This window comes from Dermacentor variabilis, unplaced genomic scaffold, assembly GCF_050947875.1.
Source record: "Dermacentor variabilis isolate Ectoservices unplaced genomic scaffold, ASM5094787v1 scaffold_13, whole genome shotgun sequence".
Lineage (NCBI taxonomy): Eukaryota > Metazoa > Arthropoda > Arachnida > Ixodida > Ixodidae > Dermacentor > Dermacentor variabilis.
This window is the reverse complement of record NW_027460291.1, coordinates 46,689,031-46,977,388: the sequence shown is the minus strand read 5'-3', so window position 1 is coordinate 46,977,388 and position 288,358 is coordinate 46,689,031. Positions and strand designations below refer to the sequence as shown.

The 288,358-nt window shown below is 47.3% G+C and overlaps 1 protein-coding gene across 1 annotated transcript; it reads left to right on the top strand.

The window, feature by feature from the left end:
• The first annotated feature begins 182,587 nt into the window (after positions 1–182,587).
• Positions 182,588–287,384, top strand: LOC142566662 (ATP-binding cassette sub-family C member 2-like). The gene is made up of 14 exons (XM_075677494.1): positions 182,588–182,779; positions 190,213–190,389; positions 199,756–199,923; positions 201,159–201,337; positions 202,457–202,532; positions 213,843–214,056; positions 222,620–222,930; positions 230,336–230,668; positions 236,221–236,322; positions 251,140–251,310; positions 256,026–256,184; positions 269,811–269,977; positions 279,621–279,815; positions 287,234–287,384. Exons 1-14 carry the CDS (start codon positions 182,588–182,590, stop codon positions 287,382–287,384), a joined length of 2,595 nt encoding a protein of 864 aa, XP_075533609.1.
• Positions 287,385–288,358: the final 974 nt, after the last annotated feature.

The following is a 288,358-nucleotide window of genomic DNA, read 5'->3' as shown; positions in this document are numbered from 1 at the left end:
GGGCTAGTTGGTGTTGATGCATTTTCTGTGACATTGTTACTAGCGCTAACTAGACTAACGAAAAAAAAAGGTCGTGCAGGACAGAGCGTTTGACTAGTTAGCGCTAGTACGTATGTCACAGAAAATGCACCTGTAGTTCCTTAACGTGCACCCCATGCACGGTTAAAGGGCGTTCTTGCATTTGGCTCCCATTGAAAGGCGGCTACCGCGGCCGTGACTTGATGCTGCGACCTCGTGCTTAGCAGCGTAACACAAAGACATCTAAGCAATCACGGCGGGTCTGTACCAATTTCATGTGTTCAGAAGCGGAGGTCGGTATAGTTACGTCTGCAGCTAAGTGACGCAAGTGTAGGATAATTATTAAAACTTGAAAAGTTGTGGGTGCGGGAGGTCAAAAAACGATGTCTGTAGGTATAAATTCATAAACTTTTTCTGTACATGTACATTTATAGTATGCAGTTGGAATTGCTTGTGTCATTACACACTGCTTAGGCGTATACACACAAACACACGCACACACACACACATGTATATATATATATATATATATATATATATATATATATATATATATATATATATATACATATATGCGCGTGTGTGTATTTTTAAGAGGTCCAAACATTTTGAAATATTGCCTGTGGCAGAACGCACATCTTTACCCCTTTGATTCAAATTGCTGGATGAGGCACATATCTAAATCTCCGACTTATACTCGGTTAGATTTTAAGGCGTGTTCGCGGGTTCGTGCCACACCAGCCATTTTGATCACGAGGCACGCCGTAGTGGGAGACTCCGAATTAGTTTTGATCACTTGATTTCTTTAACGTGCGTCTAAATGTAAGTACACGGTGATTTTACATTTCGCCGCCATCAAAATGCAGCCGCCGTGGCCGGGATTTGATCCCGCGACCTCGTGCTTAGCCGCGCAACACCAAACCCACTAAGCAACAACGGCGGGTTATCAGATACCTCATTCGCATTGACGCGGTCGCACAATTTTATATAAAATACAAATACGAAGAGACATTATTACCGATCATTTTATGGCGAAGAGGAAGGGAGATGAACCATTTATGGCCGGTAAAATTTAGCTGCGATGAAGACTGATTGACTATGAGGCGAACGACTTGGGGTGCTATCACCGAGTCTGTCAACACATTTTACCTTGGGAACGCAAGCGATACATAATATACGCGGCTTCGCAAAAGTATGACAACAACAGCGGTCGTTGTTATAGTTGTGCCTGCCTCCTTTGCACATAACATCGAACACCAGACACCAGGCAGTCAGCGAAGGCAGTTAATTACACGCCCGCCGCGGGTCCTGTTCAATTAACACTATGTCGCTCATGATGTGAAAACATTTCTGCTACTCCTATGCTGTAGACAAGAACTGGCAATATTTTCGGCGAGTTATTTGCCTGTTAATGCGGGATGCGCGTAAGAGCCAGCGGGTCGGTGAGGGATTCTTAAGACTGAAGTTTTAAGTCAGAAGCTACTTGAACCGTTGCATAGCATCGAATCCTGGCGCAAGTTCTACCATGTCAATACTCATACACTTCAGACACCGCGAAATAAAATGACGCCTATATTGCCGTATTCGTCTTAGAATTTGGCGAAAGAAAAGACCGACTTCTGAACCAGACTGCCGTTTTCGTTTAAGTTTACCAGGAAAGTAGTGATTTGATTTTGATTTGGCAGCATTTAAACCAACTACTGAGAGAAGGAATGGTTAGGTCATTATAAGAACATTCTGGCTAACATTCTTAACATGCTTGTTCTGCAGCTGTTGGCCTACACGGCACCAAAAACAGCCAAACACCGACTCATGTGCGGCCAAATGAGGGGGTTGATAGTAGTCGCTTGCGTGTACAACATAGTTTCCCTCTTACCCACGAGGTTAACGGATGAATGCTTTTATCATTTCCTTTTTAATATCCAGGTACATAAATCTAAATTTTATCATTTCTTTTATAATATGCAGGCGCATAAATCCAAATGCACAAGCACATCTGTGCAGTGAACTGTAAATTTAAAATATCTAGGCCACAAGATCTGCCCTTTATTCACTTAAAAACAGACCAACACGTTGCCTGTGACGTTATTTTGCCTTTTGCTTTCTGTCTTTCTTTTTACGGCCATTGCTAATGGGAATTGGGTGTCCTTTATAACTGACAGGCATACTGTTGCGATTCGGGTGTCTGAGCACTCAATAAGTTTCCGTGGCTGGTGATGTGGAGGCTGTCGGGTGATCGAGAGGTCCGGGGCGACGTGCATGAGATGAGATTGAGGGTTTATTTGCAAATATACATGATAAGAGTTTGCATATATTAGCAGGAGTTTGAGTACTAGTACAAGCATAGGTAGGAGCACACGTACAAGTCGAAGCAAACGCCCACGACACTCAAGATCCACTTTTTATGCACTTATTTCTCCCTTTTCTCTCGTCGGGGAAATTAAATGTACTTCTTCTCGGCCAACCACATTCGTCGAACCGTCTGCAAAATCCTGCCCATGACGTCGCATCGTCCATTCGGGCGTAGCCTCCTTGTGTTGTACGTTCGCCCCCACATATGAAGCAACGACGTGGCAAGCTGGGAACTTAATGTCGAAGTCGTTCCCACAGAAGTCTTCGACGTTGGCCCCTTTGATAAATTAGTGGGCGGCTCGTGATGGCCCGCTTTTCAGGGTCAGGTTCCGGTAGAGTGGTATTCACGGTATCGTTGTTGCTTCCACGAAGGACGGTGACTGTTGTCGTCCCGACGTGAGCGCCTGTTTGCTAGTCACCGCCTATGTCGGATTCAGTCTCGTCTAGGCGGACGCTCGTCTCGCCGGTCAGCTTTGGTTACGCTGATTTAGTACCCGGCCCCTGGTCCTTAGGAAACGACGATACGCGTGAAGGGCCTTTCGTAGCTGCACGCTTGCCGGTCAGGCGTTAATCGTCAAGAAATGATGCCGGCTAAAGAACGCTAAACGTCAATCGTAACAATTCCTATAGAGTTTCTTCGTCAAATAGCGGCTTTGGGGAGACGGCTAAGAGTTACCCGTTAGATGGTTAGGCTTGGCTCTGGCGTCATTTGATTGAAGTTGTCTTAAGACTGCTGCTACAGAGAGTGCATATTAGCGAGAAAAGTAAGGCGGACCGAGGGGATCAATATTTCGGGAATAAACTTATAAAGCGTAAAGACAACGACATGGAGGAAAGCATAAAGAATAATCTTTTGTTTAGCCGTAGTATTAAATGGTAGCAGGGGGGGGGGGTTAAAATTAAGGTAGATTTTATATTGTCATTAAAAATGAGACACATGAAAGTGGAAGAAAAGACAGCTCTTGACCGGTAGGGGGAAAGCTGTCACGGTTTACACGGAGTTTGATGGTTCGGATCCTACGGTAAGCACGTTGTGTTTTTTCTTCCACTTTCATTTCACAAGCTTTTTTGAGGGTGTTAAGAATATGACGTTTTTCGCGAACATAACCTCATCCGCAATAAATTTTCCGGTTCAGTGAAAAAAGAGCATACTAGCTTCCTTTAAGGTTTCCGTGGGGTCGCTGTCTGGTGGTTTCACACGTCAGCACAGGTGCTGTGTTTATACGTCTTTCACAATCATACCCATTCTTAAAACCTGTTCCATTTCTCCGCACGGAGCTAGCTTACGCTAAAGCCTAATGCCTTAGCCGTATCATATATTTGTGTGGGACTCGATGATGTCGATCATCACTCCGTGGAGCATCATACACTATAGAGGGCCTTCGATGTTAAACTAGCAGTGCTTTTAACAAAACATAGTGCTAGCTGGACAAAACCTACCTGCACCGGAGGTTTATGCGCTTTGGCGAGCACAATTTTAGAGCGCTGCTAGGTGCTCGTTACTGCGGCGAGCACCGGCATTCTCCCTCGGCGTAACCTAGCGAACGAGCACGGCGAAAGATGAAAGCGAACGCGGAGCGCGGCGTAAGAAAACCGTTGTGCTGCGCAAGACTTGAGGCGACCGCTACGAGATGGCGCCACCGATGGACATCGATGGCATGCGGCATGCGCGTTGCACGATACCGTGAAGAAAAGAAAATACTAGAAAAGAGCGTCACGTGGCAATTGTGAAGCCTTGCCATAGAAAAAATTTGAGGAAAGGGATGATGGGAGATAGGCCCTCATGTGATAGGCAAGCGGTAGATTTAGTCGGCTCACTTTGGTTACGTATGCTCCGGGGGTTTTGGAATACGCGCACATAGTCGGCGTGGAAAACGCACGCCGAGGCTGAGTGAACGAATTCAAGTGTGTGAAGCAGCGGAGTCTATGTTATGTCAGTCAGGTAAAGCACCGATCCACCACGCGGCTCGCCGGTCAAGCAAGCAGCAGACAGGCCCCAGTGCAGTATCGAACGAAGGAATCGGCATTATGCCTCACAACCTGCGACGACCACCTCAAGGACGAGAGGACGCGCTTCGGAGCGGTTTCAGGAAAATGAAGAAACCTCTTGCCCTGCAAACGTGCAAAGGCAACCAAGCCGTCCTTCCGACAGTGATTCCTTGCATTTGAGGCCATATTCTGCGAAACAATATGATTTCTTTAGCCCCTGCAAACATGTGCAGGCGCTCAAGTGAGCGTCCCGGGTCCGTAGCGACTGCCCTTCCGGGTGAAAAAAATTCGTCCCAAATTCGCGCCAAGCGATGGACTGGTGCACCATATTGAGGCCGTGCCGGCACACTGTTATGTCAGACGGTCCCAGTATACGCTGTCGTTCTCCTCAACGCCTTCTACCTCTCAACAGACCGGCGACAACTCAATAGGCACGTCTCCAACAGCGTAAGAACGTCGCACCATACAATCATACAAAATAGTGCACGTAAATCTCAAAGGAATGCGACGACTTCAGGGTTTAGAGTGGAGGGTAAGGGTATTTATTTATTTCACAACGAAAGACGCACAGCTGAACTTTTTACTTAGCAAACACGTGACAAATAGCTTTCCTGCAAAAGATCTTGTCTCATACTATATAGGTGCTAGACAGCGGAACAAAAATTAGCAAGAAAATACGCACAGGAGTTTCAGGTACAGAACAGCTGATTTGACGAAACAATAGAGCGCGCTCGGGCCGGCATACTCAGGTCAGGTTTCGAGGTGAGAGCGCTGACTAACTGCGGTGGTAAGCGCAAGTGATGCTTTGAAAATTATGTCCCCATGGGTCTGGCTCCCCAGTCTTTCTACGCGTTTCAAGGCATCGCATTTGAAGTGAAGAACAACGCCCGTGGTATCAGAAACCCACGCGTTGCACTTTCTACGTACCTCCGTGCGTTTGACGGCAGGCGCCACTAAGCCAGTAATTGTTACCACGTACCAAAGAAACACGAATGGTCAAGCAACAATGTGGGCCTATTCCTACCCAAAAGGCACCGCGCACTAGGCCCCGGCGAGTGAGAGGGGCGGCTTCAGAGGAGGTTGGCTTGCCCGAGGCTAGCAGAATCACGTGATGCTCCCTCCTTGTCATGCTCCTAGTTTTTTTTCGTTCCTCCGTGCACGCTACCGCATATAGAAACAACGCGCTGCATGAGTGGATGTCTGTTTGCGGCGGCTGCTGTGAATCGCGCCCACGCGTCAACCATGCGCTGCCTGTCGTGATCTCCCGATTAGCGAGGCAATCCCTTCACACTTCGCTCCGTTTTCAACGTGCCGCGCGAGACAGATTGTCCACGCCAGCCAACAGAACGCGAAATAGAAACGCGTGTAAAGGTGCGCTCAAATTTCGCATTAGAGAGCATCGTAATCGTCTGTGAACCTGTTATTTATTTGCGAACAATAGTGGTCGTCAAAGTTAATAATTAACTTTCTGTCTAATATGATTGTGGTAAATGCTTGTATTGGAAACGTCAACATAACCATATTCGAATACGACTTAATTTTGTGTGATTCTCCTGCAGTGCTTCTCTTCGAAGGTATTTATCATAAAATTTAAGACTCAGTCACATGATTTCGCATCCAGTGGAATGAATCTCGGCGCATTGCCAAGCCGTGAGGGAACGTCAACATGAGGGAAAGGAAAAAAATAACCACCCAAGCGCTCCGCACAGATGGGTAATGAGCGAAGCTGAAACGTGCGGCCCCGGTGTTTATCACTGGGTTAGTCCCGACAGTTCGTTAAACGACGGCTTGGCGGGCTGCCGGACCCTCTGTACGCAGCTGCTGCTGGCGCTCCGTTGCGCGAGACTGTTCTTATGCCCGGGCTGCAGCATCGGCTCGGCGTAAATGAGATCGATCCCGGTTTTCCTCGCAGCGTTGCTAATCGAAAGCTGCCTGCTCCTCAGGTGTACGTATGCCACGCTGTAAACACCAGTAATTCAGCAACACACATATTACTTCGCCATAACATTTATCATGGTATCCTCAATTGCTCCATCGCAACCCCCTCAATTTACGCTAAATTTTATATTGGTTAAGTTCACAGTTCTCCAAGGGCAGTGCGATGAATTCTGCTTTGTTCGTAAAACACATTCATAACGCTCCGTATCGCTTGCATCCGTCATTTAACGCAAATGCCATAATTAGTTTCCTGTCCTTGAAGTTTACCTACGCAATGCGTATAACGCGCGATGTATTTTAGCCAAATATAAACAACGCTTCCTGTTTAGTTCACTGCAGACATCGTTCAAACCCACAGGAACGTCTTATATCGCATGAAAATAGAGAGGAGGGGGGAGAGGGCGACTGCTCAGTAATTATTTACAACTCTTCTAACTGGACTAGGAACGTAAAAATGTCTTACATTGTACTTACCATGACCTCCCTCCCCTTTCCGCGAAATATAAATGTGTTGTAACCTATAGCTATCTCGGAACACTGGGTAGCATAGCTGATAGCAGCCATATCACACGCTCTAAAACTTGAACAAGAATTTTTTTTTCATAGGCTGTGTTTGATTCAAGCGCACTTCGCGCAGAGTGTTTCCATAGCGTACAACCAATTTTCGCTAAATTTGGTCTAGGTGGCTTTTATAGTTGTGCCAGAGCAGCGAGCTAAGTTCTTCCCCGCTCATTAGACACGCTCAAAACACTCTAGAGTGCTTGCATATATAATTCATGGCGAAAGCTTCCATTGCCCATCTATTTTGAACTTTACCTACACATCGCCCTCTACCTTGTCCTTAAAGTCACCAAACATAAAGAAGCTGCCTCCTTTATTTCAGTCAGGCCAGCATGCTAACCTAATAAAGCACGTACGCAAAAAGAGAAAGAAAAAAAATGCGGGTTCAATAATTATTCGCTACGCTTCTAGATTAGCAAGAAACATTAAAGGGGCTGACAACCAATTTTCATGGTACCCATTTTTTAGTGCAATGGATAGGCCACCGGTCTGAGTCTCTGTTCATGAAGTGGTAACGCGGAAAACGCAGTTGAACATTTTTCCATATGCAGTCAGGAAGTATTCTTTCACTGGAAGCATGCTGAAAACAGCGATAAGTGATCACGAGAGCAATTATACGTCGTCATTGGTGGCGGGCAGACAAGTGCGGCCGTAACTGTGAGAAACCATCATGTTGATTATCAAGCCGATGTCCTGGCGATTCATTTTCTCAGAAGTGTTCAATTATTTCAGTAACAATAGTTAGTTGTTTTCGTGGTTTCCTGTCCAACTGGTTTGGTAATTGACAAGTCAAGCGTATTTTGGCCAAGCCAAGTCAAGTTCTGGAAAGTGAAATGATGCTTTTACAGATGATATGCACTTCAACGTGTTGCCGTAGCCTTACGTGCGCTAATACTATAGTGCTGGTACCTATTTACGATACAACTAGTCAATGGCATTTTGTATATCACAGGGAGACCACACAATTCTGGGTACTTACTCCTAAACTCGAGCGCGTACAGCAGCATGTACACCGCCACTTTCCTTGCCAATATAAAGTTATAATCATCAGCATCATCCTATTTTTAAGTCCACTGTAGGACGAAGGCCTCTACCTGCGATCTCCAATTACCCCTTTCCTACGCGAACCGATTCCAACTTGCGCCTGCAAATTTAATCATCCCTGCTAGTTTTCTGCCGTCCTTGACTGATTCCCTTCTCTTGGTACCCATTCTCGTACTCTTAATGTTCCACCGGTTATCCATTCTAGCATTGCATGGCCTGCCCAGCTCAATTTTTTTCACTCTTAATGCAATTAGAATATCGGCTATCCCTGTTTGCTCTCCGATCCCCACCGCTATATTCCTGTCTCTTAGTTATGCGTAACAATCTTCGTTCCATCGCACTTCGCGCGATCCTTAACTTGTTCTGGAGCTTCTTTGTCAACCTCAAAGTTTCTGCCCAATATGTCAGCACGGGTAGAACGCAGTGATTGTACATGTTTTTTTTTTCGCAATAATAGTGGTAAGCTCCCAATTAAGATCACGCAATGCCTGCCGTATGCACTTCAACCCATTCATATTTTTCTGTAAATTTCCTTGTTATGGACAGGGTACCCTGTCAGTAATTTACCTAGAAAAACGTCCTCTTTTACAGACTTCAGAGGCTGACTGGCGATCCTGAGCTCTTGTTTCCTTGCCAAGCTATTGAACATTGTCTTCTGCATATTAGTATTCAACCGTTCAATTTAAAATTACTGTTCCTACTTAAATCGCGAATAGCGTGCTGGATTCTGTCGCCAGAAATAAGGGTTATTTCATTCCCATCAACGTCTCACAACACACAAGTGACACAGTTACACCTTTAGAAAAAAATTCAAGTCAGTGTTCTATGGGCATTGAAATGGCTCCGCACGTTTCATAAGGGCCATTTGCACGACCATATCTACGATGAATCGTGATTACATAATGAAGTTCGTTTTATATCTGTAAGACGTCTGATTAAAATTTGATGGTGATTAGATAGTGGAACTGCGACGCTATGTAGGCTATCTCTGGTCAGAGATTCAACAGTTTCACCATTTGGTATTTCAAGGATTTCATGCCGTAAGGAGCATCAGTAGTTGGGCTCGGCTGATTATAATATTTTATCCTGACATCCTCCTCACCCGCAGGTAAAATATAGCAGGCTGGCTGTGTTTTCAAATACGGATATAGTTGTCCCAAAAGTGGGCATGTTGCAAATAGCGCAAGCTGACATTTGTGAGGGAGGGAACTGTCCCGAGCCAGGCCCTCTCCACAACGGTAGCGTGTATGGAGAATACCGCGCGTCATCCGCTACAGTGCACCTCGAGGTGGCATAACAGACAATCCTCGCTGCCCAAGCCGGGGATACGTAGTAAAGGGAAGCATCACCTACGTGACCACTTTATTAACGAAGACAATTTAATTTATGCAGCTCTAGTTTTGTTAGGCTTTCCAGCGTGAAGCCGAAAGTGCCTGCTTTCAAAAGCGGGGGAAAAATGGCATATTGTGCATCACTTTCACTTATGACAGTGCGGGGGAAAGTGCCGCCCGCTCCTGCCCTTCCTCTAAGTACGCCTGAGCTGAGCTCGTTGCTGAGCTCTTTGCTCAGCAACGAGCTCAGCTCAGCTCAGCAATTTGCTGAGCTCGTTGAAGCTGTTCTAAAAAAAAAAGACAAGAGAACTTGTGGCCAATGGAAGCCGGACCGACTACCCGTACTGGGGAGTTTGCGTACAGGTTCGGCTCCTACGGACGGAAAGTTATTTTTCCGTTCGCTTTTATTTCCATTTACGCCTATCACTTCTACATTTCAAGTAAAACAACAAATAAATTACCCTATGTTTTCCTTGGCTCCATTACCTGTTGGCCTCATATGGTTGTGACTAACAAAAATCGCGCCCCTCTGTTCTTCCCCTTCTTCTCGTTCCTGTGCCTTGTTTAGGCGTGAACACGCCACAAAGTGCAATGTTGCACTGGGACGTCAAATGAGTGGCTCTTGACCATACTGAGGCCCTACAGCAAACAGTTCACCGTTCGTTGACGCACAAGGCTCAGAAACCTCCATTGGGTTTCTTAGCATGGACGTCCTGGCTGATCGCTATTGAGCACGCGACACTCTCTTCATGCGCGCTTGTATTTAGGAAACGTTCTCTCTTTTTCTCAGTCTTCTACGCCTTGCACCCGTTTACCTTGTGTTTGATATACCACCGCATGTTTCTTTTCCGGTTCACCGAGATACCTTTACCTCTCCATATTTTCTTCTTCATACATTATACACCGCCTTCAAGTGTTCTACAAACTGTAAGATGGGAGTCTTCTATGCCCTGATATATGTCATGCGCTGATACAACGAAGTGGTGATTTTTCGTTGTCTACTGCGGTGTTAGTTAAAATGTGGGAACACTGTTATCATTGAATCACCATGGGAATCGACAGTAAGGAGTAAATTTTTATGACGATTAGGTAGGCCTTCATTTAGAAACTAGATTGCAAAGTGTCCTTGGAAGCTCAGTATAATGCTTGCCGGCAACCGTCTCTCAGCGAAGCAAGTTATTTAAGGGAGAAAGCTGATTCATTCTGTTCCGTAACATTAAACCCATGGATTAATAACCACACTGTATATGTGTGTACATCGCTAGACACAAGTTTTTACAAGGATTTGAGAATAGGTAATTGTTTTTTGTTTAAACCCTCTTCTTCTAATGTTCTACTTCTAAAGGATGTAGTGGCAGTAATTGTGGGCTAAAGGACACTAATCACCGCCATATAATGAAGTTACGCTCACGCATGAGCTTCAAAAAGGCCAATAATGCAGTCGTAAGATTTTTTGGAGCCATAATGAACATGTTCATGAAAATCCACACGCTTGATGCCATTGTCATCACGACTTGCAAAAACTAGCGCCATTTTTTTCTAGACTTGAGTTTCAAACTGTTTCAGTCGTTCTTACGGCGTCACATTGTCAGTCAAAGTATCGCGATATGGATGGTCATCTATGAGAAATGCGGAATTCTCGCAAAAACACGCGTTTCTGCAGGTCTATACATAATTCGGAAAATTCACGTAGGTGCAATGAAACGAAACACACATTCCCCAGACGAGCGAGTTCAGAAAGCTTCTCGTTCATAAAGTGCTCTCTGCCACTTAACGACAGGCTTCATGGTACGTTCAAACAAACAAATGCGGCTTCAGAGGCTTTCGTGAATGCAGGCCCAGAACACTGCACGTAGACAGGTAAAAGGAGTAATGAAAAAAAAAATGAAAAGCACATACTCTCGTCAAGATACACCTGTCACAGGCAAATCTATTATAATTTCCAACAGATAACAGTTGTTGCGATTAATGCAATTATCACGGCGCGCTCTCACACAGCGAAAACTAATGTCATTTGAAAATGATGAAAATGACGATAGTAAAAAGACACGCAAATATAGCCTCAAACGCTCTTTTGTCTAATAATTATTTTCTAATATGCTAAATTCAACTACAATATGTGATCGTCCCTTTCAAGCCGTGTTCTTTTATCACTAACTTGTCGACATTACCAACGAAGTCGAGTCAAGCCAAGCCGAATATAAGGCAAGCAACATGGCGAAAAGCATGATGGGCGAGTCCGCTACATCTGCTAAAGAGGAACGAGAACGTCAGTTGCATGTCATCGCCGCTTCGATGTGCTTGCGGGCTCCTAATATCCACATTCTTGGTGCGTGCCGCAGGAAAACGCGTGCATGCATTTACGCCAAGTCAATCGAAGTGGCCGCAGCCGATGCTCCGGTGCGAACCAACACGACTGCCGCAGCGAAAGCTAAAGACGGCTGTCTAGTCACTGGATTTAGAGTAGCTTTCTCTAATTACGCACTGTGATGCAGTTCAATTTCAATAAAGTAATAATTAGGCAATAGAATGTATAGAACAATAGTTCTTTTTTTGTTAAACGAAAAAAAGCATGTACTGTTTGCCAATCTGACCGGTACGCTCGTGGTGAAGAACATGCTCATTCCGTTCCAAAAGGAATGCGAATGAGCTTGGCAAACTCATTCGTTTGTAAATGTCATTTACGACGAATGTCCTTACATTTTACCGTGTGACAGCAAACAAATGGCATTATCAGCGAATGTGATTCGTTGTGAATGACGTTAGATTTGCCGTGCGACAGGTGTATACTGCACCTGTCGCTTTAAATTCTTCTCGGGAAAAACAGCTGAAAGCAGATCGTTCCGCTGATGAATGCGTGCGCAAAACAAGTGAATAACCCTTGAAACGAGTCAGTTTCAGCGGTAAATGAGAAAAGCTTGGGGACATGGCTATTTTGAACGAGGTCAATGGCAAAATTTGCACGGGAGCCATTGGCATTCAGATGGTTTTTGTCGTTTTAAAGGTACGGCAGAAACTTCAAGCACTCGTTTTATCCACCACATTACTACGCTCCTACGCATGGGTTTTGTTTCCAGGTAATAATCGCATAGGAGAAGCTATCCACGCGTATTTGTTAAGTATGAAGTGCGCTGCACATCTATGTACAATGGCAAATTTTTAGGTAAAATGCGTCCCGTTTTATTCTTACCACAGTTTAACAAGTGAACCTTGGGAGAAGTTGCATTGGTATTCGTAATATGTTTAGACAGGAAAAGAGTGTAAATGAAATTCTTTTTTTTTTCTTTCTATAAATGATCACTTCTTGTGCAGCGTTTTCCGTTAATGCCATAGAAAATGTGTCTTTCTTTCGCGCACGTGTTTCTGTGGTAAGTAGTGATTGGCAGCCTTAAGAATTAAAATTAAGGGGTTTTACCTGCCGAAACCACGATCTGATTATGAGGCATGCCGTAGCGGGGCACTCCGAAAATTTTGGAACAGCTAGCGTTGTTTAAGAAGTATCCTGAATCTCAGTACGCGGGTGTTTTCGCATTTCGCTCGCAGCCAAATGCTGCCGCCGAGGCCGGGATTCGATCCCGCGACCTCGTGTTTAGCAGCTCAACACCACAGCCACTAAGCAACCACGGCGGGTGAATGGCAGCCTTGTCCGAGTTTAGCGCCGTAGATGACAAAATACAACGCCTACTAATTTGGATATTATATTACCCAAGTCCACTTTGTAAAATAATGCGTCTTGAGAGATAGAACAATCGGTAATAGTTAAAGGGCTGTTAATATTGTTACGTGTAGAAAGCCACAGACGAAAGAGGCTATTTACAGGCTATTTACACTGGACTGGAGCCAGAGCGCCAGGCCGACATTCACTCGCGCCAAGGGCACAGGCCCACTTCGTCGTCGTTCTCGCGGCGGCTCGTCTCTCGGGTATCTACTGATAATATCGTAATATTACCCCCCCCCCCCCGCGGCAAAAGCACCGTCACGGTGCTTTTAAATATCCAAGGCACGTGGAGAGTTCTAGGGCTTGAGTCGGGTGACGTGGACAATGTCACTGGTTATCACACCGGAGGACGCAGTGGGCGTGGCTAGAACAATTTCATACGTGACATTGGTCACTTGGTGGAGCACGTGATATGGGCCGGTATAACAGGAAAGCAGTTTCTCACAGAGGCCAACTTTACGCGATGGTGACAAAAGCAACACGAGATGCCGGGCGCAAAATGGACATCACGGTGAAGGAGGTCGTAGCGTCGCTTCTGTCTTGAGAGACTTGTAGACGAACGCGCGCAAGTTGACGAGCATGGTCAGCACAGGCGATTGCATCACGGGCATAAGCGCTAGTTGAAGCTGTGATGGACGGAAGCACGGTGTCTAGTAGTAGCGTCGGTTCGCGGCCATACAAGAGGTAAAACGGGGAAAAGCCGGCAGTTTCGAGACGGGAAGAGTTGCATGCAAAGGTAATGTAGGGTAGAGCCAGGTCCCAGTCAAGGTGGTCGTCTGAAACGTATTTGGATAGCATGTCTGTAAGGGTGCGGTTCAAACGCTCAGTGAGGCCGTTCCTTTGAGGGTGGTAGGAGGTAGTAAATTTATACTGAATCGGGCTGGCCCGCATGATGTCGTCAATGACTTTCGTCAAAAACGTACGGCCACGGTCTGTTAGCAATTGACGCGGAGCACCATGCATCAAAATGATATCATGTAGAAGGAAGTCCGCAATGTCAGTTGCGCAACTGTTCGGAAGAGCGCGGGTTACGGCGTAGCGGGTGGCGTAGTCAGCCGCGACTGCAACCCACTTGTTTCCTGATGTAGATTCCGGAAATGGGCGGAGAAGGTCTAAGCCAACACAATGGTAGGGCTCGGCCGGGATGTCGAGCGGCTGCAGGTAACCAGCGGGGGGCTGGGAAGGCTTCTTGCGTCGTTGGCAAAGTTCACAAGCGGCGACGTAACGTCATACAGAACGGGCAAGGCCCGGCCAGAAAAAACGGCGACGTACACTGTCATAGGTTCGAGGTAAGCCGAGGTGTCCTGCCGTTGGTGCGTCGTGGAGCTCTTCTAGAGCGGTTGAGCGGAGGTGTTTGGGTATGACAAGTAGGAACTCAGAGCCGTCCAGATGAAGGTTACGACGGTACAGAGTACCGTCGCGGAGGACGAAGAGGCATGGAGTGGCGTCGGCCGGAGAGTGTTCAAAACGGTCGATGAGTCCTCTGATGTTGGCGTCACGACGTGGCTCGTCGGCGAAATGAAGCAGCTATGCCACAGAGAATACACAAGCAGCACTGGTGATATTGGAGGAGTCAGGGTCGTCAACAGGGTAACGCGACAGGCTGTCAGCGTCTTGGTGCAGGCGGCCAGACTTGTAGACCACAGAATACGAAAATTCTTGTAGTCTCAAAGCCCATCGACCAAGCAGGCCTGTAGGATCTTTTAGGGATGAGAGCCAGCAGAGAGCATGATGGTAAGTGACTACGGAAAAAGGGCGACCGTGGAGGTAAGGACGGAACATCGCAACCGCCCAGACTACAGCCAGGCATTCTCGTTCCGTAATGGAATAGTTGCGCTCCGATGGTGTGAGGAGGCGGCTTATATAAGCAATAACGCGATCCTGGCCACGCTGACGCTGGGCTAAGACGGCACCTACGCCATGACCGCTGGCATCTGTGCGCAATTCTGTAGGGCCATCAGGGTCGAAGTGGGCGAGAATGGGTGGTGAGGAGAGAACAGTGACGAGAGGAGAGAAGGCGGCGGCTTCTGCAGTACTCCACGAGAATTTTACGCCTTTCTTCAAAAGATTAGTTAGGGGCCTAGCAATTGCCGTAAAATCTTGAACAAACCGACGAAAGTACGAGCATAGCCCTACAAAACTTCGAACATCTGCGGCTGTCTTCGGAACCGGAAAGTCTCGGACAGCGCGAGTTTTGTCGGGATCAGGCTGTACTCCGGAAGCATCAACGAGGTGGCCCATAACAGTCATTTGGCGGTTGCGGAAACGACATTTCGACAAGTTAAGTTGCAGCTTCGCCTTTCGAAATACATCAAGTATAGCTGTTAGACGCTCAAGGTGAGTGTCGAACGTGGGCGAGAAGACGATGACGGTCGTAGAGGTAGCAGTGACATGTGGAGCATTTCAAACCACGGAGCAAGGAGTCCATCATACGCTCAAAGGTGGCAGGGGCGTTGCATAATCCAAACGGCATTACTTTAAATTGGTATAGGCCATCAGGTGTGATCAAAGCGGTTTTTAGAGCGCAGCTCTTTGGCGTCCGTTCCTGGGTTTCGCGTCGTCGTCGGCGTTGTCGTCGGCCTCGTAACCAGCTCCGCCCCCTTTCATCCCCCCAGCGCTAGCAGCGACCGATTGATACCGCTGGATGCCGCTGACGCCGCTAGAGAGTCAAGATAACGTGACTGCATAGAACACCGTCGCCGCCATGCAGAAAGAGGAGGAAAGGGTCCCCCCCCTGTTCTTGTGTGGCGGATAGGGTGCTCTTCAGTTGCCGACGCGCCGGTTATTTCACGTAGGCCCCGGCACGTCGACGAATACGTGACCACCTTCCCACGGCTAGACCTGGTTCTTAGCGCTGCGGAAGCGAGGGTATCATATTGTTTGTGTCGGCATCGGCGGCGTTGTCCCTGAAACCAACTCCGCAGCTGGGGTTGACTCACTATCGGCGTCAGCGGCATCAGTCAGTCGCTGCTATCTCTTCCCTCCTCCCTTTATCGTGTTGTCCGCTTGCTGCGCGCGCTTCTGCCCCCATCGTTTGCCCCTGGGTGTACACGCCGCCCCCCTCCCCCCTCTTCCTGCGAGTCTCCGGTTGTCAAAGCGCCGGCTCGAACTTAATTCCTTTCTTCGCTCCTCCTCCAATGCAACCCCTGTGCGGTGGCAATCAGAGAGCCAGATCGGTGGCGGCGGATCTGTATATGTGCACCGCCCGAGCCGAAATTGCCGCTGCCGTTCGCCCTGTGCGGTGGCAATCAGAGAGCCAGATCGGTGGCGGCGGATCTGTATATGTGCACAGCCCGAGCCGAAATTGCCGCTGCCGTTCGCCACTGCGAAATTATCTGCCAGTTCTTTCTGAGCCATGAGCGAGACGACCGATGGAAGTCCTCCGTCTGCTGCTGCTGCTGCTGCTAAACGAGCTGCCAGAGCAGAGGCCCAGCGCCGTCGCCGTCAGAATCCAGAGGTGCGTGCCGCCGAAGCAGAAGCTTACCGTCGCCGCCGTCGAGATGATCCAGGGGTACGGGAAATATAAAAAAAAAATTCTGTGATAGCGCATACATGTGTTGCTCGATTTCTTTGCCTCAATCTATCGAAAAGGTGAAACAGCTTATTTGCTGCGCTCAAATTTCGCATTAGGAAGTAACGTAATCGTCGGTAATTTTTTTTTCTCTGTCCATCTCGTCAACAGCAATCTGCGAGTATCCAGAACGAAGATCGGTAGAAGAGAAATAGCTGGAACCGTGGAGGCAGTCAAGGGCGTCGTCTATACGTGGGAGCGGGTAGACGTCGTTCTTAGTAATGTTGTTCAGATGGCGGTAGTCTACACAGAAGCGCAACGTGCCATCCTTCTTCTTAACCAACACTACAGGTGACGCCCAGGGACTCGAAGAAGGCTCAATGATGTTTTTGTCTAGCATTTTGTTGACTTCGCTTTGAATTACTCGGCGTTCCGACGCAAAAACTCGATACGGTCGTCGGTGAATAGGAGTAGCATTGCCAGTAAGAATCCGATGCTTGACAGCGAGCGTCTGGCCTAAAGGCCGATCGTCGAAGTCAAAAATATCTCTGTAGGACGATAACACTTGGTAAAGGTCTTCAGCCTGCGCAGAAGACAGGTCCGTCGCAAGCATTTTCTGTATCTTGGTATCGGCGGCCGAGGCTCGTACGATGGGCCTGCTAAGCTTGCAAGAAGCATCGGTTGATAACGCTGCCACGTGATGTTAGCCGAGACAATCAACGTTGGCAAGGCAAATACCTTGCCGTAGAATTTGCTTTGCCAATCCAAAGTTAAAAATAGGTATGCGAGAGCGGTTCGCAGTAATAGTAAGTATATTGTGAGGCATGATAACGTCATACTGTAGTGGAATGTCGGGCAGAGGAGTGACGAGGTACTCGCCATCAGGGACTGGTGGGGAAGACAAGAGTTCAATATAGGCTACTGATTTTGGCGGCAGGCGAATAAAGCCGGTGGGGCATAGGCGGTACTGGGGTGCGTCAGAAGGTTCTGCGAGAATCGGCAACTCAAGGCGAAGGGTACTGGCAGAGCAGTCAATATGAGCAGAATGCGCGGAGAGAAAATCGAGGCCGAGAATGAGGTCGTGGGGACAATGAGCAATCACGGTGAAGAGGACAGGAGTGTGGCGGCCGGCGATGCTAACACGTGCCGTACACATGCCGATGATTGGCACAGTACCGTCATCCTCAACGCGGACGACGCGTGCCGACGCTGGTGTGAGGAGCTTGTTCAGTCGTCGTCGGAAGGCAGCACTCATAATAGAAAGATGTGCCCCTGTATCTATGAGTGCCGTGACAGGATAGCCATCAACGTCAACGTCAAGAAGGTTTTGGTTCATGTTTAACGTCAGCAGAGGGTTTGAGGGCAGTGTCGACAACGCAGCTTCCCCTCCAGAAGCTGCAGTGCCTAGTTTTCCGGCTGGGCCCGGGAGGCGATAGGCGGCGAAGAGAAGCGGCGGGGTTGGGGCGAACGAGACTGACGGCGTCGAGCTGAGGGCGAGCGGCTGTAGCTCGCCCTCAGCTCGACACTGAGGGCGAGCTGAGGGCGAGCAGGGGTTACAGAGCAGGGGCATCAGCGGCGCTGGGTTCATGGCGGGTGGCATAGGGAGCAGAAGGTCCAAAGGTGCGGGAATAAGTGGCGGCGTATGTCCGAGGAGGCGGTGGCCATTGATTGCGGCAGTGACGAGCGACGTGGCCGATGCGACAGCAGTAGAAGCAGATTGGTCTGTCATTAGGGGTACGCCATTCGGACGGGTTGCGGCTAGATGTGGTAGGAAAGGACTCTCGGGGACGAGGAGGGCCGGTAGAGAACTGGGGAACGCTGGGTGTAGATGTTGAACACACTGAGTTCAGACCCATGTTCTGAAATTCCTGCCTGACTGCGGCCTGAATCATGGCAATCGTGGTTGCTGACGGATCGGGAGGCGTCGTGGAGAAAGTTGGCGAACAAGTGGCCTCGAGCTCACGACGAATACGGGTGACGTCGTCACAGGTGGTGGCCTGACGCGGTCGACCCTCGCATGTCGACGTAGCAGCGGTGTTGAGTAGCCGCGTGCTGTGGTGCGTGATACGGCGGCTCTTGGCTTGTTCAAGGCGACGGCATTCTTTAATGATGGCGTCGATTGTCGAGACGTTGCCGAAAACAAGCAAATTGAAAGCGTCGTCGGCGATGCTTTTCAGAACATGGGACACTTTATCTGATCCAGACATAGCATCGTCAGCTTTGCAACATAGAGCCAAGACGTCGAAGATGTATGAAACGTACGGCTCTGTGGATGTCTGAACACGAGACGCAAGAGCCTTTCTCGCGGCAACTTTGCCGCCAATTGGGTCGCTGAACAATTCCCGTACCTTTTCTTTCAAAGTGTCCCAACTGCTTATCTCGTCGTCATGCGTCTGGTACCACATGCGTTGGGTGCCGCCAAGATAAAAGATGACATTGGCGAGCATAATTGTTGGGTCCCACCTGTTATTAGCGCTTGCATGTTCATATAGCTTGATCCATTCGTCAACATCCTGTCTCTCCAGGCCAGAGAACACACCAGGGTCGGGATGTTGGGCAACCGTGACGATTGGAGCAGCCGAAGCCGTTGCAGAGGCGGGCTCGTCACCGGGAGGCATGGTGACAAGCTCGATGTACCGGGCACTCCGGAGTTCCGTGGCGAGGACGGGCATCGCTGACCTCCACCAGGATGTTACGTGTAAAAAGACACAGACGAAAGAGGCTATTTGCAGGCTATTTACACTGGACTGGAGCCAGAGCACCAGGCCGACATTCACTCGCGCCAAGGGCACAGACCCACTTCGTCGTCGTTCTCGCGGCGGCTCATCTCTCGGGTATCTACCGATAATATCGTAATAATATTAGGATCAATAACACGGGTTGTGTCTTTGATGCGTAGCAGAAAAGGAATTCGTCTAAGAATTCTTACTCCAGGAATGTCTAATTACATTGGCAGTATTTTCCAAGCATATCCCTGAACCTCTCTATCTGCGCCTTTAAGTGATACGAAGCGTAGAACCAGAGACAGCTGAGCTAGTTGGCAGGGATTCATGTTAGAAAAATTCAAGGCCATTCCGGCATGTGAAGGCTGATGACCTGCGGAGCTGTGAACATCGTGGTAAGGAAACTTGTCGGAAAGACTACATTTGTCACTTAGTAACGACAGTCACAATGACTTTGGGGTCGCGTGATATACACTGATCGGCATACTCGCAACTGCAGACACATTCTTTGATAATGTCAAATACATGCACGTACGCCACTGGGTGGTCTATTGGGCCAGATTGGTCTGGCATCGCAAGCGAAATGTCTTCAACAGGAAATGTGCAGAGTATTCCCTTTTCGGTGCTGCCACATCCACATTGAAATCGCCGACAACGATCAGAGGGGTAGTGCCATCCCAACTAAGCCACGCAAAGTGGGTAGCCATCAACCTTTCGACACCGCATTTCTGCATCGAGGAGACTTTTGCGTCTTTCGCCGCATTCTCCGATTCGCGACACGCGTCTTCCCGCGTGGCCTGCGGGTCGGCCTCTCGGGCACGACCTTCGGTGGTGTTTGCCTCGCACAGCCACCGTGCTCTCGTCTAATGCCCCAACCACTGGTACGCGTCGGCATGCTTCGGCGCGCGCCGACAAGCGAACGCTTCGCTTCGCGTTGGTCGGAGGAAGAGGGCCCGCAACCACTGGACAGAAGCTCTGACGCACGCCGAAGCTCGCTCCTCGGCTGCGGCGCACTGTTGCTGGACTATTTTGTATTGATCCGTCAAAGCCCGGCCTGAAACAGCCTGCTGTAAACTAAGCTTGAATCAATAAGTTAGTGATCTGTATGCGCTTTTATATATAAAAACGCGTTTGAATAATGACTATACGCCTGCCGTAACAGTTTGTTTTTATTTTTGAAGTAAAGATAGTGCACAAAATATCTACATCAGCGCTCGCGGGTCGTGTGCCTGCGAGATCGCTTTGCAAACACCTGTACGATGATCCCATATCATATCAAAACTGTTGTACCATTTCATTTTTTTGGTAGCTCATTGCACAGCCAACTATATAAGAATTAGGCGTGCAAAGTATCCCTGAAAAAAAACTTTGTTGGAAATACTGTCACGCGGTAGTGACGGTAAATAAATAGTGCAGACTCAATCGCAACGACAGCGGCGAGCAATGTCGGCAACCCTCGAAAATCTCATCTGCGGGTCAAGCACGTCGGTTTGCACACCTCGGTCGTCGAAAGTTACAGCCTATTCGCTGGTGCCCTCGCGCCTTCCAGAAACTACTGCACAATTCGTGTCGCGTATGCAATCAGATTAACAGACAACAGACAACAGACAGAACCATCGATAACATTCGCAAAACCTCCGATACGTTCAGGTGCATCCTGCACCGAGCGATAACGTTTAACATTTTTTAGCCGGTGAGATACGGTAACTAGATACAGATAAAGCATCCATGTCAATATAAGTATGCTTGTTGGTGCATGAAAGAAACGTGAAAAAGTGGGCTCTGAGAAAATTTAACGACGTGTAGCACTCACAAAAAAATCTAGAATAGCTAAAATTTATGTAATTCGTAGCTTGCCTCCCCCCGATTCTTGATTCTCTCAAATCTAGCCCATGGAGCACCTCTATCATTCTAGGTTGTTTTGATGCATCAACACCGCAACCGGAGGCCTTCACATTGAGTGTATTGGTAGAAAACATTTTCACAGTGTAAGGGCCATGTTCTATTGTAACTGGTTTCCACATGTCAAGTTTGTCTTTCTTTACATTAATGAAATGACATACCATCAGATAATACAAGCTTGAGAATTGGAGAGGTTTAATAGGGGTCTTTGGTTGCCCTTTGCCAAGTTGTACCATTGAAGCGCTTATTCGAATGTATGGGATCAGCTCCTTTGCATAGTATAAGAAATATATAAACAGGTTATTTTCACAATTTATACACTTCGTCAGCACAAAAAGAAATTGCAGTTTATTGTTTTCAGCCTGCTATGATGTTTTGATTGAGAAAGATGTGTTCAATATGTTCTGCGAGGCACGCAATAATTACTGTGGCATATTATTTTATTGCACAACACTGGATACAGTAGCCAGCCATTATTAACACTCAGAGGAAATTAATAACATGATGCATATGATCAGGCACATAGCATATTATTTTTGCTCTTTCTTAATTCATGCCCTTTTTTTAATTGCACGAAAGATACAGCACTGAAATAGTATACTAGTACATACTTAAAAAGCACGATTTTATACTACAATAATAATCAATCATTCAAATGTTTATTGTAGTGCCCAGGAACAGCTAGAGAACCTTTGTACTGGAGCACTTAACGAGCACTATGCGAGACAGAATGTACAAAAAATATGAATGTGGTAGACAAAAAAAATGCAACATAGAGAAACAAATAAGGAAAAAAGGTAACGGGGAAAAGTAAAAGAGGATTAATCCTACGTGATTATCTACAGATACACAAAACACAGGAAATGAACTCTGAAGTATGTTTTCGAGTCGAGTCTTATACAGCACAATCTTACAATAAGGCCAGGCAACGAATGTGGAATGCTACCTGGTGTACTGTTGTGGCACGAACAAATGCATATGATCAAGAAGCTTTAGGGAATGTTTAATATCATGGACCACCTTACACAGGAACAAAAGATGTGATTAATTAAGTCTTGAATCTAGAGGTGCGAGTTGAATTGTATTTGAGAATTCTCAACTGTGGTCGCCAGAATGGCAAAAGTGGTGCTTTAAATAGATATCAATTTATTCTGGATGCGTTCAATGAGGTCAGAATTAGATTCGCTCGTTTCACCCTCTCCTACAGAGGCATACTCTAGTAGTTGGTGGCTCACAGCAGAATTTCAGAAACACAATAGGTGAGTGAAAATCATGCAATATACGGTATGCAATTCCAAGAGCGTGAAGGGTACGTGTAATTATCTATGTGAAGAGAAGCTTAGCATTTTGTCGAAGTACACACCAATATCTTTCATTTCATCGACCATAAGGAGTGGAGCATCACGTAGGGCGTATCAAAATTCACATGGTGCATTTTCTGCATATAACTTAATGCCATTATATTGGAAGCATTTAAGAGTACTTATGGTTTCTGCACGAGTTTGAGAGTGAAAAAAATATCTTTTTGGAAGTCGATGCAGTAGTGAACACAGTTGACAGTCCCAAGTAGCTTTAAGTTCTCACACAAAGTCATGCTGTTCATTTATTAAAATGCTCTTAGCACTAACAGAAAGCAAGGAATCCAATATCGATTCAAACACTTTGGAAGTACTGCAGAGGATAGATATAGGGCGGCAGTTAGTAACTGCACATCTAGCACCTGATTTGTGCATGGGCAATGTCCATGCTACCTTCCAAGTGCTAGAAAAGGTGCTAGATTTTAGGGAACTATTGAAAATGTTTGTGAGAACAGGGAACAAGTATGCTTCCGTACGTCTTAACCCTTTCAGACGCCACTTTATCCCGTTGATTGAAAAGTTGATTTCACCACATCTCTTGCATTTTCAGAATCGTAGAAAGTGTACAGCTGCAGAAAATATTAAGAATTTTCAATTGTTTAGCAAATTTTGTCAAGTTTACAAAATTTCAACTCCATGCAAAAACTCGCTACAGGAACACAAAATATGAGAACATGTACTATTTCGTGTTTTGAAAAGCACTTATCCAGCCACTTGAAATTATACCTGGTGCATGACATTGTAAAAAAAACAATGAAAGAAGTGAACCCGCTACATACAACATACTGACACGGAGTAAAAACACCCAGCCATCTACCTTCCCACACATTTTGCTAAAACATTCGGCACGTTATTCAAAATTGCAGCACAGTTCCAATAATAAGTGTTTCAAAATATATGAAACACATTTTAAATACCATTACTTTCAGCAGTACTACTGCTATTGATGCACTCTACTGCTGTGCACACTTGTGTAGACAGCGTATCAACGTATCAACGTGTAGACAGCGTACGGAAGAAATACCATCAACACCGAAAGAAAGGGAAGGTTTAAGGCACATCATACACTTGAAAACAAGGTTTTCATTGACTGATAGCGTACACACTGTGCCAGACTGAGAAGGAAGGTTACTTGAAGCATATTTCACACCTTATAGCAAACAGAAATGTTCTGCAAAGGCATCAGCAGTGTTCGAGACAACACCACTATTTTCATGAAGACGTATATCTTTGGCACTCTTTTTAGAATAGTGAGAGCCCACAAAGCTCCCGAAATATGTTGAATTATGTGTCACGCTGGCTTCAACACAACCAATGTGGTCGTAGTGATGATTCTAATAATAATAATAAAATAGTAAAAATAATAATAACTCTTAGTGGTAACTTGGCACTCTAGACTAACAGAAAGGCTGATGCCTGTATGTTAGAGCGTCTGATAACCAGCCATCTACAGCGGGAATTTGCACGATGCAGAAGACACCTCCTTCCCCTCCACGTGCACACACGCGCACACACACGCACACACACACACACACACACACACACACACACACACACACACACACACACACACACACACACACACACACACACACACACACACACACACACACACACACACACGCACACGCACACACACACACACACACACTTGCTCAGTAACACAGCATGGCACACACGCACACATTCGACGGGTGCACAACACACAGGAGTGCCAATTCAGTCTGGTTCCAAGGAAGTAGAATCCAAATGGCGAAGGTGGGTGAAGAGAAAGCTGTGTATGCCAGATATAGTCATGGAGTTGTGGTGTCGGGCCATAGAGGCGCGATGAGGGCTCGGGCTGCGCTGACCACTTGTTCAAACGAACTGAAGAAAGATTAGTGCTGTTCAGAGAGCCGTCAGGCACCCTGCAGTATCGACTAGTGCAATGTTGCGCTGGTATTTCAGGGTGTGCTACTTGAGCGGTTTGAGGCAATCCTCGTAGGCTGGCATGAGCTTGCGACAACCGAAAATACGGGAGTAGAGAGCGCGTGTTGTGCGGCGCTGAACAAGCTTAAGTTTGTTAGCGCCGCCAGTTTGGTACGGGAACTATACTGATGAGCAGCACTCAAGTTGGGACAGAATGATAGAAGCGTAGAGTGCTCCGAAAATCTTACGTCATCAGGGAAGGGAGGCACGGGACACAAACTCAAGAATGGGCCGATGCTTAGATACAGTGCTGGTGACATATGCGGAAAAGTTGAGAGAAGAGCTAACTGTTACACCCAGAATGGGAAGGGCCCGAACCGTCTTTATAGAGGTGCCTCCAAGGAAGTAGGTTGGACGTGCAGCAGTTTTGTTGTGGCTGATGCGCATGGCAGCACTTTTTGCAGTGCTACTACAAAGTTTGTTATTGTAGGCCCAGTCGTTCACCTTTACGGAATGTATTTATTGCAAGAACATATGCTGTGCATCGGCATGTTGTTGTGGAAGTGTTCACTTGTTAATCAAACACAGTCTGCGCAGATGCATTAGTAACTTGGTTTTGAGTAGATCTTTGTCCTGAGTACAATTTATAGTATCGCAGTAAGAAACATTTTAGTAGAACCTAAATGAATTCGAGCAGTTTAAGCATACCGACTGCACAAAACACTGATCACACCTTTTCACGTTCCCCACAATGCAATTACACCATCTAGACTTTCCATCAACAAAAAGCGAGATAAAAAATCAATTACAGTTTCATTGACTCAGTACTTGCTGCTTCTGAAGCCGGCATCGAAGCAATCATGGTATACGCTGCTACATGCATAGGTCTTGCATGATGCACGTCCTGCTATGCACTGCACACGGGGCACAAGTTGCAAACAGATAATTTCTTTTTGCAGTGCTCAAGTATAAGGACACGCTACTTCAAACATGACTGCGTTGTCACGTATGCTTCAGTGCGTCAGTGCTCTTGATTGCTACACGAGAGATTTATCCCCAACTAGCCCAAAAGACGGATGCACTTGAAAGAAGTGAGTGAAGGAGTACAGCGAACTTGTACTGAACTGGATTCACATGCCGAATAGAAGAACGCAGTGTCAGCTGAAACGGGCGGCATGACTGATTGTTAAAGTACTTCCCATAGTTCGGCTACTAGTGTCTTTCGCTTTCGGAAGTTATATTTACGTGGCAAAGCTACGATATCATTACGCGGCATGCCGTAGTGGGCGACTCCGAATTTATTTTGACCACCTGAGGGGCTTTAACATGCACCTAAATCTGCGTACACCTGCGTTTTTCTGTATTTCGCCACCATCGATGCTACAACTTCGTATGCTTCGTATGCTTGAACTGCAAATTAAGGACGCAGAAAGGTTGAACACGTCTTATCTCGTCCTACTTGTGTGCCTTTGCTGCCAGTATGCGACCTACTACTAGGGATGATCGATTAATTGTTTTAATTCGCATAACGAATAATCATTATTCGTCTTAGTCTTTAATCGCTTTCTATGCAGGGTTTTTCTGCAATTAATTAGTTCATTGAAATTTTTGCCGGGCACTTTAAAGCGGTTGAAACACAGTAATCTACATTTGTAGGAACCTATTCTAATGTTTGAGAGGTGGAACGAAGTTAAAAAGACAAGTGCATATAGCATGATAAAGAATGATTTTTAATTTGGTAAAGAATAAATAATGTTGGTACTATAGTGGCCAGAAACTGCAATATTCACAGGGGAAAAGAAAATTACTGGTTTAGGATTCTGAGCTACATGCTCTTTTCTATAGAGCGAAGGAATGACATTGGTTTGATTGTTTGGATGAAACCGATACCTTCTATGAATGTCCGCACAACCAGCAGGCGAGAATAGATGCTCGGCCGCTATAGATTTGCTGGAATCGACATGAACTCCCTCGCTTCGTCAAATACATGTTCCAAACCGGCGCGCAAGGTGTGCCACGTCTCTAGTGGAGTGAGAATAGCACGACGATCTATAATATGCTATGATTTCTATAGTATGCCATGAATTTAGAGGACATTTTAGGCCTTCGGCTTTGTGCGGCGGGATGTCGTGTGGGAGAAGAGAAGGGAAGCGCTGGGCATTATTTGGCATAGTTTCATAGAATAATTACTAGAGGGAACTATGGCGCTATAGTCTACGGGAGCTGCAGTGGGAGCGGTTGCAAGGTAAATATACCTGGTAGCGAAGCTTCCATAGGAGCCCATACGTTGAAAACATGGCGGTTCATAGGCAGTTCATTGGGCTTAGCGCCATCTGTATGTGGAGGGAACACTTCCGGCGGATGACAATGAAATGTGACGCCATATCCCTTAAAAACAGAAGTGACGTCATTTTGTTTTCGAAGGCGCGAAATTGGTTTTGTTGGCCCGCCTTTAGAACTATACATTCAAATGCCCCGCCATTCGACTTGATGGGCGTTTCGAGCTTTCAGCGCGGAAAGCGATGCAGGAAAAGGCCAGCCGTACGGCTGTCGAAATCTCACCCCTGCACAGAACATACTTTCTTTGGAGGCCGACGAAAGCTTTAGGTGTAGAGTGCTGGTCCTATCGTCGGAAGCCAAGTTCGTCGGCCAGCGCAGTCGCACGAAACAACTAAACAATTATCTGGCAGTCGTAAGTCACTACTTTTGACTGAACAGGTCAAGATGCGATCAAGCTACCCGCGTCACCAAATTCAGACAAACGTCGGCAAGCAAAAAAACACAACGTGTGAGGGGGGCGTATTTCACTAGGTCTACTTTGCGAGCGCGCCTTTCTGCACATTTCAAGAGTTGCATTGCGTTGCGAGTGATAGCGGCGTCAACGCCCACTGTAACAATGGGCGCTGAAAGGAAATGCACTTATTAGTTGTAATAAAACTAAATAAACTTGCATCTTCTTAACTGGTCACGAATATATAAAATGAATCTGAAAATTTAATTTCGTTTAATGAATGTAATTGTGTCTCGCTTGAATTAAAAAAAACGCTTTTTTTCTTTCCCAGTGTTTTCTCCCTCCGAACATAGTCGCGCTTCAATCGCTGCTCCCATAACCACCCTTGCTGATGTCGGTAAGAATTTATACTGAACCGCTTTTCGCCCGAAGCTCCGCGACCTATTTCGATCGACCTTGGCGGTAGTGCCAGCATGGGAATTGTGGGAAGTGCATGGATTTGCCTAACCTTCGTCCTTCTGGCTTCAAACAGCTTTGCGACTTTGTAAACGCGTCATTTCAACCAATGTACGGTGTAATAAATAATTAAATAAACCTTGGTAAAATTGTCCGACGGCCGGATTCGAGCTCAGGACCTCTGGCACAGAGACGTGATATCGAGGCCATTAAGCCATGGACGCATGCATCAGCAGGTGACGTGAAACGCCCTTATGAATTTACCGCGGGCATGCCAGTGCCTTGAGAGGCTTGGGGCGTTTCGATTTGGCCACCTCGACGAGCTCAATCGTTACAAGTAGTAGCAATCGTGCGTGTTCACAGCGTCTTCTGCACTTCGAAGAATATATATTGCTCTGAAATTTACGACAGTGAAGGCATATACAGCCTAATATACAAAGCCACAAGAACGTCTTAATCCCCAAGCACGAAGATCAGACAAATCCGTGTACTTCCCATCATTCCCATGGTGGGTCAACTGCTGTAGCGCCAGAGTTCCCTCTAGTATATATCGTAGGCAACTCTGTGTCACTCGGGACTCGTAAAAACAGTCAACAATTGCTCTGCCAAAGCCGCACAGTCACTGTTCGTGCTCCGCCATTCTAGTACGATTTCAAAATTTTCACGCCATTCCTGTCAAACACTAGAAAAGGATTTTTTTTTCTTGACAGCATACAAATTAAGAAGCCAACTGGTACGCTTGAAAGACCCATTGTAACCTGAACGATAGATACCTTGACTGCCGCGCATCGTATACCGGAGAAACAGGCATCTTCAGACGACGTATCAAGCCGCTCTAAAATGACGTAGTTAAGGGACACACCGCCGCCAACGCACTAGCTGAACATCACCTTAACACGGGTCACAACATTGACTGGAATTCTGCGGCTGTCATTCACACGGAAAAATCACTATGATCCCGCCTTTTTTTGGAATCATTATTAATCCAGTCGACGCCTCTCACACTAAATCGAACATGTGGAAATCTACCAGAAATATACACCAGGTTGCTGCGCCATCTACTACGTATATAAGGCACGGCCGAACTTGTCTCGCTTTTATGTGAACAAGAGACCCGTAGGTGACTCGAAACGTCATAAACTCCGTTTTTTTGTTCAAACTTTGGCGAGCATTTGTTTGCTGTCAAGAAGAAAATGTACATCCCTCGCCAGACGCTGTTTCGTAGAACCCTGCACTAGAAAAGGATCAATCGAATTTGGCTAATCGATTGAGTCGACCAAATCAAAGGTGGACATCGATGACAATCAATCGTTTTGCGGGATACCTTTAATTGCTTAATCGTTCATCGATATTACCAACGGTTTTACCAACGTACTGCGTTTTGGCAACGAGTGCAAGCGGCGCGCTGTCGCCGCTAATCACGAAAACGTGATCACTCCGCTCGTTCTTTGGGTAATACGTTGAGCGGCAGCGGCGGCGGGAAAGTCGAAGGAAGAGGCAACGAAAGCTGCGCTTTAAAAATTAGAGATTAATATTCACTACTCATCAGATGGTGAGGTGTTCTTAGTTACAGCACCAAAACAATTCCGAGTTGAGCAAGATGCCCAAGAACAACGATGTATCCGTACGGTTCGCACATGCCTTGAGCCGGCCTTGATTAGAGGGTTGGCTAACGTTGGGCGGGACACAATCTTTATATTAGCGCATTGTGCTCATATTACACACAACGAACATGAGCAAAACGGCAACAAAGTAAAAGCGGGGGCCATGGTTTCGACAAGTGGACTTGTTTCTTTTTAGGCGACTGATATTAAGACGAAATATTAGTGTAAATTCTAACTACAACAAGCCGAAAACGACTGAAATGCGTCCCTGAGCGGCGGGTTCGTGAGCATGAAACACGATGAAACGAATAACCTTCACTCTGACATACAACGCTGATTTCGTCGTGGCTTCAGCGCAACAACATAAGTGGCGGAATTTTTACCACTTGATATTTATAGCAATCTCGACATTGGCAAACAAATTGGTGCATTATTCGATGACTTTTTTGAAGCCTTTGAAACCGTTATACACTACAAGCTACGAAGTAAAGAGAACGTAAGTTTAAATAATCCTAGACTTATCAACTGGATAGCTAACCTTTTTATACTCTCTCTCAATTCCTTTCATTTAATTCCACTTTGTCTGCCACTGAAAATGCAAAATCACGGGCTCCGAAGGACTCTGTTCTGTGACCGTGGTTATTTTTAATGCCCAGGAATGTCCTTCCCAGCAATATTAAGTCAAAAGTCTGTCTTTGTGCGGATGGCTGCTCCTGCACGATGTAGTTTCTTCTCCTAGTGATCACAACTTTCATCAGGATTCCATCACCTGATTTTGCACCTGGTGGACGGCTTGGCAGATACGCATGAACTTTCAAAAAACTATAGTAGTGTCATTTACAAACAGCCATTTTCCTTCACAGCATGTGTATGCTTTCAACAACGCAATAGTTCCCCGGACACAGGTGTACAAATAACTTGGAATTACCTTCACACACAGCATGCACTGGTCACAGCATATTCATCACATTACATCTACAGCGCTAAGAAAAAAGATAGGTTACATAAGACGAACGTTACCTAAATCGCCAAAATACGCTAAAGTGCTCATGCATAAAACACTTATTCACCTTGTGTTAGAGTCCGCCTCATGCGTCTGGAACCCATATAAAGTGTGCGACACCAACAAAATTGAATTTGTACAATAGAACGCAGTTAGTTTCATTTGTCATCACTACGATCGAGATTTTTCGCCCTTGTCCGCAATGAATTTCTTTAATTTATCTCTGCTATGCACACGGTGGCACACCGATTCTATGAAGCTATTACACTCAACTCTTCACTCGTCTTGTCGACTATCCGCTGATTATTACATCGCGTACGCCTCTGCTTTTCCAACTAGACTTTGTCACAGCCTCAACCTAAAGCCTTTCTTTGCGCGCACTAACATTTTTAAACACAGTTATTTCGCGAGAGTTGTTCAATCTTGGAACGAGTTAGTCGGTTCTGTGCGTAGAAGCCGTTGTGTAGTACGCTTACTGGCCTCCTTTTCTTGTCTGTTTTTGTATTTGTTGTGCTCTACTCCCGCAACAGCCCTGACTAGGGCTGCATTATTTGGAAATAAATAAATAAATAAATAAATAAATTCTTAAGACGCACAGTGCTCGCGGAATGAAACGCATCAATTTAGGGCTAACTAATACGCATACTTTCGTTGCCACCGGTTGCAGTTCATGTCACATCGACGTAATTTTGGCGCGCACACTTAGATCTGACTCCACGTCATATTTGGTAACCAGATTCCTGGCGACATGACATGGTATTCTTGAGTACTTTGTCCATATGCTGGGTTCTACATAATGCTCCCTCTTGCGCTTCATTCCGTGAGCACTGTACATTCGGGACCACAATAGGCCTAGAAAGGGGCTGCTGAGTGTTTGCACATCACCCTTCTACGGCATTTAAGCGTGTAACAGATGTCCTGATTACCTTTCTTTTCTTCTCGTTTCGATTTCTGCTGATGGTATATGTGAAAAAAAAATCGGCGAAGGGTTAGTGTCGTGATGTTCTTACACTGCATGCATGCAGATGCGAGTAGTGCACGTAAGCAGCTGCGCTAGTTGGGGAAGTTTTTTTTTTTTTGCCACGAGCGGGCACTGTACATATACATTTAAGTACTGGCCATTAAAGAGATGCATACAAGAATGCTAGAAGGAAAAGCATTGATAGCATACCTGAGTAACTCAAGCAGGCTAGGTGACAATTGTTCCCGCCCAGTTTCAAAGGGGATGCATATAAATCGCCATCATCATCATAACGGCATGATGATGTTCAAATGTCAGACATTATACGGACGTTCATCTCTTGATTCTTAGTGTACCAGCGTTCACGAATAGTGCCATATTATATTTGACTACAGGAAAATAAAGCGCTAAGCACCATAAACAAGGTTTATTAAAGGGTCTATAAGGAAGGATGGACGAATTCCAGGTATGAGTATCTTCTATGAAACAGAGGTCAGAATGGTTTAACCAAGCTTGGCATCTTCTTCTTTTTTTTTTGCTTTATCTCGGGGGCTCCTATGGGAAGAAATAATTTTCTTAGGAACCGCTGGGCGGCATTTTATGAAATTTGCTACATTTGAAAGAGAAGGTTATAAATTAGTGACTGGAGAACGCAGATTTTTTTATTTAGGCCATCGATGTTTTATAAGAATTGTTGAAAATTGCAAAATATCTTAACAGAAGTCCAATAAGTTTACAACTCTGTAGCTCAGCAATAAAGAAAACAATGTCACAAATCTGTAAATTGTAGGTAAGAATACACCTAACGCGGAAAAAAGTTATGTATTTTACATTGTTCTAAAATGTACCACCACTTTGTGAATTGGGTTTTTGCATAACCCTTGTAGGCATTGTGACACATTCGCGTAAGCTGCTAATTCGTATAGGAAATTTGCCTGTTTAGGTTACGTAACAAAGGGAGGTTACAGAACTGAGATATCTGCTTCTATGGATCTATGGATCTGAATCTATGGATTTCTATACTACGTGCTTCTGTTTCCTGTAATGACCAATTTTCGGTAGTTGTAAAACATTTCAGGCCCAGAATTAATATTCTACTTGCTACAGTCGCAAGAATTTCATCTTCTCACTCATATGCAACAAATATAATTCAAATTGGTCTAGCGATTGTCTGATAACCGCATTTTTGCGTTTTACATTTATTTGAATAGGCCTCACCAGAATTCTTCCCGAGGTAAAACTTCCTCTTTAAGACCCATGGCTGTAGCTAACAAGACATCCAATCTGAAATTATTCATTATTGTGCAAAGTAAACTTCTCGTTTCGATGCACATATTCTCTGCTTATTCACCACCAATTCCTCAAGCTGTTTTTTAGCATTAACCCGACCCCTTCAGATCTGTCCGCTTTTCCCGTACTCTCATTAAACACCAAGGCCTCAGACATGGTAACGGCGCCCGCAGTTACTTTTGGATGAATACACTGTCGTGCTACGAAAACATACTGAATAATTTTTGTCCTGTTTTTACATTCTACTCATGAGTAGTCGGCATCCTAAAGTGCCCTCCTCTTCGCCTTCATCGTCCCCCTGGCTCTGCAGCGTCATCTGTCCGTACACCTGCAAGCTTCACCTGCCCCAGCACCTTGGGGACGGGGCTGCAGCCTTCTAGCCCGTCCAGATCTTGCAGTAGCATATTTAAATACGCACTCTTTTATCAATAAAAGTCCAACAGCGTACGTTGTGTTTTTCGCAGGTGCAGCGACAAAACCGCGCATCTTCTTTGTGGGTGTTTTTTATTCAACCTGAAAGGATTAGCGCTCTCCTCCACTCTAAACTAGTTGCACCAGCACCCACTTACAGAAAGTAAAATACTTGGACATTGGCCTACATCGACATTAGCGCAAGGCCCTTTGTAGGCGCTGCTGCGTTTCCTTAAAAGACATCCTACTGTGCCACTAATTGAGATTCTGCTCTGTGTGACATGGTATGTCTCAATGGGACATTCACTGTGTATATGAATATGTGGCGCCTTAACAGACTGTGAAGGCGCCACATAGAGGCAGTTTTATATTTTTCATTCTTCTCTTCTTCTTATCTCAGAATCTCACCTTCTTTCCCCTCCTGCACAGGTCAGTCAACTGGAGATATACTCTCGTTAACCTCCTTGTATTTGCTTTTGGTTTTATCTCTCTCTGAGCTGCGCCAGCCCAGAAGGGGGGGGGGGGAGATGGTTTCATAGAGATTTACATGTAATCGCTGTCAAAGCTTTTCAATATTGAAACTATAAATACTGGAATAAGCACATGACATTTAAAGTGGCACCTCTTATTATCACTTGCATTGTCATCTCCGGTTAACTTTTTCTCCAACAAACATCACTGCATGCTGAAAATAATAACGACATAACGGACGATGATATTAACAATGAGGGTGGCCGAACAACGTCCACAATGCGGGGTGAGCGGTTCGAGCATGCAAGTTCCAATACTTTTCACTGTCGCAGCGTTCATTCCTACACTGAATGAGTACGTCTTAAGTATTGCATTGCCGCAAATGGATCATAAACGTTAATGTTACTGTTTCCAATGCTCATTTGTGAATCTCATTTCGATAAAAAGTTTGTCGGCGAATATTCTACTGCATGAATATTGTTGAATATTGAACAGAACATTTCTATCAGTGCCGCTCAGTTTTAAAGACCTCGCTAGGGCCTCCCGATTCCCCTAGTATAATTGTTGCTACATAATGAACTTGACGGTTATTCAGGCTGACAATACTACATCAGGGTTTTGCTAACGAACTTGGTTACATTACAACTTGCCATTTGCAGGTGCTACTGGTTGTTGCTGCTGCACTGAGCACTGTTAAAGGCTGGTTGGTGCTGGAGGACGCCAATATGAACAATTGCATTAGCGGAGCCGTGCTGCGAGAAGCGTGCTCTACATTAGCCATGGCGTTCACTCTGGTAAGATGATCTCACCATTCTTCAAAAGCGTATTCGTTCTCGAAACGCAGGTATACAGGCTTGTATATCCTTCTTAAGAAATATTTAATATGTTACTGAAGAATTCGCAAATGTAACCATAACATATTGTGTGTGGAAGAGCTGATTGTTGGGCTAGTTGGTCGTCCATATTTGAAGTAGTAACTTAGCGCGATACAAACACGGAAACAAGAAAGGTGGACAAGGGCAAGCACTACTTAAAACTGTTTATAGGAAGGAAGGACAGTACATATATATCCTCTTGTCTCGCATGCGCCTACCAAGCAGAAGAGAAACAGGCATAGGCGCAAGAAGTGAAATTCGGCATTGTCCCCTTCCAAAATACGGGATACGATCCAAAGTGTGGACTGGCCTAAATTTCAGTCTATTATGGAGGAACACTGCGACGCCAATCCATCTTTCGACTTGGAAGAGGCAATCAAGAGCGCGGTGCAAGACACTATGCGTACTCTCACATGATCTTCGAAACTGAATGAATTTGATGTGGAACTAGAACGACTTCGAGCAATCCGACGACGTGCTGAACGAAGATACCGACGTACGAAGACAATGGACGATTTACGGACCGCCAGGCGCACGCAAAAGAAGATACAGCGCCGGCTAGACAAGCTCGAATCGCAACGTTGGGCTGCCTTCTGTGAGTCGCTAGATCCACGCAACCCTTTATCGCAACTATGGAGAACGGTGCGCGGTCTCCGGACACTTCCCGTACAGCGATTCCAATTCAAGGCGCTTGCCCTCTCTCAAAAGAGATCGGAGATTGACGTGGCAGAGGATTTCTGCGCCAGATTATTCGGCCAGCTCACAGCTACGAACATTCCGTCGCCTTCGAGCAGCTGTCCGCCACCACGTGATTACCGGTTGGATCTACCATTCTCAATTCACGAATTTAGGGCAGCATTAGCTTTGTGTAGCCGCACATCAGCGCAAGGACCTGACGGAATTTCCTACCGAGCTCTGTGTCACATGGGGGAGCGAGCGAGAGGAGTTATCCTTGAGATGTACAATGAATCTTGGAGAAATGGCCCGCTACCAACAACCTGGAACACAAGTCGCCTTGTTCCAATGCTGAAGCCTGGCAAGTCGCCATTGGAACTCTCATCATATCGCCCGATCGCTTTGGCGAGCTGTGGGCGCAAAGTAAGGGAGCGGATGGTCCTAGGACGCCTGGAGTGGCACTTGGAGTACCACAACACCTACCCAAATGCCATGGCGGGCTTCCGGCGCGGTCGATCATCGTTCGATAACGTCGTCGACCTGGTCACCTACATTCAACATGGGAAACGCCGTGTCTCTGCGCTTCTTTATTCCTCGACGCTAAAGGGGCGTATGACAACTTTACGCATGAAGCCATCCTCTGCTCTCCCAGAGGTAGGAGTGGGTCGTCGGATGGTTCAATGGATTCGGAGCTATCTATCCATGCGATCCTTATTTGTAAGCACCGAGGAAGGCCATACTTGTCTACATTATAGCTACCGCGGCGTCCCCCAGGGCGGTGTACTTAGCCCTGTGTTATTTAATCTAACACTAATTGCTCTCCTTGAGCACGTGACAACCAAAGTCAGGCTATCAATGTACGCGGATGAAATCTGCATATGGAAATCTGCAGTAACACGCCTACAGTTGCGAGCGAGAATTCAGAGAGCCGCCACACAAACTGCTATCTACCTCCGTAATCGAGGCCTCGAAATTTCCTCCGAGAAATGCGCACTACTGCCATTTACGCGCAAGCCCATGGAAAACTACAGTGTAATGATAAATGGACAAATAATACGACGGGTCTGATTGTACAAGTTTCTAGGTGTCATAATCGAGAGGGACTTGTCATGGAACCCACACGTATCATACGTGAAAAAACGGTTGACAGGCATCTGTCACCTGTGCAAGTTTTTCGCTGGCAAGACCTGGGGAATGTCGCCAAGTGCCATGTTACGACTGTACAGGGTGCTTTTTCTAGGAAACTTGCGATACAGCTTGCCAGCAGTAAACAACACAGGCAAAACGAATCTACGCACAATACAAAGTCTTCAGGGTCAAGTGCTCCGGATCTGTCTAGGCCTGCCTCAGAGTACTTCAACAGTGTCTACGATATCAATCGCTAGAGACCACCTTGTCAAGACCCACATTGAAATTGAAGTACTCAGGACCCATGTAAGGCATCTAGCCAGGACTCCTCGTCACCATTTAGCCTCTCTACCAGCGGACAGACCACACACATCTTTCAGCCAAACGATAACTGCATATGATGAATCATTACCAGGTTGTTTCACTCCGGCAGCGAGACCTTCGATCCCTCCGTGGTGCCTCGCTCAGCCAAAAATGAACCTCGCAACACCTGGTATCTCGAAAAAAGCTGATCTGTCATCACCAGCCCTTAGACAGCTCACCCTACTACATTTGTACGAGAACTACCGTGACTCTACGCATATTTACACTGATGGATCTGTCCTTCCAAGCAGCTCCACGGCGCAATTGTCATACCAGCGAGAGCTACAACAATCAAATTTAAGACGACCCACACGACAACATCGACGGCAGCAGAGCTCGCAGCGCTCTTCACTGCCCTTCATCACATTGGTGATGAACCGCCACACCAGTGGACAATATTCTGCGATTCGAAGGCGGCACTGCAGTCTCTACTGTCACGTTTCCGACGCGGACCGCACGAACAACTATTTTCCATATTACAGAGACGTTACAACATATAAGTGATGCAGGCCATGAAATAACCTTTCAATGGCTTCCAAGTCACTGCGGGATTACCGGCAATGAACGGGCGGATGACGCTGCCCGCTCAGCCCATACTGAGGAGCGCCACGTCCCAATTCCTCTTTGTAGAACTGACGCGGCACGGAAGCTCCGCCTACTTGCTCGGCAGTGCACCGTGTCGCAATCGAATGAGCCCCATTTAAGAAATACGCGACTGTACTTACTTGATCCCACACTAAGTCTTCGAGGGCCATCACAGCTTCGCCGTAGAGACGCCACGCTTTTATATCGACTTTGGTTGGGCGTTGCTTTTACGAAAGCCTATGCATTCCGCATAGGGATGACCGCCACCCCAACCTGTGACCACTGCGGCCATGAAGAGTCAATTGGCCATATTTTGTGCGCCTGCCCGCAGTACAGTCCACAGAGGGCATGCCTTCGCCACGAATTTGACGAACTGGACGACCAATCGCTATCCTAAAAAAGAATTCTACAACATCGAAATGACCTACCGTCACAGAAGAAGGCCGTGCAAGCGCTATTGCGCTTTTTGCCAGCTACCGGCCTGTGTGAACGACTTTAACTGGAACGCCTTTTGTGTGTGTGTCTCCATGTGTGCGCGTTCCTTTTCTTTCCCTTTTTTTAGTGTTTTCCTCTCTGTCATCTTTCTAACCCCTATCCCCTTCCCAGAGTAGGGTAGCAAACCGGAGAGTCATATTTGGTTAACCTCCCTGCCTTTCCTCTTCATTCTCTCTCTCGGCATCCAGTAATGAGATGGAAGGCTATCTTATACACCTATCTCTATTCTTCTTGATAAAGAAAACCTCAAGAGTGAGCCTGGAAGAGGCGTTGCCGCTCCCGCCCAGAATAGCAGTCGTAGAAAATCGCGCGTCACAACCACACGCGCTAACATGAGCCACCAAATGTTCGCCATTATCCTCCTTTTTCTTTAGTTTTTACGTATGTTCCATTAAACGGTCATTCACGCAACGCTCTGTTCGTTCAATGTAGAGCTGCTCACCAGGGTGCAAGGGCATTGCATATACAACCCCTCTGCAGCACTCAAACAAGGGCTTCTCATGCCACGTGTGGCAGCCCCACCTGCTCGAACAGCAAACTCGAGAACACAGCTTCGAAAGATTGTTGGGCGCAGAAAAAACCACAGGAATACCATGATGGTTAGCAACCGTTTTAAGCTTGTGTGACACTTTGTGCTCGTAGGGTATAACCTATGGCCTTACCTTCGGTCGTTTGACCTCTGCTCTCGCCCTTCGTGCTCCAAGCTTTACTTCTTGCAGAAGAGACTCTACTGTAGCGTTGACGACTGTCAAAGGGAAACCAGCTGCCAAAAGACGTCCAACTTGGTGCGTAAAACTAGACCGCATTTAGTGTACGCACAATTTCAGCAAAGCCGATTCCAAGTAAAGACTCTACCTACTGCTCTCTTCTCCACCTTAGAATGTGCTGAATCGTACGGCAGCAATTGCTTCATGGCTCACGGTTGATAGGCCCAGCAGACGTGCCTAGCTTCAAAAGACAGCTTTAAATTACGAACTGCAGGCCTGTGGCGTCAGGTAAAACGAGCCCTTGGCCTTGGTTTTAAAAGCTTCTAAAATAAAAGCAGGGAATGTAAAGTCACCCATATTGTTTAGAAGCACTAAAATATTATCAACACAACTAAAAACTTTTAAAACCTGTCCGCCATTAAAAACAGGCTCCAAAGACCTATCAACAAAAGACAAAAAAAATGTCGCAGAAAGCAGGAGCAACACCGGACCCTATACACACTCCTCGGCGTTGCAGATATGGCTGCTCGTTGTAAAGAATAAACGTCACGCTTAAATAAAACTCGCGCAATAATAAACACCTGTGCACTGAAATTCCCGCTGAGTTTTGGAAGTGGACCTTGAGGTTGTACTCAGTACATTCCCTTAAAGAACAGAAGCTTATCCTGAGGAATTGAGTAGAATAGATCTACATAACAGAAAAACCATACTTAATGCCGTCATTACACTTAACAAATTGCCCAACCTCCGAAAAACTTTTCACGCGGAAAGAATAATCCACATGTCGTTTCTTAAGCTTATTCAAAAGAAAAAAGGTAGGAGCAGGAGCGGCAATGCCTCTCCCAGGCTCGCTCTTGAGGCCTTCTGTATCAAGAAAAATAGAGATAGGTGTATAAGTGAGCCTTCTATCTCATTACTGGATGCCGAATTTGACTTCTTGCGCAACCGCCTTTGATGTGCATGTGCCTGTTTCTCTTCTGCTTGGTAGGCGCATGCATGACAAGTGGATATATGTTGTCGCGGTACAACGCGGACAGTTACGGCGCCATATTCTTTTGGGAAGTCCATTCCAATAATCAATACTTTGCAGCATACAGGAAGGACGATGAAAGCGGCCACGAAAGAAGAATCCCCGATGTTAACTCTAGCAGTACATATTCCAGTAGGCATCAGTAATTGGCCGCCTGCCGTCCTTATGTGAGGTCCCGTCCATGGGGTCTTTACTTTCTTCAGGCGGAGGACGAGTTCCTGACTCATTATAGAGAAGTCGGCACCAGTGTCGACTAACGCTGTCACCGGCTGCCCATCCACGAAAACATCAATGTCGGCGCTCACAATTTCTTCAGTGTTTATCGGCGTCCCGTTGTTCTGCAGCGAGAATGTGCGGGGCTTTTTAGTGTCTTGCGGCGGGCCTGCAACCTTGCCCCCAGAGGTCGCCGCCTTCAGTTTCCCCGACGGGGCTGGGCGGCCTTCGTCCTCGGAGCTCCGCAAAAGTACGTCCAGTAGATGAAGCCATCTGATGTGGAGCGGTTGGAGAGCACGACCGACGGCCGAAATCGGACCGATCATTGGGCACAGATTCGTCAAACGGGTGCGCTATTGGGGCTCCCTGAAAAGCAGCGTCGTCGCGGCGTAGCATGGCGTCGTCATTTTCACGTCGACCAAAGGACCACGGACGAAGAGGTCGAAATGATGTGTCACGATGCCAGCAATGACGCGAAATATGGCCGGCGCCTCCGCAGTGAAAACAGAGTGGGCGCCTATCGACAGTGCGCCATACGTCGGTTCTCCGAAGTTGCGGCCGTCCCGTAGCGTCATTTTGCGACGGTGACCAAGACGCGGCGAACGGCGGCTGGCGGTATGACTGAAGCGGAATAATGGCTGCGCGCTTCAAAGCGTCCTCTTGCGGCGGCGACCAAGGAGCGGCTGTCGGAGGCTGGTGGTACGGCGATGTGGTTGCAACCGGTGGTGGACATCGGACAGCGGCGGCGTAACTCAGGCGTCGCTGGTGATCTTGAAGGCCGGTTACCGGGAACGCCGGCCGGATTTCGTCACGCACCACTTCGGCGATTGACGCGACGGGACTATCTACTGTCGGTTTTAGAATCTTTTGAATTTCCTCTCTAATCAGCTCTTTGACTAACTCACGCAAGGAGTTCTGATACTCGGCAGTCACTGCGGCGGCATTGATTGTAGTGCTGGTGGAATGTCGATCGCATTGCCTGCATCTTTGATGAACGGCCCGCTCCATAGCCGTAGTCTCTTTGATAAACTCAGCGACAGTGACTGGCGGATTGCGCACAAGCCCCGCGAACAGCTGCTCTTTTACACCTCACATGAGGTAGCGCAACTTCCTATCTTCGGTCATGTTCGAGCCGGCTCTACGAAAGAGGCGGGTCATGTCCTCGGCGAACATTGTGACCAACTCATTAGGTTGTTGCACGCGTAGCTCCATCATTTGCTAGGCGCGGCCGCGTCGGTCGGCACTCGCAAAAGTATCCGTGATCCGCTGCCGAAAGACCTGCCAGTTCGTGAGGCTACCCTCACGCTTCTCGAACCAGGTACGGCCACTGTCGTCAAAGGCGAAATAGCCGTGGGAGAGCTTTTGCTGCTCAGTCCACTAATTAATCTGTGCGACGTGTTCATACTTGACCAGCCAGTCTTCAATGTCTTCGAAGACTGCACCGTGATAGCGATCGGGAACCAGCGGATGCAGAACGGTTACCTCATGTGGACGGGGAAGCCGACTTTTTGATACCGACTTTTTCGACTGGGAAACCGACCGAGTTTGTTTGTTAAATACAAACAAAATACGTCCAGGTTCAATGTATAAGGTAAGAAGTTCACGCCTGTTCGAGGCTGTGCCGCTGTCCCAGGTGGGTGGACAGCGCTTGTTATCCAGGCGAGTAACGGTCCGGCGGCCTCCGCGGTCGAGTACTCCGCCTGGGCACCGGTGTTGATGGGCCGTGTGTGGCAACGCTGGGTGTGGCAAGGCTGGGTGCTGCCTGAGCCAGCCTCACTCCGTTGGCAACGTCCGCAGTGGCTGACTTTGAGAGTGTCGCCGGACTTGACACCGGCCCAACGAACGACGCACAACTGACAACACTTGCCGCCTCCGCAGTGGCCGGTGCTCCTCAGGAAGCGACTGGTGTTGCCGTTGGTCCCTCTGCGGGATGGACTTCTGAAGTGCCACCGAGGGTGAACCAGATCCCGAGGCGATATCTAACATGGTCAGCATGCCGGTGCCAAGTGGTCCCGTCCGGCATGCGGAAGAGCAGGGATAGGGAGCTGGTAGGAGATACCACCTGTAAGGCGGACCAGGGTGGGCTAGGACGGAAGTTCCTGGTGAACACTGGAACTCCAGACTCCGGCAAAGGCGTGGGACGGCACCCTCGGTCAGCAGCCAGCTTCTGCTTGAGCTGCTTCAGGAGCGCTGTGGATCGGAGGTCCGGATGCAAGGTATCCAAGGGTGCCTTGACCATACGACGCAGCAGGAGCTACTAGCAGGCGCGTGGTTCGCTACTAGAACAGTACCCGGGGAACCTGCGTCCTGAAATCCGCAGCCTGGCTCTTCTTGAGCTTCTCCTTGATGGTCTGTACAAGCTGCTCGGCTGCGCCGTTTGAAGCAGGGTGGTGCGGTGGAACCATCATCCGGCGGATTCCGTTCTTCTTCAGCCAGACCAAGTACTCTGTGCTGGCGTAAACATGACCATTGTCGTACACGATGATATCCGGCAAACCCTAGGCGGCGACGGCCTGTCGCAACGCTGCAATCATCGCACCTGCTGATAGAGGGGTGACAGGCAGAGCCTCCACCCACTTCGTAAAGGCATCCACCACCACCAGGAAGTAATGGTGCCGGAACGCCCCCCGAAATACAAATGCTGCGAGGACCAGGGTCCCTGAAGGCGCAGGCACTCGCTAACCCTCGTAGCGTAGCGACGAACTGCCCGAGGGCCTCTCCTTCCCGGCGGCTTCAGTTGTTGAAGCGGAACTTCTCCATTGGTGTGGATGGTGCCGGGCTGAAATGTGAGCGCAGTGTGGCGAGCAGCTCACTCAACATCTTAACATGCGATGTGGCCAGAATTCGTCGAGCAAGAAGCTAAAGACGCGAGTCCCGTAGCTGGCCAGGACAATGTCCTGTTGTTTCGCCTCGGGTGTGTCGTTTTGCGGAAGAACACGTGGATTCGCTCCTCGTAGACTGGCCAGGCGGACTCATCTCCCTCGAACGGCTCGAGCCTCCCGTACAGCGGCATGGCGGTAGGAACGGGTGGCGGGGTTTCGCCGCTCGTGGCGGCGTGGGCCGAGATGTGGAATGTACTCGTCGCCAGTGTCATGATCCGCCCGGGTGCGTGAACGACGGGGGCTTGAGACACACCCTCCGTCAGAGTGGCGCTCTGCAGCGTGATGGTGGTGCAATCATGACTGAAATCGAGCTGCTGTGCTCGTCGGTGTTCATATGGTGCGGTGACCAATGTTGCCCACAGAGCCTGGTAGGCCAACGAAGATTATGCCCGAGGGGACGTCACATGCTCGCCACACATCGCAGAGTAAAAAGCATTTACATTTGACAGACACCCTCCTCACTAACTTGATAGCACCTATTTACTAACACGCACAAAAAAGTCACAGCTGCCCGGATGTCAAGTTTGTAGAGGTGGCTACCTATTCTTGTGAATTGTCCGCTTTGTAGTGTAATGGTGGTCTCAGTGAAACGTTTACATGAACTGCATTTTCTGCGAACATGTACTAAAACTTCAACGCTACGTAGTGGAGCATATACAGCGTGTCCCAGCTACCGTACACGACGCCTTAACATAACACAGGCCATTCTGCGCGAATAAGACCAAGCGCATGTTGTTTGGAGTTCAGTTCAGAAATCGTGAGTAATGCGCTAAATATTACCATCTCATTAGTAGCTAAATTATTAGGCAATATTATTTACCTGAAGCTCTTCAAATTGTCAAAATATCAATGATGTAGTTCTAAGGAATTGCAAGACGTCAAATCGATATGGTTCCAGCAAGGTGCACATAGCATGTTTGTCTTTTCGGCAGAGAAAAGAAGACCCCGAATCTTTAAAAAAAATTTGGAATCAAACAGCCCATGTGACAGTCTTAGTGGAAATATTTCGTTTCAATACGTTCGATACACCTTCAGCGTCATCAAAGTACGTGCGAAACAGCAAAACAGACGAAGGATTTCTACTTTTCGACTAGTTCTGCTGCACCGATAAATATCGACTCCATGCTTTAAGTTTCAAAGATACTTGAGGTATTGAAAAACGATGGCAGATTTCACATGTGGTTTACTCTAAAGACGCCGAATAACTTGTGAAATCACTTTACTAATAAAAAAGAGCGAAAGTGGATTCCCTGCCTCCTCAAACGTGTATTTGGAAGCTCAATGAACGACCAACAACCAACTTCGCAACGACATACTTTCGTCTCGAAGAAGCGCTCGGAAGGCTAGGTTGGCACTATTTTCTGTAATGCGCGTCGTACACATCAATCGATTGCGCAGCATAGGTCCAGAAGCACGGGCCAAATAAAAATTATATCGTAATATCTGTACGTCGAATAAGTTTTAAAGGACAGTTGCATAAATATTACTGGCTTTAAGGCATATCTTTACCTGAAAGGTAGTAAGCCATCTCTCATGGCCATAGATTGCCGCATAAAGTGGAAGGAGCACGACAAAAATCGACAAAGTGACGATGATGGTGATGCGTGTGCCATAACTAAGTTCGTCGACACAGGTACTGCGGTTGCTACAAAATATATATGTCTCCTGCACAGCCTTGTTCAAAATTGAGCGAATTTGATTTAACACTTATGAAAAGTGTACAGTATCCATAGGTACGGTGAAATTGGACTTTTCGCGATTTAATTGGCAATGACTGACCAAATGGGCAAGCTGCACATCCGAACACATATGGTGGGGAGTGGGTTGCAATGGAGTTATTTCGCACCAAATAGGACTAAAATTCGAGAACTTCTATGTTAATACAACCAATAAGCTCCAAGAACTACAGTTTATTTTTATTTCTTTTGCGAAAACGCACCAAATGCTGCTGCGTGGCAAAAACGGGTAGATACGAGAATGCTAAATTTTTTTATATTTATAGTTTGCGTCACGCTAATCCAAATGATTGCAAAATGTTCTTTGATCATTAGATAGTCTCTTGTTTTGTACCGATCAAGACTAGCGTTACTTTATGCATTTATTATTACCTACGGTGAAATAATGACTGTTTTAATACTGCATAATTTTATGTGAAACTTTTTTTTAAATTTTGGAGAGCTGCGAAATGCGAAGTGGCGAGACTCTGGCAAAGAGAGCAGTGACTGCGTGCCCTTACGTGACGCCCTGCCCTCCTCCGCTCCGTCTCTCTCAAATCGCAACCGCCGTTCATTTCCGACGCTCCCTGCTAACTTCTCCATTTGTCAAACCCCATCTCTCTAGTATTTACAGAATGATGCAAAATATTTCCGAAGCGCCAACTTCTTCATAGTTTACGCCGAGTGTTTGTGCGCAGACAGATTGAATTTCAAAGTTTGCAGCGAATGGTATCACGAAGCAGGCGGTATCTGCTGATTCATGATGTCGCCGGACGTGTGCACTTTTTCAAATAGCCGGTAGTGTTAACAGAGGCACGTGTTGGAGAAATATTTCATTCCATTCGTTGAGAACTGCACATGTTCTTCGGCCGAGAAGTAACAAACATAAGTTCGTGAGTACTAACACGAAAATTCTTTGTGCCGCTATTTTTGTTTCGTCTTTAGGTATCTGTCGACTGCACAATTACGTTACGAAGCCTCCTTTATACGAGAGCGCCACATATCTTCAATTGCAGCACTTCTGAAACGGTCCGTTTAAAAGGTGCGTCAAGTGCAGTGTGACATCGGACGTGAAAAGAAACATTGAAAACATCATTAAACGTAAAGGGGCCGGTCACGTAGTGCGACAAACAACTTGAGAGCCCGCCAGTCAGCCCTGCGAGGTGCTTCAAGGCCATACACAATGACCGCGTCGCGAAATGCTGTGAAATCCGTCCTTCGTATGAAAATACAGGGGGACAGGCTCTCCCCTCTGGTCTCTTGGAGTGCTAAATGCACCCAGCTTCCCGCACCACGGTCGTAGTGTGTGCGTGCGTGCCAATGATATTTCGTACCACGCGAGACCACCACAACAGGTTTTGATGATGTGGCGCGCGTTTCGGAGTGGTCGCATTAGAAGGTAAAGTAATTAATTACTTGTGGCGGTGTCACGTAAAATTGAGACTCCAAAGTGTAATTTTTGTGTCGACGGCTGTGCAATAAAGCAATAAAAAAAATGCTTTCTCTCAGTACTCTTGCATTACTGCACCATGTTATCCACGAACAGAATGTCGGTAATATATTTACTAAAATGAAGTTTCTATCCTTCCGAACGAAAGATTAACATCGGCCATATGACATATCATGACACTCAGTGGAGAAAAGAAAGTATAAGCTGACGCGCGAGATCTTGGAAACATTTGGTTAGAGTCTAGGAAAGCTGTCTTTTTTTCTTTTTATCGCCGTGCTCCTTCCCCTCATGCAGGGTAGCCAACCAGAACTACCTCTGGTTAACATCCTCGCCTTTCTATGCATCCTTTCTCTCTCTTACCGCCACAGAAGATCACGCCACCAAGACGCCCTATGTCCTTTGACCACTATTTAATGCTATGAATCTGCGGGGGGGAGGGGCAGAGGGCTGTTTGCACGATGCCTATTCTGCCCACATTGCCTTGCCACCACTGTATGCACAGTCCTCTTATTAGCTCACTTATATATTTTCACTCTTGTAAAGCAATAATCAGTACCCTTATTGCAGTGCGACCACCCTGTTGAAAAGTGTATTGCCGCTGTCTCCCTCTCAATTGCGCATTTCTCTTTCTGGGGACAAACTTACGAAGCGTTTCATTCGTGAGTGCTCTCGGCCAGCGGCCATAGCTAATATTATGTCCAAGATCACGATTTGCCGCATTCTACTCTTAGAAAGACTGCTAGCGCAAGCATTTTTTTTGTGAATACAGGCCCTGTTTCACCAACAGGTGTAAGAACCTGCAACGGTAGCCACTATAGCTGATAATCCTGATCATTGACGTTAGGTTGCGTTTGGTGAGAGGACGATCTACGAAGTGGATTCGTTTGTGAAAAGCGGAAGAGAAGTCATTTTTATTAAATTTCAGTTAGAGATCATATCTGAGAGAATTTTCTCCCGCTTGACGTTAGGACCAGCAAGAATAATGGCGATATTGTCAACATTGAGTGTGAAACTGTGAATAGTCTTTATGTTGTATTCAAAGCGTTAAATTAAGGCACTGCACTTGTTCAGTGAAAATGCTTACGAAAGCTTCAGTCGATGTTCTGTACTTCATTGTATGTGTTTCATTTCATTTCATTGTTTGTATGTGGCCCATTTTTGTGCTCTATAACAAGGATTATTTTTCGTACAAAATCTAGCTAATATGAGTTCAACAATTTGTCATCGTGGGCGAAACTGGCGGGACCACTAAAACTGAAAAGCACACTCTACCTAAAGACTCACAGTTGCCAGTTTGGTCACGCCTTTGTGATTTGTGCCACACTGCGACGGAGAACAACCAGTATATTGTCACGGTTAAGCGATAAAGATGACAACAGTGTCTGCATGAACGAACGCTTGAGCTAGGCGGAAGCGAGCGTTTTTTGGGCCGTGTAGCTTGACAAGTGCCAACTAACTACTGCTGCTTAAATATTCGTAACATTTTTTTAAAGATGGAGGTGCGGTGTAACCCGTCCTTACAAGCCGGTCGATGATCTCCGTAGCATACGCCACGTTTGACCCGTCACGATGCCTGAAGACAGTGGGTAGTCTAGGCAGTCCACGTCAGCTCTGTCAAGGGTCATCCTTTGGTACCCCCGCTACCCCGGCACATTCAGTGACATGGACACCTAAGACGGAGAAGATTGGCTCACATTATACGAATGCGTCAGTGACCACAACAGGTTGGACTAGGCGAGGATGCTTGACAGCATAATTTTCTTATTTGAGCATATTTCTTATTTCTGATTTATTTCTTATTTTATGTACAGCATGCGTGTGGTTTAACACACATGAAGAAGAATTGACAAGTGAGAACGTATGCAAGCAGAAACTACATGACTTGTTTGTCCGATCAGTTGGACGACAGCTGGCAGTGAGAGATGAACTAGTGTCAAGAGCTCAGACGTCCACGGAATTCTACCTCGCGTATACGCAGCCCTATGCGGCAAAGTTTATAAAGACATGGTGGAAGTGAACAAGGTCGGGCATGTGTTAAAAAGCATAGTTGACGATGCCTTCAGCTTGCTCCTCTGTAAAAGCTAAAAGCAGAGGGATTACATGGCGCTTTGACCGGCTCCCTAACATTGCTGCGACTTCCTCGTGTGACGATCCGGAAATGCCACATCCGCTCTCGACTTCCGATAAGCTGACAAGGTTTGCTCGCCGAGAATTAGAGACCATGGCTCTCGCCGCTTATCAGGACCCTTTGCACGATAAGCTGGCAACCACATCTCGAATTCAAGCCGCCGTGCGTCAAGGAGTTGCCAATAAGCGTGTTATACCTAGATGTACCACCAGTCACACCTCTCATACCATGTGTCCTACCAGTGATCACACTCAAGACCACGATGCCACAGTCGTTGCTGCTGCTACTGCTTGGCTTCCCCGTTTCCCACCACACTACAGAAATCATTCTGAATGGCGCACGCGAGACGATGGGCCGATCTGCTTCTCTTGCTCTCGCGTTATCCACATGTCCCTCCACTGTCATAGCCGAAGGTATCCCAGACAAAGCCTTCACGATGACCGCCATCGGTATCCTGGACCTCGCCATTTGTTTCAGCGCTCAGAGGTACTGTACACTAAAGTCACTTCTCAGAGAGACTGGTCAAGCCGCTCGCCGTCACCTCAGGGTCGTGAGTCGCGCTCACCACAGCGGTGTAACTCTCCCTCCCCGGCTTACTGCGGACACCTCTGGGGAAACTAGTCAGTCCAGCTTCCGCAAGTGAAGCTGCATTGGCAACCTGGACGGAAATGCCTCTGCCGACCGTTAATTCCAGATGCAACTTGCTTGGCGTTCCTGTTAAATGACTGACCGTTACCGCTCCTATTGACACTGGGTCTCATATTTAGAGCGTCACTGCTGCGTTCCACTGTCGATTAAAAAGTCCTCACACCGTCTGTGCCCTCTACAGTTTGTGTACTTTTCGGAAACTGAACAGCTTGGCACGGTGCACTGCCCGCGTTCCTGTTGCCGGCTACCGCATTTCACTTTTTTCACTGTTTTCGACAATCGCCCGAAGTCATTGTTCGCATCGACTTATTGACCACTCACTCAGCCCTCATCGATTGCTCTAGCAATGTTCTGTAGTTCTAACTGCCTTCGTTCCCCGATGTTGCCTCTGCAAATCACTCTTGCCTACTTTCCTTATAGTTGCTTCGGCTTCCACCTCAAGCTGCCAACTACGTACCTATGTCGCCGTTCCCGTCACTCCATTATGGTAACTATGTAGTAGCTCCGCTTACTGATGTAATCATCGCCTGCAACCTCGCTCCATTGTAACTTTTGCCAACAGCAGAACATTCCTCCCTGTCCTAAGCTTCTCTACTTCCACCCAGTTTCTTCCTCAAGGGATCTCGCTAGCACAGCTCTCTCCCTTGGACGGCTGCACAATTTCTTCTTTCGCCCCTGACCACCGTCGCTGCTGCCATGTCATGCCTGTGGACCTTCCACGAACGTTGCGATTAAGGTATTCCTGGGCAAAATAGTATTTCCTGACCTGCAATCTTCTCAAATCGAAGCACTTCGCGATATAAGCCTCCTCGTAACAATATCATACACCGATAAAGTCACCATGTTGAAACGATGTGCAATAAATACGGAACATTTAAATGTTTCCATCTTTTTGCCCCGCTTCAAGGGAACTTTTCGCATAAGGTTAAGTGTTTTACAAGCGACTTGTACCACCGGCCTGATATTACCGTTATATTTCAAGTTTTTTTTAAGAAGCCACGTTTATTAAGAATTCCGAAGTTAGCGACAGCTCGTGGTTTGGGTCCTTATTCGGAAAAAGATATGTTTGCTCATAAGAGGCAGTTTCCAGACAATCGTGGTATTATACATATAATTAACGACTGCGGCCGGGCATTGGCAAACAGAACTTGTAGCCGAAACGTTTTGTGAATTTAACCGCATACATCGTTTAGAATATTTTTTTTCCTTAAGCAGGCGTGGACCGCCCAAGATATTTAAAAGTTTAGATGCTGTATCTCAACGAATTGCCTGATTCGCAGATTCTCCTGTTGATTATCATGTGGCGGCGCTGGCGGCGATGCCTTCCACCGTCAGCATTCGTGGTGGCTTTGTTGGGTCTGCAGTCCACAGCATGCGTGCTGGATGCCTTTCAGCTGTTCACGGCAGTCATCGATGCGAAAGTGGGTATACTTCCTCTGCTACCCATGGACAATGCCAGCACGGAGTCAGTGTTTGAAGCAATATTACGGTAGTTTGTCGCATGCGCTAGTCAAGAATGACAGGCGGATATGGTTGCAAAGACAGTTTTTCCAAGTGGGTTTCCAACAAACGACAAGGAGGCATAACTATAGGCGAATAATAGGAAAGACCACAATTTGTACCTGTGCATAACTGAGTAATCTAGTACAGTGCTTGCTGAGTGTGTTGTTTTTAGTATTGTTATGTACAACTGCAAATTATTTCGCTCGACAGTGTTGTGAAATGCCATAGTGACTCTAGGTTTGTAGTGCCCTGTCAGCCTCAAAGGATCAAAAGGCCGTACTAACTTTCTAAAGGCAGCTTGTGATGCGAGCACCACTGAACGTGCTGTTTTAGCCTGAACCGTGGGCTTCGTTGACATTGGACCCACGTACAGAACGTTCCTAGAGATAAAAGAGCACTGCCGTATGAGCTCTTTGAAGTCAGTATTAATAATAATATTTGGGGTTTTACGTGCCAAAACCACTTTCTGATTATGAGGCACGCCGTAGTGGAGGACTCCGGAAATTTTGACCACCTGAGGTTCTTTAACGTGCACTTAAATCTAAGCACACGGGTGTTTTCGCATTTCGCCCCCATCGAAATGTGGCCGCCGTGGCCGGGATTCGATCCCGCGACCTCGTGCTCAGCAGCCCAACACCATAGCCAGTGAGCAACCACGGCGGGTGAAGTCAGTATTGACAAGTATAAAGCACCAAGGATATTACGACGTATCACAGCATCCTTTGAACTATTAGTTACATCAGTCGTACTGCTTATTTTGAATGTGCCGACTGGGAGGAACAGGTGAGTATTGATCCCATCACAAATTAGGTTAAATTTCGGCATTATCTTATTCCATGTACACAAGGGCAAGCGAAAGTATACTGGCCTCATACTGGCCTCATCATAGGAAGTGGTACGTGGAGGTGCCAAGTATCATGATGTAGGAATGGCTGTAAAGAAAATATGCCAGAGACCGCAATACTTAGCCCGAGACCTGTTGTCCTTCCGCTACTTCAAAGTCGACTGCGAAACGTTGCGAAGAAACCGCTGAAAAGTGGCGGATCATTGACATGAGCCACCACCGCTTGCCGACCGGTTGATAGGGTGCAACCATAAACAATTCGTCAGGCAAGCCTTTGCCACCTATGTATATTGGGCCAGATCTGTGCAATATTTCCGGTGATGACCCATTCAGTCTTCAGACATCTTCACGCGTTCGTCTTGTAACATTCATACCGGCTGAAGGCATGATGCATTTGTTCATTTCAAGAGTTATTTGTGATCATGCTGTGTGGACAGGCTGTGTGGATCATGCTGTGTGGACAGGCCGCCATTGGAATCTGAACCTGGCAACGTTTAACGTTAGAACGCTATCTAGTGAGGCGAGTCTAGCAGTGTTATTGGAGGAATTAGAGGGTAGTAAATGGGATATAATAGGGCTCAGTGAGGTTAGGAGGACAAAAGAAGCATATACCGTGCTAAAAAGCGGGCATGTACTGTGTTACCGGGGCTTAGCGGAGAGACGAGAACTAGGAGTCGGATTCCTGATTAATAAGGAAATAGCTGGTAACATACAGGAATTCTATAGCATTAACGAGAGGGTGGCAGGTCTTGTTGTGAAACTTAATAAGAGGTACAAATTGAAGGTGGTACAAGTCTATGCCCCTACATGCAGTCATGATGACCAGGAAGTCGAAAGCTTTTATGAAGACGTGGAATCGGCGATGGGTAAAGTCAAAACAAAATACACTATACTGATGGGCGACTTCAATGCCAGGGTAGGCAAGAAGCAGGCTGGAGACAAGTCAGTGGGGGAATATGGCATAGGCTCTAGAAATAGCAGAGGAGAATTATTAGTAGAGTTTGCAGAACAGAATAATATGCGGATAATGAACACCTTTTTCCGCAAGCGGGTTAGTCGAAAGTGGACGTGGAGGAGCCCGAATGGTGAGACTAGAAATGAAATAGACTTCATACTCTGCGCGAACCCTGGCATCATACAAGATGTAGACGTGCTCGGCAAGGTACGCTGCAGTGACCATAGGATGGTAAGAACTCGAATTAGCCTAGACTTGAGGAGGGAACTGAAGAAACTGGTACACAAGAAGCCAATCAATGAGTTAGCGGTAAGAGGGAAACTAGAGGAATTCCGGATCAAGCTACAGAACAGGTATTCGGCTTTAACTCAGGAAGAGGACCTTAGTGTTGAAGCAATGAACGACAATCTCATGGGCATCATTAAGGAGTGCGCAATAGAAGTCGGTGGTAACGCCGTTAGACAGGAAACCAGTAAGCTATCGCGGGAGACGAAAGATCTGATCAAGAAACGCCAATGTATGAAAGCCTCTAACCCTACAGCTAGAATAGAACTGGCAGAACTTTCGAAGTTAATCAACAAGCGTAAGACAGCGGACATCAGGAACTATAATATGGATAGAATTGAACAGGCTCTCAGGAATGGAGGAAGCCTAAAAACAGTGAAGAAGAAACTAGAAATAGGCAAGAATCAGATGTGTGCGTTAAGAGACAAAGCCGGCAATATCGTTACTAATATGGATGAGATAGTTCAAGTGGCTGAGGAGTTCTATAGAGATTTATACAGTACCAGTGGCACCCACGACGACAGTGGAAGAGAGAATAGCCTAGAGGAATTCGAAATCCCACAGGTAACGCCGGAAGAAGTAAAGAAAGCCTTGGGAGCTATGCAAAGGGGGAAGGCAGCTGGGGAGGATCAGGTAACAGCAGATCTGTTGAAGGATGGTGGTCAGATTGTTCTAGAGAAACTGGCTACCCTGTATACGCAATGCCTCATAACCTCGAGCGTACGGGAGTCTTGGAAGAACGCTAAAATAATCCTAATCCATAAGAAAGGGGACGCCAAAGACTTGAAAAACTATAGACCGATCAGCTTACTGTCCGTTGCCTACAAAGTATTTACTAAGGTAATCGCAAATAGGATCAGGAACGCCTTAGACTTCTGTCAACCAAAGGACCAGGCAGGATTCCGTAAAGGCTACTCAACAATAGACCATATTCACACTATCAATCAAGTGATAGAGAAATGTGCAGAATATAACCAACCCTCATATATAGCTTTCATTGATTACGAGAAAGCGTTTGATTCAGTCGAAACCTCAGCAGTCATGGAGGCATTACGGAATGAGGGTGTAGATGAGCCATATGTAAAGATACTGGAAGATATCTATAGCGGCTCCACAGCCACCGTAGTCCTCCACAAAGAAAGCAACAAAATCCCTATAAAGAAAGGCGTCAGACAGGGAGATACGATATCTCCAATGCTATTCACAGCATGTTTACAGGAGGTATTCAGAGGCCTGGAGTGGGAAGAATTGGGGATAAAAGTTGATGGAGAATACCTTAGCAACTTGCGATTCGCTGATGATATTGCCTTGCTTAGTAACTCAGGAGACCAATTGCAATGCATGCTCACTGACCTGGAGAGGCAAAGCAGAGGGGTGGGTCTGAAAATTAATCTGCAGAAAACTGAAGTATTGTTTAACAGTCTCGGAAGAGAACAGCAGTTTACAATAGGTAGCGAAGCACTGAAAGTGGGAAGGGAATACATCTACTTAGGGCAGGTAGTGTCCACGGATCCGGATCATGAGACTGAAATAACCAGAAGAATAAGAATGGGCTGGGGTTCGTTTTGCAGGCATTCTCAAATCATGAACAGCAGGTTGCCACTATCCCTCAAAAGGAAAGTGTATAACAGCTGTGTGTTACCAGTACTCACATATGGGGCAGAAACCTGGAGGCTTACGAAAAGGGTTCTGCTGAAATTGAGGACGACGCAACGAGCTATGGAAAGAAGAATGATGGGTGTAACGTTAAGGGATAAGAAAAGAGCAGATTGGGTGAGGCAACAAACGCGGGTAAACGACATCTTAGTTGAAATCAAGAAAAAGAAATGGGCATGGGCCGGACATGTAATGAGGAGGGAAGATAACCGAGGGTCACTAAGGGTTACGGACTGGATTTCAAGGGAAGGGATGCGTAGCAGGGGGCGGCAGAAAGTTAGGTGGGCGGATGACATTAAGACGTTTGCAGGGACAACATGGCCACAATTAGTACATGACCGGGGTAGTTGGAGAAGTATGGGAGAGGCCTTTGCCCTGCAGTGGGCGTAACTAGGCTGATGATGATGATGATGATGCTGTAGCAGAAAAAAAGTAATTTCTAGCGTTATGCGGATTGTTTGCTGCGGACAGAGAAGCAATTTTGTAAAAAAAAAAGTGCAGGCGAACAGCTTGAGACGTGTATTGCATAAGAGCCTAGATATTATAATTTCAATAATCTATTTGACTCAAGGGCAGACTAATGCTTATTTTTATGACAGCTTGCTTACCTTGAAAACGCAAGTATATGGTGAGTTAAGTTCCCTGCTGTAATTTAAAATTGTAATTGGATATATCGATAAATTCTGAAATTGTTTTCGAAACATAAGGGACAAAGGCAGCCATGGTAGAAGTATTTGTTGTTTGCTGTCGCAAGATGATGCAAGCGCTCTCTGCAAATTACCGGAAAGTCACTATTTTGATGCACTTATATAGTGGTGTGCCTAATGAAATTTTCTCAATGAAATATGCTTGGATTTAGCCAACTTCTCAGATCATATATACTTTCTTTTCAGGATATAACCCCATTTCCTAATCATCTCAAGCGCAAGTCTGTTATTGTAAGTTTCGTCATGGTGGCTGCAGTATGTGGAAGTTTCATCTTGGCAGAGCTGCACGACTTGGTCCTCAAAAGGCCAAGTTCATCACCGGTAAGTTTTGGAACACGTACGAGAAGTATGCTTTCGAAGAAAAATGAACTTGGCCGAGCAGTTTTCTTACTGCATGACATGTTTACCGCGAAGTGAAAACGGAGACAGCTAAGGAAAACACGGACGACAACACCCTTGTCGTTGTTCGTGGTTCTTTCGCTGTCCTCATCTTTCTTCAGCGGTAACCATGTGATGTGGAAGGCATGTGTATGGGTCACAGGTGGTTGGAATAACTTTACGGTTCGCGTGGTCAGCATGGAGCACAATTCTGCTGCCGGGCCTCCTTGTACTGGGCTATTCGGACAACTTATATCCAGCATCTCATTAAAGCTTGTTGCTCTCTGTCTTCTTAACCACCATGCAGACTTGCCACACACTGATAACACTAAAGTGGGTCGCAGTGTCTAGCACCCTAGAGTTGGCAGGCCACCCTCCGCAGATTAGCAATGGCCGTGGTGCCCAGAGCCCACGAAGACGCTGGAAACTTGTCATCGGTGAATGTCTGTTCACAGGCAAGGAGCTGAAGTTTGACGAAGTACCCCCAAACGAGAAACGTTTCCTGACATGAGATCTGACAAAAACCGAAATTCCTTCGCAGCCAAATACATTCGCCCTCGGACCGAAAATGCAGCGGATACTTTTCCAATGCGCTAGTCAATATTGCATCGTGTACAGAGTAGTGCAAAGGCAACGTACAAGGCTGCAGAAAGAAGGAGATGTCTATCTGTGCCCTTGTGCGTTCAGTTCGCGCCACACTATACATGCTACTTTCCCTCACGGCAACCTCATTTTTCAGCTAAACATCGCGCTGTGTAACGAAGTCGCAAGAAAAATTTATATTTCTGCAAACGCCGTACTTGGAAAGCTTTTTTTTGGTCGGCTGCATATTCTACTCGCCTGGGAGCCCACTACACTTACAGGAACATTTGTCGCCTAAATTCCCTATATTCTTGTGAGCTGCGCGTGTCCGAGGGATATGCTTAACTTTTGCGGAAAAGAATAATTTGTTAGAAATTAAGGCATAGTAATAGATGTATAATGGAAGTCCCTGTGCATCATGGCAGGAGATCCGTTAAAATGTTTAGCCTGATTAACCGAAACATTTTAATCGTATACGTAATGAACTAATCAGATATGTGCACTTACGTATGGGAGCAGGAATAAATCAAAGTTGAATATATTTGCACCTGAAAATCGATGACAAAGAAAACAAGCAAATTGAATCAGCACTTGCCTTTAATATCAAGTCAGTGACAGCTTGTTTGAGTAGTGAAAATACATTTGAAACATATCAATCTCCCTCGAACGCAATGGTGGATCCGAAAAAAAAAACAACCCTTTGATGAAAGAGTTTGTGCAAAGATTGAAACTCGTGGCGACAGAGGTTAGAAGGCATAAATGGGAGAACTTTGCTAATACCCAGTTGCGTCGCAGTCAACAGGTTCTTTAGCTCATTTACGTGGCGCTAAAGTGCCGACAAGTTAGAAAAATAAACGTGTTCTATGGCCACGATAGCGTTTCTGAAGCTTCGGGAAAGGACGTCTGCCCGTGCGTTGTCGGCCTTCTTGCGGCGGCGGCGTGGCAGTTGCTCTTGATGGCTGTGCGCAGCCTCGCAATCGCGGCGATTCTGGTGATCTTTTATTCTGCGGTCGCAGTGGACACGAGGCGCTGCTAAGCCATCTCCACGATCAAAAAAAAAAGCAAATGAGAGAGCACGTGGTGAGAAAGGTGCGCGAGACGAGAAGGAGCGAGCTGGCAAGGATAAATGTTGCTACGTTTAGTTTACTCAGAGGGCCTTATTCGCGCACTGTTACGACTGGCTTGTGTGGTGAACAATTTGTCGCACCGCCAAAGCGATGGCAAAAATCCAGGCGTTTCGAATACGCCGTGCCTCCCGCAACCGTTGAAAAACGCCTTGGACGCCGCCACTGCGAAAAGAGGTTAGCCTTTATGCACGCGTCATCGCCTCCTTCCCTACGGCGCGCGCAAAGCCCCGATCTCTGCGCAGGCTCGCCGGTGCTGCCTCACATCAGGGAGTGGGACGGTTAAGCTTCGCGTGTGCATTCGCTCTTTCTCCTCCTAATCAGCAGGGAAGACCCCGGCGGTACCTGTGCGTGCGTGATAAATTAGTGCCTGTCAGTGTGTCTTTTACTCTGCTGGGCAAGATGCATGAAGTGACGGTTAAAACAAAATCCGTTGTACTGGCTTCCTGTACCGTGCGGCGGCCGCAGGCGTGGTGAACGTTCGCTCTCCCCTTCTCTTGAGCGAGGGCGTTCCAGACTTTGCAAAGGACGCTCTCGCCAACGGACTTCAACTTTCGGAAAACGAGCACAAGCTGGAGCGTGTGTGTAGCTCGCCGTCAGGAAGCTTGTAGAGCTGTCGCTCCCTAACGGTGTACTGAAACATTCGTTGTTATGGCTCATTCACACCGGCGACTTGAGGAGGTCGCGCGACCATTTGCGACTCGCGATCACAAAGCGACCAAAGGCGACTGGTGTTCGCACCGGCAAGCCCGGTTGAGTGCGACCCGCAAATCGCAATCCCGTTCTCAGCGAGAACTCTCGGAATCTACGCGGAATTTGCCGCGACGCGGGAGGAGGCCATATGTAGACACATGAAAGATCACTTCCGGTGCGCCGCTGATTGGTTTGTCAGTTTTGCGACCACGGTCGCGCGACCAAAAAATCGCGCAGAGAGCGACTGGCCCAAAATGGTCGCTTTTCGAGAGAAGCGACCTTTTGCGACCATTTGCGACCACTGTCAGTCGCCGGTGTGAATGAGCCCTTAGTCGTTACGTCGCCGTCGTGTCCTCTGTTTTGACTCGGGACTCGTGGGCCGCTGCAAAGTGCAGGCAGCGGCACGCGCCAAACACCCCGGTGCCCGTCCGTAACGGCACCCAAACCCCATACATGCCCGCACGAACGCACGCCTTGACTTACGTGTGATGAACCATTTCTCATTTTAACGTAAATACCGTGTGCACACGTCGCTTGTGTGCATATATTGCGCACACATACGTCCACACAGTGCAGCTGTTTTTCATGTAGTCGCGCTGCTGGCTATTTTTCTGTCGCCCACCGCTGAATCACAGCTGTGTCCGCATTTCCACCTACGATTCTTTTAGTTTGTTCCACTACTGGTGGAGAACCGCAGTGACTTAAAAGCAGAATTAGGATTGCGCCGATGGCCTTGAGCTATAAAACTGCCTATGTACCGTCGTTTTCACATAAACATCGTACACTATATCAAAAGTCGTTGACTTTTCACTTTCAAGACTATTCATGCGTATTTGGTTAATTTGTCCAGAAAGAGAAAGGTTTGGTTATCCATTAATTAATTTACGTCAGGACAATCTCGTCGCTGTTTCCTTGATCGACGACCTGAAAAGGTTAGTTGCAGTTGCAACATCAGTACGCTTTTTCTGCTGCAGGCCGAAGAGATGTCATGAGCTTGCACACGGAAGAAACAGTTTGAATTGAGCAGTATTAAAAATGATTTAAAGAAATACGACGGGCGGGAGGATCTATGTGTAGTTTATACTGCCTTGAGTGTAAAGTTTGTTATGGTCGTACGCTTGCATAGACGTAATGGCAACGACAAAATATTTGCTGTTGTAGAAACAGCGCACCGGCGGACGGAACACTGACAGACAAGACAGACACAATTGCGCTGACTTCCAACTATTTTATCAATTACGGTACATACGTATTTGCTATATACACTCGCACACATAATCTCAAATCACGTGCCCCCGTCACTATTCCGTCCACTTGTGCGATGTCTTTTACAATAGATTACCAACCTGCCCCGACGCACACTTTGCTTCAAAATACGGGGTGATAATTTTTCAGTTTTATAGAATATTTAAAGATCACCTGTGGGTGATAGCATAATCAAAGTCCTTCAGCTTGATTTTTTAAACAGGCGGACTTCACTTGCACGTGAAATCGAATCACAAATTCAATTAATTATGGAATGCATCCGGATATAGCGCAGCAAAACACGGACGTTTCGAATGCACTTCGAATATCGCTTGTCTTCACTTTCGTTTCTTCTTGTCCGTGTTTTGCTGTGCTATCCAGATACCATTCCAGAATGACCGATCGACAAGCCTACATCGCCACCCTCGCCAACTAATTAACCAAAACTGCCAAATTTACTTCTTAATTATTTACATTACGGCATCTATTGCAATATGCGAATTGTAGCCGGTGATATTACAAGCCATAGCCACTCGGAAATAGTCTTCAGGATGACACCAGTTTCGAGAAATGCGCCATTAAACTTGGCGTAGAAAAGCACCGTTGTTCCGTTTTAACGCAATAGCGTTAAGGGCCCCGCGTCACTGAAAATCCGGCGACGGTGTCAACGCCACCGTCGACGGAGTTGTCCGTGAGTGAAAATTACTGTAAATATTTAGGTATATTTATACGCCATGCCTTGCTATACGACATGCGGTATATGCACGTTATAAAGTAGCTCCTACCTTGTCTCACATTTTTGACAAAGTTATCACTCGGAATTTTCCGAATGACAGCCCGAAAACAAATGTCATGAAACGAAACACCGACAGCTCATGCCTCTTATGTTAAATCTTCTCAAACTTAAATATTAAAAGTGCGAATTAATAAAAGAAAACTGAAAACGATGTAATTTTTTGGTTGAGGCTATTCACTTAGCCAAGTGTTCGACGAAAACTCATCTAGCGAGGAAACATAATGGTGCGAAAAAACGTGAACTCGCCAAGAATAAAACAAAAATAAAGAACCGACGTTTCGGGACCAGTGCGGGTCCCTTGATCACAATGATGTAGCGCGCCCATGCCTACATCTTCATTGCGATCAAGGGACCCGTACGGGGCCCGAAACGTCGGTTCTATATTTTTATTTTATTCTTGGAGAGTGCACGTTTTTTTTCGCACTAGGCTGTTAACTACATCCGGGATCGGCCCACGCAAGAAGCCGCGTTTCTACCAGAAAGCTTGCCTTCGTGCATAGCGTTCGCCGCCAACGTTTCTCGGTAAACATTACGGCTCCATAAGCTGCAATAGCCGCGAAGCGTGAGAAACAGTGGGAGATCTTTGAATGCTATCGCGTTGCACTCCTAATGGTGAAGCTTAAGCGTCCTCCAAATTACTTAGTCTACGTACTCTTTTTCACAAAACGCTATTTTATTCATTGAAGCACAAAACTAGCTGGAACGCCCGTTTTTATACCATACTTTGGGCGTTAATATCAAGAAACTAGTATCCTACTCAAAATTCATTCCATAAGCCTTGTATTTCACGAGCTACAATTCGTAAATTAAAATATGTGCCGTAAGGTAATTAATAAAGGAGATAATAGACAGCTTTAGTATAGCGTAAAGCAGTAAACGCAAAGAGTTAGCGTTAGCGTTAGCGTTGCGTGCACCACACTGCGCATGCGCTGTACGTAAACGGTGCTGGAGCTCTTACGTACGTACGCTATTTTAGAGATTTAGCGGTGAACGCTAACGCACTCAAGGGGAGCCTTACGTAGGGCAACATGGCGGCGCCAGTCGAAGTGAGAGCAGCCTGCTTCGGGTCTATCGAGTCGTCGGCCTGCATTGTTCGGCTCATTCGTTCCCCACTAATGCTCGTGTTTGCTTTAGATTTGTGTGACGATGCTTCGACAGTGGCGCACAGGTGACAAATCGGCGTTGTTTACGATATATGTTCTCGATTAGCGGCGCAGTAGGCTTAACGAGAGGGTTTGCTAATGTTTGCTCATGTTTGCTGTATCCGCCTCCAGATGGCGCCCAAGTTTCGCTCGTTCGCTTGGTGTAAAGCCCCATGTCAAGCCGATGCATGTCACGTTTTCCGCGGCAAAATACAGTAGTGTGGTCGGTGCTGTGGTCACAATGCGTATGCGTTTTAACGACGACGACGATATGAACCTCCTGATGGAGGTTTTCGCCTTGAACCCATTCGGACGGACGTCAAGATGGGCGTCCGTTGCAAGAGTGGAAAGAAGTGGGAAATCGGATTTCAGGAAGCGAAATTGCCGGCGAAACGTCCCCTCCGGAATAGCTTCGATGTTGAGTGGATCTTGAGGACACGTAGAACCTGCGTGGTCGCTCTCGTTCCCGAAGCATGAGGGCGTCTATGTCAACCCAACTTGAAAAAGACACGTAATATTGGTCCCACAGAACACTCGATCGCGGCATGCTAAGAATAATCGGTGTGTTTCGCGACTCTCGACAAAACAACACTCAAACCAAACACCTACATGCGTAATTAACACATCGACTGTGGCTTTCGATAAGCTTGACTTAAGGACACACTTGCGGATTCGGCATTGGATAAGCTCGATATTTCGTGTGGATTTGGCTTTCCAGTACTTTGTGTTTTTACATCTAGATGACGCTGCATTTGTTTGCGTTAACGTTAACGCTTTTCTCCGTTCCGCTATTCTAAAACACTACCTTGTGCCGCGCAGTGCAGTCTTTCTTTGCCTTAGCATTGCGTCGCACCTTAACGCTAACGCAAGCATTTTACGCTATACTAAAACTGTCTAATTAGGGAGGTTTTGCTAATTAGATTTATATGCGCTTCGATTACTCGCACAATGTCCATGTTTTCATAGTCGAGGTTGAGGATATAATCATGCTGTATTCAACATATTTCTAAAAAAACTATAGCACTTAAAAAAATGATCGATCCCGTATTTGCGCCGATAATTTTTTCCGTTCACTTGTAGGACCACCGCAAAATCGTGCTGAAATGCTTGAATCCATGGTTTCATGCATTAATCGAACATAAAATACATCGCCTGTTTCAGAGAAAAAGAATGTCTCTGCGCACAATTCCAGTAGGGATTGAAATATGACGCACACACGAAATGGTAATTTGTACGTCACGCGAGAGCTCAAGTAGGAGAGTATTCAGGGTGTGATTTAGCTAATCTGACTACGAGTGAAATATGGTTCATTAGCGGTCTACCATACGCACTCAGGCTTAAATTTTCTAGTGATTTCACTTACCCTTTTGTAAATATCTATCTCATATTGCCCAAAACGATAACTAGGAAAGGAATGTAAAAGCGGGAAAGAATAAATTCTGTTTGGGTGGGACAAAAGTAGCTTGAAACGAGCGATAGCTTGCACGACTGGATTCATTATTGCGAGTGCGTTTAAATATAAACATTGAAATCATGAGCCATGCCTATGTAGCAAGCATTGCAATTGAGCAATAAAATTAAGGCAACCGAATCAGACATTATCAGATTTGGAGGATAGAAATATCCTAGAGAGCTGCAAATGGCTATATATGCTTGTATCATGAAGATAAACTATTTTCTCTTGTGACTGCATTTATCATGTTTCAGCACAGAAAAAAAAGATATCAGTGGTATGAGAGTTTATTGCGACATGTTTTACCATGCTAGATTGCCATTTGCTCCATGGTAAACTTATTTAAACTGCTTGCCATGTGATCATTCTCTGGAGATGACGTCGTTCTGGGTTGCCATTACGGCTCGCTGATATGTCATCACGAAGGCGATCAGCGTAGCGCAAATATAGCACAAGGCATCGCATAAGGAAGAGGACACACACATAGCACTCTGTGCGTCTATTCGGTTCTTCCTCTGCGTACATGTATACCGAGTTCGCAATGCTGAGCACCTTTCTTCTGGAATGATGATGCTAGTTCATTAAACTACTAACCACAGTGTTAGAAATAGGTTAGGTGGAGTGTCGACACATCAAAAGGAGTGGGAATCCGGCACCAGATTCTTTTCTCGCCGAAAGGTGGCGCCACATGTGTCGGGGATCGCCGCTCTACGTATTTGTGGACCGGAAAAAATCGCACAGAGAAGACTAAAGAGTTAGTGGAATGAATAAGCGCTGATATTAAGGGTTTCGGGAATGGTGCTGAAATTGTCCTATTAGGTGACATGAATGCCCACATACATGATTTATATGTCTATACCGACAATAACGTGAAGTGAATGCTAGACCATTGTGGGCAACATAAATTTGAGATCGTGAATACAGGGACTAAGTGTGAAGGACAGATCACGTGGGAAGTGGGGAACCGGCAATCGACCATTGATTACTGTCTGATGACAGGAGGAATTCATGATAAGTTGAGAGGAATGGTCATCGATGAGGAAGAGTTCAGCAGCATAGGGAGTGACCATAAACGCATCATTTTGAAAATGAGATATGTAGTTAGGAAAGAGAGCAAGAAGAGCAAAATGGCCAGTGCAAACTCGAACGCTGAACAAATATCAAATATAGTCACTAGAGTTGAGGAAGAACTTGTCAAATGGCCAAGTAAAGAGTGGGAATATGAAGAGCTTCTAGGTGTAATAACGACAGAAATACGGAAAGAGAAACGACATGTTCGTTGGAAAGGAAAAAAGAAACCGAAAATCTCGTGGAACAAGGAGATATGAGAAGCGACCGCCGAACGACAGAAAGGATCTCGAGACCACAGGCTGGCAAAGAAGGCGCAGTTACCAGAGGATGAAGTAACCAGTAAATGGGAAATATACCGGGAGAAAAAGACCATGGTTCAAATACTGGTGCAAGGAAAATTAAAAGGTGAAAGTGAACGTTGGTTGTCAGAAATACGTGAGAAAAAGAAGGCAGCACCTAGAATATTTTGGAATCACATAAAATGATTAGGCAGGAAGTCAACAACAATACAACAACCTATCCTTGATGAAGATGAAAACAGACTGGAAGGAGAAGCGGCAATAAATTACATCCAAAAAGTAACAGCGGAGTCTTTCCAAGGCAATGACGAGGTTGTATTTGAAGAAAAAAAGAGCATGAAAGAAACCCAAGTGGAAAAGGAGCTGGTGCTGACAAATTTAAACTGGAAGAAAGCGGAAGAGAAAATTCCTAAGCCCACAGCCACAGGGCTAGACGAGGTTCCCGTTAGGCTGATAAATGAACTGGGACCCAAAAGTAAGGAAGCTCTGGTGAAAGCAGTGGAAAAAATTTTAAAATATAGACGAATACCAGACAGTTGGCGACAAAGTAGAATGAATTTAATTTATAAAGGTAAGGGGGAGAAAACCAGAATTCACTCATGTAGACCGTTGACCATTACATCGGTAATATACAGGCTAGCAATGCAGGCAATCAAATTAAAGCTGCAAGCATGGGCAGAGAATAATGGCATTCCGGGAGAGCTTCAGAATGCCTTCAGAATAGGTAGGCGTTTGGATGATAGCTTGTTTGTTCTTACTGAGTGTATTGAAATATCAAAAGCAGAAAGCAGACCGTTCTATATGGCCTTTTTAGACATTACAGGAGCCTACGACAACGTAGACCGCAACATTTTGTGGGATATTCTGGAAGGGGAAGGCTTAGGTAACGATTGCCTACAGCTTTTCAGAGAGATTTACCTAGAAAATACCGTTTGCGTTGAATGGGAAGGGATGAGGAGCGAGGAGAAAGGTCATATCAACAAGGGACTGAGGCAGGGGTGCCCTTTATCCCCGCTGCTGTTTATGATGTACATGGTGAGGATGGAGAGGGCGCTAGAAGGAAGTAATATAGGGTTTAGTCTCTCATACAAACAGGCGGGCACCGTAATAGAGCAGCAACTCCCAGGTTTAATTTATGCGGACGACATTGTATTGCTAGCTAACAAGCAAAGTGGTTTGCAACGTCTGGCTATTATCTGTGGAGAGGAAGGCAACAATTTAGGTTTGCAATTTAGTGCTAGAAAATCAGGTGTTTTGGTATTCAATGAAAACAGTGAACAGATAGTGGAGATACAGGGCCAAGGAATACCTCGGGTAAAAGAATATAAATACCTTGATATATGCATAATCGAAGGCAATGGATATATGGAAACAAAGGAAAAAACCACAACAGTAAAGGGGAAGAGAAATGCAGCCATAATGAAGCACAGAGCGCTACGGGGATACAATAGGTACGAGGCCCTCCGAGTTATGTGGAAAGGTGTAATGGTTCCAGGACTTACTTTTGGAAATTCGGTTGTTTCCTTTAAATCAGGGGTACAATCAGAACTCGACGGGAATCAAAGGTCAGTGGGTCGCCTCGCATTGGGCACTCACGGGAAGGCTACAAATGAAGCTGCGCAGGGTGATATGGGCTGGACTAGTTTTGAAGTGAGGGAAGCTCGCAGTAAAATTGAGTATGAAGAACGGCTGAGGAATATGCAAGAAAGTAAATGGGCTGGCAGAGTGTTCAGATATCTGTACACGAAAAACATTGATTCAGAGTGGAGCAAAAGAACTAGGAAGCTTACCAGCAAGTATGCGGCCTGTAGGGTTGGCAACACAGCAACAAAGAAGGTCAAGCGGAAAGTCGGAGAGGCTGAAATAATCTCATGGGTGGCGGCAATGGAAAAGAAACCTGCCATGAGTAACTACTTAAGAGGAAAAAACGAAATCAGGAAAGAAACCATTTATGATAACTGAAAGGGAAGCTCATTACTTTTCGAAGCGAGATCGCGATGCCTTAGAACACGCATCTATAAAGCAAGATATAAGAAGGAAGAAGAAGCATGTGCTTGCTGCAGTAAAGCTAGGGAAACTGTGGAGCATGTTTATTAGAATGTGAAGACGTCTACCCAGCGTTCGATTTAGGCACCACAGCCTCCTTGAAGCCCTTGGGTTCAGCGGGAGCAGTGGTAAAGCAAACATGTCCGCAATAGACATTAGTAAGAGGCGATTGGAGGATTGGTGGAAGAAAAGTAGGGAAACGACAAAATACAGAGACGTACAAAAGCACAGTTCGCAATAGGGGATCAGAAAATTTGGGCGTGGTAGTTCATAGTGTTTTTTTTTCTTTTTTTATTGTTTAACCTAAGTAGGATATTAGGCAGTATAGTAGCAAGAGCTTGATGGCGCAACCCACCGCCGCGTTCCAAAGGGGACGCTCATAACATCCATCCATCCATCCTCGCCTGGCTGTCCCCAGATGCTTATGCGATCCATTTCTTGAGCGGGCTTAAAGCGATCGTAGGGGCTTGCGAAGAAAGTGCGGTCGTACTATAGCGTGGGCATAAGTTAACGATGCATTTTTCGAAAAGTCGTATGCACAAGGGCTAAGCATGCAGCATTAAAATGCTCATAGTCATCGCGCCTGGCCTTGGCGATGCGCTTGCCTGGGTAACGGACGGGCAGCCGATCCAGTGGCCGCGTTCTAGTTAAAACCGACGCGTGCGTTGAGTGTATTGCATTTGCACTTTATTTGTTCTCGCAAGATCACTTCTACGTATTTCATGGTCAGCGTCGTATAAAGAGCTCACATGTGCCATTGATGCATAATGTGCGAGGCATACTTCCACTCCATGATATAAACAAACGGGTATCCGCGTGTAACCGACACTCGTTTTGTGCAGCAGCAAAGATGCACTGCGCTGAAATATTTGAAGCGCATAGAGCGACCAGCTATGATAAGTGACCAAATTAAAGCCTAGATATCTATAAGAACGTAGCACAGGTCTCATATACTGTTTACATAAACCCTGCCGCTGAGGTCAACTGAATGAACAGATTTGCCATGCACCGCTAGTATATTCTCTAATCACGTACGCATCTGCGCGAAGCAGAGTGTTTTAAAATGCAGCGGGGTTAAGAAAAAGCTTAAGCTCTGGTGCTCGTAGGTAAATACATGTAAAAGCAGAATTCGTTTTTCTCGGCAGCCACTGTACCAAATTTGGTGAGGTTTGTCGCATTGTTAAAAACTAGCGACTGTTGGTTTCGAATTTTTGATTCAGGTCGTCCATTTTTTTATTAAATATTGACAAAAATAAAAAAAATCAGAAAACAAAACTATGAAGTTTACAATTCAGTAACTGAGCAATGAAAAATGATATCATGATTCCGTGAATTGCATCTATTAGTACACCTAAAGCGGACAAAATTGATTAGATGCAAATGAATTTCAAACTATTTAGTAATATCAAAATACAGCTTTCGCAGAACCCCTGTACACAACATAACAAATTCACGTAAGATATAAAATGACATATTGCATTTGTCCGCTTTTAATGATGTAATGGGTACCGTTTATAGAACAGCGATATCTGTTATTGATGCAGAGCTGTTAATTTGTAAACTTAGTGATTATATTTTTTGAAGCTTGCTAACTTTTGGAAATCCTTTGAACAAAATTCAGGCCTTAAATCGAAATTCCGCTTGCAACAGTCACTAGAATTTAACTTTCTCTCTCAAGTGAAACAAATTTTATTAATATCGGTCAAGGGGTTACCTAAGAAAAACGTTTTTGCGTTTTACATGTGTTTGAATAGGCCGCGTCGGAGTTGGGACCGAGCTAAAGCTCGTCGAGTGGGCGGCAGCGTGCGACGGGTGGCTATGAAGCAGTTTTCTGAAGTTGGTGACGTAGGTATTGACGTTACCTATGCAATACACAGTTTTGCCTTAAAAGACCATTTATAGCTCAATTACACCGCTATCTGCCCTGTAGAATACTATATTGCATGCGGATGCTAAATAATACGGAAGAATGTCGAATGGTGCTCAATACAATGGACAATAAAAAGAAAACTCACTTTGTTTATTGGATAGTGCATTATTTATACCAGCACCACACATACACAACATAATGGTGTGGGAACAATGGATTACGATGAGTATTTAAAAAAAAAGAAACACTGCTAGACAAGGTCCGAAAGCTTCCGTAGCTTCTGTGCCTTGTTTATTTCGGTGTTTTGCAGCTGCTTGCAGTACTGTCTCATTCTGATTCCTACATAATAATGAAGTACTTCTGACATAACACCAACCTTGTGCTGGTGACAGGGAAAATATAAATTGTATTTCCACTACGTAGTCTCTATTGTTATGTCATATGCGTGCCTTTCACCGGGATGTTTGCGAAATATTTTTTTCTACTTGCAAGAACATGTCCTTTGTACAGCGCTTCCCACGGTTTGGTGACAAATTGCGCATCAGAATGTTTTGCACAAACAAAATCTGTTCCTTGCAACTCACGATACTTTCGTGGAATACCGAGGAGTTGTCAAACTTTCAAGAGGTCCTCTTCCTTCGGAGCAGAGCAAAGGCACACTTTCTCCGTGCATGAACTGTAACCCGAGTTGCACCTTGGTGCTCAACACTTCTTGCCCATCTCATATTCATTCGATTAACTACTTACTCTAAAATCAGAGTGAGAAGTGCGGTCAACAGCAATGAAACATACGCACACAAGCACAACGCAAGACAAAACTGGTGATAGTCATTACACATGCAGCTCTGTAAACGAGGTGGCCACCGTGGACGCCACTGACATGGTTAGGAATTGAAAGCGTCGTGGCGCCTAACGCGCCTTGGTGGAGAAAAAGAGAAGCGTATCTTCATTTTACCGCTTGGCGAGGCATCGTTTCACCCAACTTATTCAAATACCGTGCTACTAACTGCGGTCGTATTCGTCCTGTTAACCCCATGAATAAAGTGGCCCACTGACTCGTGAGAAGGTGTTTCAAGAGCTTGCTGAAGCCTCATATGCAAAAAGAGCAATTCTGTGTTAGCCTTCATTGACACTGAGAAAAAACTGAAAGATGGTATTCCAGATACGAAAATGTTCTATAGGCGTTTCGGCAAGGGGAAGTGACGAACCAAAATTTGATTTTACTTTTAAAACGTAATTTGTTTTAGATATTGATTGGAAATTTACGCTTCAACATTGGATTCTTATGTGTAAAAATGCCGTAGTTCCACGAAAAAGGCGAATCACTGATTGAGAGAGCACATTTTTAGACAACTAAACGAACTAAGGTCCAGAATTTTTCCGACAGTATAAACTGCAGTAAAGATCCGCTTACAGAGGAGGGAACGCTTCGTGCCTCGCTTCAACGTGCCTCTGGAACTTGAGATTGCGTGACCGCCAGGCACCGGGCGCGCTGGAAAGTAACGCACATGCAGCCGCAAGTATCTCGGCTCGACCAAACTTTGAGCCCGCCCTAAATTACCTCCAAGACAGCGTGGGTGGTGTGCGTGCTCTGCGGTGCGAACAACCAAGGCCAGTCTATGTGAGCTGACGTGCTCTCACCTCACCTAGCCCCCCCCCCCCGCCTCTGCCTTGCATGCGCTTTATGAAGGGACATGCAGTATGTGGCGCACGTCAAGCCACCTTCCTTCTCGGCTCACCCTCGCACGCTTTCCCTCGCAAGCGTAGTATACAGCGCGTGGGGCACGATAGAATCTATAACACTTAAACTTCATAGGAAGCCTCACTGCGACGCCGGCGCCAACGGCGAAAATTCGCCTGGAGCATCCATACCATTGCTATGTCAAGGTGTTTCTCGAGCCAGAAGACTGCCAGAAATTATTCTCATTTAGGCATGGTAGGTGGAGGGGCCTCATTTTTTCATGCATGTTGTACTCCTGAGGATCCAAACTACAAGCTTTGCTCACATTGTGAACTTTCCGGATGTAACAACATGCAAGCAATATCCCTGGCTGAGTCATCACCAGCTCGTTCTCCACTTTTCACTAGCACTCAGGCGAAGGATATGCTTCCGACGTATTAGAGGACAGCAAGAGAAAACCTGTTGTTCTGCTGTATTTAGGGCAAACCTCAATATAGGGCTGAGTCTCTCAACAGCAATGTTTGGTTGCTTCGCCCCGCAAGAAGGTTTTCTTCGCGCACTGTTGTGAAGATGGCCATTTCAATAGCCGCATTTTGGTTCAACAAAGGTCATAAAGGCGTTGAGGAAATTCTACAAGAGTTGGGCGTCCTTCCAACTTGGGAGTTGAACACTCTCAGCAACCAGATAAATCAGAGAAGAATCAGAATAATCCGGGCAAGACAGGAAGCTGAAACTAAATCTCGCCATCGCAGTGTAGCAATGCGGAGCAGAGAGAAAGAGAGAGAGAGCTAATAATTTAATGAGGAAACGTAGATAGTTTGGCCTGAAGTAATATCCTTATCTTGCTAGTCTGCCCAGGGGGAAGGGTGAGAGGGGAAAGGTAACAAGGAATTCTGAGGGTACCACCGACGCTGCAGGAGAACTTCTATGCTTTACGCCTGTTATGGAAATACTGATCCGCGTTTTGACCGAACTTCGGCAATAGCATAATCACGTTTTAAAAATTTCAACTTCGTTTCTCGCTTTTTTTAAACGCTACGATATTTTAGCTGCTTGTGCAAAAAACGGCTTGTACTTTTTGTCAGTCAATCTCAAGTAAATTTTGTATTCACATGTAAATATCTGTGTTTTCATGTTTTTTCAGTAATTTTCTTCAGATAAGTTTTAGAAAGCCTACTTAAATATACTACATAGCTAGTTAGCTCAAATTGTATTATTTCCCTAAATAATAAAGACAAAAGAAAATACTTTTCGGGCTTCCTTATAAGTATTTTCAAGGGGAAGAATATAGCCGGTTTTATAACAATTCTTAGGCCTCCCATGAAGCTAAAACCTTGAACACGACATACAAATTTTTTCGCTTCTACGGGGCCCAAAATATTAGCAACAAATAGTGAGAATAAAAAATGTTAATAAAAAAGAACTCAACAATGCGCATAGGCTTGTTCCATGCAATTAGCTCTTAACTAAAGTTTACCTCTCAGCCTTGTCTCGTCTTAATACGAGTTTCTTTAATATTTTTGTAGCTTAATTCTGGTGTTTTATCGAGTGCACCTGCTGCTCCATTTCAGTACTTTGTTATTTGCAACATGTACAAATGTTGGCGTTATGCGAGAAGCTCAAAATTAGGGAAATATCGCATTCCTCTAGCTATATAAATAAAATGCAGTTGCGCGCTCCGCAAAGTATGACAGAAACAACAACTTTCTTCTGCTTTCTTTTCGTGTATTTATTGTTTGTGTTTCTTTATGTTTTGCATGTACCGACTGGTTGCTTGCTGAAACAACAGGAACTAACAGATGAAGACTCATCTTCGCTTTTTGCTCGGCAAATCAGCACAGTATTATTTCCGTAAGTAGACCAAGCCGCCTTTCTAAACTTACCCATGTTTTGAAGACTAAAGAACGTAAGCCCCTCACCAGGAGCAGCCTCACGCTGCTACAATTTACTGAGATTGTAGGTACTGTTGGCAAGCAAGCATGTAATACAGAAACCAATATTGCAAGGTACACATTTTCGTCGTGCTCTCTCATATGCTTTAGAACAAGGAAAATAGATCCTACGAAAATATTCCATTGTGTGCATTGTTCTTGGTTCCAGATATTCTAGATTAAAGAGGAAAATAATTCTTGTGGTACAATCTGCAAAGTGCTGTACGGAAAAATAGGATAGTTCTGCAATACTTTGTGAATTGCTTCTGAATGTGCCACAACATTATGTCATGCGAGCAACTCTATAGAGAAACCTGCATTTTTGTTTGCGATTCCCCGCTGAACATATTGATACACTCAAATGGACTTACCAATCACCCATTCAATAACCGCAGAAACAGCTCACAAATAAATCAACGCATAGAAAGGTTTTAGCTTAACGTTTTTGGGGCAAGTTATGCATTTATTTTAAGTAGGTTTTGTCTCTCTATTTGTGCTGAGATAATGATAATAGAGAAAGAGATAAAAGAGACGAGAAAGACGGGACGTTAACCGGAAGATAGATGTGCAGTTTACTACCCCGCACTGGGGAAGGGGTGAGGGGAGACAAAGATCCTAAAAAGAAGAAAAGAGACAAAAAAAACGCATACACATGAAAAGAGTGGAAGAGGAGAAAGAAAAATATGATACAGACACACAAAGGAATGCAGGAGTGTCCCAGTCGTTCTAGCTGGTCTCTTGACCGGAGAAACCTCAGTAGCGCCTTCACCGCCTTCTGGTGTGATGGTCGCATCAGCCGGCACTCCAAGATTGTATACTAAGAAAGGGTCTGGTCATCGAGGCGTGCCCACGTCGTCATGAGTGACTGTCTCTGGGAGCTGTAGCGAGGACAATGGCAGAGGACATGTTCAAGTGTTTTGTCGTTGCCGCCACTATCACAGGCGGCACGCTCAGTCATTCCGATGAGGCAAGCAAATGTATTCGTACAACACACTCTTAGCCATAGTCGGCAGAGAACAGTTGTCCCGATTCGGCATAGCCCAGATTGAATGCGTAGTCGGAGGTACAGGTTCAGACCGTGCAGTCGGATATGTCGGGAAGCTGGCGTGTTCCACATGTATCGTGTGGCATCACGCGCTAGTACGCGAAGCTTTGTTGCTGCGTCAGTTCTTGATAGGGGTATGGGTTCCTTCACGGCATCTTCGTGAGCCCTCCTAGCAGCTTCATCGGCGTTTTTGTTCCCCTTGATTCCGCAGTGGCCTGTGAGCCACTGGAAAGTGATGTCATGTCCTTTCTCTTCTAGCTGCTGATATACTTGTTTTATATCTAGCACAAGTTGGTCTTGTGATCCACGGCGTAGAGCGGATAGCAAACAATACAGGGCTGCCTTCGAGTCGGTGAATATGCTCCATATTCGGGGTAGATATCGATGAATCATGCGAAGTACGCTGCCAAGTGTAGCAAGCTCCACAGCAGTCGATGTTGTCTGGTGAGATATGTTAAACTGAATGGTCACGGCTTTTTCGGGAATGATCAGAGCTCCTGTAGATCCGTCCGCATTTCTCGAGCCATAAGTGCAAATCTGTAGATTGTCCTTGTGTGTCTCGTGCAATATGAGCATAGATAGCTGCTTGAGAGCAGACGACAAAAGACCTGCTTTCGTTCGAATCCCCGGTACTAAGAGCCGAACTTGTGGGCGAGCCAAACATCAAGGAGGTGCAAGGAACCTCTCGGCAGGCGTATAATCTCTAGGGAAGCAGTCACGGTACGCCGATATCTCCTGGCAAAAAGAGACACTGGGCCGGTCTTTCGATAGCACGGCGAGGTGGCGGAAAGGGGCGCGCACAACGTGCCTGATCTGTGCTCTGAGCACTTCCAATGTAATAATAGTTGGATTGGAAAAACTTTAATAAAGGACCTGCAGGACGCACGTCAGCGCGCAATGGGCGTCTCCCACGCAGGGACCGGCAGGGAGTACCTGGCGGCCGCTGCGTGAGCCTGCTGGACGGCCCATGCTGGTATTGTAGGAGCGGGATTCGTATGGTCTTATCCCACTTGTCGGAGGTAGAATCGGGCGGAGCGTTTCTGCACTCCCAGAGAACGTGTGCGAGTGTTGCCGTGACCCCGCATGAGGGGCACGCATCGTCGGGGTAAAGGTCCGGCAGGTGATGTGAAAGGTGGCGGGGTTTGGATAAGTATGTGTCTGTAAGAAGCGTAGCGTTAGCGCCTGCGGCCTCTTCAGGTTGGGGTGCGGGAGCGGAAAGACACGTCGTCCCAAGTAAAAGTGTTTGGTGATTTCATTATACGTTGCTAGGGCGTCCCTGTTCGCCTCCAACTCATCGAGACGCGGTTGCCCGGAGGTGACGGCGCGGTCGGTAAGCGCGCGCACTGCGTCGTGGGCTGTCTCGTTGAGGTTGGGCGGGGCGCCCGGGATCCGACCCAGGTGGGCGGGAAACCAGAGGACGATGTGATGTTGGCGGGTGCTCGAATCAGCGCCGCGGAGGACGCGTAACGCCTGGTCGGAGACGACTCCTCTCTCGAACACTTGGATGGCCGGTCTCGAGTCGCTGAATATTGTCTTTAGCTTATCGTCGAGCATTGCCAGGGCTATTGTCACTTGCTCCATCCCCTCGGGGTCACGTGTGCGTACCGTGGCGGCGTTTAAAGTCCGTTGGGAGGACGAGACCGCTACCGCGGCGAAGGCTCGGTTGCATCGGTAGGCTGCGGTGTCCACGAAAGCGATGTCGTCCGCTTCGTTGTTTATGCGTTTGAGGAATGCGGTGGCCTGGGCTAGGCGCCTGCCTCGATTGTGTTCCGGATGTACGTTTTGCGGAATGGGTGCGATCGTGATCAGGTCGCGGAGCTCGCAGGGAACCGGCGTAAACACCGGTGGATCCTGGGTAGGCAGGGGATCCTGGGTAGGTGGCAAGTAGCCGAGTTCGCGCAAGATGTGACGGCCGATCTTGTTCATTGTCAGTCGCATCATCTGCGCTCTCTCCTGAGCCTCAGCGATCTCTTCGAGTGTATTCGATCTCTTCGATCGGGAGCCCAAGGGCCCGCTTGACTACCTTTCGGATGAGTGTATTGAGCTTGTCCCGCTCCGATTGTTTGCACTTGTGCATTGCTGCGACGTATGTGAAGTGACGTGGAACGATCGCGTGTACGAGACGCAGCAGATTGTCTTCTTTGAGGGCGTGGTGACGGTTGGCCACTCTGTGTACGAGTCGTATACTGCGTTGTCCGTCTTTGTCGTCAGCTTGGGGACCGTTTGAATGTTTGATCCGCCCGCCTCGATAATCATTCCCAGTACTCGAATGAAGTCAACCCTGGGGATTGGGCGAACGCCTCTGGTCCGGACGTTGATGTTGCGCTCGGTCGGTGGTTTCCATACCTTAGGCCTTTTGCCTTGTCGTTTTGGGTAGTACAACAGCAGCTCCGATTTGGCGGAGGAGCACGTGAGGCCTTGTGGTCTAGGTAGGACTCGGCGGTTTCGACAGCCTCCTGCAGAGCGGATTCGATAAAGCCGTCCGACCCCGCGGAGCACCACATGGTGATGTCGTGCGCGTATACCGAATGGTTGAAGCCTTGTATCTTCGAGACGCGTTCGGAGAGCCTGATAATTACCAGATTGAACAGCGTCGGCGAGAGGACGGAGCCCTGGGGGGTGCCACGCTGTCCTAGCTTGACTCCTTCCGACGTGAGGTCTCCGGCACGGAGCACGGCCTTGCGGCGGGTTAGGAAGGAGCGAACGAACGCCTAGGACCGGCGCCCGAGCCCTAGGTCCGCGATCACCTTAAGTATTGCCGAGTGCTCGGTTTTGTCGAACGGCTTCTCCAGGTCGAGGCCGAGAATGGCGCGGGTGCCCGAAGTGGAACCGGCATCTATGATCTGGTGCTTCAGGAGAAGCATCGTACCCTGCGTCGTGAGCCCAGGTCGGAAGCCGATCATCTGGTGTGTAAAACAGTCCTGGTCTTAGAGATACCGACCAACTCTGTTGAGTACAACATGCTCGGCCACCTTACCCACGCACGACGTGAGCGAGATGGGCCGAAGGTTATCGAAGCCAGGCGCCTTGCCCGGTTTTGGAATGGGGATCGCCTGGGCGAGTTTCCATGCGTCAGGTAGCTCGCCCCGCCCCCACACGTCATTGATGGCGCCCATGAGGTACACGACCGAGGGGTCGTCTAAGTTTCGCAGGAACTTGTTGGTTATGCCATCGGAGCCCGGGGCGGAACGACCGTTTAGTTCGTGGAGAGCATGGCGTACTTCTTCGAGGGAAAATTCGGCGTCGAGGAGGGTCTTGTCGGTACCTGTGTAATCGGGATGCAGTGTCGGCGGGCCTGTGGGCATCGGCAGGTACTTATGCACAAGGGTATTGACGACATCATCCGGCGAAGCGGTGCCTTTGACCTGGTGAAGGACTTTGGTAAGCGAGTAGCGCTGGTTCGTGCGGGTGTTGGTGTCGTCGAGCAGGTATTTGAGGAGGTTCCACGTCTTCCCGTTGCGGACCTGTCCGTCGAGGGAGTTACGCTCCTCGTCCCATTGCTGTTTGGAGAGGGTGCTGCAGTGTTCCATTATGGTCTTGTTCAGTTCTACAATGCATTTGCGGAACCTGCGGTTGAGGCGCTGGCTCTTCCATCGTGTCAGTAGAGACTGTTTGGCCTCGAGCAAGTGGGCGAGGCGGCTGTCCATATTCCCGGTTGGCATATCCGTGCTGAATGTTTTCGTGGCCTTACCGACGTCGGCCTTGAGCTGAGACGTCCACGTCTCGAGGTTCGGGGCAGTGTCGGGAGGGAGTCGTGAGGCGCCAGTCTTGCGAAGGGGGTCCCAGTCGATAAACGTGTACGACTTGGGCTTGCTGACGATGATGGGTAAGTGCGCGGTCAGTATGAGATGGTCGCTGCCAAGATCCTCCGCAAGATTGGACCAGCGGGCATCGGCTGTGTTCTTCACGAAGCAGAGATCCCGGGTGGTGTCTCTGTGCGTGGACGTGCCGATGCGGGTATGGAACGTCTTGTCTGTCACTAGGCTGAAATCCAACTCTTTCGCATGCTGCCTCAGCGCGGTGGCCTTGGGGGTGTCACATACGTAACCCCAGGTGCGATGCGCTGCGTTTAAGTCGCCACCTATCACGAGCGGGTTTGAGCCTGCAAGACGGATGGCTTCCTGGAATAGGCGTCGGAAACGTTGACTCTTTTGTCTGGGGCTACTGTACACGTTGAGGATGTACAAACTTTGTCGGGACCCGTCGCTTGGAAGAATCTCCGTCATGACGTTGTCCACCTCGGACGTTCCGAGTTCATGCGCGAGGCAGGTGACCTTTTTAGAGACCAGTGTGGCGGTACTACGTCCTCCCGCGAGGCTTGGTAACCACTGGTAACCGGTGAACATGGCGGTGTGTGTTAGAATTTCTTGCAGTAGGATTACGTGGGGCTTGGAGTCGTGGCAGCGTAGGTATTGCTGCAGGGAGCCTTTCCGCGCCGTGAAACTCCTGCAGTTCCGCTGCCAGATGCGGAACGCTTCATGTCGCCTGGCCATCTTGATGCTTGTGAGGGTCGGCCCGGCCGCCTGACGTTTGGAAGGGGGCCGCGTGTGGATGGATTGGCCGTGGGGTGTTGTGGCGAGACCGGCTTACCAGCGGCAATGGCGGTGGCTACGACGTTTTCGAGATAATGTTCGACTGTCCCCAACCGATTACCGTGGGCCGTGAGGATGGACTGTACGCCGGCCATATTCTCTCCGAGAAAGCGGAGGCTCTCTTTAATTGCCGACAGAGTACTTTTAATCTCTTCTAACTCGTGTTTAAGTACTCGTAGGGCACGAGCGACGGCGCGTTTCTTGGGCGCGCTCTCGCCGTCGGCGCTACCAGCGCTAACAGGTTGCGGCGATGGTGACAGGGCTACTGCCTTGGCGGCGTTCTCGGCGGCGGGCATAATGGCTGCGCACGCACTTCTGTCATTTTGTGATTCGGCAATCGCGGCTGTAAGTCTGAGGATTCTCTCTTTCATAGCGACGTTTTCGCGTTTGAGTAACGCTATCTCGGATGTGTTAGTGTCGGTAACGCGCTCCGAGTGAGCCCGACCCTACCTGTTATGTGGTGTCGTTTGTTCTTCCCGGGACGACGTCCGCCCAGGTGAGGGTGTCTTGTGTCTGGCTACTCGTTGGTGGTGCCTGCGAGCTTGACAATCGTTGACAGGAGAGCCTGGAGCGGGATCGAGAAAGGGAGCCAGAACGGGACCCGGGCCCGGACTTTGAGCGAGAAACGGAGTGGTCTCGAGATGCGCCACGTGGCGCCGTACGGGAGCGGGCACGGAGTCGGCTCCGGGATGTCGATGCCCGCCTGGAGCGGCTCCGGGATCGGCCCCTGGATCTGGACTGGGATCGGTTGTTCTCAGTGGCCCTGGAACCTCCAGGGAGGTGCGGGTAGTCGTCGTCTGTGGTAGCGATGGCGGACTTGGGCATTGTAGTACAATCGTCGCCGTTCCTCGTCGAGTGTGCTCTCTCCGATCGCCGTCGTCGCACCACGTATGGAATGTGGTAGCGTTCCTTGCAGGCTTTGTCGGCGGTGAGATGGGGGCCACCGCATAGCTTACATTTGGGGGCACAGTGGTGCTCCCGAGTGGGGTTTGGGGCACCACAGCCTCGGCAGATAACGTCCCCGGGGTTTGGGCACACGTCCGCACGGTGGCAGAGCCGACCGCAGGCGTAAGATATATCGACCAGCCTGCGGTATGGCGTGCAGTGCATGAGAACCGATCCGTAGCGCACGAAATTGGGCACTCGATGGCCGTCGAATGCCATGATTACTGCAATGGTGGTGCCTATGCGCTTGGCAGCCAATGCTAGTGGATTTCTGTCATTTACAATTTTTGAGTCGATATCCGTCGGCCCGTCTTGCATGACTCCCTTACAAGTAGACTGTGGTGCCGCTTCGTAGGCGCTGATCACCTGGGTGACACCTTGGATGCAAATTTGCTTTACTCGCACGTAGCGGTTAGCATTTTCTCTGAGCGGAGTGCTTGCCACTAAAATACTCTGTTTGTTGTTGTGGCATAGCGTGTGCGAGTGTTGTTGTGACTGGGTAATCTTGAGCCATCGTAATTGTCTCGGCTGTTGATGTGCAGTGCGGCAATCCAAGACAAAACCTGAGTGCCTGTGCACTCTCGATTGTGAGGATGTTACTTCTGCAGGTATTGCTCAGTACAGGTAAGCTGTACCTCAGTTACCCGAGAAAAAGCGTGCTGTAGAGTTGTAACATCGCCTGTACTGACGCACCCCACGCTTTCCCTCCAGGAAACTTGAAAAGGCGTGAAATGTCCGTTAGGTGGTTCTTCAGGTAGGCCACATGAGGACTCCAGCCGAAGTCTGGATCAAAGATCACCCCTAAAAATGTGTGCGTCCTGGCGTAACATATGTTTTCCCCATTGATAAATATGGCGCTCGACGTCGTTGGCTTCCACATAAACGCGACCAGCGAACATTTCTTCAGTGAAATCTAGAGACCTTCTTCGCCAATATGGGCCGATGTTGAAGTCGCGGCTTTTTGAAGCCTCGCGCGCACCTGAGGATGTATTACACCTAATACCCACACGCATATTTCATCGGCGTACATTGATATCCGTACAGCACATGGAATGCGTTCCACGAGACCAATAAGAACAAGATGGAATAGTGTGGGGCTCAAGACACCAGCTCAAATCACCACGGTGTGTGTAGTGTTGAGAGTTCGGACCGTCATCGGTCTGAGCATAAAAATACCTCATGTGTAGGTAGTTGCGGGTCCACCGGTACACTGGGCCACCAACACCAACGGATTCAAGAGTATCAAGTATAGCGCCATGAGCAACGTTGTCGTGAGCTCCTTTTACGTCCAGAAATATAGCGACAGATAATCGTTTACATCTCTTTTGCTTTTGGGCGATGACATTATCAATAGAGCAGCAGAGACGTAGAAAACCGGCCATAGCTTTTGGATAAACTCCAATCTGGCAAGGATCATGCATTCCATCAGCTTCCCTACGCAACTAGACAGCGCGATGGGCCGGTTTGACGTGAGCTCCAGCGGTGATTTTCCAGGTTTAAGAAGTGGTACCAGACAGCTTGTCTCCCATTCTTGAGGAACATTTCCATCCCCCCAAGATTCACTGAATATATGCAGCAACGCATTTCCTACTTGCTCACCCAGATGGCACAAGATGCGGTACGATATGCCAAATGGTCCAGGCGGCAATGACCGATTACACACAACAAGAGCTGCATCGAGCTCTTCGGTGGTGAAAGGCAGGTCCATGCGTGAATACCGCGGTAATGGTAAAATTCTGTAAGTGCTTGTTGCGCTTTCTAGGATGCGTACGTGTCCAGTCGTATGTGGTCTACAAAGCAGTACTTTGTCTATTATCGTGTTTTTCGAGTTCCTTCGCGTGCTTCACTTTCCAGATGAACTGTACCAACGTGCTCTCTTTAGTTTTAATTGTGTGAGCGCACTAACTTGAAAGCACAAAATGAACAACAGATAAAGAGTATCAACAGTTAATTTTTTGATCGGCTGTCATGTTTATAGCTGTGAAATGAAGGATCGAACGGAAGGCATAAAACGGCACCGTTAATTATCATTCCATTGCGCACCCGCAACTCAATCCATATCTAGTGATGACAAACTGGCAGAGGGCGAATCCATACATTTTTCTGCCCCTGACGGTAGCTTCAAAAGCCGTTACCCCAACAAGTTCGAGAATTGATTTCTTTATAATCTTTTTTTCTCTCCATCATTTTTGCTCTGGCACATTCCCGCGCGCATGAGCATCGGTTACAGTACCAGTTTTTCAGGATGGTTACCTCCTCACGGTTGTTTCTATGCTCACTAAGTCTTATTTTGACACATATATTGACATTTGCCGGAAAAAATGTCAGTGGTAGGCAGCGTACGACTTCTCATTCACGCCAAACAAACTGTTGCGCTCGCACGACCGTGCATGTCTTATCTTTGCGGGTTTGTTTTCTGTAATTAACCTAGTTACACATATCAGTTTAGCGACGCTTGTTTTGGATCATCTACTTGCTTGCCAGCGACTGAATCCACAAACCTCCTCGCTCTTAAGTGCTGTTTTCAATGCAGCCGTATTCGCTAATAATATGCACAGCGTTTGGATTGGCTAAACTTTTCTCTTACGAACAATTCTAGCGTAAGGGACTTTTCTGGATATTGACGTAAATATATATTATGGCAATGGGTTATTTTTGGAGGACCCGTGCCTCTTGTACGTACGCGTTAGTTTTGTGAGGGCTATCGGCTGCTGACTGATTTATCTATCCACAATTATTTAGCTGAACCTGTAGATTATTTTTCCCACCTCTGCGCTAAATGTAAGTCAGTGTCGCCATCGATCACTCATGTGCCAGGCCAGGCTACAAAATTTCCAGTAGCCAGGGATATATAAGAGTCAATCGTCATGTGGCAACAAGTATTCAAGGTTGGAAGTCCATTCAGCCTTTAGCTGAAACTGATGAACGCCAATGCGTTCCTGAGTAAGTTGGGGGTGAGAATAGGGCGGCATCACTGCGCATGGCGCTTTATCGCGTCCCCCCACTCACTTGAGGGAAGCAGGAAGGGGGGGGAGTCGGTCTGCTTAAATTTTTAAACTGAAATACCTATGGGATTGGCCCACATTTTTAGACTGCACAATCTGCAGGATCGGTGCTCATTTTCAAACTGCACATACCCACGGTAACGGCTTTAAAATGCGGTACTATCGAGATCGGCAGAAATTTTTACACTCCATAGGCATACCACGCCAACGCCTCGCAATTTTAGACTGCATTATACCTTCGTCATCGGTTCGCATTTCCTGACAGCGCTGCCTCCAGGATCGGCCGAAGAAAGGGGTTATAAACAGACATACCCGATAGCTTGCCACGAAGTCTAGTCCCGTATTCAACATAAAATCGTCATAGTCCAACTGATCGGTAGCGCAGCGGCCAATTACTCGTGATGTACGAACGCAAGCGAAAGGCCATTGGCAACAGCGCGTATTAGCGAAAACTTTGTGAATTCGCCCCATGTGGCGTAACTTCGCCTCAGTGAAGAAATCTGGTAATAATATCCCAAGTGGTTCGTGCAGACGATGGCAGAGATCTCCTGTTTTGGCAATTATTGGCATTCGAGCGAGCGAACGATGCCCCTATTGCCAACGCACCACCCTAAGGTTGCTGGCCTCATAACCAGAAAATTTCTCTCACTTCAAGAGATCGCATGGATCATCTTCCTTCACACTGATGGCCATCGTTGCCCAAACAGCTGCCCAAACCGCCGACTATTCGCAAAATACTGTTAGGTAAGTGTCACCTACGAGTAAATGTATCGGGGGGGGGGGGGGGGGGGGGTCGTCTTGTCGTCAGGAACTGCTATCATGGCGCGGTGACGTTCGTGTCAGTGATAAGACGCTCATGCAATTAAACTAAATGATTGCCTTGATGGAGCAAAACATAACACAGGCTATGAGACGGTATCCCAGAATTACGAAGTATGGGCTACAAAATAATTCAGACCACCTTGGGTTCAACGCGGGCCCAAAGCACTGCCTGTGCGACAGGGGCACAGTGGCAATCGTGTTCTGCTGCTGAGCACGAGGTCGTGGGTTCAATGCTGCCCCCATCCACGGCTGTCGCATTTCGCAAGAAAGAAAACGCACAAGCGCTTGTCTATCTATGAGCATATTAGAACCCATGGTAACTAAAATTATTCCGCAGTCCTCCACTACGGCGTTCATTGTAACCCGTTGTGCGGTTTCGAGGCCATAAAACCTCGTAATTAATTTATCTTCTTAAATAACTGTACACAAGCGAAATTGCAGTCTGCTGCCAACGGAAGGCGGCCGCCGTGGCGGAGATTCCAAACTCGTGCTCAGCAACAGAACACCTCAGCAAATGAGCCGCCACAAAGCGTACAAAACGCTCTTACGTAAGAGAAGACCCGTGAGTAAGGGCCTTAGTGTCGTTGGCGTCCTAGGTTTTTGCTGACGATGGTCTGGTTCTCCGTTAATAATGCCAATTAGAGGACACAGAGCGTTCATGCCCCCCAGACGTTATTTTTTCAATGTGGAAGATACGAGATTTGGCACACAGGGCCAAGGTGAGAAGAAGCACGTGCTCCACTGCACTTGCTTAGAAAGCTGCAGAATTTCTTCACATGTTCACACAAAGGCGTTTAATTTGTATAGTTACTGAATGCGTGTGCTTTAATTACCGCAGGCTCTTCAAATACACGTTGCGAAAGCGAGCATCAAGAACACCACCGCTTCCTGTTGTGCGGAGGGGAATGCGGTGCAAACAGCTGAGCCAAACTCTTCGAGAACAACTCAGTGAGCGGTAAGTTAGACCCCTTTTAGTGAGTGTTCATCGTCCGACTATTGCTTGCTCGTTCATTCGAATTTAGACGCTTTGCGTTTAGGAAGAGGTACGTTAAACGTTGGTTTAATTAGGATTTTGAATCTTGCCGTTCTATTTGTGTTATTGTGAAAATTTTTCCATGCCCACGAAGTTAGCAGGCTCTCTCTCTACCAGTGAACATGGGCTACTGTCAGACAGTCTTCACATGTGTCTCGTTAAGAGCAATCAAACTTTTCAAAATGTCGAAGTTTTTCCATAAGGACGAAGCATCGATTACAATAGCACGTTAGTGGACAGCTATACGAAGTAAGGATATTAGTCTTATCAGTCGTATAAACTCGTAAACATTCACTTACTAATAAATTAAAAACCGTGGAGTCCCGCTCGCACAGGCAAACACGAACACATTTCACTTCGATGGGCGCGAACATTAGCTGCCTGAACGCTGGCGGGAAGAAGAGCGGCAGCCGCAGTGAGCGAACTGCCCTTCGTACTGGCTCTAGCTTTAATGCGAACTAAGCGGCGAGACCGAAGAGCACACGAAGCAATCAGGTCACGGCGCTCCTAGACTTTGTGCCCACTTTGATTACGTTCAAGGTAAGGCCCGCGTGGCCGCGCAATACGCAGCCGCGGCCAGAGTAGAACGCACCCCCCCCCCCCCCGCGATTTGCTGCCTTGCCCGCGATAAAAGAGGGTGTGCTTTCTCCCCGTCTTCCTTAAGTTTACGAGATGAAGCCACAATACTTCTAAGCTCACCCTCGAAAGCTTTCACTCTAACCTTCAGCTAACGGCGCGCGGCCTGCGAGCTTATCACATTTCTTTATACAGAACAACATGGCGATGGTAACGCCGACGACGGCTGTGCGTATAATTTCAATCGCAATAAAATTACCATGGTAGATACCACAAGGAAATGCTAAAATTCAAGGATGAGCGGAAAATGATCGCCCTTTTCAAGTGTCACTTGCAGTAAGAAAAACATTCAATAGCGACAGATGGTTTTAAACAGCTGTAACAAAACGCCAATGGTAGCTTTAGCTCGTTGCCAACTCCCATGCCGCAAATGCAAATATATTGACACGCCTACACGGGTGATCATTTGTTCATCCCTTTTCTGTCGATGGCTTTTCACCTGCGAATCGCTCAGCGGAAGACGTGCGCAAGTATGTATCAGAACAATCTCGATTGTTGCCATTGATTCTACTAGAGGCTCGATTGCTCAACACTTGGACGAAGCCGCTGAGATTGCATGTTTGGGAAATATGCGCGTGAGGATGCCATCAGTCTCCCTTAGTGCAATGGAAATAGATTTCCTCACGCGCTAATCTGGAATTTTGTATCGTGGTTCCCTTTTTGCGATGCCAAAAATGATCACATGACAAAGCTGGCTTGACATTGGTGGATGGCCATCTTTGTAAAAACCTTTTTGTTTTTGTCGTTATTCTTTCTCTCCCCCCTCCCCGAGTATCTTTCAGTATTTATTCCATTGACGAGGGACTAAAACGATAGTTGCAAGTAGCGCTCTGTGGTGTGTGTTTCTCTTCTGTGTGTGTCGTCCAAATGTTGCGCAATCGACCCTCTAATATGCTATACCAACACGCCCAGTCTTCAACCTTGGCATTGATTCTAACTTTTGTCTATGTTATCACCGAAGCTTGCATATTCAGATTACATGCGTGACGCGAATAGTGTTGTAGAGTTTTGAATGCACGCGAGCACCAGCGATTACGCTAAGATCTTCGACGAGTCCACCATATACATACAGCCCACGCAATTGACCCTCTTACGATTGGCGTTGAGCATTTTCATACCTCGCATCCTTTCTCGACGACTAATGCTTCACCGGCAAGCGTGCAGCAAGGATACGCCTTTCAGGCTGTGTCGTTGCTTTCTCAGGACCAGGGACCTCGCTACTATGTCAGCGTAACCAAAGGTGACGGGTGAGACGAGCGCGCGCTTGGACGAGACTGGACCCGCCATTGACGATGACACGTAAACAAAGGGGCTCACTTCGAAGCGACAACAGCCGCCGCCTTTAGAGGAAGCAATAACTAACGGGGAGACAGTTCTACCGGAACCTGAACCTGACAAGCGGACCGTCACTAGTGGCTCACTAATTGATAAAAGGGGCCACTGTCGAGGACATACATGGGAACGACTTCGGCACCAAGTTTCTAGCTTGCCGCGTCGTTGCCGCGTCCAACAATGGAGGCGGAGCCCAGCGGATCGATACGACAGCGTGGGTGAGATCTCGCGAATGGTTCAACGTATGTCGTTGGCCGAGGAGAACAGTGAATTTTCCCGCCGAGTAAAAGGAGAAAAAGAAGTGCATAAAAAAGTGGATCTTGAGGGTTGGGGGAGTTAAAAAAATTAAATTATGGGTTTTTAGGTGCCAAAACCACTTTCTGATAATGAGGCACGTCGTAGTGGACTCCGGAAATTTCGACCACCTGCGGTTCTTTAACGTGTACTTAAATCTAAGTACACGGGTGTTTTCGCATTTCGCCCCCATCGAAATGCGGCCGCCGTGGCCGGGATTCCATTCCGCGACCTCATGCTCAACAGCCTAACACCATAGCCACTGAGCAACCACGGCGGGTGGGTTGTGGGAGTCACTCCGCCGCGCCTCCACATGGGAGACAGAAACCAGTGACTCTTCTCCTTCCAATAAAAATCACTTTATATATCGTGTTGTGCCAGTGTGCACCGACTCGTACTAGTGCTCCTAGTTACCGTGGGCTCCTAGTTGTACGTGGGCTCGTGATTCCATCTACTCGTGCTAGCGCTCCTAGTCGTACGAGTGCTCCTACTCGTGCTCCTACATGTTAGCCATCACCATGTAAATTTGTAAATAATCCCTTTTAATCATCTCTTGGACGCCGCCCCGGGACTCTTGACCACCCGGCACCTGGAACATCACCAGCGACGGAAACCGCAAGGGCCGCTCGGACACCGTGTCGCAATAACTGTATGACAACGATGGAATAGGCTACCCTGGGTCCCTACAACCCGCAGATTGGATTTTCGACAATCACCGACTGTGCTTGCCGCTATCGTTGTGCTTTCGAGTGTCAGTTCTTTTTCTAACCACATGTACACCCAGTGAAGAGTTACTTTTGTGACTCAGTTTTTCATACTGTCTGGTTCCTGCTAATGATGTGTGGGATTTTGTGGCGCAAGGGACAATAATGCCCAACGAACGCCCATACTGTCGTGTTCTTCACCGTCACTACAACGTGACATCGGGTAACCCCCCGGAAGCCGTGAAGGGAACGCCCCGCAAGCCGTGAAGCTCAGCAAGCCGAAGCCGTGAACGCAACGTCAACGTCGCCAGGGACCAGTGAGCTAACTGCAGGCTGCAATGTTTGCCGGCCGTCTACGGACTTCTACACGAAAAGACCAAGAAGATCATTACCCAGTCAATAGCCCCAGTGGCAGCCCCGATGTCGTCTGCAGTGATCATGCTGCAGCAAACCAGGGAGCCAATGACTTTCCGCGGATCATCGTTCGAAGACGCGGAAAGCAGGGTGAAAATGTACTAGAGGGTCGCCTTGTTCAATAACTGTAACTTCGACGATGAGCTGTGCTTTGTCGACTTATCCTTAGAAGACGCCGCCAGGACATAAAGAATCGAGAGCCACGCTAAGAACGTGGGACCTGTCTCGCAACGGTCCCATGTACACATTCACGAGCGTCGTGTGAAAAAGACTGGCAGAAGCTCTGCTAGATGTCTGTGTGCTTCTACCAACTCAGAACATTACAATCTTCACCGATGAGATTTAAATATTAAATTATGGGGTTTTACATTCCAAAACCAAGATATGATTAACAGGCAAGCCATAGTAGGGAACACGGGTTAATTTTGAGCACCAGGGGTCCTTTAAGACTCAATCACACAGTGCACGGGCGTTTACTGCATTTCGCCTCCATTAATGCGGCCGCCGCGACCGGAATTGAATCCCCCGCTCTTCGGCTTAGCAGAGCGATGCCAAAGCCACTACGCCACCACGGCCGGTAACGTAGGAGATGACTCGCCTGTTCCACCACGCCAACCCCGACATGCCTAAATAGATGGAAACTCGCTTCTTAATACGGGGTGTCAAGCAAGACTTCTTTGCCATGTTGAGCCCCCTCGTCGACCGTTTCTGCGCATCGGGATGGACGTAGTGGGGCTTTTTCCGACGACGACATCTTGGTGTAAATGAATCGTCGTGGCCACCGACATCTTACCGCTGCGCCGAAACGAAAGCCTTGCCCAAAGATAGAGCGGCTGAACAGACACAATGTTTCGTCGCGAACCCCTTCCTACGACATGGCGCCGCGGAAGTCGTCATCATCGACAGAAAGATGGCTTTTGCAGCGGAGCTTACCCAAGCAATTCTTCGATATAGCCAGATGAGTCACCCCAAGACAAGCGCCCAATACAGGCTGATTAATGGTCTTGCGGAACGGCTAAACAAGACCCTGAACGACATGTTAGCAATGTACGTGGACGTCGAGCACGAGACGTGGGATGCCATCTTATCGTACGTACCCTTCGCTTTCAAGACGGCGGTACAAGGAACAATTTTGCCGTTCAAGCTGCTTTATGGAAAAACCCCAGCGACGACGCTCGGCGCCATGTTACCTCAAGTCACTGACGAAGACAACCTCGACGTCGCCGCCTATCTTTAGCACGCCGAAGAAGCCCGACAGTTCGAGCGCCCGCCTGCGTAACCGGAACCAGCAAACGACGAACAGCCGACACTATGCTCGTCACAGTGTTAACAAAACGCGCTAAAGACGAAGATGACAGGGACACGTACGACAGGACAGGCGCTGGGTCGTATGCGTTCCCGTCGTCTCCGTCTTTAGCGCGTTTTATGAACACTGTGAAGATGAACCAACTCATCCAAATCAAGGTATGTGTTTGAATCTTCGACGACACGATGTGAACTATCATCCCGGCGACCTTGTCTAGGTATCGACACCAATACGCCATAATGCACTCAGTGGAAAACTTCCGTGACGCCTTATTTGGGGGCCGCTCTACGAACGCTACCGAACTGTTCAGTGAAGATTTATTTCTTACTTCTTTTGTTATATAGTTTCCTTTCGACATGTACTTCGCTTTCCTGTGCAGTTTGTAACACCAGGACAACACTTTTTTTAAAAGGGCGGCATTGTCATGCGTGTACATCGTGTATCATTTTCCTTCATTTTTCCGGGGACCGCTTTTCACCTGCCAATCGCACAACGCAAGACGCGCCTTCATGTATCAGAACATTCTCGATTCCTGTCGCCGATTCTATCTGTTGTATATCGTGTCGCTAAACCTTGTGCAGTCATATTGCATGCGTGACGCGAATAGTGTTGCACATGCTGGAAGGAACGCGAGCACCAGCGATTATGCTAGAATCTTCATAGAGCTATTGTGTAAACAGCCGCGATGGGCTTGACCCACCGACCAAATTTTCGATGATTGCCAACTGTGCTCGTCACTATCGTTGTGCTTCGACTGTAACTTGTTTTTTCTGGGCCCAAGTTCGCCGAATACAGAGTTAGTTTATTGACTCAGCTTTTGCTACACTCTGACTATTACCCGTCACTACAACGTGACCACATCTGAAACGCAGATACGCCGTTACGACACAACCCCTGAACTGAATTGAATGAAACTTGTTGAAATTGAGCGGGAAAATTAAATTCTAGAGCCCGTAGAAGCAACAAATTGATTAAGGGTATGAAGTATTTTACAAAAATTGCTAAACTCTATAGGTTAAAAAAATGTGCGTACGAAGTTTTCCCATTCGTACCTCGTTAGAATAACAGGAATCACAGTTCCGTAAAGCGCATCAGTTGGATGATCTATCGCGGAAATGGGGACTTATATAGATTTACAGTTTATACGAATTTTTTTCTACACTGTTTAAAGAGGTATTGCTAAAGTCAGTCTCACATATTAGGCTGGAAGTGAAAGCTGTGTACTACATATTACGGTTGTTCACTTTAGATCTACCGTTAGGCGCAGTTTACATAATTGTGATATAGTTTTTTATTGCTGAACACTGAAGTTGCAAACTTCGCAGTTTCTTTTAGCGAAATTTGGAAATTTTCACTGATCATATTTAAGAAATAAGCCGCCTAAAGAAATAGTTGCTTCCTACGGTCACTATATTTTACGGTTTTCTTTTAAATATAGTAAGCACAATAAGCACAATAAAACTCGGTGCAGTGGTTGCCGAAAAGAAAACGCTTTCCCTGTTCTCATGCATTCAGATAGAGCGTCCGAAATAAAGATTCCTCTTTACTAAGCTTGTGAAAAATGGTTTCCCAGATGTAAAGAAAAAGAAGGCTTGAAGACCTGCATTGAACTTCTACCTCCACAGGTCTGGTCTGGTCCCCTCACCATTATGCTCATTCTGTGGCGAAGCGGAGACAATTGACCATTTCTTGTTGTCTTGCAGACGTTTTTCTATTATAAGAAAACGACTACTCGAAATCCCGCTTCGCTCTATTGGTCTAACTTTATCAGTGCCTGTGATCCTATCTTTTGGAGCCTCCATTGTTGGGTTCAGCAACAGAAATGTTTGCTTGGCGATCCAAAATTACCTAATTGAAACCAAGCGATTTCCATGTTAGATTGATCGTTCTCCCTCCCAACCATAGCTTTCTTTTATTTCTTATCTTTTATTAACTATTATTGTTAATATTATTATTATCTTATACCCGGTTTTCATCTGATTATTTCCTTTTTCTCCAAACACAAAACGTTTACTTTTAAACTCACACGCCCAAATTGTTAACTCCCTTGTTATCATTATTATTTAGGCACCTACTTAAACCGCCCGATTCTTGGCCAATCCCCCACTGTGGGTATGTGCCACGGCCACTCAGGACAACAACAACAACAACAACCACCAACATCTTCCTAATGCCATCCAAATATTGGCCAATCACCCGCAGTGGGTTCGCGCCATCGAAGAAGGAAATCAAATCTAATCCAATCCATTCAGGAAGATTCTCACTTGGAAGCGGAGCACTTCAAATTTAGCAGCGAAATTTGAGCGAGTGCGAAATTCGTCGCAGTCAACATTCGGAGCAATCAAAAATTGTGTGTGTAAACATTTAAAAACGCAAGAGTACGTCACGGAATATGTGTTACAACATTTATAAAACATCCGTCCGAAAGCTACGACATGAAATGGTCTCCACGGCGTCATTGTCGCACTGTGAGCAGCGCCCCCTCCGTTATGTTCACACACCACCTCACCCGTTATTATGCCGGGCGTTTCATTTTATGCAGAACATTTTTTTAAACAAAATTATTGCCTTGACCCTGCCATTTTTGATGACAGGCTACGGGGTGATGGAGACATTAACAGCAATACATTCTTCAAGGATACTTTCAATAATTTACTGAACTATGCTGATCCAATTTTTATTGCGATAGCCATTAAATGGACACCCCTGCATTTTTGCTGTCGCCGTTGCTTTGATGCTCCGCATAAAGGCCAAGGTCAATAACACCGTCGCCGCGCGCGTGTGCTGTATGTGCGAGTTAAGCGAACGAAGCCGACGATCGCGGCTCAATCTGGTGCGCGCGAAGGAAGAAAGCGGAGAGCAACCGCGCCGTCTCCCGTCGCCCGAAAACCCATCGGGGGATGGGGGAGAGAGGGGGGAGGCAGTGGTGTGGGCTGGCAGGAACTGCGCCTTTCACGACCAGGCGCAAGGGAATGGACGATCGCGGCTCAATCTGACGTGCGATATATGGAGGAAAACTGGGAGGCAGGGTGGAAGGAAGGGGGGGGGGGGGGGGGAGGGGCTTACGCTACGCCAAGTGCGTACTTTGCACGTTCGGGAGCGGTCGCGCGCGCCGCATCTGGAAGGGGATCTGCAGATGGCTCGTACCTTTGTGTGAGCTGTGTTCTCGCTGCTATTGCGTAGCAGCGATAGACTGCACGAAGGTCACTTTGCTCGCTGGGGCTGCCGCGCTTGCTCAGACCAGCGATCTGACAGCGAGCGTCCGGCTCATTGAGTGTGATGTGTTCATGCTTGCTTGCGCGCGTTGACGCCGTGCTTGTTAACTCAGTTATTAAGCGTATGTATCCAAGTTTAAGTTGAAATTTTCTGCTGCTAATGTCAGCATGGCCGCGTAGTTTACCATCAAAAGCTAAAGGTTCTAGTGATGACAGCTTCTTTACAAAATTACTGCCGGAACTGCCCAGAAGGATTTCCTTAAATAGTGCATAAGAGGTATTTCCAGTCACTCGTCTTGAACTCATGCAACGAATGACTGAGTAAGTGGCCGAATTACGCACGCAGCGGCTCACCGTGCTGAGGATGACGAATGCTGGAAGTTTTGCAATAACCTGTTGCAATTACCTGATTGGTGAATCTGATTAGTTGTAATTAATGTTATTGGGAAAATAAATTTAAGTGTAACTTATCTGAAGAAGAATTAGGTAATATAAGATAAATTAATCGTTATTACCCTCATAATTCTTTATTAGGCTTAACTAACGTAATGGTAATTATACTTAGGATTATATCATACCAATTACCATTAAATATTCTGATTAGCCTTAATCAATGCAATGTTAATCAATCGAAGTTAGGCTTGATTATGCTTAAGAACCCCTATTTATATTATATACGCCTAATTGTATGCCTTTATTACTTTTAAATAGGATAAATAATTTACCAATGAATAACTTTAACTATTCTCACTATTCTAAATTACTCGCAGTTTACCGTCCTTACACTTAAGTATTTTATCGTAATTATTTCCCATTAGCCTTCCTTAATCTTCATTAGCCTTGTGGAGTCTTATTTAGGTTAAATAATGTCATGGTAATAAATGTCATTACTCTTTTATTAAGCTTAATTACTCGTCATTCCTCTTCAGTACTCACCATATTAAGTCAGAAATCATAAATATAAGTAGCCATACGTATTCATAAGGCATTCTCATACATACCCCCATAGGATCCCATGTATACCAATGGAGCCCATCATGCAAAGCGTTGCAGACCGACGGACGGACAGATTTCCGAGTGAAGTAGCAGTAGAAAGTTTACGATTAAAAGCGTTCCGCATAGAACGAAATGCCTGGTGTGTTCACCATCACCGTACGGCAAAAAAAGGAAAAAATAACGTGACTTTGTCTACCACCATTTCTGCGGATGGAGCACATGGCAATAAGGGAAAGTGCAGTTGGGAGCCTGAGCTGTCGAACCACTCGAGCAGTTTACGTGGTTTTTTTTTTCATGCGCGACGCAAACTCGGAGAGTACTGGCATCTGTGTGCGTATTTCGGAGGTAACCGCAAGCAACATGCTCACGGAGCAGACGTCATGCTAGTCGTTCGCAGTGCGGTTTGCACCGCAGCTGTCATTAGGAACATTGCTCTCACAAAGACAGCTTTTCGTTTTTGTAAATGCCCACTGCAGCTGGCCTACAAATTTCACATGTGTTTGAGGAACGCCGCACATTTTGTTTCTTCTTTTACGTTCCATCCGTCTTTTTCATTGCCACAGAAAGTGCAAAAAGCTAAAAAAACTCCCTGGTATTAAAAGACGTAATTTCTTTGTTCGATCGTTTCTGCAGCTGCTAACTTTTTTTATGGCTGCCCTTGATGTAAAGTGTACTCCAGGTACGCTGGTGATTGGCCATGCAAATAGATTTCATGCTGCATAGCTTGCAATAATGGTGCTTACGCTTTAAAGTGGAGGCCAAGTAAGCAGCATTTCTTGCGTTTAACAGTCTTTCCTAAACTATGCTTCTATACGAGTGTGATTTAAAAGAAAAACGTCATTATCTGCTTTGCGGAAAATAAAGGAATACGGTACACAAGTACCATTATCTCTACGTAGACCCTTGACGTGCAATGTACGCATTCCAATGCTTTAGAAGCGCATGGATGTCTCGTAAGAAGTGTTTCGGTCGTTACTGTAGCCACTGATGCAGTGCCGTTTTGACTTCGTCACGGCTTCATCGCTTGTTTGAGCCTTCCCAGCACACGAAAGGCATTGGCGGGCGAGTCTCCATGAATGAGGTGGCTGTACGAGGCATTCAGTCTTCATATCCTGGAATGTCGCAACCACTGAACGAAAAGTATGGCGTCTGGCGTTGTTTTGCTGTGACAATTTACAGAAGTCCTCGTCGTTTACTCCCGAATGCTGCGCGAAGGTGATTTTTAACAGACTTACTTAAGAAGCGTTGGCCCCCGTTACCGTCTAATTATAGGTAATGTAGCGAAAATGCCCCACATCCCAGAGTGGAGTCAACTTCACTTTTTTTGCTGACGGTTCGGTGCGCCGCTTCCGTCCGTATATAGCTACGCTGTGTCCCTGGCTTGGTAGCGGCTTGTCCTCCAAAGAGGTTACACTGGTTTTATACTTTTTAATCCACACCTAGACTTGCTGCATGGACACACGCGAATAACCGTGCTGAAATTTTATTCAGTAATCAACTTGAACTACTTTAACACTTTCACCCATCAAAAAACAAATCACAGATAGCTATCCTAAAAGTGTGCATTTCGATGATGCGGTGGCCATTCTAGTAGGGATGCTGCTTCCTTCTGTGTTCCAGCAGCGTGCTGCTGCCACTGGTCATTCTTTAAGATACAATCATAACTCTTTCCACCTACCAAGTGAATCGTACAACTCTACGAAATTTTATTTCACTTTAAAGCTTTCGTTTGAATGATGTTAGTACTGTTAGCCCTGAGCCTTAAACTGGCTGTGAACAACCCCTCCGGTTTGGTGAAATAACATAGTCGGCGGGTGGCATACGCTGCTGTGAACATCTCGAGCAAAGTTTTGCTGTCGTACGCGGTGCGCGGAGCTCGCAAACGGATGGTGAAGTCACCTTTCGCTCAAACGCTCTCTTTTCATGAGCAGGCCCTGTCCCCACTCTCTTCTGGATGCTTTATTTTGTCATTCCCTTAGACGGCTGCTATTGGCGCACATACCGCGGTCGCCGCGGCGTGCCGCCTCGAGTCTACTGGCTAAGCGCACTGAAGTTTTCTGCGGACAACCGCGTTTGGTTTGTGTTTAGCGCATCGTAGGCACCAAAGGTTGAAGTCGTGCCATCTACATTAACATCCAAAATGAAATTTGAACTGCGCGCCATGCTGTCATTTAGAAGGCGAAGTGTTGTGGGCGCGCCCCACTGTGCCGTAGCTTTCGCAGTGCAAGGCGTTGAAGAAGGAGTAGGAGCACAGTGGAGGCATTGTTTGATTATCAATAACTCCGCTTCTGCTGACGGCATTGAAGTACTTTTTAGGCAAAGTATTTTTCAAATAGCCTATTTTCACTTTAAATGCCTATCTCCACTTCGATAGAAAGTGGTTTAGGGTCCCTTTAAAGTTTAAACTAACAGCAATTTTTCTAAAAAGGCTGCGCTAGCTAGGCAAAATTGGCTTGCACAGGCGGTGTATGAGCTTTGGCGTACTCACCTGAGCCAAATTGAAGTCACAGAACAGACAATTAACAAAAACTTCTGAATTAATTTTCTTGCTGTCGCGATTGTGGTGTATATGTTTAAATTTGGAACTTCGGAACTAAGGTATTCAAAAACAACTTCGCTTTGTCTAATTCTTCTGAAGGATTTCTGTTTCGAAATACTCATATTCGAATTTTACACTCATTCGTAAATGGTAGAAAATCGCAAGGGGCGAAGCGTGCGCATGTGTGTCGGGTGTGCGGAGAGCTATGCTGGCGACGTGACATAAAAGATGCAACGAAAACGAGCTTTTTAGCCTGAGGACAATGAGCATGTTGTTCTGTATTTCATGGACAAAAAGGTTAATATGCTGAGGTTTTCGTTTACCCCAGAAGCGAGGGCACGAAATCTGCGGATTAGAAATGATTCGCGATCACCCCTTTCGTGGTATGATTTGAAACGAGATTCAAATATGGTGGCGGTGAGTTTGTCAAAAGAGTAGCCCGGGATGATGACATGTGTGGATACGGGAAGATTAGGAAGGCTCACGACATGCGACATGGGATCTGTGATTGTGAAAACGGAATCTAAAGGCTGTTTGTCCAATGTAATCCAGCTTGTCTCGCAAAAAAATAAACACTTAATTTCGACGTTTCGGCAGGGGCCTGCACATCATCATGATGATGGGTTTACCTTCTTGATTAAGGCCGGACCCCGGCCGAAAAGTCGTAATTAAATGTTTGCTTTTTTTGTCTTTTTTACGTTCGCCAGCACTTCTTTCAATTTATGAAACACGGGATCCGAAGAACTACTTCCTTCATATATATGTATATAACGTAATGAAGAGGAGCAAAGGGCCGTTGTTGTAGGCCGAACGCCTAGTTTGCTTCTTTCTCCTCACGCCCGCAGTCAGAGCGCCCGAGCCCAATTGCGCCTCTTTGTCTTCATGAGAATCATTACACTCGGCCACGCAGCTAGTTGCCCCACTGATGAAGATGGCGCCTGTGGTTGTGAGACCGGGAGCTGGCATTCGTCTTCGTTGAGCCTTCCAGTGGATGCGCAATCAGCTTCTATGATGCGCGGCACTGAGTGCAGCGCTTTGCTCGCTGGTCTTGGATACAATTAGCCTGTCACTGTTGGGAAAACGCGACAGCAGATCCTTGACGCTGAATCGCTTTTTGTAGCACTGAACGTGGTTGGTCGCTTCATCGTGGTCGGTCGCAATACATTGGGGTTGTCTAAGACGCGGCTTCTTTAACCAGGAGGTGAGCATCCGTGCTAGTATGAGAACTCAAAATGCGCTTTTTCGGAGTTGCGCCGCTGAGGGAACAAGACACCTCAAGGTATTCCAACCGGTATACCTTGACAAAATCCCGCGTCCTGCTCCGCCGTCCTGGTCACTGTTCATGCCATCTGCAGGAGATGGCAGGCCTTCGATCGGCATTGCTAAAGTCGTATAATAGGAATATCTGGGTTCCATGGGCAGGTCTTGAAGTATGATGACCTCGAACCCGCGCAGGTCTTAAGTAACGGTGATCACAGCCGTGTTGGGCTTCCTGGCTACCTTCAGGGAGACGTCGCTAGGCCAGGCCTGAACGTCTCCGCGTTCGGCTAATAATCGCTGTGAAGTCCGGAGCTGCGGGTCCGACGGGAACAAAAGTACTTCGTTCTTAGGATCCGTGGACATATCGCTGTGGGCTTGAAGAGTTAGCGCTCCATCATCGGAGCTCGACGAGCCGTTGCGTGCAGTTGAGCTGTCCGAGGTTGAAGGCCGGATACTAGGTGATGGTCGGTCAGAAGCCGCGACCTCGGAAGGAGTTGACAGGCTCGCGATGTCCACTGGGAAAGCCGGCCGGCGCTAGTGAACTCGAACTTCCCTTACGGCGGCGATCGTTCTGGGCTGAACACAACTTTCGGAAATCCTGAGCACGGAGGCCGCCTGACGGAAGGTCACAGAAGAAGCCGTGGATCGCCGGGCGTTTTCCACAAGCTTGAATGGAGTCGACGGCGTCAGCCGGTGAGCTGGCGTCTCCATGTGCCCCACCAATGGTGACCTTGGAGGCCGCGTCGCCATCTGATGTGGGTGGGAAAGGGTCTCGACCTCCGGTAATGTAATTCGGATGTTGTTTACCAACGCAGAGTTAAAGAACCAAAACGGTAAAATAACGCTTTTCCGGAGGTCTCGGCGGACCTCTCTGTCCGAGGGCTGCAGCGCACACCTTCCGCAGTATCGAAGCGGTAGCCCTCAGGAGCACCGAGCACAGAATGGCGCTGGGCGGGCTCACGGCAGGAATAAGGAAACCGGCCGAAAGCAGCTATCAGAGCTGCACTCCATTCAAGCCAGGACTGCTGCTAACGCCTTCGTAGTTGTACCACACATTGGCGGCACCACAGTCGTTTTGCTGCAGCCAGTCATCTTCGGGGTCTTGTCAAGCATTACGATCACCAGCGGCCTTTGTTACGCGCACCCAAAGGTTGCTGTCGTCTTGAAAACCGCGAAAGGCCAGCATTTACACGAAAGCCGGCTGCTGTTCACCGCGCCTCATCTGCACTAGGCTGCTTCTCCAGCTGCCCGAGGAGACGGCGTCCATGTAGAGTGCGCTCGCTGTTGTAGTTACGGCAGCCGGTTCTACCATCAAGGAAGCACGGATGGCATACTTTGGCTGCTTGGAGTTCGGAGTAGTGTCTGGCAAGATATACTCACCAAGGGAACTGTGTACACTGCTCCCAAGCAGGACGGGTGCAAGACGGAGGGGCCGAAGCGCTGTCTCTGGGTGAGGTCAAAGTAGCAACCGCTGACAGAAGCGAAGGCGCTCGTTATAACGTGGGGGTCTTGTGTCAGCACAGCGATAACTTGGACGAGATTACCGGTAGAGTATTGGCCGATAGCCACCGAGGACGCTTGGATACCGTGCCTGGGCGGTATGGTGGCAACTTGCGGTGGTGCTACAGTAGCGGACTACCATAACCGAGGAAACGTGTGCGGAAGTCCTTGGCAGGAGGGACCCGGCACGCCCAAGAACAACTGCGAATTCTTCATCGGGTTTTTGCCGTGTTTGTAAGTCGTTTTTTTTGTACATTCGAGACATTCAGGATTCTTCCTTGCGTACAGTTTGCCATGTACGACTGGCCAGTGCTTTGCCCCAGTTTGTCATCCCTTGCAATAAAATAGAAAGTCGACTACAGGGTTAACTTAAAAAGGTGGATGAGTCGTGCTGCTTCCTGGAGGCACGATTCTCGTTTGAATATTTAAGCACAGTGTCCCGTAAGAAACTGTATCAGGATATGTGCCATGTTTTTCTCTCAAGTCCATTGTACCGGACTTATTTCTCTGGGGGAACATGACGAAAAGTGCTGAAACGTGTAAAAAGAATTCCTGTGCGTCCTGAGATGAAAACTTTCTTCTTTAAATTTCATGCAGGCGTTTTGCCAGTTAAAACGCGACTTTCTGAAAAAGGATTCTTCCTTCCGTAGGGCGACAACTGTTTCTTGTGCCGTAAACCAGAAACTATTGAACACGTGTTCTTGGAATGCTGGGAGGGCGTGTCCTTCCGGGATGTCCTGCAATGGTCCTTAAATAAGGATATTCCTTTGGATGCACAAGGAATAAAGTACCAATGCGCTGATAAGGAGGATGGTTTTCCGTAGGATATGACTATGTTAATGGCTCTGTACAGTATTTGGACTTCACGCATTGCTGTTCGCCATGCAGACGTTGATGCTCGTCCTGCTATAGCGTCTTGCTATAGTACTTTTTTTTTCAAGTATGCTATAGAGTACTTTTGCGAGTCTACGATTTCATTTCTGGAAATAGAAAAAGCTCAGAAATGTGCACCCGATTGGGCGCTCCGTATGTAATCTTTGTTGCATATGAAACGGTTGTAAAATATGAACTTTTCATTATGTGGTTGAAAATTGTACGATTGCAACGAAGAAAAAAAAGAAGAAAGCCTACTTGGCATAATGCTTTCAATATTGGCGTTCTGTGCTGCAATCCTTGCATCAAACAATTTGAAAAATGTTTATTTATTTACTTATTTATTTGCTACGCATTCGTTTGTTAAAATTGACGAGTTTACAAAGTCACGAAGCTGCTTGGAGCCACAGCCACAAAGTTTAGGCAAATCGTTGTACTTACCATAATTCCCATGCTGGCTCAACCGTTCCCATTGCAGCTCCCGTAGACACTTGCGCCATTGTTCCCTCTAGTAACTATTTCACGAAACTCTCTGGTTCGCCGGCTGGGCTGAACGTCGTTAGTCGCTGTTTCGCTCTTCGGCTTTCCCAATAAATGTAAGGGCGATGGCACGCCTAGTCGGCCACCGTAATGCTATGCTTGCGTCATCTATTGCTTGTTCCTCCTAATGCATTTTATTTGCGCCAGAACTAGGTGCTTTTGATCGTTTTTTGGACGTCATAGGCATGATGATAAAGGTATAGCCATACAGACGTAGGCACTGGACGAAAAAAAAAAATCACCTAAACTGTCATGCCTTTATCTTTATCGTTCTCGAAGTATAGTGTAGTAGTGCAATAAACTTTGGAAGATATGGGCAGGTCTTACCAGCCCTATAACTCCTAATGCTGATTCGAGTAATACCCGCCGTGGTTGCTCAGTGGCTATGGTGTTGGGCTGCTGAGCACGAGGTCGCGGGATCGAATCCCGGCCACGGCGGCCGCATTTCGATGGGGGCGAAATGCGAAAACACCCGTGTGCTTAGATTTAGGTGCACGTTAAAGAACCCCAGGTGGTCAAAATTTCCGGAGTCCTCCACTACGGCGTGCCTCATAATCAGAAAGTGGTTTTGGCACGTAAAACCCCAAATATTATTATATTATTATTACTGATTCGAGTAATATATATATATATATATATATATATATATATATATATATAATATGTATTGCTACTTACTACTTACGTACTAAAGACATTCTATTTTCTGTTATGCAGAGGAGTTCTGCACAAACAGCGTGGCTCATTCGTGCTCGCCGTTTTAAGTGTCCTATGGGTGGACGCCCTGCGAATTACTCTGGCCTCCCTGTTCTACTACAGTTGCATCTTAGCAAGAATCTCGGCACTCGAGTAAGTGTTTCATTGTGGTGCAATAAACATGACAGGGCTCTAGTTCAATGTTATCCTCCGGAAAAGTGCATAGCCGAGTAGCGGTAGTTGCGAAGCAATATAGTGCTAAGATTTCCGCAGCGCATCTGCGCAAAGCATTAACAGTTGCCTAGGCAAACCCTGTCGTCATTGATGAGCGGCACTTTGTTACTGACAGCCGCTTATGGTAGTATTTCTGAGCAGCAAGATTACAGTCCCGACTTGATGTGCCTATTCGCTTTTTTACAACTGTTTTATCGCCATCCCGGTTCATTTGTTTTCCAGCAAGTTGGGGGCGTTTGCGCAACTAAACGCACGGCCATGATCGCATAAATATCTCTCCAATATTTCAAATTATGTAAGCATATGAAATACCATGAGGGTCTAATAAAAAGAAATGTGCCACTGATTAGCAGTCGCTTAATCAACTCCATTGCGTTTAGAAAATTTAAATCACACAAGTAGGATGATTACCTAAGTAAAGCATTTCTGCGTTTTGCGGAGGATGAGGCCTAAGGCATCAACATAAGTTAAATTGAGAGTCGGCCTGACGCGGTGACTTAATGGCTATGACATCCTGGTGCTAGGCAGTCGAAATTTCCTCCTAACCCTCTCTATAAATTAAAGGTGTCAGAAAGTTCTAACGGCTACGTCGTCCGTGGTGTAGTTCCGTGTCCAATATACAACGCTTTTAGATCGCTGCTCTTAGGCGCCCGTTCCTGAGGCGACCGTCGGCGTGCCTCGGCGTCATTCCTGGATGCAATTGAGCGAACGAGCACAACGAAAAATGAGAGCGAACGCGGTGTGCAGCGAGAGATGAAAAAAAGCGGTGAGAGCGAAGAAGCACGAGGATGAAAGCGGAGAGGAGGCTGCAGCGGAACCATGAGGCGCAAAACGGGGGAAGGTATGGCGAAAGGTTGAGAAGGAAAGCGGAGTGCCGACGGGGCGTCCAGGCATATGGCGAGCGCGGAAACAAAGCGCTGACGTGAGCTTCGGACCCAGTGCGCGCGCGTTAGTCGATCTGCGGCGCCACCGCCACTATTGGCGGCGCGGAGTTACGGAGTCGCCATCTATCGGAAGCGCCTCCGGGCGTAGTATGAGGGATCACGCGGCGCGCTCCTCATGGGTTTTGCTGTCAGCACTCACTGAAAACACCACACGCGAGCTCTCCCGGACATTTCTGTAAGTACTTTCGAAACGACAGAAGTTTTTTACTGTCTAAATAATAATCTGGGGCAAACTGAAAGCACAGAATCGTTTACAGACGCTATCTCTTTACCGAATACGTACAGTGAACGCCACTGCGCGCGGTCGCCGCGATGGAGTCTCCCGAACCGGCTTCTTGCGTGAAAGATAGGTAAACGCTGAGAGCAGACTATGTGAAGTATGTTCTTATAGTGTTTGTATAACTAAATGGAGCGTAGTAGAATGAAGCCTCAATGCAGCGATCGCTCAGAGTCGCAGCTGCGCGTCTGCATGCTTGTCCGCGCACTGTTTCGCTTTCGCCGCGTGCGCGTTTTCGCACCGTACCATGAGCTTTAGGCCGCAGAATATGAGCATTTGACAGTATACAAGGAACCATTGTTGCGTGGGCGCTATCGGAGCTGTTCAAAAATAATTTCATTGTAGAGACTTCGACACCTACGGGGACTGTGATGTGCCGTCACGACGGCTCAATCTTTTTTTCTTCTAAATTCTTGGATGTCTCAATATTATTTCTCGAGTTGCGTCGCACTGTATGTTTGTCGGGGTTCTCAGCGTGCGATATCCCGCTGCTTCTCTTTTGTAATTCGTGCATTAATTCATAACACAAACATGACCATATGCCATGCTTTTATTTAATGTCCTTCTTACCGCTCCCTTTCTACTCCAGTGAACTTGCCTGTATCTATAGCATCGACAAGTTGATAGAGCAAACCGTCATGACATTAGTCGGGCAGCGGACTCGGGCGAGCGTCTCAGTGCGCGTTTTCTAAACTTCGCAGACCCGGCGCCGTAGCAGAAATCTTCCTCGCGTCTGTGCTTGCTACATAACCGAGTTGTAGCCGATGACTGTTTGCCGGTTTTATGTTTCGCGAGCCAGGCTTCACGCAGCTTCTTGTCCTGCGGCTACATGTGAATAAGGCTGACACCGGGCTCCGTTGCGTACGTCCGGCACTGCGGCACCGAACAGTAGCCTACCGTGTTGCGCGCCTTCAAAGGCAGCCACTACCTATTGTAGTATTTTCAAGCGTTGTAAAGAGACACTCGAAGCCGGAAAATCTCACCACTAAATGAGGAGCGCAGCGTACGAGGGAATTTAAACTGTCGTTTTCAGCTCGCTTCGGCGCTCCCGAAGCAGCCGACGCGGCCGCTATGTCCACGTGATCCCTAATAGCACGTCACGCCGACGGTGGCGCCGCTTTTCCAGTGGCGCCGTCTTTTCCAGCTAAACGAGCTGCCAGAACAGAGGCTCAGCACCGCCGCCAAGAGCAACCTGTCGCTCAGAATGAAATTCAGTGCCACAGTAGACAGCTTTAGTACTGCGTACGTAAGATCTCTACGTTATGCAAAGTGCGCATGTGCAGAACGCAACCCGAACGGTACGTGGTGAGTACGCGGCCACCGCGTACGCACGCATCCGATTCTTGCGTGCGTACGCAGGGAGACTTGCGTGCTGCTCTCGTGGTTCTAGTTTTTTCGGGAGAGCGTGAGGCAAAGGAGTTTCCCGAAATGGTGGCGCCAACGGCGACCAGCGGAAGGCTGTACTTTTCCATTGCACACGATATGTGGCTTTGTGGCGTGAAGTGAACGCGCAGAACCCAGTCCAAGATCCTGCATGGTGGGAATCCATAGCAAACATATGAACTTTGTTTTTGAGAAAGTGTTCAGTGTGCGCTGTTTGCGCGCACAGGTAGCGTCACGTTGGCGAGAACAACAGCGTCTATAGTTCGACCGATTCTTCGACGCACTGGCCAACGCGGCCAACGCGCTCCGACGCGCCCGGTGTCTAACGACGCTCGCCCACTTACGTAGTACGCAGGCACTTCCAAGCACTAAAAGCCCTGACGTCACCCGCGCTGCTACGCAAGCAAAGGGCTTGAGTGCTGCGTACGTATCGTCATGGCGCAGTCGTAAATCTGTCTAGTGTATCGCGAATTTAAAACACCTAAACATCTTAGCTCAAAAATCGCATAAGGGAGTATGATAATCGGCGGTGAACTTTTTTTTCTAGAGTGCAAGGTTAGCGTAGATGTACTTTGCCACTTCCAAATAGAGTAGCAGCCATAGAATTTTTTAGCCGTTTTGTGAAGGAGGGGAGTAGCTACAGTAGAGCTAATTTTACTCTCTTGCACTTGGTTAAAGTGCTGCAGATCTGTTCCAGCTGGATAGAGTAACTGAAGTGGCATCGATTTGACTCCATTGCTTATAGTTGAGGCAACCGAGCACCTGCTTGCAAAATAGCATTATAACTGAAAGTTTGTTTCAGAATATACAAGAGCAGGAGCCCCCAACTTTCAAGGATTGTAGTTATGGCTAAGTAAGCAAGTAGCAGTGCTTATTCCAGGCTCACCACTCTATTCTACCTATACGTCCAAAGCCCACAGGGCCAACCTGAGTTACGCAAAGTTATTACGTATTTGAGAGTGTTCTTTCAGGTTTGTGACATGCATAGTCCAGACATACATAGACTGGGAGCCTACAATCAGCCCTGAAACATATGTAGGTATAATTACAGTGATCTAAATTGACATGCGTTCATTTGCAATCTGTGAAACAAGCTTTTCAGGACCATTTTTCTACAAGCAGGAACCAAACTGCCCAAATTTCACAATTTCACGCAAGATACACTGCCAATATCGAAAAAAAAAAAAAAACATAACACACGCATAATTATTAGCCAACTAAGAAAAATGTAACGTGACGAATAAGAACAAGCCCACACAATGAATTACCTGCCCATTGTATTGAACTCAGGCCATCTTCTAGAAGCGCAGATGTACTGAATGACGATCTTACGATACATACCGTCCAAATAATTTAGCCACAAGCGATTAAAACGCTTGCAGGGACCAAGCATTTGGCTTGAATTTGCTGGTGCTTCTCACAAGACAGGGGTTGGGTACGTGCACTACTGGCCAGGCCCCTGCAAGAAATATTGAAACGGACAAAGCTTACAGCATAAAATGTTCATTTCCCCCATCTCATAATTGAGAACGAAGAACCAGAGGAGCAAATCCTAGCAAACTGTGATTTTATGACAAAAGAAACCAGGACACATGTCAGTGAAATGATCCCTCAGAAGCTTTTTACATAAAATACGTTTGGTGCAATAACTAGCGAAAAAAGCGGATGTACAATATAAAGCTCAGAGAATGTGTAAAGCAACGCACCCCCCCCCCCCCATTTCGCAAAATGTATTGGTCGATTGTAAATGTCGTGCGCAATGTTCAAAGTTTATCGGCTATGTATGCATCAGAGCAGCTACAGCAGAGACTTCTGCACTGTGGCCGGAGACGCCGCCAAGACAATATCAAATATTTCTGTGAACAGAAATACTTATAATAATGCCACGTGACAAACCGTCTAAATGGTGTAAACAAAAATTTGGAGGACGCTTAAGCTTCGGCTTTAAGAGTGGAACGAGCTTCTGCACTTCTCTACTGTCTTTTGATAGTGTTTTTCTCTTTCCGCGCGTCAATTGCTTGAATTACACTTTAAGCATTGAATATTGTTCAAGCACTGTTATTCATTTTGTCACCTATTGTGTATGTCTGTACGGAGCCTCTCAGTGTTGTGTTATTGCTCGATATTTGCCGACCCTATACCTGCTTATTATCTTACTGTTGCATGTTTTTATTTTTATCCCGGAATTTCTCACCGTAATTGTTCTTTCTTTTTTATTTATTTCTCTGTGCACCAGTACAGACCTCCAGTTCTTCTCTGGCAAATCAAATAATGGCTCATTATTATTATTATTATTATTATTATTATTATTATTATTATTATTATTATTATTATTATTATTATTATTATTATTATTATTATTATTGTTGTTGTTGTTGTTGTTGTTGTTGTTGTTGATAAGTAGTCCAGTAGCTTCTCTGGTTTGTTGACAGTCAATAAATATACCTGAACATGTAAACGCTAACAGAAAAAAGAATGGAGGGATATTGTGCGTTTTATCCAGCCTTTGTCACATTTCGGTGTCGTTTAAACATTTCGTATGTTTTCCATCTAAGAGGAAACCGCTGCTTCTTCAAAATATTTTCGCTTCCATTCTGTGTTTTCGTTGCCGACTTTGACCATCTGCTAAGAAAGAGTTGCGTTGCGCTCGTCCAGGTTGCTAATCAACAGCACGAGCAACACAGGCATGGCCACAGCAGCGTTGCTGTTCGCTGCGACGACAGTGTGCGAGTTCATGATCTCAACGTATTTTATGGATACGCTGAATATATTCGGATGCCGAGCACGTTCCATGCTTCAAGGACTCGTCTTCAGCAAGGTATGCAACCATACTCTCCTTCCATTTAGGGTGTTGTGCGTATGTGCCAAAAAAGTACCGTTTCTTGCCCCACCTGCAGGTGTTGTCAAATATCAGGCGTAGTGCCCCAGTGGGTATGATATATTAAAGCGGGCCCTTCTTTGCGGAACTTCCTCCTCGTGCCGGTTTCCTCTTAGTGCATCGGTCCATTTCACCGGTGGAAATTTGGACAGGAGTATATAAGTTGAAAAGACAATACCATTGCAAGCACCACTTGTGTCTTTGGATACCTTTCGAGTAAAACGTCTCAAGAAAGCGCAAAAGCTTAGGAGAGACTCGAGTGGATGCTTCAAGAACTTAACGTAAATTCCAACAAGTGCGTCGGACCTGCGTACTAAAATTTTTATGTTTAGAATGAAGTCTCGGCTTCGATTCGTATTTTAGTGGTCGCTTCGACGGAAATTTGATAGCGGCAGAATGCAAGACTGCTCCTTTATCGAGTTTTGGGTGCGTGTTAAAGAAACCGTGACGACCAATTTAGCCTAGCGCCCTCCACTGCAGCATCGTCCAAAGCCCTTAATTGTGCTTCTCAAGGCTTATTCAAACTTACCGCCTGTTCATTAGGCTCTCTTCCACTTCTATTGAGCATGTTCAAATTAATTTTAGCCGTGAATATGAAATATTTTAAGGTTATTAATTAATATTTGGGGTTTTACGTGCCAAAACCACTTTCTGATTATGAGGCACGCCGTAGTGGAGGACTCCGGAAATTTTGACCACCTGGGGTTCTTTAACGTGCACCTAAATCTAAGCACACGGGTGTTTTCGCATTTCGCCCCCATCGAAATGCGGCCGCCGTGGCCGGGATTCGATCCCGCGACCTCGTGCTCAGCAGCCCAACACCATAGCCATTTTAAGGTTATTGAGATATCTTCAGAGAACAGGCTACCTTATGCCTGGCCTTCAAGAATTGAAGTCCTTTGATTCAGCAGAGGTACGAACTGATTATAGGCATCGTATAGTCAAGGTGCGAATCAACGACATGTATAAATATACAACAAAGTATTTACAGGCGTTCTACACCTAATACAGTTGGTTAGCACTAGGAAAAGGTACCTATAAGAAAGGATGTCAGAAAATAAGGCAATATGTCTTCGCCTTTATTTACCCCAATCCTTCATGACTACTCGGTCGGCTGCATTCGCAAAGATTAAGTAGGAAGACTAAATAGGTATGAAGTGAAGATTAACCTCAACAACATACAGTTTGTAGTGGAATGGAATGGAATGGGATAACTTTATTGGTTCTTTAAGATATTAGCGAGTTGAGGACGAAGTCTTCATTCTTGAAAACTTTAGGTAAACGATAAAGAAACAAGATTTCTTTTTGATTTTCAGCCACGAAAAAGAGTTCAGCAGTATGTTAGTCTTAAGTAATAGCGCAAGAATGGCAGGGCCAAGAACGAAAGAAGCGAGATACAGGCGCTCCCGCCGTGGTTGCTTAGTGGTTATGGTGTTGGGCTGCTAAGCACGAGGTCGCGGGATCAAATCCCGGCTACGGTGGCCGAATTTAGATTGGGGCGAAATGAGAAAAGACCCGTGTACTTAGATTTAGCTGCACGTTAAAGAACCCCAAGCGGTCCAAATTTCCGGAGTCCCCCAGTACGGTGCGCCTCATAATCAAATCGTGGTTTTGGCACTTAAAACCTCAGAATTGAATTTGAAGGCACAGGTGCTGGACTCGTAACTAAGAGGATTACTGAAACCCAAGCTATATTCTATATATACTATCAAGTCACATAAACTCTGGGAACACGATACAACAAGAAAAACGAACACGCGTAACACAATTTTCCGCTATATTCTTACAGAACCAGGACGCCAAGAATAAGCGCGCAGAGATATCAGGTCTGACTCTCCAACTGGCGATGTCCAATAAGTTTATTTCTTTTCCTGATAATGAAATCGAAGGATGACCGACGCACAAATATTCTGCGTCATGAGTGGATTAGTGTGGCGGTGAATCATAGTGGCCTGCTAAAACCAGGTCCATTTGCCACACGTGCACAAGGTGCTCTGATATACCCTGTCCTTTTAGATATCGCTTTCAAAGCGCACGTTGTTTCAAGCTCAATCTGCCCGACATAGACGCTCCCGCATGAAAATTGCCACCGGCAAGCCACACCCATTCTGCAAGGAATGAATGGCGCAATAGTCTGCTTCACGCCACGGTTGTTTCGAAGATGAATTCGTTTCTCGGCCTTGCGTTGAGCAGTGCTACCGATGCCGCTAATCGTCTTTGGCGCCCAAAGAGCAGCGTGAACGCCATATCTTGTGGCCCATTCGTGAGGCCGTGTGACATATGGTGCACATGAGACACCACGACCACCTTCCTGTACGTTCTATCTGTACGTTCCTGCGCTTACCACTTTCTTTTTGCCAGCAGATAATCTTTTCGCAAGATCGGGTAAGCACACCGGCAGCCCGATCAAGTTGCAAGGCGGAAAGCCTTTGACTTTCCGCCTTGCAACTTGCTTACCGCAGCTCTCCTGTATTGCGATACCCAGCTTTATCACCTTGAAGCGCGCTGCAGGTGTAAGCATGGTTTAACTGAGCGAGGTGCATACATCCAACACCAATGTTTACACTGAAAACGTAACTTCAAATGTAAGAAGGGCGTAACAGCTACTCTTGGCGTTTCGCAGGTGGAATGCAAACCATATCTTTTTTACTTGAAAATTTTGAGGGCCGTGCATTCGTTCGGCATCCCCTAGCCCACGTTGGTGTGTCGGGCCGAGCAGCTAGCACGGCACGCCAGGGAGCACTGAAATTGATACGCTGCACGCATCGGTCGCAAGCTCCACAACGTCGCGCCAGTGTCAAAACTGCGTCTCAACAGAGGCGATTCTCGCTTTTGTATTTACTTTTATTGCGATATCAATTATATGGACACTCCATATAACGTCTCATGGCTTCAGTGAGCTGTGTTCTCGCCGCTTATTTCGTGTAAAAGCGAGAGGCAGCACGAAGGTCAGTTCGCTCGCTGCTGCTGCCCTTCTTCTTCACGCCAGAGTTTCTACAGAGAGTGTCCGCAATGATAGAGTGAGATGTGCTCATATTTGCTTGTGCGCGCGTGATACCCGGCATGTTCAGTTAGTAGACGAGCGTTTACAAGTTTTTACTGCCGAGAAAACTACTATCCTTACTTCGTATAGGTGAATATAAGGCTTTTCTAGCACAATCGATGCTTCAGCTTCCAGCGAAACTGAGATATGTTTTTATTTTATTTTATTTGTGAGTAGGGAGCTTGGCAGTTCCGCCAATGTGGTATCCCCTGGACGCTCGCGTTGTCACGCGTGCACCTGCTGCATTTTTCTGGTGACACTGATATCAGTGCCACCTCCACGCTACCCGTGTGACGAGGAAGCGGCGGATGGCTTTCGTTGCTGCGAGATCTGATGCGGAGCTCGGAGCAGATGTCTGCGTTGTCCGAATAAGCATCGTACAACGTCGCAGCGGAAACTTCGACGTCTTCTAATAGACTCTCCATGAAAAGTGACACTGCATTGACCCTGAAGAAGCATGCTCATTCTGTGGGTTTTAAGTGCCATCACTGCGAGGTGACCCGCCGTGGTTGCTCAGTGGCTATGGTTTTGGGCTGCTGAGCACGGGGTCGCGGGATCGGATCCCGGCCACGGCGGCCGCATTTCTATGGGGGCGAAATGCGAAAACACCCGCGTACTTAGATTTAGGTGTACGTTAAAAAAGCCCAGGTGGTCGAAATTTTCGGAGTCCTCCACTACGGCGTACCTCATAATCAGAAAGTGGTTTTGGCACGTAAAACCCCATAATGAAAAAAAGAACACTGCGAGGCAATTATGAGGCACGCCGTAGTGGGAGACTTCGGATTAATTCTGACCACCTAGGATACCTTAATGTGCACCCAATACGTGGCACACGGGCCTTATTTGCATGTCGCCCCCATTGAAATACGGCGACCGCGGCCGAGATCTGATCCCGCGCCCGCGGGCTTAGCAGCTCAATACCAAATGCACTGATGTAATGGTAATAGTAGTTAAGAAAGTGTTCCGAACGAACGACTGAGTTTTGAAAGGTTCTATCTTTCTCATTTTCGCCACAGCTGCGAATGACCTGTTCCGATTATTGTCGTGCGATTGGAAACAACAAAATCGCGACCGCCTGTTGTTGAACAGCAGAATGCTGTCTCCGCCTCGCCCAATAGATAAAATAAAATAAGAAATCTCGTAGGCATCACGAGCTCTGTATGCCGGCAAAGGTGTTCGATTTCTGAAGAATTCGCACACTTGTTGTTATGTTATGCTTACTATTTTTCCTGAAAGTTCGGTACCCAGAAAGACCAAAAACTCTGTTCAAGTGCCTGCTCCCAAGCCGCCGCCCTTAAGAAAATATGAGATGAGTTTCATATGAAAGTCTTGACAGTGAAAGAGTTTTGACATCACAGCCATTTTACTTTCTGATGAGTTTCTTTGGAATTTTCTGATGTATTCCTAACGTCATTCTAAAACATATTGGCCACCGTCTTTCTGTTCAATTCTTGATGAGTGTTTTTCTTGTGAGCATAATATGTGTTCCTAATGTGCGCATCAAAGCAGTTTTCTGGCGACTTTCTCATGAATGTCTAAAGAATCTCTAAAGAGCTTATACATTAGACTGCTGGTGCTCATAGCACTGCTATAACGAAATTGGACACCACGTGTTGTAACATTTTCTGATGTGTCCCAATGGCAGTCAGACCTTATTTAGAGATGTTACATGTGCGTGACTGTCTTTGGTGCTTGATACATGCAGCCTGTATGCGTGTATGTTTGTCCAGCGAAGATGCAGCACTTTCGAAAACATGTACGTGTGCCCGTGCATATGCATGTTAGACATTACTCAGCGAAAGAAATTTAGCAAAAACATTTATTGGGCATATCAATGCTTCCATACATGCAGAAGGAGGTTAAATTAAAGGAACACACAGTATCAGTCTGGTTACGGATGTGATGTTTTCCTTTCATTTAATCTCACTACTCATCATTGAGCAGATGCTGTTCTTGAGGGGGAGGATCGTCGTCGTGAAGTGAGTGCACTTGTACCCTGCATGCTAGAAAGGACAGAAAATTAAGCAAACTTGGCAATCAACCAGAACAATACACGCTGTATCACTTACTGCAGAACGATCTGGAGATGTTATAGCTAGTTCTGCGAAAACTTTATGTCATGTCGGTTCACGCAAAGTTGTTGAGGAACCAATGTGTGGCCTATGGGTGCAGCAGTAACTACAGTAAGCAGAAATCGCTCTTGGCTGTACCAACGTGCAACGTGGATCAGCTGTGGCGTGGGTACATGTTGTAAACTACTTCGGCTGTATCGGTTTCTACTTGACAAAGGACACCAGTCTGTGGACTGCTAGCGTGAATTGGAAAATCTTCTCACTATCCGATTACTTGGGATGGAGATGACATAGGAGTGTTCGTGTACGGGCAATCCAATGCATCCCTGAGACATCCAAGTGCCAGTTGTTGTAGAATATTTGCATCAGCTACTGGCATAGTTCTCGTACATTTCAAGCCTACCGTCATACCTGTGTTGGCCCCCAGTGTGATGGCATATATCCCAATTAAGAAATACACCACACCATGTCTGGTTTTTTTTATCGTTTACGCCCAAGTGCTGTTTCAGAGGAAGGGCACAAGTTGAACAGCAAATGCATAGAAGCATGGCAAACAAACTTGCTTACAAAGAATTTAATAATTAAGTATGGTGATTCCTATTCCATGTCGTTAGAGAGTATTCCTCTTTGTCATGCAATCATAGTGGGCGTTGACTGAAACACGTCCCATTTTTAGATGTCGTATACCTCACTGATGTGTTCTATCAATCGGTTGCCATAGGCGAACAAAACAGATGAACAATTTAAATCCAGAGCACAGCTTGTCGTGTCAATGCATGGTCAAATGGGACGAACACACTGGTCCTTTGAGTGAAATATGGTGCTCTCCTAGGCGCATGCTGAGGCACCAGCTAGTCTGCATGCCGATATACAATGGACCAAACATGCACATGATCGGAAGAATAGACTGCACTACCCGTGACAGATACGAGACAAATATTCGGTATCTTTAACTAAGCAAGCCTCCAATGCCTGGGTGCCTTTGTCAATTCACTTGTGGACTGCTATGCACATATATTTCCAGCAAAAATAAAGTAGGCAGCATATGCACAACAGTTCACAACTGAATTGAGAAAGGCAAGGAGGCAAGCGAGGCTTGCTTGGTTAATGATAGCACAAAATCTGTCCAGTACGTTCCAGAGGCAGTGTACTGTATTCCTTTCACCTGTGGTCAAATATACATAGGGCAGACTGGCTGGTGCCTAAATATGTACCTATGAGATCACCATATTTCGCTCAAAAGACCAGTATGCTCGTCAGACTTGGCAACATATCCGCAATGGGGCTTCAGGCCGGATTATGATTGTTTATCTGTTTTCACACAATGTTGAAAATTGGCAAGAGAAATCAGTCAGACACACCACATAAATAACAATAAGTGTGAGCCAGTCCCCATTACCAACGCATGAAGAAAGGCATCCTTTCTAGATTACAAGGGACATGAATTAGTCTGTGCCTATTTACTTACTTTTTTTATCCAAACACCGTTTGTCGCAATTTTATGCCTTTGCATTACAACTTATGCCTTCGCTCTAAAATTAACTTGTGCACAACACAAGTGCACATCCAGTGCTATTTTTGGTAATCCTTCCATGAACTTAAACAGTCATTTGTTAGCCGAGCTCATGTTGCATGGTCTCCTTTCCCTCGCTGCGTAAATATTGTCCTGAAAAGTTGCATGAACTGACCGGCAAATTCAAATTGACACTGCAAGTTTCGCCAAGTGGACATGGCTGGTTCTCAGAAATGCATCAGAACAGTGATGGGTGCATGGGTCCGAGAGCTTTAAGTATTGTACTTAAAGTATTTAAGTATAATTGTACAATTATTAATACCGCCTTCACTTACACCAAAGTTCGTGGGCACGACTCCCACACAAGATCATGGGTTAACGTGCTTTAACTAAATATTAATTAAATGTGCCTTAATTAACATCACCTTTAACAACAAAGGTCATGGGTTCGAGTGTCTCAATGGACTATATGTTAATTAACCGTACCTTAATTAAAATCGCCTTCATTAACAACAAAGGTCGTGGGTTCGATTCCAACCCAAGGTGATGGGTTCGAGTGACTTAATTGCTATATTTTAATTAACAGTGTCTTAATTAACATCGACTTCATTAACACCAAAGGTCGTGGGTTAGAGTACCTTAATTAACTATACAATAATTACCTGCTCCTTAAATTAACATCGCCTTCATTAACACTGATGGTCAAGCGTTCGACTTCCACTAAGGGTCGTGGGTTCGAGTGCATTAATTAGCTATATCTTAAGTAACTGTCTTAATTAACTCTGCCTTAATCAACACCAAAGGTCATGTGTTCGTAGCCTTGATTACCACCATAGGTAGTGGGTTCGACTCCCATGAAAGTTGAGAGTTTGTAACCTCTTTGTACATCGTGCGCTAAAACCGACAATGCCGGATTTTCCGCCACATGAGCCATTTATTGCTATCGCATTACAAAGAATTCTTCACTACTTGGCATCGTACACATTCATATATGATGTACTTTGACATTATAAATAACACAAGAAAGCTGTATACTCTTCTATCAGAAATCATAAGGTGCATTGTCATTTGAAAGTTTGAAAGTTTGAAAGTTTATTTAACATAATGAAAGTATACAATTGCAAAGTACACACTTTTGGGACCCAACAAATTTGTTAAAAGGTCCCTACCGATTGTTATCAGGAAAAAAACACTTCTATGGCAGCTGTTTTTTTTACACTGCAAAATCACATAAAACCTAAATAGCTGAATAAGTAAAACAAGAAAATACAGTAGTAGGGAACATTTCACAAATGAGATACCTTTTTCTAACAATTTTCTTTGTTACGTCATCGAAAACATCGGCACAGGAAAAGAAAGAAAAAGAAAAGTGAGGGCATGTGCAAGCATGCGCATTGTTACGCATTGTTAGTAAGTGAGAGTTTTAATCGTTCAAGAAATGTATGCAATGTTCTTAGAGTGTTTAGGTCACTATCAAGCTTATTCCAAACTTAGGTACCTGTAAACTGTAGCGTAGAGCGACCGTAATTAGTATTTACCTTAGGCAATAAAAAACGACAGCGAGATGTGTTTCCAACATGGCGAAGTGAGGGATGGAGCGAGACTGTTGTCAAGGCCAGTTTTTCATGAACTATTTGATGCATGACGGAGGCGATGTTGTATGTTGTCAAATCGTAAATGTTGAGAATGTTTAGGGTTTTAAATAAATCTTCACTCTTAATATGCATACTGTTTGGTGCTATAATGCGAAGAGCTCTTGTTTGAAATGTAAACACTGGTGACAGATGAGTTTTGTATGTGCAACCCCAGCTCGCTAAGCAGTAATTAATGTGAGAGTGAACAAATGCGTAGTAATGATTGATAAGTATGTGGAGAGGGAAATGGTTTCGACATTTCGACAGCACATGCAAGCCATATGAAGCCTTTTGAACTACGGAACGCACAGGCGGAATTTTAAATGGTTATCGATAATAGCACCAAGAAATTTTGTCTCACTAGATTGTTTTATCGGATGGTTATTGTAAACAACATCTGAATGAATAGCCGTTTTCCTTTTTTCAGAGTGAAATAAAATAAAAACTGTCTTAGTTGGGTTAAGGTGAAGGGCATTCATTGTACACCAACGGTGCAACATTTGTAATCCAGAGTTAAGTTTATTAATTAGGTTGCATTCTTCATAATCTGCTATAATAAGGTTAGTATCGTCTGCATAGAGTACAGGGGTAGCACACACAAGCTGCGAAGGAAGGTCATTTATATAGAGTAAAAAAAATAAAGGTCCAAGTACGGATCCCTGGGGAACGCCAATGTTAATAACGGTGCTGCTGGACTGAAAATCACCTAGTTGAACTATTTGTTGACGATTTTCTAAGTAACTGCGAATTAACGTCAAAGGTATTCCATTAATTCCGTAACGAAGCAATTTATCTCTGATGTACTTGTGGTGCCAAAAAACATTAGACGATGCATTTCTTATTAATGTCTGATGTCACATTAGGAACACACAATGTTGTCTACGGAAACTCATGGCTCATTTTCATAAGGACGAGCTCACGTGACCCCTGCGTTTGCGCCACTTACGGTGGTTTTGATTTCATCCGGTTGTCCATTGCTACTCTCGGCGCTACGAAGGAAATTTAAACGGCGCTTGAAGCCTTGCTGCAGGCAGAATCCAGAAAGAAAGTTTCAGGAGTTGAAATATTTTAAGTTGAATTTTAACAATGACTTCAGTTTCGCTTTAAAATTAATACACGAAGCCAACTTAAATCGGCCGCTGAAACATCAAAAAGAACCAAAATGATAGTTACCCTGGGCTCAAGCTTTCGCCGCTCTGCGTCCCATATTTCACTCTCCCATGATGCAGACGTGTGGTGTCCTACAGCAGCAGGGAATTAATGTCACATATGGGAAGTGTTTGTGCCATATGGTAATGAAACCTGTGCAACTTGTTTGTAATGTCTTTTCCATGGTTAGAACAGCTTCTACAGGAAGAAAACAAGCGCACCATGCAGTCAGCGAGTTTAATGCATCGTTTACATAATAATACGGTTCGCATGACTTAGTTATGGTGATAATTAAGCAGTAATTTATGTGACCCCAAAATCTTTCTTTTAAATGCTCGCAATATTGGGATAACGTGAATTGTATATTACTGGTCACAATGCCTTAGATCGACGTCATGTCCGTTGAATAAAGTGCACGGAATCAACACACCTTGATTATGCTATCGGTGCTGCCCAACGAACTTTCTTGTGCGATTTGTAGTGACCCTTTAAGCAGTTCCTCGCAGGATTGCAATCTATTAAACTGTTTCTTATTTCTTGCTTCATTTTATTTAGGCGCTTATATTTTCGCGGTCACGTTCTGTTCGCAGCACCGGCGCGATGCTTTTAAAACTAGGTATTTACAGGCATACGCCGTTTTACTTTCTGTTTGTGCACGTTTTTCACCGAATTATCACTTTAACCAAGTTATGGCTTGGCGCAAGGCGCTCCACTCTAGGTTAAATTTCTAGAATTTCGTCCGCAGTTCCAGATAGCGAAATATGCTTGTCTAATCAAATTGCGCGCGTGATCGACACGAAGAGCGCTGCATGTGCACCAGCGATTGCTTTAAAAAATGCGGTAAATAAAGAATATATTCTCGGATTCTACGTGCCAAACCAACCATATGATTGAGGCACGCCGTGTAACGGTTGACTGTGGATTAAGTTTGACCACCTGGGGTTATTTGACATGTACGTAAATTTAAGTACTAGAATTTTTTTTCATGTCGCCCCCATCAAAACATACACACACACACGTATGTATATATATATATATATATATATATATATATATATATATATATATATATATATTGTCACGTGGTGCTGACGTTGAAGAACACAGTAGTAAATACTGCGAAAGACAAACCTAACTTTTATTGGGCGAACCTGTGCCCACAAAAACAGGCTACACTTACAGCACAACGATAGCGGCGAACACGGTCGGCGATCGTCGAAAATCTGATCAGCGCGTCAAGCGCGTCGGCTTTTATACAGCAGTCGTCGAATGTTCCAGACTAATCGTTCGGACCCGCGTGCCTTCCACAAAGTTCTACAACATTCGAGTCACGCGATGAAATCAGATAACACAAGGTTCGGCGACAACAGACAGCAGATAGAAGCATCGATAACTTTCCAGAAACTTCGGATACATACAGACGCGTCCCGCGCTGTGCGATAACATTTGTTAGGCGGCGAAACGTGGTCGCCCGTTCAATATAAGTACACGTGTCAATAACCCCCTCTTAAAAAGCATCGACCCGATGCTGCACACAAACGAAAGTAAAAGAAAAGCACTCCTAGCAAAGAAAACAACAAAATAAGGAAGTTCGTCAGCGTCCGTAAAAGGGTTTAAGACGCACCACGTGGACCACTTCAGATCGTGCGCGGCGTCGCTGTGAATGCGAAATGCCGTCTGGCACGACCTCATAGTCCACTGCGCCAATACGTCGGATGACCTAGTCGGGTCCGAAATATCGTCGCAGTAGTTTTTCACTGAGTGCTCGTCGGCGTATCGGGGTCCACACCCAAACACTGTCGCCGGGCTGGTACTCGACGAAGCGTCGTCGGAGGTTGTAGTGTCAGCTGTCGGTCCTCTGCTGGTTCTTGATCCGCAGGCGGGCGAGCTGTCGGGCTTCTTCGGCGCGCTGGAGGTGGGTAGCAACGTCAAGGTTCTCCTCGTCAGTGACGTGCGGCAGCATGGCGTCGAGCGTCGTCGTCGGGTTCCTGCCGTAGACCAGCTTAAACGGCGTGATCCGTGTTGTTTCTTGCACCGCCGTGTTGTAAGCGAATGTTACGTACGGCAGGACGGCATCCCAGGTCTTGTGTTCTACGTCGATGTACATCGCTAGCATGTCGGCGAGGGTCTTATTGAGCCGCTCCGTAAGACCATTCGTCTGCGGATGGTAGGCCGTTGTCCTCCTGTGCCTTGTTTGACTGTATTTCAGAATGGCTTGGGTGAGCTCCGCTGTAAAGGCCGTTCCTCTGTCGGTGATGAGGACTTCTGGGGCGCCATGTCGCAGCAGGATGTTTTCGACAAAGAATTTCGTCACTTCGGCTTCGCTACCTTTCGGCAATGCTTTTGTTTCAGCGAAGCGGGTGAGGTAGTCCGTCGCCACGACGATCCACTTATTTCCGGTTATTGACGTCGGAAAGGGTCCCAGCAAGTCCATCCCGATCTGCTGGAATGGTCGGCAAGGAGGCGCGATTGGCTGTAGTAATCCGGCTGGCCTTGTCGGCGGTGTCTTGCGTCGATGACAGTCTCGGCATGTTCTGACATAACGGGCGACGTCGGTGGTCAGGCGCGGCCAATAATACTTTTCTTGTATCCTGGATAGTGTCCGGGAAAATCCGAGGTGTCCAGCGGTGGGATCGTCATGTAGGGCATGCAATACTTCTGGACGAAGTCCTGACGGGACAACAAGAAGGTAATTGGCGCGGACTGGTGAGAAGTTCTTCTTCACGAGTAGATTGTTTTAAAGCGTGAAGGAAGATAATCCGCGCTTAAATGCCCTGGGGACAACGTCGGTGTGCCAGTCCAAATATTGGACGAGGCCTTTTAGCTCCGGGTCTGCCCGTTGCTGTTCAGCGAAGTCTTCCGCGCCTATAATTCCAAGGAAGGCGTCGTCATTCTCGTCATCTTGCAGCGGCGGGTCAATGGGTGCGCGTGATAGGCAATCGGCATCGGAGTGTTTTCGTCCGGACTTGTAGGTTACAGCGATGTCGTATTCTTGTAGTCTGAGGCTCCACCGCGCCAGTCGTCCTGAAGGATCCTTTATATTCGCTAGCCAACACAACGCGTCATGGTCACTGACGACATTGAATGGCCTGCCATAAAGATAAGGGCGAAATTTAGCTGTAGCCCAAACGATGGCGAGGCATTCCTTTTCGGTCGTAGAGTAGTTGCCTTCCGCTTTTGACAGCGACCGGCTAGCGTAAGCTATCACCTGTTCGACTCCGTTTCTTCTCTGGACTAGAACGGCACCGAGGCCTAGGCTACTGGCGTCAGTATGGATTTCTGTGTCGGCGTACTCGTTGAAGTGCGCAAGTACCGGCGGTGACTGCATGCGTCGTTTGAGTTCTTCAAATGCGTCAGCCTGCGGCGTTTCCCACTTGAAGTCAACATCACATTTAGTTAGACGTGTCAAAGGCTCGGCGATGCGTGAAAAGTTCTTGACAAAGCGCCTGTAGTAGGCACACATGCCAAGGAATCTCCGCACTACCTTCTTGTTGATGTGTTGCGGGAACTGTGCGATGGCAGCTGTCTTTTGCGGGTCTGGACGGACACCAGATTTGCTGATTACGTGGCCTAGGAACAGAAGCTCATCGTAAGCGAAGCGGCATTTTTCCGGCTTCAGAATAAGCCCTGACGACTTGATGGCCTCTAGTACTGTCGCAAGCCGCCTGAGGTGATCGTCGAAATTTCCAGCGAAGACGACGACGTCATCCAAATAAACGAGACAGGTCTGCCACTTCAATCCTGCTAAGACCATGTCCATGATGCGCTGGAACGTTGCAGGCGCCGAGCACAGTCCGAACGGCATAACCTTGAACTCGTAGAGGCAGTCTGGGGTGATGAAGGCGGTCTTTTCGCGATCTCTTTCGTCGACTTCTATTTGCCAATAGCCAGACTTGAGGTCCATAGACGAGAAGTATTTAGCATCGCAGAGCCGATCCAATGCGTGGTCTATTCGTGGGAGGAGGTACACGTCCTTCTTCGTGATATTGTTCAGACGACGATAATCGACGCAGAAACGTAGGGTTCCGTCCTTTTTCTTTACCAGGACAATAGGGGATGCCCACGGGCTTTTCGACGGCTGGATGATGTCGTGGCGCAGCATTTCGTCGACTTGTTCTCTTATAGCTGCACGTTCTCGCCTCAAAACTCGATAAGCGCTCTGGTGGAGTGGTCGAGCGCACTCCTCGGCGATTATGCAATGCTTGGCGACTGGTGTTTGTCGAATCCTCGATGACGTGGAAAAGCAGCCTTTGTATCGTCGGAGGAGACTTCTGAGCTGCTGTTGCTTAATCACGGGGAGACTTGGATTAATGTCGTAGTCTGGTTCGGGAACTATCGTCGTCCGGGCAGATGCGGCGGAATTCGAGAGGACAAACGGATTGCTGGTTTCCAGAATTTCCTCGATGTACGCGATCGTCGTGCCCTTGTTGATGTGCTTGAACTCTTGGCTGAAGTTTGTCAGCAACACTTCCGTTTTCCCTCCATGCAGTCGAGCGATCCCTCTTGCGACGCAAATTTCACAGTCTAGCAGTAGACGTTGGTCGCCTTCGATGACGCCCTCTACGTCAGCGGGTGTTTCGGTTCCGACTGAAATAACAATGCTCGAGCGAGGCGGGATGCTTACTTGATCTTCGAGAACACTCAAGGCGTGGTGACTGCGAAAGCTCTCCGGCGGTATCGCTTGATCTTCCGCCAGCGTTATCGATTTTGACTTCAGGTCTATGATTGCACCGTGATGGTTCAGGAAGTCCATGCCGAGAATGACGACTCGTGAACACTGTTAGAGGATAACGAAGGTGGCAGGGTAAGTCCGGTCATGAACGGTTATTCTTGCCGTGCAGATTCCAGTCGGCGTAATGAGGTGTCCTCCAGCGGTCCGAATTTGGGCGCCCTCCCATGCAGTCTTAACCTTCCTCAACTGGGCGGCGATGTGTCCACTCATTACGGAGTAATCGGCCCCTGTGTCGACTAAGGCAGTGACTGCGTGGCCGTCGAGAAGTATGTCGAGGTCGGTGGTTCTTTGTCTGGCGTTGCAGTTAGGTCTTGGCGTCGGATCACGGCTGCGTCGTGTTGAACTGAAGCTGGAACGTCGCGTCGTCAAGCCGTCTTTCGTCGGTATAGTCTTGGCTTCCTGACTTCGTCGGGACGGCGGCGCGTCGTCAAGGGTCGTCGAGATGGCTTCTTTGCAGTCTTCGTCGGCGGCGGAGGATCTTCGTCAGTTAGACGAACAGTAACCGCACCTCCATCTGTTGCTGCTTTTAGTTTTCGGGATATGGGCTCGCTGACCGGCCCCGGGCTGGGCCAGTGTATGGTCGGCGCTGCGGCGAGAGGTAGCGGCCTGGTGATGGTGAACGCGACGGTCGTCGAGCGCTCCACTGAGTAGCGGCGAGGTAGTCAGCGATATCGCGAGGGCGTTCACCTTTCTGCGGGCGCGGAGCGTTGACGGCGAAACCTCGCAGTCCCATCTCCCGGTATGGGCATCGGCGATACACATGGCCGGCTTCTCCGCAGTGAGAGCAGAGCGGGCGGTGGTCGGGGGCTCGCCAAATGTCCGTCTTCCTCGCGTAGGTGCGCTGGGCGACGGGTGGGCGTGCTGGTGGCGGCGGCGGTGGACGACGGAATTGTGACATTACACGGCACTGGCGTGGTCGCGGAGGGTGACCTTGACGGCGTGCGACGGCGGCGTATGTCATCGCTTCTGGCTGGGGCTGCGATAATTGTGGTTGCAGCTCGGGAACTCCAAACGATCGGTGCACCTCTTCTTTCACGATGTCGGCGACAGAAGCCACTTGGGGCTGCGACGAAGGCAGGACCTTGCGCAGTTCTTCGCGCACAATGGCCCTGATGGTCTCCTGAAGGTCGCCGGAATCCAGTTTTTGGATGGCGTACTGCGGCGTGAGCCCCTGGCGGTCATATTGCCGGGTGCGCATCTCCAGAGGTTTCTCGATCGTCGATGCCTCTGCAGAAAACTCAGCTACGGTCTTCGGCGGCGGGTTACGAATAAGTCCTGCGAAAAGTTCTTGCTCGACGCCCAGCATCAGGACGCGGACTTTTTTTCCTCCTCTGACATTTCCGGGTCGGCGTGCCGGAAAGAACGGGCCATCTCCTCCGTGAAGGTCGCGATCGTCTCGTTTCACAGCTGCACTCCGGTTTCTAGTAGTGCTTGGGCTCGCTCTTTTCGCACGACGCTTGTAAACGTTTGCAAGAAGCCGCTTCGGAACAGGTCCCACGTCGTTAAGGTGGCTTCACGATTCTCGAACCAGGTTCTGGCTGCGTGTTCCAGTGCGAAATAGACATGCCGCAGCTTGTCGTCGCTGTTCAACTGTTAAACGTAGCGACCCTCTCATACGTCTCGAGCCAGGTTTCCGGGTCCTCGAATGTTGATCTGCGGAACGTCGGAGGTTCCCTGGGCTGCTGCAGCACGATGGGGGACGCTGGGGCTGCCATTGGGGTTGCCTTGTCCACAATTTTCTTGGTCTTCTCAGGTAGAAATCCGTGCTCCGGGGGCAGCTGTTGAAGACGGCGGCTTGCTCGATGCTCCGGGACTACGTTGGTGTTCTCTTTGCGGTCCGGGCTTGGATCACGGCTTGTCGGGGGCGTCCGGTACATGAACGAAAAGCACCTCCACCAGATGTCCCGTGGTGGTGACGTTGAAGAACACAGTAGCAAATACTGTGAAAGACAAAACTAACTTTTATTGGGCGAACCTGTGCCCACAAAAACACGCTACACTTATAGCACAACGATAGCGGCGAACACGGTCGGCGATCGTCGAAAATCTGATCAGCGGGTCAAGCGCGTCGGCTTTTATGCAACATTCGTCGAATGTTCCAGACTAATCGTTCGGACCCGCGCGCCTTCCACAGTTCTACAACATTCGAGTCACGCGATGAAATCAGATAACACAAGGTTCGGCGACAACAGACAGCGGATAGAAGCATCGATAACTTTCCAGAAACTTCGGATACATACAGACGCGTCCCGCGCTGTGCGATAACATTTGTTAGGCGGCGAAACGTGGTCGCCCGTTAAATATAAGTACACGTGTCAATATACATATACAGGGTGTCCCAGCTAATTTGGACGAAGATTTGAAAAAAACCTATGCGTTCTTCAGAACAGAAATCACGTTATAGCTTTTATCTACACTTACAGTACCATTTCATTGCTCGTCTTTTTTTGAGTAATTCGCCGAGATAAATTAATTAACATTTTAAGTATAGCTTGAAACGTCCAGGCGTCAATAGCAAAGTTGTGGAGCTTCATGAATATTGTCCAAACCAGGTACTTTCAACAAGAGAGACAGCGTGGCCGTTTTTATTCGGGACAAGGAAAGCCCGTGGAGTTAAAAAAACCACGTGACAGCGTGCTCTGCGCGCTCGAATGTGCCGCGATTACAGCGCTCTCATGAGTGATTTGTAAAAACATCGCCAGCGCCGCGCCTTCCCTTCACTTACGAGAAAGGGCTTCAACCTTTGCTCGGCTCTGACATCACCGGCAGCGGCTAGCGACGGCGCTCCGAAAAAGCGCTTCGTCAGCAGCCGTTCAAGCCTGTCGCCGAAGAACGCGCCGTCATCAGCCGTTGATTCCGATATGACGAAAAGAGGATTTTTTCCCCACCGTTCAGGTTCATGCGGAATAGAAGAAATACACACAAAACATGCATCGTACATCTGGAACCTGTGCGAGAGAGAGCATCATTTGTTACAATACCGCCTTTCTTCCAAGCTGTGCCAGTGGCTAGATGCATGTGAGCTCGACTGTCTATTACTGTCGTGCCGCGCAACCGTTTGGAATTTGTTTGCAGTGCCTAAAGCATGCCGTACTCAAGCGAGCCGAAGGCGAACATGGTTTTATTCTCAGGAGCGGCCCAGGCGACAAGAAGAAAGCTGCCAAGGTAAACCGAAATTGGCAATGGGACGAAGGACCTAGCGCGAACACAATTATGAGGAGTTACTTGACGCTAAAAGAAATAGGTAGCTTCATGAAGACGTGGCGCAGAAAGGGGACCATCAGTGAAGAGGCTGAAGGAGATATTTTGGCTTTCATGACTGCAAACCCTCATTCCACCGTGCATGATGTGATTGTTGTGGTCAGCATTTCAACGTCTTCAGTGTCAAGAGTTCTTAGGAAGGATGAAATGCATCCGTATCACCTCCAACTGACTCAAAATCTGCAAGAAAGAGACTTTAAATGGCGGCTTGATTTCTCAAATTGAATCCTTGTCAACACTGACGAAATACTGGATTTTGTTGACAAAGTGCTCTGGACAGATGAGGCAACCTTCTCCGAAAATTCTCGAGTCAACATCCATAATGCGCATTACTGCAGCGATACGAACCCGCATTGGGTGGCGCAAACAAGACGCCAGTATCAGTGGTCATTCAGTGTGTGGTGGGGTATCTGTGACGGAAGAATAATTGGCCCCATATTTTTTCACCACATGCTCACTGCTCAGCGGTACGTGAACGACATCTTGGAAGTCCAAGTCGAAGACTTTTGCTGTGACCTTCCTCTTGAGTTTTTAAAGCGAACTTGGTATGACCACGACGATGCACTAGCTCACAGCAGCAGCCTTGCCCGAGCCTGGCTTGACGAAGCCTTCAAACGCCAGTGCGTCGGGCGGCATGGACCAGAGGCATGGCCTGCAAGGTCACCGGACTTGACACATCTTTTCTTCTTGTGGGGACATGTGAAAGACTGAGTGTACCGCAAACCTACAACTACACTAGAAGCGCCAAAGGCAGACATTGCTGAGGCCTGCTGAGAGATACCGTCTTGCGTCATCAAAAAAAAAAAACTACATCGCACGTGCTGAAAAAGTGCCAATGCTGCATTATGGCAGAGGGCGACTTGTTTGAACAAATTCTTTGGAAATACATCACAACTAATAAATCTCTACAGCCATTATTCATGAAAAGAGCCATCTGTGTGAAACTTTTGTACGACGTGGAAAGGGTACGCAAGTAATATGAAATTACAAATTCTCCGGCGACAAGGAATGGACAGGAAGCTAAAAAGCAACCTTCCGTGTCAGTTTACAATTCTTCCTTTTGTGACAACCAGCGTAATTCACACGACGTTATCAAGCTTGTTATAATACGTGTTTGCTTGTTGGGGTCTTGCTCCCAAATTCGAACTCATGAGCTTTTCATTTTTCCTTCGCATGCATTCTGCTAGCGTGAGAGTGCAATTATCGCCGCAGAAGCGGGAGCCGCGCTGTATTTCAACTGCCGCCCGAACCAACTGGCATTTATCTCGGAACCAAAGCACAACCCGAAGCTCTGTCGTGGGCAGCATGAAAGGCGCGAAGCGAGCGATGTTTTTTTACAAAGCACGGTTTAGGAGCACTGTAATCGTGGCGCATTCGGGCGCATAGAGCACGCTGTCACGTGGCATTTTTTAAACTGCGCGGGCTTTCGTTTTTCCCGAATAAAAACGGCCACGCAAAGTCGGTTTCGTTGGAAGTGCCTGGGTTGGGCAATATTTGTGGAGCTCCGCAACTTTCCTATTGACGCCTGAACGTTTCAGCTATACTTAAAAAAAGTCAATTAATTTATCTCGGCTAATTACTAAAAAAAGACGAGCAAAAAATAATTCTGTAAGTTTTCATAAACGCTAACAACATCTACGCGATTTCTGCTATGAAGAACGCATACGTTTTTTCCAAAGCTTGGTCCAAGTTAGCTGGGACACCCTGTATATATATAAATATATATATATATATATATATATATATATATATATATATATATATATATATATATATATATATATATATATATATAGCCCAAGGATTTTACCGGTGCATTTAGATTCGAAGACCATCGAGTGTGTCTGCCTCTGTGACTTGTGTCTTACTACTTTCTTGGAGTTGTTCGATTCTTCAATGTCACTGCACCGTGGTTATACACCTATTTGGTCAAAAGAGGCTGCTCTAACATAGAAATATCAGATTCACAAAGTGAATGCTTCGATTAAAAGCTTAAAATACTTTATTCGTATCAGGGAAAACACGGGGAAGCCGGGAGATGGGAAATCCAAGACGATGGAGCAAAAGAAGAACAAGGCAAAAGGCTTTTACCTTGTTGTCGTTTTGCTCATCATCTCGATTCGTATTAGGAATTTAGAATGTACGCAAACCCCTACTCACAGTGCTTCGATATTGTCCAGGAAATTTTTCGGGCGTGGCGTATATTCTGACGCAGTTATGTAGGGGGACATAAAGAAATGTAAAATTTTCGCACGATAGGTGAAGCAATGATTGCGATAGCAATATATTAGACAGCTATACGAAGTAAGGCTAGTCCTTTTATCAGCTGCATAGGCTGCTGTAAACATTCGCTTACCAACTCAAATAACGAGCACGTTGGCACGCGCGCACAGGGTAACACGAACACATCTCACTGGATGACGGCGGACACTCGCTGTCGGAACTCTGGCGCGAGGTAGCGCAGCAGCGAAGAGCGAATTCTTCGCGCTGCCTCTCGCTTCAACGCGATCGAGTCGCTGAGAAGACGGCGCACATAAAGCCACCCGCACACGGCGCACCTCGCAGATATCGCTTTCAAGAAAGGGCCCGCGAGGCCGCGCCCCGCCGCGCCATACGGAGCCGCAGCCCGAATATTGTGTAGTACACTCTAGTAAAACGCCCCCCCCCTTCCCACCAACTTCCTCCTTTGCGCGCAGGGTTGCCAGGTCTTTGGAAGAAAAAGTAGCCAAAAAATTCGCCAACTTCGGCGAAAGGTTTAATTGGTATCCACAAATGTGGCCACGGTGCAATAAACGAACATTTGGCCATTTTCAACGCCAAAATAAAAATAAAAGGCGAGAATGACCTTTAGTTTCCTGGTGCGCTCATGGCAAACAAAAATAGCAGAACAAAACACTGGTTATAACAAAATATTGTATCATAATTTAGCTTAATGCATGGCCAATTGATGTTTTTTGATAATTTCTGCCGCACACTTGCGTGCTTTCTCATAGCCGAAGTGGTATCGCCAGTTTCAGTACAATAAACTCGTTGAACGCCGTCCTTGCACAGACGGCTGGTTATATTAACTCTATGCTACTATGACTTAACTTTAAACGATCCCGTGCGAACTCTATGACGTCACGAACGTTCTGCACTCCCCGGTACGCAGTCGCAGAGTCTCATAGACATTGTCACCTGTAATGCCATGACTCCATTGACGTGTATTTGATTGTTGCAGTCGTTTTTGACGCGAAGAACCATGGTCTTCAAGATTCTCTATAGAGGTAATCGTCGCTGGGGATGATATAAGGACACCACGTATTGCTTCCGCCCCTTGAAGGACTCAAAAGCTTTACCTATAAGATTGGTTAATTCGTGTTACTCAGAGGGAGCTGCTTGGACATGTTCAGTTATCCGTCAATGACAGTCCCGAAGTGCCCGAGGCGTTGATTTCAGCCAACGAGTGCAGCATATGCAGCAGCAGTTTTGGACAGCCCAGGGTGACATGTCGAAGAGGCCCACTGAGCATGAGGCGGCTACGATATAGTTTCAGCCCCAGAAATTGTTTCTGGAGCTTGCAGTGCACAAAAGCATGGCATTGCGGATCTGGCTTTTGGTGTTGTTGCTTCGAGGGGAACGTCGGGGGGAGTGTGATTCGGCCACTACCTATACAAATTACCACCGTTAAAAGTAGCCAGAAAGAAGCCAAGTCGACAAGCACGATTTCCTGTCGCCAGGAGCGTCTAAAAGTAGCCAATTTGGCGAGAAATCGCCAAATCTGGCAACCCAGCTTACGCATGCGACATCCACTCATCATTCTTATTTGCTAAACTTCGCACGCTTTCACTCGCACCTACAGCATACAGCGCACGGCCGCGATGTTATCTTACTTGGACCATTGCTTGGACTCGTGGAGGAAAGAAAAAAAAAAGGAACTAGGAGGGAGCGTCACGTGATTCCGCTAGCTCCGCGAGCCAACCTCCTCTGAAGCCGTCCCTGCCGCTTTTCGCAGCCTTGTGCGCGATGATTTTTGGGTAGGAATAGGCCTACATTGTTGCCGGACCATTCTTGATTGTTTGGTACGTGGTAACGATTAGTGGCGCCATGTCCAATACACATGGAGGCACATAGGAAGCATACTGCTACCGCGGGCGCCGTTCTTCGCTTCAAATGCATTACCTTGAAAAGTGGAGAGCTTACGGGGGGGGGGGGAGGGGGCAGACTCATGACGACATAATTTCATAGCATCACTTGCGCTTTCCATTGCAGTTAGTCAGCCTCTCAGTATGCCCGAGCGTGGTCTATTAGGGTTATTGCTTGGGCTAGTTGGTAATTCATGATCAAAAATAACGTACAGCGCTAAGGACAAGGACAGCAATAAACGACATACACAGCGCTGACTTCAAACAATATTTGTTGGAAATCAGCGCTGTGTATGTCGTCTATCACTGTCCTTGTCATTCGCGCTGTACGTTATTTTTGTGGGCTATAATTTCGTCAAATTTGCTGTTGTGTACGTTAAACTCTGGTTCGTATTTTCTTTCTAATTTTTTTTCACTGTCTTGCAACTATATTGGATGAGATGAAATTGTTCGCGGGATAGTTATTTGTCGCGTGTTTGCTTAGTAAAAGGTTCTGCTGTGCGTCTTTCGTTGTGAAAGAAATAAATGGCACTGGCCTGCACTCTAAACGCCGAAGTCGTCGCCTTTCCTTGAGATTTACGTGCAGTAGTTTGTAAGCTTGTGTGGTGCGACGTCGTTACGCTATCGAGAAGCGACTATTGGGTTCTCGCCAGTCTGTTGAGAGGCAAAAGGCGTTGAACAGAACGAAAGCTTCGACTGGGACCGTCTGCCATAACAATGGGCTGCCAGGACCCTAAATATGTTCAGGCTACCCGGCTCGCCAGTCCATCTTTGGAACGTTGGGCACAAGATGTGACGATTTTTTTTCGCACGGTAAATCAGTCGTTACGGTCCCTGGACGCTGGTAAGGTTGGCGTCTGGCACCACGTGTTGAAAGGAATTTCAACCTACCATCTCTCACAATGCATCGTCGAAATGAGGCTTGACTTCGCCTGCTATTGTTGGCGTCCGGCACCTCGTGCACAAAAACTTTCTCTCACCCGACCTTCTTCCACCAGGCTTCGTCGAAATGAAGCGTGACTTCCTAATTCGCAATGACCATTTCGAGTGTCTGCCTGTCTGTCGGAAGCCCTGCAGTGTACAGGCCTCTTTTTTTTCGTGTGTGTGTGTGTGTGTGTGTGTGTGTGTGTGTGTGCGAGTTTAGAGAGGCGCTTTCCTCGAACTGGACCTAGAGTAGAACTTCCACGAACCCGCAACGCGCAGAAGACACGGACGGGCGTCTACAATTCCAGGAGGCGTGACGACATCGTCCTTGCGGCAGCCTCGGTATAACCAGAGGAGGAGGGGCCCTCTTTCTGTGCCGGTCACGTGACGTCGACGGAAGGAAGATGCCGCCCACGATTGTAGAGAGCCTATTTAAGGGGCTCCGAAATGTACTTTCGAACACTTCATGCTCTTCTCATTTTCTTTCATCTACCTTTCAATAAGCCGTGCAAGCTTCGCACTAGAAATCGCCGCGCCCTTGCTTGGTCGCAATGCTCGAGCGGATGCCTGCAGACCGCCGGCAAGGCCACGCTACGCAATAAGTAACGTCGGTCGAGCTACGATAGGCAGGCGTTGCTACTCCTCGGCAGCAGTACGATACGCTACCCTGGAGTACGCAACAAACTGGTGGCAGCGGAGGGATACGGAACCCTGGAAACCCCAACTTGGACGTCAACTACGACATCGCAGCCCCTTCGTCCTGGCGAAAACGTTAGGAAGGAAGCTGTCTGGATTCATGACTGCATATGGTGAGTGCACAGCTTTTCTTGACTGAGATATCACTTGGCTTTTACTTATTTTTTGGAAAGTACAGTGCAGTGATTTTTTTCTTTAACCGTTGACGGAAGTTTTGAGTACGTCAACGTTGTTATAGAGTGAACAGTTAGCAGCACTAAGTGCAGCCATTAACTTGAAGGCACTAAAGAAGCCGGAATTGTTGAACTTGGCCAAAGAGTTGGGCCTCCAAATTGCCGAATCAGAGAGAAAGCCGGAGGTCATAGAGGCGATCGAAGCGATCGGGGCAGACGACGATGAACTGAGGGAATGCCTAGAGAGCATCGTAGAGAAGGATGAGGAGCGTAAGCACCTAGAGAAAGAGGAAAAAGAAGAGCGTAAGCGCCTAGAGGAAAAAGCAGAGCACGAGCGGGCAGCACGTGAGGCCAAAGAAGAGCGCGACCTCGAAATGAAGCGCCTAGAGATTGAGCTCTTGAAAGCTCAAAATTCTGAAAGATCTAGCCCAGAGGCACGTGAAAGCGAGCGCAGAATGACAGACTGGATGGCACCCTAGGAGGGGATATAGGTCTTTTTCTGGTACAGTTTGAGCGCATGTGTGGGAAGGCAAAATTCGCAAGAAACACGTGGCCGCAACGCTTGCTTACGTTACTGCCAGGTCAGGTAGCTGACATCATTGCCCGCATGGGGAAAGAAGAAGCAGAAGACTTCGATGAAGTCAAAGGAAATCTGCTTAAAAAGTAGACTATCAGCGGAAGCATTCAGGCGAAAATTCAGGGAAGTCGAGTAGACCAAAAGTGAGTCATATTCAGATTTTGCATACACCTTGGAGGTAAACCTGAAGGAATGGCTCGGAGAAGAGGGTGCACTCGGCGACGCCGAAAAGACAATGCAGTGCGTTGCTTTAGAACATTTCTACCGCCGGCTACCAGTAAACACCAAGTATTGGGTTCAGGATAGGCCAGGCGTAGACACTATCACGAGAGCGGCCGATCTCGCTGAGGAGTACGTAACTCGCCACGCGGACGAAGGCAACGAAGCTCCTAAGAAGGAGCTGACTAAATACAGGCCCGACTAGCCAGAGCGATGGGCAAAGTCGAATCAGTATAAATCAAAGGAGAGATCAGATTCAGTGAAAAGTAGTGACAAGAAAAGCAAGGGAAGGGAGGATTCACCCGAACAGAGGGCAGAAAGGCAAAAGAAGAAAGCTTTCGAAGCCAAGAAACCAATAGTTTGCTACAACTGCCAGCAAACAGGGCATATCTCTGTGGGATGCAGAAATCCAAAACTAGTATTGATGTCACTATGTAGTAACGTAGAAAATCTGAACTTGCTAGAACCATACATTCGAGACCTCGTGGTACACGGCAAACCGTGTAGAGTGCTTCGCTACTCGGCAGCCGCAATGGACGTGGTGCATTCGTCGTATTTAAAGGAAGGCCAGTTCACAGGAGAATGTGCTTCGATAAGGCAAGCTGTAGAGGCCTCCAGTGTTTGTCTCCCTGTAGCCAAGATTCGTGTCGAAGGCCCTTTTGGAGTACTCGACACTGAAGCCGCCGTCTCGGCACATCTCCCGCCGCAGTATTCGTATTTGTTTTCCAACAAATCAGAGGATTTGCTACGACGCAAGGGAATCGGGTTTAGTGAGGGAACAGTGCAAGCCCTAATTCGTCCCAAGGCAAGGGAGCTCGCGGCCAAGGCACTGTATAAATGTCCAGTGGTGAAATAAACAGGTTTGACGGAGGATTCGTCAACCAGCACCAAACAGGACAGCCCTATAGGGGATAATGCGGAAAGTGCCCCAGCTAAGGAAAGGGTCAGGAAAGCAGCGGAGCCTGAAATGTGTCGCGAGGCAGAATGCAGAAAGTTATTGAGCGTAAGCCCTGCCACAATGATCGCCGAGCAGGAAATGCGAAATGCACAAAGCAATACTGAGCATTGCTATGACAGGACGGCTCGCACGTGACGCTTTGAAGTTGGGGAAAGGTAATGATCCTGAAATCCACGTTGAATAACCAACCTGAGGGAATGCCTACCGACTTTCCACAGTTAACAGCAGTGACGGAGACAAAATACATTCACGAGACCATTGACAAATTAGTAGAACAGGCGGAGTTGAATCTCAATCAAAGGGCCGAACTGAGGGAACTCGTGTTCGAATTTAAACACGTATTTTCAGACACACGGGGCAGGACCACTGCGATCGTTCACGATATCGAGTTAACCTCGTCGGACCCAGTTCGTTCGAAAGCTTATCGCGTTTCACCTCGTCAACTTGAAGTCATGACCGCTGAAATAAACAAGATGTTAGAGCTAGGTGTAATCGAGCCAGGAGAGAGTGATTATACCTCGCCTCTTATCTTGGTTGAGCTCCCAGGAAAGGAGCCGCGATCATGTATCGACTACCGCAGGCTCAATTTAATCACGAAGGACAAGACTTATCCAATACCCCATATCGAGGAAAGGCTTGAGAAAGTGAGCAGGGCTAATTTTATCTCTACGCTCGATTTAGTCAGAGGGTATTGGCAGGTTCCGTTGACGGAGAGGGCAAGCAGGCTTGCGGCGTTTATTTCCCCGATGGGAACCTTTCGTCCGAAAGTCCTGAGTTTTGGATTGAAGAATGTGCCATCTTGCTTCTTTAGCCTTATGGACCAGGTGCTACGAGGAATGGAGGACTTTTGACTTCCGTATCTCGATGACATAGCAATTTTTTCTTCATTATGGGCCGACCAGATGCGACACCTGCGAACCGTGCTGTGTCGTCTACGAGAGGCCAACTTAACTGTTAAGGCTCCCAAATGCCAATTAGGGCGCGCGGAGGTAGCTTATCTAGGTCATGTAATGGGGCAGAACAATCGTCGGTCTTGCGAGGTTGAACTGACCGCAATAGACAACTTCCCGCAACCACGCACCAAGCGGGACATCAGACCATACCTTGGCTTGGCGGGTTATTACCAAAGATATATCCCGCGGTATTCCGAGATTGCGAATTCTTTGACGTATGCTCACAGAAAAACTGAACCACATTTGGTAAAGTGGGATGACGCAAAGAAAAGGCTTTTAGTATGCTGAATAACGCACTAAAGAGTCAGCCAGTGTTGAACGCGCCCGACTACTCTAAGGCATTCATTCTTCAGTGTGACGCAAGCGACAGGAGTATGGGGGTGGTGCTCTGTCAAAAGAGAGATGACGAGAACGAACACCCTGTACTGATCGCCAGTAGAAAGCTTTCAGTTCGTGAGGAAACATACAGTGCATCAGAAAAGGAACGCGCCTGCGTAGTATGGGCGGTGCAGAAGCTAGCTTGCTATATAGCTGGTTCAAGGTTTACCATAGAGACTGAGCACTCTCCACTGACAAGGCTGCAGTCCATGTCTACGAAAAACGGTCGTCTTTTGCGCTGGAGCTTGGCTCTTCAACAGCACACCTTCGATATTCGCTACAAGAAGGGTAAGCTTAACGGCAGTGCCGATCGTTTGAGTCGTTGCCCCTAGAGTAACGAAAGCCTCATGCTCATTCGGGTTTCCGTGGTATTTTTACGTTCGTCCATACGTTTTTTTTCCGAAGTGTAGTCGATTGTTATCCGATTTTAATAACCACGTCTTAACGTTTTCAAGAAATGGCTGTTTTTAGTGTTCAGGGGGGAGGGACTCGAGTAAGGAATGGGAAAGGTGCAGCGGGTTTCTTTCTTTAAAAGCCTGGTGTGTCTTGGAGGAGGGTGGCCTTGTGCTCGCTTCTTTGTGGTTGTGGGTGCGGAACTGTTCCTGGGTGATTGCCTGCCCACGCAGCAGACGAAAAGTTGCGAGACTTGCTTGCAAAACAATTTCACCGGACCGGACCAGGGAGAAATGTCACAAGAGCGCCACGAGGACTACCTGGAATCTACCTGGAATCCCAGGAATCTACCTGCTACGAACTAAGGGTTCGTCACCTCTAAGGGGAATTGGGCTACCGAAACGCCGATCTCTCGTACAGCGGTTTCTGGCCCCTAAACGTTGGGATCTTCCTCCCCCGGCGGAGATGCTGTTAGGGTTGGCGTCTGGCACCACGTGTTGAAAGGAATTTCAACCGACCATCTCTCACCCTGCATCGTCGAAATGAGGAGTGACTTCGCCTGCTATTGTTGGCGTCCCGCACCTCGTGCACAAAGAACTTTCTCTCATCCGACATTCTTCCACCAGTCCTCATCGAAATGAACCGTGACTTCCTAATTCGCCCTGACCATTTCGAGTGTCTGCATGTCTGCCGGAAGCCCCGCAGTGTACAGGCCTCTTTTGTGTGTGTGTGTGTGTGTGTGTGTGTGTGTGTGTGTGTGTGTGCGAGTTTAGAGAGGCCCTTTCCTCGAATTTGACCTAGAGGAGAACTTCCACGAACCCGCAACGCGCAGAAGAGACGGACAGGCGTTTACAATTCCAGGAGGCGTGGCGACCTCTTCCTTGCAGCAGACTCGGTATAACCAGAGGAGGAGGGGTCCTCTTTCTGTGCCGGTCACGTGACGTCGACGGAAGCAAGATCCCGCCCACGATTGTAGAGAGCCTATTTTAGTAGCCCCGAAATGTACTTTTCAACACTTCATGCTCTTCTCATTTTCTTTCAGCTACCTTTCAATAAGTCCTGGAAGTTTCGCCCTACAAATCGTCGCGCCCTTGCTTGGTCGCCATGGTCGACCGCCTGCAGCCCGCCGACAACGCTACGCTACCTCATAAGTATGGTCGGTCGAACTCCGGTAGGCAGGCGTTGCTACTATTCGGCAGCAGTACGATACGCTACCCTGGAGTACGCAAAAATGCTTGCTTGATTGGCTGGACATGTTTGCAGGGGCGAAATACGTCATTGTTTCCCAGAATATGCCCCCAATAACGTGACAAATAGCCGTAGGAAGGGCGGATTGGTTGCCTTGACACGTTTGCAACGCTAAAGGTTTCCTCATTTCCTTGAAACCACCCCCGAAACGCGAGCAGTCGTCCTGGAGGTGGCCCTCGTGGGTTGTTGACCATAAGGCCTGTTAATTACCCGACGCTTCCGTTCGTTACAGCCTTGGTGCCTGTCTGCTGCTTGCTTAAGCGGCGAGCCGCGTGGTGGTTCGGTGGGTTACTTGACTCACATAGAAGAGACTCGAGTGCAGTAGTACAACAGCCATTTCACCTCTCGGCGAAGGTCCTGGAGTAGGCGAAAAGCCGATATGGCGCAGCTGCAAGTACTTTTGGCTCAGGGTCCAACGCACTTGTGCTTACTGTACACCATGCGAATTTTACCTCATATAGTCGATATACTGTGCAGACGGATTTGCGCAAGGCTTACCCTGGAAGCGTGGCCAGGAAAAAACGCGATGCACAGAGGGCGCTATGACTGGAGTCGTCGATACGGCAAGGTCCATCTAAGTAATTTGGGAAGCTTGGAACAAAAGCGCATAGAAAAACATGCGGACACTCGTGCCGTTTCGCGGCCGAGCAAGTAAAGGCCTTACCACCTGCCAGGCGGTGCAGCGATGTCCCCTTCCACTTTACCTGAAAGGTTGACAGCTGGTCATATGTCTACGGGGTTACGTCGACGCATCCCGTTTCCATAGAGACGCTGATGCTGTGCCGGTCATGCGCCGCTGGTTACGCCCACCCCACTGCGTTTTTGGTGTCTCCTGCGGTAAGGTGTTTTCTTTTCTATGCAGAGATAATTTTGCTGTTTCTTGGGTTAACAAAATTGTCAGAAAAACGCTTGCTATGCTGGGCGAGCGCATTTGGCATGTGTAGCATATATTCGAGCCGTGGCAACAGTTCACCGGGCACCCACCCATTTGTTTTGCACTAGTCTTTTCCGGAGGAGCATATGAATTACTTCAAAAGCGCAATTTTCCAAAAGTCAGTTGCAAGTGTTTTGGTTTAAAGCACAGAATGTGTTATCTGTGGCTCACCCGTACCATCACATAACCGGTTAATTTGGCGTGGCTCGAGCAGTGTAATGCGCATTTGGGATCGTTTTGTGAAGGATGTTTGCCTGACGGTATATGCACGCGGCATGCGCCTGGCCCGGTTCGCCATCCCAATTTTACTTGACGCATTGTTCGTCATAGCAAAACATTCTTCTAGTAGTCTGTGTCTGTCTTTATGTGTGTCTGTGTCAAATGTGTGATCCAGCATTTTTGCTGTTCAGTTCTCTATGTAAACAACAAAACTAAACGTTTTTGTATGGAACAACTGTTTCCTATTGTATGCAACTGAGGAAAGCGGCTTATAAACGACAAAAGAATTGCAATAAAGAGAGCTCTGATCGCATTAGTTTTCCAATCTGCATGAGCCAATGCAGCGTTGCTAAGGTTCTTTGAGAAGCTTGGCGGCTTTTCCAGTAAAAAGGTTGCGATGCGTGACTTTAACATGCCTATATGTACGGCATGCTTAAAAATGATATATCAAATCTCTTGCGCTGCACAACAGAAGACATAGTTGGGCATTTTAGCAGCCAAAGGTAAACCAGAATCGAAAGCACTGTATCGAAACTGAAGCCAAAACAGAGTTAAACCACGCAAGGTCGCCTCAGCCTCAAAAGAAGAATAATTGCTGGCGGAGAGGTTGAAATGCCGGACGCTAAAGAAATTCAAACATTCGTGCCAAGCAGCATAAGATCTTGACGTCACTACTATTTCCGGTTGTGACGTCACTATTTTTATATTTTGATTGCTGTTGTTCGCCCAATATGTAGAAATGCGAAGGTTGCAACGAGCCGCCATTTTCTTTACAACTGGGCTTCCTTGGAAGCTTCGCTACCAGTTTACATATACTGTTGCTACGGCGCAGAGAAGGCACCACGGACAGATTGTCCACAAACGCGTGTTTATTAAGCCAGGAAAGAACACAATGCGACAATAACGGCTTCTCACAAAGGCTCACTGCAAGACCGATCGGGTATGTGCGCCTGCCCTGAACATGACATTACGCAAATATACTGATCTTATGCCATGTAGGGAGGGCCGCAAAGGTTTTGTGACCGCAAGAAGAAAGAGAGCGCCAACGCCACTAATCATGCGCGAGACGTAAATATGGTTTTGCGTTTGCTTCGGCGACGCTATTTCACCGATACAGCTCAGCGACTCAAGCTCGACGCAAAAGCTTTGTCTCAACGAACATGGCGGCACCCTTAGAAGTTCCCGCTCTTGCGGTGTACCATATTCGACCTCATTCGCTATGCTACCGTTCTTAACTATGCACCACGTGCAATTCTTATCCCAACGGCTATATTGCAAAGCCCCGCTATCACCCACAAACATTGAAAAAGCTTACCTTTAATTCTAAGATGTTACATCCTCCTTCGGTAAACACCGCGGTATCACGGGAACGTGTTCGACGAATAGCGAAATAAAGTGAAAGCAAGACGCTACAGCGGCATTACATTGTATGTTCGTCAGAGAAAAATGCAGAAATGACGAAGCGGATGACTCCGAAGGGCCCATAGTACTCGGAACTCTATGCACGAGCCTTTGCTTCCTTCTATGGTGATGATAGCGTCTTGTTCGTTTTGACTTCAGTTTTGCTAGCTGCGAAGCATCACGGAAGAAGGGTTTCGCTTTTGTACATGCTTTGGCACCGGCTTGGCGCAATTTTACGCTAAAATGCCATTTTGGCGCAGGATTGCGCTAAGGACCACTCTCGACGCAGTTAGGCGCAATTGGTGCGGCTGTTCCACCACCGCGACTGATTCACGCGCTTGAATTTCTTCATACAGCCTTGGCGTGCGTTTGCCACGCCCACTAAGTGCACATATTCGAAAACCCCCGCAGCAGGTGCGACCAAAGCGATCCAAATAAATCTAGCGCCTACCTATCACGTGAGGGCATATATCCCATCATTCCATTCCTCTAAATTTTGTAACAGTAGGATTCAAGATTGTCACTTAGCTACCACTCCTAGTTTTTTCCACGGAACTCTACACTCTCTACTCTACACGGAACATTACGGCGATGCCTGGAATGTCCAATAAGTGCTTCTGCAATAACATGGAATAAATAAATGTAATGTGACAAAATATTTTGGGCTGCCCTTTTAATGTTGTCCTTGCAAGAGCTTTCAGTCTTGAAAAAAGAATGAAATTATGGGATAGAATTCGCTTGGTTCTCTGCGTCATATAACGATGAAAATCACATTTCTTATGCCTTGTCGATGTTATCTTTTCAGGTGATGACCATGTCGGCAAAAAGCGAGGCACGCTGTGCGGCGGGCCACATCGCGTCACTTATTTCTGTCGACTGCTCACTCGTTTGCAGCTTTTTCATATCTGCCCCCACGCCACTATTCGGCACATTGGTCCTGCCAATGGTGTTTTGGATGCTCTCCAGGCGCGTTGGCATTGCACCCTCGCTCTACTGCAGTGCGTGGGCTGTTGTTGTCATCTCTATTCCATTTTTCGCTTCCTTCGTCCAGAAATTCGTATGGGTAAGTACTGCTCTTCGTACGTAGAAACGGAACATTGGAAGAAGTTTCTTTTTGTTCAACCGCTTTTATTGCACAAACACGCATCAGGGACGTTGTCGCTCGCGAAGTGCTGAGAATTATTGAGACAGCGATCCGGAATTCATTGTAATAAATCTAGGATATTGGAATCACAACGACGATTATACAGGCGTGTAAATCCTTAATGCTGAGATTGATGTAGTTCATAGTGCTTGTGAAAGGAAGTAAGCGTCACAACAAACCACGAACTATAAAAAAATGTGGACATTACCAGCCCAAAAATAAACGAGCTGATAAGTTTATTCAAACAATGTACTAGGTTTATCGATATATAATCATGAATACTATATTGCGGGGAAAAAGGTCAGCTAGGGCAATCGGCGTCTTCACGCGTAGAAGAGAAATGTCACCGTGAGCTGCACTCAGCAACCACTGCTGACAAAGAGGCCTGAGTGGTAGGCCGTGCATACGATAGGCTGTTTAATAGCAAGTATCGAATGATTGATTAATTTATTGGGTTTAACGTCCCAGCGCCAGTCTGAGGTTATGAGATGCGCCTTAGCGTGGGGCTCTGGAATAATTTCAACTGCCCACAATTTTCTAACTTGGATTTAAGTGTGAGTGCACACAATATATATATATATATATATATATATATATATATATATATGTATGTATAAACAAAACAGAAGGAGAAGGGAAAGCGAGGGGCTTGATGTTTGTTAGTCATGACCATATAAAGCCAACAAGCAATATATACATATATAATATATATAGTATATATCAACGGTGTTCCCCTTTTGAAGTTTACTGGAATTTCTTTTAAATCGCCTGTTGCAGATAACACAATTCTAGTCCTTCAGCTGCGTTATTGAGAGAGGCGGACATCACTTGCAAGAAAAATCGAAACACTTATTCAAGAAAATAATAAAAATCCACAAATTTACTTCTTAGCTATATACTATACGGCACATTTTGCAATTTACAAAGTGTAGACGGTGAGCTTGTATTCACTTCAAATGAATTTCCAGACTGACACCAGCTTATAGATATGCGCCCTCAAGCTCGCCGCACGAAATGCACTGTTGTTCTACTGACTTTCTTAACAATACGCGCTTCTATGCATTCAAGCACAAAAGGAACTCGAGTTGGAAAATTATATCTCAAAACTTTCATTTTTCTTTTCTTTATGATTTTCTACTATTAAATTTCCACCACAGCTAATTTCAACGATGCTTTCCAAGGCGTCATGGTCTATTAGTTTTATATGGTCATGATTCACAAAATCAAGCCTCTCGGTTTCCCTTCATTCGTTCGTCCATAGCGATAGAATCGAATGTGGCAATCTTCATGTCAAGCTTACGATGGTTTATTAGCCAGATGCCCACTCTGAGATCACATCTTGCGTGAGGCCATCAGGCAAAAAAGGACGTTTCACACGCGCCAACCATGGCTCTGAATGGCGCTGGCTAACACTTCCCCCAGAGCTAGATCTAGTAAACACAACCACCGAAGCTAGTAAGCGCATTGATAGCCATTGCCGTAGCCCAACTGGTAGCGCAACGCACGCGTAATGCGGCGTTTGAGGGTTCGGCTGCCAGAAGTTACCTTTTCCTGCACTTGCAGTTCGCTTTGCTTTATTATTTTCTATATATGAATTTTAACCTTCCCAGATTCTTTCCTCGGCGTTATTGTCTATTGGCTTTATATGGTCGCGACTGTATATATATATATATATATATATATATATATATATATATATATATATATCACATCATAAGAAGCCAACAAACTTTGACATCAAGAACAACATAGGCGAAATTACTTGTGGGTGGGGAACCATGCCACGTCTTTTGCATTACGCGTGCGATGCTCTACCAATTGAGCTACCTCCGCGTAGTTTGCCCATCCACTTTCTTGGGTGTATATGTTTCCTAGTAGAACCCTGGGACATTTAGCCAGCACCACTACTCACAACCCTTAGATACGGATGTGGAACATCCTTTCTGCCACAGGCGTCACGAGAACGTGATCTTTTTGGGTGAAGGCAACTGGTCAATAACCCCACATATGCTAACTAAAGGCACCAATGTTGCCGGATTCGTCTCGAATCCAGCACCATAGACGATATGAAAGGAATTTAACCTAGGGTCCTGATTTTAAAGTGAAGCTTTCTTTGCTTCTTTCTTCACCTTTCCCACTGTTGCTGCTGTGGGCTGCTGCTGTCGCGCAAACCACGTCAAGGGGTGGTTCAGAGATGGTATATATATATATATATATATATATATATATATATATATATATATATATATATATATATATTGTGTGTGTGTGTGTGTGTGTGTGTGTGTGACTAGGCGCGAGTCTAGGCTAGGCACAACCTTCGCGAAATGCGAAGGTTGTTGGTTCGCTTCCCACCTGCGGCAAGTTGTTTTTGCACCCACTTTAATTTCCATTAATTTATTGTTTCTTTATTTCATTTATTAAGCACAATTAATTTCCCCTGTGTTGTCCTTGGTGTCAGTGTTTGTTGGCTTCTCATGATATGACTAATAAAAATCGGGACCCTTGGTTAACCCCCTCTCTTCTCCTTTACATAACGACGGTCTCGAATCCGGCAACATTGATGCCTTCAGGTAGCATGTGTGGGTTTATTGACCAGTTGTCTTCACCCAAAAGGATCTCGTTCTCGTGACGCCTGCGGCAAAAAGGACGTTCCACGTCCGCCGCCAAGGTATGTGAGTGGTGGCGCTGGCTAACACTCCCAGGGTTCTACTAATACACATAAATACCCAAGAAAGTGGATGGGGAAACAGCGCCGCGGTAGCTCAATTGGTAGACAATCACACGCGAAATGCGAAGGTTGTGGGTTCGGTTCCCACCTGCGGCAAGTTGTTTTTTCACTCACTTTAATTTCCATTAATTTCTCGTTTCTTTATTTCATTTATTAAGCACAATTAATTTCCCCTGTGTTGTCCTTGGTGTCAGTGTTTGTTGGCTTCTCATGATATGACTAATAAAAATCGGGACCCTCGGTTAACCCCCTCTCTTCTCCTAGGCGCGAGTAAGAGAGGCAAAACGACGGGGAAAACTAGTTTTCACCCCACCGCGTCGAATGTGCACAATGGCCTCTGGAGCTCCCTGGCATTCGCTACTTTAGCCGCTTGACAGCTGTAATTATCCGTGGCTCCCTCAGAAGCATTGCAAAAACTGCAGCGCTACCCTTTCTACTAACGTGCGAGGCCAGAGGGGACGCAGATAGGACTGTAGAGAGGAGGGGAAGAAGAAGAGAGGGAGGACAAGGGGAGGCAGTTCCCATATAAGAGAGGAGGGAGGTGATGTGAGAAGGCTAGGAAACCGCTCTACTATACGACAGCGGTTACAGGGAAACAGGGTAAGATTAAGTTCAAGTTGCGGTACAGTACGTTGCTGCTATTTCTGAAAAATAGACGCCATGCAAGTATGTCAAGCGGGCAACTTACGCAGGGCCTGGAGACGCAGAGCCGCATTAATTAAAGCACACCGCAGGGGCCAGGAGATACTGCGGAGGCGGTCAACCGTGAAATCAACATTTCTGCACCCGCCGGTTAGATCTGCGGCAATGGCATTGCTACTGGTCGTAGATTCGATCTCATTCGCGGCAGCCTCATTTTGACGGGAGTGGAACAGAAAGCGCAAGTGCACTTAGATTTTGGGAGACGTTAAAGAACATAGACAAGAATCGCCAATACAGTTGGCTTCCGCATTGCATGAGAGACTTCTCAGCAGTTAAGTGCCGTGAAGAAGCTAGCAGGTCTCCGGGCATGCCTCGTGGTAGGTGTGATTTTGGCGACGGACTTAAGAGCTAGGACATGAATTGAAACGAATATAATGGCGCAATCTTTTTCACAATACAGGTTTTTTTATAAAAAGGCTATAAGGGCAGCCGACATGACGGTATTGCGGACGAGTTCCTAGGCGAGGCCGACATTCTTTGCCGCTAATAAGGCGACCTTGCGAAGAATAATTAACAAAAAGACATTAATCCGCTTTATATTATTACCTAAGGAGCAAACGAGAAGAAAGGGGGTTAACTGAGGGGCCCGATCTTTATTAGTCATATAAGAAGCCAACAAACACTGACACCAAGACAATATATGGGAAATTACTTGTGCTTAATAAATGAAATAAAGAAACGATAAATTAATTGTAATCGAAGTGGATAAAAAAACAACTTGCCGCAGGTGGGCACCGAACCCACAACCTTCGCATGTCGCGTGCGATGTTCTACCAATTGAGCTATCGCGGCGCCGTTTCCCTATCCACTTTCTTGGGTATTTATGTGTCCTAGTAGAACCCTAGGAGTGTTAGCCAGAGCCACCACTCACAGACCTTGGTGGTGGACGTGGAACGTCCTTTTTGCCGCAGGCGTCACGAGAACGTGATCTTTTTGGGTGAAGGCAACTGGTCAATAAACCCACACATGCTACCTGAAGGCATCAATGTTGCCGGATTCGAGACCCCCGTTGTGTAATAAACGAGAAGAAAGGGGGTCATTAGTCATATCATAAGAAGCAAAGAAACACTGACACCAAAGACAACATAAGGGAAATTATTTATGCTTAATAAATGAAAGAAAGAAATGATAAATTAACTGCAATTGAAGTGGATGAAAAAACAACTAGCCGCAGGTGGGCACCGCACCCGCAACCTTTGCATTTCGCGAAATGCGAAGGGCCCCAAATGATTGCTCCAGATATTCCGCCCCAGCTTGCTCAAGAACTACGTTGCCTCCTTGCCTCATACTGGGACATATTCGACCTTGGAGGACAAATATCTCTCGCAAAACATCGAATAAACACCGGTGATGCGAGCCCGATCCATCAGCGACCCTACCGCGTCTCGCCTGCTGAGGGACATATCATCCAACATGAAGTTGACAATATGATTTCTCGAAACATCATCGAACCTTGTTGCAGCCCGTGGGCATCGTCTGTTGTACAAGTTAAAAAGAAGGACAACAGTTGGCGATTCTGCGTCGATTATCGACACCTCAACAAGGTAACAAAGAAAGATGTCTATCCGCTACCACGCATTGACGATGCCCTGGATTGCCTGCATGAAGCACAATATTTTTGTCCATAGACCTTCGCTCCGGCTACTGGCAAATCGCCGTCGATGACATGGACCGCGAGAAGACAGCTTTTGTTACTCCCGATGACTTGTATCAGTTCAAAGTGATGCCTTTCGGTTTATGTAATGCGCCGGCCACATTTGAACGAATGATGGACGCCCTCCTACACGGTTTCAAGTGGTCCATCTGCCTCTGTTACCTGGACGACGTGATCATATTATCGCCGACTTTTGCGACACACCTCGAACGCCTATCGACGATCCTATCTGTTTTCCGTCAGGTGGGGCTACAACTAAATTTGTCCAAGTGCCACTTCGGTCGCCGGGAAATTTCTGTGCTCGGGCATCTGCTCGATTCTTCTGGTGTACGCCCTGATCACAATAAAATACGGGCAGCTAGACTTTCCCGTGACATGTGCCAAGGATGTTCGCAGCTTCTTGGACCTTTGCTCCTACTTCCGTCGGTTCGTCCGAAATTTTGCGAACGTTGCGCGCCCTCTCAATCAGCTTCTGAAGAAAGACGCTGCATTCATTTGAGGCCCTGAGCAAGCTGGTGATTTCACCGAGCTGATTTGGCTGCTTACGTCCTCGCCCATTCTCGCTCACTTTGATGCGTCAGCTCCAATAGAAGTCCGTACCGATGCCAGTGGACACAGTATTGGCGCTCTCTTGGCCCAGAAACAAGGGCGAGAATGTGCTTTTGCCTACGCCAGCCGCCTTCTTTCCTCTGCTGAGCGCAATTATTCCATCACTGAACGCGAGTGTCTGGCTCTTGTTTGGGCAGTGGGTAAATTCCGCCCCTATTTGTACGGCCGCCAATTCACAGTCATCACTGAACACCACGCTCTGTGTTGGCTTTCGTCCCTCAAAGATCCTTCAGGGCACCTTGGCCGCTGGGCTCTGCGCCTTCAAGGATACAACTATTCAGTTGTATACAAGGCAGGCCGTTTACATCAAGATGCAGACTGCTTGTCCCGCCATCCTGTCGACCCTCCTGATGTTTCTGCGGCCGGCATACCTGTCACCGTTCTCTCTCTGGCTGCTTTTCGCGATATCGGAGCCGAACAACGTCGGGACGCCTCCTCACAGGACCTTATTCAATGGCTCACTTCAACGACGCCCGATCCTTTCCTTCGCATGTTCGAACTCCAAGATGGTATATTGTACCGCTCTAACATGCGCCCGGACGGCCCTGCCCGACTCTTCATTGTGCCTGAGCATCTGCGTCGGACTTTTCTCGGCCAGCTTCATGATGTACCGACTACAGGTCTCCTTGGCGTGTCACGGACTTATGACCGCGTTCGTCGGCGCTTCTTTTGGCCTGGTCTATACCGTGACGTCTTCCGTTATGTCGCTGCGTGTCGACGTAAAACAACGCAAAAAGCCGACCACACTTCCTTGCTCGTCGCCTTCAACTACTTGATGTACCATCAGAACAATTCTTCCGTGTCGGTGTTGATCTTTTAGGCCCTTTTCCTACGTCTGCTTCTGGAAACAAGTGGATTTCTGTAGCAACAGACTACGCCACCCGATATGCAATCACACGGGCTCTTCCGACAAGCTGTGCAACCGATGTCGCCGACTTCCTCCTAGAGAACGTCATCCTTCACCACGGTGCCCCTCGACAGCTCCTCACCGACTGAGGCCGTTACTTTCTTTCTAAAGTTGTCAATGACATTCTACACTCGTGCGCGACTAAACACAAACTTGCTACTGCTTACCGTCCACAAACGAACGGCCTAAGCGAGCGCCTTAACCGCACCCTTAGTGACATGCTGTCCATGTATGTCTCCGCTGCCCATCGCGACTGGAACGTTGCGCTGCCGTTCGTTACTTTCGCCTATAATTCGTCTCTCTATGATACCGCAGGCTTCTCTCCATTCTTCCTCTTGTTTGGCCGCGACCCTACGCTACCTTTCGACACCGTTCTGCCTGCTAGTCTGAATTCCACATCCGAGTACGCCCGTAAAGCCATACTCAAAGCACAAGAAGCACGCCATATTGCCCGTCGTCGACTTGTGGAGTCACAGGACAATCAGCGGCGCTTATATGACGCCCGCCATCGTGACGTCCATTACACGCCGGGCGCCCTGGTTCTCCTTTGGTCGCCGTCGCGACGCGTTGGCCTGTCGGAGAAGTTACTTTCACGCTACTCCGGCCCTTACCGTGTCTTGCGGCAAGTAACTGCCGTCACGTACGAAATCGTCCCTCTTGAGCCAACCATGGCTCAGCAACGCTCCGACGTGGTCCACGTCGCGCGTCTTAAGTTGTATCATTCGCCCGCCTCGTAACCAGCACCGAGCCGGTGCTTCAGCCGCCGGGGGTCATGTGACACGCTGACGAAGATGTATTAATCCTGGTCGGAAGAAGATGACGCTCTGGACTTCGCGCGCTGTCTACCATGTTGTCAGCCGCAACAATTATTGTAAATATTGTGTAAATATACGTCTGACTGTTTTTAACCCCGTAACATTTATATATATATATATATATATATATATATATATATATATATATATATATATATATATATATATATATATATATATATATAGCTTAGCGATTGGTTCGGCAAGCCTGTCGGCCGCCAACGTGCTGCGAAGAAGGACCTTGGCACCCGTGTACAGACGTCCACTGAATCTTACGTGGCGTATATCCAGGACGTCCTCACCCTTTGCAGCAAAGTAGATAACAATATGGCAGAGGCAGACAAGGTCAGCCACCTCTTAAAAGGCATCGCGGACGACGCGTTTAACCTGCTTGTTTATAAGAACGTAACAACGGTCAATGAGATCATTAACGAATGTCGCCGCTTTGAAGACGCGAAGAGTCGCCGCATAGTTGAACAGTTTACGCGGCTACCCAATACCGCAGCTTCATCGACGTGCGAAGGCATTTGTCCACCGCGTGAGCCCACCTCCTCCGAGAACGTCGTACGTATCGTTCAGCGAGAAATCGAAGCAGCGTCTCCTGCCACGCCTGTGACGCAGTGCTTTGACGATTCCAGGCCGCTTGTGTCACTCATTCAGTCGGTCATTCGCCAAGAACTTGCCAATGTAGATCTTCCGTCTATCTACTCCGCCAGCCGTCCTGACTTTGCTTCGTCTGCTGCCTCTGCCCCTGTTCGCCGGAGCCAATACGGTCCATATCCGGGCTATCGCAACCCGGCCGAATGGCGCACCCATGATGATAGACCCATCTGCTTTTACTGTGGACGTGTGGGCCACATCTCTCGCCACTGTCGAAGCTCCTGGCCAGCCCACTCTCGACCAAGCTTTCCCGCCTACCGCCGCTCCCCACTGAATCCCCGCCCGCCATTTCTCTCCACCGAGGTTGAAGACGCACCTGACAACGCTCGAGCCACCGCGACCAGCCGATCACCATCACCCCATAGTCGCCGCTCCCGTTCGCCCCAGCTGCGTCGCTCTCCATCCCCAGCTTACCGTCGTTGGTCTGCGACGGGAAACTAACTGGGGCAGCTCCTGGAGGTTTCGCTGCTCTAGAACACCGGCCTGAAATTCCTCTGCTGACCCTGCCTACTAATCGGAACCTTCTGGACGTGGACGTGGATGGTTTGCCCGTTACAGCACTCATCGACACTGGAGCCTAATTTCCATTATGAGTGCGGAGCTTCGAACGCGCTTGAAGAAAGTACTGACTCCTGTTCCGACTCGACTGCTCCAGGTCGCCGACGGTGGAAGTCCGGTTGTGCTTGGAATGTGTACTGCTCGTGTCAGTGTCGCTGGTCGCCACACGTCCGTTTTGTTTAGTGTGCTCGAACGTTGCCCTCACAATGTGATCCTCGGACTCGACTTTCTGGCCGCCCATTCTGCTCTGAGTGACTGTTCCGCCGGCGTTGTACAACTTGACCTACCCCTACCTGTTCCCGTTGACCTTCCTGCTCAAGCTCCAACTCAGCTTTGTTCCCCGGATTTTATACGCCTGCCATCTCTGTCCCTGTACCTGCATCCCTGTCTTAGCCTGCCCCCCTGTACCTGACGGAGACTCCATCCTTACTCCCGCGACTTCAGTCCTGCTTTCTCACAATGTCGCCTTCCCACACACCATCGTTTCTGTTGCGGACAATCAGACATGTCTTCCCATCCTAAATTTAGGACAGTGCCCACAAGTAGTTCCTCGAGGCATGTCTCTTGCCACGTTGTCACCGACGCACGAGTGCCACATTTCCGCTCTATCTGTTGCGCCGTCTTCGACCAATGCTCATTCTCCGCCGTCTACATCAGCCCCGACAGACGACTTTACAAAGATGATTGCACCGGACCTCTCGACTAAACAAGCCGCAGAGCTCCGTTGCCTCCTCGAGCCCTACTCCGACATTTTCGACCTGAACGATCGCCCTTTGTGTCAAACTACGGTCGTGAAGCATCGTATAAATACCGGCGATGCAGCACCTGTTCGCCGACGCCCATACCGGGTGTCGCCTTCTGAGCGACACGTTATCCAGAGCGAGGTTGACAAGATGCTTGCCAAAGAGATTATTGAACACTCTTCCAGCCCGTGGGCGTCCCCTGTTGTTCTCGTCAAAAAGAAGGATAACAGCTGGCGATTCTGCGTTGACTATCGTCATCTAAACACGATCACCAAGAAAGATGTATATCCACTGCCCCGCATTGACGATGCTCTGCATTGTCTCCACGGTGCCACTTATTTTTCATCTATAGACCTTCGCTCTGGATATTGGCAAATTGCCGTGGATGAAATGGACCGTGAAAAGACCGCATTCGTCACACCAGACGGACTATATCAGTTCCGGGTAATGCCTTTTGGCTTGTGCAATGCCCCGGCGACCTTTGAACGGATGATGGACATGCTCTTGCGCGGTTTGAAATGGTCCATCTGTTTGTGCTACTTGGATGACGTCATCGTATTCTCTTCAACTTTTGCGACTCATCATGAAAGACTTTCATCTGTTCTTTCTGTTTTTCGCACCGCTGGCTTGCAGCTCAACTCGTCCAAGTGCCACTTCGGTCACCGCCAAATAGCCATGCTTGGACACCTCGTCGATTCGTCAGGCATTCGCCCCGACCCCGCTAAAGTTCATGCTGTGCAGAATTTCCCCGTACCAACTTGTGCCAAAGATGTTCGCAGCTTTATTGGCCTTTGCTCGTACTTCCACAGGTTTGTGGAAAATTTCGCCCATGTTGCCCGTCCCCTGACTGACCTCCTGAAGAAAGACGTTCCTTTCTGTTGGGGCTCTGATCAAGCGTCTGCTTTCTCGCAGCTCATCACGCTGCTCATCACACCTCCTGTTCGCGCCCATTTTGACGCCTCCGCTCCGACAGAAATCCACACTGACGCTAGTGGCTACGGCATCGGCGCAGTTTTAGCTCAACGCCAATGTGGGCACGACGGCGTCATCGCCTACGCCAGCCGCCTCCTCTCTCCCGCAGAGCGCAATTACTCGATTACTGAGCGCGAGTGCCTCGCCATCATTTGGGCGGTGGGCAAGTTCAGACCCTATATATATGGTCGGCCATTTATAGTTACAACCGACCACCACGCCCTTTGTTGGCTTTCCTCCCTTAAGGATCCCACCGGACGCCTCGGTCGCTGGGCCCTACGGCTGCAGGAATACCCATACACTGTGGTCTACAAGTCGGGTCGTCTACATCAAGACGCCGACTGCCTGTCTCGTCATCCCGTCGATGTACCGGACGGCTTAGTGGATGTCGCACCGGTCTGTGTTCTTCGCTCTCTGCCTTACATTGGCGCTGAACAAAGACGCGATGAGTCGTTACGCACCATTATCGAACGCCTCCTCTCTGATCTGTCTGACCCATCCCTTCACATGTTCGTACTACAAAATGGCATCCTGTATCGCCGCAACATGCACCCCGACGGGCCCGAGCTCCTAACCGTCATTCCGTCTCATCTGCGACAGACTGTACTGCAGCAACTGCACGACGTTCCCACCGCTGGACACCTTGGCGTTACGCGGACCTATGACCGAATTCGGCTACGGTTTTTCTGGCCCCGTCTCAACCGCTCCGTTTGGCGCTATGTTGCCGCGTGTGAGTCGTGTCAACGCCGGAAAAGACCAGCTGTGCCTCCTGCCGGACTGCTGCAGCCTTTGGATATACCGGCCGACCCTTTTTTTCGCGTTGGCGTTGATCTTCTCGGACCATTCCCTATATCGAATGACGGAAATAGGTGGATTGCCGTCGCTACGGACTATACAACTCGCTATGCCATTACTAGAGTCCTACCGACCAGCTGCGCTACAGACGTCGCTGATTTCTTGCTTCATGACGTTATCTTGCACCATGGTGCACCTCGTCAACTTCTCACCGATCGCGGCAGTTACTTTATTTCCAATGTCATAGACGACCTATATTTACTTCGATCATGTGCTACTAAGCACAAACTTACTACCGCCTACCATCCTCAAACTAACGGTCTTACCGAACGCCTGAACCGCACATTAACTGACATGCTAGCAATGTATGTTTCCTCCGATCATCGCGACTGGGACATTGCTCTACCATTTGTCACGTTCGCCTACGATTCCTCGCGCCACGACACAGCAGGCTATTCCCCCTTCTATCTCCTCTTCGGCCGTGAGCCAACTTTGCCTTTCGAGACACTCCTCTCGACCACGCTCGACTCGCCGACAGAGTATACTCGGGATGTCATAACCACAACGACCCAAGCACGCCAGATTGCCCGCATTCGCCTTTCTGCTTCACAGACATGCCAGAAGTGCCGTTACGACCAGCGCCACCACGACGTGCATTACGAACCAGATGCTCTTGTGCTAGTCTGGTATCCAACTCGGCGTGTTGGTCTTTCGGAGAAATTCCTCTCGCGATACTATGGAGCTTACCGCATCCTTCGCCAGGTGACCCCTGTCACATATGAAGTGCCTCCGCTGGATGCCACGGTGCCTTCACCTCTCTCTGACATCATCCACGTCAGCCGTCTCAAACCTTACCTTTCTCGGACAGATGAGTCGCACCAATAAGTTGCTTTTTCTGACGGGGGTGATGTCACAGTCGGTAATGTGTGAAGTAGAGGACTGTGATGGTGGCCTGAGGGACGACGAGGAAGAGGGTTGTTTTTTTATCGCTGCTCTATGCTTGTTGGCCCAGCCATTAAAAGCCATCTGTAAATAGACGCACGCTTCTTCCTTTCCGTAATATCATATATATATATATATATATATATATACATATATATATATATATATATATATATATATATATATATATATATATATATATATAATAATTTGTTTCCTGCGGTTTTTGTTCTGCAGTTTGTCGAATGCATTTCACAATTTGGGTTCTAATACGGCTGTTACTAGTTACAAGTTTTTCTCTGTTTGCCAAGCTACATAATCCCCCCACGACCCCCCCCCCGCCCCAGCGGTAACCACATTCTTGCCGATCATATTGTCAAAAAAGAATGCACAGGAGACATGGTTCTCAGCCTTGTGCTTTATTTGCTAGGCGGAGACACGCACCTAACGAGTTTAATCAAACGTCTTCAGAAATAAATCTAATTAAGCCAGCATGAGGAGCAGAAGGTTGTAGGCCGATCTAGCTTTGCAATGGCGTTCCGGCAATTGCTCCGGCCGAGTGCGTTTCGAGAACAAAAAAGAAATCATGCGGCTAAATTCACTTTCGGACATGTCACGGAGGCTCACTGTCTATGGCGTTCTTCTGCTGAGCACGAGGTAGCGGTTCCCATTCCCGGTCGCGGGGAGCGCAATTCGGTGGCAACGAAATGAAGAACGTCCGCGTGCCGATATTTTGGGGCACATTAGAGAACTGCATGATTTCAAAATTTACTCGGAGCCCTCCACTTTTCATTCTCTACTAAGCAACTGTGCAGTACACCCCAGATACGCCCCACAGGTGATACACCCCACTACTATTCAGTTTTCTTTTTAATTTGCTCTCGGCAGGAAAAGGTTGTTCGCGCGAGGGACGAGCGTCTCAAGACTACAGCGGACCTCCTGTCCACAATTCGCGTGGTCAAAATGTACGCATGGGAAGAAGCCATGGAGCAGAATGTTCTGCGGCCCCGGAAGATCGAGCTCAAGTGGCTACTTTGGGCGAACATCTTAGACGGGATTCTGGACTGCATATATTCCTCCACCAGCTCAGTGGTGAGTCATGGTGACTGGTTCAGGCACATAGTTGCTCGGTATTGCATAATTTATATTAACAGTAGGAACGAATGTATGAATGGGATTAACGAAAGAAAAACAAAACGGGACGGACGATGCCCATTTCGTCTTGCTACATCATTCTTCACGAGTATGCATGAAAACATATTCTGCGGAATTCTCTATTTCAAACAAATATGTTCGAGGTTGGAGCCGTCGATTTTCGTCGTCAGAAGTGAAATGCAGCGAAATTTTCCAGAGGGAACGAGCTTTCATTACTATTAGTGTAGCGGCACAGAAGGCTCACATGCTTAAAAACTGTCGTGCAAGAACAAACCTCGCCAATCCGTCGTGCACTTCCTTTCTTGAACGCTGAGCGTCAAGGTACTTTCCTCTCAGGAGACCATGCGGGCCTTGGCATGCTGCAATGCCTCTGAAAGGAAAGTAACGTGCGTTCAGCTTTAAGCAAATTAGACAAAATAATGATGAAGGTTATTGTAGTGGGTTATGTGCTACACTACGCACAAATAAACAGAACTCAATGTTGGTATTTACAACGTAATTGCGAAGCACTCTCCGTAAAATCTGCGTAGTTTAAAACAAGTATTTAAAACATTCGTGTGTTTTACGTGAGAAACATCATGTAGCTGTAACATATCCTCGCTCTTTGCGTCCGTTAATAATGTAACGACTACTGTACAGCTGCTATGCGTTGTGTAATAGTTATTGCGCAACCTTTTCCCTGATATTTAAAGCCAATGTATATGTCTTTCTTTTTGCTTTTAGAGCACACGTTTCAGGGAAAAAAGTTACCTAGTGTGCAGTTTCAGGACGCTAAAACCTCGCATTTGTTTCCTTTTTATTCTTTATAAAGGAGCCTAGCGCTAGAATAACGAGAGGCTAGCTGCTTTCATCGATGCTGCAAGCATCGTCAGCCCCAGGGGGCAGGCAACCACCTGTTTATAACCATGTTTCCTTTCTACAAGCGACAAAACAATTTTACCTTATCGCCAACAAACTTTGATGGGAACGGAGCACCGGCCTTATTTTGTTCTTCCTTTTAAGTATAGCGTACACTTACGCCATATTAGCCAATGTATTTGCCTAGGTTTGTTATTTGTACTATCTGCAGCTTAATATTCCTAGTTGTAGTTTTCGTTTGATTGGTTGAAACCAAGCCCTATGTCTCTTACCTTAACGGGCAAAAAAGACGTGCTGCGGTGCGCGTGGTCGTCTCTCTGAATGTCTTTCCGCATTTCACTGTTTTACATGTACACCTGCTTCTGATCTTGCGTAGCATTTGCACACAGGAACTGTGGTCATGTAAGTATATCTTGACTGATGAAAGGAATTGAAATTGTAAGCTGCTTTTTTGTCACCTTCCATTTGTGACATCTCAGTGACCCCACCCGCAGGTTACAATGTCAGTCTTTGTCGGAAATGCATGAAACTGTTTTAAGTGCATAACGTCCTAAGCTATGTGTTAGCCAGCATGTTGCTAGAGGTTGAAATATGACGTCGGGATTCCAATGCCTGGCTGTGGAACCCGCACTTGAATAGAAGCGAAATGCCAACGCAAAAAGAAAGTGAAGGTCGATCCCATCCCTGATAATTTTCTATGACATGTAAAATAGTTTCTGAAAGCTATAAACGTCGAAAATATGTGCAAAGAGTGGGGACGATGGTATGACTACAGAACGGTGCGGCGCCGACTACATGATCGCCATAGGATGACGACGATGTTGTGATGACTATAGGATGGTCACGCTGGAGTGAAGACGATGGTGGGAGGACGACCGCGTGATTACATCGTGATGCTGATGCTCGAGTGATGCCGATTGAAAGACGATGTTAAAATGATTACAACGGCACGACGACGTTGGCATGACGACGACGGCGTGTCAGCAAAGGTATGACGAAAGTGGAACCACGACGATGGCGTGAGGACAAAGGTATGAAGACAATGGGTTGACGACAATGCAATCGCAATGAAAAAAAATACGACGATGGAACGACCCCGATGGCATGACGGCAACATTGCGATGATGACGCGATGTCGACAATGGCATGACGACGATAGAATGATGACGACGTTTTCACGAAGATGGTTCGAAGGTACCGTGATGGCGGTAAGACAACAGAATGACAGCAACAGATCAAAAATAGTGGACGGATGAAGATCACATGATAATGAAAGAACAATCACAATCTCATGAAGGCAACAAAGTCGCGGTGCCGGAAGGACGATAACCGCATGGAAATGACGTGTTTTAATTTCGCGATATATTGGCTGGCGCGGACAATCTGTCTCGCGCAGCATGTTGCAAACGGAGCGAAGTGGGGCGCGACTGCCTCGCTGATCTAGAGATCGCGAGAGACAGCGCGTGGGTGACGCGTGGGCGCGATTCACAGTAGCCGCCGCAGCCAGAACTCCAGGCGACGCGCACTGATCTGGCGCCCTCTGGTAGCCATCGTCGCCGAGCATGCTTTTCTTTTCACGCTTTTACCATGCCCTCTTCCTCCACTCTCCTCCTCGTGTCTTTCATCTTGCGCTGTGCTCGTTCGCTCCGTTACGCCTATGCCAACGCTCGCCGCAGAAACGGGCGCCTAAGTGCTGCACTCTAAAAGCATAGGCAGCCTATGAATACAAACACGCGTACATTCAGTAGCGTCCACAAGAGACAGACGTGAGAAATATAAGATGCAAAGAGACAGCCAGTAGAATGCAGGGGATAGGGGTCACATACAGCATGCGAGGGCTCGCAGCTGCGAGAAAAGTGTTTCTATTCTTCTTTGTTTTAAGTTACTGCAACTTTTGTGAGACCACAGAGACGGTCACTGCAGCCACACTTGGTTATATCACACCTATACTGTTACCTCCACTGACCCCTGAGTTCGGGGAACTCCATTTCATTCCATTCTCCGCACTAGTGGTTTCTTTTGTAATTCTGAGACATTGGAAACATTTTTATACAAAGTCTATGCGTGTATGAAAAATGAAATAAACATAATGAGAAAAACACGACAATGCGAAGTAATAAACATCAACACAACAGAACTATAAGAAGAATCTCTAATAAGTGTTGTGGAAATATGCATATGGCGTCATAAACATGCCATATATTATACAGGGTGTCCCACAAACCTTGAGCGAATATTTTAAAAGTGAATGGCCCGTCGAAAGTGAATTGAACCGAACATATACTATTCGCACTGGACTATTGTAATTGAGGCATTTTTTTCTTTTCCCCATATCTTACTCATTAGGGTTAGTACCCAAATGTTTATTAATAGCTGAGGACCTCAAGTTATAATCATCATCATCAGCCTGGCTACGCCCACTACAGGGCAAATTTCTCTCCCATACTTCTCCAACTACCCCGGTCATGTGCTAATTGTGGCCATGTTGTCCCTGAAAACTTCTTAATCTCACCTGTCCATCTAACTTTCTGCCACCCCCTGCTACGCTTCCCTTCACTTGGAATCCAGTCCGTAACCCTTAATGACCATCGGTTACCTTCCCTCCTCATTAAATGCCCTGTCCATGCCCATTTCTCGATTTTGACTAAGATGTCATTAACCCGCGTTTGTTCCATCGCCCAATCTGCTCTCTTCTTATCCCCTTAACGTTACACCCATTATTCTTCTTTCCATAGCTGGTTTCGCTGTCCTCAATTGAAGTAGAACCCTTTTCGCAAGCCTCCGGGTTTCTGCGCCGTACTTGAGTACATGTAAGAGAGAGCTGTTACACACTTTTCTCTTGAGGGATCATGGTAACCTGCTGTTCATGATCTGAGAATGCCTGCCAAACAACCCCAGCCCATTCTTATTCTTCTGATTATTTAAGTCTCATGATCCGGATTCGCGGTCACTATCCGCTCTAAGTAGATGTATTCCCTTCCCACTTCCAGTGCCTCACTACCTATCGTAAACTGCTGCTCTCTTCCGAGACTGTTAACATTACTTTAGTTTTCTGCAGATTAATTTTTAGACCCACCCTTTCTGCTTTGTCTCGCCAGGTCACCAAGCATGCATTGCAATTGGTCCTCTCAGTTACTAAGCAAGGCAAGATCATCAGCGAATCGCAAGTTACTAAGGTATTCTCCATCAACTCTTATCCCCAATTCCTCCCAATCCAGGTCTCTGAGTACGTCCTGTAAACACGCTGTGAATAGCATTGGAAAGATCCTATTTCCCTGCCTGACGCCCTTCTTTATGGGGATTTTGTTGCTTTCTTTATGGAGGACTACGGTGGCCGTGGAGCCGCTATAGATATCTTACAGTATTTTTACATACGGCTCGTCTACACCCTGATTCCGTAAAGCATGCATGCCTACTGAGGTTTCGAGTGAATCAAACGCGTTCTCGTAATCAATGAAAGCTATATATAAGGGTTGGTTATATTCCGCACATTCCTCTATCATCTGATTGATAGTGTGAACATGGTCTATTGTTGAGTAGCCTTTACGAAATCCTGCCTGGCCCTTTGGTTGACAGAAATCTAAGGTGTTCTGATTTTATTTGAGATTACCATAGTAAATATTTTGTACGCAACGGACATTAAGCTGATCAATCTATGATTTTTCGACTCTTTGGCGTCCCCTTTCTTATGGATTAAGATTATGTTGACTTTCTTCCAAGAACCCGGTACGCTCGCGGTCATAAGGCATTGCGTATACAAAGCGGCTAGTTTTTCTAGAACAATCTGTCCACCATCCTTCAATAAATCTGCTGTAGACTCATCCTGCCCAGCTCTCTTCGCCATTTTCCATACCTCCCAAGGCTTTCTTTACTTCTTCCGGCGTTACTTGTCGGATGTCAAATTTCTCTAGAATATTCGCTCTTCCATTATCTTTGTATGTGCCACTGGTACTTTATAAATCTCTCTAGAACTCCTCAACCACTCGAACGATCTTATCCATATTAGTAATGATATTGCTACGGCACAATATGTGCGATCACGAAAGGCGAGCAGTGTGAAGACGACGACGACGATTAGAAGCTAGCGCGGGCTGTTGCCTCTTGGCCAAGCACAGCGTATTGCCTTGTAAATATACTTGTAAATAGCTTTTCGTCGGTGTCTTCCTACGTAACATATCTGGTGGAGGTGGACGTTCCCTGTACCTCATCACGGAGCTTCGCAGTGGACGGTACGTCGAGCATTCCTCCATGGCTCCCGGCGACGACAACCCGACTCCGCCGGCTCCGACACCTGCTGCCACTTCGACGACCTACATCACTCTCCCCGCTCCCCGTGATCCTGGCGTATTCTCAGGCAAAGATGGGGAAGACGTCGGTGACTGGATCAGCCTGTATGAACACGTCAGCCGCATTAACCGGTGGGACCCTACTATTATGCTCGCCAACGTAGTCTTTTACCTCGGTGTCACACCTAGAGTTTGGTATCGCACGCACGAAGATGAGCTCACCAGTTGGGATTCCCTTAAGACCCAGCTTCGAGACTTGTTCGGCGACCCCTACGGTCACCAACTTGCCGCGCAGAAGGCGCTTTCCGGCCGTGTGCAGTCGTCAACAGAGCCCTATGTCACGTACATTCAGGACGTCTTGGCTCTGTGCCGCAAGGTTGACACCCACATGACTGAGTCAGACAACGTTTCCCACATCCTCAAAGGCATTGCCGATGACGCCTTCAACTTGCTCGTTTGCAACAACGTAGCGACGGTGGATGCTGTTATAAAAGAGTGCCGCCGCCTGGAACTCGCCAAAAGCCGACGTCTTGACCAGAAGTTTGCCCGTCTGCCCAACACCCCAGCGACATCTTCCTGTGCCGACGCTCCTCGTCCCAACAACACTGCCGATGTTACCAGGATCGTCCGGCGTGAGATCGAGGCCGCCTATCCGGCTGCCTTCGACTCCAGTGCCACCAACAGATCTGCCGTCACGGTCTCACTGATCCAGGCAGTTGTCCGCCAGGAGTTCGAAAACATGGGTCTTCACACGATCTGCTCGGCCCATCGCCCTGATACCCGCCCGGCTTCTTCCATTCCGCCCCGTCCCGCATCTTCTTACGCACCACATTTCCGCAACCCATCTGAATGGCGCACTGCTGACGACAAGCCCATTTGTTTCTACTGCCATCGAATCGGCCACATTTCTCGGCACTGTCGCAGTCGCTGGAGTTCCCCGATCCGGTCTACTTATACTGCCTACTCTCGCTCCTCAGGTGGCCCTTCTCGTCCTGCCACGAACCGCCCCTATTCTCGTTCGCCTTCGCCCCAACGACGACAATCTCGCTCTCCCCAGCCCCGTCGCTCCTATTCGCCGACTCCTTTCGGACGCCGCTCCCAGCCGGAAAACCAGACGATGCAGCGCCTCGAGGTGACGCTGCATTGCTCCCTACGCCGCCAAATCCTCTACTGACGTTGCCCACTCACCTGAACCTTCTTGACATGCAAGTCGACGGTGTTTCTGTGTCTGCACTCATAGACACTGGGGCGCATTTGTCCGTAATGAGCGCTGACCTTCGTAACCGGCTCAAGAAAATTATCACGCCCGCCACGACGCCTGTTGTCCGTGTCGCCGATGGCAGAATAGCCCCCGTAATTGGTATGTGTACAGCCCGCGTCTCCTTCGCGGATCGCTCAACAATCGTGCTATTCACAGTCATCGCCCACTGTCCCCACGACATCATCCTCGGCTTAGACTTCCGTTCCGCACATTCTGCTCTCATCGATTGTTCCGCCAGTACTCTCCGCCTTGACCTGCCTGTTCTGGATCCTGCTGAACCACACCCCAGTCGCCTCAGTTCCGCCGACTTCGTTCGCTTGCCACCTTCGGCACTGACCTACGTTGACCTAGTGTCATCCCCACCTGTCCCCGACGGTCACTACATCGCGGCTCCTATGCAAGACGTCCTCCTCACACACGGGATCACAGTACCTCATACAGTTTTATCTATTACGGCGAATTGCGTCTGCCTGCCAGTGGTCAACTTTGGCTTGACGACACAAGTGCTGCCACGTGGGATGGGATGTCTCTGGCCCACCTTTGCTCATTCGAGGATCACTCAGTAGCATCCATTGCTGTAGACGACACTTCATCCGAAACTCCTCTACCATCGCAGTCGGCAAATTGTACCATCGCTGAGTTACAGAAAATGATTGCCCCGACTTGCCGTCCGAGCACGCTCGTGAACTCTACCGCGTTCTCTTTTCCTACCACGATATTTTTTACTTTAACGATCGTCCTTTGGCCCAAACTACAGCTGTCAAACATCGCATTAATACCGGTGATGCCCCTCCTATTCATCGCCGCCCGTATCAAGTGTCACCAGCTGAGCGTCAAGTTATTCACGCAGAAGTTCGCAAAATGCTTGCCAAGAACATTATTGAACCATCATATAGTCCATGGGCGTCACCTGTAGTACTGGTCAAAAAGAAGGATGGCTCATGGCGCTTTTGCGTGGATTATCGGCACCTTAATAGGGTTACCAAAAAGGACGTGTATCCCCTACCTCGGATTGATGACACCCTTGACTGCCTCCACGGTGCTCGCTATTTCTCCTCTATTGACCTTCGCTCCGGCTACTGGCAGATTGCCGTGGACGATCTCGACCGCGAGAAGACTGCTTTTGTCACACCCGACGGTTTTTATCACTTCAAAGTGATGCCGTTCGGTCTATGTAACGCCCCTGCCACTTTTGAACGCATGATGGACTGCCTTCTTCACGGATTCAAATGGTCCACGTGCCTGTGCTACCTGGACGACGTTATCGTATTCTCCCCAGCGTTCGCTACGCACCTCGAGCGCCTCTCAGCAGTCCTGGACGTTTTTCGTCGAGCCGGTCTGCAACTCAACGCATCCAAGTGCCAATTCGGCCGTCGCCAGATTACCGTCCTTGGTCATCTCGTTGACGCGAACGGAGTGCAACTGGACCCAGGCAAGATCCATGCTGTTGCGCACTTCCCTGTTCCGAAGTGTGTCAAGGATGTGCGCAGCTTCATCGGCCTTTGTTCGTACTTCCGCCGTTTCGTGAGAAATTTCGCCGCCATAGCACGACCACTAACCGAGCTTTTGAAAAAAGACGCCCCTTTCCAGTGGGGCGATAACGAGGCCTCTGCATTCTCACATCTAATCGACATTCTCACAACGCCTCCCGTTCTGGCCCATTTCGATCCTTCTGCGCCTACCGAAGTCCGTACTGATGCCAGCGGTCACGGAATTGGCGCGGTACTGGCACAACGCCAGCGTGGCCACGACCGTGTTATCGCTTACGCCAGCAGGCTTCTCTCACCCGCGGAGCGCAACTATTCCATCACTGAGCGTGAGTGTCTGGCCCTAGTGTGGGCGGTTGCGAAATTCCGCCCATACTTATATGGCCGATCTTTTTCGGTTGTCACAGACCATCACGCGCTTTGCTGGTTATGCTCACTGGAAGATCCTACACGAAGACTTGGTCGCTGGGCCTTACGCCTCCAAGAATATTCGTATACTGTCACCTATAAATCTGGCCGACTACACAAGGACGCTGTCTGCCTGTCTCGCTAGCCGGTCGACGAGCCTGACGACGCCGACAGTAGTAGCGCCAACGGCATTTTCTCTGTGTTTGCCTTCGCTAACATCGCCGATGAGCAGTACCGAGACCTATCGCTGCGAGCACTTATCGAGCGTCTGCGCTCTACACCTACCGACGCATCCGTTCGCCGATATGTCCTCCAGGGCGGCATACTGTATCGAAGGAACTTCCTCCCTGACGGCTCTTACCTTCTTCTTGTCGTGCCAAAACAGCTACGACAGACTGTGCTCTTTGAGATGCATGACGCACCCACTGCAGGACATCTTGGGGTAACCCGCACGTACGACCGCGTCCGCCGCCGCTTCTATTGGCCTGGTCTCGCTCGCTCCGTTCGACGCTATGTTGCTGCCTGTGATCCCTGCCAGCGTCAGAAAACACCTCAGGTGCTACCTGCCGGTCATCTCCAGCCGATCACCGTCCCTGTGGAACCGTTCTTTCGTGTTGGATTAGACCTGCTCGGTCCGTTTCCCACGTCATCATCAGGGAACAAATGGGTAGCCGTCGCGATTGATTACGCCACCCGATACGCTATCACTCGGGCTCTCCCTAGCAGTTGCGCCACTGACCTCGCGGACTTTCTCTTGCGTGACATTATCTTGCTTCATGGCGCCCCGCGACAGCTGCTTACTGACCGTGGTCGAAACTTTCTCTCGAAAGTTATCGCTGACATTGTGCGTTCCTGCTCCATTCAACACAAACTGACTACCTCTTACCATCCTCAAACCAATGGCCTGAGAGAGCGGTTAAACCGTACTCTTACCGATATGCTGGCCAAGTACGTTTCCACGGACCACCACGACTGGGACATTGCCCTTCCTTACGTAACATTCGCGTACAATTCTTCCCGGCACGACACCGCTGGATTTTCTCTCTTTTATCTACTGTACGGTCGCGAACCTACCTTGCCATTAGACACGGCACTTCCTCCTGCTGCGGTCTCAACAAGCGAGTATGCGCGCGACGCCATCGCCCTCGCCGACCATGCACGCCAGCTTGCCCGTGCTCGACTGACGGCCTCACAAACCACTCAGCAGTGCCAGTACAACGCCCGCTATCGTGACGTACAGTTTTCGCCAGGTGCGCTCGTACTCCTGTGGTCGCCCACTCATCACGTCGGACTTTCCGCGAAGCTCCTTACGCGATACACGGGGCCCTACCGCATGCTGCGCCAGGTGACGCCTGTGACTTACGAAATTGCTCCTGTGGGTTCAACCTCGTCCTCTCCTCTGGCATCTAGTGATGTCGTACACGTCAGTAGGCTCAAGGCCTACTACACTGCTTCCGAGTCCGAACTTTAGTCGCTCCGGGACGGCGCTTTTGCCGCCGGGGGTCGTGCTACGGCACAATATGTGCGATCACGAAAGGCGAGCAGTGTGAAGACGACGACGACGATTAGAAGCTAGCGCGGGCTGTTGCCTCTTGGCCAAGCGCAGCGTATTGCCTTGTAAATATACTTGTAAATAGCTTTTCGTCGGTGTCTTCCTACGTAACAATATTGCCGGCTTTGGCTGATTCTTGCGTATTCATCTGACTCTTGCGTATTGATAGTTTTTCCTTCATTGGTTTTAGGCTTCCTCTGTTTCTGAGAGCATGCTCAATTCCGTCCATATTATACTTCCTTATGTCAGCTATCTTAAGCTTGTTAATTAACTTGGAAAGTTCTGCCAGTTCTATTTTAGCTGTAGGGTTAGAAGTTTTCATACATTGGCGTTTCTTAATCAGAGCTTCCGTCTCCTGTGATAGCTTACAGGTATGCTGTCTAACGAGGTTACCAGCAACTTCTATTGCACACTCCTTAATGATGCCCATAAGATTGTCGTTCATTGCTTCAACACTAAGGTCCTCTTCCTGAGTTAAAGCCGAATACCTGTTCTGTAGCTTCATCCGGAATCCCTCTATTGTCCCTCTTACCGCTAACTCATTGATCGGCTTCTTATGTACCAGTTTCTTCTATTCCCTCAAGTCTAGGCTAACTCGAGATCTCACCATCCTACGGTCACTACAGCGCACCTTCCCGAGCACGTCCACAACTTGTATGACGCCAGGGTTAGCGCAGAGTATGAAGTCTATTTCATTTCTAGTCTCGCTATTCGGCCTTGTCCACGTCTACTTTGGGTTATCCCGCTTGCGGAAGAAGGTATTCATTGTCCACAAATTATTCCGTTCAGCAAATTCTGCTAATTGCTCTCCCCTGCTGTTCTTACAACCTATGCCACATTCACCTACTGACTTGTCTCCAGCCTGCTTCTTGCCTACCTTGGTATTGAAGTCGCCCATAAGGATGGTGTATTAACGCGACAGCGTTAATGAGCTTGCGTCGCAAAAAAGTCGGTGTCGTCGGCGTTGGCCGTTAGCGAAAAATCCCGGAAGGCAATTCATAAATAAAAACAACTTGCAAGATGAGCTGGGTGGGAATCGAACCACGGTCTCCAGAGTGTGAGACGTAGACGCTACCACTCAGCCATGAGATTTTTTTTCCTTATTTCCGGATTTCGTCAATTATACGTCACACAAGAATTCGTATCTCTGAAGTCAACGTAACTGGACACATGTCGATACCTAATAAAAACGGGACATTCAGCTTGTCCCGTGTAGATTGGCTAGTAAGGTTTAAGCTCCAATAACTTTTCGATTATGGGCAACGATTCAGGTGGCTCGTTAAGAGCATTTAACACATCTCTAACATAGGAAATACTACCAGCAAAATATATCTTGGCTGGCTTGGGATCCACATGCTTGTGTCTGAAATCCATTCTTGTTTTCCAGACACTGTGCATTGCAACCAACATCATGACATCATATGGCACGTCCCCTGTTTGCGCAAATGGCAAGAACCGAATTCCGAATGGGGTTAGCGGAAAATCCTTTTTAAGCGTCCTCTATAGGTCGTCCCACAAGAAAATTAAATCAGAGTAATCTAAGAAAATATGTTCAATTGTTTCTGGCTTGTTACATATCATACAATTTACACCCCAAGGCAGACAGATTCCTTTTTCTTTTAACCATGGTTTAACAGGGAGCGTGCCACTGTGCAGTAAGAAGAAAAATGTATTAGTTGACGCTCTAATAGGCATTTTTAACACGTTTCAGTACATCCCGACCGGGTCCTAATGCATACTTTGCACGATATAAAGTTACAGGGCACAATTGTTTTTTGCTTACTGATGACAAATAATCTATAGAAAATTCATTTCAAGAAAACGAGCAGCATAAACGAGTTCTTTCAAAAATCCTTTTGCCCCTACATGCGGTGCACAGAATGAGGATACAATGTACTGTGGTGGTGCATCACGCAGGCGCACTTGCATGACCGTACGTAGAAAACCATCACCTTGATCACGCAAGAAAAAACATCACGAAACAAGTTGCTTAACGAACAAGTGCGAAAGGCCAAGCCCGCCTTTCTTGACAGAATGAAACAGATTTATTCTGCCGGTCCTCTCCGAATTCGGTCTCCAGATAAATATAGGAAAAATTCTATGGATCTTTTGCACACACGTTCGCAACATGCATAGCGCCTGTAGCATATAAAAAACTTTCGCGACGAGAAACACATTGCAAACCGTTGCGAGCGCAAATATCGACAGGTCGCATGCGCCCCACTTTGTAGTCTGTGTCGTAACGTGTTCCACTTGATCGGTCCACTGTTCCGTATTTTCCTGACATCCTAAAGGTACGCCAAGATACCTGGACGGAGAAGTGGTAAAGTTGATCCCCTCAAGCTGTTCGGGCCTAGAATCCCACTCCCCATGCCAAAACCCTAGACACTTTTTCCAACTAATGGCACTTACAGTAAGTCTACAGAAGGCTCTTACGTCACTGACTGCCTCTTGTATGCTCTCTTTATTTTCACAAAAAATCGTGGTGTCGTCTGCATAGGCCAAAACATTTATTTCATGCGATAAAAACTGGTAACCCGTTATTTTTTCATTGCTCAACACTCCTAAACAAAAGGGCTCTGAGTAAATTGCAAACGACAAGGCTGAGGCGGGACATCCTTGACGGACACTAGAACGCGCGTCTATATCGTCGCTGAGTTTCCTGTTAATTACAATTTTCGCCTGGCAATTATTGTATGCCATCCACTCAGCCATGAGTTAGATGGTTCAAAGCGGCACAGAAGCGCCTTTAGTGAATGCGGTGTTGCCTTAGAAACGTGCCGTAGAAAGTTATACTGCGGTGTATATCGGTAATTAGGAGCATGTAAATTACAGAAGTCGAAGTTAAACACGTAGCGAAGTACGTTTCTGCTACATTTCTTCTGTGCTTGCCGCACGCGCAGAGCCATCTTGCGGCCAACACCGAAAACCCCCTCCTCGCAATGTACTGCGCTGCCCCGACGGGTGGGGCGCCACTCGCCCGCTTCTCGCCTTCCCACTTCCCACTTTCCACTCGGCTTCGTCTCGTTTGAGCGCATTGGGACCGTGTGGAGACCGGTGCAAGGCGCGTCGCGGGCCGGCTGTCCGTGCCGATCATGACGTTTGGTTCGCGTAGATCGTTTCTCCCTCCGAGACACCGAGTTCTTTGGTTCGTTCCGCTTGCTCAGGCGCACGTTTCGTTGCCACGCCGAACGCTGCGTTGCTCGGCGCTCACGGCGTGATTGGTGGGTGCAAAGTCCGATGCGGGGCGCCTCGCCTTCTCGCTGCTTCCCACCGACCGCCTTTTTGAATCGGACTCTGCCTACGCGGGAGCTGCGCCCCGCGCAACGCCTGCTGTCGACGCCGCCCGATTTCGCCGACTACGTCGATACAACTCACACGTCGACATGGAATATCAAGTCGCAGACACCTCCATCAGTACTGCCAAGCTTGAAGCTGACTCACGCAGGGTCCGTGCCGTGAAAGCACACCGTGCAGCAGCGGCCCACCAGCCCATCGTCTCGCCGCCGCATGCCTCACCACCACCCAAGACTCCCTGTACTAACACTCTCCGTCGTCACGCTCCACAACCTCGCCTCCCAGCGGAGGACTTCAAGATTGGCTTCAGACCGGGAGGAGGGCTTGACTTGCGCTCAACCACTAACGGAGCCCTGCTCCAAATCCTTTGCACTCATGCCACTATCGACTACGCCACCGCACGCACCGCCGACCATGTACGGATAAATCCGTACAACAACTCGCTTACTGTCAGCACCCCATCTTAGCAACGCGCTCGCCTCTACCTCCGGCTCTCGGAACTTCTCCTGGGTGCCATGTCTTACCCCCTGCGTGCCTACATGGCCGCACCCGAAAACGCCCTCCACGGCATCATACACAACGCAGTCGACTCCCAAACCCAGGACGAGATCGTTTAAGACCTCCAATCAACGAACGTGAACACCCCCTACGCCATCGCTGACGCACGCCAGATGGGGCGCTCCCAGTCCATTCTCAACACTTTCGCCGGCGCTTCTACCCTCCCCTCCACCATCGTCTTCAACTGCGGGGTCTACCGCTGCCACCCATTCCGCCCGAGAGCCGAGGCCTGCACGAACTGCTGGGCTCCTGGTCACCGAGCGTATGTCTGCACCAAGCCCAAGTCCGCCCTCTGTCACCGCTGCGGCCAGGCCCACGAGCCAGTCGAGCCCCCGACCTGCGTCCCCTGCTGCATCCTGTGCAAGGGAGCCCACGTCACGGGCTCGCGCACGTGTGGGCTCCGGTTCGATCGGAACGGCCCGTCATCGCCCCGGCCACCTCCAAGCATCAGCCTCCCCCACCAGCGCCACCCACCGTACCCATGCTCAAGACCTCCCGGCCTTCCCGCCCCCGCCGCCACTCTGTCTCCCGTGGTGCCCAGTCTGCCAGCAGCCACCGCTCCGTTTACTTGCCGCCTCTGCCTAAGTCCGAGGCGTCCACCGCCCCCGCCACCACCACCACATCACCGGTAAGCTGGAAACAGCAGCCTCACACGTCGGACCCCCAAACCGCAGCCCTCGAGGCCACTATCGCTGCCCAGCAGCTCCAAATTCAGGAGCTGTGGCGCCAGCTTCAGGCTGCGCTAGTGTGTCTGTCCTCCCCCACTCCTCCTCCTACTTCCCTAGCTCCCGCACCTCCACAGCCGCCGGCGCTAGCTGTGGAGCCGATGAATACGGCATCCTCGGCTGCATGATCGCGCGCCTGCTCTCCCAACCGCAGTCCCCCGCTCAAACGCCGATCACCTTCCTCCGACCCCGTCGCGCCCGAGCGTGACGTGATTCGCCAAACTCCTTCTTGGAGGTGTTTGAGCAGCCCGCTTTGCGTGACTTGAGGAGCGCATCGTCAGTATCGACACCCGTATGGCCGCCATCGAATCACACCTTACCACCCTAGCACCAGGATCGCGGCCTTAGAGACCCGCCAAAGCGCGACTGAGGCCACCGTCGCACACCTGTCGCTCCCTGCCCCACTCACCCCAGCACTTACCCCAAATCTGTCGGGGGACTCCGCCATCCATCATGGCCAGACACCCGACGCGCCTTAGTTTCTAGCAATGGAACTGTCGAGGGTTCCGCAGCAAGCGGAACGCCCTGCAGCTCCACCTCCAGAACATGCCTCCCGACACTCTCCCCTCCGTCTTAGGGCTCCAGGAACCCCTAACTCCCATGAAACTGCACGAATACACCTCCTTCAATCCTTTTTCAGTGGTCCACCCAAACGTTGCCACACTGGTGCAGCGCAACCTTGCTGCCGTGCAGCACCAGCTGGAAGTTTCGGACTGTGCCCATCTCCTCCTTGAAATCCTTCCTCGCCGTTGCACTGAGACCAGCCTCTTTGTTCTCAATGTGTACAGTCCTTCCAAAGCCCCTTCAGCCGCTCTCCTTCTCGTCCTCCGCAGAGCGCTCTCCTACGCTGGCCGCATTGCCCTGGTCGTTCTTGGCGACTTCAATGCCCCACATACCAGCTGGGGCTACCCCCAGAACACTCGCAAAGGCCACTCACTCTGTACTTTCATCCACAACCAGTGCCTTTGAGTCCATAATGACTTCGCTTGCCCCACCAGGATCGCATCTAATGTTCAACGAGACACCAATCCGGACCTTACCCTCGCCAAAATTTTCGCCAATCCGACCTGGACTAATACAAGGGTCTCCCTCGGTAGCGATCACAACGTCATCTGCACAACTTTCCCACTCCCCTCCCTTGCTGCGCCTCTACTGGTCTGACCGAGATAGTCGACTGGGACCGCTTTCGCTCCACTCGTCGCTCTACTTCCTTCTCTGCTCCTATCACCGATCTCTCTGCCTGGACCGAGACCCTTTTGGCGGACGTCCACACTGCCACATCCACACTCCCTGCAGCACCACACTCCACCACGGCAGACAGCCGTCTGCTGCACCTTTGGGAGGCCTATTACGCTGTCCACCGCCGGTGGCAGGCTCAGAAATACAATCACGGCCTGCGCCTCTGTTTGGCCCCACTCGCGTTGGACATGGAGGAGCATTGCGCCTCTCTCCTTAGACAACAGTGGGGCCAGACCTGCGACCGTATGGCAGGCAACCTGGGCCTCCGGGACACGTGGTCGCTTCTCAGGGTGCTGCTAGACCCTACACACACTAAAGCTTCCCAGCGCAAGGATATCTCCCATCTACTTCTTTCCTAACCACTCACCGATACTGACTTTCTGGCGGCCCTCCGGGACCACAACTTTGCACCGACCTACCTACTCCACTTCCCACCTACTCCGGCTCCCCAAACCCTGATCTTGATGCGGACGTCTCCGTCGGCGAGGTTCGTGCGGCGCTACTCACACTCCACACCACCTCGGCCCCGGGGGCGGACTGCATCACTAACAAGGCACTCTGCAACCTAGATACCCCCTCCCTCGAAGCCCTTACTCATCTCCCCAATACACACTGGCAGGCTGGCACTCTGCCATCCTCCTGGACCCATGCACGTGTCTCATCATCCCCAAACCCGGCAAACCTATTGCCCTCGAACACCTTCGCCCCATCTCTCCCACCTCCTGTCTCGGCAAGCTGTTCGAGCATGTCATCCTGGCCCGCCTCCAGACCTATCTGGATGATCATGGCTTATATCCGGACTCCATGTTTGATTTTCGTCCCCAGCTGTACACATAGGATGTCATGCTCCAACTTTCGGAGGATGTCCTACACCCCTCCCACCACAAACGCACTCGAGCTACCCTGGCGCTGGACCTTAGTAAAGCATTCGACAATGTACACCACACCGCCATCCTGGGCGCTCTCTCCTCTCTACATGTCGGACCCCGTGTCCATGCTTACGTCACCGCGTTCCTCGCCCACAGCACAGCCGAAATCTCATACGGTCCACTTTCTTCTCCTTCCTTCTCCCTTGGCAACAAGGGTACCCCCCAAGGCTCTGTCTTGTCCCGTCTTCTGTTCAACATCACCCTCTTCCCGCTGGCACGTGCTCTACGAGCTATCCCAGCTCTGTGTCATGCATTCTACGCCGATGACATCACCCTTTGGGTGACCACCGACAATCGTTGCGACATGGAGACCACTCTACAGGCAGGTGTGGACGCGGTACCGACTCACGCCCGGGCCATCGGGTTGAGCTGCTCCCCGACCAAATCGGAGCTTTTGCTCCTTCGGCCTGGGCGAATGGCCCCCCTGTCTCCTTCCCTACTCACCGTATACCTTGACGGCACACCCATTCCTCTCGTCTCTACCCTCCGCATCCTCGGACTCTTTTTTCAGTCCAATGTCAAGCACACAACCCTCATCACTCGAATCACAAACACTGTACACCACACTGTCCGCCCCATACGCCGCATTGCAAATCGCCACCACGGCATGCGCGAACACGACCTCCGCGGCCTGGTCTAGGCCTTTGTTCTCAGCCGCTTCATTTATTCTCTTCCGTATCTCTACCTCTCTCGTACCGAGGAAAACAAAGTCAACAGCCTCATTCGCCAGGCGTATAAGTCAGCCCTTTCCCTTCCCCCATCTACGTCGACGGCTGGGTTATTGTCGATGGGCGTCCAAAACTCCCTTACGGAGCTGACAGAGGCCCATCGCACGGCCCAGCTCCTCCGTCTCTCCCGCACCCGCCCGGGTCGCGCACTTCTCTCCACCCTTAACCTTTCCCCTCTTATTCCTTTTCCCACATCACTGCCCATCCCTTCCCCTGTCTCCTCCCTCCTAACCGTTAATCCCCTCCCTAAAATATGCATCCAGAACACCACCCCTCCCGTAGAGCAGCGCGAGCGTCCGCGCTCTGGCGTCAGTACGAACGGCAGGCCGCTGTGGCTTACGTACATGCTGCCCCGTACCGCCGCTACCCAGCACATGCCCTTGCCGTCACTGACAATTCTATCCGACCCACTCTTACTGCCTCAGTCTACACTTCTACCTCTGTCGAGGCCGAGGAGGCAGCTATTGCCCTTGCCATCACACAAACCTCCGAGAAGTACATCTTCAGCGACTCCAAACCTGCGGTCTACAACTACGCGGTTGGACGGGTGGCACACCCGGCCATAGGAATCTTGCGTTGCGATACCTTTCCCACTCGCCCCATCCAAATCATCTGGGTGCCCGCTCACGGGGCCCATCCTGGTTACAAGGCGGCGAATTCCATTGCTCGAGATTCGACTGACCGAGCAAACCCGCCCCCGCCGAGAATGGATACACGCGACGCGCTGCTCACGTACCGCGATATCACTCGGCACTATCGCCTCTCTCGTCTCACCTTCCCCCCTCCGCGCCAATCGCTTTCCCAGCCCCGCTAACACTTATAGCGCCACCTTCAGGCCCATACCTGTCTTACTCCCGCACGTCTTGCCCTCTTCCACCCCGGGACGCACTCGCCGGCTTGCCGCTTATGTGACGGCTCCCGCGCCGATTACGTTTACGTCCTATTCTCCTGCTCGGCACACTTGCCACCCCCCCCCCCCGCTCTTGGCGCCTAACCAATCCGCAGCAGTGGGAGGCTGCTTTCTCCAGCACCGAGCCGGATATCCAACTCCGGCTGGTGAACTGGGCGGAGGACGTCGCGACTACGCATGGCCACAACCGGCAGCCTGAAGGCCGCCCACAACGCTGCTTTTTAATTGGTTTTTACTTTTGGCCTTCTCATCAATAAAAGTTTTTCACCACCACCTCGTGAGTGATCGCTGCGCCGTAGCGCATTGTCTTACACCCCTTGGCGGGTCGACGGGAACGCTGTCGCGTTCCACTCTTGAAATCGAAGCTTAAGCGTCCTCCAATTTCTTTTTATTTGACTTTACCCACCGCCGATTCCACGTCTTCATAGAAACTTCCGACTTCCTCTTCATCTTGACTTAATGTAGGCGCGTATACCTGTGCGACCTTCAATTTGTACCTCTAATTAAGTTTTACAACAAGACCTGCCACCCTCTCGTTACTGCTTAGAATCCCTGTGTGTTAGCAGCTATATCCTTATTAATCAGGAATCCGACTCCTAGTTCTCGTCTCTCCGCTAAGCCCCGGTAGCACAGGACGTACCCGCTTTTTAGCACGGTATGTGATTCGTTTGTCCTCGGAACGTCACTGAACCCTATTATATTCCATTTTATGCACGCTAATTTCTCCAAGTATGATATTCATATTTGTAGAGCCTCGTTAGAAACCACCGATCGAGTTGTTTCCGGTACAATACGTCTCACATAGTCCTCCCTTCCTCCCCCCCCCCCCCCGAGTTTCAAAGAAAGCCCGCGAAATATGAAAAAAAAGACACGCGACGGAGCGTTTTCACAGAGGTATCTTGCTGCTCTCAAGCGTGCGTTCGCTGAACAAGGTCAGCGGCGTGCACTTGCGCCGTCATCTGATGGGAGCCGCCTGCCCAGGTGCCTATAATCATCACTACGCCCTCCAGCTACCCCGTCACCACACGCTATGCAGCCGACCTTGTGCACCGAACTCACGCTTGAGAGCAGCATGATACCACTGCACAAGCGCTTCGTCACGTGGCCTTTTTCATAGTTCGCGGGCTTTCTATGCAACCCGGAGAAAATGACTGCATGAGACGTATGGTACAGGAAACAACTCGATCAGTGGTTTCTGAAGGTGCTGTACAAATCTGCGGACCATACTTGGGACCCTCAGCACATAATTAAAAAGTTGGGTAATTACACTTATTGGAGTGAGTTATGGGGAAAACCTGAATTGCTATAGGCAATTGCGAATAGTATGCATCCACTTCTATTCGCTTCCGACACGTCCTTTATTTTAAAGTCTTGGCTCAAGTAGCGTGGGGCACCCTGTATACCACATATAACCGTTAATCAGTGTATAAAACAGACAAGCAAAATATTCGGTGGTGCACCAACCATTACGGCAATCTTGCAAACATGTATCTTGCTAGTTGGGAATACAAGTCAGCCTTCCTAGGAATTCTCTAATTCTACTAGAAAGTGTGCTCAACTTGTGTGTTAGAAATGTTCGCAAGCGTCTCTGTCGTAGTGAGCGGAGAAGCTGAGTGGTCGCACTAACTCTGTGAATTAGCGAGCTTGTATTTCTGTGCCCTTAATTTCGTGCATGAGTTGCATTTACACCGAGTGTTTCAGATAAGTTCAACGAAACGTTGAAATGAATACAAAATCTTAGGAGAATAAGACCAACGGCATCGAGGTCAATAATTGAATGAGAAAGTCTTTCAGGCTTAGTCCTTGTAGCTAGCGAAGAATAATAAGATGGAAGCATATTCCATGTTGCCTAACATACAGACTGGACCCCCTCAGCAACTCGATTAGGTTTGTGACGTGTAAAGCTGGCAACCATTTTCATTAGTATTAGAACAACACAAGCTGAGAAAACGACCTCAATCAACCTCCGCAATACTGTACAATTATTCAGGAATAGAGTTAAGGTTTATTCTTCTCATTTTACGAAGATTGCGATAAATGACGTGTAGAAATAAATACCGCATGAAATTTTTCTGTTCTTTGCAGCTGATGATTATCTTGTTCTGCACAATCACCATAATGGAACCTGACGTCAGCTTGACTCCATCTGTGACGTTTTCCTGCGTATCTTTGCTCTACGTGATGGACATAGGAATGAACACCTGTGGGCAAGCGCTGCGAATTTTTAACCAGGTAATCTAATGGGTGCATTACCCCTGTCATGCAGAAAGGAATATTAATGACAGCATGCGGATTACTGCTTGGTAAATATACTAATAGCAATGAATATAAGTGATAGATTAAGAACTACATATTGTACAAAAAATAGAAGAAAGAAAACTAAGCCAGAAGTTAGCGCCACTTCACAATGATTGTGAAGTTTCGAGAGCTGCACGCGCGTTCGTAACGGGCAGCCTTGTTGCCCTCTCTAATTCATCAAGCGACCTTTCTATACCTCGTATCTAAACAGAAAAAACGTGTGATTTCGTGCACACTGTGGCGTGTTCGCTCAACACACCTCGAGTTTTCTCTTAGTTCCAAAGTGCGTGAAGTCGGCCGATAATGCTATAAAGAAACATGCGACCTATGGTAGGATCGAACCTCATTGTTTGAGGCCACTGCCCTTACCTTGGGCCAGGACCACACGCATGTTTCCCTCATGTCAAAGTCGCGCTTTGAAACGTCCGGCGCGTGCGTCAAGTGCCAGTTTCTCCCATTCTTTCCTCGTGACAGCTAGCGCTTTGAGACGCTGTGTTAGAAGGTCATTCTTTTGGGAGCGGCTCAATCATGTTTGTTTGTTTTCTAAATGATAAACGAGCGGGCAAATATATCACTGAGGGCGCTGGCTGTCCCATTCTTCAGAAATAAACTCCAGCGAGTGAAGAAAAAACAATAGAATCAAGGAAACCCAAATGAAAAACGACAAATGAGGAAGTCAAAATAGCGCAGGAATGGAACATCACATAACTGTGGCGTAGCCTGCTATACAATATAGTCAAGCGCGCACTGTATCGGCCACATGCAAGCGTTCAGTCACAGCAAGCGTTACGAAAGCGGTCTTTATGTGTACCGTCATCACGTAAAAAACAAAATACAGTGAATAATAAACCGTTAAAACTGATACATGTTCGCATAAAGGCAGGCAAAGTGAGATAGTAAGCATGGTCGCAATGCATGCGTAAAGTATACTCATCTGTCAGGAAGTTATGAAGAGTGGTGGCAGCGTGTCTTTGGGCACGGCCATAGACCAAGGACCTCGACAGATAAAGGATGCCTATCCAGCCGATTCAAGCGACAGCGCAGGGTCTCTCGCTGACGCTCGCATCGCGGTCACTCGATGAGCAGATGCATCCGGGATGTTACAGTGGAAATAAGCAGCGGATGGTGCCTCCTTGATTATATGAAAGAGGTAAGATGTGCAGCCCCTCCCCCCTTCCCCGGGCGTAGTCGTTTTATGAGCGAGTGAAGCCGCGATCTACGTGGTTGATACGTTTTGAAGAGCAAAAACCTCCCCTTCCACTCTGGGAAGAAGGAGGACCAGCGAAGCTGTGTATGTGGGCCCCCTGATGGCGAACTGCACCTCCGCCGTGGTTGCCCCGGCATCGCACTATCTTCGGGATCTCCCCCACGTATGGGGAGTGCCTAATGCTTGCTTCACCTCCACCGCGGGTCGCGCCACTATTGCGCTGTGTTCGGTATCGGCCCACGTATGGGGAGTGCTTAACGCCTGCTTCACCTCCGCCGGGGGTCAGCCTGGCATTCCACTATCTTCGTGATCGGCCCACGTATTTGGAGTTTTTTGCTTACCACAAAGACACGTAAATTTCCTTGGACGGTAGAGGTTTACAGCTTCGCTGTAAAAGGGGTTAATGCTGAATAGGAGCGATGACCTTTCCTGAGCGTCAAACCACGTGGCTTCACTAAGTTTCGGTCGTAGTCTAGAAGCAAAAAAATAAAATCGCTTGACAAGTGATATTCGATACTCAGTGTGGGTCAAGACATCCAAATTATGCACATCAGTCGCCAATCTGTCTGCAGCATCATTTACTTCTACAAAAACATGTATCGGAATCCACCGAAAATAGACTTCATGACCAGCCGGTCATCAGATTTCCGGTTGACAGATGGCGGGAACGAGTTCTGGTAAGGAGACATATCGCCTTTAAACTCGATTTTCTGGCAGAAGTGTGGTGAAAATGATCAATTCTTTTAACGTCATCGACTCTTGTGCAGGAAATAAATATTTATATTTATATTTTGCCACAGGGATACCTACAGAGTGTGTGGCCCGGCTATAATGCTATCGTATTAGGAAGCTGACTACTGATCACGGTCCCAATATTTTGCACTCCAGGGATTCAACGTGTACATTACTGATGACCGTGTTTCACACCAAATAATATTCTTGGTTAGATGGAAGAGGTGTTCGTAGCATGAAGCGACAGATATGAAACATCACTTTTCTTCAATATCTTGTACGCTTCCTAAATGAAAAGGTGGCTGAGTGTCTTCAGAATGAGCTAGACGTAAGTGCCGCAATAATCGCTAAAGTGGAAGTTAGTGTCGGTGTGTTCGCGTACCTTTCACTTGGTAAGATCACTTATTAGCTGGACCTTGGTCGAAGTTTTACCTATCTGTATGCGTACTAAAAAGTGTATGTTATTTTTACGCGTCGATATTTATGAATCTTTCGTTATATTGCGGAATATTTTAATGCTGCTAATGCTTTTATTTGAGGCCCAGATATGCCGGCATCTTGTCGGTCGGCTAAATGTACTAGTATTGCAATACGATGGAGCAACTGTCACGACGCACCCGGGTTCATGAACAAGGGAGGGTTCGAGGCACCCGGCGGTAGATAGACGCTCCGCAGCGGGGTGCTGATGAACGATGAGTGACCGCCGAGCAGCTGTGCTCGTTGGTTTTTATTGCGGTGCGGTGACCAATGTTGCATAGCGAGCCTAGAAGGCCACCGAGCCCTACGGGCCAACGAAGTTGATGCCCGAGAGGGCCGTCACACGCTTGTCACACCCCCTTACCTCCAGTTTATCGACAACAAACGTCCAAGTTCAAAGTACGAGGCTCTGCCTCCAACCTAGCTGGGTCGACGGGGCCTGTAATCCAGGCTAGTAACGGTCCGGTGGCCTCCGCCGTCGAGTAGTCCGCCTGGGCACCAGTGTTGACGGGCCGGGTGTAGCAACGCCGGGTGCTGCCTGAGACAGCCTCGCTCCATCTGGAGGGTCCGCAGTGGTCCCCCTTGTGAGTGGTGTCCGACTTGACACCGGCCCAACGTGCTCCGCAACACTGGCAACGCTTGCCGCCTCCGAGGTGAGTGGTGCTCCGCTGGAAGTGACTTGTGCTGCCGCTATCGTCCTGCGGGCTGGAACTCTGGAGTGGCAGGCGAGGGTGCTGGCCAGGTCTCGAGGCGAGGCCTGACATGGTTGGCGTGTCTGTTCCACGTGGCCCTGTCTGGCATGCAGACGAGCAGCGATGAGGCGCTGGCTGGAGACACCCCTCTGGCTGGAGGCCCGCCTTGGTCTGGCGGAACAGGGTGGGCCAGGAAGGAAGTTTCTGGCAAAAACTGGAGCTCGCGGCTCCGGCAAAGGCCCGGGACGACACCCTTGGTCAGCAGCCGGCTTCTGCTTCAGCTGTTTCAGGAGCACTGTGGATCGGAGGTCCGGATGCAAGACGTCCAAGGGTGTCTCGACCATCCGACCCAGCAGGAGCTCACAAGAACAAGGCCAGTGACATCGTGGGGCATGGTCCGGTACTGAAACAGTATCCGCACAATCTGCGTCCGGAAATCCCCAGTCTGGCTCTTCTTGAGTTTGTCTTTGATCTTTTGCACCACGCGCTCGGCTGTACCATTTGAAGCAGGGTGGTACGGCGGAACCATCATCCGGCGGATTCCGTTCTGCGTCGGCCAGGCCAGGTACTCTGTGCTGGCGAAAGCAGGAACATTGTCACACACGATGACATCGGGCAACCCCTGGGCGACAAAGACCTGTCGTAGCGCTGCAATGGTCGCGCCTGTTGATGGAGTGGTGACAGTTAGAACCTCCACCCACTTCGAAAAGGCATCCACCACCACCAGGAAGTAATGGCCCTTGAAGGGCCCGCCAAAATCCACATGCATGCGGGACGAGGGTCTCTGTGGGAACGGCCAGGGAGTGATTTCTACATGACGTGAGGCACGCTGATGCTCCTGGCAAATTTGGCAGCTCTGCACCATGTCAGCGATGTCCTGGTCCAGGACAGGCCACCAAGCATGGGACAGTACCCCCATCTTGGTCTTTTCCACACCAGGATCAACCGCGTGCAGTAACTGCAGGACCCTGGACCGGAGACTTTGTGGGATCACCACCCTGGAACCCCACAGTAGGCAGCCCTGCTGCAAGCTAAGCTCACCGGCCTTGTGGCTATAGGCCTGCTGAACCGATTCCTCCCCACAGGACATCGCCTTGACCACCTGAGACAGGACTGGTCGCTTGCGATACCGCAGATCTGGAGAGCACCTCCGGGTACGCGTGCTTCAGCATGAACACTTCAGTAGGTTCTGAAACAGTATCGGGCACCTCTGCAAGAGGCAGGCGGGTCAGGGCATCAGCAGGTCCCAGGTCCTTTCCCGGACGGTAAACCAGCTGGTAACAGTAAGCCACCAGCCTCATGGCCCAGCGTCCCACTCGAGGTGCAGCCTGCACAGGAACTGCCTTGTCAGACCCCAGCAGCCCCAATAGCGGCTTGTCCGTGAGCGCCTCGAACTTCCGCCCCACAGATACTGGTGGAAGTGTTCGACACCGAACATGAGGGCCAAGCCTTCCTTGTCCAGCTGGCTGTAGCGTTGCTCTGCAGCATGAAGCCAACGAGAAGCAAACGACACAGGGCGTTCCTGGCAATCTTTGTCCCAGTGCGCCAGGGCGGCTCCCACGCCGTACAGGCTTGGCAGGATCGAAGTGCACTAGCACTGGAGCCTTGGTGATGAACTCCTTGCTGCGCTGGAAAGCCCGGTCCGGCTCCTTCTTCCAGACCCATTACTGGCCATATCGAAGCGGAAGATGGAGCGGCTGTAGATGCTCCGACAGCTTCGGCAGGAAACTCCTGTAGAAGTTGATGAGGCCGAGGTAGCTCTGAAGTTCTTTCTTGTTCTGGGGCTTAGGCGCCTTGAGCACAGCATCCACTTTGCGGGGAGCTGGGGCTAGGCCAGCCTGGGAAATGACATCATCCCAAGTACTGGACTTTTCCAGCTTGAGCTTGAGACCGGCGTCCTGCAGCGGTGCGAGGACGTTGTGCAGGTTTTGCAGGTAGTCTCCGTCGCTGACAGTTACTAGGATGTCATGCAAGTACACCGCCACGTGCCTCATGCCCCTGAAGAGGTTGTCAATCTCCCTCTGAAATATGGCTGCGGCTGAGGCCACTCCAAGCGGTAAGCGCATGTACTGAAAGAGTCCCAAAGTTGTCGATATTGTGACATATTTCCGGGAGGCATCCTGGAGCACTAGCTGCTGGTAAGCATCTCTGAGGTTGAGCTTGGTAAGCGTCTGCCCACCGGACAATGCTGACCGGAGATCTTCAATCCGGGGCAGCGGGTACTTCTCGACGGTTGCGACGGGATTGATGGTAACCTTGAAATCCCCGCAGATCCTGACACTGCCGTCTCGCTTGAGGACCGGTACGATGGGAGTGATTCCGACGTCTTGACGGGCATCAGGATGCCCTCTCACTCTAAACGTTGCAGCTCCTGGGTTGCCCCTTCCTTCAGGGTGAACGGCAGTGGGCGAGGCTTGGAAAAACGTGGCCGGGCTCCCTCAGGTACATAGATGCCAGCTGTTGTGCCTGCAAAGGTGCCCACCCCTGGCTGGAACAGAGACTTGAACTCGGTCAGGAGGGTGGGGACATCTTTCACCGCATGCCAACTGGTACTCTGGTAGACGAACACCCAGTGCATGAATCCAATTTCGGCCCAGAAGCGCTGGCGACGACTCCTTGGTTAAGTAAAGGGGAAGGGTTGCCTCTCTCTCGCGAAAGCGAACACTGACCTGTGCCTGACCCTTGACCTGGGAGAGCTGCCCAGAGTAGCTGCGCAGAATCACGCCAGAAGCCTCGACGGACATGCCTGGGAAATTACGCTGGAAGAGTTTCCCGCCCATTACTGACACACTGGCCCCTATGTCCAGCTCCATGGAAATGGGGTGCCCGTAGATTTCGACGGTGAGCATATACGGCGGGACAGAGGACGGTACAAAGCCTGTGTGCCACATGTCCAAAACGGCGGGTCCTCGGCCACGACGTGGAGCCTGGCCGCGGAAGAACTTGAGCCTGCTGCCGCACGCCCCCGCCGCGTACCCTTGCGACGGCTACCCTGGCTGCAGGCTTGTGTGATACCTTGGCTTGAACCAGGCTGTTGCTGCTGTTTGCTGTTCGTCCTCCCCCTTCGGCATACCCGTGCCAGGTGCCCAGTTTTCCCGCACGTGAAGCATTGTGCTTGAGAGAACTCGCACTGTTAGGGGGAGTAGTCACCACCACAGCGACCGCACGTACTGCCGTTTGTCGCCAACTTGTTTACCGCCGCTACCGCCGACGATGGGCCAGTCGTACGTGCAATCTCGCCGGCGTCCTTGGCGGCAGCTTCCATTGTCAGCATTGTCTTCACGGCGTCGTCCAGCGAGGGGTCGGGAAGCTACAGGAGTCGCGTCTGCATGGCGGGGTTGATGCCGCAGACGAAACGGTCCTGGAGCAGCGAGTCCAGCTGGTCTCCGGAAACGCACGTACTCGCTAACCCTCGTAGCGCAGCAACGAACTGCCCGAGGGTCTCTCCTATTCCAGGCTCCAGTTGTTGAAGCGGAAACGCTCCATTAGTGTGGCCGGTGTTGGGTTGAAATGAGAGCGCAGTATGGCGAGCAGCTCACCCAGCGTCATAACAGGCGGCGTGGCTGGTTTGAGAAGGTCGAGCAGGAGACTGGGGACGCGGGTCCCGCAGCTGGCGAGGCAAATGTCCCGCTGTTTGACTTCGGGTGTGTCGTTTGCCCGGAAGAACACGTGGACTTGTTACTCGTAAATTGTCCAGGCGGACCCATCTTCCTCGAACGGCTCGAGCCTTCCGTGCAGCGGCATGGCGGCAGCAACGGGAGGCGGTATTTCGCCGCTCTCAGCGGCGTGGGCCGATCCGTGGGTACTCATCGCCAGTGTCACGATCCGCCCGGGTTCGTGAACGAGGGAGGGCTCGAGGCACCCTCCGTTAGATAGACGCTCCGCAGCGTGGTGGTGACTAACGATGACTGACCGCCGAGCAGCTGTGCTCGTCGGTGTTTATTGCAGTGCGGTGACCATTCTTGCCTACCGCGAGCCTGGCAGGCCACCGAGCCTGGCGGGCCAACGAAGATTATGCCCGAAGGGGGTGTCACATGCTTGTCACAGCAACTTCTCGCAATCATTCCAGAAATAAGATTTCTATGAGCAGGCAAGCGCGAGAGCGCACGTGTGTGTTTGGTAGGTTTTCCTAGGACTGGAAAATGAAACAGAGAAGACATGTCTGGGGGTTTGAGACAGCAATTATAGGCGTCACCAGTCGGTGACATACGCGAAGATGTAGTACTCAAAGGGGAACGACTTTTGAAAATTGACTGCGGAGCTATGCCTTTTGATGCCATTCCTCTCAGTTCACTGACAAAAAAAATATCTCGCATTGCTTTTAAAGTGCCTTTATCTATGTATATTTTTGAGAGTTCAGTGGCCACATTTATACACTCATCAGAACTGTCCAGTACTGTACACTCTATAGTGTCGCACTCTTTATAAACTTCATATTAGAGAAATGCGCCTATATGCGCTGAAATAATTTTAGTCACGTAACCACTAAGGCTCACTCTCGTGACATGACAAATTTGCCGTTATTCCACAATGCCATTGGAGTTCTATAACTACTTTTGTAGCTTTAGACTTTGCAGTTCAGAAAAGCAACATCGCGGGTTGGGCACCTTCCAGGCGTTTGCCGGTATCCTGAAAATCCGTGAAAATATTTAAGCTTTTATATATAAACTAACCTTGAAGGCATGAAAAACAAGCAGCTCAATGACCCTGTGGGGCAAATAACTCCTTGCAACACAGATTTGTTCTCGTCATAACTTTGAATCATCTGGAGCATTGAACGCGAATAAGCCGGTTTCAAACTTCTAAAAGACTAAGGAAGCGTTTGCAGATAATAACCCTAAAATGCGCATCTCAGTCATTAATTTCTTGTTACAGACATCATCTGTCATTGATTACCAGCATAAAGTAGGTACACCCGTTGGTCCATCTAACCTGTTTTCGAACTTATTACTCCGAAATATCACTAACGAATCGAACGGCCTGCCGACCTCCATCGCGTCAACCACGAATATCTTTGAAACCGCCAGTAGAGGATATTTGGCGGAATGAGATGCTTTTAGAAAAGTGGCGTTCCCTTTCTGATGTCTACAAACCCCTACTGCGGGACGTCAGCTCAGCATTGTGGACACATGTGGTCCAGGCAAGGCTCGCCTACTGTGGCTGACGAAGGCAGAGATGTCTTCGAGAACATTTCCGATGCAGCGATCTTTGAGGTGTAAGACAACTTCTGCACATGGCCCAGCGTTCCAGTACCAACGAGCATGGCCAAGAAACTACCGATCCCACAATTGCGCCTCCAGTGGCCGCGATATTGACTGCCTTCCTTGTCCAAGGCTCTTTAATATGCCCGAGGCTTGACCTACGACAATGTCAACAGCCTGGCTAACTCGTACAGTGCCATTGTCGGGGTCACATTACCTAAACAGACGTCAATCGCTTATTTATACAAATGAGCAGTGTTCCTCCTTTTTGGGCCTAAAGAGTCATGCACCTTATTGTGTTCTGTATTGTTATAATTTAGTTCAATTAGGAGGAACTGCTCATATAGAATTACCTTTTGCGCAGCGAAGGTGGTCTTTGTGTCCGGGCTAGACTTATACCTTTCTTTTTCATTAGTACCTAGATTTTCAAACTGCCTCGTATGCGCGCGTAAGACATCGTAAGACACATTCATAGAATATTAATTTTATTGATATTCTCTTGCTAAGAATGTTTCGTACCTAGGTCTCAATTGAAATAAGACTTAGCATATGTGGGCACTAGAATAAAAAAGAACGTAAACTTGGCATGCTATACATTTTTCAGGCTATGGTTGCTCTAAGAAGAATAGCCGATTTCTGTGCGGAAGAAGATCAGCGAAAGCCGACAAGGGAAACGAAGGAGCATTCTGCAAGAAATGCAGGTATTTTGGCCCCACCTATTTACATTAGGGTGTGGTATATTTGTAAACTTAATGTTTCGTTAGTCCAGCCTTAATATATAGTCAGAAGGGAGAAAGAAATTGCGAGCGAGTCATTAGCATTGCTTAATTCTTCATCGCGGCTAAAATTTAAGAAGAAAGGAGTGCGCCCGTATTTAAAATTCAGACGCGGATCAAATGATTCGTACAGGATAAGAATTTCTGAATTAATGGAAATGTTATCTTCCGACACCTGCAACTATTAGCAGCGGCCAAAAATGCTGGGGTTCCGTACATTTTTGTGGGGGCGTGCCTGTCCGCGACATAACCGCGTGTACGCTATTTGTCTAATAGCCGCTTGAGCCTCTCTTATCGAACCTAACAGAAGATACGTCGCTATTTCATCAATAGTGAATTCTGAGTGATATTTTTCTATGCTACAAGAGTATTGACACGTGGTAGTGACGTTAAACAACACAGTACCAATACTGTGAAAGACAAAAACTAGCTTTTATTGCGCGAACCTGTGCCCACAAAGACAGGCTACACTTAAAGCACAACGATAGCGGCGAACACAGTCGGCGATCGTCGAAAATCTGATCAGTGGGTCAAGCGCTTTGGCTTTTTTTAGATCATTTGTCGAATGTTCCAGAGCAACCGCTGGGACCCGCGTGTCTTCCACAAAGTTCTACACTATTCGCGTCGAGCATACATGCAATAAGATTACACAAATTGCGGGGAAAGACAACGGACGGAACCATCGATAACATTCCAGAATTTCTTTTACATGCAGTCGCGTCCTGCGCTATGCGGTAACATTTGTTAGGTGGTGAGAAGTGGTCGCTCGATAAAGATAAAGAAGTACACGTGTCAGTATCATCTTTGCAAACAGGGGCCGACTGCGGGTGAGCATTCAGAAGAAGCCAGCTTTGCAATCGCCGTGGTAACTCAATGGCTTTGGCGTTCTGATCAGCCCTAGGTTGCGCGTTCCATTCCTATTCACGGTGGCTACATTTTGATGAGTGCGAAATGCAAAAAGGCTCCTTTATTCATTTATTTTATTTGAAGACTTAGAACCCCCGGCACGAAGACGTGGTACCCTGTTGTTCTGCAACAATGGCAATGTTGCTGTCGTCCACAGCCACCCCAAACATCAGAAATTTTTAAGTGCCGGGGCAAAAAAGAATAACGCATCAAAGCCAGATCGAGTCACTCGAAAAGGGGTAAAGAGGAGGATTTTACTTAGGTCGCGTACAAAGTACCTCCTCGTAAACAATTATCCGCCCTACCCTTCCCTGTGTGTGCGCGGGTGTGTGCGACAGTCGATATGCACCAGGAAATAATGAAAGGCCCGACTGACACCCGAAGCCATCAAACCTGCCGCCGGCTTCCAGACCCTCGCTATTCAATGAACGAGAACTCTGGCAACATACGAGGGTTTACTACTCAGCTGTCAGCTCCTAAAGTTTTTTTTTATTTATTCATGAATACTGCGATCTCGAAGAAAGAGAGCAGGTGCGGTACGTAAAAATTGCCTACATAATAATGCACAAAAACGCGAAAATGAGACCAGTATATAAAAGTGAACAAGTAGAAGAATTTCTTAAATGTCAAGAGCAGTGAGCACGTGCTAGTGGGCGAGTTGGTTATACATGATTACGAAGAAGGCGCCAAATAAAACGACGGACGGAGGAAGACGACACGAGACAACCACGTATAGGCACTTGGGAGCGGCGCTTAAGAAGCTGTTCTGTGTCGTCTTTTCGTTGTGTGATGCAGATGACGGCACTGTTATTTTTGTTGATGTTTTCACTCTTGACAGCAGCTATTTACTGCTGCGTCAAGAAATAAAACGCTCAGTTGCTAGGCGCCTGCGTGGTTGTCCCGCGTCGTCTTCCTTCGTCCGTCGTTTTATTTGGCGCTTTCTTCGTAGTCAAAAGCAGAAAATTGATGAACAACACACATGATTTAGATACAAAACAGCAAAGCCTAAATAAGATGAAAAAATCTGAACAAGAACAGATAACACTGCACGCGTAACGAACCCTAAATAGAACAAAAAAGAAAAAGGTATACGCAAACACAAGTAACACTGCTAAAAAGTATGGTAAGTATTTCTATAATGAAGAAAATTAACCTTGGGTCACAACACCACCAGCAACGCTATTCCATTCAACAATGGTTCTGGGAAGAAAAGAGTACTTAAAACAGTCATGTCTTTGAACTAGAGGTGCTGTTGTAAAAAAGAATGCTGTTGTCTGGTAGCATAGCCTCCGAAATAAGTGATGATATGTGATGTATCTATATTATAATACCATTTTACTAATTGGTAGGATACCTTGGTCGACAAATTCGATTTATTTTGATAACTGATGGTAATTCGCTTCGTTTGATGAGTTCAGTAACTGACGTACGCCCGTGAGATTTATAAGTGTACCGCACGTACTACCTTTCTTGTATTCTTTAGTGTTTGTTGATGTTTGTGTTTGCGTACTGGCTCCAAATGGGCACTGCTTCCTCAAGTATAGGACATATAATAGACTATAGTAAGGAAATAAGAGTGAGACGGTCTATTTCGTCTGGCATTTTCATGTACTTTCTCTTCTATGTGCGCACCCCCAGTCTCGGTCGTCGTCTTTCTTATTTTCACGGGGGTTCCGCTTCAGGGACTTTACAGCTAATATGCCAGGAGACGTACAGCCGGAGTGTATAATTTTAAAGAGTGTCTCCAGAACAACAGTTTGCATAATACTTTAATTGTAACCCCGTCTATGTGCTTCGTCCAAGACAGACTTTTTGTGAACCATAGGCCCAGATATATATATTCTGTTATCTCTGAGCGAGTAATGCCACTTGCTCTACGTGACGAAGTTGGTGAAAAAGGCGCTTCACATTCACCGCCGTAGCCATGAGTGGTGCTGGCTAACGCTCCTCGGGTTAGATCTTGTAGGCGTATATAAGTGTGAATGTGAGGACAACCGTCGTCATACTTGAATCAGTACATCAACAAAATGTGTGGCTGCCTGCTCCCACCGGCGGAAGTAGTTTTCTTCGTAGACTTTCATTGTCCTTTGCATTATTGGTTGTACATTCTATATACATTTCCTCAATACTATCCTTTGCTTCAGTGAGTGCTGACTTCACCTGGTTGCGACAACCATGACATGTCACACTGTGTTAGGTGCAGCGCAGTGACCATACCGCTGTCGGGAACTTCAATTTAACAAACTGCGCTCGTAAAAGCCTACGCAGAAATGAAGCATCGTGCTCACAGTTGAGCTGTAGTGGCAGTCGCCCGCTTTTGTCGCCAGCTGTTGGAAACCGCTTCTTCGACTGTGCCAGAAGCGTCGAGTTATATAAAAATGAATTTGAGAGGACTATCGTTGTTGCTCGTTACAATATGCACAAATTATTTTTCCTTGAATGTAACCGAAAGAAACCCCAGCATTAAAACAGTAGCTCTAAATTGTTAAGAAGCGCATGCCTGAATAACAGGAAAGGAGGCTTATGACAACACCTCATATCTTACATCACATGGAGAGCAAGGGCTCATACACATCTGCCTCTGCAATGTAGCCAAATTTCGCGTTGGCAGGAAATGAAAATTATCCTTTCACGTTCTCACATCACCGAGAGGAGAACTAAGATCTTCTTGTTTTTAATTTTAGTTTGCAGAAACCAGCTTAAAGGAAATTCTAACCCACATACTCTCTCGTTACTAAACAGTACTTTTGACGTTGCCGGTTACTGAGAGCAGATGAGGTACGTTCGTCATGGACCATGTCTGGCGGAATTAAAAATCTGTTCGCTAGTAAGCGCTGTTTGCCATTATACGGATGCCATAGCCAACATATCCGAAAATCAATGTTGGCTCCCATGTGCTCTTACACGAACTGTACAAGCGTAAGAAAATTTTTATTAATACCAGCGTTGATTCTCACCCTCACACCTACGTTTTGAATGCCTTAGCATATCTTAGTGTACTATGCAGATGCAGTTGTCCCAAATAATTCCATATCTCAGCTTTCCAGCTTGAGCCCTTGATTCGACTAGTGTCATATTGACGACTCGTGCGTTCCGCTTTACGGAGTACTTCGTGCGATTGATTACAACGAGGGCATCTTCTCTCCTTGGTGCTTCTCTCCAGGAACAGTTCTGATGGAAAAGTGCTCCTTCGCATGGCCAAAGACAGCGGATGGCTTATTGGAAGCGCAGCTCACAAACGTCAATTTGAACGTTCAGCCTGGGTCTCTCATCGGCGTCGTAGGCTTTTTAGGAAGCGGAAAGTCTTCGCTACTTGCTGCGATTCTCGGAGATATGCACCTGATTGAAGGGAACGTTACGTGTACCGTGAGTTCGGCAGAGTCTTTGGATAAAAACAAGGGTGCGGCCATTTTTTATTGAATAATACGATGCAAAGATGCATACTGTAACCAAAACGCGAAGTTTAAGAGCCCGTACGCTTACCAGGTTCGTGTACGAACTATGGTATTTGAGCTTTTTCATTGTTTGAATGCCTCAGCGTTTTGGTCACCGTCTAGCGGTTCACTCTCCATGATCCTAAGATATAAATACAGGCAGCACAGAGCACAGGCAACGCCGGGCAGGTAAGTCACATATGAATAGGCAGCGGTGCCGGCAAGGTTACGGCGTCCAGAAGACTACGCCAACCGCATTGCTCTGAAATGAGTGCCGAGAGCGTGGCTCGATGGTCCGTCTCTAGGTGCAAGAGAAACTGCGGCCCATTCACAGTATCCGGCGGAAACATGTTACCGCACAAACTAGAGCATGGGGCACTAGTCTGTGTGCTCATGCGAGTAGTGTTGTGCGAGCTTCCTCCGAGCAGCTGAGAATGAATTTATCCCAAGATAGTGCACCGCTAGCGTAGCGACCATGTCTAACGCCATTTCGCACGCGAAATGGGAATGTTGTGGGATCGTTCACCACTCGCGGCAAGTTGTTCTTTCACCCACTTTCATTTCCATTAATTCATCGTTTCTTTATTTGTTAAGCACAAGTGATTTCCCCTATCTTGTCCTTGGTGTCTGTGTTGGCTGTTTATGATAGGACAAGTAATATATATATACACGGGCTGTAGAACAAATGCTTTAGGTACCCTAGTCAGCTAGTTTCAATTGTTGCTGCCTGTTTTGAATTCAGCATTTTAGTGCATAGTTGATGCGCCCCGTTTTATCATTTGGCAAGAGAGTGGTGGCCCCTTCTGGCAAAGCTTACACTGTACTCGTAGGACTTTATTACATGGCGGAACATCGCATAATATCGTCACTTTCTTGCTGTAAATGGTGACATATATATATATATATATATATATATATATATATATATATATATATATATATATATATATATATATATTGCAACGGGGGGTGTTCGCCTAGCAGCACTAGCTCTAGGTTGCAGCGGTAGGCTTAAAACAGGTCGGTGCTATCTCGAAACGGGGAAGCAAGCACACCTTGTCGTCTTCTCATCCACTAGCACCATGCCCGCTGCCCAGTGCCTTCAGTACAATCACTCCGCACCGAAAGAGGAGCCAACCTGGCGACCTAAGGGCACGAAAACACAGAAGGGTCATGGCACTGCTTGAGCCGGGAGACGTGCACAATTTCCTGGCCGCGACGACGCTGGTCGGAAGGCGCTTCCGTTGGCTCGATGAGGTAGTTGACCGCGGATGTTTTCTTCAGTACCCGATAAGGACCGTGGTACTTGGAGAGGAGCTTAGAGGAAAGGCCTGGAGGAGTAGAGGGCACCCACAACCAGACCAGCGAGCCAGGAGCAAAGCACGTAGCCGCAGTAGATGAATCATGGCGATGCTTTTGGCGCCACTGGTCCTGGGATGTCAACGAACGAGCGAGCTGGCGACATTCTTCGGCGTAAGCAGCCGCTCTAGAAACAGTCGTGTACTCCGAACCATCTGGTCGGTAAGGCAGAATCGTGTCCATAGTGCATGAAGGTTCGTGTCCGTAAAGGAGAAAGAAAGGGGAGAACCCAGTGGTGCTTTGCGTGGCGGTATTGTAAGCGTAGGTGACGAAAGGCAGAATGCGATCCCAATTCGAGTGGTCAGATGAAGCATACATAGCCAACATGTCACCAAGGGTGCGGTTGAAACGCTCTGTCATCCCATTAGTTTGAGGATGATATGCCGTGGTGGTACGGTGAATGATGCGACACTCCTTTAGCAATGCTGCAATGACGTCGGAGAGAAAAACGCGACCGCGGTCGCTCAGTAATTCTCTAGGTGCTCCATGGCGTAAAATCAGGTTTCGAAGGATAAAACTGGCGACGTCTTTTGCTGTGGTAGATGCTAGGGCTGAAGTTTCGGCGTACCGCGTGAGGTGGTCGATAGCGACAATAACCCAGCGGTTGCCACTTGGAGTGTTGGGAAGCGGACCGTATAGGTCAATGCCGACGCGGTCGAACGCGCGCGCGGGGCATGGTAAAGGTTGTAAGGGACCGGTGGCATGTTGAGGTGGCGTCTTGCGTCGTTGGCATATGAGGCAGGACCGGACGTACTGGCGAACGAAGCGGTACATACCGCGCCAGTAGTACCGAAGCTGGATGCGAGAGTATGTCTTTAAGACACCAGCGTGGCCGCATTGGGGATCGTCGTGGAACGTGGCGCAGATGTCAGGGCGCAGGTGTCGGGGTATAACAAGCAACCACTTGCGACCGCTCGAATTGTAGTTGCGGCGGTACAGCAGGTGATCCCGAATGATGAAGTGCGCGGCTTGACGACGGAGCGTTCGAGAAATTGGCGCTGGCGACTGGCTAGACAGGAAGTCAATAAGCGAAGAGATCCATGGGTCCTTGCGCTGCTCTGATGGCATGTCGGTAATGTTGAGGGCGAAGGCTCCATGTGTGGAAATAGACGAGTGGACAGGACCGGAGGGCAGGGGTGACCGGGATAGAGCGTCTGCGTCTGAATGTTTTCGGCCGGAGCGATAAACAACGCGGATGTCGTACTCTTGCAGGCGCAATGCCCAACGGGCGAGCCGACCAGTTGGATCTTTTAATGAAGATAACCAGCATAGGGCATGATGGTCGGTCACGATGTCAAATGGACGCCCGTACACATAAGGGCGAAATTTTCCGATTGCCCAAATGATGGCCAGACATTCCTTTTCAGTAACCGAGTAGTTCGCCTCGGCTTTGGTAAGGGTGCGGCTGGCATACGCGACGACGTACTCTTCGAAGCCATCCTTGCGTTGTGCAAGAACAGCGCCGAGCCCGACACCGCTAGCGTCCGTATGGATCTCAGTTGGTGCAGATGGATCGAAGTGTCGCAGTACTGGAGGAGAGGTGAGAACGCGTCGCAGTTCTTGGAATGCGTCGTCGCATGCCGGGGACCAGGCTGATAGGTCAGAACTGCCGGTGAGAAGCTGCGTCAAGGGGGCGATGATAGAGGCGAAGTTACGGATGAAGCGCCGGAAATATGAGCACAAGCCGATGAAACTGCGAAGCTCTTTCATGGTGGTTGGTTTGGGGAACTCGGTTACGGCGCTAAGTTTCGTGGGGTCCGGGAGGATACCGTCTTTGGAAACTACATGACCGAGAATAGTAAGTGTGCGAGCGCCGAAGTGGCATTTCTTCAGATTGAGTTGCAGTCCTGCAGTGGAGAGGCACGCAAGGACTTGCTCGAGGCGGCTGAGGTGCGTCGCAAAGTCGGTGGAAAAAACCACAATGTCATCCAAATAACAGAGGCACGTTTTCCACTTCAGCCCTCGAAGAATTCTATCCATCATTCGCTCGAAAGTGGCAGGCGCGTTGCAGAGGCCGAACGGCATGACGGTGAATTCATATAGCCCATCAGGAGTTACAAAGGCTGTCTTGTGGCGATCGGCCTCTGCCATTGGCACTTGCCAATACCCGGAGCGTAGATCCAGCGAGGAAAAGAATTCCGCTCCCTGCAGACTGTCCAAGGCATCGTCGATGCGTGGCAGAGGATAGACATCTTTGCGCGTTATTCGATTAAGGCGGCGATAGTCGACGCAGAACCGAATGGAGCCGTCTTTTTTTTTAACAAGGACAACCGGAGATGCCCAGGGACTGTTAGAGGGCTGGATGATGCCACGCTCCAGCATGTCGTCAACGTGCTGGTCGATGACACGGCGTTCAGCGGCCGACACACGATACGGACGCTGGCGCAATGGTGTTTGTTGGCCGGTGTCGATACGGTGAACGACTGCGGACGCCCGGCCCAAGGATGGTTGGCCAATGTCAAATGAGGCACGAAAACGCTGCAGGAGCTTGATGATTTCGGTGTGCTGCGCAGGTGTGAGTGCTGCGTCGACGGCACGAGCGAAGACGTCTACAGGGGCATCGGTCGCGGCGGGAGGAGTTACGGCACAAATCGGAAGTGATGCCATATCACCAAACATGGTGGCCGGAAGAATGCTATCGAAAGCTTCAGCGGTACCCAGGCACTCGTCACGGAGTAGGGATGACGGGCAGGCGGACGGATTGCACACGTAAAGGGCAGCAGAACCTTCGCAAAAAGTGACGACAGCAAACGGAAGAAGAAAGTTCCGGCGGCGCGCACAAGTGGTCGACGGCGTAAAAAGGACAGATGAGTTCGCAGCAGAGCTACATAACACAGGAACCAGAGCGGCGGAGAAAGGTGCAATATCGATGTCAGAGGCGGCAACAACTTTAGGAGAATAATGGTCGTCAGGGTCAAAACACGGCACTGATAACGTAAGTTCGCAACGAGCGCAGTCGATAAGAGCTTGATTTACAGATAGGAAATTCCAACCAAGAATAACGTCGTGCGAGGAACGAGGCAGGACGACAAATTCGATAACATGCATAACGCTTTGAATGACAACCCGGGCTGTGCACGACGCTGAAGGCTGAACGCGATGCGAGGTTGCCGTACGCAGAGAAAGAGAGGTAAGGGGAATGGTCACTTTGTTCAAATTGCGGCAGAGCTTCTCACTAATAATAGAAACGGCGGCTCCGGTGTCGATAAGTGCGTGTACGGTGACGCCGTCTACGGACAGTTCAATTTCGTTCGCCGGCGCAGAATGAGGCCTTGAAATGTTCGACGGAAACGCAGTTCTTGCCTCTGGAACTGCGACTGCTAGTTTTCCTCTCGGGCTGGGCTGGGTCGGCGAACCATCGGGGAAATGGATCGGCGACGTGGGGAAGGCGACCGGCGTGAATCGAAGGGGAGGCGACTGTAAGAGGTGTCCGGAGGAAGGTTAGGTTGGTCCTGACGCGGAAGTCGAGCAGGCCTGTAGCTTGAGGCACCCCCACTGTCAGGTAAACGGGGGCTGCGACGGCGGCAGAATCGTGCTACGTGGCCCGGAAAATGGCATGAATAACATATTGGCCGGTTATCAGGTGTTCGCCACGGGTTGACGACAGGGGCTCCAGCAGCCGAGTAAGGAACGACTATCGGACGCGAAGGTGGCGGCGGTACATGGAAGGTGCCGGTGGCCCGGTAGGAATCAGGAGCCGGAGGAGTGTAAGGCCGCGCGACAACGTCAGCGTACGTTAGCGGTCCAGCTGCAGGCTGCGGAGGAGGGGCGGATGGCAGCGCCGCGGCAACTTGCGTCTGAATGACGTGACGAAGCGAAGGAGCCAGGGTTGTCGACGGCTCGGGTGCGCTATTCGCCAGAGAGAGTTGGCGTGCGACTTCCTGGCGGATGAACTGCTTCATCTCCGGCATTAAAGCAGAGATGTCGGCAGCGTCGCGACCGAAGTCCAACGGGGAGAGATCCGCAGTGTCCTGCTGAGCAGCGCGTGTTGATGCACGTTGCTTGCGCAGCTCGTCGTACTGCTGGCAAAGCTGTATGAGCTCGGCAATCGTCCGGGGACTCTTCGCGACGAGCATTTGAAAGGCATGCTCATCGATGCCTTTCATGACGTGCTTGATCTTGTCTGCTTCATCCATGGATGAGTTGACGCGCTTGCAGAGCGAGAGCACGTCTTCAATGTAACTGGTGAAGGTCTCGTCCTGGCGTTGAGCTCGACCACGCAAGCCCTGCTCAGCGCGAAGCCGGCGAACTGCGGGACGGCCGAAGACCTCAGCCAAAGTCGCCGTGAAAGCCGACCAGGTGGTAAAATCGGCTTCGTGATTGCGGAACCATAGGTTGGCCACGTCAGTCAAGTAAAATATGACATTTGTGAGCTTGGCGCGGTCGTCCCACTTATTATAGGCGCTTACACGGTCATATTCGGCGAGCCAGTCTTCCACATCGTGGTCGTCTGTGCCGCTAAATATAGCCGGATCGCGCTGGCGGATAACACCAGAGCAGACGATGGCCGGGGGCACGGGAGCAGCAGCCTGGGACGGTCGCGGTTCATCCATTGTAACAGCTGGTAGTAGCGTCCGACTGCGGAGTTCCAGGATGTTGAAGAGAAACCCAGCAGCTCCACCAAATGCAACGGGGGGTGTTCGCCTAGCAGCACTAGCTCTAGGTTGCAGCGGTAGGCTTAAAACAGGTCGGTGCTATCTCGAAACGGGGAAGCAAGCACACCTTGTCGTCTTCTTCTCATCCACTAGCACCATGCCCGCTGCCCAGTGCCTTCAGTACAATATATATATATATATATATATATATATATATATATATATATATATATATATATATAGCTCATATATATATATATATATATGAGCTGCTGCTTCAACGCAAATTGTAGCACAGCATAACACTCCCCTGCTTTAAGAACAATACAGGTCATCAAACTGATTAGTTTGTCTTACTTGAACGCGGTACCAATTTTGAAAATCACGCGATCTACGGGAACGCTTCACCTGCCTTAAGGACATATCTAAGTAGGGAGGATAATAATTATGGATAAATTTTCAAACCTTACTTGACGCGCGAAATATTGACTTTTAATGCTATTAGCATTCTTAGGGCACTTCATACAATTTTCGGCATATGATTGCCCACCCACCCCCCCTTCTATCGATATATATATCAATGTCTAACTCTTTTCCCGCCAACCTGGGTCACTGGTCAGTCAGTGGTCGAATGACTCGTGGATAGGGCTGCTGTTCTAAGGGAAGACGGTTCGAGACCAAGCGTCGGACCAACTCGAGTCACTGGATATGTGACACTCGGTACGCGCTGCTCTTCAGTGAACCACTTCCTGCGGAACTTAGGTCGCTGGGTACGTGGCCAACAGGCGGCGCACTGCTCTTCAATGAACCTCTGTGGCACCAACCTGGGGAACTAGATAAGTTTCACTGCCTATGGGCTGCTCTACTATTAGAAAAATATTATCCTTTAAATTCATACGATGCACGGCGGGATTGAACCCGCGCCACGGGTCGTACTCCCGGTGCTGCCGCTAGATGACACAGCGTGTGCGGTTGGATGCACGAGAAAGGAGGCTGCCTGCTTGCACGTTTCTCCGTTGGCCATGCGGTGAGTCGCCACAATGCTTCAACGCTGCTTGCATTAGCGTCGAAATTCAAAGTGAAATGCGGCCGGCGGAATTAGTTAGTCAGCGTAGCGATATCCATACTTGCGCTGATTTTTGAGAGTGGCGAACACGATGAAACACAAAGCAAAATTAGGTGAATGCAAGCAAAAACTATATTGTCTTAAGGAAACGCAACCATTCTACGACAAATATTTCAGAGCAACGTACACGTAGTAGAGTCTAGTACTTGAAAGAGCTCAGCATGCCACTTTTCACTCTTATAAGCATTTCGGCCATGTCTCCATGTTCTGCTCCAGTTACAATTGTCTTCCAGCTGTCGTATTCTGTACTCTTGACAATTTAACCATATTTTATCTTTCTTTCAGGGCCGGGTAGCATTCTCTCCGCAGCTTCCAGTCGTGCACAATATGACTATCAGAGATAATATTTTGTACGGCAAGCCTATGGATGCCCCCTTCTACCATCGTGTCATTCGTTGCTGCCAACTCGTTGACGACATAAATAAGCTGGAGGCTGGAGATTTGACTGAAGTAGGTGAAAAGGTAGGATGAAAGTTTCGTCCACATTGGAAATTCTACTCTCACCTTAAATCTTCTTGCTGAATGTCTTAATACTGCCTGTGAGACTTGTGCAGTAGATGATACTCTTGCCGCAGTGTTCAAGATTTGATGCGTATTTGTGTACACTCCTCTTCACCATAGCAACTTCATCTTGTAGCAAAATTTTCTACATTAGATTTTATTCGACGGGTTTTCTTTGTTATTTGTTTTCGGTTTGTGGCACCTCTATGCACATTGCCAGTGCTGAACTTTCTGAAGACGCGCGAAGCAAATGCAGGTGCAAGAGACAAAGATCAGTAGAACTATACCAGACATAACTAGAAGCTTCATGTGAAATAAAATAATTTGCACTTAACAAATGAATTTTATTTGTTAAAGATACCTTCAGGCCCACTGACACTTGAGAGTGAAGTTACATTCACTCAAAGGAAAATAAAACATAATAGAAAGTATTGTGAGTTGGAAATGCTAAGTGATATACTCTAGAAAAGATGATGGCCACTGAGAGCTACTGCTTTTGTAGACGAGCGATTCCACTATTGTGCTGTCCCTTGTAATATATCAATGTCATGAAGAGCCACCTTTACATAAATAATGGCTTTTTGAGTGAGGCAAAGCACAGGTTAAATGTACTGCGGAGACGAGAAAGGCTCATCACGAAGCCGGTCAAATTGTGCCTGAAAGGATCTCAAACAAAGTAGTGTGCGATGGTGTGTGAAGTCTCGTACATCGAAGCGTGAGTTCATGCCACAAAAGGGGGCCAAATATTTGTACCTGAATTGCGTGACACGAACAGAGTTATTATGAAGGGCTCCTAAGGAGCAGATCACACTTTTAATATTTTGGTGCCACAGTAATGCAGTAATCCATAATCCAGCTTGGTACGAAACATTTAGTTACGGCTAGGTTTGCAGAATATGCTGCGTTTTAGAATTTCACAGCGATATAGTCTAACATTCGGATACAATATTTATGAAAAAAAATTGTTTGAGTTCCAAGAGAGTTTATCTTATTTAACGTTCCTAGATCTTTACTATATGGTCATTATAAACCTGTTTTATGTCCACTATAAGATAAAAGCTTGTTCCAGTGATTACCAATATCCCTGCTCTGCGTGAGCGAATTCCGTCCTAAGGATCAACTCTAAGAACTGCGATTCCACGCAACATCTTCACGACCACTAAAAGCACACTAATCTACGGAAACACTGTGCACGCGCAAATTTCCGGACATTAAGCTCCTGCTGAAACTGCAACAATATTCCAAGCACAGAGAGCACAGACCACTCCCGGGGTACGTCACACTGCGCTGGCGATGTAACAGAGTGACGTCACCGGCGCACGTGCAGCGACCCTGGGGCCGAATCTTATAACGGTTCGGTTGGGGAACCGTTCCTTTGGCCTCACCTGATTGGTCAAAATTTTGATTACGTCACAGGTCGTCAGAGGCAGCGGGGCTGTATCGCAATTTTCGAATACGTCACGCATCTGTCAATCATCTTCAAAGCGAACCGGTCGTAGGAACCGGAGAAGGGGTAGTCCGCTTTGGGTTCCGTTGCTGTGGCTTGGCTGTTGGCTTGTGACCCTGGCCGCGCGCCGGTCGCGCGTCCCCGGAGACGTGCGGGCGTCGCGCGCGCGTGCGTTGGTTGCTTCGGAGGCTATTGCTTGCCTTCGTCGTTTGCTTGGCGTTGCTCTTTCGGTGTCGACCACGGCTGGAAATGCGATACGCTTTCGAAGAAGTGACGGATAATGAGTTGCACCGCCCTTTCTGGCTTTCTAAGTAGACCTTTTGCAGGCTACGCTATCAAATGGAGGAGACTCGGGTGCAAGCGTACGAGTGGCCATTCCACGCAGAGGAAGGGATATTGCGCGCTGCGGTTCATCGGCACCGGCCTGCAGCTCCCAGAGCTCAGTCGGACGGGAAACATTAATCGGAATTGCCTAGATCTCTGCTGCCGGCATTGTCGACAAAGTTGCTCTCGCAATTACTGTGTTGGCCGGTTGAAGGGCTGGGTCAGCTTTGCCGTGACTTCAGCTTCAAAGTCAATGCCCAGGAGATATTTTCATGGTGAGATCGAATTCCCAGTGCTATCGCCAGTGCGAATAGCTCGCAGATCGCCGTTCAGCATTCAGAAGGGTTCAACCTAGGCTGGTTCAGTGCTTCCTTCGTTCGGCTGATAAAACTATACAGTCAGGACGGGAAGGTATTGTGGAGCTCTCTTATTTGGCTGCCCTTTTTTCTCTAGTTCGGGAGTGCCATACTTTGTTTCTCAATTTCACGGCACAGAGCGCACCGTCAGCACCACACTCTTCGATTTGACTTCGCGCAGGCAATGCAGGGCCCGTATACCGTAATGTTCGATATAAGTTCCACTGCTTCTATCACGCGACGCGCCGTGGGGCAGATCGCAGGGATAGCGGCAGCGCGGCGGCGAGCGAGTCATGTCCGAGCCGATGACGAAGGGCGAAAAAAGAAGGAAAATTGATATGGTCGGCTAGTAAAGGTGTCCCTAAGAACCAGTTCACGGTTTTGTCGTGCTAGCTACTTGAGAAGTGCTGGTAGTGCGTTCCTGTTGCATGCATCGTGCGAGCTCCTGGTAGCAGACGACATAGCCCTGCGCTCTGCCAACTCCATGGCCAACTCATTTACGCTTACGATACCACCTGTGGGCTGAGAATGAAAAAGAATGACATTAATAAATTGCTTCTGCATTGCGTAAACGCCCGACACCACAAGTTTATACTTCAAAACTTGGCGTATCACATTTAATTTATATTTTACATTCACTTCGCAAGCAGAAACATTCTGCGATTCCTCGATTAGCTCGTCATATAACGACGTACACTTCAGAGTTGGCACCCTCTCATCTATTGGTCGCGTACTCCCCTTCTTTCACCGCCGGCTTGGGAGTGGCCCATATAATGACGTAAGCGGCGAAGCGGACGGTTCGTATTCCGAACCGTTATAAGATTCGGCCCCTGGTTGGTAAAACACATCCGCCGCCGCCTTTCTGCGTGATGTAGTCGCGCAGTGCTTGGTGTTAGTGGGCTCCACGTGGGCGAGTGTTTCTTTTTTTTTTTTTACGTGAACCTCCGCAGTTCTCTTGCCAGCCAGATTAACATTGTTGTATGTCGGAGAACATCGGCGTATGGTAAAATGCATGATTTTACCATACGCCGGTTTTTTTTTTTTTACTTGTAAACGTGAACCACGTGGTTGTGTGTGATGGATTGTGTGATGAAGAATATGGGCATTTCCATGAAAGTGTGATACGCTTGTGGTAAAGTGTACGGTGAGAAACTGCGACAATATCGTCTCATCTTTGCGTAGGAAAACGGACCGCATTATGTGTGTGCGTGTGTGCGTGTGTACTACGCGGTTAGCAATTCATCTCGCTTGCGAGACTGTGGACAAACGTTGTGTGTATTAAGGCCAGTTGTAGTGATCAGGCGCCGATACAACTTCAAGACCCGTAATTATTGAACCGGGGAGAATGAATGAGACGCGATGATTAGCGAGCCCATGTATCTCGGTCAAAAAATTGACTCGCCATCGCGATCCGGCGAAAGGGGATGGCCAGCGAAGCTGTTAGAAAACCACTCAATTGTCGTCGATGGGGATATGGATGGAGGATATTGTTCTGTCGAGTTTTACCATGACACCGTTGTTGAGCATTACGATTGTGCACTCTTCGAGGCTCATCGTGTTCATGCTGCTCTTCGGGAGTCTTTGCGCGCTTTACCCATAGCGATCTTCCAATGAACTGAATGAGTTCCTAGGCAGGTCTCCCTTTTATATATGAAGTTTGGGGGCGTCATTCACTGATTTGTATGCTGTTGTGACCCCCTTTCCACCGGAGCTGCTAATGCAACCGTAATCTTTACCGGGAAACATACGCGGGGAGAAGGAACGTGCCTCGCATTGTTCACAGGCGCCTATCATCCATCATGCGGTTCCGACGCTTGTTTTGTGCTTTTCTTTATTGAAATGAATACTGAGCTGTGTGTTGTATAGGGGGGGGGGTGGGGCCTGATTCCAAAGGAGATATGCACTTTTTGTCGGTTCATTTTCTTTTATTTTTTTTTTTTTTTTTTTGCTGACGGACGTGAAAAATCCCGACCACCTAGAGGCTAACAGCTTCGCTGTGAAAAAAAAAAAGATATAACATTTGAGCATACTCTATCGACTGAAAGGCATGACTATAACTGAGCTCCAAGCATCTTTTGTCCACCGCCGAAGTTGCGTGCAGGCATTTCACCACGCGGAATGCCCAACAAGCAGACCATTGGAATTATCGCGTTTTAACGCAGATCTCGCGGGTATTAAGTAAAACTTAACTGTTTCTTTTCTTTATTGTTATCTCACTCTTACGGCACAGATTTCATGCTTTGAGGATGCAAATCGACGTGAAAAAGTTCAGTCTTGCAAAGTTGAGAGTAAAGGGAGGCAGCAGACACAGCGAAGTTACCGTGCAACGGATTATACATTTATGTGCGCTTTTGCTTTGTACATTCACATGAACATGACCGATAAGCAAAATTAAATTATGGTGTTTAACATACCTAAGCTGCACAGCGGCTTGTGGGGGCTTCGGAATAATTTTCGCCACCTGGGGCATCCCACCGTGCGCCTAAAGTACGATAACAAGGGTTTCAGCATTCCTCCCTAATCTGAATTTAGGCTCCGCCCCTAGGTGCGGCTCCACTGAGCCACCGTGATGGCTATGGCTGATAGTTTGTAGACGATGTTCATCTTGTATATAGTTATAAAGAAGTCTAAATGGGGTGCAAATGAGTACATCCACGATCATGCATTAAAAATTTGTTAGAAGACCAGTCATTCAAGCGAAGTATAATTTATGCCCCGTGAAAATGTGCATCATCTTTCACAAAATGTTCACTTTCGAAGAGCAATACATTTTCGTGGCTGATTTATGGAAGAGGCACACTCTTACGATGTCACTACATACTGACTTAAGGGAACCATGCACTCGGCAACAATGCTACGTTCTCGTGCCGGTAAAACGGGGACGATTGTACTTTCCTAAGCAGAGTTCGTAAATGATGTCGCTTCAAAAAACAACATGCCGGAATTACGATCGCGGTAGCTGATATGCAAGCAGCGCTGTTATGCAGAGAGAACAGGGGCACTATAAAGTAAAACTATTCCAATATGTTTTTATTCCATTCTCCTGACGTCAAACTTGCGTAACCACCGCCGCAGGCATCGGGCGTTCACCAGCATGGTTGTCCGAACAGACCAATCAAACGTTGTCCTCGTTCATAGGAGGTCACCTTTGTTTGCTTCAAACTAATAACATTGCCTACACTGAGCGGTTTGTCGCATCTAATTGGCTGACAAGAGGCGAGGCGCGAGCTCAAGTGGAGAGGGATTCGATGGGGCCGAGCCACTGCACTGAAAATCGATAATAGGATGAAGAGGGTGGTGCCGGCGCCCACGATTGGTCCGCTTTCCCTTACTTAGCTGGCGGTGGTTGGTCGAAAATCACGACGGCATGCCACGGAAGCTTAAGAATGACACTAAAACGGATCCTCAGGAACTAAAAGTTGGCAGAACGAGGTCGTAAACGTGCCGGAAAGTACTCGAAAAGGTTAAACGGCCACGCAAAAAGTTTTACTCCAGGCAAATAAACCCATGCTCTCCGGCAGGGGCGAGTAGCCAGTGCCGGAGCGATCGGCAGCGCCATCTTTTATTCCTTTCGTAACGGGGCAGCCTGCGGCTATTCAGAAGAAAATTCAGTATTGTTCGGCAAAGAAATGCATATTTAACGCCTACACGTCCCTTTGACGCGGTGAGTGTTTGCGGTTTTGTGACGTCGCGTGACAGGCAGTTGAAGTGGCTGCAGCCCGAAAACTTTTGACCAATAGCCGAGGGCTAATGACGAAAAGGCCTGGAATCAGAAATAACTAATTTTTCACTTGTTCTGTCAAAACATGCATAATCAGTGGGGACACGTCATATTATATGGAGAGCTATCGCGGTTTTCGTGACGTCGCATGACAGAGAGGTGAAGTGGTGGTAGTCCAAGAAAGCTTTTGACCAATCCCGGATGGCTGATTGCAGAATTGTAATTGAAAAGTTTGGAATAGTTTTTATTGCGCCCCAGGTCGCATGAACATTTTTTTGCCAGCCAGCGCCCACTTCTGAGGTGCGGCAGATGGGAGGGGCACTCGCAGTGACGTCACGTTGTTTGTAAACAGAGAAAGTGTATTAAACTTGCTTTTCGCTGCAGTAAATTTCTAAGCCAATCACGCGTTAATACGACACTGGAACATTTTATGGCGCCTATCAGAAGGCACGTCGGCAACAACGAAGCACCTGTCATCCTCATCTAAGAGTAGCGGCCTCCCAGCCAATCGCCTGCGACAGCACGCTCCATCGCTCACCAGCGGCAGTTCGACCGGCGCAGATTGGCGTCATTAGATTCTAAGGCTGCCGCCTCCCTATCAAAAAATTCCTTTATACGTCGGCAGTAGCGCCGGCCGTTTACCTTGCGTGAATAGATTTTTGCTTACGTTTCGCTCAAGGTCGCACCATACTTTACCATTGTATACACGTCTTTTGTTGACTGCAGCGCTATCTTTAAACGTGTAAGCATTGCTATGCTTACTCCACGGAGAAATCCGTCCGGCCCTCCGGCCGTCCTTCCGTAGCGTAAGACGATCGCTTTCAAGACAGGGCCTGCATCAGCGAAATAATTGACCTTCGAGCTGCCTCTCGCTTCAACGCGAACTAAACGGCGAGAAAGCAGCGCACACGAAGCTTTCAGCGCTTGGCGCACTCCATCCCCATCACCGATCGCTTTCAAAATAGGGCCCGTGCGGCCGCGTCATACACAGCCGCCGCCGGAGTATGGTTGGTCGCGGTTCAAAATGGTTCGACGCGGATAGGTAAGGCACTAAATAGTGATAACGGCTTATAATGATCGGAGCGTCGTCATTGCACCTGGCCCGCCACCAGCTGTACTTAGCGTGTGTCAGCAATTCACCTTTCGCTGGTATCCGCAGCAGTTCATGTCGCCGCAGCGTTGCCGTTTGTACTGGTCGGATCAATTTCCTAACATTGATAATGACACCGGGCTGCGTTCAGATGAGCAAGTGGCGCAATGCTTACGGTATAGTTAGACAACTCCGAGAGGAGTTTCTGCGTGAACTTTTTACAGCGGAGGGCATCGTAAGTTTGTGGATCTTACCATGGCCTCCAAGATCGTGCGGCACGCATGGTCACCCGATCTCCGATGATGAGATCTTACGAAGCCCTTTAGCTTTGTGATTTTGCTTTTTTTATGAAACATTTATTGAGCCAAAATTTGTTCATAAGTACTTTTTGTGAATTTCGCCCCTCGTTTGCTAATTATGCTAATGCATGAACAAGCTGTGCGACTGCAGATCCTGCTCTTCAAGGTGTAGTTGCGCCTGGTAAACATTACAACAACATTTTCGAGACACAAACTAGCAAGCGCACCCCACCAGGCACCGTTTTGACTGTGCAGTAAATATAGGGGACAACATTGGGCATTATAAAGCAAATAGAACGAGACTTATTTGCAACAATATTAAGGTACATAGCTCAAATGAATAATAAAAAAATGTAATTACGCATTATTGTCCTGTGTTAGCGTCAGTGAACTTCCCAATTTGGTCCACTGCCTTAGCCGTAGCGCGATGTTGGCGATGACCTAGGCCAGGGCTCCCACAGGCCCTTATCGTACCCTTCCCCCTTCCCGGCTTCTTGGTTTTGACGCAGCGGCAAGCAAAACGGACTCGAATAAGAGAAATACATAGTTAAGAATGCTTCGGTGGCAAGTTGAGGCATGACCTTGACGTCGCTAAAATCGTCAATTCACGGAGGCTCGCAGCTGCGCGTGCCCAGTCACCGTCTGCACCATCTTGTAAATTTTATTTTACTTACCTTTTCCAATTAAAAAATAAAATAAATTATGGGGTTTTACGTGCCAAAACCACTTTCTGATTATGAGGCACGCCGTAGTGGGGGACTCCGGAAATTTCGACCACCTGGGGTTCTTTAACGTGCACCTAAATCTAAGTACACGGGTGTTTTCGCATTTCGCCCCCATCGAAATGCGGCCGCCGTGGCCGGGATTCGATCCCGCGACCTCGTGCTCAGCAGCCTAACACCATAGCCACTGAGCAACCACGGCGGGTACCTTTTCCAATTAAAAGCAAACGTCGGGGAAATTGATTCGTTTTACCTATTTATTGTGTTTTTTTTCTCGCTTAAACCCAGTATAGGCGTCCACAACACCACAGGGTCGACCTGTGTTCTTGTGTCACAGGATCGACTATCTACACATCTACGTGGTCGAGATCATATCCTACCCATAGCACAATATTGGGAGACTTTAAACGGGGGAAAACAGGCAATGCGACAGGCCGCAAAGCGCCTCGGCTATGGAAGGTTCAACGTTTAAAAAAAAATATTGGGAGTATTTTGTCAAGTGTACGACCTGGTGAACGGCATAAAGTATTTAAAAATGCTATAACCAGTGAGTTCATGCTGAGCAGTATTATAGAAACACATGATAAACTGTAAGATGTCGTCCCAGTTTCAGTGTCTAGCATCTGCATACATAGCAAGCATGTTCGTGGGAGTCAGCGGTGAGGGGATGCTATGCGGTTGCATGACTAAACTTGGCAGCAGAAAAACGGAGGAGCTCCTCCAAGTCGTCGTCCAGGAACTGGCGACCACGGTCAAGGAGAGCTGTGGCTCAAGGTGACATGGCGGAGCATGAAGAGCGAGACGTTGGCCGACGTTGCTGAAGGAAGTGTGGCAGTTTCAACTAATCGTGTCACGTGATCGACATACACAATGATTTATGGGTTAGTCTTCGTCGATCACGTAAAAAGACTGAGAAGGTGAACGTGCACGAGTTTTTACAAGTATTTTTTTAAGCCCCCGAATCAGGGTGGCGTAACACTTTTGGTACGTTGCGTCTTTTCTCCATCATGCTTCTAATGCGAAAGAGACTTGGAATATTACACTCTCGGCCACTCATGGCCATGAATATAATTCTAGGCAGTTCTGAGTGTGCCACGAGGGCAAATTTTCAGATGAAGTGCTCCTTTTGGGGCCTCGTCCGAGGTTATATGTGTTTTTCAGCGTTTTTTAATATTTTAACCCTGTCGCAATACTGCACATATTTGACCAGTACTTGGTTTTACAAAAACAGAACGCTTTGCGCGTGGTAAATATTGCTCGGAGCAGTTGATTTCTTTTCTTCTACGTGCCTTGTTTCTTTTAGTCCAGAAACATAACTGTCGAAATTACCCCAGCATCGCCATTTTTTCACCATGAAATACAACGCAGGGAAACAGCCTCAGCGGTGGTCAAAAACAGCGCATCTCCATCGCCCGCGCTGTGTACAGCCAGAGCGATGTGTACCTGCTGGACGACCCGCTTAGCGCCCTGGATCCAGTCGTTGCTAGCTGGATTTTCAAAGAAGTCATAGGCAATAATGGCTTGCTTCAGCACAAGGTAAAATTTGTATAGACTTCTAGAATAAACATTATCAAAAAAGTCTATATTTCCCACATTATATACCATATATTCGCATATCTGACACATTGCGGAGACGTTAGTACAATTTAATATCTGTAATGAATAGGATATTCGGTAGCGCTGTCTTTGGCGTTCATGAACCTTTCTCCATCTTGCAGATTGGTGTACAATTGAGCTTCTTAACCCTTTCAGCCGCTGCCTTCGTCATTGCGCACAGCAGGATAGTGAATCAACAGCAAAAGCACTGATAAACGTAATGATATGTCAAATGTGTTGTATACATGCTGAAACACCTATTCCAACTGTGCTGCAATTTTGCATAGCGTACAGAATGTTTTAGGGAAATGAGTGGGAACGCAGACGATTGGGTGCGTACTCGGGACGTATGTTGTATGTAGCGGGTTCACTTCTTACATTGCTTTTCACAATGTCATGCACCAGGCATAGTATTCAAGTGGCTGGATAAGTTTAAACTTTTTAAAACGTGAAATAGTACATGTTTTCATATTTGATGTTCCCATAGCGAGTTTTCGCATTGAGTCGAAATTCTGTAGACTTGACAAAACGCACTAACAAATTGAAAATTCTGAATGTTTTCTGCAGCTGCACACTTTCTATAATTGAAGACGCAAAATATGTGGTAAAAGCAAGCTTTCAATCAACGGGATAAAGTGGCGTCTGAAAGGGTTAAGCGTCTTCGCTGTGTGCTGTAGATGCTGCAGAGTGGCTAAATGCAAACGGTGCTTCCATCTGGCTTTCATGTGCGATAGTTGGGGATTCCTGTCAATCTGTCTTGCCATTTCTACGTAATGTGGGCCTGCGAGTTTCAATTCAAAATTTTTTGTTGCTTTTGGGCGCCTTATCCACCGAAGATTTGTAAACAGTTGAGCATCAGTTTCTCAAACCCGCCGCTATTTAGCCCTGTGGCTACGGTGTTACGCTGCTGAGATCGAATTCGCGGGTTCGATTCCTTCGATGGCGGCCGCATTCTCATGTGATCAAAATACAAAAAAAAACAGTTGTCTACTTAAATTTATCAAACAACCGTTGGTGAAACATCAAACAACTGCAAGTCGTCGAAATTATTCCAGAGTCACCCACTGCGGCGGGTCACTTAACCAGGTCATCATTCTGGCGCGTGAAGCCTCAGAATTTATTTATTTGAAGTTCCTATACTTGCGTTCAACCGCACATTTTCCTTTTATTTTCAGACGCGAATAATGGTCTGCAATCAAGGACCTTACTTACGCTACATGGATAAACTCATCTTTGTCACTAGGGGAAGGATTAAGGTATTGAATAGGATTGAAGATCTCGTGAAGGACCCCGATGCGCCAGAAAACTTCCGAGCAACGCTTAATCGACGTTCCCTGCAGAACGGGACAGCAATGTAAGAAAATGTCTTCGTATCAGTGATGCATTCATACGGACAAATATTAATGATGTTTTTTATTGATTGTTATGATTTATTTATTTATTTATTTATTTATTTATTTCATAATACCCCTAAAGGCCCCCGAAGGGGTATTACATAGGGGGTACCGATACATGAAAAAAAAGTGAGCTTTGCGCGTTACGGAAAAAACAACTGAAGTACACAAAAGTTATACAAAATTTTTACAAAAGAAAACACAAAAGTTATACAAAAGTACGATATTTAGCAAAATACACAAGTAAACAATATACGAAACACAATATACGAAATACATTAGGCAAGTGAAACTCAGATAGAAAATACAAAACTGACAGAGAAAATAAATTAAGGGAATTAAATAGGTACAATGTAAAAGAAGTAAAACGGGGTGTTCCTCTAAACTGCTTCAGTTGTCACGTTAACAAATTAATGAGACATGAATCCACTTGTACAATGTGCACGCAGAATGGTAAGACAATGATCAAAACAATATATACACTGAACAACGTATGAAGAAACGGTACATAATGGATATTTACATGTAACTATTGCGTAAAAGTTCCTGAAAGGTTGCGAAATCGGTTTGAGTAGCAATGTGTGATGGTAGGTTATTCCATGCAACAATTGTTCGGGGAACGAAGGAGTTAGCATAGTTAGCTGAGCGACAACTGATGCGTTTTATCTTGAAGATATGGTCTGTGCGTGGAAAGAAGGCTGTCGCTGGTTCGAAGATATGGTGAAGGTGCGGATGATGATAAAGTTTGTGCAGCAGTGAGAGGCGGGCAATTCTGCGGCGATGAGATAAGTTGTCAAGCTGAGCGTGAGCTTTTAGTGCTGAAATGCTAGTATAGGGTGAATAATCAGAAAAAATGAAACGGACCGCACGGTTTTGCAGTGATTCGATTTCTTGGGTGATATATGTTTGAAAAGGATGTTTGATGTCATGGACGTAATTTTTTGAGGCAACTGAAGACACAAAGATACTTCTTTTGAAAAGCACTGCAATCAAGTATAATGGGGCTTCTTGACATTATAGAAACATCACTGCTGCGCATCAGGCTAGTCTGCTTTCAGTAATTGCAAGCTTGGTTGCAGTACCGGCCTGCGGAATATTGAAGAAAACGACATGGTTGGACGACTCACTGTGGATGAACTGGGACAATCTGAAATGGTGAGTATTTGTAAACGCGAGAATACGATGACATGGGCTGACATACAACTACTGTGACAAGTCCAGCCCTCAATTTTTTATGTCTACGTTACAAGGTTGCACCCATAATGGTGACTGACTATACGACAAATCGCGACAGCACAGAGGTCAGCCTTCCTAGTGAAAAGAAAAACGGTTGCAAGGGCTTTGAGAAACAATGCGTGCCCCTACTTCCCGTCTTCTCGGTTATCTATTTAAGCATTGAAAATTTCCGTAAGGCCTGGCGTCGAACCGTTTCACTGCTCTTGCCACTTTCATTGGGAATCTGGTGGGAATGCTACTGTTGACTTGCGTCGGATGGTACCTGGAAATTATGACGCGAACCCATATGCGGTGGTCCGGTTTCGGTGCGTTCGGTGTTCGATAGAGAACGTGTTTGATTTAGTCACATTTTCACATTTATCCAACATCGAAGTATATACATGAAACGATTAACGATGGTGGTGTTCCTTCTCGTCAACGGCTCCACTATTTAGCACACCGAGTTACCGTCGGTGCTTTTATTTAGTATGGGAATAGGGGGGGATCGTATATTGTGCAGAATTCACAGGAATTTCAAGCATATATCTTTCTTTGCGTTTACCGAGTCTGAAAGGTCGTAACTTCAACCTGTGAAGGCATTCTGCAAGGAGGAGCGTTAAGCTGCACGCTGTCTAACGAATCACTTCTAGGACTTTCGGTCATTGGCAAGAGCAGTCCAGATATTGAATTTCGGAGACCATAGCAGGATTTTGGCGTTCGGCTTCGCATATTAGCAGCTGCGAGAGAGACTACCAGAAGGCGGCTACACAAACATCTTCCTAGCTGCATCAGCAGGGTTTCGTACTCGCTTCAGAAAAGTGTCGCTCAGTTGCATTTTCACGCAGTGCAATGACGCTTTATCTTATGCTTATCAATGGACAAACAATTAGACAGGAAAAAACCCCATGGTATTGTATAACGCATCATCCCGCACGATTGATGATGCGTGTCATAATTGATGAAAATGTTGAGTGTGAATGTGCAATTGCCCATATATTCGGTGTTCTTTTTTTAAAGAGTCGTGCGTGGCATCTGTGTAATCGATGCCGCAGCGATATGTCACTAAATATAGGTCGGTTAGCTCACGCCATGCCTGTGCTGTGTAACACCAGAAAAACAAACTACCGCGTGCTTCGTTGTGCACAATCCAAAGTACTAAGGGCGTGCCTGTTCCTTCTTCAGTGTACATACACAACTGCCACCATCGCGAAAACACGTGACGTGTACTCGACCACCCAATAGCAACGTACATTGTGACGAAATTAAAATTAGATGTAATTATGGGGTTATACGTGCCAAAACCAGGATCTGATTCTGAGGCACGCCGTAGTGAGGGACTCCGGCTTAATTTTGGCCACTTGGGCTACTTTCATCATCATCATCAGCTTGGTTACGCCCACTGCAGGGCAAAGGCCTCTCCCATACTTCTCCAACTACTCCGGTCGTGTACTAGTTGTGGCCGTGTTGTCCCTGCAAACTTCTTAATCTCATCCGCCTACTTCACTTTCTGCTGTCTCCTACTGCGCTTCCCTTCCCTTGGAATCCAGTTCGTAACCCTTAATGACCATCGGTTATCTTCCTTGCTCATTACATGTCCTGCCCATGCCCATTTCTTTTTCGTGATTTCAACTAGGATGTCGTTAATTCGCGTTTGTTCCCTCACCCAATCTGCTCTTTTCTTATGCCTTAACGTTACACCTATCATTCTTCTTTCCATAGCTCGTTGCGTCGTCCTCAATTTAAGTAGAACCCTCTTAGTAAGCCTCCAGGTTTCTGCCCCGCACGTGAGTACTGGTAAGACGCAGCTGTTATACACTTATACACTGTTATACACTGGGGTACTTTAACGTGTACTTAAGTCTAAGTACACGGGTGTGTTTGCATTTCACCATCCATGAAAACACGGCCGCCGTGGCCCGGCTTCGATCCCGCGACCTCGTGCTTTGCAGCGCAACACCAAAGCCACTAAGCAAGCACGGCGGGTATATTGTGGCCGACGTCCACAATGGGCATGTCACCATGCCCGAATACCTTTCCAGAATCTTGCTTGCTTACCAACAACTAGGCCACATACGAGTTTTAGCCACATGCTTACTGCTCACTTGACCTCGTTACCATCGAAAAACATGCCTGAAGCGCGGTCATCGTTGCCGTTGTAGTCCCTACATTCAGCTAGAATAACAGCTACCATCATCATGAAGAAAGCGCAAATGTTATCAGTAGCCTTGAAAAAAAAACATTCTTATTATTGTACGAAGGCAACAATGACTGCTCATTGTGCTCGTACGCGATCTAGCACAGGCCCGATGAAATTCAACGTAATTTACAAACTAACGGCTTTGTTCCCCGAATTCCGAACTAGCTCTATATCTTCCACGCAGCTAACCACAGCGTGACATGTTAAATACGGTTGGGAGTAGCATTTACAAATGCCTACTCCTTTCTCATCGGATTGTCCTGAACTCCCGAATGTGTACTTGGGAGAGCAAATAAAAATTACATATAATCTGTACAAATGTTCTCCTTCAGCACCGGAAGAAGGGCGTTTTATGCGGTTGGCCAATGAGCTTGACAACCGCCCGCTTACGGAAATCAGAATCCCTAATTGTACCCTGGTCCCAACCGACTTCAGCCCGCGTTGCATTGCGTAAAAGAGCTGGTGTGTTTCTTCTAATGTATCGGGACTGTATGAACGCCTGTATTCCTTGTCAGAGGCGCCCATTTTGTTTGCGTGGACGGACTCTAAGCTTCTTTTCTCCTCATCTCTATTTACCTTGTCGCTTCCCCCAGGGCAGAGTAGCCAACCCGACTCTAACTAACCTCCCTTCGTTTCGTGTCATTTTTATTTTCTCTCGGTCTTTACAGTGTATGTCAAAGACGTAACCATATGACCATATGAGCCCCTGATAGAGTGTCATTTGTAGTTGACCTGGACTGGTAATGGCGAGGCGATTCTGACAGCACGATGCGTTACTGTGCTTACTATTAGTGACAATAATGCATGAAAAAAGTTGTAGTCATGTCCGTAGTAATACCTTCGCAACTGCAAGTAAACAGTGGGTAACTGCAGCAGCTGCGAGTTTTCACAGCCCAGCTATTTATGAATGAAAGAGGCTCACAGATTCGCAGAGCTTAAGAATAACAAACGTGACGGCCTTGTCTTGACCGTAGTCTCTGTGGCAGTGGTGACGAACGCAGTTAATTATTCCGATTACCTATAGATTTCAATGTTGGGACCAATATGTGTTTGCTATCAGGGCAATAACACAAGTGTAGAGTGTATTTTGTTCGTGTCTGCTCTTCGCACCGGCTGTACCATTGAATGCAGTTATAAAGCTTCAGGTATATCTAACTTAACGCATTCAACCAATACACAGGTGTTAAACGGTGCGAACTGTGAGCCAATAAGTATGGACACAAAGACACATAGTATTTACCTTTACGACACGTTGTGTAGTATTATATTCGTTGTATTGTACGATGGGTTATTCTTTTTGATTGCTTGTTCCGATCTATGCGGTTTGGTAGACCGCATAATGGTGTGTGAATGATGTGCTAGTGATAGCTAACTGAATTTGACAAATAATTTAAAATTTGGCTCTTCTGTGTCCATTGTTTGTTTCTCTTTCTAAAGTGTAGCGTACCTCGTCATGGTCACGCAAGGGTTGCTTAAATACCATGTAGGCCTCCGGCTACTACATATTTGATTTTGACAATGGAAGTGCAATAATAGTGTTTCCTATGTTTTTTACACGGTGACTAAGCCAGTACTACCTATTCTAACAACTGAAGATCAGTACTACCAGGGTAGTTCGGTACTTCTCATCTGGTCATGAAGCCATACAGCGTAACCCTGCGAGGCCATTCCATATCGCACACGCAGTAGAAGCGCAGCGGTGCTGGCGTAAATACAACGGCATAGGAGTGGACGCCAGAGCGACACCTTACGCGATCTGGGCGTACGGCCACTACTGTGCAAGGGTCCCTTGCCTTTTAGCGAATGTGAGGATTACACAACCTGCAATTTCTCCCTCCTTTTCTGTACTTCTCTCGCCCTTGATGACAGTGATGTTTCGTGAACACGACAATGCGTATTAGAGGGGTGACCAGACATGCATATGCAACGACCCATAAAAATATAAACGACAGCCGCAGTTAATTGAGGAGCGTGGCATCTTTTTTTATTTCATCCGGCAAAGAACTGATTGCACTGAATGCCACTCATGCAGAGCTTGCTCATTGTGCCTCTGCATTGTGCTTCCTCATTCGTGAAGCAATCCCCTTGAAGTTTGGCTCGTATGACGAGGTTTCATTGCGGAGGAGCTCTGTTATATGTTCGTCCGGCAGGGTCGCACGTTGTCCCGATTTCCTCGCTTTCGTCGTTTCGAACAGCGCTTTACAGTAGTAGCTATATCCTAATATCGTCCACTGACAAGAGAACCATAACCCTTAGATGTGCTACGATTGGCTTTCGGCGTGGGCGGTCCGCGATAGATAATCTTATTGCCTTGTCTCGTCTGTACAGCAACCAAAAGCCTAAAGCGATTATCTGCGGCGATATTCTTGGACATGAAAGGCGCATACGACAATGTATGACATGAAGCTATTCTGGATGCCTTGAAGAACGTTGGCTGGGGGTTCGTGTCTACCAATGGTTTACAGCTTTAAGGCGTAAGCCTTTAGTGGTTCATGAGTGCCCGGGTGCAGTTCTTAGTGTACGGAGGAAAGCGGTGATCGCTGGCGAGGGGTGCAATGAGAGGAGGCGCCATACCAGTAGCGCTGTGCGAGGGGGCGCGTAGGAGAGCGCGCAAATGCGCGTGGTGATGCGCGCACGTGATTGCATCCCATGCTCGCAGCCATGGCGGCGTCCGTTCGCAGAACATTTCAGACAACAGCAACAGAGGCAGTCATAGATAGGCTTTCGCCAATCGCAGTTTAGCTCAGCAAAGTGGCCATTGATTTTTTTTCGAAGGGCAGAACCTTCTTTGTACGCACAGATGCTACAACATCCCACCATTGTACTTGTCACGGTGTGCCTCATGGTGGAGTCCTGAGCCCCACTCTCTTTAACCTTGCGCTCACCGACCTTGTTGATGTACTTCTGCGGTCCATGCATCTGTCAATATACGCAGACATCTGCATCTGGGCATCAGGGGTGACGCGTCTACACGTACGCGCCAGGCTTCCGAAAGCGCCAACACTGACGTCAAACTTCCTTGAATGACTAGGACTGGAGCTGTCGTCTGAGAAGTGCTCGCTGGTTGCTTTCGCGAGCAAGGCGATGCACCCATACGTCATTAAAATCACTGGACAGGCTATCAGTTATGTGAAGACCCACCGCTTTCTGGGAGTAATAATAGATCGCGATCTGTCGTGTTGCCGTCATATTGCCTACATGAAAAACACTAACCATGATCACCCATGTGCAACATTTCTTGCGGGAAGATCATAGGGCGCATCTGTACGAGCGATGCTTTAAGTATATACTATAATTTTGCTCGGGTGCATGCGCTACAGCTTACTTGTGCCGGGCATGACCCGAACAACAAACGTCCACGTCTTCCAGTCGATTCAACGTCATGCGCTCATTATATGCCTTGGCTTCTGAGATCTGCATCGTCAGCAGCGAATGTCGTCATGACGCGTGATCACCCAATCACGACATATATTCGCGTGGACCCCTTAAGAATGCACATCAGGCAGTTCGCCCGGATTCCATCACACCACCTCGCCTCACTTCCTGCTTCTAGGCACACTCTGCGTCCAACGATAATATTGCTTCGCGTCGTTCAGTGATTCCTTCCAAGTTCACGCACCTAAACTACAATTACTGTCATGGTGCCTACGTCATATTGAAGCCCTTCAAACAATTTCTGGGATGCAAAAGAAAACACAGTTGTAAACACTACTGCTACTGCTTGAGAAACACAGTGGACGTCTTCGCATTTACACGGATGGTTGACTTTGTCTTCAAGCTCAGGAAGAGCCCCCCTCCCCCCAGTGGTTATTCCGTCACCATAATATTAAAGGCATCGTATTTTACATCATCGACGGCTGCAGAACTCGCCGCCCTCCGTGCTGCTCTAGAATTTGTAATTGTAGAACCACCAGAAACATGGACAATCTTCTCCGACTCCAAGGCCGCTTTCCAGTGCATTATATGTATCGCCATTTTCTCATGGACAAAATGAACAAATATTCGTTAACATAAGACCTGCACACCACCATGCAATAGAGAAAAAAACACAACACAGTCGCTTAGTGAATACCGGGTCATTGCGGTACCTACGGAAAGTACCGCGCAGACGAGGCAGCCCGATCTGCGCATGCTGGCCTCCACTGTGCAGCTATACCCTTATCTAGAACCGACGCAGCTACAGGGCTTCGTTCGCTCGCACGTGAACTCACACTATCACAGTGGATCTTGACGGAATTTACCAGCGTCGTCTCCACAACTTGGATCCGAATCTACGGCTACGTCTTCCGTCAGGACCATCTAGAGCTGGGGAGACGCTTCTGCGCGGCTTGTGCCTTGGCGTGGCCTTCACGAATGCTTACTCGTTTCGGAATGGCCAACAGCCCTGCATGCGATAATTGTGGGTGCGACAGAACAATCGCCCACCTTCTCTGTGAGTGTCCTCGCTTCAGTGCGCTAAGAGCTTTCAAGACTATTAGATAGTCTTGACACACGTCCTTTGTCGGAGGAAAATGTCCTGGGACACTGGCCGAGACCTTCCTCAGCACAGAAGGCTTTGAAAGCGTAGCTGCGATTCTTGCAGAGAATTGGTCTTAGAGCCAGACTTTAAGCAGTGCCGTATTCTGCTTTCCTTTTTCCCGTTATTTTTTTTGCTCTTCGTTCTTCTTTTTTGCAACAACTCTTTTCTATTAGCTTTTATTCTCCTTACGTCCTTTCCCCAGCATAGGGTGGCCAGCAGGTGTGAGGACAGGCGAACCTCGCCGTCTTTCCGTCCATCCTTGCTTCCTTCCCTCCTTCGTTAAAAGTGCCTTATGAGGTAACCGGTCTGCCCTTCCGTTAAGCCAACAGACTGTCCTGGAAAAGCACGTGCAGCTGGAAGAGATTAGAACTTCTGCCCAAGGAGCTTTTCAAATAATTCCTTGCTACAGCGCTTGTGTTGCCAACTCAGAAAAATGAGTCAAATAAGGGTTATTTCATTTTTCTGGTTGCGAATGTTTTTTTTTCCAGACGCCGCATTCATCTGGTTTACATACTACAACGCAGTTCACTATCTGTCGTGGTAGCTAAGTGGCTGTGTCATTCCGTTGGAAAGCGCAAGTTCACGGTTCCCAAAGCTCTCCCATAATCCTCTGTTTAGGACTTTAAGCACAAGGAAATGATTGAATGAATGAAGCCTCCCAACGGAAAGCAAGAATTTCCATAGGTGAGCCATGCCCACTGCTTAGAACGAGAACGCGTCTTTTACGTGTTGCTGTGACTTGCACAAAAATAGCTTAATGTGCGAAGTATTTGCATGGATTTCACCTCTATGGGCGGTCGATGACGCGCTTTAATAATCGGAAAGTTAGGAGAATGGTCTGGCGAAACACTATAGCGCGGCATGGCTGACCGGAACATGTTGCTCAAGCAATGCGCATTGCAATAACTTTCTCAAATGGGCGTCCCATACGAGTGACCGAGTTTTTTGCGACTTCGAAAGTCGACGTCGGGCAGATGGGCTCACCTGTTGTGCCTGCAGTATTGCTTTGCGGGCGTACTGCGGCGTGAAATTAGGATTACTAGGAAGGAGCGTCGCGAAAGGTGGCACAGGGTCATGGCTGGACAATATGAAAGAAGTGAACAACACGAACAGCATCGTGGCCAGTGCAATTATACGAAAAGTCGTCGAACTACACTGCACTGTCACAGTCGTGATGGTGGGCGGAAACGTACATTGAGAGCATGTCAGTAATGGTTAGAGTTAAGACTTTCGGTTAGGCCATTCATTTGTGGGTGACAAGAAATAGTAGGTTCGTGTTTAGTCGCGCACGAGGGTAGAAGGTCATTGACAACCTTGCACAGAAACTAGCAGCCTTGGTCAATGACAAGCTGTCGAAGGGCACCGTGAAGAAGGAACATGTTCTCTGGAAGACCGTCGGTGACATATATAGGCTGCAAAGCTCGTCATACGAGCTCGTCAGAATAGCCCTTGTGATCGTTTATTGGCTGATGTAAGCTGTTGGCTACCTGCAATTCATTTATTCCCAATAAGAAACATAGAAAATTGGCTAGATGGTCGACGCTATACGCAGAAGAATCGCTAGGACCGTACGTCAAGCCGTAGAAGTCATCCAAGCGGGAGTATTGTTGTCATTTTTTTATCCTTGACAACTCTCACAGGTAGCAAGACATCGTGGTAGAGACCGGGCTTTGAGAAGCGCCGATCATTGTCAGCGCAAAGCCTACAAATATTATTTCAGAAGCCTTCCATAAAATTGTTGGGGAAAAGCAAGCCGTAAAATTTTTTGTCCTCTGATTCTCAAGAAAATGCTCGTGGGCACGCTTGGAGCGCCATGAAGAACTCTGGACCAATTTTTTAAAAATAAATGCGCCAGTTATTTTACATCAAGGTAATTATACAACGCTGTTCAATGGTTCGCACTGAGAGGTAAATGTAGGGCTGTTTTCCAAATTACCGGTGACATAAAAACTAAAAGAAATTACTATTTCATACTGGCTGCATGTCTCACTTTTGGGAAAACTCGGGCACGTGTTAACGCGTTTGCTGCTTTCTTTCCCGATGGAGGGTGGTCGATTTTGTTGTACAGCCGTATTTATTCATGCGATATTTCAGCTTCCATACTGAGAGTTACCATAGGCGGGATTCCACTTTTCTCACATTTTGATTGCGCTAACATTGTCCAGCTGATGAGGCCACTTTACTTTCATTATACGAAGCACAACATAAGCTTAAGAGAAGATGCTGCGCCAAAGCCAGAAGGACCAGAAGGTGTGGACATGGTCCTTGTTCATACCTTCTCACCCAACAACAAATTTTATTAAGCTATGTTACATAAGCTTAGTGTCATTACGGCTTACATGTTTTAGCAGGTGCCTCCAACTTAAATCTTAGTCTCACTTTGCAGTCAAGAAGAAAGCGGATAAACGATGGAGCAATTAACTACAGCAACATTATTTTGTAGGCTTTCTCCACAGAAAACTTATAACAGATGGTTTTAATGCCGAACAACAAACAGTGAGCTTTGATAACCCAGCCCAGAGTTGTAGCTCAGGTGCACGAAACACTGAAATATTGGACGAAAGCCGGTCAAGATGGGTTCAAAAGGTAGCAAAAAGCACGACGGCGTCGTCCAGGTAGTAGAGCAAGATATCTAATTTAAAGCTGTGTGAAACGTGTCTATCATTCGCTCGAAAGAGGCCGGGGCATTTCCCGAGCTTAAGAAAGCGCACTACCCTCGAACAAACCGACTTATACCCCTGTCACGCTGGGAGTTTTAATGTCATTCGAATCGAATGGCATTCGGTGCAACGAATGTCATTCGCCGTGGAGGCGTTACACTAGAAAAATTAATGTCATTTGGTGACGATATCAATGGCGATCATCCCGAAAAAACGTGGCGACTAAAATAGAACAAGATAGTTATCAAGGGCTTGCATAAGCAATCCGTATATTTAAAGATACTTTTGGGACGTCGCTTCACTGCAAAAAAAAATATTTTAGTAATGCGTATATAAAAAAAGTTATATTTCAGACTGTGTGGCCACTATAAGCCAAAATTAGGCTTAGCCACCACAGTAGCCGATAACTTGAAAGCAAACAGAATGGCTGACATGGCGACGCTGGACGACGACACTAAGTTGCAGCAGGTGAAGCGATTAGTTGCTGCATACTTTGCATTACGAGCAAGGCGTAATAATCAGAGGAAACGATTAGATGTTCTTTGGCCGGCTAGCAGAGTGGCGGCGGCATGGGCGGCGGCCAGACGCTGCTGAGCTGGCGAGTACCAACATTTTGCGACACTCTGCCGCACAGATTTTGTCTCTTTAAAATAACAAGTCAATTAAAACACGCAAAAGTTGTTATTTATTTACGAGTACGGCTTTTAATTTGCAAACGCTCTGTCCTGTTTTGCTTTGTTTCTGGGGTTGAGAGTACACATTCGCTCCTAGTGCGAAGCCGGATGAGTTTCTCGAACTCATTCGATGCTAATGCCATTCGGTTCGAATGACATTAAAACGCCCAGTGTGACAGGGGTACTAGAGAACGCCTCAATCGCAGGATCACTGATATGCTTTCTACGTACGTATCGTGCGATGTCTGCGACTGGGACGATGCCCTAACTTTTGTCACCTTTACCTATACCTCCTCACGCCATGACATAGCTGGCTACTATTCCCTCTCTCTTTTGCATGCAAGTGTACCAACCATGCTTTTCGAAACGCTTTTTCCGACCCCTGCCCAGCTGTCAACTGAGCACTCTCGCGTCGCCATTGCTACTGCAGAAAAAGCACATCTGACTGCCCGTCCTTGCACTTTTGCGACGCAGACGCGCCCTAAGTGCTTGTACAATATTAAACACCGGGACGCCCATTTCAGTGCGCGTGATCTAGTACTTCTCTGACTGGCGCCATAACCCACGTTGGCCTTTCCGAAAAGCTGCTTTCAAGATACTCCGACCGACCCTTACCGAGTCCTGCGAAATGTGACCGATGTTACTTATGAAATAGCCCCGCTCTATCCTACCAAGTCTTCCGCTTCGTCACAAGAGGTCCACGTGGCCCAGCTATCCCACAGCTTCTAAGAATCGCCTGATCGACACTTTCGCGGTCGGGGGTAAATGTCACGATATACTGCGAGCATTACGACAACGAGCATATGTTGGTCATTATAAGGTAGAAGGCAACCAGGAGCTTTCGAGATAAACTGTCCGCCGGCTTGACAATTTGGTTGCATTCTGTCAATAATTTGTAATTATATTTACATCTTAAGCTCCATCGGTAACAATACAAATATCGTCAGCTATTTCAATAGAAACCCGTCATTGTGCCGTGCTTCCGGGGCGCGGCATAGGCCGACGTGTTTATAAGAGCGTCATACCTTACCATGAAACCTGACCAATGAAACTGCTCTAGGAGTGTGATTTATGTGCGCAGAGAGGTATAGCAAATCTTTCGAAATACTACTTTTCTTGTGGCCGCGTTCTTGAGCACCACCATGCAGGATTGTTCGCTAGGTAATATATTTTTGAGATACATCTTGCTTTTTTTGCTAGACAGGGTGGCAGCTGCTGCGTAGCCTCCTGCAGCTGGTGCAGTGGCCGGCATTTCTGGGTGTACTGGCTTTCTTCGGAGCGGCGTGTCTATTTGCTGCACAGCAACTCTGGATCAAGAAATGGACAGATGCGGCATTGGCTGATGACGACACGGATACGCCTTCTCGGCAACTTGCCTGGGTCAAAGGGCTGGTGGCCTTGTGCTTGACAGATGGTACGTTTACAGTTAACATTCGTGTATTTGGGACTCAAAAATAGCTGCGAAGTTCGGACTTTGAATTGTGAATTTCACTTAAAGGAGAGGTTGTGAATGGGTCCCAAGAAAAAGCGTGATTTTATTGACTCACCAGTCATTTTTACCCTGTGTATGTAAAAGCCGCCGCATGTACTCGTGAACTAATTATTGTACAATTCATCAAGACTGAAAGCTGGGCGAGTTAATGTGGTCCCATCTTAACAAAAAACTGCGCGACAAAGACGTGGACGAGCAAAGAAACGACAGAGCCCGTGTTTGTTGTTTCTTTGCTCGGTCACGTGTTTTCAGTGCTATTTTTTGTTACGATCTAATGTACAATTATTTTACTATATGGCAGATGACCTTTTCGTGGTTATTGCCAATAACAAATTTAACCCTTAGTTATCGCAGGTTGCACATCGTCACAATATAAAGAAGAAAGGAAGGAATTGGAAAGACCTCATGCATTCTCAAGAACAGATTTTTTCTTAGTGGTATATATAGCAGGAAATACCTTGCCCTGTTATCAACGTGCGCTGGGAGCAAGACTGCCTTAAGCACTTGCAAGGAATTGCGGGTTTTGTCCACCTTGGTTGTGTACAGTTCCATAGGATTGAGGGGAGATAATGGCGGCCTTTAGGGGTAAACTTTCTCTTAATAGGGCCAGCCTAAAGTTCACTCCGATGGAGGACCTTAAATGCTGACTCTGTCACAAAGTGGGCAGTGCCCTCCAGGGCCTAAACATAACCCGAGCCGTGAATACGTTTATATATGCATGATTCAGGACAAAGTCGAAGAGGAAAAGCATCTTTTCATATTACGTTACCTGATACGATAAATGAAACACACACGCAGACGCGTATATTCCCTGTGCGTGTGTTCTTTTGGCTGGTTTTTCTTAATGCAATGCACCAACTAGACCAACAACGTGTTTTACTGAAAGCTGAGGAGGAGGGCATGGCGAAAGCGTGAGAAGAGCGTCGTGCCGCACAAGATGGGACCGCTACGATATGGCGGCAGAGTAGCCCACCATTCTTTGTTCACCGATGACGCCAATCGATAAGGCATGAGGCGATCGCGTCCACCGATACTATACAGGGAAACAAAGTTCTGCATCAGCGGAAGTCTTTCTGCGGCAGCTGCTGTGAATTGTGCACACGCATCCCCAACGCGCTCCCTCTCGCGATATCTCGATTATCTAGGCAGTCACACGGCACTTCGCTCTGTTTGCAACGTGCCGCACAAGAGAGGTCGTCCGCGCCAGCCAACATATCGCGAAATGAATGGAAATTTCGTATTAGGGAGTATCCTAATCGTCGGTGAATTTTTCCTTTTTAATAAAGAAGCAGTAGTCGTTTCTTGAGTAAACTTTACTATGACATGCGTTTCATTATGCATTTTGATATGTACACACCTGCGCATATTCTGTACTGCCTGTCTGTCAACTTCAAGAAAGCCGTAGCTGCATGCAAAACCAGGATAAGTAGGCTTGGTTTATGCTCTTATGCAGTAATACTCTTGGTGCGTTAAATTACAGGCCTATTCAGAGTTGCCTCCGTAAAACTATCGGTATTCTGCGTTGCGAAGGATATGTGGTTAACGAGGTAGTAATAAATATTCGTTTTCTGTTTGTCTGACTTCATAAAATAGTTCTATATTACGCATCAGAACAAATCTTTGTCCATCGTGCAATTCATTCAAACGGTGTTTGATTGTACGACAATATGAAGGAATAGCGAGAGGACAGACCGACGATATCATTGATCGAAGAAATTAGTTATATCTATAAATATCGATCAGGCTTATGTCTTGGCAGTGGCACTTAGTGGGCCCACGTATTAGAGGCCTTCGAATGTGGCCCTCTTTGTACAAAATTTGAACCACTTTTACTTTGTTGCGCGCTTTTAAAGTAAGCTCATAAGCAGCCCATTACATATGCAGCAGTATTTTGTTTAATGCAACAAGCGCCGTAAGAGGAGGGATGTCTGCACTATTTAGGGCTCCTACGAGCGCTTAAGCTATTGCTGAGAGCGCGTATGCCAACAGCCATAATATCATTCTAGTATAAAAACTTTTTATGTATGAATACGGGCCAGAAACCGTTGTGAATTCGGGCTAACCTTCATATAGCTCTGTGTCTGCTTTGTGATTTTTCGAGGCAATCATGCTTTAATACGGAAACGTCAACTATTATATTGTGCTTTGATATATAACATTTGCAGAAGTGACAAAACAGACCATGTCCTTGTGTGTGGAGAACTGTCCATGTTCCTTCGAAGCTCAACCAATTTATGTCGGCAAAATTGTCGCAATGAGTTAAGCAGGAGGCTGGCCATGTCACCGTGCGAACTGATGTATAGATTCTAAAGAAGGCGGTACAGGGTGACACGGAACGGAAGCTCTGGAGCATGAGTGATACCCGAGTGCATGCGTACTGCCACATGGACAATGGACTGCAGGATTTCTCAAGTAAATTAAGAGGAAGCTTTGGCTCGGGTGCTCGTATCTAAATACATCTAAAAGGAGAATTCGTTATTCTCGGCAAGGGGGGGGGGGGGAGACACTGCACCGAATTTGACGAGTTTTGTTGCATTAAAAAAATTAACGTCTAGTGACTGTTGGTTTCAAACTTTTGATTTAGGTCGTCGATCTTTTATTAAGAAATGTCAAAAATCAAAAATTTTCATAGAATGACACCATGAAGTTTACAACTCTGTAACTTATCAATAAAACATGATATCACAATTCCGTGACTTGCATCTAATAGTACATCTAAAGCGGACAAAACTGATATGTTACACATGTCTTATAAATTTATTAATATAGAAATAGGGCTTTTGCAAAACCCTTGCGCACAACGTAACAAATGCACATAAGATATAAATTGACATACCGAATTTGTCCCCTTTCAATGGTCTAATGGATGCCGTTTACAGAACCGTGATATCTGTTCTTGAAGCGGAATTCATAATTTGTAAACTTCATCCTTCTATTGTTTTCGAACTTTCAAAGTTTTGAAAATCTTTTAAAGAAAATTCAGGCCCTAAATCCAAATTCCACTTCCAACAGTCACTAGGATTTCGCTTTTTCTCTCAAATGCAACAAATTTGATTAGAATCAGAACAGGGGATATTTCAGAAAAGCGTTTTTTCGTTCTGCATTTATTTGAATAGGCCGCGTTGGAGTTCGGCAGCCTGCGGTGTGTGATGGTCTGCGGTCTGTAACGTGTGATGCGTGGGCAGCCTGCGGCGTGCTTGAGCTTGTGGCTTACGTCAGCGGTACATGCAGACTTCCTTGCATTCGGGGCATACCAGCGGCTGATAGTGAAGCCACGATAAACGGAGCGGGTACTAGAATTAAGACGGTGTCCGTAAGCAGTGATAAGAAAGTCATTGCTGACACTCTATGGTGTGAAACCAAGAGCTCCGTAACAAAAGAAGAACCTCATAACGATAAAAGAAATTCAGGAAGAACCGATCCCTTGGGAATGGTATTCGTCCTTAATACGGTTAGCACTCAAGCACTGGTGCACATACAATGTTATGGTGGGAGATTAATTACTAAGAGGATTGGTAAAAATTCGTTTAATTTAGACACTGAATTGAAAACTGACAGCATCACCACCGAAACGCGTCATGTATGAGTCGTGCGCTGCTGGAGGGATCCTCTCTCGCTCTTCGGATGGAAGGATAGATGTTATGAGCGTCCTCTTTGGAACGGGACAGTGGGTTGCGCCACCAAGCTCTCGCTATTATACTGCTTAATGTCCTCCTTAGTTTAAACAATGAAAAATGAGAAAAAAAAACACTATGAACTACCACGCCAAACTTTCTTATCCCCAATTGCGAACTGTGCTTTTGTACGCCTCCGTCTTTTGTCGTTTCCCTACTTTTCTTCCACCAATCCTCCAATCGCCTCTTACTAATGCCTATTGCGGACATGTTTTCTTTACCACTGCTCCCGCTGAACCCAAGGGTTTCAAGGAGGTCAGTGGTGCCTAAATCGACGGCTGGGTAGACGTCTTCACATTCTAATAAAACATGCTCCACAGTTTCCCTAGCTTTACCGCAGCAAGCACAGGCTTTTTCTTCCTTCTTATATCTCGCTTTATAGGTGCGTGCTCTAAGGCATCCCGATCTCACTTCGAAAAGTAATCAGCTTCCCTTTGAGTTATCATAAATTGTTTCTTTCCTGATTTCGTTTTTTCCTCTTATGTAGTTACTCATGGCAGATTTCTTTTCCATTGCTGCCACCCATGAGATTATTTCAGCCTCTCTGACTTTCCGCTTGACCTTCTTTGTTGCTGTGTTGCCCACCCTACAGGCCGCATACTTCCTGGTAAGCTTCCTAGTTCTTTTCCTTCAGTGTGATTCACTGTTTTTCTTGTACAGATACCTGAACACTCTCCCAGCCCATTTACTTTCTTCCATATTCCTCAGCCGTTCTTCCTACTCAATTTTACTGAGCGCTTCCCTCACTTCAAAACTAGTCCAGCCCATATCACCCTGCGCAGCTTCATTTGTAGTCTTCCCGTGAGCGCCCAATGCGAGGCGACCCACTGACCTTTGGTTCCCGTCGAGTCCTGATTGTACCCCTGACTTAAAGCAAACAACCGCATTTCCAAAAGTAAGTCCTGGAACCATCACACCTTTCCACATACCTCGGATGACCGCCTACCTATTGTATTGTATCCCCATAGCGCTCTGTGCTTCATTATGGCTCAATTTCTCTTCCCCTTCACTGTTATGGTTTTTTCCTGTGTTTCCATATAACTATTACCTTCGTTTGTCCATATACCAAGGTATTTATATTCTGTTACCCGAAGTATTTCCTTGCCCTGTATCTCCACTGTCTGTTCACTTTTTTCATTGAATACCATAGCGCCTGATTTTCTAACACTAAATTTCAAACCTAAATTGCTGCCTTCCTGTCCACAGATATTAGCCGCGCGTTGCAAATCACTTTGCTTGTTAGCTAGCAACACAATGCCATCCGCATAAAATAAACCTGGGAGTTGCTGCTATACTACATTACCCGCCTGTTTGTATGAGAGATTAAACCCGATATTACTTCCTTCTTCCTTTTGGACACGTAGTGCCGTCTAGCGACGCGAGCGCGAAGACCCTGTTCTTTTGCGTGGCCTCCGGGATCGTACTGATGTCGGGCCGGTGCGTGCTAACGCTGAGAATTAATCCATCATTGCCCAGCTGCTGATCGTGATCGAGCGGATACAGCATCGAGTAGCTGCGCTCGGGGGGTTCGGTACTGGCAGTACCAAATTTTCAGAGCGAAATTTTCTTTGTACTTTCCTTCTACTTTCACACTGCTGCTGATGATGATGTAGTTGCTGGGGCTACTGCTGTCCGGCGCCCCGCGTCGGGGGGGGGGGGGATTGAGAGCGTGTATATACGTGGAAGTAGAGTGGCAGAGAAGAAAAGAGATGCGAGGAACTCGTTTGAACCGCACCGCGTCGAATGTGCACAATGCGCTCTGGAGCTCTCGCTCGTCGGCACTTTGGCCTTTTGACAGCTGTAATTATCCGTGACCCCCCGCAAGCGCTTATCTTTCTACCAACGTGCAAGTCCAGAGAGAAGCTAGAAAGAATGGAAGAGATGAGTGGGGAGAGGGGGCAGGAATGGGTAGAACTACCTCAGTCGCGAAAGGAGTGAATAACAGCCTTGCCACTCTTCGCTCGCAGTTCCCACACAAATACAAGGGGGGGGGGGGAGATAGGGACCAGGTGACGTGAGAAGGCAAGGAAACGCTGGATAAACTGAAGCTCAAGGTAGGGTACGGTGCGTTTCTGCTATTTCTGAAAAATAAAACGATGCAAATATGTCTAGCGGACAACTTACGCAGGGCGTGCAGAACCATAGCTGCATTAATCAAAGCGCACCGCAGGGTCTAGGCGACCCAACCGAAGCGGTCGCACGTCAAATGAACACTTGTGTGCCCGCCGTGATCGCTTTGCGGCGATGTCATTGCTCAAGGTCGCGTGTTTGACCGAGGCAGCCGCCTTTCGACGGGGGCGAAATAAAAAAAAACGTCGATGCACTTTCACTTAGGGATACGTTAAAGAACACGCACGGTGACAAAATTAATTCGGAGGGCGCCCCTACGGCCTGCCTCATTATCCAATTGTGGTTTTGGCACGTATAGCCCCATAACCCAATTCAAGTTTAATGTTTCTGCCACATTCTGATTTACCATGTGAGGCAATGACAATGCTCAACCCTCTCAGAGGTCATGAAGTATGGCGCACAACAACGGCTGAAGCAAACACCTCTCCCTTTGTGTTTCGAGTACTACGCAGGCAAACCGCCGTGGTGCATGCAAGGTAACGTTTAACATCAACTCACCATTTCTGTGTTGGACAAAACGTTGAAGAAATTAAACATTCGCCTTCCAGCTCACCGCTAATTATCGTCAGTCAAAGCAAACACAAAGCTTCGCTTACATCGATTCCCCCAATGCGTGAGACCTATATAATTTTTTTCATGTGTTCCTATTTATTTGAAAGGCCGCCTGAGTTAACAGCCTAGAAACGCGATAGAAACCGCAAAGTGGGGGAAGCAGAATTCTACTCGCATTATTACAGCAGAATTTCATGCAAGGCAACAACTGGCCGGCTTTGAAGAAGGATACTTAGAAGGAAATTCAATCCTTGCTATATATGATATGATACATATAATATGTGACCCAATACTACATTGCCACCGTTTGCCCACACGTGTATCTAGCACCCATGTACACGGGGATAAATCAACGAACATCTATGGGACAATGAAACTCCCCATACAAGACGCAGCCCGCAGCACAAAAAAGAAAAAAATCGGTACGAGCATCCTGTTACATTATGCAAAATAGAAGTGAGGCGTGCAGACAGGACACAAGAGTAGAGAAGTAGACAACACGAACGCCTCTACTCTCTACTCTTGTGTCCTGCCTGCATGCCTCACTTCTATTTTGCATAATGAATCCTTACCAACTAGCTCAGCTTTCTGTCGTTCCATCTTGTTACACTTGAATGAGATGTGGTAGCATGTGTAAGTTTGGCCTGCTTTTTACCTTCATGGTGCTGTCATTTAGTGCGTTTCACTTCTGACACTGTCGCTTGAAGCCGACCAACATTCATTGTTTCTTCAACCGACGGCTCGCGTTGCGTTGTGTGCCGTGGGAGTGGTGTTGGGCACCAAGTCGAAATATCGAAGGCTGAGAATGCGACACCTTGGGGCCGGCGCCAGGGTTTGGTATATAAAATGTTTCATGTTTCGCCTTGGCGTCTCTAACGCGCCGACAGTGGGCGATGGACAGACTCCAAAGAGCTCATTTGCTTTAACCAATTATGATCAATGATTAAAACGTTAGTTGACGCAACTTAATAATTTCACATATATTCGAGCAAATTAGTTGTTTATTTGAGTTTGCCAATCTGGACATTTGTATTTTGTCAGTAATGTTACTCATTTACATTACCCTAATTTTAAAATTTGAGTGCAGCTAAAAAACATGCAGTATATGGGAATCAATCACTGCAGTGTGAAGGCCATGACGGGAATATTTGCTCAAACACAAAATTGTATATGCATTCATACTTCTCTATCTTACTGACCAGTGGGATCTCTCATTTGCAGTACTTTATGACCGACATAGCGCGGCTGAAGTTATGACACGGTTCACGTCGTTGCTTTCTTTACTTAAATTTTAACTTATCGCTACTGCAAACATTTCCTATCGTTTGTCTAAGACGTCAATGTGACTTAACCCTTTTGCCAACCGTATACTTTATTATTCATTTATTTCAGACAACCAGTATACATAGTTGCCTAGGGGATCGGCGTAAAGGCACAGAAAGCCTGACAGAGCGCCGATCACGCATTTAATTTCACGCACCCCCCAGATGTTTAGCATGTGAACATTGAAGACATAGGAGGCACGCATGGCTATATTCGTGCGGGCCCGTTAGGAAGATTGTACAGCCTCCCCAAAATTTGCCTTGTAGCGGCAGACGGAGACAGTATCCACAGGCATTCAAAGAAATTTCCAGTTCGAGGGCCACCTGCTGGTCTGTTCACTTCAGGAGTGCCCCTTAGTGCTACGAGTGCCTTGCGGTTGACACTCGCGTGATAACATTAACGCTTATGGTGGCTGTACACTCAATGCAAGCCACTGCGCATGCAAAGAACAAGAGTCGGAGGTATCTGGGTGAGACCGGTTTAGGTGTTTGGAGTGCCACATACTTTATCGGTACCTGATTTCTGGTACAACCATAGTATTATTACGGAAACACAAATATGATTAACACGTTATCCATGGGTAAACTACATGGCGCCGTGCGTCCCTCAGCGGCAACAAAGGTTTCATGATTTGCCATATTAAGCACAATATGCAAAAGCCGACGTACCAGGCGGCATTGCAGAATGTCGTCTCTTTGTGGTACGTGAGTGACCATCATGAAAATTGTGTTACTTCACGTCCTTACTTTGTCATATGGCGGGAATTTTTTCTTTCCTCATGTTATCCGGAAATCGATCACTTGCAGTGGGTTCCCGAATAGTGGGAAGCATGCTCCTGGTGCTCTCGGCGAAGGAAGTGTCACGATGCCTGCACGACGACATGCTGAGACGCGTGCTTCATAGTCCAGTATCTTTCTTCGACGAGTCACCCAGAGGTCGCATACTGAACCGGTTCTCCACCGACTTGGAGTACGTGGACGTGCGAGCGTTCCTGAGCGGCCAGCAAAGTGTTCAGAGTACACTCGTCACACTCTCCAAGGCTGCTGTGATCGGAACACAGTCACCGGTACTTGTAGTTGTCGCGGTGGTCATGACAGCTTTCATCGCTTTTGGAATGGTAAGCATTTGTTCTTGGTATTTATCATTGGCCGTGGGGGACATAAAGACGCCGCGGTGTATATATACGTCAGTCTTGAGCCTCCACTAAAATGCAAGTGCCGCAATATGTTCTTACATTTTTTGTCCGCGTGTGTGTGCACCTGCGTGGGTATAGGTTCGTACCTACGTGCGTGCGTGCGTGCGTGTGTGTGTGTGTGTGTGTGTGTGTGTGTGTGTGTGTGTGTGTGTGTGTGTGTGTGTGTGTGAGTGTGCTGGTTTGTGTGGTTTCTGAGGGTGTGTACGAGTTTGTATGGGGGGTGGCCGTGCCTGTATGTCTGTGAACATAAGGCTTGACACTTAGTAATGCGATTTAAACACAATCTAGAGTGCAGTAGCGGCATGCTAAACAATGCGTTGGCGCCGTTTATACCATATAGGCAACTTTTTTTTTTCCAAAAATTTGTCTTTCTGCTGGCGTTGACAATGGACATGGCAAGCACTGCTCATATTTTTTTTCTTTTGTTGATTGTCTGATGAAACGTTTTTTTTTTTTTTTGCAATAATGCCACGCTCCTGTAAGTGTGACCATCGATAATCACCACGCAATTATATCATTCGGATCACACGCACTCTGAGGATGAACCTAAGCGAAACTTTCTGAGATGTTTGCGTTGATTGACAATAATTGGCGGTGATGTTGACGGCGAATGCTCAACTTCTACAGCGAGCAGTTCAATACAAGAGCGGGCCACTTCACGTTAAATGTGACCTTGCGTGCGCCACTTGTATTTGTCTGCGTAGCACACGAACACTCAGCGAGGCGGGTTTACTTGAGGCATTGTTGCGCGCCGTTTTTCATAGCCGGCGAGACGGCTAGCGCTTTCACTGATTCACACGTTCCCTCGCATCGTGAGAGAAGCGTTAAACTTTTTATAAATTATGGTGCTTTACGAGCCGAAAACACTATATGCACATGATGAAGCACGCTTTAGTGGGGGACTCCGAATTAATTTTGACCCCCTTTGTTACTCTAACGAGAACCTAAATCCATGTATACACGAGTGTTTTCGCAACCGTCGCAGTTGCGATCGAATCCGCGGCCTAGCCGCTTATCGACCGCGGCGTCCACAGAAATGCTGATTTGCTGGGTGGCCGCTTGCATAGTGTCGTCTTGGTGCTGCATTGCTTTAAGGCCTAACCACATGAACGTGATTTGCGAGCGACGCCGACCAGCGACAGGTTTTGCTGTCGCAGAGGGCGATCCGTCGTTGTCGCTTGTCGCATCGCCGGTTTTTGGCCAGCCAGAAAATTTCGCCTGTGGCCCGGTATTGCTTGCGGCGAGTTTCACTGGTGATAGCGTGATTTTGCAACAATATGGCAGCAACTAGACCGCCCTGGTCCGCCCGCTTCAGTCGGAATTCGCTCATCTAACTTGCTCTCTGCCGTGACAACAAAACATAAGTGGAAAATTAGCCATCGCTCCATTTCCTCTCAAGCTTAGGCCAAAGCATTGTGTGGTAATTGTTATTGAGATCAATCGTTTGTTTTGACGCTGTTAGGCCTGCGATGCCACCGAGAGTCGCGAAAATTTTGCTGACCAGATGGCGCCACGCCATTTCACACTGATGGCATTGAAGGGATTATCACCGGCGATGACTGCATATTACAGCTGCTTCTAATGCACCGTGGTTAAAACATTCGCCTGGTCGTACGCTTGTGATATATTTACGGGCGCACGATTGAATTTATTCGGACAACAGACTAAATTTGTCGATACTTGCTTTCGCGATCTCGCGTCCATATGGTTGCTCCGCACCGCGACGCGACAGGCAGACCCTATTGCGTTGACGGCTCGCGGCATGCAACAACTACATACACGTGACATCGTAAAAAAACTGTAAAGACTCAGCGCCCTTCCACTCCAATAAGAAGGAGGACCAGCGAAGCTGTGTATTTGGGCCCCTTAATGGCGAACTGCAGCTCCGCCGCGGGTGGCCGGACCAACATTGCACTGTTATTCGGATCGGCCCACGTATGAAAAAATTGTTCGTCTACGCCCGAGCGCGATCTGCCAGATCCTAGATATAGACAGCTTTGCTGTAAAAATCAAACTAATGAAAATTTACATTCCAGTTCGAATAAGCACAGTCGTGCGCACGTAAAGAAATAGCAAACGTACCAGGTGCCGAGTTTTATCCAAGTTGTACTAAAGTTATCTTTATTAGGCTGTCATTTCCACTTGAAATCCGTTCCATGGTGCCAGACCGCGAGATGATTACAATAATTTAGTGGTTTCCCCTCTGAAACCGGGTCGTGGCAAATAGTTACCCAGCCTGCTTCATTTATTCAGGTATGGTATAGAGGTTTTTTTATCTAACATTTTGACAGATCTTTCTTAATCATTTTTTCACTTCAATACCTACCTTGTACCAGTAACTATTACTGTGAGAGATCGGGTCGTAGCAATCTCATGCCTGCTTTTTTTTCCCGCCAATACTCTAAACGTCTCTTGCTTATCTTGACTGCTGACCAGTTGACGCTTCCGTCCACTTTAAACCCAAGCGTTTCTGGAAGGTGTTTATTGCCTACGGTTCTAGCTGGGTGAATCCCTTCATATTTCATTGGGATGTGCTGAGTTGTGAGCGCATTTTCGCTGCATCATAGATTCCTCATCTTGTATACAATATTTGCTCCGGTATGTATTTGTTTTTAGCAACCGGCTTGAGCATCAAGAAGCAAGGCACTGCCCTTTGTGTCATCCTACAGATTTCCCTGCTAGTTTCTTTCTTCTCATTCTTGTAAACCTCCATGGAGCTCGTTTGTTTCCATTCTTTCCATCTAATTAACTGACTCTGTTTCTCTCACTTTCTTTCTGATGGCTCCTGGTTGTCTACTTACAGTGTCAATTAACTCTGTACTTGGTTGACAACATTCTAGACGTTTTCCTCCATCCTCTGTCGACACCCTTCAAGTACAGACACTTGTGCACTTTAGCTGCGTATTTATTTTCATCCATGATCCTGAGTCTTTCTTCAAAATTAACTTTGCTCTGTGCTTCGCTGACATCAAAACAACCCCGAACCATGTCACCTTGCACTGCCTCATTTGTGGTTTTATAGTGGGCTCCCAAAGCCAAGCGGCCTACCGATGCTGGGTAACTGGTATCCGATTTCAAGCACAGAATGGCATTTCAGAACGTCAGCGCTGGTACCATTACTCCTTCCCAGATTTCACACACCACCTCATACTTATTACGGCCCCACATTGCTCTATGTTTGGTTATTTCTGCATTCCGCTTCCCCTTTATATTCATATTCTCTTGGTGGGTGCTTGCGTCTTTCCTGCGCTTTACGTGAAATAGCATTGCGCCATATAGTGAGGAAAACTCAAAACACTTTCGCGGCTCTCGGTGGCGTCTGAGGTCTCACAGCGTGAAAGCAAACAATTAATTGGAATATTAACGACAAGATCATGCCGCCACTACGACTTCAGCTTGAGATGAGATGACGCGATGGCTGATTTTACTATTCATATTTTGCTGTCACGGCACAGAGCAAGTTGTAAGAGCGAATTCAGATCGAAGCGGTCGGACTGGCTGCTGCCATGTTGTTGCGCAATCCCGCTGTCCCGGCAGAAAGTAGCCGCGCGGACAATCGTGCGACAGGCGAAAGGCGAAATTTTCTGGCTGGCCAAAAACCGGCGACGCTCTAGAGCATTCTGGCTAACGCAGAGGGAGCCTGTTCGAGGGCGCTGCTTTATGATGCTGTGGGAGCGCAGTCACGTAGTATTTTTCATATTTAGTGGGGTTTATTTATCAGTCGGAAAAAAATTAGTACGAATTTCATACGTTGCTGAAAATACCGCAGTTAGATGACCCTTGGCTGTGCCTACAGATGCCTATTGAAACTTTTATGATTGGGAGAGTACTTCTAGAGTCAGATAATTAGCTACAATTACCTTATAAATCTCAGCAACTAAATAATTACTGGCAGCTACTCCACTGTACTGGAAAGAATTTAGAAGACTAGATTTTCTTCGAGTAACGCAATTGCTCTTTTTTTAATTTTGTGCATGGTAGTTGGAACACTGTGCATACTGAGTGTAGCATCACTAACTAGGTCCAGTATAAATGTCTCCTCTTGCTAATCTCATGGCTGACCTCCGCTGAATTTTGTACACAGGTACCATTTTGCATGAAAACTAGTATAACGTATGAAGCCTACTTCAAAACCATTTTTTTTTTGCCAATAACGTTGACTTATTTTTTTGCTTTAGTTTATGTGTGATTTATTGGAGAATATATTCCAGCAAAATTGGATTCCTGCATCTAACGCAACATGCAAAAATCATGTGGCATTTTTGTTTTGCTTATTAAATGTTGGTATTAGCTTCAAGCAAGAAATAAAGGCTTAAAATCATTTGCACGTGTTGCCATCGGAGATAAGCTCTCGCATGGGGCACGCACTATGATTGCAACGTGTTTATGTTGTTTCAGGGTTTCTGCGCGTTGAAGTAACACCGTATTGCCTTGATTTGCCATTTATTATGCGTTTCAGTTATCAGTTATTCTAGGAGCTAGATTATGGTTAAGTACGGAGTGCGAAGATGCAGGAACCGCACGTTTGACGGGAGCCAGTACACAAACACTGCAGTGCTTAACAAATTCGGTAGCGGGAGTGCTTCGGGAAGTTCACTGTAACTTGGTAACGTAATGAGCAAGGATCCTGCACTATGTTAAAGTGAAGCTGTGGAAAGAAACAATCGTGTCTTGACATTCCGTCAAATGTTCTCCTGCCCTAAATGAGTGATGAAATTGTACAAATTAGAAAAGGGATACCAAAGACACCTATATAAGCATTTCGACTCAAGTTTGCTTTATATAATGCTCTGTATATTTTAAACAATACTAAAAAGTAGACGCATACTTTATACGCTGGAGCAAGTTGTAATAGAACCTCACCTTTACAGAATCGAAGCTTGGCTTACAAATCACTGGCCGCTTTCCTGTTTCCATACTGATGGTTCAAAACAAACTAGAAAAGGCTAAGACGAGGTGCCACGTGGGTGAAATTGGGCAAAAAGAAAACGAGAATCAGGAGGAGGCGTGCTATCAATGTTTTTGTGAGCGCTGCAGGTGTTGTAAATCGTTGTGGTGACCTTCTCAGTACCGCGTTTGTTTAAGCTCTTTTGTAGACCCACAAACATAACTTGTTTTCTAATAAATATTTTAAAATTACACTGTGTGTAACATTTCTTCTCTAGTTGACCTTGAAAGAATCACAACAATGAAACCCTACGAGTACTTTTGATATACAGGGTTCTCCACCGAATACCTGTTGTCTGTTGTTGCCTGTGGCAGTTACTGCAATTCTAGTTCATGAGGTGGTCTACTCGAATCGGCGGAAACTGCTTGCAAAAAAAATTAAATACGTAATCCACTAAATAATCTTTTCGCTAATTAACCTATGAGCCATATTGGAGTTTAGAAATTCTGGTCGTCGAGTTCGCAAGGCGGATCCACTTGGAACGAATTCTCAGGATGAAACTAGTTTGAAGATATTAATTCCCGAAATTAGGCGGGAAATGCATTTGCGTTCCAGTTACTTTCTTAACAAAATGTCGTTTTATACATTCAAACACAAAAGCAACTGAAACGCCAGTGCATTTCTCTGCAAAGTTCAGGAATTATTAACTCGAAACTGGTGTCATCCTGAGAATACGTTTCAAGTGGATCCGCCTTGCGAATTCCCCGGCTAGAATTTGGAAATCGCAATATGGGCCATAATGTCATTAGTTAAAACTTAATTAGTGAATTCCTGTTAATGGGCCCAATATGCTTTTCTATTTTTTCTGCAATTAGTGTCCGGCGCTTCGAGTAGTCCGCCTCATGAACTAGAATTGTGCTACCTGCCACAAGCAACCTTTAAATTTTTTTAAGTGTTCGCTGAAACACACTTTATATAGCCACATTTTACAACAGGGCATACCTAAACAGAAAACCATAGTATTGTTTCATTATTATGCTCCAGGGTTCTTCAGGTCGGTTTAGTTTTTCATTTATTCCACAGATCAAAGTTCCTACTACGTGACTGCCAGAAATTTTTCTTTAGGGTGATTTAACAGGTGGGCATGCGACCGACTTTTGTTAAGTATTCGTAAATAAAAAGAAAAAGGTTGTAATGTTTTATGACAGATTTTTATACGAAACATGCTGCGTAAGATGGACTAATACTCTGTATTTTTGGTCTTCTGAAAAAAAAATTTAGATTGGCCTCATACCTTCATACCCCATTTGCGGGCATTACTTACCATTGTTGACATCCTACTGTTATTCTACTGCAAAGGAACTGGGAAGCCATGGGTCACTGCTACAATGAACACCGTGTTTATGCGGTAGCCATGAAATATTGCGCCATCAGTCCTTTGTTGCGGAATAAAAAATTTTGAGGGAGACCGTCGCAAACGACACCAAGATGAGTTTTAATTATTATAGGCAACAATTGTACGTAATACCCGCAAATTTTTTATACAAATAAATTTTGCCAAACCACGCTTTTCGTTGTGAACATTGCAACCGATGTGAATGAACTTTTTTGTGGTAGCCACTAGAGAGCCCGGTGTAAGGCATGCAGGGTGTCTCAGCTAATCTAGCCAGAGTTTAAAAATAGGCGAATGAAAAGTAGCTAGCGAGAACCAAGGTAATGTTGTTCGCCGTCGCTTCGGGATACTCAAATTATTTTTTCTTTCCAGCTAATTAGGTAGACGGTCCTAATTAATCAAATTTTCAAGTATGATAATTGGATGAAAAATGCCAATGAGAAAATTCAGCAACATGAAAAACTTCCAATACAGCTTTCTGTTGATCAAAACGTGCTACATAAAATTGTTTTGCGATTTTGAGCGAAACCCGCAAATAAACGCCAAGTGCCTCAGCGCCTAGTCGCGCGGCAATTTTGCATGCGTTTGCGGGCTTCCTTCACGCTCAGAAAAACACTTTTATGCAGCATGTATTGAGCAGCGCTATATCGGGAGTTTTCATGTCGCTCTACAGTTTTCTCATTCACATTTTTTATCTAATTATAATATTTGAGAAGTTGATTGTTCAATTATGACTAGTTATCTTTTAAGGCGTAATGAAAAACATAATTTAAGTAGATCCAAATTGTGGCAAAGGAAATTACCGTGGGGTCTGTCCAGCTGCGTGGCATTGGCATATTTTTAAACTCTGGCTATAGTTAGCTGGGACACCCTGTATATATATCAACTAGCACACATCAGAACTCTTCATCGGAGCTGGTGGTTCAGTTCAGGGGGGGGGGGTGCATATTTGCGATGAATGTATACATCGTAGAAACCTAAATTGTGGTTTCTCTTGCTACAGGAGAAACAGCAGAGCGGCAAGTGACCGCCAATTTCTTTTCCAGAATATGGCTGTCAAGGTTTCTCACAGCGCTCGCTACTACGAGAGCCTGTCCATGTCCCGGCTTCTGCAACACACAACCGAGACAGTGGACGCCCTGAGCAGCGTGCGAGCATACGGCGCGACTGAGTGGTTCCGGCGACACTGCTTCCGCCTCGTGGACGACGCGATGCGTGGCTACCTGTGCTTCAGCATCACGTTCCGTTTCATACGCACGCTGACAGCCACAGGGGGTTTCGTGGTTGTGATGTGCACGCTGCTGGTGAACGTCTTGTTCCCGGGCCCCAACGGGCCGGATCCCAGCAGCCTAGGGTTGGCTCTCAGCTCCGCCTGCTCCGTATGTTATTTAGGGGCTGAATTAGCAGGCGTTTTCACTAGTAAATGCATTTTGCTATTGGCTGGTTGCTTCCGCTGATAATGTGTCCAACGTCACGATGGTTCACGAGGAAAATGTCTTTTGGGGGTGGTGATGCCGCAGGTCAGGTTAGCCTGGCATACATAGCCGACAATTGTTCCGCCTTAGCGTCCTGTGAGGGTCACTATGTATGTAAGCAAATGTCGAAGAGCCCAGTGTCTCGCATAAAGGCGATTGGCAGTCGTCACACTCTCTTGGCCCTCCGAAGAAAACAATTGCTTCGAAGGTCCTGGGCGAAAGACCATTCCATTGCAGTCTGTCTACCATCGCTTTTCTTTCTGGATAGACAAATGAAATGTTCGATGTCGCCGATGGCACAGAGGGGAGAAGCGCATCGTTCATTCTTGAAAAACCAAGCCGGGGTGTATGCGGAGTCGGTTCTGATGCTGTACAGCAGCGTTGCTTTTTCGCCAGTGAGTCAGTGGGTCACGTCGAAATGCACTATTACGTTAGTTCAAACGAGAAGTGTGTTGTGTTTTCACCAGCTGAGGATTGGAGATGAAGACGGATTCTTCTCTCCTGCTATAAATTGGTTGTTGCAGAAAAATTGGGGCAGATAGTAACTCAATTATTCCATCTGTGTATCCTATACAGTAAGAAACAAATTTTTCATAATTAGAAACATAATAGATCAGCAAGTAAATCAATGCATAAAATGACAATATTCATCAGCGACATGTTTGAGCGCTTCACCATACTGGCCCAGCATTAACGAAAAATGAAAAAGAAATATGCAGATCCCACGCACTGTTGGAATCATTATTGTGCGAAGCTATTTGCAGGAAGCTTTTTGGCTAGCTATCCAGTAACGTGTGAATTTCCACAACCCATTACCACGTATACCATCAAGCTTGTTTACGGCGAACAGTTGTATTTGTGACGCAAGCGTGTGCGTGTGACAACAGCAAGACAGCGACAACGGAGACGATGATCTTGGCGATGGCGGGATCTCTACTCCAGCTGTTCGACACCAATTTGCCACATGTCAGTTCTTGCGCACTGGAGGGGCGTAAGCGAGATAAACATAGATTGTAACGTCATTGGCGAGTCAGTGATGTACAGTTGTACGTACCTATGTTCTCGTCCTCCACCGCGGTAGAATAGCGGCTATGGTGTTGCGCTGCTAAGCACGAGGTCGCGGGATCAAACCCCGGCCGTGGCGGCTGCATTTCGATGTGGGCGAAAACGCCCGTGTCACGTCCATTTCGGGCACGTTAACGAACCCTAGGTAGTAAAAATTAGTCATGTGTCCCCCACTACGACGTGATCATGGTTTTGGTACGTAAACTTTGATATTTATATTCATTTTATGTAACTTATGTTAAAACAACGATGGCATTCGCACTCCAGTGAATAAGTGTTAAACCTCTTTGACCTTGGGCGATCATGAAGTCGGTAGAATGTCGCACAACTTCTACGTAGTGCCAGGTGCCATAAGTAAATTACTGGGGCATGCGGACCGAGCCTGAAGGTGGTGCAGTCTAACAGCATCTCAAAGCGCTGGTTATCACGACTGAATAATGCGAAACTGCCACGTGGCACGTGAGATTCAGATGCCTCATGCACTGTTATTGCGTTATGTACAGTGCAAACTAGCGAGGAGAAGATAGACAATGAATGGGAACGAAGACGCTACCCGTTAGTGTGTACTGTACATAGCACAATAACAATTAACGTTGATTGCTGTTGTTGATCGAATTAATGTTGATTGCCAAATTGATTGCTCTGTTGAGATGGCTCAAAAAGCAATTGGGCTGTCGCAACCGTGGCCGAATGGTGAGAGCATCAGGCTGATTTGATAAAAGGCAGGGATTCGAACCCGCCATTCGTCACAGGTTTTTCTTTATTTTTGAAGAGACCGGAAACTAGGCGAGACAGTAACCTACCTACCGCAACTTACCTGGAATAAGGGAAAATTGCTTGGAATTGAAATAATAAAGTCCCTTACTTCCCTTTCACTGTTTCACAATTCGGATGCGTAGCCAGTGAAGCCTAGAACAATGAGGCTGCTACTATTTCACCTGCAGTTTTTTACGTAGCTTGACTACAAACGTTGTCTTTCTTTCGTTTATAGCGTTTAGCTTACTTTAGGAACTGACCGCGATTTCTTGTGAATATCTAACCAGTTTCGTTTGTCGATCCCGAAGATCGTGCAGCACAACAGAGCGATTAAAAATCTCAGTGCTCTTCCACTCTGTGATGAAGGAAGACCAGCGAAGCTGTGTATGTGGGCCCCTTACCTCCGCCGCTGGTCGGCCCGGCATTGCATTATCTTCGGGATCGGCCCACTTATGGAGAGTGCTTAAGGCTAGCTTCACCACTGCCCCGGGTCGGCCCGGCATCGCAGCGTCTTCGGTATCGGCCCACGTATGGGAAGTGCTTAACGTCTGCTTCACCTCATTTCATTTCATTTTATTTTATTTGGGCCCATTTACAAGCAAATGGAGGGGCCCAAGGTAAAAGCTGCTTATTGGCAACTTGAGTGGTCCGTGGCACCCTTTACGTATTGGCGGACCGGTGGCAAAGAAAACTTTCAGAAATGAAAACAAATAACTGTAGTTTACATCAATTAGAGTAATTACATTTCTTTCAGTGTGAATACACGTGGCTTTACAGAACCATGGTGATTTAAATCGTAGTTTTCACCAGACAGATGATCTCCGATGGTGTCAAGGCATGGATGTCAATGCCGGCTTCTAGATAAGAATTTGGTAGCCGTGGCAAGGTATGTGCGACCATTTGATGGCCGTGATTCGTTCTCCAAAAAGGTATGAGCCATTTTTCATGGCTGCGCGTCTGATATGTGGGTGTATTCTCTTTTAAGTTTGTTATATTTGTTATTAAGTTGCTACTATCTTTTACCTGAAAGTAGTAGGTGCGTAGGAGAGTTTGTTGGAGAGTCCGCCACGAGTCGGCCCGGCATTGCACTATCTTCGGGATCGGCCCACGTATGGGAGTGCTTATGGCCTGCTTCAGCTCCACCGCGGATCGAGCCGGTAATGCACTATTTCTAGGATCGGCCTACGTATTGAGAGTTTTTTTTTTTTGCTTACCACGCCAACGACACCAAAATTTCCTTGCATGGTAGAGGTATACAGCTTCCCTGTAAAACCGCACGGTGGTACTCATGACACGGAGAGAGTATTCGCGGTATTCTGCTGTGAAAGCTTACGTTTTGAGATCCTGTTGTTGAGATGCTCCACCTGTGGTTGAAGACGCAGACGCTGTCGTTTGGAACGCTGCGTCTCTGGTCGCGGCGTCTGCGCTTAGCGGCGGTCGCAGACGCGGCATGGGGTTCCAAACTGGTCCTTCAGGAAGAGGTGCTTGAAGTGCAGCAGCTTGGCTCCCGCATTCGGGTTAGACACAGGGATAAAAGGAACACCACGCATAATACATCGTGCAATACACACTCTTAGAAAAAAAAAAGGTCGGATCAGTTACTAAACGAAAGCTATAGTAACTGCTTGTCACGAAGGTAACTATGATTTTAGTAAGGGCAGTTAGCAACGGTAACGGCGCCAATTGTTGCATTTATTACCCAAAGAAAGTTGTGCGTACGACTAGCACAGGTACTCACTTTACGAACCATAGATACTAATGGCGCCGGTATAGTGGTATATTCCAATTAATATAGTGGGGTCTTTATGCTTACAAAAAAACCGTTTGCCGCTCCCATTACCAAGAACTAATTAGATTGCTTCTCTTAATTATGTGTGCTATAAACAGGCACGTGAAAAAAAAAGCGAGTACCGTATTGTCACACAGTTTACAAATGTTTATAACACCATCAAATACTGTCACGCGAGGGTCATGAAAGGAACATATGGTTTCATGTAATAAACTGCACTGTAAATAAATTAACGACCCACAAAGGAGAACAACACAACGCACAATAAACGGTCGCGATGCTATATGCGACAATTTTCTCACGATGACCTTATCAGACTATGTACGTATAACCTTCATAAGCACAGGTTATTTAAGATTGATATCCTAAATAAAACGCGGTTTTAATCTATATTTTGATAACGTTCAGCCTGTATATATGTGTTCCACAACGCAGCACATAAGCTTAGAACGACAGAAGGCTGAGCTAGTTGGTAAGGATTCATTATGCAAAAGAGAGAGAAAAAAATAATGCAGAGAAAGGCTGGGAGGTTAACCAGAGGTAGTTCCGGTTGGCTACCCTGCGCAGGGGGAAGGGTTAAGGGGGTGAGGCGTGCAGACAGGACACAAGAGTAGAGAAGTGGACAACCTGACCGGCATTCGCGTTGTGCACTTTTCTACTCTTGTGTCCTGTCTGCATGCCTTACCACTTTTTTGCATGGCAGCGCATAAGTATTTATAAAACATAATGATAGAAAAATTGTTTATCTAAACATCGCATTAAGACCACCACTACACAGCATAATTGACCAGGTGACAGTGGTATTAGGTTTTACTAACTAGTCTGTCAAACCTAGTAACTGCTTAGTAAAGGGAACATCTTCCATAAACCTGTATTATCGAAGGCAGTAAACAGCTAGTAAAGTGGTAGTATTGGGTGATAAATTTATTAACTACACCTGTTACTACCTTTCTGGCCCCTTTTATTGTAATTTTTTTTAGAGTGCAGGGCCACAAATATCCGCCTGCCAAAGCATGCTGAGTGAATTCTGGGATAGCACCGGTCTTGGTTCTTCCGTATTTAAAAAAAAAAATTAGGCATACTCTCTTTAGCCGTGCACACGTGAATGGTGAGTCTCCTCCTTCATAGAACTCTGCGCATTTAATGAAAAAAGACAAAATTCCAATCACCATTGGAAGCATTTCATTTATTGTTGACATAAAGTTTTAACGATTGCCGAAGGGTTTTTTCATAAATTCAGATGAAATACCATTGAAACTCGGCCACACTGTATGGAAGGAATTTTCCGAATTCTGTAAACTGCACGTCATCAGACGTTTTAACGGCATGAGAATTACCGTGTGAGTTTAGACATAAATCGAGATCAATATCTCGGTAACGCGAATATTCCAAAAGTCGTGTGGTCAAATTAGTTTCATCTTGTAAATCCGCGTACGGTATTAAAATATGTCTGGTTTAGTTGCCTCAAGAGATTAGGTTCTCGGAAATGCGGCGTCTGCTTTTGTTTTGTAACTGGGTTTGTAAATTTGATTTTTCAATAATTATTTCAATTTTTCTGTGGTGGTCCATTTTAGCGAAATTATCAATGGTGACAAGTTCTGCCCATTAATGAAAGTAATTTCACTTTACACTTTGATAAGTTCTGATATATTCATTAAAATAATTTGAGAGCTTGTTTTATTTGCTTTAGTTTGTCCGTTTGATTGTTTCACCACTTCAAGTGCTCATCAGTTATGGCACGAGGTGAAGCTTCTTCCTAATAAAGCGAAAAGATGTGGATGAATAGAGTGAAATGCATGAAAGCTTCATATCGACCAGCTTGAGCACATTTTCCTGTTCCTTCCAGGTACCTCTGTCACTGATGTCTCTGTGCGTGGTGCTGTTCAACGTGCTGCAAATGACTGTGTCGCTTGAGCGCTGCCTTCAGTATACGAAGCTTCAACCAGAGGTACGTAATTACTAGCGAGGACATATGACAAATCAACGATGCCAATGCGCAATATATAAATATGGAACCTTACCTATCGCAGATCCGTTCTCTCTTGGTGCATTTGCGTGCATTTTCAAGTGCGTAAGGGGGATTCCATGTAGCAGAAATGCTAAACATCCCGTACGCACGTGTTTTCTATGAAGATCGCTGTGGGCGATGCTGTTGGCAACGAAGCTGACAACGCGAAAACTTAAGCACACAAAACGCGCAGTTATTGGTATTCGCATGCAATAAGGCCGGTAAGCTAAAATATCACTACTAGTTTCTCGAATTGCATAGTCTAAGGATTTCAAGATATTGACTCAATTCCACTTCATCATAGCGAGCAAATATTTGCCCCATGCCAGATCGCGAGTCGTACATCTTTCGCGGAGGCAATCTCGTAAAGTGAAGTGGGTACGAACCATCTTCTTTGTTCATATAGGTGCACTAATCCTAATTGAACGGGATGGGATAAGCCCTTCAAGTTCATCAAAGAGCATGTGTCATCCACGTACGCCGAGAGGCTTATCGTGCCTATCTATCTATCTATCTATCTATCTATCTATCTATCTATCTATCTATCTATCTATCTATCTATCTATCTATCTATCTATCTATCTATCTATCTATCTATCTATCTATCTAATCGCTGGAGCCACTAGGTACTTGCCTGTCGTCATGATGTCATCGTCGTCGTTGAATACTCGTAATTCCAGCTTCGTCAATTGCCTGTGGTCATGTCGTCGTCGTCACCTCATCGTCGTCATGCAGGCTTCGTGATCCAGTCGTCGTTACGCCATCGACGTCATACACCCTCGTCTTCATCCGATTATCATACCGTTGTCGTGCAATCGTCGTCATTCTATCTTCTTCATACAGTCGTCGTCATGCATTGGTTTCCAACAATCGTCATGACACACCGTGATCGTTACATTGTTGTTACTTTAACTCCGTCAAGCCGTTGTCATGCCCTCCAGCTCACGCAGTCGTCGTCGTGTCGTCGTCGCCACTATGTCGTCTTAGCATTGTCGTCACTTGTCAGCCTAAGGCCGTTATGCCATCGTCTTCATGCTGCATTTGTCTTTCTGTCGACGTCAGTGCTTCTTCGTCATTCTATAGTAATTATACTATCGTTACACAACCGTGATTATTCCGCCATGGTTATGCCATCATCGTCATTGCATCGTTGTCAGGCAGTCACTGTCAGGCACTCGCTGCCATGCTTTCGCTCTCATACCGTCATCATCATGCCATCATGGTCATGCCGTTGTCGTCATCTAGCTTTATGATCCGACTCGCGCCATGCCATCGTCGTCTCGCCATCCTTGCCATACCCGAGTCATCATGCAATGGTCGTCATAAGGTCCCCGTCATCTTATTGTCCTTATATCGTTGTCATGCAATCGTAGTCATTGCGTAGTCATTGCGCCGTCGTCATACAGTCGTCGCCATGTATTTGTTGTCATAGCATTGTCGTGACGCCGTGTCGTCGTCGTTCTAACTTCGACATCCGACCTGTTCCTGCAATCGCCGTTATGACATCGTCGTCACACACTCGTCGTCATACCGTTGTCATGTCGTCATCGTCATGCTGTGGTTTTCCCTGCGTCGTCACTTGAGTAACGTCATCCCATTGTTGCCATTCCGTTGTCATCACAGCACTTCGTCGTTCCATCGACCTGCTTCATTCTTCATCATTCTATCTTATTTATGTCGTCATTCAATCGTGACTGCACCGCCGTTGCCATGCCTTCATCGTGATTGAGTTGCTTTCAGAGAGTCGCTATCATGCATCCGTGGGCATAACCTTCTTCGCCATGCCCTCTTGGTCATACCATCGTCATCATTCGAGCTTCATCAGCAGGTTGTCGTCATACCGTCGTCGTACGCTCGTCGTAATCCCAGTGCCCCCATGTGTCGTTGTCGTCACACTGTCGTTGTTATACCATTGTCATCATTTAACAACCTTCATCTTATTGTCGTCTTGCCGCTGTCGTCATAGAGCCTTTGTTGTTCCATCGACGTTATTGCTTCTTCGCCATTCCATTGTCGTCAGTGCGTCGACGCCACACAGTTGTCGTCATGCCGCCATGCTCATGGGTCACCTTGGCAAGCGAGTGCAGTAGTAACATGGGGACATACCAGATTATGTCACATTTTGCCGAACCAACGGAAGTCTCAGAATGGCAACAAAGTGCAGATTTTAAATGAACTTGGCTTCAGAAACATTGTGTATCGCTGCAGTGCTCGAATGGTAATCGCATAACCATCGATCGTTATTGTGAAAACAGTTCTGCCGCAATTTTTTTAGCCTTGAGCCGCATCAAAAAACCTATGTGCATGTGCTCTCAGCGTCCGCACACCATGTTCAAGAAAACCCTTACTCCCCTCCTCCCTCGTTTCCTTTTCCAGTTGAGTCAGACTGTAACTTCTGGAGACATTTCGTGGCACCGACATATGCCATATCACATGAATACGTATTGTTAATATTCTCGAATACGTGTAGAGTGCTAGTGCAAGTTCGTAGAGTGCTATCTGCGTTCATACTGATATAATTTAAGGACTTATGACGAAAAAAGAGCTTGCAAATCTAGAGCACAAAATGCAACCAAAATTGAACCTTGTGTAAAATAACATGTTCTGTGGAGTCACAACCATATCAAACAACAGAAAATGAAGACATAGAAAGCACATGAGATAAAAAGCTGTGGCTTTTAATGGAAATGTAGAAGTAATAAGCAAAAGGGAAGTAAGTGTGGACGAAAAGTTGCCAGCGGTCATAGCCTACAGCAATCTACATAACCCATGCGATGCTCTACAATTCGAGCTGTACGGCGTCGGCTATATACCTGCGGAATATTTTTCGTGTTTCCGTATGTCAGTATGTGTACTATGTGGGCTCTTCTACACCGTGGCGGCCGAGTCGCTGGCTAACACTTCAATGACCCGGTACAGCGCAGCGCGGGAACGATTATTGGAGGTGCTTTGACTTTCTTATTTTTGGGCAGCGTTTTCTTTCAGAAAGCAGTTTGCGGCTGTCTAAATATACTCGGACGTTCAGCTGTCTCCTCTACTAGCATCGCAATGATTCTTTAGAGTGGTTCAGCGTTTTATGACGAAAATGAATATGTCGATTCAGTTTTCTTCAAATACATCCCACTTGAAAATTTGTGTACATCCTTTCTGTTGATCACTCCCTATTCACTTCAACACCGCAGGGGCCGCAGTTAGTAGAAATACTAAGGTGTCTCTTATAGCCCATTCGCGGTTTTCGGTCATTAAGACCACCAACCAATAAATATTGGTGGCTAATTATAGCTGACAGTGGGTCGTAAGCTACCGCCACTACCACATATTTTGTAAGTAACGAATTCATTTCTCCTTCTGAAAACGGACAACATGACCGGTGACGGAGAAAAGGATCAATACAGAGTAAGGGTCTTGAATTATACTGAAGCGAACATGTTGTTTTGGATAGACGGTTCATCGATTCCGCAAAATATTTTAGACCGCGCGAGGTATACAGGACTTTGTGTGTGCGACTATGTTTCTGTTCACATCCTGTCTTCCTCGCGCATTTTAAAAAACCATTAAACTCAGAAAAGTTGGCATGAAAAACACCGCAGACGCGGGAAATGGAGAACTGCACAATTGAGGGATATTATAACCATAGGTCGGCGCACTCACTCATGAGTGCACTCACTCACACTCACTCGCACTCATTTCAAAGGCGTGAGTGCCAGTGCGAGTGAGTGCCAGTGAGTGTGAGTGGAGGTGAGTGCCAGCGTGAGTGGGCACTTGTGAGTGTTAGTGGAGGCGAGCGTGAACATGAGTCAGTGTGGGGCCTGGAAAAGTTAAGGTGAGTGAGTGTGAGTGAGCATTCTCTCACACTGCCGACCTATGGCTGGCATACACTACGGTGCTCCGTTGTTCGATGTTCGCTCGCCCGTAGCGATATAATAAACCAGTTTGTTTTACGTTGTCTCGTCGCCGTGCCGTTTGCTCCTCGATGATCAACGAGTGACAAGCTCCGAGCGAACGCTATTGAAGTTGGCGGGCGCTCGAAATAATGAATTTACTTAAATATAAAGCGGTAGTATTGAAACGACTGAGTTCATTCCGTTCCCTAATTGTTTTAAGGAAATATGAATATTTGAATGAATTTGAGTTAAAGGGGTATTCATTATGTGTTCTAGAGTGCTTGTGGCGTGTTGACCTAGAACGATTCAAAGAATCTCGTACGGATGTGTTAATCGGTTTGTCACCACGAATAAATTGAAACAAGAACCTTGGTCGTGCTAGTTTTGCGCTACTTTGTAGTGTTAATAAACCGGCTCTTTTTAATAATTCACTCGATAAATCCGTTAAGTTGTATCTATTATACCTCATTGCCTTCCTCTGCACCCTCTCTTGTGATTTCTTTTGTGCACGTAATTAAAACAATACATGCGTACTCCACCAATGGTCGAACAAGCATTTTCTAGGCCAGCAGATTTGTATCTGCTCGCGCAAGACGAAGGCGTTTTCTCAGAAAGATGAGTTGCTTTGGTGCTCAGCATATACATTGATTTGTACTTGAGGTTATGTTGTCAACATGGATTTCCCATCGGAGAGCGCGTGTTACAGTGATACCTAAATATTTACCGTGAAATACACTAGTGAGAGGTGCGTCATTAATAATTTAGGCAAAATCAGATATCTCTTTCTTTCTACTTTTTGTTAGCATTACTTTGGGCATTTAGAGTCATCTGCCACTCCTGACACCAAGAAAAGGTAGAATTTTGAAATATGATGATCATCATTGCAATTAATTTCGTGGTACAAAAACAATCGTCAGCGAATAGACGGATCTTATCATGTAATCGGGAAGACAAATCGTTTATGTATATCAAAAATAAAACCCGGTCCAAAACGCAGCCTTCTCGCACTCCAGATGTAATAGGTGCTGCACTGGAAGCTTCGGTCTTAATATACACGAATTGCGAGAGCCAGAGGGTAGCACATTCACTCATGAGTGCACTCACTCACATTTCCTCGCACTCATTTAAAAGGCGTAAGTGCGAGTTAGTGCCAGTGAGTGTGAGTGGATGTGAGTGCGAGTGAGTACCAGTGAATATGAGGGGAGGTGAGTTCGAGTTCGAGTGAGTGCCAGTGAGTGTGAGTGGAGGTGAGTGAGAGTGTGAGTTAGTGCTAGTGAGTGTGAGTGGAGGTGAGTGCGAGTGCAAGTGAGTGCTAGTGAGTGTGAATGGACGCAAGTGCGAGTGCGAGTGAGTGCCAGTGAGAGGGAGTGGAGGTGAGTGCAAGCGTCAGTGGGCGCTTGCGAGTGTGAGTGGAGGTGAGCGTGAACGTGAGTGTGAGCGGGGCCTGGAAAAATTATGGTCAGCTAGTGTGAGCGAGTATTCTCCAACACTGCCGACCTATGATTATAACTAGTAATTCCCATATTTTGATAACCACCCTGCTGTAGGCACATGAAGGCTGTCTTGCCAGATTTTGCTCCAGTGGATGTTGCAGTCACCGAAGTCACCCACGAGGATATATAGGCGAGCGAGAGAAGATGGCCGCCTGAGGTTCTGAAGTTGCTATGGGGGCAGTAGTCACTGCAGAGAGGCGAATAGGATAGGGGGAGAGGCAGAGATGGTAGTGCGGCGGCAATGTCACGAAGAAGACTAGGTACAAGAGCGAAAAAGGCGAAAGTTTCCTGTACGAAAAAAAGGTCTCTAATCCACGCTGTGAAGGTGGTTCGACAGCGAAGCTGTAAACACCTATAACGAGCACCTATTGCGACAATGGTTGAAATTATTCACGTACCGACATTCACATATATTTTCCCTAATTGTTAGCCGAAGGCTTTTCGCCAGCCTGCGACTTGGCTTGCGCCGTTACTTCGTGCACCTACGAAGAGTGGACCAGAGAGAAGAGAAATTCGCCGCGACTCGCGTTCACGCGGCTCATTAGGAGACAGCGGTATACGTGACCTTCCCATAGCACTATCACAACAGAACTCATTTAATGGGCGACTTTTTCGTTGAAGTACGAAAGTGTAGTTACATCACCCCCTGGTTTATATGCTGTAGTCAAGCTGCCATCGCCACGGCAGCTTGCGCAACAGTAATCGTTACCGTGTAACGTTTGCGAGGAGCGCTACGTGCTTCGCATTGTATGTAGGCGCAGGAGCGGCTTATCATCAAATATATGGTTCGGATGCTTATGTTCAGCTTGTTCTTTATTGAAACATATGCTGTTCTGTATGTTCTATGTGTTAGATGTAGATAGATTTGAATGATAGGAAAGACAGACAGGTCGACGTGAGCTAGTGCACTCTGTAGCCTGCTACTCTGCACTGGGGCAGAGGGAACGGGGATGAAAGTACTAGGATAGATGATGATGATGATGATAAGAGAATTGGTGAGTGATTATGTACGTTAGACGATGGCCCTACTAGAGCCGCTGGTCTAGTTCTGTGTCACGCAAAAACTTCAACAGCGCTTTAGCCGTCGGTATTGAAGTTGCAGTGTCAGGCTATGGGCCGAGATAGCTTCCTTCGACAGTGGTTGCCTGAAAACATTGGCTAGGAAATTACCTAACGTCCTTCGCTCCAGCATGCGTGCTGGGAAATCGCACAATACGTGTTCCAGCGTTTCAGGCGTCCGCATTGTTTCCAATCAGGGCGGTTCCACTGGCTGATGACGTGTGCGTAGCGGCCGGTGAAAGCAACGCCCAGCCGAATATTGCGTAGCAATGATGCTTTGCTTCGCGTAACCTTCGGGGGCAAACAGAATTTACCTTCTGGGTTGATCATATATAGGTGTCTGTGGATGTTGTCAGCGTGGGCTCTGTATGTCTTTGTAAGGTCCTTCATGAGCGCTTTGATCATTGAGTTGGTGTCAGGTCGCGAGTAGGCAATCCGTACTTCATCAGAGGAATAGAGCACCAATCTTGCCTCACTGTGAGAAAGTTCTTTGCCAATAAGAGCACAATGACCAGGCACCTATTGAAAAGTGATCAAGTGGTCACCTCGTTTGGCCCTGTGAAGTTCGGTAATTACTAGCACGAGCAGGTAATACGGTCCTTTCTTTAAAAATCATCTTAACGCCTGTAACACTGATTTGGCACGACAGAACACCGTCCATGTATTAGGTGTCTGCGTTCTCATAAAGCAGACAGCGTCTTCTGTTGCCGCCTAGTTCCGCATCCGTAGATGTCGATTCGTGATCCAATTCAAATAGCCGAGTTATGCCAAGTTGCAGGATAACAAGTGTTGCCGTTGTGGCAGATGGCATGACCGAACCATCGGTATATACTTGTACACTCCCACCATATAATGTAAATATGTGGCACAGGGTTAGCTGCTTCAAGCCAATGGTAGAAACGTAGAATTTATTCTTAATTACAGGTATTTGAAGCCTCACTAGTGGTCTTGGTAATGGCCAGGGAGGTGTCTTGGGGATGTTGGTGGCCTGATACCTTGCAGGTATTAAGCTTGCGTGACATGCAGTTGCTTTAGAAAAAGTACACTCAAGGTTGTCCTTGGAAGTGATTACAGAGGATGGCGTGAGTTTCTGGTCAGCAGACGAAGACAGGTTCGCACAGGTTCACACGACCGTACACGTCGATTAGGCAAGCCCGCGCTTCCGCTATTGGGCCCTTTGTTGACGTGCAGCGTCGTAAACCAAGGTATATCCAGAATGCTTGTGCCTGAAGGTTCTGCTGCGTGCGCATGCATGATGGCCCCATGCTAGATAGCACAGGCAAGCTGTAGCGTATGTAGCCCACAAAAAGTACCTGGTACACTTTGACCAAACTTTGTTCAGAAGGGCTCCATTTCAGTCCAGATATTAAACGAAGAACGTGTATGGAGTTTATACGCTTAGCCCTTAGGCTCAGTAACATGTTTTTCGATGGGGGCGAAATGCGAAAACACCCGTGTACTTAGATTTAGGTGCACGTTAAAGAACCCCAGGTGGTCGAAATTTCTGGAGTCCTGCACTACGGCGTGCCTCATAATCAGAAAGTGGTTTTGGCACGTAAAACCCCATAATAAAAATTTTTAACATGTTTTGTTCAAGAAAGATTGCGGTCTATTATCACAGCAAGAAATCTATGGTGGGTGGCTAAAGGAAGCGCCGTTCGGTCGACAACGATGAGATTTGTGATTTTGATTTGCCCCTGAATACCAACATTTCACACTTAGCTGCTGAGACATGCAGGCCTTTACGGTTCAATTCCTCATGATGATAGCCATACGTTGAACCCTTGCATGCAGAAGTAGACGTGTGACCCCAAATGACCAGATACAAATGTCATCCGTGTACGTGCTGATATGCGCTGTGTCAGGTAGTTCGTCGGCAAGGCCCACCAGTATAACATTGAACAATATTGGACTAAGGACGCCACCCTACGGAATACCCCTACGAACGTCATATCTATCAATCTCGCCATCCACAGTGGACATGGAAATGGTGTCGCCGCTAAGATAACTATACTGTCATGCATTCATCCGGCCACTAACGCCGATATATTCAAGTGCCCGAAGAATCGAATGGTGCAAGACGTTGTCGCAGGCACTTCTAATGTCCAGAAATAGTTCACATACCAGACGACAGAGTCTTTTCTCCTGTTGGACAGAAGATAACATGTCGATCACATCGTCAATAGACGATTGGCCTCTCCGGAATTTGTCGATAAAATGAGGAAATCTACCACTTTTATCGAGTAACCATTGCAGTCTGCTCGGTGCCGTCCGCTCCATCACTTTACCAACACAGCTTTCCAAGGCTATCGGCTGATAATGTGAAAGATCATGAGGGCATTTCGCGGGTTTCAGCAGAGCCGCAAGGCGTCTGCGCTTCCAGTTGTCAGGCACCGAGACTGAGTCCCACGTAGAGTTAAAAAAATTATGGGTTTTGCGTGCCAAAACCACTTTCTGATTATGGGGCACGCCGTAGTGGAGGACTCCGCAAATTTTGACCACCTGGGGTTCTTTAACGTGCACCTAAATCTAAGTACACGGGTGTTTTCGCATTTGCCTCCACCGAAATGCGGCCGCCATGGCCGGGATTCGATCCCGCGACCACGTGCTCAGCAGCCCAACACCATAGCCACTGAGCAACCACGGCGGGTTCCCACGTAGAGTTGTAGAGCCACAAGAGAATTTTTCGAGCTTCCACACCAAAATGACTAATCGCGGAGTATGTGATTCCATCTGGTCCTGGACTAGATGACCGGTGGGAAGCAGATATCGCAGCGTCAATCTCGTGCATAGTGAAAGGCGCATCTGAAAGGTGATTACTAGATGGTGGAAAAGCGACTCGTGCTTGCGTTGGTAAACTGCTAGAGGTACTCACAAGTACTTTGCAGAAGTCTTCGGCGAGCTCAACTTCACGCCGGCCTTGCCGTATGGCGGCAGCAGTGAACGGGTGCAGCGGTCGTGGAGGCGATCGAAGGCTTCACGTTATTTGACAAATTCTAGAGAAGTTGTGCACGTGATTCTAAAGAATAAATGCGCTGTTCGCTTCGCTTTACTGAGTTCTTGTAGCCTCTGTCTTACGGGGGTATGAGCCATTGCATTTTGGCGTATGAGGCATAGATGTTAATTGATTTCTGTCAACGTTACGCCACGAATAAATCCTCGGTTCCTAGCCACAGACAGCTTCGCTATAACACATATCAGTATAATAAGGGGGGCTCACCGAGTTCCATACTAGATGCAAATACTCAGCGCAGTAATTCGTCCTTCTCTTTTCTGTTGTTTCTAATATATAATTAAACTAGCCAGTGACAACATCTTACATGCCCTACATTTCTACCCAGCCCATAGCGAGCATTGGGCATAGCAGTGTGCATGGACATCGCGAATCCCGGTGTATCAGACCACATAGGCGAACAAACAGATTACGTCATAATTAAACAAAAGAAACCTCTCTACTTTCATATCCAAATGTTGCGCCGTTAAGATAGCTTAAGTTACCTGTGCTGAGCAGGGTAAAAATCTTTTATTTTTGAACGAAAAAAAGAGTGTCGCAGTTTCTTCCTGAAAGACGAAGCCTTTAGAGCGACAGCGAAGTATTAGACAATTACACGATGTAAGGTTCGTAGTTTTATCGGCCGTATACATTGCAGTAAAAATATACACTTAATATTTACCAACTGCGTTGTCATGCGCGCACAGACAAACATGAACAGGCCTCACTGGATGATCTCGAGCACTCGCTGTCGCTACGCTGGCATGATGAACAGTGCCGCCAACGGGGCGCGAACGCTTTGTGCTGCCGCCTGCTTTACCGCACCTCCGAAACCTAGAATACGTGACCTCCAACAGTAGGCGCGAGGAAGGCGGAGCAAAAGGAGGAAGTAACGTTGTTGAAGATAAAAAAAAGAAGAAACGCAAGCCTTCAGGTCTTCCTACTTGCCCCTGGGAGGGACCCTCAGTCCAGAGATCCTGCGGCTTTTCTGCCTCCCAGGCCCACAACACCATCTGCTGCTAGTGGTCCCACGAGTCCTAGCTGGACAGCACAGCCTCCCACAGTTCAATGGTGGGATTGGACGTTATCATGTATTGTGGTAGAGGGATGTGTAGTCGCCACAGTGAGGGCATTTACACGAGTAAAGAGCGGGGTGCATGGCGTGAACTAGGATAATGTGTGAATATTTGTTCGCTGAAGTTGGCGCCATGCTAAAGCTTCTGCTCTTGAGTGTGACTTGACGCATTAACCCACCCCCGCGCAAGGGGCGTTGGAAGACAGCGCGCCTGAAGTCACCAGCCATCTCGGCTCGCCTGTCGAAGATTACCTCCAAAACACGGCGAGCGGGCCGCGTATTCACTTAGGCGCACGGACAGCCATGCGCATCCGACGGCTGAGCGTGAGGAGGATACGCGCGCTCGCTTTTCCTAGCGCACACTTGATCACATGAGCACCAACATAATTGCTTTGGCACAGAAGGGAAGACGATACTATACCAAAGGAACACTATAAAGCGAAGTGACGCAGCACCAGAGAGAAGACTGTTGGTTGAGGGAAACAAGAGCAAAGCCGCAGGAGATGTAGAGAGTGTAAACATACATTGTGTCTTGCAGGGCTGGTAAGAGGACAAGCTATTTTGCATGTAGTGAATATCAGCACCATAATAATAGCATTCGTGCCACACTATCTTTAAGGTTGTAAAACTAGGCCCAGTGCAGATTCTGAAGCGCTTACTGGTCTTGTCCGTTTTGTAATGGGCGCCATTCTTTTGCAGTTTTTCTGCTTGCTGGAGATGCGATGAAAGTGTTGCCTGGTGCTCCATTGCTGCTGTTAGACAATTAGACAATTACATGCTATTACAATTACATTGAGTTATGTAACGTTGAGTTACATAACTAACATCCAACGTTGACTTATGATGAATTATGATTTGTTGTTGGAACACGGTGCGCATCTTGATGCCGATTAATCGACCTAAGACTTCTGCAGACATAGGAAAATGAGTAGCCTTTGGTATTCCAGGGCGTACATTGTTGCCCTGTATAATTCCTATACTTCTGCGAAGGCATCGCTTAATTTCTAGCAATGTGTTCTTGTAATTCTTGTGAAATTTCTTTCCACTGTGGCTTTTTCTGATTAGTTATTTCTTTTTTTAATTATATGAAGCCTGTAGCTGAATTTTTAAAGAAATTCTTCAATAGCAGTGTTCCCATATGTAATTTAATACGAATGTTCGACAAAAACGGCCTTCGAATCGTGAATCGAGTGAATTTTTCTCATTTCTAAACCCAGCAAGAAACAGCGAAAGTGGAGTCTCTTTCGCAGAGAAGAAAATCGTAATTACATTATTTCATAACTTCAGTGGCGTTCACAACTGAACGTCCTGCAAATATGGCACGTTGTAAAAGCAAAACAACTCGAAGGCAGTCATGCGTTCTGTACTATGACAATAATGAATCAGAGAGACAGCACGCCACCAGACGCGTATACATTGTTTCGTTCGTTGAAGTCTAGGTGTTATACTGCAGCATCGCGCGTTCGTTTAACGGATGAAAGACGTCGCGAAATCTGTCTGATGAAATTGTTATTTTTCGGTCGAGTATCCACTCTGTAGGCTGCCCCAACGCTAAGCACCCTATTTAAGAGCACGTAGTTTCACTCGAAAGGTGAAGCCCCAATTGCGATTAGCAAATTAGTAGACAGCTATGCGAAGTAAGGATAATAGTTTTATTATTTGTATAAAGTTGTAAACATTTGCTTACTAACTGAATTAAGAAGCACGGTGTTATGCGCGCACAGGTAAACGTGAACACATCGCCCTCGATGACCGCAGAAACTCGCTGTCAAAATGCTGCAGTGAGGCAATGCGGCAGCAGCAGCGAGGGAATTGACCTTCGTGTGTCTCTCGCTTCAAAACGAACTAAACATCGAAATCACAGCGCATGCGAAGCTACCGGCACTCGGCGCATTCGCTTTGTCCACAGCGCAGCTCGCTTTCGACATATGGCGCCCATGTGGCCGCCCTGTAAGCAGCAGCCGCAGGAGTAGAACGATTTCCCTCTCCCTCGGCTGCACCCCCGTGCATAGCGCGCGGTAGAAGACGGCGCGCTTCCGCTCCGCCTTCCTCCCTTTAGCGCGCGAGGTTGAGCCGCGATCACCGGCTGACGCTCGCAATCTTTCTCACAAACAGCATACGGTACGCGGCTACGATGTTATCGTGTTTGGACTTAATACGGAACATCACCGCGATGGCGACGGCCGAAATTCACTTCGAGTGTCCATATACTTGTTATCACGATAACTTGAAATTATTGTGCAGAATTTAGCTTCTCCGTTTGTTTACCCAGGAACTTGCGCCTATACGTGGTAACTGCTGTTATCCCGCATGAACATTATTCAGAACCCTCTCGCCTTGCCTCTGTCTTCCCTCCTAGACTCAAATAAGTGTGATGTGTTATATTTCAACTGAATCGAATATTCCAAAAGTTTTATTAGCGTATCAAAGTCAATTTGAATTCACACTCGAAATGTAGAGTACTCGCGCACCACATTTCTTCTAAACACAGGCTTACGCAGCCATAGTCTCGTTCCACATTTAAGATCCAACTTTTCCTCTTCTTCATTTTCAGTTCGCAATCGCTTCAATGGTGGTCTATAGGTGTCCACTTCATGTTTTAGAACGCTGTTCTTCATAGCCCGTTCTCGAGGCGACCGTCGGCGGTGTCGGCGTAACCGAGCGAACGAGCGCCGAGAGGATTGCAAGTGGGAGATGAGCGAATGCCGACAGTGAAGAGAGGAGGAAGAAAGTGCTGGAGGATGGTACAGTGGAGCCATGAGGTAGAAATCGGAGAAGGGGCGGAGGGCAGACGGGGCTGCGCATGCGCTGAGTGGCCGGCGCCCACGGCAGCGAACCCGCGCAGGCGAGCTCCTCTGCGCTTCCGAGAGGGGGGGGGGAGGTCAAGATGCTGTGAGGTGAGGAGGACTACGTTCGGCTGCGGCATCAGCTGCTGAGCTCAGTCCGCTGTATCAGCGTGTGTGATGGTGATAACTGCTCCGGCAAGAGGCGATGGCGAGCGGCTACGAGTAAGAGCTCAAAGTGACGCTCCCTTGGGTGTTGTCGCTGCTGATACTGGTGGCACGACTTCCCTGCAACGAAGGGTGGCTCTCGTCGAAGGTGGAACAAACGCGTGAGAAGAAAGGCGTAGTGCCGCGCAAGACGGGCTGTGGGCAACGATGGCTACGATATGGCACCAGAGTTGCGCGGCTCCTGGGAATTCCACCCACGTGTCACACACGCGCTGCTCTTGCGATCTCCCGACTAGCGAGGCCGACGCCCCACACTTCGCTCCGTTTGGAAAGTGCCGCATGAAACGGATTATCCGCGATAGCAAAGATATCGCGGAATTGAAAACACGTATACAGGTGCGCTCAAATTTCGCATTAGGGAGTAGCGTAATCGTCCGTGAATTTTTTGATCCAGTGATATGCAAATGATGTTTACCTCGCTGTCATAACCAGAAATTGAGGATATATTGCACGTGTGCTTATTTGCCCAACTTCAGTGCAGATCACCACCGTTACTTAATGGGCAGAATATATATATATATATATATATATATATATATATATATATATATATATATATATATATATATATATATATATATATATATATATATTACAGAAGGCGGCCCGCATTTCAACAACTCTCAGTTAGCAATGTCGAGAGTGCATGCCCATCTTATAACATCACATACTTACAGCCCTTATTCTTAACTTAAAACCACGATCTCATCATGAGGCACGCCGTAGTAGAGGACTTGGGAAATTCGGACCACCTGCAACTTTTTTAGCATCCGCGTAAATCTAAGTACACTGATGTTTTCCCATTTCACCCCCATTGAAATGCTGCCGCCGTTGTGGCCTGAATACGATCCCGTGACCTCGTGCTTAGCAGTCCAACACCATAGCCACTAAGCAAGCACGGCGGGTAGGTAACCACTACGGGCGGATATTTTGTCTTGCCCAAAGAACCTTCAATGAAATATTCAAGCAATGGTATACTTTATTCCACTTTCAGAAAATGAATAAATGACAAACAGGCATTGCACGTTTCAATGAAAGAGTATTTAACACTTTCGAAAAAGGCGTGACTAAAAAACTGCTTTAATAGTATTGGGACCCGATGCTGTACTACACAAGACATTTTTGCTGCATAATCTAGTCTTGTTAATAAAGGGTACATCTCATAATATGAGCAAACAAATGTCTTAACTAGCTTTTTATGGTGCGTACTCTAAGTATTATGAATTCGTGGTACCATTTGCAGGCCGACGTACCAACGGCGTGCAGCAAAACAAAGGCTCCGCTCTCCGAATACCTGTCCAGCTGGCCCAATGAAGGGAGGATTGAGTTCCAGAATTACTCATCTTCCTATCGTCCATACGTGCTTCCAGATGTGCTAAGTGACGTCACATTCGAAATTCAGCCCATGGAAAAGGTGCCCGTACTGAACGAATCACTTCTAAAGAATGTGCGAGTCACAGACTGTCGTAGACTAGAGTGGCCTGGAGCAGGTGCCAACATCTACTATTTCAGCGTTTTCCAACACTGTTTAACGAAAATAGTACGACGATTGAGTAGTGTTAGCTCAATAAGCATAGATTGTTCCACGAAGCACTGAGTGTGTTTTTTCGAAGAAGCACTTAACCCATTGTTTTGTGGGTGCTTTGCTTTTAAGTGGTACTTGCGGATGGCCCAGACACTACGTGCTCTTACACTGCAATAGCCCCAAAACAGAGACAAAAGATCTTAAAGGCTGCGTCGAACTACTCGTTTAGGGTCTTCCAAGAAGTAAAGGTAGCGTCATTCAGTATAAATACGCATTGATAATTTATTTGCAGTCAGCAAAAACAGCGCAATATTTGATTTTTTAAACAAGGAATAAGCATGTGTCTTGGTTTTGGGATTGTAGTCTTATTGTTGAGCACATGGTCCATATATGGCAATTACATTTTGCTTAGGTTATGAAATGGCCTGATTGGACCCTTATGTAGAAGTAGAAAGGGGCAAAATTTTCTTGAATGATTCCGTTACCTTTCGTGGGGGTAGCTACCTTCATCTTTCCAACTTATAATCCTGCTCTGTTTTGGGGTTTTCTTCTGAGCCAATATATTGTATTCCACATTGCATATGCAGTTGGCCGTCTCAGTGTATATACAATTTCTGAACCGTCAAAACAATTACTAGGATGCTGAAAGTTCGTTTACAAACAGATCTCGTAATCAATTGGGTCACATTTGTATCGTTTCGCTTATCTTGCTCCCAGAAAGTAACATATTTTCGTTGACTAGTACATATTGTGAACTACTCCAACACGTAATTTTTTCTAACCTTGTTAATTTCCTTGAGTATAATTCATTCTTCACCCCAGCACCTCATGGCTGTCCTAAAACTTTGCCATGTGAAACACAACAGGTTTCATCGATTCTCATGCTACATCGAATTTTAGATCGGTCTTCTTTTGCCGATTGTATTTTGTTAGATTTCGTTAAAGCATTTGGGGGAGGGGGACAAGGTTTGCCACAGACTTCTCTTGTACAAATTAAATAAACTAAATCTAGATCCTAACCTCCTCACGCCGATTAAGTTGTTTCTAACAAATCACACTCAATTTATCAGAGCTAATAGTTTTAGTTCTCCTTTCAGGGATGTATACTCTTGGGTACCCCAAGGATTAGTTCTGGGCCCTCTCTTTTTTCTCCTTTATATTAACGACCTTTCTGCTACACTATAGCCTCTAACGCACACTTCTTCGCTAACGATTGTGTTATTGTTCACGAAGTAACCAATGAAACCGACGTTAACAATTTGCAACTCGATCTCAACGGACTATCTAAGAGGTGCAAGTTGTGGTTAGTGGAACTAAATGTTAACAAATATAAAGTACTACATGTGTCTCGTGTTTTAAACCAACACACCACTTACGCTTAAACAACGTTCCTTTAGAGGCAGTTAACTTTTATAACTTACTAGCTGTCCATATTATTACAAACGTACCATGGTCAATTCACACCTAGTACGCTATTAACAACACTAGCCGTATGTTAGCCTAATTGCGCCGTAACTTTTCTACCTCACCATCTAGCCTAAAACACCTACCCTAAAAAACTCTAATATATCCTAAATTATAATAAGCTACATCTGTGTGGGATGCCTGCCAGGATAACCTCATAACAAGTTTACAAGTTTCCAAAATATCCAAGTTCGCATTATCTTTCGTAAGTATAATGGAACTGCGAGCATTTCCTCCATGAAATCCAACTTTAATCTTCCCTTGCTGTCTCTTCGACGTGGAATTGAACGTCCGGCACATATTCATAGGATTTATCATCATCCTACAGTGCATACGCAATTCTTTACAAGATTACATCATGTATCGTACCTTGTTGATCACTGTCATATAGTTCCGAACCAATCTGCGTAACGTAAAGTATGTATCCCAGTCATTTTTCCCTCGCACGTGTATAAATTTCAACCACTTTATCGCTGTTATTGTAAATATTCCTGGTAACAGCCTTTTTCGTGAAACTTTAGCTAACATTTTATAAACAGTATTATTTGTTGTTCTTTTGTGACACAGCAGCTAGCATTCTATAAAAAGAAACCATTTGTAATCTAACAACCTGTTCTGTATTAATCACTGCGTTTTGTTTACTTCTGATGCACCATATTTCCTTTTGTACCACACCCCTCTATGATGCCTCAGGCACTGATGGTATATTAAATAAATTGTAATGAAGGAGACGCGCCCCTGTGTATGTGCCGCCTGAAGAGGAAGACGAAGGGCCGTGCCGTGATCTCGAGCGACCCCGTGCTTCGGAAAGCCCTTGCAGTGCCTTGTTTTACCTAGCGTTCCACAACGTCGTGAACGAGACCTGCGTCGCCGCCCACGACGACGCGGGTCTGGTGACACTGTGAGCGGCTCGACGATGTAGTTGACCGGTGAAGTGGCCTCGATTATACGGTATGGACTGTGATAACGCGCCAGGAGTTTGGAAGAAAGGCCAGGAATGTTGGCTGGTATCCAAAGCCACACAAGCGAATCAGGAACAAAGTTGTGCGGTGGTTGATGAGCACGGTCATGTCTTGTCTTTTGACGTTCTTGAGTCTCACTAGTCAGGGCACGTGCCAGCTGACGGCAATCTACACCATATTTGGCGACTTCGGAAAGCGGAGTATACTCTGTAGCGTCAGGTTGGTACAGCAGTATGGTGTCCAAAGGGCATGAAGGCTTACGGCCATACACAAGGAAAAAGGGGAAAAAGCCGGTGGTCGCTTGCGTCGCGGTGTTGTACGCGAACGTAACAAAGGGGAGTACGGTGTCCCAATTGGAGTGGTCGGATGAAATATAGATCCGCAACATGTCGCCAAGTGTGTGGTTGAAGCGCTCGCTCAGACCGTTGGTTTGGGGATTTTACGCGGTCGATTTGCGATGAATTATCCTGCACTCAGCGAGGAGGGCTTGGATGCCCTCCGACAGGAAGACACGGCCCCTATCACTCAGTAATTCTCGGCGAGCAGCGTGGCGAAGAACAAAATTGTGAAGGATGAAAAAACCAACGTCACGGTCGGTCGCTGCTGGCAGAGCTGCAGTCTCAGCGTAGCGAGTAAGGTGATCTACGCCGACAATAATCCACCGATTTCCACGCCCGCTGCATGGAAACGGGCTGTAGAGGTCGATGCCGACGCGGTCGAACGGAGGAGATGGGCGTGGCAGCGGCTGCAACGGTCCTGTGAAACGCTGTGTAGGTGTCTTGCTTTGTTGGCATGTAGTGCAAGACTGAATGTACTTTTGCACAAAGTTGTACATGCCTCTCCAATAATAGCGCTGACGCAACCTTGTCTCAGTTTTGAGGACGCCGGCATGAGCGCTTAGGGGGTCAGCGTGAAAAGACGCGCAGACGTCAGTGCGCATATGACGAGGTATAGCGAGGAGCCATTTGCGTCCGTCGGGCATGTAGTTTCGGCGATATAGAATGTTGTCCCGCACTGAAAAGTGGGTTGCTTGGCGACGCAGTGCTCGTGTCGAAGGGACATCAGACGGAGCAGCAAGGTAGTCGAGTAACATTGAGGGATGGGTCCTTGAGCTGCTCTGTGAGCATGTCAGTGATGGTGAACGGTGACAGGGTGGACGAGGAACTGACGACGCCAAATCAGGCGTCAGTGGGGAGCGAGAGAGCGCATCAGCGTCGGAGTGCTTGCGACCGGAGCGGTACATGACGCGGATGTCGTACCCTTGCAAGCGAAGCGCCCAACGTCCCAAGCGTCCAGACGGGTCTTTCAAGGAAGAAAGCCAACAAAGGGCATGGTGGTCAGTAACAACGGCGAAAGAACGGCCGTAAAGGTATATATGGGCGAAACTTGCTTAATGCCCAGATGATCGCTAGACACTCCTTTTCTGTGACGGAGTAATTTAATTCTGCTTTCTTTAGAGTACGGCTCGCATAAGCGATGACGTATTCATCATACCCAGCACCTCCACCAAATGCGATGAGGTTTATTCTCGTTCACGACGTTGTGGAACGCTAGGTAAAACAAGGCACTGCAAGGGCTGTCCGAAGCACGGGGTCGCCGAGATCACGGCACGGCCCTTCGTCTTCCTCTTCAGACGGCACATACACAGGGGAGCGTCTGCTTCATTACAAAATAAATAAATAAATAAATAAATAAATACTAACACACAGCCGATCCACCACCGCACGCACGCGCAGAGGTGGCGTTTTATTTTTGTATGATTTTTTTCCTTTTCATTTCCTTGGGTTACACGCCAGAACTGCTGGATATGAGCATATGTTAACGAGGACACAAATCTCACTGTGTTGACTTTTGCCAAAACTTTGTTTAATCAATGGAGCAGAGGCAGGGAAGCCACGTGCAAGTGCTACAACATGCATTAAAAACGCCTTAATTTACCATGGCGTGTATGAAAATGAGATGGCTGAATAGTTTCTCTACTAATGCTGCCCATAGGTACCTTAATTTATGCGTGCTGTGCTCCTACGAAAAGTACTAATCGCACCTTTGGCTGCTTTTAAATGTCAATAAAAGAGGAGTGCGCACTTTTACATTCAAACAGAAGCGTGCCTTGTTCTAACGCTCACTTCTTGTAATCCATGCAATTGTAACAGACTGATCATTCTCCTCACGTTACAGGTCGGAGTGGTGGGGCGCACCGGAGCGGGCAAGTCGTCACTGGTACTCGCCCTCTTGCGTGTGCTCAGGCCAACCGGGGGTCGCATCCTTATCGACGGCGTTGACATCTCGACGGTACCACTCCAGATGCTACGAAGGAGCATTACAGTCATCCCACAGGTAAAGATGAGTTAGCTGAAGAATGTTCCCCAATAATACCTTGGTTTCTGGTTCAAATTTTGCGAGTTGTGGCTTAGTGAAGAGTTCCACATAAATCGGCTCCTCTGAAACAGCGCAATCACGTGACCGGACCCCGGCCGAACCGAAACGGCAAGAAATCGCTTCATGCGCGCTTCTACTTCACTGTATATATATATATATATATATATATATATATATATATATATATATATATATATATATATATATATATATATATATATATCATAGGAAACCAACAAACGAAAACACCAAGGACAACACAATGGAAATTACTTGTACTTATTATTTAAATAAAAACAATGATAAATTAATGGAAAGGAAAGCGGATTAAAAACAACTTGGTGCAGGTGGGGAACGATCCCACGTCTTCGCAGCACACGTGTGATGCTCTAGCAATTGAACTACCGTGGCGCCGTTTTCGCATCCAATTTCTGGCGTATTTATAAGTTGCTCCTAAAACTAACCCTGGATGGATGGATTGATGTTATGAGCGTTCCCTTTGGAACGGGGCGGTGGGCTGCGCCACCAAGCTCTTGCTATTATACTGCCTAATGTCCTACTTAGGTTAAACAATGAAAAAAAAAAGACAAACAATACCCACGATGATTTCTTTGTACCAACTTTGTTTTTGTACGTCTCCGTTTTTTTGTCGTTTCCATAGTTCCGCCAATCTTCCAATGAGCTCTTACTAATCTCTATTGCAGACATGTTTCATTTAGAACTGAGGTTAAACAGCGCGAATCAAACAAGGACACAAGCAAACAAATACCACAGACAAGCGCTTGTCTGTGGCATTTGTTTCCTTGTGTCCTTGTTTTATTCGCGCTGTTTAACCTCAGTTCTAAATATGAGCCAAAGAGCCCACATCAAGATCTTACTAGTGTGTCCTTACCCCGTGCTCTCGCTGAACCCAACGGCTTCAAGGAGGCCAGTGGTGCCTAAACCGACCGCTGGGCAGATATCTGCACATTCTAATGAAACATGCTCCATTGTTTCACTAGCTTTACCGCAGCAAGCACATGCTTCTTCTCCCTACTTATATCTCACTTTATAGGTGCATGTTCTAGGCATCCTTATCTCGCTTCGAAAAGTAATGAGCTTCCCTTTGAGTAATCATAAATTGTTTCTTTCTCCATTTCGTTTTTTCTGACATCATGTTAATCATGTTAATCATCATGTTAATCAGTTAATCATGACAGGTTTCTTTTCCACTGCCGCCAGCCATGAGATTATTTCAGCCTCTCTGACTTTCCGCTTGACCTTCTTTGTTGTTGTGTTTCCCACCGTACAGGCCGCATACTTGCTGGTAAGCTTCCTAGTTCTTTTCCTCCACTTTGAATCCATGTTTTTTTCAGTACAAATACCTCAACTTTCTCCCAGCCCATTTACTTTCTTCCATGTTCCTCACTTGTTTTTCATAATCAATTTTACTGTGAGCTTTCCTCACTTCAAAACTAGTCCAGCCCACATCACCCTGCATAGCTTTATTTGTAGTCTTCCCGTGAGCGCCCAGGGTCAGGCGTTCCACTGACCTTTGGTTCTCGTCGAGCCCTGATTGTACCCCTGATTTCAAGCAAACAACCGCATTTCCAAAAGTAAGTCCTGGAACCACTACACCGTTCCACATGCCCCAGAGCACCTCGTTTCTATTGTATCCCCGTAGCGACCTGTGCTTCATTATGACTGCATTTCTCGTCCCCTTTACTGCTATTGTTTTTTCCTGTGTTTCCATATATATATATATATATATATATATATATATATATATATATATATATATATATATATATATATTGCCTTCGTTTTTCCATATACCAAGGTATCTATTTTCTTTTACCCGAAGTAACTCCTGGCCCCGTATTGCCACTATCTGTTCACTGTATTCATTGAATATCGTAACACCTGATCCTCTAACGCCAAATGTGAGACCTAAATTCTCGCCTTCATACCGACAGATATGAGCCAGACGTTGCAAATCATTTTGCTTGTTAGCTAGCAACAAAATCTCGTCCGCATCAAATAAACCTGAAAGCTGCTGCTCTACTACTGCACCCGCCTGTTTGTATAAGAGATTAAACCCGATATTACTTCCTTCTAGCGCCCTCTTCATCCTCCCCGTGTAAGTCATAAAAATCAGTGTGGATAAAGGGCACTCCTGCCTCAGTCCCTTGTTGATATCAACTTTCTCCTCGCGCCTCAGCCGTTCCCATTCAACGCAAATGGTATTTTCTGGGTAAATCTATTTCAAAAGATGTAGAAAATCGTCATCCTAAGCCTTCCCTTCCAGAATATCCCACAAAATGTTGCGGTCTTCATCATCATACGCTCGTGTAATATCTAATGGGGCCACATATAACGGTCTGCTTTCTACTTTTGATATATCAATACATTGAGTAACAACAAATAAGTTATCATCCAAACGCCTACTGCTAGATACGGGACCTTTTCCTGAGCCTCCTTCGAGTTCACCAGACCACATCGAATCGCGCCACACCCAAGTAAGGAACGCAGAAGCACATCTACCACGTTCCCGAGGCGCGGCACCTCTAAACAAATTGGCGTCCCCCACTTCGTGCGCCGCATGTGGAGCTGTTCACTGCTTGACTCTTCCCTAAAGTGTACCGGGAGCCTGGCACGCTTCCAGGTAACGTAGGTCCGGAGCAAAGCTACTTTGCGGCTCTGAAAGGTCGCTCGAGAACAAACCGCCTGGCCCCTCTGAGCGCTTGCAAGCCGCGAGGCAAGACGGCTGCAATGCACCGTGAAGGCCTGGCAGCAATCACCCCCGTCCGCCTTTGTGACGGCAGTTGCAGACCAAGAAGGCAATACCGCAGACAAGTAATCCCTCGGACAATTGGAGCCCAAGAAGTGACCCTCTGAGCCGAATGTCACGTACACTCGCACGGGCGCCTATCATTGACCGAAAATGACGACACCTGAGCGGGTTCGCCGATTGGCCTAAAATGACGCCACCTGAGCGGGCTCGCCGATTGGTCGAACAGGACGTGACTTCGAGACATCGGAGGGGTTAAAAGCCAGAGACCGGGAGCAGCAAGAGAGCATTCTCTCATTCATCTCTTTCGAGCTTCTTGCCAAGGGCCGCAGCGTCCGAGTTGCTGCCGGCCCGTAATGACTTTATGACTGTTAATTTCTTTGTACTCTCACTGCAAATAATGTAAATAAATCTCCAGTTTTCATCTGAAAGTGCTCCTCAACCTCGGCCAACTCCCACACTCAACGGCACGGTCCAAAAATCTGGGGGACAGCATTTGGGATTGTCCTCCAGATGCAACACTACCTATTCTGAAGCCATTCTGAAGTTCTCGCAAAATGACATTATTCTCTGCAGTAAAACGCCTTGTCCTGTCTTTGTTCCTTCCTAGTGTGCCATCACTATTGGAGCTTCATGTATTGAAAGTTATTCTCTCCCCATGCTTGCAGGTTTAATTGGATTGCCTGCATCGCTAACATGTATATTATCGATGTGATGGTCAGCGGTCTATACGAGTGAATTCTATCTTTCTCCCCCTTACCTTTATAAAATAAATTCATTCTACTTTGTCGCCATGTGTCTGATATTCGTCTATCTTTTAAAGCTTTTTCCACTCCTTTCACCAGAGCTTCCTTACTTTTGGTCCTAGTTCATTAATAAGCCTAACAGGAACCTCGTGTAGACCTGTGGCTGTGCGCCTAAAAATTTTCTCTTCGGCTTTCTTCTAGTTGAAATTTGTCAGCACCAGTTCCTCTTCCGCTTCTCTTTCATGCTCTCTTTTTCTTCAAATACAACCTCGTCATTGCCTTGCCAAAAGATATGGCTGTTATTTTTCGGATGTAATTTAATCTTGCACTTCCCCTACCAATTTGTTTCCATCTTTGTCTAGGGTATGTTGTTGTATTGTTGTTGACTTCCTGCCTAATAAATTTATGTGGTTACAAAATATTCTAGGTGCGGCCTTCTTTTTGTCACGTATTTCTGACAACCAGCATTCACTTTCACCTTTTTATCTTTGCTTGCACCAGTTTCTGAACCATAGACTTTTTCTCCCGGTATATTTCCTATTTACTGGCTACTTCATCCTGCAGCAACTGCGCCTTTTTTGCCTGCCTGTGCACTCGGGTTGATTTCTGTCGTTTGACGATCGCTCCTCCTATCTCCCTGTTCCACCAGCTTTTCGCTTTCTTTTTCTCATTCGAACAAACATGTCGTTTCTCTTTCCGTATTTCTGTCGTTATTTGACTTAGAAGCTCACTATATTCCCACTCTTGGCCATTTTCCATGTTCTTCCTCGAGTATTGTGACTATATTTGTTAGTTATTCGGCGTTCAATATTGTAATGGCCATTTCGCACTCCTTGCTCTCTTTTTCAACTACATATCCCATTGTCAAAATGATGCGTTTGTGGTCACTCCCTATGCTGCTATACCCTTCCTCGTCAATGACAATTTCTCTCAACTTATTGTAAATTCCATCTGTCATAAGACAGTAATCAATGGTAGATTGCTGGTTTACCACTTCCCACGTGATCTTTCCTTAAAACTTAGGCCCTGTATTCACGATAACGAGGTTATGTTGCCCAGAAAGATCTATCATTGACTTTCCGTTATTGTCGGTATAGTCATCTAGATCCTGTATGTGGGCATTCATGTCACATAATAGGATAATTTCGGCATCATTCCCGAAATCCTTATTATCAGCACTTATGCATTCCACTAACCCTTCATTCGTCTCGGTGCAATTATTTCCGGTCCACAAGTACGTTACGCTCAGCCAAGTGTTTTTTCTACTCATTGTACCTGATGACCAAAGACGCTCTTGACATTTTGAATTTACTCTTTGCCTTCTGGCTCCATGATGGATGCATATTTAGACTCCCCCGCCGTTTCTTTCCGGCCTATTTCTGTTTCACCCTTCCCAAACATGATTCTCAATCACTGGCAGCTCTTTCGAGCCTGTTAGGTGCGCTTCTGCAACCGCATACACCTCTATTTGTTGTCTATTTAACTGCTCCTCAATCTCTGGTAATTTTTCCTGTCTTCTGCCGCCATGAATGTTGATGTAGCCTATTGCATGGCGAGCTCTCTTGTTTTCCTCCTTTTTCTGTTATTGACAGCGATGCTATTCTGAGCTTCCCCTAGGTAACCTTCTTCATTACTGCCTACTCTGGCCTCATGAGTGCCCGTGGGCCCCCTAAAAAGCAACAGCGCGACCTGCAAGTCACCAGGCCACTTCTCGCCCAAGCCTGTAACTGAAGTGGAACCCGTCTCGTTCAAAACCACCACACCTTCTAACTTCCATGTTTACTTCGACAACCTTCGAACCTTTCTCTAGGACCATTTTTCATGTCGCCTCATTAGCAGCCACAACGACTGTTTGTACGCGACTGTACAGTACAGGCACCTCAGGCACCGTGCACACCACGGTCTTCGCCCGAGGGGACCGCTCGCGGAAGCCGTCTACCCCCTTCGCCAAGCGCTGGGCTAGTCCGGTCCCTTTCCTGTTTAGGACCTCATTTAGTCCACTTGCTACTGTGACAAGGTTGCGCACGTGGGCAATTTCCGCGAGCTTTGCTTTTGCTCGCTAATGACAGGACCCAGTGTCCACCCTGGAAATGTCCCTACCGCCACTCTTTCATCGTCTTTCACCCTCTCCACAATTGCTTTTGAGCACCTAGCTAGGTTTGAATTGCTGGTGATAATCACCAGTTCACTCTCTCCTAGCTCTCTCTGCTTCCCTTTGCCATTTTCCGCGTGATTCGGACTTGACATAGGGCATTGACCCCTGCGCGCCTGTTCTTTTTTTGTTTTTGTTTGGCGGCCTCAAGGTAGATGCCGCTCTTTCCATCTGCCCCCTGCCCACGTTGCACACATTCCACGTGCTTTTCTCACACTCCCTATCCTTTCACGTCCGGGGACTGCGTTCCATTGTCACGACCATTCTCGTTCGCAGTGGCTGCCCTGTTCAGCTTTTCCTCGACTGCTTGAAGTCTTTTTTCCACCACCTTCCGTGCATCACGCGCCCTATGTAGCTCATTTTTGAGCTCTTCAAAGTGTTTGACAAGCTCATCCTTGAAAGCCTCCATTTTCTTCAGCCTAGGACGACATCACAGTGTTTGTCGATTGACTTGATTCCCTCCCTATTCTCATCCTTCCCTTAAGGGACCCCCAACACTGCAAGCTTTCCCGGCTTTCTTGCCATGTATTGCACGGTTTTTTTTAATGCAAATACTATAATACAATATTACTATAATGCAGAGCACGTGATTTCTAGCAAAAACCAATATGCACGGAATCTAAATCCTTAAAATCCCGCAAATATATTTCACACCAACGTTTTTAAAGCAGTCAATGCCGCACAGACTTAAGGTATGACACCTTTTCGCACGTGTTCAACCACGTGGCCACGCTCTCACTGTCCTACCAAAGCAATCTTCTCGAGACCAAAGCACACACAGTAAAGCCACTAATAGCTATTAGCTTTGCCACTTCCAAGCTACTATTTAAAGGCTATAGAGAGAACATCCCACCTGGTTACACGTGTTGAAGCACGTGGCATGAATTGACGCTCCAAGTGTCCTGCAAAACCAAACATACACGAGGCACACCCACGCACACGAAAAGAGAGAAAAAAACCGAAAACTGCCCAATGAATATTTAAAGGCTAAAAAGTCAGGAAATAAAAAAAAAAGAAGAAAGCTCAAAGCTTGCACAAAAAATATGATTTCGTCACCGACACGGAGCCGTGGAAGAACACGTCTATTCGCCACAAAATCCCAGCTGTTAGTCAGCGCCACCACTCACAAACCTTGGCGGTGGATGTGAAGAGAGAGAGAGAGAAAAAAACTTTATTGATTCTATCAAGGGGTTTAGCGGTGAGCCGTCTTGCGCTTGCTGCCTGGCTCTTCAGCACGGGTGTGCCCCTATTCCAGGGCTCCACTGAGCCTGGCCACTTCACACGCGTGCTGCACCATTGCCCTTTGGGCGGTGAGCTCGCTGCTGGTGAGCAGGCCGTCCCATTGCTCCGCACTCGGGTTTTTATGTTTATGGAATGTGTAGTTATGCTTACATTCCCATGTTATGTGGTAAAGAGTTGGTATTTCTCCGCACCATGGGCAGGAGTTTCTGTATTGTGTCGGGTACATTTTACTTAGTATGTGTACATTATAGAAAGTTCCGGTTTGTAGCCTTCTCCAGTCGGCTGCTTCCTGTTGTGTAAGTAGTGTGTGTGGCGGAGGATATTTGATTCTCTGCCCTCTATAGTAGTTTAATATTTTCGCGCGCGTCGGCTCCACCGTTGTAGGGTTCTCGAGAGCCTGTATCTGTCCAGCTCGGTATGTGATCTCGCGAACTAGACTGTCTGCTCTCACGTTCCCTTCTATCCCGGTATGGGCCGGTATCCAGAAAAGTTTGTGTTTTTTATTTCCGAGGGTTCCTGCTCCGAGGAGGATTCGCAGGGCCTCTTTACAGACTCTCCCCTGCATGTAATGCCTGCATGCAGCTTTGGAGTCTCTTAATATGGTTAGTGATCTGTTACTTCGGTAGCCTTCGGTCGCTGCAAGCGCTATGGCGACCTCTTCCCCCTCCGCTACCGTGCAATTCCTTATGGTTGCGCAGCTGATTGTCTCTCCCATGTAGTCGACTACAGCCGTGGCTACTCTGTGTGTTCTAGTGTGCTTGTCCCACGGGTATAGCCCTGCATCCGTGTACACCGTGTTTTCCTGTGTTGCCAGGTGGCCTTCCACGTAATCTGCCCTTGCCTGCCTTCTGGCTGCGTGTAGGTTCGCATCCATGTTGCGTGGACTTGGACTTATTCTGAGGGTTTGTCTGACGTTGTCTGGGATGTCTGCCTCTCGATCTATTGCCGCTTTCGTATCGTATCCTAGTCTCTTTAGGAGCATTCTTCCTGATGCCGACTGCCAAAGTCTCGCTATTTGTGTGTTTAGTTGCGCTTCTGCCAGCTCGCTGAACGTGTTGTGTATTCCTAGCTGCAGTAGCTTGTCGTTTGATGTATTCCTCGCTAGGTGTAGTGCCGTTTTGTACGCCTTCCTTAGTATGGTTTCTGCTTGTTCTCTTTCTAGCTTCTTCATCAAGTGGTAAGGTAGCGAGTATGTGACTCTGCTAACCACTAAACTTTTAACCAATTTGATCGTGTCTGCCTCTTTCATGCCATGTCTTCTATTTGAAACTCTCGTAATCATCCTGCTTACTTGATCTGTCGATTTTTGGAGTAAGCTAATTGTGTGACTGCATTTTCCGCTGCTTTGCAGCCACATTCCTAGAATTCTTATCATGTTCTTTTCCGCTATAAGCTGGCCCTCTAAGTTTATTTCGATTTCGGCCTTGGTGGGGTTCTTTCCAATTCTGAGTATTTCCGATTTCTCTGTGGAGCAAGTCAGGCCTCTTGCCTTAACATAGTTTTCTACGCGGTTTGCTGCCTCTTGCAGTTTCTCTTGCTTTTGTCCTAGCGTTCCTTGGTTGGCCCATATTGTGATATCGTCCGCATACATTGCATGTCGTATGCCCTCGATTTCGCCTAGTTCCCTGGCCAGGCCAAGGATCGCAATGTTAAACAGTATGGGTGAAATGACTGAGCCCTGTAGCGTACCTTTGCTTGGGGTGACAAAGTTTTCGCTTCTTATATCCCCTAGTCCTATTGTAGCCGTTCTTTTTGCTAGGAAGGCTCTCACGTAGTCATGAGTCCTCTTCCCAGAATTTATGTTTTGAAGCCCTTCCATTATTGCCGCGTGGCTGACATTATCGAAGGCTCCCTTGATGTCTAGTGCCATTATGATGTTTTCTGCTGTCTTGGGTGCTTTGCTTAGGACCTCTTCCTTAATCTGTAGGAGGACATCCTGTGTTGATAGCTTTGCTCGGAAGCCAAACATACTGTGCGGATACAGTTCCTTGCCCTCCATGAGTTGCTGTATTCTCTTTGTGATTATTCTTTCGTATAACTTTCCCAAGCACGAGGTGAGGGAGATTGGTCTTAGGTTTTCTATCTGTAGTTTCTTTCCTGGCTTCGGGATCATTACGACCTCGGCGTGTTTCCATTCCTCCGGGATCGTTCCCTCGTTCCACAATTTGTTTAAGTAGATTGTTAATTGATCTATCGCCTCCTCGCTTCGGTTGAGAATGAGGGAGTTGTTAATTTTGTCTGCTCCCGCTGCTGTGTTTTTGGTTAGGGACCCCAGAGTTGCGTTCACTTCTTCTCGTGTGATTGGCCTCTTTATATCTGCGTTTTCTTCCCCCTGGTATTCCCCTTTATATTCTTCGGGTCTTTCCTGTCCGTAGCATTTGTTTTTCAAGGCCTCCATTAGCTGCTCTTCGGTACCATCGTACTAGTGAATCAGCCTCTGGATTGCCTTGTTGCTCTCTGCCTTTGTTTTCCCTGGGTCCATTAATGCTTTCAGAATGCGCCACGTTTTGGCCGTGTTGAGCGTACCTTGTAGCGAACTGCTAAACTGTTGCCAGCTTTGCCTGGCCAGTTGCGTTGCATATTCCTCTGCTTTTGCTGTGATTTCTGCTATTTTCTTTTTGAGTTTCTTGTTAAGCTTTTGTCTTTTCCATCTTTTAGTGAGCCCACGTCTCGCTTCCCACAGCCCAAGCAGACGTTTGTCCACCTCCGTTACTTGCTCCTTCCTATCTATGTCATGCGTATATGTTTCCTGTATTTGTTTGAGCTGCCGACACCATTCCTTGATGGATGCGATCTCTCCCTTTAGTTGCTGACTTCTTTGTCTGAACGCGTCCCAATCTGTTAAATGGGCCAATCCTATCTTTCTCTTGATTGTTCCTGCCTCTATTGACGTTCTTATGATGTAGTTATCGCTGCCTAGGTTTTCTAGCGTGTTCTCCCATTCGACCTGGCTTGCTCCTTTCACAAAGGTTAGATCTGGACAGGTATCTGGGCTTACGCTATTCCCTAGTCGCGTAGGTTGGTTTTCGTCTGTGAGTAGCTCACATCTTATCCTTTCCGCCGCGTCACTTATCTTTTGTCCTTTTAGTTCTGCCTTCTGGTAGCCCTAGTTCGGACTTTTGGCATTAAAGTCCCCTGCTATGATGAGTGTATTCGATCTGGCTAGTTTGTCTGCCTTGGCAAACAGCTTCTCGAAATCTCCATCTTTTTGTCTAGGGGGGCTATATAGGTTTATTATGAACGTGCTTCTCCCTTTATATTTCTTTTTGGGTATGATTTCTGTGATCACGTGTTCGATTTTTGTCCCCTCAATCTCCTTGTGTGCTATGGTTACTATCTTATTGCTAATGAGGGTTGCGGTCCTTCCGCTCTCTTGGCACGTGTATCCCCTTAGCGTGGGTGTTATGTTGGTTTCCTGTAGCATGATTATGTCTGGTTGTGCTCCTTTAGTGTTAATAAACTGCTCTAAGAGGCCCTGCTTCCTCCGATACCCTCTACAGTTCCACTGCCATACGTTTAATTGGTTTTGTCCTGCCATGTTGTGTTGTTATTGTTTGCACTTTGGCTTTCAGGTTCGAAACGCCTCTCATTGTAGAGTCTATCTCTGGCGTCGTTAGTGGTTCTTTGGGTATTTTGGTTTTTAACGTAGGTGCGGAAGCTCTGTTCCTGCAACGCTTGCTTTTTCTGCATTTCGTGCATCTACTTCTGTAACGTTATCATGAAACCTTTGATCTCGTCTCTGATGTTTTGCTGTTCTGTCTGTTGCGTGTCCTCAACTGATGGAGCCGACGTGTTTGTCACGTTCCTCCCCTGTCTCTGCCTCTGCAACTCTTTGATGAGCTCGTCTAGTTTTCTTTTAAGTTGCCTAGTCTCTTCGCGACATTGCTCTAACTCCTTTCTTAATGCCTTGTTTTCCTCCTCTAGTTTCTTTTCATTGTTTGTCTGTGTAGTATTGGTATCCGAGTGCAGAAATAGTGATTTGGGAGGGCCTGCTCTCCAGCTCACCTTAACGCCACCTTTTGTCTGCTGTTCTTTTGGTCCGGGCCCGTTCTGCTTCCCCAGTGGCGGGTAGGACTCGTCCGGGCGTCCGTCCTGGCTCGTGCTTCTTCCTCGGCTCCGGCTCCTTGACTTGCTTCTGCTTTGGTCCCGGGAGTCGTCTTCTTCTCCGAACCACCTTGGTCTTTTTCCTCGGCTACGGCTCCTGTTCCGGCTCCGCCATTGCTGGCCCTTTTGGGCGGATCTGCCGCGCAGCTCTTCCGCTGTCTTTAGTTGTTGTTTGCAGTCCCTAGTGCCCGTCTTGTGGTCGCCCCCGCAGACTAGGCATTTGGGTGTGCATTGATGCTCTGTAATTGGGTCTTGCTCTCCGCATTGCTTGCAGGCCTTGATGTTCGGGTTTGGGCCAACGTCCGATCGGTGTCCTTGCTGGCAACATTTGTAGCATATCTGTCTGGTCGGCCTGTAGGGGTAGCACCACATTTCTCCCCCGTAGTATAAAACTTGCTTGGGGAGAATGGGGCCTTCGAAAGTAATGACAGCCGTGCTCGATCGGCCTAGTATTCTGGCTGCCAGTATCTTCACTCCCTGCGTTCGGGTTCGTAGGTTCGCCTTGAGCTCTTCCGGCGAGGTCCCCGCGTCCACCCCGTAGATGACCCCTCGCAACGTGCCCTCCGGCGCCGCCACGTGTGCGTTGATGGCGTAGCTGCTGTTCCCGAACGTTAGCTGCGTGATGCGCCGTATACTTTGGGCCGCCTCTTCGTTGTCGGTGCTTACTATTATGATGTTGGAGCCATTGCGCAGCCTGATGATCAAGTCTTCCGCCTTGCATCCGGATCCGGTGGCCGCGACCACCGCTCGCGCAACCTGGTGTGTCTGCAAGCTCTTGACTGCGAGTGTCCTCGGCCTGAGCACTACCTTTAAATCGTCCTTGGGGAGCGGAGGCAGTCTCCTCCGCGGCACGCCCTCTCCTCCTCCTCGATTCGGCGCAGCTGGCGCGCCGTCTGTGATCTTTGCGTCGTCTAGGGAATTTCTGTTTCCTAGCGCCGTTCCCGCCAAAACTTGGCTGCTCGATCCTTCGCCGTCTCGCTGGCGCCTCTTCTGTCTCCTGGACATGGCGATCTCTCATTCCGGGTCCGCGTCGTTATTGCTTTCTGCCTGTGGTCTTCCTGTCGTTGGGGTGCTGCCTCTGGGGGTTTGGGTGCCTGCCGCGAGCCCGCTTCGACCTTGCACGAGGACGGGCTCGGTGGCGTCGTGAAAATCTCCCTCCATGGTTTCCTGGGTTTCCGCCATGAAACCTGTCGGTCCTCTCGTCATGATTGCTCAAAGTTGGTGTTGGGTATTCGGGACTTCGCTCCGGGTCGTCTCTACCTCGGGCCGAGGTCGGGGAGCCCGCGGAGCCCCGCTCTCGTGCTAGGTCTCGTTAGGCCTACCGTCCGGCTGACCACGGGGGAAATTCAAAATGCGATAAAATCCAAAATATTGGACCCACCGGTTTGAATTTGGGGTCCGCCTGGTCCTCTTCAGTTCCGGCGTCGATCCAAGCCAAAATTTTGGTGGTCCAATAGGGTTTGACTGGAAGTTCCTTTGAATCACAGGCGCTATAAGTACGTGATTTTGGGTGAAGGCAACTGGCCAATGAACCCACACATGCTACCTGTAGGCATCAATATATATATATATATATATATATATATATATATATATATATAGTGGAGCTGGGCAGGCCACATAATGCGTAGGATGGTAGACTGTTACAGTTAGAATAGAATGGGAGCGGTAGGAAGATAAAATAAGGAAATTTTCAGGCGCAAGTGGCAATCAGTTGGAGCGGGAGAGGTGTACTTAGAGATCGCAGGGAGAGGCTTTCGTCTAGAATGGACGTAAAAACAGGCGGATGAGGATGAGGATGATGATACAGAAAATTGCCGCGAGTGGCCATTCGCGCCGAGAAGAGGCAGCAAGCACAGCAACGTTGGCACAGCTGGAGCAGTCCCCTACACCATTGCACGCCTCGCGCGCGTAGAATAACTTTATGTGCTTGTGAGCCGACAAACATTCACGCGCATGTTCATAACTGTCGTAAAGGCCGGAGCCATCCTGAGCTGCCTCGTGGGGCCCAATTGTTTTACGCAGGCTCACGAATGACTGTCATCGCGCAATTTCACACACGATACCACTGTGCAGGGTCTTTGCTCTACCGTAACAAGAGTAAGCTAGAAAAGCCATGAAAGAACATAAACCTCGCACCTCAGCGACAGATTAGCCCATACCGTGGCCTCCAGTCGGCCGTATAATGATGCTAGCAAGGCTCGAAATTCACGCTTTCACATTCACACCTATGCCTTAGGATCTGCTTAGCAAAAAGGTCTTGATACACGCACGCGTCACGACGCAAGAACTTCTGGCCTGAATTTCCTATTCTCTTGCTAAACAAGTTTAAATATATTTATTTGTTCTTTGGTGTAGATGTAACTTGTCTAATACTATTGGCTACATCTAGGTTACAATTTGACATGAATAATTGGGGGTCTAACGCCTCAAACCAATGCTGCGTATTACTGACGCTGCATTCAAGAGCTTCAAATTATGTTTCACTATAGTTCTGCTGCTGATTAACCGGCACTTGAATGCATGCACACCTTATAAAAAGTACTACAAAACCAGTTCAAAATTTTCAGGACCCGAGCCTTGTTAGGGGAACGCTCAGGATGAACCTGGATCCCACCAATTCTCACTCCGATAGGGACATTTGGCAAGCCTTGGAACGCTCCCACCTTGCAAAGTTCGTCTTGAAGGACCCAAAAGGGTTATTGCTAGAAACAAGAGATGGCGGCGACAATCTAAGGTAAGTCTACCAAGTGCACTAACTGCTCTAATGGGACTCACTTCTTTGGCAGTATATTTGTTGCAGCTTTTCTATGAGCCTGTCCAGGTGCGATGTAGTAGACTAGGGTTTCTAAAGCTGTGGATTATGACGTCCAGTGGGGTGGCGAACAGTTCAGTGGGGGATCGCGAAGTATTGCAAGAAATAGGGCGAAAACGAAGGCTGAAATATACTACGTGACGCTCGCTGCAGGTTCAACACCAAGAAAATGGCGTTTGTGTTCGATACTTCCTGAACATTTTGTTAACGGAGGATTATGTGATGCTTTCGAAAGAAGACACAGGGCTGATAGGACGACACGACGACATATTCTTGTTTCACATTTATTCGCATATACAGGAACATCAAAGGAAAATGATGTCATTTTAGCCTGGTATAGTATCCCTTCTAACTATCAATCTACTGCTTTCAATTAAAGAGGTCGGGTGTTAGTGAAGCTATGAAATCCCTAAATGCGTTATGTCTCTGTTTCCATAAAATTCTCGCGTTTCTGAGCGGTTCTTGGTGGGCAAAAGTTGTGAATTAAAACTTGAAAGCTTTCAGGCTGACTCTCCGCCTGCTTTCTGGTGCTATGTAATCGTTTACCGGTAGGTGAATAAGTAGCCCCTTTCGAACGCTTTGAAATTTGATGTGGGAACGTCAAGGAGGCGTCGTCATTCCTAATGCTTTGCGTTTTTTCTGGCTAACGAGACTTCCGCTGGCGGACCAACTGACATGGACGGTATTTTAGGAGTGTTCTATAGGATTGAAGCTTATTAATTATGTCTTTTACTGTCGGATTAAAAGTATTTGCCGATGTTTTGAAACACCGAACAGTAGAGTGCATTAATATTTGCTTGCGTTTTGCTTTAGGGCACTGAACTCACGCAGATTAAGCTTATGGTACTGGAAGGCGAAAAGGAAACTTACTAATTGGGAAAACAGCACGGATATGCGTGGCCAGATGGGTGCCCAATTGTTGCCAAAAAATAAAATAAACAAATCCATGATCTTCGTAGGTTTTGTGAACATTGAAACGCTTTCTCGGAAAGAAACTTCAGATGTTCACTCTTACGATTTTCTACTCATGAACTAATATAAAGCCTGTGGTGCCACAAAAACTGCCTCTAATTGGCGCAGTCGCAGTGGGAAAGTCGCATTGCGAGGTTTTGTTGGGTTGGAGAAGGGGGTGGGAAAGAGGAAGCTTGCAAATCCTAAAAAGACATGAATTACGGCATTCACTTGGTGCCTGCTTTCCTTTAATGAGCAAAAAGGAGGATAGGGTGATGCTAGGGGCTCGAATTTTCGTTAAGCCCCAAGCGTACGAAGAAACATACAATGAAGCGAGAGAAGCGATACGGGAAATTATTTGCTATGTTTAATTGAAATGCGAAAATTTTATGATAAAGGTAAATGAAAGCTAACGAAAAAAAGAACAACTTGCCGCAGGTGGGAATCGAATCTGCATCTTCCGTTATACGCATGCGGTGCTTCTTAAATTAAGACACGGCGGCGCTGTCCTACACTACCCACTTTGTTGAATATTTGTGTACGGGTACAAGACTAACCCTGGGGGCGTTCGCCATCGCCGCTCGCCGCCAAGGTGGCGGATGTGGGACATGCATTTTAGCGCACGCTTCACGTAGTACTTGAGCTTCGTTGAAGGCAACTGTCAAGCAAATCCTCGTACGCTACCTCCTAGTTAGCGTCAAGACTGCCAGACTAGTGGCCCCCGCTATGCAATGAGCAGGAAGAGTAAGGTTATTTTTTTTTCGTCATAACCATACGAAGAAAGCGAAAACTACGCCAGAGAAAGCCCAAAGGAAATCTATTCGTATGACTAATTGAAATGTGGACCTAATAAGGGAATGAGAAATGAATGAAACCGCACCCCTAATGCGGACGATGTAGGTTTGGTGCCACCTGCGGCAAGTTATCTTCGTGTCGAGCTTTATTTCTCGTGACATTATTTGTTGTACATTTTCATTGCTGACAACAAATCATGTTCCCGATGCTTTCTCTCGCTTCATTGTCTACTTTTGATTTCATCGGTATTTCAAGAACGGAAAGTCGCACAAACGGTCTTTGCGTAGTCCACACCGGATACTCCTGTATTACGGCAATACCGTTCTGGCTTGCGGGTTGAAAAATCCGTTGTCTGGCATTCTCGAAACAATTACCATCCTGCACTACGGCCCCAAAATTCAATGGCACCAAAAGTGATGTTGCCACCCGAGGCCATTGGTGGGAGTCGAACCCACGACCATTGATCGGAGTCAACCCACGATCTCGGGTATGTGTACAACCGCGACCTTTGATGGAAACAAAGTTCAATGGCACCGAAATTGATGGTGCCAGCATTGATGGTCGAACCCACGACCTTTGGTGTTAAGGCTGTAGCGGCGCGACTGTCACCTCCAGAGTCGTTGAAGAAGAAGACGGCTCTAACGCAGGCGGCGCGAGAATAGAACACGCTAGGCGCTCGACCTGACCGGCTGCAATATCCGCCGCTCCTGAGATCCCGCGGCACCATGGCTGGCCGACCTAAATAGACCGTGGCCACGGCGGCTACCTCTTCGCTCCCCCTCCCACAAATTCGTGACACCGGACGACCGAGCCCAGGCATGCAAATGTCAACGCGCTGACTCTACCGAGGCGAGAATGACGTGGCCTCACGCGGTCCGGCAGACGTTGTAGGATGTCCGATGCGGTTGCGGGATACGCGTGAATTCTACATCGACATGCTGGACATCTAGTTGATCCAGCTGGAAAGCAACTTCCGTATCAACAAGGTTACAGGCTCCGGATGCCACCTCGAGGCCCCGATTTGTACGAGGACTTGAGGGCCGCCGCCCTTCCTCATGACGCACCTCGATCGCTCAGTCTCACCAGCTCTCGTCATTTGAGCCGTCTTGTCATCGTGCGTCTTATCGTCTCACATCGCCTTCGTCCACCCGTGCTGATCGTCAGCACGCGTCGGCCCCACCATGAAACCTCTACTCTGTCCATGAGCCTCCTCCCCATTTCAAAGACAGCTGCGCAACGACTCTTTCGAATGAATTCACTGGACCAAACGCAAGAGCTTTCGGCTGCACTACGGCCCTCCGTTCTTCCAAGGACGTTCCCGCTAGCTCTCCGCTTTAAGTTCTGGAGCACCTCACTCATCACTGATTCAGAGGCTCTCCCACCGGGCATCAGACAACGGCACCACTGTTGCTCCGCCTCGTTCACAACCTATGCTGCCGGCGCTGTCTGGTTCAGCTCTTTCGGATTGCGTGAACCCGACAACTACCATCAACGATGGCATCTGCTTTCGGTACCCCTCTGATGACAACCCTGGTAGATGACGCACCGAACGAGCAGCGGCGGGACTGTTCACGCCATCTCGAGACGAAGGTCTGGCTGGTCGTCACAATGCGCCGCCCCGTATAACCGTACCCGCACCTGAAATGGTTAAGCAGCATGAATCAGCAAAGGCAAGAAGGCACAGCAACACTTGCAGTTTTCCGTCACTGCCCCCATTGCACGTCGTTCGACAACGGCGTCTTCAACGCTGTTTCCCTCAACGGCCTGAACTCTCGGCATGCGCCAAGAACCGGCCAATAGGCCTCCACGTTCTTGCCGAGCGAAAAACAATGCGCCATGTTTATATTTATTTGTTTATTTATTTATATATTTATTTATTTGTGCCCTTCGCTGCAATACGGACTCTACCTGGACTTTTTAGTGGACGCTACAAATTACCCCTCATGTATACAGGCTTGCATCGTCTCTTCATTCTATGCGTCCGCCATTTGCACATATTTCAATCGTAATTCACACTAGGACTGGAGGTCTGTAGCGCCGCGACTATAGCTTCCAGAGCTGGTGAAGGATAAGATGGCTCACTTGCAGGTAATGCGTGAATAGAACATGCTAGACACTCGACCTGAGCCGCCGCGTTACCGGCCGCCCCCGAGATCCCGCGGCACCATGGCTGGCCGGCCTAAACCAGCCGTGGCTACGGCGCCTACCTCTTCGCACCGCCTCCCACAAGGCGAAGTTAATTAAGGCACTCGAACCCACGACCTTTGCTGGCAGTCGAACCCTCGAGCTTTTGTAGGTCCAAATTCAATGACACCAAAATTGACGGTGCCACCATTCGTGGTCTAATCCACGACCATTGGTGCGAGTTGAACGCACGACCTTTGGTGGCAATTAAGGCGAAGGTAATTAAGGCACACTTAATAAATATATAGTTAAATAAGGCACTCGAACCCATTACCTTTGGCGCGGGAAAACAAGTAATAGGAAGTGACAACGCAATCGAATGAGAAGGTCAAATAATTTATTAAATGTCTTGTGAGCGCGAAGGCTTTAGTCTTATCCTCTTTAGCGCATGCTAAAGTGACTGTCAGCTTTTTAATGCGGTGTATATTGCGAAGACAGCACCTACATATTGTTGCAGTGTAATGGCTTTTACGAAAACGCATCCAGGCTTCCGACTAATGACGTCTGACGGGGGATGGTGCACATGCCTTCTAACAAGCATCACTACTCGTGATGTAGTTCATTCTGGTAATGAATCGGAGATAGAGAACTATGTTCATCTAATGTGTTCCCCATTACAGAAGAACAGCGGGGAAATTCAGAGTCTCGCATTATTCGTTGACGAGCCTGAGAACTCGGGAAGGAACTGATGACGGCTTGGTTATGCCAAGAAGAGGATGGCGTACTTAGCTCAAGAGACGGCATCCTGCCTAATGATATGTTCACGAATCTGTACAACAACTTTTAATGTCCACATCGCCTTGTTCAAGTATTCAAGTACACATCTGCCAATATTTAGCTTGAAAGCTTTATCCGCTGTTTATAGCATTCGTTTCTCATTAAATTTGACAAGGCGTTTTTATGCACTTAAATGTAAGTACTTCTTTATCCCCTAACTGACCCATCACTGTAAACAAGAAATAACTTCCAGGGGGGAGTATAATGCTACTCCTCTATAGCGACTCCCCAGTTGGGAGTTTACTATACTTCGTATGATCGGAGGTGAACTATTTCCGTGGAACCATGGGAGTCTTTTTTATTGTTCTTTTATTTTTTTACTTTCCACTGCACGGAGTGTTCCTGAGGTGCAACTGGAGTTTTAAAGGAGGTATCGCGTCAGTTTGCGTGAAGATTTTTACATGCACAGGCTACTGGTCAAATTTCGAAATAAACATACAAGACAACGGGTCAATGAACGCACATAAATCACGACATACATAAACATTTGAGAAACGCCCAATGCAGAACTTTGAAAAACATCCAACGTACACGCGACACACAAGAAGCAGCGCTGCCAATATATATGGCCACGATACTGTGTGCCTAAAACCGCCTAGCAAGGAGCTGCGCTGTTTTCAGAATTACTACTCACATGCCCGCTCATACCAGACCTGCCTCTCTGAAATTAACAGAAGACCTTAATGAACACAAAACAGTTAATTCAGAATAGTGAGAAAGAAGTCAATGGCGTAATTTTTCAAATTAACATGCCGTTCTTTGAGTGTTGAAGGGACTTCGCACATTGCCCACGTTCACGGCCAAAAACTATTTTGTTAGTTACAGTTGGTTGGTTGGTTGTGAATGAATAAACTTTGTTTCGGAGACCAAGCTGTTGATGGCCGGAGGCGGGCGGCCACCCTATTGCAGATAGCCGTGGCCGTGTACTGATAGCTTGGGCCTTTTCACCCACTGAAGTCCGCCCTCGGGTTTTGGGACTGTAAGGTGTGCAACCCACTGGTCTTCTCTTGTTGTTGGATAGGCGTTGTCGGCGGGCTCCATTTGCATTCCCAGACCATGCGGTAAAAGGGACTTCGGTGTTTTGCTGAAAGACTTTATTGAGCTCCTGTAAGGTGCGCGCGAGCGCACAGCGGGCCCTCCCACGTTAGTTACAGTAAGCAAGAAAAATGTAAGTGCGTGTGCTTCATGGCAAAATTACCTTTGTGCGAAATAGCGGTAGCGTAGCAAGAATTTGTTACGTGTAAGCGCCAACCGCAGCAGCCCACGTAACACATAAAAGTGCGTAGTCATACATCTTTTAGACCGCGCTACTTCCTCAGCGTCCAAGCAATGTCTCTCGGTTGTCAAAAGGAGCTACATCGCTGATCTGTCGAACGAATCCTCACATTCGTAGCCAGCAGGCACGCTCTAAATCACCGTCTGGGATAGAGCATAAGGTTAATGCAATATCGGAAGCAACTACACGATCAAAACAGAAGTGCGCGTTGAAAATTAGATTCACATCCCTCAGTAACAAGCTTTATTTACAATACGTACTTACGTCCCACAGCTTTTCTTGGGCGAGGATATCCGTACACCGATGCATAAAACAGTTACTTCACTCCGGACTCTCTCATTAGCAACACAGCACCGCAACAAACTTGAAATACGCCATTCATGTGCGACTAGCACGGACGTCGTAAGCTCGAACATTGGCTGATGTTGTCATTGCTACGCGGTCCTGTCAAACATTACACCGGACCTTATCAGCATGTACTCACAAGGACATAAAAGTCGCATTTCACGTACTGAAAAACACAAGCCACGGTCACGGAGCGCAAAACCACAGTCAGAAACCTGAGCCGTCGTCACGAGTCAATGAGCAGCTTCGAGGTATACCTAAGCGGTTTTCCGCGCTTGAAAACATTGCTGATGCATTAATCCTTGTCAGTAAAGTGATCACAGCTAACGTACTTGAAGCTGACATAAAGTGAGCTTCAGGCACACCTATAAAACTTTCAGGAAGGAAATACGGGAAGGAAATTGACGACAATCAGTCACGGAACACCACTTCACAAATGTAAAGGAACTGTCAGCGATGAGCACTGCTGACTCCGCCGAACGCGGCCGGTCGCTAGCGCGGCGCACAGCCTCATGGGATGCGCCACGTGACGAAACTGTTTTGGGTTGCGCAGTTTTTTCGAACTTCCTGTGCGGACTTTTCACAGGAGAACAAGATTTCGAAGCGGCGTAAAATCGCGTCATGTCGCCTGAAACTTCCCGCAGCCATCCAACGAAATGAAACGAGGGAATGCCGCGGTATTGCTCGTATACATAGGGGTAAATATTCAAGGACGAGGAGATTTCGGGGCACATCACCTGTTACGAACTCCCAGGTGGTTTATTTTCGTTTACACGGGAAATACATTGCGACGGGCTCTGTGTTCTTGAGAAACTCAAACTTCAACTAACTATTAGTTTTTATACGGATATTGTACATGCGAGTGTGGTGCTTAGCCAGCGTTAAGTGTACTGACATCCGTACACTGTTAGTCCTTTTACCAGTGTCCCTTTTTCACCTGCTAACAAGTGTTAAAGCCCAATTCGCGCGTGCATGTATCGCAACTTTCCTTAACGTTGTCGCTCACTTTATCGTGATATAACCTTGTCTGAAGAGACTGCATACGCAAAGGTAATAGTGGTGTGCATTCTAGAGCATACGCCAGCGCCAGTGATAGCGCTGGAACCTACTAGAATCTGTAAGTGGCCAACATGCTTGTCCTATCGATCAGAGTTCCAAGATTGACGATCAAGCTCTCCATTTGGTTCTGCTCAGAGTATTACTTGTCTTCCAAGGCCCAAGATTGCGCAATAAAGAGTTAACTGCTAAGTCGCGCCTTTGGTTGTGTCTTTATGTTCGTAGTCACGACAACGTGACAATACCTAAGAGCAGACAGAGATGGGCACGGGATACTAGGCTGTATAGTTCGACTTACACAGACTTTGTTGTGGAATTCTAGCGGCGTGCCCTTCGATCGCTCTCCGCCTAATATTCCCCCTTTTGTCGCTAATTGCAATATCTCAACGAGGTACAAGACGAGGTATCAGCCGATGCTTTAAGCGCTAGATATGTTCTTCCCATTAGCTTGCTTCGACCCAAGGGGTGGTATGTGATTCTTACCTAGTGGTAATAGCTAACGAATGCGCACTTTATTGTATATATCACCTTCACCACACTGCAGTGAAACACTCAGACAAGTAGACAGCGCCGATGAACAGATAGCTGCACCAACTTCCTCGAGTTTTTCCAATTAGTGACTTTAGTGAGATACATTTCTGCGACTGCTCACTATGTTTAAGCACGAGTCTGTTTAGGAAAAGCATTACTCTTGCAATCAAAATGATGTTCCCTGAATAGAGAAAGGCGTGCGTTTTGTTCTAGTGCGTTTATAAAGTTAAGTACAGGTCAAAATTTTACGTAGGAGATATCTGTACTGAAGTTCTAATTGAAAAATTAAAATTAAAATGTGGGTTTAACGCGCTGAAACTCAACAATTGCTTCTGATGGAAGTCGTAGTGGATAACTTGGAATTGTTTTTGCGACTGGGGTTATTTAATGTGGGCCAAATGCAGGGTGCGCAAGCGTTTCCTCACTCCGTTCCCATTGGAATGCGGCAAAAACGTCCAGGAGCGAACGCGCGACCAATAGGGCTCAGCAGCGCAACGCCGTAACTATAGTGAGGCACGGTGGCGGTGATAGAAAGTCCTCAGTGCAGGGACGACGAAAAGGCTATGCCTGCTGATCGCAAAAAAAAAAAACGATCTGCATTTCTTGTTTGTTTTTTCATTGCCTTTGATAAACAAGGTTACAATTTATACCACATTTTTATGTTTGTTACAACGGCGTATTATGCTGCTCTAAAACACCTGCCGCAGTGGCTTATAGCGGCTGTGGTGTAGCGCTGCTAAGCATGAGGCCGCGGGATGAAATCCCGGCCGCGGCGGCTCCATTTCGATAGTGTCGAAATGTTAAAACGCCTTTTTCGCGTGCCTTGAGTGCACCATAGAGGTGGATAAAATTAATCCGGAGTCCCCTAATACGGCGTGCCTCACGATCAAATCGTAATTTTTGCACGCGAAACCCCAGAATTCAATTCAATGCTGCTCGAAAGATAAATAAAATTATGTTGACAGAAAATGTTTTTCCTGCAGACACAGGAGACATTCCATTTATCTAGAAAAAGGAGGAGGCGCCGATTTTAAGGCCCGCCGCATGAAACAAATACTGACGTTGTTACATCATGCCAACGCGGCTGCTATATTTATTGTAGACGTGCATAGCCATCCAACACCTAGCCGCTGTGTAACTGTCTCAACCCCAGTCACGAAGCAGTCCTTCGGTTGAAATTTTCCAACTGCTTACGAAATGAAGAAAACTTCACTTGTCTCATCGAAAATGTAGCAACCCCTGTGCCTGAAAGCACATTATCAAAATTTTGTAATCCTAGAAAGCAGTGGATCTGCGGTGAAGTCTCTTTGATCTCGGGATTGGGTGGCCGTACGAAACGTGACTGGGTATTTCATTAGGACATTCCAAATGTCACGCTTAGTGCGGTCATGTTAGACTGCCGAGAACTGAATGTACTAATTAAATTAATTTATAGTTGTGTGAAAATTAGCAACCACAGTGTGATGAAGTCCTGAAAGAAGTTCAGACCATTGAGCGACATAGAAAAAAAAACATTCACGACTTCATTGACGTAAAGACTGCTTCGCGTATTCCGCAGAATAGACGCCGAAGGGAAGAGATTCCGGGGAAATCAAAGTGCTGTGGCATACATGGCGTGTATTTATAGATAATTTGGTGCGTGTTTCGCAGCGTGGGTCAGCGGCAGCTTGTCTGCCTGGCGCGTGCCCTCCTAAGGAAGTCCAAGATCCTGTTGCTTGACGAGGCCACATCACAGATGGACGGTGACACGGATCGCCTCATACAGGTCACAATCAGGGAGGCATTCGTGGACTGCACTGTTGTCACCGTGGCACACCGCATTCATACGGTCCTCGACTGCGATAGGTAAGACATGACCTAACAGGCAAGACGTAGGCGTAAGTGCGCACCAGAAGTAGATAATGATGATTACTACGACGGTGATGATGATGCCTTGCCTGCATAAAGTATTTTTCTGCCTCCAACGGCATCAATCGCAGTGGGCTATCCGCCGACCCCCGCGTTCATGCCTTTCGGCGCGAAACATTACTTTCTTAAGCGTCAGCGTCCATCGGTGCACGTAAGCTGCTATACGTACATTGGCGATACATAGTGATGACTGTCGGGCCATTGACGGATGCAAAGGGGTAGGCACGTGTTAGCAAAGCGGCATGAACGCAAGAATTAGGAGCACAAATAGCGCTGAGTGGCACCTAGATTTTGCTGCTTGGAATAAGGCTTTGTCATCAAAATATTCGGCTACTTACACGAAAAGCCGCATAAGGTTAAATTTAGAGTGAACCTTTCACCTTTTTTGTGGAGAAACTCATAGCAGATTGGTTGCGGTTGACATGGCTGTCGCAAATTTGAAAATAATAACTTAACGCTAATCTTCGCCAACCAACATAAAATGATAGGCGACGCTAACCTTTAACTTAGGTGTCTCTTAGTGGCACTCACACCTCGGCGTTGGTGTTTAATAGTTAAGCGAGTGAACGTCTTTCCCCCGGCACGATATGCGGGCGAGGAGTGAGGAAGGGCGAGGAGGAAGCGCAGCGCGCTCGACCTGGCGCGGCGTAGCCCCCTAGCGAGCAGCGCTCGAAACGCACCTTACGCGTCCTCTCCGGTGCTGACGTCAGAACATGTAACAAGCGCGTGCGTAACTGTTGTGAGCTAGCGAGTAAGGCAGCAGGCGAACGCCGGGATAGAAGCGAGAGAGGAGGAAGTGACGTCACATCCACTCTGCTAGGCAGATGTTCAGTCTGTGCCAGGCAACTGTGTACTATTAATTAGCCGGTTAAATATCGTGCCACCTTCTCGTGTGCGGCACCATTAGTGATGTCATTAGTTCCGCTCTATACTTCCGTGTTTCCAGGAATTTCGCCAAAGTCGTGCTCACGTGGCAGGTCTCTAAGGTCTGCAATTCTGCGCTTTGCTGTGTGGTAATCAGTGATTTATAATTATTTTTTAATTATTCCGGGCACTTCAGTAATCAATTTATAACGAAACTTATGCTCTCATGTCATATCTATAATGAGACGCATGAATTCTGTACTGTACTATTTTTTGTATGTTTTTCTGATTTATTTTGAATTTCGCTCTCTGTCGACTCGGGAGATGAACCGACGTGCTGCGCAAGAAACAGGGGTGCCACTCGATGCTCGTGCCACTAGAAAAACGATTATTAAATGTTTCACAGAGCAAAGTACACAGCAACAAAAATATAGGGCGTTGCAAAGGCGTGTATGCACAGTACAAGGGGTATTGTGCGCACTTACGCTAACTAAACAATTTGTATTTTTTTAAGAAATAGTAAGCAGACAGTGGGGTTAGGGTTACTGTCTGCTTACTATTTCTTAAAAAAATACAAATTGTTTAGTTAGCGTAAGTGCGCACAATACCCTTTGTACTGTGCATACACGCCTTTGCAACGCCCTATCTTTTTGTTGCTGTGTACTTTGCTCTGTGAAACATTTAATAATCGTTTTTCTAGTGGCACGAGCATCGAGTGGCACCCCTGTTTCTTGCGCAGCACGTCGGTTCATCTCCCGAGCTACCCTAACCTAACTACAGCTAACCCTAACCTAACCCTAACTAACAGCTAACCCTAACCCTAACTAACTAGTTAACAGCTAACCCTAACTAACCCTAACCCTACAGCTAGAATAGAACTGGCAGAACTTTCTAAGTTAATCAACAAGCGTAAGACAGCGGACATCAGAAACTATAATATGGATAGAATTGAACAGGCTCTCAGGAACGGAGGAAGCCTAAAAACAGTGAAGAAGAAACTAGGAATAGGCAAGAATCAGATGTGTGCGTTAAGAGACAAAGCCGGAAATATCGTTACTAATATGGATGAGATAGTTCAAGTGGCTGAGGAGTTCTATAGAGATTTATACAGTACCAGTGGTACCCACGACGGTAGTGGAAGAGAGAATAGCCTAGAGGAATTCGAAATCCCACAGGTAACGCCAGAAGAAGTAAAGAAAGCCTTAGGAGCTATGCAAAGGGGAAAGGCAGCTGGGGAGGATCAGGTAACAGCAGATTTGTTGAAGGATGGTGGTCAGATTGTTCTAGAGAAACTGGCCACCCTGTATACGCAATGCCTCATAACCTCGAGCGTACCGGAATCTTGGAAGAACGCTAACATAATCCTAATCCATAAGAAAGGGGACGCCAAAGACTTGAAAAATTATAGACCGATCAGCTTACTGTCCGTTGCCTACAAAGTATTTACTAAGGTAATCGCAAATAGAATCAGGAACACCTTAGACTTCTGTCAACCAAAGGACCAGGCAGGATTCCGTAAAGGCTACTCAACAATAGACCATATTCACACTGTCAATCAAGTGATAGAGAAATGTGCAGAATATAACCAACCCTTATATATAGCTTTCATTGATTACGAGAAAGCGTTTGATTCAGTCGAAACCACAGCAGTCATGGAGGCATTACGGAATCAGGGTGTAGATGAGCCATATTTAAACATACTGGAAGATATCTATAGCGGCTCCACAGCCACCGTAGTCCTCCACAAAGAAAGTAACAAAATCCCTATAAAGAAAGGCGTCAGACAGGGAGATACGATATCTCCAATGCTATTCACAGCATGTTTACAGGAGGTATTCAGAGGCCTGGAGTGGGAAGAATTGGGGATAAAAGTTGATGGAGAATACCTGAGCAACTTGCGATTCGCTGATGATATTGCCTTGCTTAGTAACTCAGGAGACCAATTGCAATGCATGCTCACTGACCTGGAGAGGCAAAGCAGAAGGGTGGGTCTGAAAATTAATTTGCAGAAAACTAAAGTATTGTTTAACAGTCTCGGAAGAGAACAGCAGTTTACGATAGGTAGCGAAGCACTGGAAGTGGTAAGGGAATACATCTACTTAGGGCAGGTAGTGACCACGGATCCGGATCATGAGACTGAAATAACCAGAAGAATAAGAATGGGCTGGGGTGCGTTTGACAGGCATTCTCAAATCATGAACAGCAGGTTGCCACTATCCCTCAAAAGGAAAGTGTATAACAGCTGTGTGTTACCAGTACTCACATATGGGGCAGAAACCTGGAGGCTTACGAAAAGGGTTCTGCTGAAATTGAGGACGACGCAACGAGCTACGGAAAGAAGAATGATGGGTGTAACGTTAAGGGATAAGAAAAGAGCAGATTGGGTGAGGCAACAAACGCGGGTAAACGACATCTTAGTTGAAATCAAGAAAAAGAAATGGGCATGGGCAGGACATGTAATGAGGAGGGAAGATAACCGATGGTCATTAAGGGTTACGGACTGGATTCCAAGGGAAGGGAAGCGTAGCAGGGGGCGGCAGAAAGTTAGGTGGGCGGATGAAATTAAGACGTTTGCAGGGACAACATGGCCACAATTAGTACATGACCGGGGTAGTTGGAGAAGTATGGGAGAGGCCTTTGCCCTGCAGTGGGCGTAACTAGGCTGATGATGATGATGATGATGAAGCAGACAGTGAAAGAAAAAGCAAGATGGAAAAATGCAAGAAAGCTCGTGTACATTGATTTAGGTGCAGGTTAAGGAACCCGGTCCATTGGTCAAAATTAATTCGACATCTCCCACTACGGAAGCATAGCATATCGTGAGTTTGGCGCGTAAAGCCAAGGAAGGCTTCAATCGGCCATTATCTGACGCCGAAGAACGCTAATACAGAGCAACCCATGCAACACTACATGAAATAAACAAAAAAAAACGTCAATGCAATAAAGGAAGACGTGGCTATACATAGGCACGTTCTTGGCTACTACTGCATGGAAACACGTAACTTATTTTTTTTTATTCCGTCAAAATACAGGATTAGTCAGGATTAATAATCGGTTTGGTCAGCACTAACTTGAGGGAGGAACTTTCAATGCAAAAGTTTTGAAGTGTTCTATTAAATGTTTCATTCAGGGCTTTCCAACATCTCATCTACTATGCGATAATTTTGTCTGACATCGTATTGAAAGCCTGAGAAACCTACGCGACCACACGCTTGCCCGTCGCAGTGCTTACAAACGTGCCGCGCATCAACGAACAGCGCGTTTAACATAGTGCGCTGTCGCTCAATTAACAGACGGCTTTAGCTTTGCATAATACGTGATACGCTAACGGGATACGTGGCATGTGCATGTCTGTCCTATAGTACCGTGAACTACAACGGTAGTAGCTGAAGCTTCCGGCTGTAAAGGGCTAAATAATCCTACGTAGCGTGAGCGCGCGCACATGTTACACTATGTTGACGAGAACAACGGCGTCTACAGTTCGACTGATGGTTCGACGCACTGGTGCAGCCAACGTAACCGTACGCGGCCAACGGGCTCAGACGCACCCGACATCAGACGACGCTCGTCTGTGCGCCTGACAACGTAGGTCTATAAACGCGCCTTTACCGTCATTGCGTTCGAACGTGGCAGCGACCAGACGGCTCACTTCTATGCGACTTCGCCCTTGGTACTCCGTTAGAGCAAGAAATAAATGGTATAAACAGCCATTTCTTTTTCCCATCTCACGATTAGGAGAAAACAATAGCGATATTTTTTCGCCATGTATTTATTTATTTACTTACTTATTCATTTATTTATTAGATATACCCTGAAGGTTTCATGCACCACAGAAAGGAGTGGTAGCATAGCAAAATAATCTGTAGACAATTATGTAAAGGGAAAAAAATGATTGTTATTAGCAATTGTTGATGATGACAGTGTTATAGAAGCGATGCCAGCGAAAGAGGGTTAATTTTTTTATCTGCCAAACCGGTGCCACAGCAGATAGGCGATGACGCTTGTTATGATTGGGGGCTCAATCCCATCGCTCGTGATTCGTTGTCAAGATTGGAGTCCGGCACGAATTCGAAGGTAGCTGGCCCATGCCGTCGTCCAACTTATCCACGCTAAGGACGTTGATGAAGGGAAGTACTGCTTATCATCGAGAACGAGGAATATGGGTTTATTTACAGTATTTACATGCAGTTCATCAGTCTAGCATGACTGCGAGAGAAAGTACGTCAGTCTAACACGACTGCTTGAGAGAGTGTCTCAGTCTAACATGACTGCTCATGAAAGTGTCTCAGTCTAATACGACTGCTTGAGAAAGTCTCTCGAGCATCCACACAACAGCCGTTTATAAACACTCGGCCTCCCCTGATTCCAAGGTGGCGGGAACGTTCGTCCAGTCATCGTAAACACGCCGCCTCTCCGCGGGACGGTTTACACACACACACACACACACACACACACACACACACACACACACACACACACACACACACACACACACACACACAGGTTCTCGGTTCGAAACCAACATCACACGAATTTCGAAGAACTCGGAGCGGGCCCTTGCAGTGCACCCGGGTAGCCATTGTCTTGCGTCTTGGTCGGCGCGTGGGAAGAGGTCTCTGACGACGTTCCCGCGGCAACTCCCCCAACCATAGCAGATCAAGTCCGCGTTGGTGAGTTCGAAACAATAGTTGGCCCGCCGAACTCATTCAGTCACAATGGCGATGAGGCTAGAGCGTAACGGTGGCGGTTTCAGCACAAAGCCTGCTTCGTCAAACGCATCCTAGTTGAAGCGACGGAGAGTGGAGGACGCGCGTATTGTTCCCGACACAAAGTCGACTTAGTCACGCCTTGGCTAGAGGTTGGCGGCGGCGCTCCAGGGAAGTTGCGGCCACTGTCGCAACTGGTTGGCAGAACTTGCACTCCAGCTGGCCGTTCTTAACACGCTATGCTTTTTCTTTGGTGTTCCTGCATGTCTACCGTCGCTCCACGGAGCGGCGCGCATGCGCAGTGGGCGTTGCGTATAACATCACGGATCGTGACTCGCATAAACCTAAGGGACTTTATTTGTAGGGCAGTGGCCTAGGAACTGGCGCAGAAATTAACTCTACGGATCCGCCTCGCTAGCCTCGTGACAGCGAGAAGAAAACTGAAGAACCCGAAGTCATCGCTGCCCTGCCCCTTCCTCGGTCGCAGCGCAACGGTGACCACGCTGTTCGAGAACCCTGCGATTGCAGCTTACGAGGGACTGGTCGTGTGCTTTTATATCTGAGCTTCCTTGTCGAAGCGTCACGGACTTGACTGACCGCGGCTGCTGCTACTACTGACGTCTTGCTGAATAGCTCAAACAAAGGACAGCACTCAAGTAATGAATGAGCTGGCGTATGGCTTCATATGCTCTACCCTTACGGAGATATGGCAGGCCCTGTTCTCTAAATTACCAATAGAAACAGCGAACGGGGCCTAATTAACATCGCTGCGACAAACACACGCCTTCGATCGCGTAATTGTACTTTAGAACAAGCTTTCTGTGCCATCTTTCCCGTGGTTTAGCGGCCCTGCTTCTCAGGGATTGCTTAATCGTTGAACAAAGCGGGACGACGGGGAGATTGCGCAGCGTTAAATTGGGACGACCCTGGAGACAGCGGCATAGAAAACGTAATTGAACACGCTGGCTGGCACAAGTACACTCGGGACAGTCTGTCAGAGGACATTTCTTATGCAGTAGGGTCTCGTATAAAATAAATGACTCTCAGAGGCCATTTGCGCTGGACTGTTAATTGCCTGCACGCGCGTATTCTCGCACATTTCTCTGCCTTTCTCCTTGATACGGCGCTGATGGACTCTGCAGTGGACGCTCGCTCGTCCCAGCTAAAGAAGAAAAAAAAACGAGAAAATGAACAGCAGACATATGTGAGCTTCCGGAACCACAGCTAACTTTCAAGCCAAGGCTGTTTCTTTTTGACAGTTGCAATGAGTATTTCAGTTGCCTGCAAATAAACAGCACACATTAAAGCGTTGCCCGCATATGTGGGTATAACGCTTCTATAACGCCGTAATGAAGCCACGTCTACACAACAAACTTCACAGGCACATCAGACATACAGGGCGTCCAATTTCCACCAAAGCTGAAATAGGTGCCAGCCTGAGTTCCCCGAAGACAGCGGGTAAGCAGACCCTTACAACGGCATCAAACGAATATTCTGCAATTATTGGCAAAGGTGACATTTCGCTTGAAAAGTTATGCTGTCGCCACACATTACGCCGACACCAGACAGCGGACAGCGCTGGTGTCCTAGAAAACCAGCGCTGCCTGGATTCTCCCACAGAATCCCCCCCTCTCCAAAAAAAAGACCCTCAGTTAGGTGTAAGGGAAGCGCATGAGTGCTGCTGCCTGCAGACAAATACATACCCGCAATTACGGTGAAAACATGGCATACGTGGTGCGGAGGCCAGCCAACTCTCGCCCACATTATGTGGGAATGCGAGCTCAGGTCATCCAAAATTGATACCCACCACATTCCGGTGCAAAAATTCAGCACAGAACATTGGGAGACCTGGCTCGCCAGCGAGGAAAAGGAGTCTCAAGAGGCACTCCTCGGTGAAGCACGGCGGGCTGCTGAAGACAGTGAAGCCCAGCACTAGGGGCACCACCCACCTGCTTCCACAACAATTTCCTTATAAATGTTTTTAAATCCAAACTACAAAGCTTACTTTTGTACTCTCGCGCAACAGTCAACAGCAAAGAACGAGTACAACAAAGACGCGGTGACAAGTATCTCCCAAAAGTTCAGGCAGTAAATGTATTGGAAATTCAACTGAAAAAGGCATCGACAAGCGCTAGGTGCAGCAAGAGTTAAAAGGTAAGGAGACGTGCGGGTCGGTGGGTTACGTTTTCCCATGTAGTTGCGGGAAGTTACAGTATAGTAGCTGGAAAAGGAAGAGCTGGACAATTTCTTAATGGATTTACAACGGTTGGAGTCATATAGGGATGATTTCATAGCCCTGATACAGTATTGAAGGCTGTACCTGGTAAGTGATGAATCTGTCGCGCGATAGTGTATCGATGCTATAGGGTTATTTAGGCAAGCTTGCTGACGTCTTCATATGAGTGGTGCGTATTCCAATTTACTTCGAATAAACGCTTTGTACGCTTGATTTCGTGTAGACAAAGGGCAAGTGCAAGATACGCTTGGCATAGCCAAGTGACGTGGAATGGTCAGGCGACAGTTTCGTGACGTGATCAGACCAGGTCGACTTGCTATTGACAGTGATACCGAGATACCGAAATGATTCGACGCTGGATGTGGTTGTCGAGGATAAAGAGTACGGGTACTCCTTGGTAAAGCGTTTACGAAAAACCTGCTTAAGTTACACCTGGAAATGTTAAGTTTCGTTAGAAAAGAGGAACGCCATGTTTGTATTAAGGGGCGAATATTTATGCAGCATTGCTTGGTCGGTATGGCCTGTACTGCGAAGGTAAATTATGCCTTCGCTCGCAAAGAGTCAGACAGACTATGAAATGCCGTTCGGAAAGTCATTTATGAAAATGGAAAAAAAGAATGGGAGTGAAAACGGACCCTTGCGGTACTCCGTGCATCACGTTGGTGCTGGCTATG

What these genes read in the sequence shown, in the direction of transcription:
- LOC142566662 (XM_075677494.1), top strand. Translation starts at nt 182,588, where the DNA reads ATGGAAAAGTGCTCCTTCGCATGGCCAAAGACAGCGGATGGCTTATTG. An exon ending in TGACTGAAGTAGGTGAAAAG is followed by an intron (nt 190,390 to 199,755) that starts GTAGGATGAAAG and finishes AATACAACGCAG; the next exon opens with GGAAACAGCCTCAGCGGTGG. An exon ending in AACTGGGACAATCTGAAATG is followed by an intron (nt 202,533 to 213,842) that starts GTGAGTATTTGT and finishes TTTTTTTGCTAG; the next exon opens with ACAGGGTGGCAGCTGCTGCG.